At 27.8% G+C, this 204,778-nt stretch overlaps 39 protein-coding genes across 39 annotated transcripts in view, besides 6 other annotated features; 19 read left to right on the top strand and 20 right to left on the bottom strand.

Annotated features, from left to right (window-relative positions):
• Positions 1–232, top strand: part of MKS88_000996 (pelota-like protein) — a gene marked incomplete at both ends in the record, with an annotated part of 1,260 nt that extends 1,028 nt beyond the window's left edge. Inside the window, one exon of the mRNA XM_067219647.1 lies at positions 1–232. This exon is cut by the window's left edge and continues 1,028 nt beyond it. Within this exon, the coding sequence (XP_067075362.1) occupies positions 1–232 (232 nt within the window).
• Positions 233–1,850: 1,618 nt separating this feature from the next.
• On the top strand, positions 1,851–4,975 carry MKS88_000997 (rhoptry-associated leucine zipper-like protein 1; the record flags this gene model as incomplete). The annotated part of the gene is made up of 2 exons (XM_067219648.1): positions 1,851–1,942; positions 2,404–4,975. 2 exons carry the CDS (start codon positions 1,851–1,853, stop codon positions 4,973–4,975), a joined length of 2,664 nt encoding a protein of 887 aa, XP_067075363.1.
• Positions 4,976–6,292: 1,317 nt separating this feature from the next.
• MKS88_000998 (ubiquitin carboxyl-terminal hydrolase) lies at positions 6,293–7,993 on the bottom strand (the record flags this gene model as incomplete). The annotated part of the gene is made up of 1 exon (XM_067219650.1): positions 6,293–7,993. The coding sequence occupies one exon, from the start codon at positions 7,991–7,993 to the stop codon at positions 6,293–6,295; it is 1,701 nt and encodes a 566-aa protein (XP_067075364.1).
• Positions 7,994–8,256: 263 nt separating this feature from the next.
• On the bottom strand, positions 8,257–11,046 carry MKS88_000999 (ubiquitin carboxyl-terminal hydrolase; the record flags this gene model as incomplete). The annotated part of the gene is made up of 1 exon (XM_067219651.1): positions 8,257–11,046. One exon carries the CDS (start codon positions 11,044–11,046, stop codon positions 8,257–8,259), a length of 2,790 nt encoding a protein of 929 aa, XP_067075365.1.
• A 4,264-nt stretch (positions 11,047–15,310) lies between these two features.
• On the top strand, positions 15,311–17,505 carry MKS88_001000 (uncharacterized protein; the record flags this gene model as incomplete). Its single annotated transcript, XM_067219652.1, has 3 exons — positions 15,311–15,357; positions 16,198–16,244; positions 16,421–17,505. The coding sequence occupies 3 exons, from the start codon at positions 15,311–15,313 to the stop codon at positions 17,503–17,505; spliced, it is 1,179 nt and encodes a 392-aa protein (XP_067075366.1).
• A 1,102-nt stretch (positions 17,506–18,607) lies between these two features.
• On the bottom strand, positions 18,608–19,920 carry MKS88_001001 (pre-mRNA-splicing factor CWC15; the record flags this gene model as incomplete). The annotated part of the gene is made up of 2 exons (XM_067219653.1): positions 18,608–19,443; positions 19,866–19,920. 2 exons carry the CDS (start codon positions 19,918–19,920, stop codon positions 18,608–18,610), a joined length of 891 nt encoding a protein of 296 aa, XP_067075367.1.
• Positions 19,921–21,330: 1,410 nt separating this feature from the next.
• Positions 21,331–23,469, bottom strand: MKS88_001002 (U3 small nucleolar RNA-associated protein 7; the record flags this gene model as incomplete). Its single annotated transcript, XM_067219654.1, has 1 exon — positions 21,331–23,469. The coding sequence occupies one exon, from the start codon at positions 23,467–23,469 to the stop codon at positions 21,331–21,333; it is 2,139 nt and encodes a 712-aa protein (XP_067075368.1).
• A 3,943-nt stretch (positions 23,470–27,412) lies between these two features.
• On the top strand, positions 27,413–31,569 carry MKS88_001003 (uncharacterized protein; the record flags this gene model as incomplete). The annotated part of the gene is made up of 4 exons (XM_067219655.1): positions 27,413–29,315; positions 30,507–30,620; positions 30,985–31,190; positions 31,306–31,569. The coding sequence occupies 4 exons, from the start codon at positions 27,413–27,415 to the stop codon at positions 31,567–31,569; spliced, it is 2,487 nt and encodes an 828-aa protein (XP_067075369.1).
• Positions 31,570–31,621: 52 nt separating this feature from the next.
• On the bottom strand, positions 31,622–36,012 carry MKS88_001004 (tRNAHis guanylyltransferase; the record flags this gene model as incomplete). Its single annotated transcript, XM_067219656.1, has 10 exons — positions 31,622–31,708; positions 31,828–31,905; positions 32,239–32,356; positions 32,626–32,649; positions 32,813–32,993; positions 33,220–33,325; positions 33,625–33,677; positions 34,136–34,230; positions 34,833–34,865; positions 34,997–36,012. The coding sequence occupies 10 exons, from the start codon at positions 36,010–36,012 to the stop codon at positions 31,622–31,624; spliced, it is 1,791 nt and encodes a 596-aa protein (XP_067075370.1).
• A 1,526-nt stretch (positions 36,013–37,538) lies between these two features.
• On the bottom strand, positions 37,539–37,841 carry MKS88_001005 (uncharacterized protein; the record flags this gene model as incomplete). The annotated part of the gene is made up of 1 exon (XM_067219657.1): positions 37,539–37,841. The coding sequence occupies one exon, from the start codon at positions 37,839–37,841 to the stop codon at positions 37,539–37,541; it is 303 nt and encodes a 100-aa protein (XP_067075371.1).
• Positions 37,842–38,564: 723 nt separating this feature from the next.
• Positions 38,565–39,953, bottom strand: MKS88_001006 (protein CPH1; the record flags this gene model as incomplete). Its single annotated transcript, XM_067219658.1, has 1 exon — positions 38,565–39,953. The coding sequence occupies one exon, from the start codon at positions 39,951–39,953 to the stop codon at positions 38,565–38,567; it is 1,389 nt and encodes a 462-aa protein (XP_067075372.1).
• Positions 39,954–40,399: 446 nt separating this feature from the next.
• On the top strand, positions 40,400–43,248 carry MKS88_001007 (uncharacterized protein; the record flags this gene model as incomplete). Its single annotated transcript, XM_067219659.1, has 7 exons — positions 40,400–40,434; positions 40,586–40,624; positions 40,886–40,911; positions 41,389–41,670; positions 41,863–41,903; positions 42,383–42,426; positions 42,630–43,248. The coding sequence occupies 7 exons, from the start codon at positions 40,400–40,402 to the stop codon at positions 43,246–43,248; spliced, it is 1,086 nt and encodes a 361-aa protein (XP_067075373.1).
• Positions 43,249–44,095: 847 nt separating this feature from the next.
• Positions 44,096–45,823, bottom strand: MKS88_001008 (uncharacterized protein; the record flags this gene model as incomplete). The annotated part of the gene is made up of 3 exons (XM_067219661.1): positions 44,096–44,182; positions 44,832–44,974; positions 45,583–45,823. 3 exons carry the CDS (start codon positions 45,821–45,823, stop codon positions 44,096–44,098), a joined length of 471 nt encoding a protein of 156 aa, XP_067075374.1.
• A 609-nt stretch (positions 45,824–46,432) lies between these two features.
• MKS88_001009 (uncharacterized protein) lies at positions 46,433–49,170 on the top strand (the record flags this gene model as incomplete). Its single annotated transcript, XM_067219662.1, has 2 exons — positions 46,433–48,625; positions 48,862–49,170. 2 exons carry the CDS (start codon positions 46,433–46,435, stop codon positions 49,168–49,170), a joined length of 2,502 nt encoding a protein of 833 aa, XP_067075375.1.
• Positions 49,171–49,727: 557 nt separating this feature from the next.
• On the bottom strand, positions 49,728–55,364 carry MKS88_001010 (uncharacterized protein; the record flags this gene model as incomplete). The annotated part of the gene is made up of 1 exon (XM_067219663.1): positions 49,728–55,364. The coding sequence occupies one exon, from the start codon at positions 55,362–55,364 to the stop codon at positions 49,728–49,730; it is 5,637 nt and encodes a 1,878-aa protein (XP_067075376.1).
• A 2,740-nt stretch (positions 55,365–58,104) lies between these two features.
• MKS88_001011 (dynactin subunit 5) lies at positions 58,105–58,767 on the bottom strand (the record flags this gene model as incomplete). The annotated part of the gene is made up of 1 exon (XM_067219664.1): positions 58,105–58,767. The coding sequence occupies one exon, from the start codon at positions 58,765–58,767 to the stop codon at positions 58,105–58,107; it is 663 nt and encodes a 220-aa protein (XP_067075377.1).
• A 1,210-nt stretch (positions 58,768–59,977) lies between these two features.
• Positions 59,978–60,983, top strand: MKS88_001012 (proteasome assembly chaperone 4; the record flags this gene model as incomplete). Its single annotated transcript, XM_067219665.1, has 3 exons — positions 59,978–60,193; positions 60,558–60,630; positions 60,862–60,983. 3 exons carry the CDS (start codon positions 59,978–59,980, stop codon positions 60,981–60,983), a joined length of 411 nt encoding a protein of 136 aa, XP_067075378.1.
• A 1,210-nt stretch (positions 60,984–62,193) lies between these two features.
• On the top strand, positions 62,194–65,514 carry MKS88_001013 (metallo-hydrolase/oxidoreductase; the record flags this gene model as incomplete). Its single annotated transcript, XM_067219666.1, has 1 exon — positions 62,194–65,514. The coding sequence occupies one exon, from the start codon at positions 62,194–62,196 to the stop codon at positions 65,512–65,514; it is 3,321 nt and encodes a 1,106-aa protein (XP_067075379.1).
• An 822-nt stretch (positions 65,515–66,336) lies between these two features.
• On the top strand, positions 66,337–66,672 carry MKS88_001014 (uncharacterized protein; the record flags this gene model as incomplete). Its single annotated transcript, XM_067219667.1, has 1 exon — positions 66,337–66,672. One exon carries the CDS (start codon positions 66,337–66,339, stop codon positions 66,670–66,672), a length of 336 nt encoding a protein of 111 aa, XP_067075380.1.
• Positions 66,673–68,547: 1,875 nt separating this feature from the next.
• MKS88_001015 (uncharacterized protein) lies at positions 68,548–75,606 on the top strand (the record flags this gene model as incomplete). The annotated part of the gene is made up of 4 exons (XM_067219668.1): positions 68,548–74,595; positions 74,834–74,997; positions 75,204–75,274; positions 75,455–75,606. 4 exons carry the CDS (start codon positions 68,548–68,550, stop codon positions 75,604–75,606), a joined length of 6,435 nt encoding a protein of 2,144 aa, XP_067075381.1.
• Positions 75,607–76,425: 819 nt separating this feature from the next.
• Positions 76,426–81,589, bottom strand: MKS88_001016 (RNA-binding protein; the record flags this gene model as incomplete). Its single annotated transcript, XM_067219669.1, has 4 exons — positions 76,426–76,479; positions 76,667–76,800; positions 77,007–77,104; positions 77,283–81,589. The coding sequence occupies 4 exons, from the start codon at positions 81,587–81,589 to the stop codon at positions 76,426–76,428; spliced, it is 4,593 nt and encodes a 1,530-aa protein (XP_067075382.1).
• A 4,012-nt stretch (positions 81,590–85,601) lies between these two features.
• On the top strand, positions 85,602–91,508 carry MKS88_001017 (Rab GTPase activator and protein kinase; the record flags this gene model as incomplete). The annotated part of the gene is made up of 1 exon (XM_067219670.1): positions 85,602–91,508. One exon carries the CDS (start codon positions 85,602–85,604, stop codon positions 91,506–91,508), a length of 5,907 nt encoding a protein of 1,968 aa, XP_067075383.1.
• A 2,203-nt stretch (positions 91,509–93,711) lies between these two features.
• MKS88_001018 (uncharacterized protein) lies at positions 93,712–97,375 on the bottom strand (the record flags this gene model as incomplete). Its single annotated transcript, XM_067219672.1, has 4 exons — positions 93,712–95,042; positions 95,287–95,698; positions 95,751–96,961; positions 97,084–97,375. 4 exons carry the CDS (start codon positions 97,373–97,375, stop codon positions 93,712–93,714), a joined length of 3,246 nt encoding a protein of 1,081 aa, XP_067075384.1.
• A 3,730-nt stretch (positions 97,376–101,105) lies between these two features.
• Positions 101,106–102,323, bottom strand: MKS88_001019 (type 2A phosphatase-associated protein 42; the record flags this gene model as incomplete). Its single annotated transcript, XM_067219673.1, has 1 exon — positions 101,106–102,323. One exon carries the CDS (start codon positions 102,321–102,323, stop codon positions 101,106–101,108), a length of 1,218 nt encoding a protein of 405 aa, XP_067075385.1.
• Positions 102,324–102,516: 193 nt separating this feature from the next.
• On the bottom strand, positions 102,517–103,702 carry MKS88_001020 (uncharacterized protein; the record flags this gene model as incomplete). The annotated part of the gene is made up of 2 exons (XM_067219674.1): positions 102,517–102,919; positions 103,677–103,702. 2 exons carry the CDS (start codon positions 103,700–103,702, stop codon positions 102,517–102,519), a joined length of 429 nt encoding a protein of 142 aa, XP_067075386.1.
• Positions 103,703–104,439: 737 nt separating this feature from the next.
• MKS88_001021 (ubiquinone biosynthesis O-methyltransferase) lies at positions 104,440–106,022 on the top strand (the record flags this gene model as incomplete). The annotated part of the gene is made up of 2 exons (XM_067219675.1): positions 104,440–105,360; positions 105,810–106,022. The coding sequence occupies 2 exons, from the start codon at positions 104,440–104,442 to the stop codon at positions 106,020–106,022; spliced, it is 1,134 nt and encodes a 377-aa protein (XP_067075387.1).
• A 1,236-nt stretch (positions 106,023–107,258) lies between these two features.
• MKS88_001022 (mitochondrial import inner membrane translocase subunit TIM14) lies at positions 107,259–107,942 on the top strand (the record flags this gene model as incomplete). Its single annotated transcript, XM_067219676.1, has 2 exons — positions 107,259–107,550; positions 107,887–107,942. 2 exons carry the CDS (start codon positions 107,259–107,261, stop codon positions 107,940–107,942), a joined length of 348 nt encoding a protein of 115 aa, XP_067075388.1.
• Positions 107,943–108,909: 967 nt separating this feature from the next.
• On the top strand, positions 108,910–110,535 carry MKS88_001023 (uncharacterized protein; the record flags this gene model as incomplete). Its single annotated transcript, XM_067219677.1, has 4 exons — positions 108,910–109,253; positions 109,516–109,789; positions 110,056–110,295; positions 110,479–110,535. 4 exons carry the CDS (start codon positions 108,910–108,912, stop codon positions 110,533–110,535), a joined length of 915 nt encoding a protein of 304 aa, XP_067075389.1.
• A 458-nt stretch (positions 110,536–110,993) lies between these two features.
• On the bottom strand, positions 110,994–119,011 carry MKS88_001024 (uncharacterized protein; the record flags this gene model as incomplete). The annotated part of the gene is made up of 5 exons (XM_067219678.1): positions 110,994–111,068; positions 111,206–111,289; positions 111,487–111,578; positions 111,842–111,997; positions 112,384–119,011. 5 exons carry the CDS (start codon positions 119,009–119,011, stop codon positions 110,994–110,996), a joined length of 7,035 nt encoding a protein of 2,344 aa, XP_067075390.1.
• Positions 119,012–121,957: 2,946 nt separating this feature from the next.
• Positions 121,958–133,513, bottom strand: MKS88_001025 (bromodomain protein 6; the record flags this gene model as incomplete). Its single annotated transcript, XM_067219679.1, has 7 exons — positions 121,958–122,192; positions 122,416–122,526; positions 122,742–122,816; positions 122,961–124,316; positions 124,427–129,687; positions 129,990–132,328; positions 132,439–133,513. The coding sequence occupies 7 exons, from the start codon at positions 133,511–133,513 to the stop codon at positions 121,958–121,960; spliced, it is 10,452 nt and encodes a 3,483-aa protein (XP_067075391.1).
• Positions 133,514–134,849: 1,336 nt separating this feature from the next.
• On the bottom strand, positions 134,850–136,931 carry MKS88_001026 (kelch domain-containing protein; the record flags this gene model as incomplete). Its single annotated transcript, XM_067219680.1, has 4 exons — positions 134,850–134,877; positions 135,245–135,291; positions 135,538–135,701; positions 135,962–136,931. The coding sequence occupies 4 exons, from the start codon at positions 136,929–136,931 to the stop codon at positions 134,850–134,852; spliced, it is 1,209 nt and encodes a 402-aa protein (XP_067075392.1).
• A 2,927-nt stretch (positions 136,932–139,858) lies between these two features.
• MKS88_001027 (kinesin-20) lies at positions 139,859–147,412 on the top strand (the record flags this gene model as incomplete). The annotated part of the gene is made up of 1 exon (XM_067219681.1): positions 139,859–147,412. The coding sequence occupies one exon, from the start codon at positions 139,859–139,861 to the stop codon at positions 147,410–147,412; it is 7,554 nt and encodes a 2,517-aa protein (XP_067075393.1).
• A 1,766-nt stretch (positions 147,413–149,178) lies between these two features.
• On the bottom strand, positions 149,179–152,745 carry MKS88_001028 (exonuclease I; the record flags this gene model as incomplete). Its single annotated transcript, XM_067219683.1, has 1 exon — positions 149,179–152,745. One exon carries the CDS (start codon positions 152,743–152,745, stop codon positions 149,179–149,181), a length of 3,567 nt encoding a protein of 1,188 aa, XP_067075394.1.
• Positions 152,746–154,464: 1,719 nt separating this feature from the next.
• Positions 154,465–159,681, top strand: MKS88_001029 (uncharacterized protein; the record flags this gene model as incomplete). The annotated part of the gene is made up of 2 exons (XM_067219684.1): positions 154,465–158,772; positions 159,421–159,681. 2 exons carry the CDS (start codon positions 154,465–154,467, stop codon positions 159,679–159,681), a joined length of 4,569 nt encoding a protein of 1,522 aa, XP_067075395.1.
• Positions 159,682–160,435: 754 nt separating this feature from the next.
• Positions 160,436–161,681, top strand: MKS88_001030 (mago nashi protein-like protein; the record flags this gene model as incomplete). The annotated part of the gene is made up of 4 exons (XM_067219685.1): positions 160,436–160,470; positions 160,623–160,741; positions 160,947–161,224; positions 161,667–161,681. 4 exons carry the CDS (start codon positions 160,436–160,438, stop codon positions 161,679–161,681), a joined length of 447 nt encoding a protein of 148 aa, XP_067075396.1.
• Positions 161,682–162,341: 660 nt separating this feature from the next.
• On the bottom strand, positions 162,342–165,319 carry MKS88_001031 (uncharacterized protein; the record flags this gene model as incomplete). The annotated part of the gene is made up of 2 exons (XM_067219686.1): positions 162,342–164,667; positions 165,183–165,319. 2 exons carry the CDS (start codon positions 165,317–165,319, stop codon positions 162,342–162,344), a joined length of 2,463 nt encoding a protein of 820 aa, XP_067075397.1.
• Positions 165,320–170,357: 5,038 nt separating this feature from the next.
• On the top strand, positions 170,358–171,237 carry MKS88_001032 (uncharacterized protein; the record flags this gene model as incomplete). Its single annotated transcript, XM_067219687.1, has 4 exons — positions 170,358–170,417; positions 170,635–170,678; positions 170,888–170,920; positions 171,066–171,237. The coding sequence occupies 4 exons, from the start codon at positions 170,358–170,360 to the stop codon at positions 171,235–171,237; spliced, it is 309 nt and encodes a 102-aa protein (XP_067075398.1).
• An 11,727-nt stretch (positions 171,238–182,964) lies between these two features.
• Positions 182,965–182,988: a sequence feature (Protein overlapping with rRNA (MKS88_001033, KAI4840798.1) was converted to a misc_feature.).
• Positions 182,989–183,232: 244 nt separating this feature from the next.
• Positions 183,233–183,285: a sequence feature (Protein overlapping with rRNA (MKS88_001033, KAI4840798.1) was converted to a misc_feature.).
• A 101-nt stretch (positions 183,286–183,386) lies between these two features.
• Positions 183,387–183,467: a sequence feature (Protein overlapping with rRNA (MKS88_001033, KAI4840798.1) was converted to a misc_feature.).
• A 222-nt stretch (positions 183,468–183,689) lies between these two features.
• Positions 183,690–183,824: a sequence feature (Protein overlapping with rRNA (MKS88_001033, KAI4840798.1) was converted to a misc_feature.).
• A 191-nt stretch (positions 183,825–184,015) lies between these two features.
• Positions 184,016–184,086: a sequence feature (Protein overlapping with rRNA (MKS88_001033, KAI4840798.1) was converted to a misc_feature.).
• Positions 184,087–184,182: 96 nt separating this feature from the next.
• Positions 184,183–184,250: a sequence feature (Protein overlapping with rRNA (MKS88_001033, KAI4840798.1) was converted to a misc_feature.).
• Positions 184,251–189,709: 5,459 nt separating this feature from the next.
• Positions 189,710–190,138, bottom strand: MKS88_001034 (uncharacterized protein; the record flags this gene model as incomplete). Its single annotated transcript, XM_067219688.1, has 1 exon — positions 189,710–190,138. One exon carries the CDS (start codon positions 190,136–190,138, stop codon positions 189,710–189,712), a length of 429 nt encoding a protein of 142 aa, XP_067075399.1.
• A 10,266-nt stretch (positions 190,139–200,404) lies between these two features.
• Positions 200,405–201,246, top strand: MKS88_001035 (uncharacterized protein; the record flags this gene model as incomplete). The annotated part of the gene is made up of 2 exons (XM_067219689.1): positions 200,405–200,491; positions 200,620–201,246. 2 exons carry the CDS (start codon positions 200,405–200,407, stop codon positions 201,244–201,246), a joined length of 714 nt encoding a protein of 237 aa, XP_067075400.1.
• Positions 201,247–204,778: the final 3,532 nt, after the last annotated feature.

The following is a 204,778-nucleotide window of genomic DNA, read 5'->3' on the forward strand; positions in this document are numbered from 1 at the left end:
AAGTGTCTATATATTTTCTGATAATCATACATCAGGCGAACAGTTAAATGCCTTGTCAGGTATAGCAGCTATTTTGAAATTTCCCATTTTTTTTGAAAACAGTACGGAGCAACATGATAATAATAATAAACATGAGGGGGACGAATATGAGGACGAGCTAACTTTAGAGCAATGCCCGTGGGGGCATGTACAGAAGAGGGAGGATGCCCACACGTGCAATGATTTTATGTGATACAAAAAATGAACACGAGTGTGTGGGTGGGTGTGTGCGTGTGTGTTTACGTGTTTGTGTGTTACTTTGTTTTTTTTTTTTTTTTTGTGGGAGAAACGAATTACTTTTCCTTTTTTTTTAATACAAGGGGGGGAAGTCTACTGTACAGTTTGCTTCCATCCCATAAGGTAAATAAAAGCATTAATTTATGAATCCTACAACACGTCCTTTTTTTTACCTACAAAAAGCCGTTCTCCTGTACAAAAGGAGAACGTTTAATTATTGTGTGCATACAGGATTATTCAACATGGTACATACGAGTTTTTTTTCTTTTTTTTTTCTTCCATTCTGGTATATTAAACTGTTTTAAAGGAGCCCTCCATTGGTAAGCGCTTGATTTTGTTAAGTCATTTTTGCATCATACATTTATTTATTAATGTATTAATTTATTAGCCTATTAACTTATTAACTTATTAATTTATTAGCCTATTAACTTATTAACTTATTAACCTATTAACTTATTAACTTATTAATTTATTAACCTATTAACTTATTAACTTATTAACTTATTAATTTATTAATTTATTAATTTATTAATTTATTAACCTATTAACTTATTAACTTATTAATTTATTAGTTTATTAATTTATTAACCTATTAACATATTAACCTATTAACTTATTAACTTATTAACCTATTAACATATTAATTTATTTAATTATTTATTATTATTTTTTTTTTTTCGTTGAATAGTTAAAATTTTTTTTTTTGTAAAATTGTTTAGAGATATTACAGTTAAAAATTAGTACCAGAGGCTTTTTCTACCATGTCTTACTTTACTCCCCTACATAACATTAGTCTTCGTATATATCCTTTTAATTTTGTTACACAGCTTAACATTTGTTTAGCATTCTGTTGAGCAGGTAAGCTTCTGAGCTTTATCGTCCCTTAGCTGTATGTAATCATCTTTAGTTCTATTTTTTTCGTCATACTTCGTCTTGAGTTACACTTCTTTCTTCTTTCTTTTTTCTTTTTTCTATTTTTTTTCTATTTTTTTTTTTTTTTTTTTTTTTTTTTAGCACTACAACAAAAGAAGAATTAGACAGTTTGTCTGTTATATACATGAATGTGTGTACTGTTTAATTTCTGTGTTATTAATTGGCCTCTTTCATTTGGATAATTATTATTTATTTCATTCCCTTACGTCATGAGCGTTATATCGCCATGTTTGTCTTTTTTGTGTCTTCTTTTTAATTACTCTATTGGGAAAAATAACATATTTTCTTCAAGTTGATTTGAAGTTATTTGCGGTTCGAATTGATATGAATTGATATGAATTGATTTGAATTGATATGAATTGATATGAATTGATATGAATTGATATGAAGTTATCTGCGGTTCGAATTGATTTGAATTGATTTGAACTTTATATGAAGTTGCCTTCAATTTGACCTGAAGTATGTGTGCATTTCTGAACAGTGCATAAAAGTGCTTATTTTTACCTGAACAAAAAAAAAAAAAAAATAATAATAATAATAAAATAAAAAAATAAAAAATAGAAATTGCAACGTGTAACATAGCTATTTCGTTATTGCTTCAAATAAAAAAATAAACAGAACAGAACAGAATTGAACAAAACATGGGAGTAAAAGTTAGTGAAGTAAAACTTAGTGAAGTAAAACGTAGAGAAGTAAAACGTAGAGAAGTAAAACGAAATGGTTACTTAAATATGTATATATGTATATATATGTGTTTATTAGTGTATGGATATATATTTAAGTACGTATAAACGCTTATGTCTATACATGTAAGTATATATGTATACGTGTCTATTGTCCAAGTACTTTGAAAAATTTTCATTTCTCATATCCTAAATGAAAATTGCGGTTATTCTTCTTTTGCAAACCCCTTTCTCAGAAGCGCGATAAGAAAAAAAATATATATATATATATATATATATATTAGTCGCGTATATACGTATATATGTATGTATTTATATATGTACATGTGCGCATGTGTGTACTGGTTCGAGTAATCATTTTTGCACCCCGTATAAAAGTCTGTTCACCATTAAACGGTTTGCACCTTCAGTGGCGGTTTGTTCGTTAAACTTTTCTGTTACTGAATAAGATGAAAATCCTAGTATATTTAATTTACTTTCACGTGTTCATAAATACATATATTTTTCTTAGACCTTCTAAGGGCAAAAATATACCAAAAAAAAATAGCTTAAACGAAAAGAATGAAACACATGCTAAAGATGTGAGTGTGCTAAGTCAAGAAGAACTTCCTAAGGAGGAAGTAGCAAGCGATGCAAAAATGTACAAGTGCTTTATTACTACAAAAAATAATGGTAATAAAATGGAAACAGGGGAAGGCGGAAGTGAAGTTAAGGAAATAGTAACTGTGGAAGGGCTACAGCTACAAGCAGGGGAACTAGGAGGAGGAAAGAGGGGCAAGGAAACAGGTGCGCAAGTGGGTACTCAAGAAGGTTTGCAGGGAAGTGTGCATGGAGGGGCGCAAGGAATTAAGGGAGAAGCTATTCAAACAGGAACACAAGGAGCTGGGCAAGGAAGTAAGGGAGAAGCTATTCAAACAGGAACACAAGGAGCTGGGCAAGGAAGTAAGGGAGAAGCTATTCAAACAGGAATACAAGGAGCTGGGCAAGGAAGCAAGGTAGAACGTATGCAAAGAGGAATACAAGAAGCTGGGCAAGGAAGCAAGGTAGAACGTATGCAAAGAGGAATACAAGAAGCTGGGCAAGGAAGCAAGGTAGAACGTATGCAAAGAGGAATACAAGAAGCTGAACAAGGAAAAAAGGTAGAACGTATGCAAAGAGGAATACAAGAAGCTGGACAAGGAAAAAAGGGAGACAAGGAGGAAGACGCGCAAGAAGGTAATGAAGAAGATGCGCAAGGAAATGAGGAAGGAGTTGATGAGGTGGATGAAGGGGAAAATGAAGACGGTGGTGAGGGGATAGATGAAACATACGACGAACAGTTGGAGGCAGAGGAGGGGGATAGAGAAATTGCTGACAAGGAAGAGGCAGATATGGAAGCAGCTTATATAGAACAGCAGGAGTTGAACGAAATGAAAGAAGCGAAATCTAAGGTGGTGGACTCTGAAGATTTAAGTAACGACACAAACGGAAATGGTAGCAACGGGTATTCCACTAGCGTAGGAAGTAATGGTGAAAGTAGCAAAGAAAGTATCAACAGACGCAGTAACAGACAGAGAAAAAGACAAAGGAATAGAAGAAGAAATAGGAAAAGAAATAGGCGCAGAAATAGAAGCAATAGTAAACGTAATAACAATGCGTCATCCTATAAAATAAAAAAGAATATATTAGAGGGTAAAAAGAGTATCAATGGAACAAGTAATTTAAGAGATATTGAAAATCATAGGTATACAAATGTAGTAAACAATAAAAACGAGTACACTTCGATGGATAGTAACGAAGCAATATATGAAGAAAGAAAACAAAAAATTTTACTAATCCATTTGCTAAAAAATATAAAAGATCTCTTGTATAGACAAAAGAAAAATTTTAATAATTTCTTGTCATTCCTAAGTGAAAATTATGCAAGCTACGAAAAATTTAACTCCGTCAGAAAAAATGTTAATTTTATAAATAGTGGACGCTACAATAGCGGTGGTAGTTATAGTAGTGATAAGAGAAATGTGGGAAACACACAACAGGTAGGGGAAACAGGAGACGACTACCTGTCGGAATCCTTCCTCAGCTTGAGTGATAAGCAGTACACGAAAAAAAATGGTATGAGCAATGTGTCCATTAAAAATGTTGGTAATAAGTACAAGAATGAAAGTGAAACGTTAAAAAGTGAAATTTATGACTCGAGGGAGCTAGAGGAAGAGGAAAACGACCAAGTTGATGATAAAAAGGAAGACGATATACAAGACGACGAAAGTAATGATGATGTATATGATAAGAAAAAGGATCCCAAGAAATTTGGACAAATAAAAGAAATGCTTCAAAAAGTTTTAGAAATAAAAGATTTAACAGATAAGCAAAAGGAGTATTTAAAAGTAATTATAAAAGTATTAGAACTAGAAGATGATTTATTAAATAAGGAAAAATTACAATTAGAATTAGATAAAAATATCATCAACTTATTAATGGGTAAATCAAATGAGCTAAGAAATATTGCTGTGCAATTAAGTAAAGAAAAAGGGGAAAACGAAGGTTCACAACGAGTAGATTTAGCTCAGAATATTGTTTCTAATTTATTAAATTTTTCTGTTGAATTAAAGAATACAGGTAATATTGTTTATAATAATATGCAAGGACAAGGAGAAATGCTACAAAATGTGGAAAAAAATATACACAAAGCGGAGGAGCAGTTGAAAAATGTGCGCGTGCACACTGAATATAGGAATAGGGATACCCCGAAGGAAGACCCGAGTGATGACCATCCGAGCGATGATGATAATCCCAGTAATGACAACTCAAGTGATGACAATCCAAATGATAATAACACTGATGGAGCCAAGGCAATCATTGACAATAAAGACTTTATACAGTACTGTAATGAGAATGATGAAATTTGCAAAAAATCATACTCCCCTTTAAAAAATACAAAGGGGGGTCAGTACTACGGATCAACTACTTACACTGTTAACACGCCATATAATTATAAAAAATTTAAACTGAACGAATCAATGAAAAATCATTTTTTCAACATATTCGTTAAGGAATCAGCCATGTTAAAGAAATTGTACAAGTTGCTATATGAACTTTTTTAAGATGAAAGAGTGGTGGGGGGGGAGAGACAAAAAAAAAAAAAAAAAAAAAAAAATATATATATATATATATAATATATATATATATATATATATATGTATATACAAGCAGATAACAAATATGCAATAGGCGCATAATTATATACCCCTTCCCCCGCATATATAGTTATGTCTATATCATTTTATTATACTCAATTATATATCAAAGTAGGTAGATGGAATAACAAGGCGTATGCACACAGGAACATAATGATGATACCAAATGGGGTGAGCTGATAGGGAAGCATAATAAAACATATGAATGTGAAAAACTAAGATCCATTTTATTTAGCAAAAAATGAATGTAGGAAAAGGATGCGAGGAAATGGCAGCATCGTTCAGCCAACAAGCGTATATATGCATATACAACCATACACATATACGCACAAACGTGCATACAAAAGTACATTTAAAGATGTGTACATATATATGTTGTATATACACATTTGTATTTTTTTTTATCCCCTTTTGAAAAATATAGTGCGAAGAAGTGGATAACTAATATATGCACACACCAATTTATGCAAATCGTTTTTTCAAATGAACATTAGTATTTTTAAGATGTCCTTTGCACGTTTATTCCCATTGTGACGTTCCCTTCAAGTGTGCACATAAATACATAAAAATGTATACATACATATATATATATATAATATATATATATATATATATATACATGTACATGTACATGTGTATGTACATGTGTATGTACATGTGTATGCACATACGCAAAAATATAAATTTATATATGTACCCATGTTAACAATTTTGTGCCTAAGCATACACGCACACGCGTGTACATGTAAACATATTATGTATAACTCTCAACAATTTGCTCTTTATTTTACTGTTTTTATTTTACTCCTTTTGTGATATATATTACTCCTTCCAACCTTCTTATGCACTTTTATCTCTGCTTAATATGTTGGACTTATGTTTTAAGTTTTACTCTGCTTTATCAAGTTTCAATTAATCTTTGTTTTTTCTGTCATATTTTATTTAATTTTTGTCTTTTCTTCCATATTTTTACCTTTTCTTCTATATTTTTATTTTCTATTTTTTCTGCTTTGTTTTTATTTTCTTTGGTAAATTTTAAAAAAATCAAATAAAAGCACCTTGAACTATTTTTAAAAATATTTTACTTAAACAGCATCCGTATCGATAAGGGAAAAGGGAGGAAAGCAAACTAGTGCATACGCAAACATTCGTGCAATATGAAGTATATATCACCTTTACATCATTGCGACAAATGCTTTTTTCCACTTCGATTTTCTTCCCCTACTATAAGTCTTTCAACAAATTGTCCACTTGCGCCTGTAAGTTTGTTATAGTTTCGTCCAATCTTTTTATTTTCTTGGTATCATTGTCTTCTCCCTTGTTGTTTTCTTTGCCCTTTTGTTCTTTGCCCTTTCGTTCTTTTCTCCTTTGTCCTATGGTCCCTTCTGTTTTTCCCACCTGTTCTGTACTTCCCACTGCTTGACCCATTTGACACTTCATCTGAGTTATTATATTGCTGTTGAGATCCCGGAAGAATTTAATTTTTTCTTGTATTTGCATTTTTTCATTATTTTTAGCTTTTATAGACTTATCAATGGAACGAAGAAACGATTCCATTTCTTTATTTTGATTTTTAATTTCATTTATTTTGTCATTAACATTTTTTACTACTTTTTTCTTTTGTTCAAAATTATTTAGATATTTATATTGCAGCTCAATTAGCGCGTTATTATAAATATTTGACTCATATGATAACTGTGAGTAGAGAATGTATAAGAGCTCGTTTTTTAGACTATCACTTATGTATATATCATTTGCAAATATATCCACTATTTTATAATATATATGACTGTTATAGTCATACAATGTGTCTACAACGAAATCTATTGTTTCGTTGAATAATCCTTCGTTGGAATGTTGAACATTGTTTAGAACACCATTTTGAATACCGTTTATGTTCCTATGTAATTCATCGTTTATATAATGATCTGCATAGTAGTAGACGCTATTATTGTAATCGCTATGGTCTGAATTGAAGATATACCTTGCACCTTCTCTCTGTTCACTCTGTCTTTCTAATTTCTCTTCTATGAATGAATCTTGTATATAGCTCCATATTTTCTTTGTTTTCAAATTAATACAATAATGATGATTGTACTTGGCACTATGTATCTTAGCATGACTCTTTTGATATCTCCCGCATCCTATATTCGAACAAATCAAACATAACCATATATCGTCCGTGTTATTACAGTGCTTGCATTTTAACGTGGTCATTAGTTCGTTCACTTTTAATATTTTGCGTATTTTATTTTCCTTTTTTTTTGAGAGTCTTTTGTAGTGTGTTTGGTGAGAGGGGGTGCCAATCGGTGCGTCTATCGGATCTACTTTTTTCTGTTGTGCTTCTCTCTGATCCACTTCTCTCTGTTGTGCTTCTCTCGGATCTACTTTTCTCTGTTGTGCTTCTCTCGAATCTACTTCTCTCTGTTGTGCTTCTCTCGAATCTACTTTTCTCTGTTGTGCTTCTCTCGGATCTACTTCTCTCTGTTGTGCTTCTCTCGGATCTACTTTTTTCTGTTGTGCTTCTCTCTGATCCACTTCTCTCTGTTGTGCTTCTCTCGAATCTACTTTTCTCTGTTGTGCTTCTCTCTGATCCACTTCTCTCTGTTGTGCTTCTCTCGGATCTACTTCTCTCTGTTGTGCTTCTCTCGGATCTACTTTTTTATGTTGTGTTTCTTCCTGGGGAGGCTTCCCTTCGCCCCCTAGGCATGTTCGAAGCATTACGTTATTGTCGTTCTCACCACCGCCCAGATAAAGGTCCTTTGTCATTTCAGCCAAAGAGTAGCTACTAATCAGCCTCGAAACAATATCATAAAAAAAGATCATAGTACACACGTTGCATGACAGATTGATAAACTCATAATAGTTATCATTTCTTCTTTTAATATAGTTCCATTTTTTATTTCTTGTTAATATAAAATACATTTCATTATCTAGCCGTTCTATACATATTAGGCAGGTAGATATGCATACATTTGAATCTACAATAATGGTACTGAGGAAATTTTCATAATCGTTTATGTCGAAAAGATGTGTACTGGAAATGTCATTCAACGAATCTCTTTCATTCAATATGTTATTGTTTGTAAAACTTTTTTCCTTTTCACTTCCTCTTGCTATTTCACTTCCTCTTGCTATTTCACTTCCTCTTGCTATTTCACTTCCTCTTGCTATTTCACTTCCTCTTGCTATTTCTCTTCCTCCTTCTCCTTCTCTTCCTTCTTCTCCTTCTCTTCCTTCTTCTCCTTCTCTTCCTCCTTCTCCTTCTCTTCCTTCTTCTCCTTCTCTTCCTTCTTCTCCTTCTCTTCCTTCTTCTCCTTCTCTTCCTTCTTCTCCTTCTCTTCCTCCTTCTCCTTCTCTTCCTCCTTCTCCTTCTCTTCCTCCTTCTCCTTCTCTTCCTCCTTCTCCTTCTCTCTTTTTTTTTTTTTTTTTTTTTTTTTTTTCTTGGCTATACAAATTTCATCATTTTTTCTATCTACAAAAGTGCCATCAGTATGTGAATCGTGGGAATCTCTTCCCCTGATATCCTCTATTTTGTAGCTATAGCATTCCACATTTTCGTTCTTTTTGACATGACTATCCAGTATTGCATCTCCCCTATTTGGTTTATTATTCAGTTCGCCCCTCCTTCCACGACTTTCCTCGGGGTTTACCCTGCTGATTAGTTCGATGCTTACATCGGTACTTACATTTCTGCACACGTTCTGGTTTATGTTACCGCCGATCTCAGAGTAGTCCTCCTTTTTTACTGAAGCACCTAACGTACAAGTGTGTGTCTGTTCTTTCGTGGAGCAGTCAGTATTTATCTCCTTAGAATCATATGCATTCTGAACTATATAATATACGGAGTTAACAAATACGAAGTATATATACCAATTTTCAAAAATATGATAATTAAAATTAGATGTTTGCATTTTCTTCTTTTCCTTCATCCATAACTTTAAATTTTTACAATGAAAATTTTTATAAAACATATCTGCATATATCTGTGTTTTGAATATAATTAATACAGAGTAACATTCTATTATTTTTTTTTTTTTTAAATTTTTCATTACAATATTATACATCTTTTTGTACATGTGTATACGTTCTTCTATATTGTATGAAGACTTATCATTATATCCTTTTTTTCGCTGTTTTCCATTTCCATCTATCATATTAGAAGTGGTATATCTTAACAGAGCACTAGATTTTCCATTATTCGCTTCATTACGCCTTTTGAATGAGTATTTATTTCTTTCTGTTATGAAATTATTTGTAGTACATTCACTCAGGTCTGTGTGTAAGGAAGCGCTCGTTAAATAGTTAGACTCCCCATCATATAATCTATTAACTATACATTCTGATGGTACATAATCATCACAGCTGTTCATATAGAGACGGTTTGATAACTCCACTGAACACCTTCTCGCTGTACCATTTACCATTTTAGAGTAACTTTGCATTCCTTCCTGTGAGTTGGGGAATTCCTGTGAAGAACTGCCCCCTCGTCGTTCCTCATCTGTGCACCCCCCACTGCGATCATCACTACTACTACTGCTACTGCTACTACTACGGCTACTGCTACGGCTACTGTTACGGCTACTGCTACGGCTACTGCTACTACTACTGCTACTTCTACTACTGCTTCTGTTACTGATTCCGCTAAGACCACAGCTACCCCCACTACTGGAGAAACCCCTACGGAGGTGCTTTTCTCTTTTCTTATTAAAATTGTTTTGTCTACCTTTTTCTTCCCCTTCAAGGGGATATTTGTCGCTAGATGAGTTATTCAAGTTATATCTGTGCCCCATAAACTCATTCACATTATCGTAAAGATTATTATAACTAAAATTATTTTCATTCTTCGAATGATCTTCACGTTTATCTTCCGCTTCTTCTATATTTCTACTCACTCGCGGTCTAATTTTTGTTTCTGTTTTTTCCCGCTTATTTTTACCCTTTTCTTGATTATTTTTTATTTTCATTTTTTTTTCATTCTTCTGATCTTCCCCATTTATAAACTTTTCCTTACCCTTATCGATGAAACTACCGTAACTGCTATAACCACTGTGAACATAATTTAAAAAAGGAGGTACAACCATCCCCCCTTTTGAAAAGTGGCTTGTATCATCAAATGGTAAAAGTAAAACATTCTTTTTTAAAAAGGAAAATTTACTTTTTACATAAAAAATTTTTACTTGAACGATGAAATCGAAATAGTCATGTATAAGAGAAAAAAAATCATAAAAAGAAAAGTACATGGGTAAGGTTAGAAGAAATAACATGTGGGATCTATGTAGTGGTAAATTAATTTCAACAGGGGTATAATCATTAACTGGATCGCAGTTCCTCCATTGATCTTCTTTACTAACCCTTTTTTCTTTTTTCTCTTTTTTACGGCCATTGGAATTGCCGCCGCCGTTTATTCGTCCACCACCGCTACCACCACCGCTACCTCCACCGCTACCTCCACCGCTACCTCCACCGCTACCTCCACCGCTACCTCCGCCGTTTGCTCGACCATTGACATCATCGTTGCAATTTCCATTATTCTCTATATGACTACTTCCTATCATATTACCTGCCCCGTTTATATCGTCTAAGGATGGTTCTTCATCCTTTTCGATTAAGTATAAGTCCAGGTTACTAGCATTGTTTATGTACAATTGTAAGAAGTTCGAGGTATAATAGTGTATCTTTCTTCTACTTACATATAAATGGTACATCAATTCTATATTGTCTTTTTCCTTTGTTTTCTTGCTATCGACTTTTTCCTTTGTTTTCTTGTTATCAACTTTTTCCTTTGTTTTCTTGTTATCAACTTTTTCCTTAAATAACCAAGAGTCAATTTTATTATCATCATATTCTAAATTACTCTTATCAGTACACTGTTTTGAAAGTTTGATTCCATTGTGATCATATATATTTTCAAAATAGGTCAAAAACTGTTTAACGTTGCTGACGTTCTCTTCTGTGTATATGATTAAGTGAAACATGGTTCTTACCTACTGTTCATTGTAGCTGTTATCCGGTAGTGGTTATCTTATCTGGTAGCTGTTTAATGCTGGATGTGTTCGTATGGATGAACATATGTCTGGGGTTACACCACTTACCTGTGTATATGCGTGCAAAGAGCGGATCGGATTAAACCCCCAATGATGTCCACTTACTTGGGAAATTGAACCATTAGGATGTGTTTACCATTCACATATAGCCCTGTAGTGGTTTGCTCACTCAATTCTTCTAACTACTCGTATATACAAATAGGCATATTTACATATATATATATATATATATATATATTCATGAATATATCTATATTTATATTTTCGTTCTACCCTCCCCTTTATGCTCGTACATGTTTCTACATACCAAGCAAGGATATTTTTCAGCTTGGACTCATTTCTACGATTAAGTGTTTTGTACACGATTCGCGTCTTATATTTCAATTTAGCAAAACAAATGAAAAAAAGCAAAAAAAATAAAATATAACGATGTAAAAATTGATAAATTAAAAAAAAGTCCAAATAAAAAAAAAATTATAATAAAATAATGGAATAATAATAAAGCAATAAAACAATAATAATAAAATCATAACAGAATGATTAAATCATAACAGAATGATTAAATCATAACAGAATGGTTAAATCATAACAGAATAATAATAAAATCATAATAGAATAATAATAAAATCATAACAGAATAATAATAAAATCATAACAGAATGATTAAATCATAAAAGAATAATAATTAAATCATAACAGAACAATAAATAAATCATTACAGAATAATAATTAAATGAAAAATCGAATTATATGCACTGCTAAGCCATCCAGGTTGCTGCTTTCTGGATGAAATAGTCAGCTACAGAAAAGACGTAGATGAAGAAGGAAAACAATGAAAAAAAAAAAAAAAAAAAAGCCTCATTAATTGCTGGAAAACAAAAGCCGTAAATTCTTTTAATCGTAATTTTTAAAAGGGTATAACAGTTAAGTCCTTCTCATCTTTTTTTTTACCACCCCCTCCTTACCAACTTGAAAATAAAAAAAAAAATAAAAATGAAATAAAGTAAAATGAAAATAAAATAAATTTAAAATAAAGTAAAATAAAAATAAAATGAAAATAAAATAAATTTAAAATAAAGTAAAATAAAAATAAAATGAAAATAACATAAATGTAAAATAAAAATAAAATAAATGTAAAATAAAATAAACATCAAATAAAACAAAAATAAAATAAATATGAAGTAAAATAAAAACAATGCTAGGATCTTCTCAACGTGATGAAAACATCCTTGCTACTAGGAACTTCCTAAATAAAAAAAGAAAATTATTCGTCAAGAAGATGTGAAATGAATAGAAAGATGTGCAATGAAAAATCAATGCAAAAAAAGGAATAAGAAAAAAGAAAAAAGAAAAAACAATACTAAAAAAAATAGAAAAAAAAGGAAAAATGGAATCCCTTTCCGTTGATTTTTAAAACTTGCCCTTGACATTACACATATCTCATGCATACGGGTATGCATTTCGTGCATATATGTGATAATTATGTATGTATAGGTAATTATACATGTATGTATTCTATGTATGTATAGGTAATTATACATGTATGTGTTCTATGTATGTATAGGTAATTATACATGTATGTATTCTATGTATGTATACGTAATTATACATGTGTATATTCTATGTATGTATAGGTAATTATACATGTATGTATTCTATGTATGTATAGGTAATTATACATGTATGTATTCTATGTATGTATACGTAATTATACATGTGTATATTCTATGTATGTATACGTAATTATACAAATATATCTTCATTCTCTGGCTACTCCATGCGGGATACGGTTTGCCAGGGTACATATATAAATGCTCCAAGTTCCTTTTGTAATATTTTATTTTTCTTACAAGTAAACAAGCACACAGTATTTGCCCTTATGTTTCAAAAATTTTTTTTTTTTTTTTTTTTTTTTTTTTGCACGGAGCTATTATATAATCTAAGTTTTTTTATTAATTTTGTATATTTATTCTATCCCATTCATATTATCTTATTCTTATTCTTTTTTTAGTAAAATAAAGCAGATATACATTTTTTATTATTACGTTTATTTCCTCTTCTATTAGCACCGTTGTTCTTCTCGTACGACAAGGCAAAATGTGGGTGTATAAACTTTTCGCTTTACCCTCCTTGATATTATTTTTTAAATGACTCTAGTTTTATTTATTCTGCTAGTACGTTCACGTGTGCACATAAAATTATAACAGTTCTACGTCAGCGTTATATATCACTATCCTTTTTGACAAAACGGATGAGAAATAAGGAAAATAAAGACATAAAATAGAAAAGGTGAAATATGAATTGGCAGATTTTGTTCTTGCGCTATGCAAATGGTAGTACTTATAAACTCGATGTAAAAAGTATGAACAAGCAATATATTTTGCAGTGTCATTTAAGAAAATGGATATTTTTACTTTTATCTTTCTCATGATATATTCTCCGTTTTTGTTTTCCTTTCGTTCATAAAAGTGTATGTTTTAAAATAAAAAAATATGTGCGGACAAAAATGCGAAAATAAAAAATTGACCCATTTTCAATGCTCACCGTCGAACGTGTATTTCACGAAGTTTGTTTGTACATATAAATATACATATATGCGCGCGTACATGCGTATGTATAGATGCATGTATATATATATATACATATATTACTTACAGTGATACGGTAGCAGTATGGCGGCTAAGGGTGTATGCATATGCTTCGTGCTCCTTTTGTTGTTTATTTTTTGCCATTTTATTTTAACTCCCTCTGATGCCCTAACTTGGTATAGAGAGTACTTGGCAAAATGTTTACAGCCACAAATGACTAGGTTAATAATTTGATACACTTTAGGTCAGTTTTACCATAAGCTTTTGTATTACCAACCGTTCCAAAGGTCAATATATATATGGCATGCCATACTTCTAATCATGGTGAGTTCAGTTATCTTGAGCTGCAGTGTTTTATGTTATGCTGTGCTATGTTGTCCTATGCGATAGGATACTATACATACGCTATGCACACGCTATATCTGCACCATACTTTTCCTTGCGCACTTTTTTTTTTTTTTTTCTTTTTATCTACTCATGCCTGGATATTATCTCCCTAAATGTTGTTGTCTTTCGGGCCTGCTTTCAAAAATTGGAAGCTTATCCTCACATGTAAATGCACCGAGTAAACATATGTATGTATATGTGTTCATGGGGAATAGGGGAAAGGCTAAAACTATACACTGTTGGTAATTGACATTACGGAAGCAAACGATCCCTCACTACTACACTTTTACATTTTTTTTTTTTTTTTTGTTTTTTATATATGGTGTGAACTATTATATCCATATTCAAATTAGAAAAACCTTTCACGTGGCACAACAAAAGGTATTCTCATGTTCTTTCACTTTATATTTGATTTACAAAAAAAAATATTATTTAAACTTAGGTTACCCCTATATTATATGACAGAACAATATATGAGGAAGAAACTTTATGGAAAAAAAAAAAAAAATTTCCATTCTTAGGTACTTTTCTCTATTACTTTATATCTTCGTATTGTTTTTCTTTCCATTACCAGTATTAATTTTTTTTTTTTTTTTTTTTTTCAAAAAAAACGCATTTTTATTAAGGCCTATATACTCTGTATAAAGAATGTGGCACATACATATGTAAATAAAGTTGAAAAAAAGGAAAAGCCCATTTAGATAGAAAAAAAAATAAAATAAATTACAAAATAAAAAAATAAAAAATAAAACAGAAGAGTAGTAAAGAACGAAGAATGAGGAGTGAAAAATGAAGAAAAATTTCCTTAATTTTGATGTGCATATATAACATACATTTTATGATATCTATTTCTGGTTGAACTATCTTAAGCTTTAATTTGTTGAAGCCATTTTGTGGTACTTTTTGGTGTTATTTTTTTCCTCCGTAGAACATTTTAAAATTTATAATTAGCTTTCGTTTTAAATTGTCGACTGCTTCTCTTTTGACAAAGTCGTACATTAGAGACTGCTACTTATCGTGTTATACTACTACTCATTTGAAAGAGAAAAAAAAGAGAAAAAAAAGGGAAAAAATATATATAAGCATCCACAGATTGCACATTTTAAGAATAAACGGATATATTTCAAATTAGCAGTGAAGAACTGACTAGCTCCATAGTACTAGCTAACAATTGGAACATTTGATAGCCTTTAGCAAATTAGCATTTTTATTGATTACAAATGGCACCAAAGAAGAAGGAAGAGGAGCAAAAAATACTACTGGGCAGGTAACCCCACAAGGAGGGTGTCACGCTAGTATCCCCCAATTTATACATATTTTGACAAATACGCATATATATAAGTACGTATGTGCCTATGTGCGTATGTATATATGTATGTATGAACATATGTACGTATGTATATATGTATGTATGAACATATGTATATGTGTACGTATGCACGTATGTATATATGTATGTATGAACATATGTATATGTGTACGTATGCACGTATGTATATATGTATGTATGAACATATGTATATGTGTACGTATGCACGTATGTATATATGTATGTATGAACATATGTATATGTGTACGTATGCACGTATGTATATATGTATGTATGAACATATGTATATGTGTACGTATGCACGTATGTATATATGTATGTATGAACATATGTATATGTGTACGTATGTACGTATGTATATATGTATGTATGAACATATGTATATGTGTACGTATGCACGTATGTATATATGTATGTATGAACATATGTATATGTGTACGTATGCACGTATGTATATATGTATGTATGAACATATGTATATGTGTACGTATGCACGTATGTATATATGTATGTATGAACATATGTATATGTGTACGTATGCACGTATGTATATATGTATGTATGAACATATGTATATGTGTACGTATGCACGTATGTATATGTGTACGTATGCACGTATGTATATGTGTACGTATGCACGTATGTATATGTGTGCTTGTTTATTCTGCTATGTACGTATGTACCTGTTTATACTTATTCATATTTGTGCATGGGAGCTCCCCCCCAGCTCACACATGAACGTGTAACGAAAACGTTTTAATGTAATTCCGTCCTCAGACCCAAGAACACATTGAAGATGGGACTAGTTGGTTTACCCAATGTAGGTATGCGTGCTTGAGTATGAACATGAGTATGAACGTGAGTATGTGCATGGGTATGTACATACGTGAGTATACATTCGTGCAAATACATACATGCGTGTACGTACATATGTGCACGCACACATACATGTCTACTTCTCCGCGGCAATTGTCCCTGCTCTGTCCTTCCCCCTTTTAAGGCAAATCCACCACGTTCAATGTGCTGACAAAGTTGAATATCCCAGCAGAGAACTATCCTTTTTGTACGATAGATCCCCATGAAGCAAAGGTTACAGTGGAAGATGAAAGGTTCGACTGGTTAGTTAACCATTTTAAACCAAAGAGTTCAGTACATGCATACTTGTCCATATTTGATATAGCTGGATTAGTAAAGAATGCTCACTTAGGTGAAGGTCTAGGAAATAATTTTTTATCAAATATAGCTGCAGTTGATGGTATATATCATGTTGTTCGAGCATTTGAAAATGAAGATATAATACACACAGAAGGTAATATAAATCCTGTACGAGATTTAGATATTATCAATTCAGAGTTAATATATAAAGATATTAGTCATTGTGAAAAAAATTTAGAAGAAGTAAAAAAAGTGTTAAATAGAAATAAGAAAGATAAAGTAAAACAAACTGAACATGATGTTTTACAAGTAGTTTTAAATTTTTTAAAAGAACATAAATGGATAAAGGATGGTAATTGGAAAAGTTCGGAAATCGAAGTAATAAATGAATTTAATTTTTTAACAGCAAAACCTGTTGTTTATTTAGTGAATATGAGTGAAGTAGATTTCATAAGACAAAAAAATAAATACTTGGCTAAAATTTATAATTGGGTACAAGAAAAAAATAAAGGAACAATTATTCCATATTGTGCAGATTTTGAGCAAAAAATATTAAGTATGACTGAGCAAGAAAAATCTGAATATTTTAAGGCAAATAATATTAAACAAAGTATGCTAAATAAAATTATAAAAACAGGATATTATGAAATTAATTTAATTCATTTTTTTACATGTGGACAAGATGAGGTCAAGTGTTGGACCATTCGAAAAGGAGCAAAAGCTCCACAAGCAGCTGGAGTTATTCACACAGATTTTGAAAAAGGATTCATTTGTGCAGAAGTTTACAAATATACCGATTTGGTTGAATTTAAATCGGAAGGGGAAGTCAAAGCTAATGGGAAATATTTGCAAAAGGGAAAAGACTATGTTGTGGAGGATGGCGATATTGTGTTTTTCAAGTTTAACGTCTCGTCGTCAGGAAAAAAATAGACCTTCTTAAGTAGTCGAAGAGATGCTTAAGTTAGATGAAGAGATGCCCATATCTTTGCTTCCAGTGCTTGTCATGCATCGCTATTATATTATTATTTCATGCTTGTCGTACATCTCCATTATATTATTATTTCATGCTTGTCGTACATCTCCATTATGTTATTATTTCATGCTTGTCGTACATCTCCATTATATTATTATTTCATGCTTGTCGTACATCTCCATTATATTATTATTTCATGCTTGTCGTACATCTCCATTATATTATTATTTCATGCTTGTCGTACATCTCCATTATATTATTATTTCATGCTTGTCGTACATCTCCATTATATTATTATTTCATGCTTGTCGTACATCTCCATTATATTATTATTTCATGCTTGTCGTACATCTCCATTATATTATTAATTCGTGCTTGTGTGCATTGCCATTATATTATTAATTTGCGCTTGTGTGCATCTATTATATTATTAATTCGTGCTTGTGTGCATCGCCATTATATTATTAATTTGTGCTTGTGTGCATCGCTATTATATTATTAATTTGTGCTTGTGTGCATTGCTATTATATTATTAATTTTTTTTTTTTAATTCTGAACATGTTCATATTTTAATGGCGAAAAAACGCGAAAACAAATTTTTTTTTTGACCAGTTAGCGAAATTCGTAAATTTATCAAATATATCAGGGGGAAAAAAAAAGAATTGCATAAATGAAAAAAAATAAAACATGGCGAAAACAAAAAAAGTATAGCAAAAAAGAAACAAAACAAAGCAGCACAAATTGAAGGGGATATTATCCAAGAATTCGTCTAGTCAGCGGGGGATTATTACGTGCACGCAAGTACATACATACATATACATATATATTCATGTTCATTGGTTTGTGTGTGCAGATATATTATGTATGTACCTACCCATTCACTGCACGCTCCCAATGGTCATAAAAAAGCGCGAACCACACAGGAACAATACAAAATTTGCAATATGAAAGAACTAAAAGGCGAAAGATCACTTGAAATATCTTTTTTTCTTTTTTTTTTTCTTTTTCCTCTTACTCCCTCTACTCTCTTTCCATTTGCACATTGATAATATCACAACATCAATGAATATATTTAAATAAAAATTTTTTGTGAAAGGCTGTGCGAACAGTGTCATTGATGAAGGATACCTTCTTCTCTTTTTTTTCACACGTATTTCTAAATATAGCTTCATCAGTCCACTTTCTTTTTTTTTTATTTTTTTCGGATTCTTCATTTTCGCTACTGTCTTCTAAATTGATTAGTGGGTTGTTGGTAAGTATGTTGTTATTTTTGTTTTTCATCAGTTCTTGTTCCTCTTTTTCCTTTTTCAATTTTTCCATCTTTTCTCTTTTTAAAATTTCGAGCTCTCTCATAAGCTCCTTTTCTTCTTCGTCCTCTTCATCCGTTTCATCGTCTTCGTCGTCTTCTTCTTCTTCATTTGATTCGTAATCATTATCTGCGTATGCTTCATCGCTACTGCAATTGCCATTATTCGAGTTGTCGTTTGCTTTATCCGATGTGTTATCCTTCGCGTTATTATTATTTTTTTTCATATTCATACTTTCAGTTTTTCCCTTCATTCTTTCGTTCAATTTTTTCCTGATTTTGATTTTTTTCCTTTTCTGTGATATCCATTCCTCCTCAATTTCGTCATCTTCATCCTCAGGATACAGGTTAGTGTAATCATGGTTCGTTAGCTTCTTAATATTTTCAATTGCTCGTAGTTTGTCCTTGTTACTACTACTACTGTTGTTATTGTTTACTTTATTGCCGCTGTTTTCAAGTTGGATTAAATTGTTTTTAATTAGCTCTTTATCTTCTACATGGTCGCTTAAGTCTCTTGTCTTCATTTGCATATGACCGGGTAAATCCCTACTACAAACTTTTGCAGTTTGGCTAACTTTTCTATTGCCCCCTGAAATGGGAAGAAAATGGACCAAGTGAAAAAAAAGGAAAACATTAGAGACTCGAATGAACAGCCTGACTGTGTGCATGTAAAACATATGCATTAAAAATGACGCTTCGCGGAAAAATTAATATGGCGTGTTCATTCGCGCAAACAGTGAGATAATACACGTACGTGTATGTAAGTATATGTACGTATGTAAGTATAAGTACATATGTAAGTATATGTACGTATGTAAGTATATGTACGTATGTAAGTATAAGTACATATGTAAGTATAAGTACATATGTAAGTATAAGTACATATGTAAGTATATGTACGTATGTGGGCACATATAACTACAAAGGAACAACTCGCGAACTCAATTTATGTCTCTCTTTTAAGTGCATACTGTTTGATCACTCCTTCATTGCACTTTTGTTTTTGCTTACCCTGGTTTTCCCCCCCTATGGCATTATACCAAGTGGGCCTATGTGCTGTCGTCATTTTGTCCTCTAAATATATATATATATATATATACGTATGTACGTACGTATATAGGATTACATGTACCGACAATCTATTATCTTTGTGCTATAATCGTACCCTCTATTTTTTTATGCATAATATTTATAGATTCTTTTTAAAAAGAATTAAACTCATTTTTTCAATCCATGTATTTTACGAATTGGTACATTCATCAAACATGCCCATATAATATACTTATAACGTATATATAATATACAAATAATATTACATACATAATTACTTGTATAGTGGCAAGAGATGACCCTACAATTCAAATATACAAATAAACATAATTTTTACATCATGTTAACTGCGCTCTTTTATTTCATAGTGGAATTTATTATAAAATTATTATCGATATTTGACCTATACTGTACAACTGTTACTGTACCAAATCTACCGCTTATTGGTTCGCTCTGTTTAGCGGCACTATAACCCAGCTTCGTTTAGATTCCCTTTAATTTTTTTTTTTTTTCAAAATGCTGCATATAAAATTAGTATATGCAGGCGTTTTCTGAAATTTATCCTTTTAAAATAAAAAAATGACCACGTTAATAAATATATATGTACACAGATTTTATATTTTTATATGCATACATATGCATCATACATATGCACCACATATACAATATATATATATATATATATATATATATATATATACATACATATATACATACATACATAGTACATACCCATTTGTACAAATGTCAATACGTAAAACTTTTTGCTGAAAAAAAAAAAAAAATACATGCGCAATGACTAATGATGGATGGCCAAGGCCAACATTTTTCCGGGATTTAGTTATAACGTATACACAAACAGTATATTAATAATATATTAATAATATATTAATAAAATGGTAATACATTGTTAAATGAAAAACGATTGAGTAAATTTTATGAAAAATTATGCAGCATTAATTTGGTATATTTATTAAAAAGGGGAGAAAAAAAAAAAAAAAAAAAAAAAAAAAAATTCCATTTTGCAGTAATAGGTTAAACAAGAAAAGTTAATGCCTTTTATTATTTTTATTTTATTTAAAAAAAAAAAAAAAGAACTGAAACAAACATAAACTTAATTTTGCACATACGCATAAGTATGCATATTAAGTAGGTACACAAGTAGTATTTATAAATAATTAAATAAAAAATGTACACATACGTATGCATATATATATGGGAGTATTGGTCGTATGTATATTAATAACATGTAAACACATAAACACGTTTATACGTGTTGTGCCCCCACACCCCCCTTCAGGGTATCAGAGCATCGCGTTTCCAACCCCTAGGCTTTATTTATCTTGTTCTTTAAACTTTTTCTCAAATATTTCTGTACATCGGGTCCTAAGAGTGAGTTTTTTTTTCTCCCTCTCCCTCCAAATTTTTATCCTCTCCTTTTTTTCCTTCTTTTTTTTCTCTTCTTTTGCTTTTCTGCATCTGTTTGTCCATTCACTACTTTTCCTTTAGCAGCCTTCTTCCACAAACCCTTTTTTCCAAATGATGGGGCATTAGCTCCACAACTGCCGTTGATATCATCCGCATTATGATACCCCTCTGAAATGTAGTCTCTGTCGTCCGTCTTTATCTTTCCATAGCGCATTTTACCAGGAGTCTTCACTTTATTAGTAAGCCGTTGACTGATATATGTTTTATGTGCATTAGATCTGTCCGTGGGATAACTACTAGACCTGTCAGTGAGATGTCCATTAGGCCTATCATTCGTTTGATAACCCGGTTGAGTAGAGTTCTGGTGCACGTCTTGATACGGGTTTACCTTTCCTATTTCGTTACGCTTAAACTGGATGGTATCAGGTGATAACTTGTCCAGTAATAGTCTAACTTCATTCTCTCTTACCTGCTTCTTTGTTTCATATGGATTATTAACAAAAGTGTCTATATTTGCTAGTCCAGAACCAGGTACTAGAAATGATTTAACAGAATATTTGAGACCTGCACAACATATATCTTCAAATGGTTGAAAGGATATGGAATTAATTTTATCTCCATATGTATTATGTGTTAAGTAAACTTCCGGTTTTGTAAAAAGATTTTTATACGTTTTAAAATGACTGTTCATACAAAATGCAACAATCGATGTATCACTAATATCTATGTTATTAATAATATTATGTTCTCTATACGATTTGATATATTCTAATTTTCTCATATCCCATATTTTATATGTACAATCAATAGAAGCACTAATTAAATAATTATCACTTACAGCTATTGAAGATATAGGAGTATAATGACAATATATATCACATATACATTTGTCTACATTAGGTGACCATAAGGTAACATGCCCATTACTATGTCCTAAATAAATAATTGCATCATGTTTATTTTGTTTCATAATAGAACATGGACCCCTTTTCGTTTTTTTCCTTGTAATTATATTACCCATAGTTATATCTTGGTATACTAATTCTCCAAATTCTCCTACTGATGTTAATAAAAAATGGTATGGTAAGAATTCCATTTGGTATGTATATAATATGTCTTTTATACAATTTACTTCTAACCCTGTGTTATCATATATATACATATACTTTTTTTGACTAACAGCAAAAAGCTTATGATTATGTAATATAGTATTACATCTAACCGTTTCACATACCTCTAGTTCACATAATGTTTCTAAGTTTTGTGTATCTATTAATGTTATATGTCCTTTATCTCCTGTTGTTAATAAATATTTTCCATTTCTTGAATATGTACATGTATATGGTCCCATGTTCAAACTTAAGTCTATTACTTTTTTTTGTGTCCCTATATCTGCTCTATCGTAGATATACTTTTGGCTAATATGAATTTTCTTCTCCTCCTTGATTCCTTCTTCTCCCTCCTCAGTGCGCTTGTAGTACTCTCCACTATAGCAACTACGCTCATCACGCATGCTGAAGTGCATTTTATTCTGAACATGTGCAGGAAATTTCATAATGCGCACCTCCTTTTGACTAGTAGCATTCGTCTCGGGAATGTTTCCTACCCCTTTTTCGATTTTATTCAAATCTTCCATCACTATTCGTTTTATTTTATCCACCCCACTTTGTTTTATTTTATCCACCCCACTTTGTTTTATTTCATCCATCCCTTTTTTTGTTCTAATCTCCTTCCCCTTCTTCCCCTTCTTCCCTTTCAACACAGGATGAACCCCTTCAGTGTCATCCTTCTTCTGAACAAGATGCTTCTGCTTCACGTCAATGTATCCTTCATCAATTTTTCTGAATTTTTTATTTGCTAAAATTTTTTTAGTTGATAAAATAGCTAATTTAACATCTTTCTTCAATTTATTTTTTAATTTTTTATTTTTTATATTTTTTGTATTCGGAAGATCTTTGGGTAACTGTGTAGGGTCGACAACAGGAAGGTAATTTATTTTATTACCTCCATTTCTTTTTTTCTTTTTCTTAATTCTCTTTTTAATATTATATATGATTTTATTAACATTAACTACTGTTATCTTATTCTCTTTGATTTTTTCTGTGTTTACGTTGCTTTCAACGAATATATCTTCCATTTTGTTCCTCTGTTACTGATTTTTGTGATGTCCTTCCGGTATTTTATACACTTCTTTCTTCAAGTATTTTATTATATATACGTGCATATATTTACGCAATTGAGAAGCGACTGGCCCCGCTTCCTGCAGTTAAAAAGGCTTGACAACTTACCCCCCTTACCTTGCGCGTTTACCCGAATTATATAGCTCCTTTATTAAGTTAGTTCTCGCTTTCGTTCTTACTTTTTTTCGTTCTTACCTTTTTTCGTTCTTACTTTTTTTCGTTCTTACTTTTTTTCGTTCTTACTTTTTTTCGTTCTTACTTTTTTTCGTTCTTACTTTTTTTCGTTCTTACTTTTTTTCGTTCTTACTTTTTTTCGTTCTTACTTTTTTTCGTTCTTTTTTCTTTTTTTCTTTTTTCCTTTTTTCTTTTTTTCTATTTTTCTTTTTTTCTATTTTTCTTTTATTCCTTTTTTCGTTTTTTCGTTTTTTCCTTTTTTCTTTCTTTCTTGCTTTTTCTCCTTTTTTTTTTTTTCTTTTTGTTCATAAATTTATACAAAATCGCTTGTTACAAATTGTTGTTCTTCACTGCAAAATTGTGTTGACTACTTAAACATGGCATTGTTTGTTTTTTAAATATTGTAATGTTTAAGCAGTTTTTGAGGTAACGTTCATATGTACTTTTGTATGTAGTATGTACGTATATATGTAGTATGTACGTATACATGTAGTATGTACGTATACATGTAGTATGTACGTATACATGTAGTATGTAGGTAGTTTGGTAGGTACATGCATATACGTGCGTACGCATGTACATGTATTTTTAAGTATTATATGCCATTCCCCCTTCCGCTGGGAATACGTATATATTCTCATTTACGCTATATACCATTTTTTGGTAAATCAAAAAAAAGCATGCAAAAAAGAGAGAAAAATTGCCCAACTAATTTTATAGAAAAAAAAAAAAAAAAATTAATACTCCGAGTGCCCCAATGCAACATGAGCATTTGTTCAAATTGGTAACTCGCACATTGTGAGTGCATAGAAAGGCACAGTGTAATATTTAAGTACGTATACATGTTATATATAATATACATATAAATGTATATATGCATATATGCACATACGTAAATACGTTTATCGATCCATACATGCGCATATTACTTACCGTTTATATTATATATATGTATCTTGTTTTTTGATATTTTCTTTTTTTTTTCCCATATTTGCTATTTTTCGCATGAACAAGCAAGGAAAATTTAAAAAAAAAAAAAAAAAAAAAAAAGAAAGAAAGAAAGAAAGGAAGGAAGGAAAACTCTGAAATGAACGAATTGGAGGAAAATAAATGCCAAATAAATTCAAATTTTTTAAAGATACGAGTAAAAAAAATTGAAGCAAAGGAATGGCCAACCATAGTTAGCGTTTAAACGAAAGTTGAAGAGAAAAGATAAGGCATACTTATAAGGTAAAGGAAATCATTGAATTTTCTGAAAAGTGCAAACTATATCAAAATTGTGTTGAACGTACACGCACATGTATCCAGCGCTTGCTCCACAAGCTGTATAATAATTGAAAGCGTAAAACGGAAAGGGAAAAACTCAAAGTGGAAAAAGCGAAAAGTAGAAAACGTACTAACAAGGCAATTCGCTCAACACTGAAATTTACTTTACTGCAAAACTACAGCGTTCAGCCTGCGTATCAATGATATCCCTAAACAATTTCCATACTGTCATATATTGTTATCACGTCCCGATTATCGCATAACGAGAGAAATATTATATTATTTTATTTTTTTTTTGTTCTCCCCATTTTTAAGAAGTTTGAAAAATTAAAAAAAAAAAAGAAAAAAAAAAAGAAAATATGTCAAAAGCTGTGTATGCAAAGATTTGGATGAGCACGAGGAATTTTACCCTTCGAAGGAGATACGGATGGTTCAAAGTTTGGTAAGAAAAAAAGGGAACAAAAGAATGAGTATTGTCCAATAAATCCATGCCTTAGCGGCACGTGGTTCTGGCTTTGCTTGTATCGTACGCTCATATGCAAACGCGGACACGTGTACATACATATATATACGCATATATGAATATATGTATATATGTATATACATACTTATGCGCATGTGTATACCCATGTGTGTGCTTTTTTTGTATGCTCTCATCCGCAGCTCTCGCCTAAGCCCATGGTTGTACGTTTGGGGCTTTTATTGCGTCTCTTTGGTCTTTCCCGCATTCGACAACGAGTATAAAAAGCTTTTGACATTTGGCATATGGAAGGAAAATGATGTTGGATATAAGAAGTGTGCTCCCCCTCCTTATGAATAAAACAAACGAACAAAAGGATAAACAAAAAAAAAAAAAAAATAAAATAATAAAATGTATACTGTACGACTACAAGGAATAATTAAATAGTGAGGAAGTGAAGTAATGAGAGAGTGAAAAAATGCTAACGTGCTAATGTGCTAACGTGCTAACGTGCTAATGTACTGACGTGCTAATGTAATAACGTGATAATGTACTAACGTGCTAATGTACTAACGTGTTAACGTACCAACGTGTTAATGTACTAACGTGTTAATGTACTAACGTGTTAACGTACTAACGTGTTAATGTACTAACGTGCTAATGTACTAACGTGCTAATGTACTAACGTGTTAACGTACTAACGTGTTAATGTACTAACGTGTTAACGTACTAACGTGTTAACGTACTAACGTGTTAATGTACTAACGTGCGAGGGTACATTTATACCTTTTTTTCCTTTTTCTTGGGGGAAATTCCAGCTAATATTTTAACAACTCTAAGCATAGAGAACAAATTAGATTTGTTCACATCACACTGAGGGAGTAAACTTTTCGACAAAACATGCAATAACGCGTGTGCCATACATGCAGACATATCTAAATATGTATGTACGTATGCATTTACGCATACGTGTTAACAACCCACTTCTCAGTTCATTTTGCAGATCGTATACGTATTAAGCTGTTTTTCTGCTTGTATGTAAACAGTTATGTGTGTGTATATATGTATATGTACACTCAAATTTTTTCCCTTTTTTTTTTTTTTTTTTTTTTTTTGTAAACCTATAACTTGCCGTAAAAAGCCAAAAAAAGGAGTGCTTAACATGCTTATATTTTTTGTTAATTTTTTGTTAATTTTTTTTGCAATTTTTTTGGGTATTCCCGATAGAAAACGTCAAGAGACCCGTAAAAAGTAGTAACTTCGTTATTTGATACATAAACAACTTTGACGACTAAACTTTTTGCGAAGTGTTCAATGTGAAATGATATGTTATATGTGCTATTCGCTGCTTGCTATTCGATATTTACTACTTGCTATGTATGAGTCCCGTTCTATTCTCCAAGCAAATATTGCAATGCGGGAAAAAAAAAAAAAAGAAAAACAAACGTGGTACCTTAAAAGTAAACAGCAAAATGATTAGACAAATGAATATGCAAGCAGAAAAAAAGAAAACAACAACATAGAAATGAAACCTACACGTGGTATATGTAAACTCCTTTTTTTTCAAAAAATTTACAAAGTTGCACACACGCATAAGAATTGCTGTTCAGTAGTTTGGCTGCTTTTAAGAGATATATTCCTTGTGTCAGTACACACACTCACATACACACATATATGCATTAACGTACACCTACATATGTACACATATATATAAGCTTATTTTTGTATTGTATAAACTCCTTTTCATTTTTGTACGAATAGAATACAAAAGATACAAATAATCCTAAAGTGCGCGCACAAAAGAAAAAAAAAAAAAAAAAAAAAGAGGCAATCAATAAATAGCGAAAAGAAGAAGAAAAATAAAGAGAAGATATCAATAAAGTTAAGAAGATACTACTACAATATTGCAGTAGTATTACGACAGTATTGAAGTATAATAACAAAAAAAAAAAAAAAAAAAAAAAAAAAAAAAGCTGTAAAATCGCAGCGTCTTATACTAAATGAAGGGTATACATTCATATTGTTCTCTTTTGTGCTTTTCTTTTTTGTTCTTAACATATGGATCAAACTTAGGGACGACTCACGTTGCCCATGTTGCTATTACACGGATAAGAGATGAGGAGGGGAAAAATAAAAATGAAAAGGAAGAAATTACAAAAGGACAATATTCATATATAGAGGAAGGAACGAAGAGGGACGAACAAGTGGGACATAGTGCCAAGGAAACTGATAAACATAATGATGAACAGAGTGATGAACTAAGCGATGATAAGACGGATATTCAAAGAACCGAAAAAGAAAACGTGGACAGTAGTGAGCACAGCGGCGATGACGGGATGGATGAATATTTCAATGTCGACGTGGAGGAACTAAGTCTGTTTCCGGACCCGAACGAGTTGTACGACTTTTTAATGGAGGAGAAAAAGGAGGAAAATGGTAAAAGTAGTAGAAGTACAAGTACCGACAGTCGCGATAGCAGTGGTAATGGTAGTAGCAGCGGCAGTAGTAGAAGTTTACCGAGAAACAAAACGCTTGAAAACTTAAAGGGTGCTATAAAAAGTGGAAACCTGACGAGGGAGCATTTCCTGCAATTGTACAAGTCGGCGCTAAGCCATTTCGACGTAGATGGCTATACCTTTTTAATGCAAAAGATAATGCATAAGGAGTATAACGAAAGATTTGCTCAAAAAGTTAAGAGGTTGAATGAATCTAATCCTCATTGTGATAAGGTGGAAAAACATGATGAAAGGAAAGCAAAACAAAAAAGAAAAAGAAGAGAACCAAACGAAATGGGTGGAAATAATATAGATTACCCTGGAGGACCTGTGAGATCAACTTATGGAAATAATTTAAGCAAATGGATGAAAGATTCTTTAGAAAACATTGAAAGTCCTGAGTCTATAAAAGAACCAGGTTTAGCTAATATGTTAATACAAAGTTTGACTATGGTTAAGGGTCTTATTCAATCAGTAGCAAGCTCAGTTGTAGATATTGTACCTCCATTAATACCTCCACCTATATGGATAAATAGACCACTTCCATGTTTACCAATGGTAACAGGAAAAAATTGTTTAGGTTCTATACTATACCCAATAACAGCTGCAGAATTTGTTACAGCAGATATAACAGATAGTATTATGAATGGTGTTATATCAAGCTTTCCAGCAAAATATGCATCTAAAGTGGGTAAAACATCTGATACACTATACCGTATATGTGCTATGGCATATTTAGGTATGTACTGTGCATCTATATTTCCTATATGTTGGTTACCAGTAGGATTACGAGTTTCTGAGACTATGTCTCTTTGTTTCCCTCAATGTTTAGCTACTCTTATAGCATGTCCAGGATTCTGGATTGACGATATTGAAGGACCATGTAGTAATACATCTGTACCTCCATTTTGTTCTTTTTCAATTTTTGTTAATCAGAAAATTGTTCCTCCACAATTAACTTCTTATGATGATTCTCATAATTATCCTTCTACATGTCCATCCAAAGATGATGAATATGATATACCAGATGAGTTATATGAACATGAAAAGGAAACTAATGATATGTTCTTAAAAGAAAAAAAGGCCTATTCAAAATTATCCATATTACCTATCATATATCCAAACCTAGTCCCAAATTTGTATAACAACAAAACGAAGATACATGAAATGGAAACATGCAAATGCATGGACATAATTCATTTATGTAAGAAGCACTTTGCTATACCTGTTATAAGAAATGGCAATTCTGTTTTTAATTCCACACATGAGGAGCCTGTTAAATTGTCTTCTATGCAAAACAAGTGTTGCAAAAAATGCAAGCCCATTTGGAAAATTCTGTTTCCCACTGAGAAAAAAGTCGACTTAAGGGGCTCTCCTGTGTATCCTCGACGTGCCAAGTTACTATCCGGTATTGTGCAGCGCTGAGCGTGGGGGCGATCCCTTACACGCAGGATAGGCGTTCCTGATTTTGAAAATTTTGTGTTAATTTTGTGCTAACCTTTGCACTATCCTTTTTGACTTCTTTTTTCACTTCTTGGCATATTCTTTCATTTTTTTTTTTTTCATTTCGTCGACAAAATTTTCAAGCCCTTTGTTCATTTTTTCGCTGCTTTTTTGTTCATTTTTTCGCTACTTTTTTGTTCATTTTTTCGCTTCTTTTTTGTTGGACCTGTTTAAAATATTCTGTCGTTTCGCCTTAACAAGTCATAATTTTTAAAAAATGGAGCAAGCGAAAATGGAAAAATTGTAAATTAGGACAAAAAAAAAGGAAAATACAATATGCAATATGGAAAAATGAAAAATGCAGCATAGCAAAACGAAAAATAAAATATGGCAAAACGAAAAATGCAATATGAAAGAATGACAAAATTGCAAAGTTTTGCGTGCACGAAGAAGGGGCGTACTGCGCGTAAAAGGTGTTGTATTCCCCTTATTTCTGAAAAGAATTAGAAAAAAGACAAAAAAAAAAAAAAAAAAAAAAAAAAAAAAAAAAAAAAAAAAAAAAAAAAAAAAAAAAGCATTCATACATTGCATATATATGTATGTATGTATACTTATATGTATGTCACACTGACAAGGTTATTCTTTCAAATAAGAAATAGAAAAAGAAGTTTGGAAGAAAGAAGGGGAATAATTAAACCGATTTTTTCCTTTCACTTTGCAATATTGCGGCGTTGCAATTTGTTCTCTTTTTTTTTTTTTTTTTTTTTTCTTTTTTTTTTTTTTTTTTTTTTTATTTTTTTTTCTTTTTTCTACTCTTTATGCTACGCTCCCTCTTTTCTTTTTTTTTTTTTTTTGTTGGAAAGACAAATTAAAGATGGCGAAAATAAAAAATATGACTATGTTAATATACACAGTTATCACATACAAAAAAAAAAAAAAAAAAAAAAAAAAAAAAAAAAAAGAGACTTACCATGTTACATTGAGTGGAAAACAAAATTTTAAAACGAACAAGTAATTTAAATGAAAAGGGGAAAAAAAGCCAAGGGGACAGAATAGATGTTAAAAAAGATAATCTGTATTTCTATTATTTAAAATAAAAATATTGAATTTTCACTTGTAGCTCCAAGATAGCCTATTCTTTTTCCTGACCTATAAGGTGAGGGCTCTTGTTCATCTGAGCATAAAAAGGGGGAAAACGAAAAGGCGAGGGGGATGTTGTTACATTTCCGGAAAAGGGGCAGCATACGTTTAGAAGGGTGGAAGTGTGGAAGTGTGGAAGTGTGGAAGTGTGAAGTGTGGAAGTGTGAAGTGTGAAGTGTGAAGTGTGGAAGTGTGAAGTGTGGAAGTGTGAAGTGTGGAAGTGTGAAGTGTGGAAGTGTGAAGTGTGGAAGTGTGGAAGTGTGGAAGTGTGTGGAAGTGTGAAGTGTGGAAGTGTGGAAGTGTGAAGTGTGGAAGTGTGAAGTGTGGAAGTGTGGAAGTGTGGAAGTGTGGAAGTGTGGAAGTGTGGAAGTATGAAGTGTGAAGTGTGGAAGTATGTGCATATGAAAATATGTTTGTATATATGTACTTATGCATGCACGTATGTAGTTGCGTAAGAGGAGAGCTCCTCCTGTTTGTTGTTTCTCATATTATAGGAAAAGTAGTACAATTAAAGGAAACGGAGCATATCTTATTTCTGCATGTTGGGTTTATGTACAATGACTTTCTTCCACATTCTACAAGGGGCGTCAAGTGGGCCTTCAAAGAAAAAAAAAAAAAAAAAGACAATAATTATAGCTGTAGCTGTAGTGGTAGCGGCAGTATGCATAACAAGTGCATACAAAGCAGTTCCACTCGCGCGGTATTACGCTTGTGTGGTTATATAGTTATAACATTCAAATTTCCCGGATGAGGAATTGGGGTGGTCCTTATTCTACTTCCTTCGCAATCCTTTGGAACGCAGTTCATCTTTGCAGAAAGGGAAAAGAAAAGAAGAGAAAAATGAAAAAAATGAAATCAATGAAAAAAATGAAAACAATGAAAAAAATGAAGAAAATGAAAACAGTGAAAAAAATGAAGAAAATGAAAACAATGAAAAAAATGAAGAAAATGAAAACAGTGAAAAAAATGAAGAAAATGAAAACAATGAAAAAAATGAAGAAAATGAAAACAATGAAAAAGGTATACTTGTCATCGATGAGAGTACCACAGTTAAGTGGCGAGACAGGCGTTGGAAGTAGGAAGTAGAGAAATAACAAAAGGAGGCAAAAAAAAAAAAAAAAAAAAAAGTATTCATACCTCTAACTTGGACTCGTGCACGCGAATTAGCTTTCTGCTCGAGTTTGGAATAAAAATATTCTCCTTAGGACATAATGATTTCTTTAAAACAAAAAAATAAAAATTATGCCGAATAAAAATTGAACCGATAATTTTAGTATTTTCTTTTTTTTTTATATACATTACTATTCATGCTCATATTACGATTAGCATGTACGAACCTCCAACTGTGTAGCATAATTATTTTTATTTTTTTTCGGAATAATTGAATCTTCGCTTATGTTAGGAATCAAACAAGTCTGCAAAAATGGGGGAAAAAACAAAATAAAACAAAATAAAATAGGTGGTGTATGAATGTGTGTGTATGTGTGTGTGTATGTTTGTGTGTATGTGTGTGTGTATGTGTATGTGTGTGTGTATGTGTATGTGTACGTGTACGTGTATGTGTACGTGTGCACATACGCGTGTATATCCGTTTATAATACCCTTGGATATGGTAGCAAAGGTGTCTACTTGCACATTCGTAAACTTATTTCCTCATTTTTGTGTACTTTTTTGCGTATTTTTTGTGTATTTTTTGTGTATTTTTTGTATTTTTTTTTTTTTTTTCTTTCATTTGAATCTCTTCTTACCGATAAGTTGTCTACATGTCTATACATTTTTTTGGGTGGGGGCAGGGAATATCTCAAGACGTCCACGCCCCACTTACATGGATTTTTTTCTAAACTATAGCTGCTGATCTTTTTGGAGCTAATCGAGGGGGAAGGGTAAGAAGTGTCGATATGATAGGACATATAATAATGGGAAGGGGAGCAGTAAAACGTGGAGCAATCGGAAGAGTAGTAGCAAAACGTGGAGCAATCGGAAGAGTAGTGGCAAAACGTGGAGCAATCGGAAGAGTAGTAGCAAAACATGGAATAATCGGAAAAGTAACGGCACAATGGAGAAACGCTTTTAAAACATTCATAAAAAGTTTAGTCCTATAAATTTTCATATTTGTCTCTTCTTTCTTTGTAAACCTTTTTCTTTCGATTTTGTCATTGCTAAAAAGGGGGATAGAAAAAAAAGTAAAATGAAACTACTACACTTTAATATTAATGTTTTAACGAAAAGGAAATAATACGTTTTTTTCATTACGATTTATTTATTTATTTTTATTTTTATTTATTTATTTATTTTTTTTTTTTTGGCACGTCTTTATCTAACGTATCCTTGGAAAATATATAGAAACTTCTAACATCAGTGTTAATTCTCTTTCCGTGTTTTATGGTTGAAGTATTGGAAAGGTTATCATGAAATATTCCTTTTATTTCTAAGGAGGAAGATTTATCAAAAATTCGTTTTTTCATAATTCTATGAGAATTAGATTTTTTTTCCTCTCCCTTATCTGCAAATATTATTTGTGTAAGAAAAAAAAAAGAAAAAAAGAAGAAAAATGGCAAAGTTAATCTGCAAATTAGTATGTCGTGTGTATCAACATAACTGGGATCACGCGAATGAAATGGTAGGAAAAGGGAAAAAAAAAAAAAAAAAAAAAAAAAAAAAAAAAAAAAAAGGCAAGAAATGTTATAAACGTAAAAAATGCGTATTTCTCCATATGGTCATATGTTTACCACTCCATTCATTTTGAGTTCCGTCAAACACAGAGGTTTTATTTCTATGATTAATATTTCTTATGCAGCTTTTAAATTCTACTTCCCCTGTCTCCTCGAAATGTAACTTAAAATGGTAAATAATGAAATTGGTGAGAGTACGGGGGAGGGGGGGTGGTAAAATATGGTGAGGGAAAGAATATGATGGAAGGGGGTATACAGGGGAAGTGAGCAAGGGCGTGAAGAAGCAGATGAACAAAGGGATGGGCATAGAAGAGAACTATTTTAGTTTTCTTTTTTCTAAATTTTACTTTACAAAAGGTAGACTTATTCGAGTGTGTTGGCTTTCCGGCAGGTATACTAGACAAAAGAAAAAAGGTGGGTAATAGATAAGCCATATGCATTGATGGACAGTATGAGCATTACCTCCACCGCTTCTAATAATATTAATGTTGCAGTAGATATTACCACTTCTGTTACTACTAATAATAGTAATCATTGGTGTAATACGCAGGAATGTTGAGCCCATGTATACATACATATTCACATATGTCCACATGCATATGTCTATGCACACGTATTCTCACTGCAGACACTTTTACATGCAAATAAAATTACTCGTTCAACTTGTTTTCTAAAGGTTTTTGAAGGTGGCGGATACTTGAGTAATTCATTTTCGATGTATAAATATGAAATTTAAAATATAAAAAAAAAAAAAGCAAGCTGAAAAAAAGTTGATCGTTCAAAGAGAGAAAGATATTGCTTAGGGAAAACAAAAAAATAAGAAAAAAAAAAAAAAAAAAAAAAAATTAATTCAATATAGTTCAATTCAGTTCAATTCAGTTCAATTCAGTTCAATTCAGTTCAATTCAATTTAGTTCAATCCATTTCAGCTCATTCCAGCTCATTTCAGTTCAATCCAATTTATTTACAATACTTTTGGTTGCTCTTCCCATGTTGTTATTTCGCTTTACTCTTGTAAAGGTTATTCTTGTTACTATTCTTTTTTGAGACAAGTCATTCTTAATAAAACTAATTAAAATAAATATTTAAAAAAAAAAAAAAAAAAAAAAAGAACAACTATATGTATACGTGCAAGTATATATATAAGATGAAGAAGACGAAACGGAATAAGAATTCGTGCATTTGTATGCAAAGGTATCACGAGCATACAGTGTATTATCCTTTATTAGGGAATAAAAAAAAAAAAAAAAAAAAATATACGTGCATTTGCGCATGTATTTTCTTTTATTTCAAATATGTATGCACACATATATATATATATATATACGTATATATATATATGCACATTTCACTGCTTCCGTGGGGGAAAAAAAAAAAAAAATGTAGACTTGATAAGGGATAACCTTGCAGCAATTTTTGTTCTCTTAAAAAGCGAACAAGTAAACGAACAAATAAAGAAAGTTTACTTGGAAGGGATAAAAATTAAGCTGCTGAAATTTTGCACGTATATTTTCTCACAGCTTTGTTTAAGGTTTCTTATTTATTTAAAGATGGTAAGGAAATGCATTTTTAAAAATAATTTTTGCCATTATTATTCTGGTATACAGTTTTTTAAATTATTTTTCATTACGTAACATTAAGTGCTTGTGTGTTTTGCGTCTTTCGTATACTTCTCGTATTTTGTATATTTCCTTAATTTCCCACTAGAAAAAAAAAAAAAAAAAAAAAAGAAAAACCTTCTTTTTTTTTTCTTTTTTTTCCTTTTCTCTATTCCCTTTTCCCTTTATGCGACTACAACGCTGAGTAGTGTCTTTCTCCTTTTTCGAGTTATCACTTCCCTTCCACCTCCACCCCTCCTGTGGCCTTCTTTTTAAAAATAAAATCGTACTTTCCCCAAAATTTTTCGCTAACTAAATTTTCATGTGAAATGATAAACTTGTTTAAGGTGTTAATTTTTTGTTGTTCACTCGACGTTGCAATAGAAACCTCAGCATTGATAATATCATCATCCTTACTAATAGTACATAAATTATAATCATCGATTAGTTTTTCATGAGTATTTTTGTCCAATTTATTTTCATTAGTATTTTTAAGAGGATCTAAGTGAACAGTGGCATTACTAATAATGACTGAATTATGGTCATATATAGTGGTACTACAGCTACTAGTGGTACATTTCATATTTACTTTTTTTTTAAAATTTTTATTTCTAATTATTATTGTTCCTCTTCTAAATATATCTGGGATGTTGTTATAATTAATATGAAATTTTGAGAAGAGCAATTCGTTTTTATCCTTAGTTTGTGTTGTTAACAAAAATTTATATGCTTGTTCATGTGTGTAATTACTTTTTAATACTAAATTCCAAAAGCATTCATTATACTGTGTATTAATATGACAGTCTACTTGCCTCCATGAAAAATAATCCTTTATTTCCTTTTCAGATGGATATATAATTATTCTTGCATCAAAACATGGCGGATAAACTAATTCTTTGTTGAAAAAATAAATTTTCCATCTATACATAAAATAAGATGTAAAATAAGATACAACACTAGTTAATATTTTGTCATACCTTCTATTCCATAATTTCGCATTTTTTCTAAATAAAAAGCTAAACTCGTCGGAGTGCCCATAACACATATCTATTTCATCAAACTTTTTTATAACGCCAATTGCACATTCATTCATTAAATTAAGCCCTCGTATATCATTTGGCTTTTTATATTCATGTACTTTTATAAATTTTTTAAAATCACATCCATCTATTCTTATAATGAAGTAACAGTTGAGCATAATTTTTTTCTCTTCTTCGTATAATTTTACATAAGCAAATTTGCTGTTAGCCATGAGAATTTAGCGGCAAGTGGAGAGAGAAGAATAAGGGAAGCGACAAAATTATGCACAAACCAGGAACAATTTAGCTGCTCTTGTTTTGGTCATTTGCTCTGCTCATGTAGCTCTATGATTAAAATTGCCTTAAAATATGTTAGGACAAATACCAATACTAATAAGAAGGTTAATGTTATAAAACGACTCGACATATGACATACTACTGTACACTGCGCATAAGATCAGTGTGCATTTTTTTAGGGCTCAGTAGAATTCATTTAAAAAAAAAAATAAAAAAATAAAAAAATAAAAAAATAAAAATAAAAAATAATTTAATTATATAAAATTAAAAAAAATTAAAAAAGAAAATCACCCTTGCCACATGCACAATTCACTTTTTTTTTATGAACAGGCAAGAATTTTTTTTCATGTGATAGACCATATGGGGCGTGCTTCAAAACTGGAGGAAAATAATGTAGATCATTCGCTTTCTTTTCTGACAAGCTTATATGCGTATGTGCGTATATGTATTTTCGCGATAACCTGTACGAGTCAGGTGTTTTAAAAAATGTACACATCCAAAACTGGTAGAGTGTTGCGGGTATGTATTAACCTTTACATGTAGCATACAAATTAAAATTATTATTTTTTAATTGCATTTTAAAAAGTAAAAACCTTGTAGCCCCTAATATTTTTAATTATATATCTTTATATATGCAGTTGTAAGTATAAGAAGTACTGACGAACATTGAACTATGTAAGTTGGTAAACAAAACAAAATGGCACACGACCAACAACAAACAACGTATTTTCTATACTCTGAATTCCATGCGCAAAATATGCGTGAACAGTGGCAATATATCTGTTAAATGGGCTTAATATTTATATATATTTATTTATATATTTACATATTTATTATTTATCTGTTTATTTATTATTTATCTGTTTATTTATTTATTATTTATCTGTATATTTATCTATTATTTATCTGTATATTTATCTATTATTTATCTGTATATTTATTTATTATTTATCTGTATATTTATTTATTATTTATCTGTATATTTATTTATTATTTATCTGTATATTTATTTTTTAAAAGGGCAATGTAATGGCCAAATGTGCTCTTAAGCACGTAGGAGTAAGAAGAATTATAAATAAATAGCTAACAATATAAATCATTTTTATTTGTAGAAAAAAAGAAAAAATGACAAAGGAATCTCGGCAGATTTAGTTGTAGTTGAGAATAAAAAATATAAAAATAAAAAGAGTGAAAAAAAGTAAAGCAAAGTTGAACAAAGTAAAACAATGTAAAACAGAGTAAAACAAAGTAGAACAACAAAACAAAGTAGAACAACAAAACAAAGTAGAACAACAAAACAAAGTAGAACAACAAAACAAAGTAGAACAACAAAACAGAGTAAAACAAAGCAAAGTAAAACTAAATAAATCTAAGCTACATAAATTCAAACAAAACAGAGAATAGCGCAGAACAGCAATACGAAGAAACAATTTTAAGAAGGGGTGTACCCACAAAAAAGCTTTCAATAAAGAAAATTAAGACAGTGCATGATAACTAAAGCGAGCACATCCTTAAAAAAAAAATTCATATTTAAGCATATGATACAGCCTCCCTCCCCCAAGCATTTTTGTAAAAACTTATGAATATGTACATGCACATGTACTCCATTTTCTACTTCTACTCCATTTTCTACTTCTACTTCATTTTCTACTTCTACTTCATTTTCTACTTCTACTTCATTTTCTACTTCTACTTCTTTTTCCACTTCTACTTCTTTTTCTACTTCTACTTCATTTTCAACTTCTACTTCAACTTGAATCATCATGTGCTCTTATTTTTATATTTATGGGAGAAAACTGACAGATGGTGTGTTCATATGGTGTAGGATAAAAAATAGAAAAAGATAGATGAAAAGAAATAATTAATAGATATCACTCCTTTTACGTTTGAAATAAACTGCAATATATTTTTTATACATGTGTTTTTCTAATAATTATATGCAAAACATCAACATATATGTTGATGACTATCTTTGCATAGAGAATGTTATAAGTACACAATTGTTCAGAATTTTCAGCTTGAGGAATTAAGTATGTAAAGAAGTCCTTATCGTATTCCATTCATTGTGATACTTCGAAAGAGTTTTAAAAGGGATTATTCTATCCCTTGAAATATTTTCTCAATGATATTTCCCTTCCTTATAAGGTGCATTTTACTGTACATTTTGGTTACTCCATTCTACTGGCAAAAGTGTAGTGGCTTGAATATAATGATATTGTGTAATAATAAATCATTTTTTTCGTCAAAATATATTATGCTAAATTGAATAACTTTTCGAGTTGTAATGAGGGGAAAGAATGAGTAGAGATAGGTTTACTCTGTGCATTATATAATGTGCATAATGCGCATATACGCATATACGCATACTTCGAAAAGGTATATAAAACTTATCGATCATATAGTTAACGTTTTAAAAGCTATGTTACCATGCTGCTAACAGGTGAGAAGCCCCTTTTTTGTTTTATTTGAACATTATGCCATTATGCCGCTATGCCGCTATGCTGCTTAACCCACTTGAGGAAGAGACCAGCAGATGCCCAGTCAACCCCTCCTTTGTAAACTGCATAAGTGTGTGCTTTATTGCCGATTCCAAGGCGTTACAATTGGGTGCGTCTAGGATCTCTTTATATTTACTGAACATTTTAGAAGTAGATCTGCATTTATTTTTTCTTTTTTCTAAGTGGTCATTATCCTTCTTTGTTTTTTTTTCATTTGTACACAAAACTTCTTCAAGCTTGTCTAAAAATAATTTGTTCAATCTGGCATAAAGTAAGGGTTTATAATAAGAGGATAATTTATGTTTTTGAGATGACATAGACTCTATTAATTTATCCCAATGGAATATATCAACTTGTTGAAATAGATTATTTTTATTAATTATAACATTAAATAAATATTCATTATCTAGGGTAAAAGACATATGTAGTAAATATTGAGATATCACAGAATTCTGTTTAAATACTTTTTGACCAAATATATGAACTAAATTAGAAAAATAAAATAAAGATTTTCCAATAAATTTAATTATTTCATTGCCTATTAAATTATTTGAAAGTATTTTACTAACTAATTTTCTGGAATTTGCGGGGTTTTTTAAATCCCACTTTTTTACCTGACCATAGTCAGAATAAAAAATTTTAAAAAGAGTATGAATAGTTATATTGTACAAATAGGGAAAAGATAATTTCGAAATTTCATCTTTAATAACATCTTCAGAATATTTTTTTAATGAAACATTTGTACTGATCATTTTTATAAAAAATAATAGAGCCCTCATATTTCGTAATTCTTCATTTAATTGTGCTTGCACATTTTTGGACATTGGCATTATGAATGCTTTTTCGAGAAGAAATAATGAGTTCTTTTTTTCGTAATTACTGCCATGTTTGATTAACAGAGGTACATATTTTATTTTTCTTTGTAGAAGAAGCAATGATGGGGAATCCTTAGCATATATAAGATCTTTTATACCTTGTTGCTTATTTACTTTTGTACACTCTTTTAATATAGGTTCATACGGATAGAATCTGCATTTGTCATCGTACTTTACTGTGTCTCTAGTGTTGTAAGGAAAATTTTTTTTTTTTTTTTTTTCTTCATTTTTTTTTTCTATGTTATCGTCTATATATAAATAATCTGTAATGAGAGAAGTAAAAATAGACTCATGGAATTTTTTCATAAATAATACTATAGCCATATCTAGAGCTGTCCTATTACATTTATCCCTTACAAAGGCGGAAGAGCCTTTTCTCACTTCAGCTAAGGCTGTTACTACATCTTTTCTTTTCAAATAATAATGAATAGAATGATTCCTTCTGTAAATCTTTTCTAATTTGAACAGTTTACTGTTAAATGATGCATTATTTGACGGCACCATTTCGCCTTCCTCTTTCTCCCGATGAATTGGCTGAATTTGATGAAGAGTTTATTTCCCGTGTAATCATGCACATGTATATGTGTTTGCGACTATATAGGTATTTTTTTTTAACGTTCAGAAAAAATTAACAAATTGGATAAAGGAGAACAAATGAGGTACACAATTAAAGGTAAAGATATGTGATACAAATTCTTTTTTTAAAATAGAAAAAAAAAAAAAAAAAAAAAATTCAAGTTAAAAAAAGTATTTATATATTGATATGCAAAAGTGTAAACTGCTTTCAATTTTTGTAAATATATGTACATATTTCTTTAAAAGACACTTCACAAAAAAAAAAAAAAAAAAATTAAGGTGACAAGATGAAGTGAGATGAAACTAGTTAATGTGTAGTAACAGATTCCTTTCTTTCCTTTCTGTAATTATGACAGTGTTAATATTTTCGCGAAATGATCCTTTATCATCAACTGTTACAAAAGTGGAAGTAATTTTTTTTTTTTTTTTTTTTAACTAAATTCGTTCATTATTTCCCCATATTTTGACAAGGAAAAGTGGGAAAAAAAAAAAAAAAATTGAAAAAATAAAGAAATTTGGATAGTGGACATACTTTTACCTCCTACCTCTTTTATTTATAGTATCAAAAGAATTGAAGTTTTATGGTTCTCAAAAAAAGGGTAAGATGTGTGTGTATTTTCCCTTTTCGGGGGGTACTAACATGTAGGAGTAACGGTGTAGATACACCTTAATGCTGTCTGTGTGTTGCATGCGCTATGTATGCGTTATGTATGCGTTATGTATGCGTTATGTACGCATTATGTATGCATTATGTATGCATTATGTATGCATTATGTATGCATTTTGTATATTTTCTGTATCCTTTTTGTATGTTTTTTGTCTTTTTTTTTTTTTTTTTTTTTTTGCCTTTTCACCATTAGCACTCATTTGCACATCGAGCAAGAAGGTAGTCCCTCATTCCATATGCACTTGTTCAGGTTATGAAAAAAAAAAAAGAAAAAGAAAAAGAAATATCGGTAGTAGAATAAACATTAGGGCTTAAGCCTCTCCAAACCACAGAAAAGAATTATGCTGTTATTGATTATGTCTCTAATTGATAATCTTCACATAGGATTACGATAAATAAATTTTTTTTTTTTTTTATAAACTGTGAATAATATGTATAAAGTGTATCCGTTAAATGTATAAGCTTTTATAACACAAAGTTCTTATGACTACTATGTGCCCTTGTAGAATTGATATTTTGTTTGTTCGACAGTAGTTTTTTTCACTTATTTTATTTTATTCTATTCTATTTCATTTTATTTTTATTTTTATTTTATTTTTTTTTTTCCATACATTGCAACTTGTATGAACTAGTAAAAAATGATACGAAAAATTCGAACCATTTTTTTTTTCTTTTTTTTTGCAAACATAAAATTAGCAAAATTTGAAAAATCCCTATTTAATTACTTAAGTGAAATATCTTTTTCTGAATCGTTTGAAAACTTGTTTGAGAAATGTCTTCAAATACCAAATACACTTTGCTTAGGGGGCACTACAACAGTTATAAGTCCTCCTAGTGTTCATAAGGGACTGATAGCCCACTGGACTTTTGACGATGTGTATGCACTTGACTCTAGCTCAAACAACAATCATATGCACAAACTTATAAGACCTGCTCCCAGCTTCAATGGTCGCGGTCATAGCGGGGCCTTTATAGGAGGTATCCACCAGTGTGCACTCTGAAAAGGGGAAGTATGCTGCCTACGTGTGCCCATGCGAAAAGGCGAATATACGAACATATGTACATAAGAACATATGTACATACGAACATATTTCTACGCCTGTACCTTTATAGACATATCTATATGAATATTCTTCTTCGTCACACCCTTTTGCTTATTTTCCTTTGTAGATATGGCGGGATTTGTCCCTGCTGGTGATGCACTAAAAACGGTTCAGTTCACCATGTGTGTTTAACGCAGAGCAGCGCATGCATAAACTTACATGCACACATATACACAAACACATAAATAGATAAATAGATAAATAGATAGATAAATAGATAGATAAATAAATAAATAGATAAATAGATAAATAGATAAATAGATAGATAAATAAATGTACATATATGTATATACATTTATATTTATATATGTATGTGTATTTTTACATGAGTAAAAATACTCAAAGTTGCTTTTTTTCTTTTTTTTTTGCCTGAACAGTGCATAATTTTTGCACTATCCTTTTTGCGTACTTTTTAATGGGAAAATATGCAAAAAGTTACATTTCAACATAATCATTTTTTTGTTATCGGTTTTGATAAACAGCTATTTTACCTGACACGTATATTTTTACAAACATGTAGAATGAAATATTTTCCTCGTTTTTCACTTTTTTTTTTTTTTTTTTTTTCTCATGTTAAAAAAATGTAGAGTATTCTGGATATACCTGCTGGAAAGGTCAACAAATTACTTTCGTAACGTAATTTCACAAATGTAATGATAAGAAAATATTTCGTTTCAATTTGCATGTGTCTCTGTGTATGCTTGTCAGCATATGGGTAGGATATGTGCGTTTCAGGGTATACATATACATATGTTTATGTACACACATATATGTTTGTGCGTGTGTGCAAACATTATAATGAGCTTTTTTTTTTTTTGTCTCTCTAACTGGCAGAGATAAGGGGGAGGAAAAAATCGCAGTCCTACTGCACCCCCACATTACTAAACTATCAGTACGAGTAACAGGCGAAAACAATTCGAACGAAGGACTATCATCTATGGGATATATCCCTCTAAGAAGGTGGACAAATATTGCTATAAGATTAAACGAAGAGGAAATAGAAATATATATTAATGGCGTATATGATAATTCTGTTTATTTAAAAAATAGAGTTACTGAAAAAGGAGGAGATATAAATATAGGTAAGAATAAGAATTATTCAAGTTTTAATGGTTATTTAGATGAAATATATTTTTATAATAGAAGTCTGCACAAATCAGAAATCAAATCATTTTCTATACCTAGTATAACAGGTATATATGACACAGATTTTGTGTATGTAGGTAATTATAGTTGTAATTATATGACAGCTAAAAGTAAGGATCTATGTAAAGAAAATTATAAATTATGTACTTTATTTGATTTATATAATGGTGCTATTCATTATGCTAGAGTTAATGGAATTTTAACAGAAACAGCCAACTTGTGGACATCCGACGATACAGAAAACTCGTTTGAAAAAGAAGAGAAACGAATTGCTCTCTGTTGTAAAATATATGATTATGCTGATTAGACAAAGCACAAGATAAAGGTGAGAGGAGGGGGAGGGGGAAATGAAGAGAAGGAGAACATGCCATGTTATCATGTGTTATGAAGGAATTAATTGAGGAGTTTAAAACGTTATAAGGATATGATATATATATATATATATATATATATATATATATGAAAGAAGCCAAACAAGAGGAAGGAGCAAAAGGTGGAGAACAATAAAAGATACACCTTCAACCAAGCAGCAATTTTGATGATGAGAAAAAGGTTTTCATTACTACATCTTCGGTTAGCGTATTTCTAATGGATTCTTATAAGTTCAAGGCTTAAGTCCATACAATATCCACATATGCATGTACACTTACAGATGCGCATCATACACTGCACAAATGCTTATGCACCTCTATTCATTTCATCGAAAGCCCTTTTTTTCCAGCACACCCGTTACGTGGAAGTTGTTCCTAATTTTTCGCATTTTTGGTTGTGTTCTTTCGCGTTCATAATTTTTCGAAACTTTTCCCAATTTTACATAATTTCTCGCAATTTTGAGCAATTGTTTTTTCTCCCTTATGAAAGGGATATTGTTTCGTATCGAAGGAACACATTCTGTTTGAACTTATTTGAAGCACGATATAAATAGTGCTGTTTTAAGGAAAATAAAAAAATAAATAAGAAATAGCGAAAAGAATTTTTTCAACTTTAAATTTTTTAAAAGTGTCAATATTTATACTTTCAACAGCATAAAAATGCATCATTTAAAATGGTATTGCATTTAGGTATGTATGCACATACTTATGAGTACCAGATAGTATATCTTCTTTTATAAATTAAAGAGTAGGTTCCTGCTTTACAGGCCCCCATAGAGTAGTTTATAATTCGTTCTGAGTTGTATTTAAAGACAGGAAAGAAAAGACCCCCTTCGCTCTTGTCGCACTTTTTGCTGTTTTTACAGCGGCCTGCAAGTCGTGTTAAATTTGTTTTAATATTACATATTCAGATTTTATTCAATATAATTTAGTGCGACATAATTTTGTGCGACATAATTTTGTGCGATATAATTTTGTTCGATATAACTTTGTTCTATATAATTTTGTTCGATATAATTTTGTTCGATATAATTTTGTTCGATATAATTTTGTTCGATATAGTTTTGTTCGATATAACTTTGTTCGATATAATTTTGTTCGATATAATTTTATTGAATATAATTTTATTCATTTCATTTCAATTTAATTCAATTCAGTTCAATTTAATTCAATTTAATTCAATTCAGTACAATTCAATTCAGTTCAATTCAATTCAATTCAATTCAATTTATTTTTTTATTTTTATTTTTATTTTTTTTCCGTGGTACAACAGATAAGAATATTTCTCAACGTACTGTGAGTTGCCTTCCTCCTGTTCTGTTGGCCCTTATATTGCTACCTTTATAATAACGAGTATTTAAGAATAGGAAAGTACAAGCATAACATGTAGTTACATACGTATGCATATGTCTATATGCTTGTATCTTTATATGTGTATGTGAAGGATGTGTGCATGTATAATTTTGTGTACATGTTACAATAAGAGAAAATGTTATAAGGCAGAGTTTTGCCATGTTACGCCTGTGTATACATTTTCGTTTTCGTTTTCGTTTTCGTTTTCATTTTTATTTTCATTTTTATTTTCATTTTCGTTTTCGTTTTCATTTTTATTTTCATTTTCGTTTTCATTTTCGTTTTCGTTTTCATTTTCGTTTTCATTTTCTTATTACACACCATTCATTTGTTATATATGAAGCATGCACATAATATAACACAATTTCAACATCGTAATTTGAAAGGAAAATTTTAATTCTTGTTTCTCTTGTTTTGCTGAAATGATTGAGTCATGGAAAGACAAGCGAATGGTAAAGGAACATGTGTTATTTAAGCCTTTTTTTTTTATTTTATTTTATTTTATTTTTCTTTTTTTATTTTATTTATTTTTCTTTTTTTATTTTTCTTTTTTTATTTTTCCCTCTTTCTCATTTACTCATTTTTTGTTTATATCTTTTTATTTTATTTTTTTTTTTCCCACCTTTTTAAACAATGTACATTCAGTTTTACGCTTAAGCATTTTTTATCCCATATGTTACATGAAAAAAGTTTAATCATTTTTTAAATGTTTCTCTGGTTACACGTGTCTTCATATGGTAAATTTTCATGCGTCCATTTTGTCAAAATTTTCAGTATATTTTTTTTGTGCAGCTTAAATAAAACAAAATAAAAAGAAGAAAAAAAGAAAAAAGGAACATTATTTTTAATGATCCCTACGGTACACCATAATTAAAAAACGACACTGAGTCATGTGATTACTTTTTTTTTAAGTTAACTTCTGAGCTTTTTCGACAGACATATAAACAAACGAGCAAACAGATAAAGAAGAGTTAAAAAAAGTTTATTCTTTTGTCCATTCATTTGTCCATTCATTTGTCCATTCTTTTGTCCATTCATTTGTCCATTCTTTTGTCCATTCATTTGTCCATTCTTTTGTCCATTCATTTGTCCATTCTTTTGTCCATTCATTTGTCCATTCTTTTGTCCATTCATTTGTCCATTCTTTTGTCCATTCATTTGTCCATTCATTTATCCATTCTTTTATCAATTTGCTTCTTTATTGGGTTTTTTTATTTATTTTTTTTTTTCCCCATAACTATCAGTACCTCGATACGTGCTGTTTTCCATTTTATCCCCTTATATGTATACTCTGTGTGTACATTTTTTTTTTTTTGTTTTGGTGAAGTCAACAACATTTAATTAGTAACAGTCTGAGAAGATTTTGTTTTTGTTCTTATTTTTGTTCTAATTTTTGTTCTTATTTTTTTATTATTTTTGATCTTACTTTTTTATTATTTTTGTTCTTACTTTTGTTATTTCTGTTTTAATCTGTTTTGCATTAACGCGTACATGTAGGTACACGTGTGCACAAAAGAGTGTGTAACAGTTATAGGCCCCCCCCCTGCTAACAAATTAAAACAATCGAAATTGTTGATCAGTATATACAATCTAAATAGTTTATTATATTAATAAAACAGTACTGACGAGAACACGTGATTTTTGACTTTCTAACACTTAAGTAGAGTGTGTAATAGAATAATTAATATTTTGAAAAGGCGAACGACTACGTAGTGAGGTCTACCTTAGCACACAAGTATAATAAGTGTGACCTAGCATTTAAAAGTAATGAGTGAAAAAAGAATCATGAAGGAGGATATTAATATGGATAATAATAAGGGTAATAATAAGGATATTAATATGGATAATAATAAGGGTAATAATAAGGATATTAATATGGATAATAATAAGGGTAATAATAAGGATATTAATATGGATAATAATAAGGGTAATAATGAGGATATTAATATGGATAATAATAAGGGTAATAATAAGGATAATAATGAGGATAATAACAAGGATAATAATGAGGATAATAATGAGGATAATAACAAGGATAATAATGAGGATAATAATGAGGATAATAACAAGGATAATAATGAGGATAATAATGAGGATAATAACAAGGATAATAATGAGGATAATAATGAGGAGTTCATTAACTCAGAGGACATAATAAGAGAAGGGACGTTTTCACATAATAAGAATGAAAATCAGAGAGGAATAGAGAAAATGGTTTCAATGGATTCACTTGAAAATATTTCTCCATCCAAGCATCAAAATAATAATCAAGACAACAACTCTAAAATGTTGGAAGAAATGGCAGGTGGTTCTACTACGCTATATAGCGATGTAACTATAGGACCAACTCAACGTGAAATAACAGATGGAAATAATTTGCTTTTAAAAAGTAATGGCTTAAAAAGTGGTATGTCTAAAATAGATATGTCAGGTGTATATGGGTCCACACAATCAAAAGCAGTAGCAAACGTAGCAGCAAACGTAGCAGATGAAGCAGTAGCAAACGTAGCAGATGAAGCAACCCCCCTAGGTGATAACGCATCACTTGAAGAAAACACAGAACATGTAACAGTCGATCGGAGCAAAAGTGGTTACACTTACGAACATCCCAGTGGAAAAAGCGCTTTGAAGAAGAATTCCTATTTAAGCATGGAGGAAAAAGTAGAAGAAATCATATGCAATGATAAGAAAAAAATAAAGACGTCATATGAGGAAAGGAAACAGGAGGGGGAAGCACACAAAACGGATGGCGTAGATGATGACAAAGTGAAGGATGACAAAGTGAAGGATGACAGAGTGAAGGATGAAAGAGTGAAGGATGAAAGAGTACAGGGAAAAGGCAGTTCGGACATAAATTGCACCAACAACGAATATAATGAAAAAAGGGTAAAGAGCAGTTTAAGTAGTAGTGAAGACGTACAAGAAGGAGATGGTGATAGTGCTCCTCCTTTAAATAAATTTAATTCTACTTCTACTGAGATGCCATCCAATAATGAACTGCTAGGTAGAACATATTCGAATAAGAATATAAAATTTTTTCAAAAAGAAGAAAAAATAGATAATTGTGTTGATGAGATAAACTATAGGACAAGTAAAAGCAAAGCACATGACCAAGGCAAGGAAAAAAGGGATATGAATAATAATAGGATATATAAAACTCCACAAAAAATAAAAAATATAGATGAATTCTTAACGGAAAAAAGAAGTAATCAAGGAGTAACTGTCTTTGTAGGGGAAAAAATACAAAAGGTTAAAGCTGATTTTAAATATGGTGAAGATGTACCTGTTAAAACTCATAGTCGAACAATATATGAATCACAGTATAGTGAGGAATATAGGTACCATGAATTACATGGTGAAAGAATCATTGAAAAGAAGAATGAGAAAACTGTTTTTATAGCACAAAGATGTGAAAGAAGTAATGCAGATGCACGTGCGGGGGAAGCGCTAATTAAAAAGAAACCAGAAAAAATTGTTTTCGAAGCACAAAGATGTGAAAGAAGTAATGCAGATGCAAGAGCAGGGGAAGAACTAGTTAAGAAAATTCCAGAAAAAAGCATTTTCGAAGCACAAAGATGTGAAAGAAGTAATGCAGATGCACGAGCGGGGGAAGCAATAGTTAAGAAAACTCCAGAAAAAGCCGTTTTCGAAGCACAAAGATGTGAAAGAAGTAATGCAGATGCAAGAGCAGGGGAAGAATTAGTTAAGAAAATTCCAGAAAAAAGCATTTTCGAAGCACAAAGGTGTGAAAGAAGTAATGCAGATGCACGGGCTGGAGAAAACATAAAGGAAAAAGGTAATGGCATGTATGTATTCGAATCGCAAGGTAGTATTAGCAGTACTGCTGATGTAAGATCATGTGAAAAATTAGAAGAAAAAAACAATGAAAAGGTAATATATGAAGCCCAAAAATGTAAAGAAAGTATTGCAGATTTTAGATCTTCAGATAAGATAAAAGAAGTCATGAAAAGAAACTTGTCCGATGAGTGTCACACCATCTAGGAGTGAGAAAGACTCCTTGTGAGTACTCGCGGAATGATTCTTCTCTATTATTTCTTGTTACTATTTTTTTACGATTGTTTTTTTTTTTTTGGTTCGTTTTTTTTTAATTGTCGATTTTTTTTTTTTTTTTTTTTTTTTTATTATTAATGCAATTTTTAAACTCGGTCTGTTCTAATTTAAAATGTACGGTATAGCGAACAAACGAGAAAATTTTGAATTTATGCTTTTATAATAATGACAATAGTGATAGTGCTAGTAGTAGCAGCAGTAGTAGCAGCAGTAGTAGTAGCAGTAGCAGTAGCAGTAGCAGCAGCAGTAGCAGTAGCAGTAGCAGTAGCAGCAGCAGTAGTAGCAGCAGTAGCAGTAGTAGCAGCAGTAGCAGTAGTAGCAGCAGTAGCAGCAGTAGCAGTAGTAGCAGCAGTAGCAGCAGTAGCAGTAGTAGCAGCAGTAGCAGCAGTAGTAGTAATGGTAATACTACGAATTGTGATAACTCCAACTGTTAAAATAATAGGAATAATAAAATGTTATTACCAAAAAAAGGATGAGGGCACGGGTTGACGAAACGGGGGGACGACAAAAAAAAAAAAAATAAAAAATGCGAAATGGTACCGACAAATAGTAAAGAAATTCGGTTTATACTTTTATTAAGGATGAAGCGCATATACGTTTGGCGGCTTTTACATACACATACATAAACATATATATAATTTTTTTTTTTATCCTTGTGGTGGGGCATACACGGGAATGCACTTTAAATGTCAGTGTTTATAATTACGTGTTTCACGTTTATAGTTTTACTTTTTAAAATGGAAGCATGAAACGGAAGATACAATTGCACTTATTTTTTTGAAAAAAAAAAAAAAAAAAAAAGAAGGTGCCCTTAGAAAAACTGAAAGAGATAAACAAGGATACCATTCTTCTATTTGTATCTCAAATAAAAAACGAAATATATGCATCTTATATTATACTTGGGCATATAGTACCTACCCCCTTGGAGCAACAGTCGTGTAACTGTTGTCAAATTAGAAAGACTCATTTCTCTTTATGCTTAATAGTGTGTTTACATGGTTTCTTCTGATATGATGGTGTACTCATTTAAAAAAAACAAATTAGATGAAGAGATGTGCATAAAATCATTTAGCAAGTGTTTATTCATAAGGTTCTCTTTTGTGCTACTAGAATATTTCTGTAATAGTATGTCGAGCAAATAACGTTTGTAGCAGAAATTAGGTTTGTCTAAACTTAAATTTACATCTGAATTGAGTTTAAAACATAAATCATTTAGTTCTTTTAAATATTCTTCATTCGTTTGGAGGACTTCTTTTTCATCTTGTTCCTTTTTTGGAAGTTCATCCGATGTGCCGTTATATGTGCTATCGGGTAAGAAGCTGAATACCCTATTATCCAATGTATCATCACCATTCCCTTGTTCTTCCTCTCCTTTTTTCTCTTCCTTTTTACTAAACATTGTTAACAAGGAGAAGGGTCTTTTCAAATTAGACTTAACAATATTTAGAAAGTGATTATTCGTTCCTTGGTCATTTTGGATAGAGTCTTCCTCATTTGTATTCTTATTCTTTTGGTCCACAGTTCCATCGTTAGCTGAAACTAACTTTTCATATTTGTTTTCTTCATTTTTGTTGTTATCATTTACATAAGTAAATAAGTTTTCATTCAAATCCAAAAAATCGTTCATCCAATTTCTACGGATGTCATTACTTTTGGTTTTTCCAAAATTTCGTAAAAAATTGGAGTCAATTTTTGTATTCTTCATATACCTTTTTTTTTGTTTTTCTTTCTGCATTTTTCTATTCGTTGATGTGATTAGATACTTCAAGTTGTTCAAAAAATTCTGCTCAGAGTTATCATCATCAGGGGTACTACTCTTCACTGTCTGATAGTAGTTATCCTTCGCAATGATGCTCCACCTATCCATAGAAGTGTAATCAATGGGAGTACTGACACCTATGGAAACATCTGAACCAGTGGTATCATCCCTCATTTGACTTGCACTTTGCATCTCTAACATCTTATAGGTGATTAATTCCTTAAACATAAATTTCTCTTTTTCGTCAAAATGCAAATTTGAAAAGAAGTCCTCTTCATGCATATACTCACCAGTTGTTCCTCTAAACTGTACATGTGCATGTAAGAAATTGTCATCCTTATTATCTACAGATAATGGTATTTCCTTATTGCGGGATATGGCCAATGAAGGGTTATTTCTATTACTACTGCTACTAATACTGCTGCTACTACTGCTGCTACTATTGCTGCTACTACTGCTGCTACTACTGCTACTACTACTGCTACTACTACTACTACTGTTACTACCACCTAGGACTACATGGGGTGCTTTTCTCCAACTGGACATTAATGGTATTAAGTGAAAAGCGTCTGATAAAATGTCTGTCTGGTTGACAAGCTGTTGTTCAAGCCACTCATGTAACTTCTCTTCTTTCGTTAATTCTTTTTTATTTCTTATATTTTTATATTCACTGCCACCAGAAATAGTGGTATGCAAAATATTTTCGTTCACATGAGAGACAGTGCCATCATTATGATCATCATCATCGTCATGATTATCACCAGTATTACCCTCATCCTCATCATTCTTTTCGTTGTCTTTTTCCTTTTCCATATTTTTTTCTTGATTATTACTCATTGCACTAGGGGTTTCTACAGAATTACTTGCACTGAACCTACTTCTCATTATGTATTCATTTTTTAATTCCATTGTATGTTCAGACATATGAATTGCCTTCAAATGTTCATTATGATTACTACTCAAATTGTTATTCGGGTATGCATTTGCATTAATCTCTTCATAGTTCATCATCATCATATGTTCACTCGACTCGTTATAATTTGACGCCTTAAAAGTTGCAGGCATGTTCATATTTGATCCAACATGACCCACAACTCCAACTGTTCCTACTGTTCCACCCATTAAGAACGCATTACTACTCGCATTCTTCGAAAGGATAACACTATTTTGTAGCTTCGACATAGAAGCCATCATATTTTTACTATTGAATGCTGAAATACCGTTCGTATCATTCATTACATTGTTATGAGTCATTACTACACTGCTTATAGGTGGATAATGGTTTTGGGTGGGTCTACTACTCTCATCATAGCAATCGTTCATCATGTTGAAATTGTCCATATGTTCATTATTACTCATCGTGTACATCTTATTACCTAACACGTTTGGAGGAATGTTCTTGTTACTATTATTACTATTATTATTAAGTGGATGATGTAAGCTCATCATACTACTCTCCTCGTTGAAATCAACTACAGCATCTTCTATTATATTCGTCACTATGTTATTTCTCATCTGACTAGAGTTTTTTGCTAAATTAATTTTCCTATTATTGTGCATAGGCATATTAGGAGAAAGAGGTATATTATTTGCATTTAGGGATATATAATTGGGGTTACTTGACATTTTTTCGGCAAATTTCATATTGCTAATCTTTTGATTATTGTTCATAATGTTACTGGCGCTCATAATATTATTACCGTTCATAATATTGTTACTACTGTTGGTACTACTCACCATACTGTTAAAGGGGGGGGCAAGGGCATTCCTATTCATTAAACTGTTGTTGCTATATCTTGGTATATTCGGGGGGGCAGAGGAATTATTATTATTACTATTATTATTACTATTATTACTATTATTATTATTATTATTATTATTATTATTATTATTATTATTACTATTATTATTATTATTATTACTATTATTATTATTATTATTACTATTATTATTATTATTACTATTATTATTATTATTATTATCACTAAACATCGAATTAGGAGATGTCATCATTTTATTTTTTTTATTATCTATATCTGGAGGTGGGGGGATAATGTTAACCATATTTTTGTTTGGTATATTTGGTAAAGTATTTTCTAAATTTTTCTCTTTCGTGTCCACATCGCAAATTAACGTGTTCATGTTGTTCAGCCCTTTCATTTGTCTATTTTGCATGGGGTCAACCTGGTTAAAGTGGTTCATCATGCTCGGATTGTTAATCATATTCGGGTTGTTCATCATGCTCGGATTGTTAATCATATTCGGATTGTTAATCATATTCGGATTGTTAATCATATTCGGGTTGTTAATCATATTCGGGTTGTTAATCATATTCGGATTGTTAATCATATTCGGATTGTTAATCATATTCGGATTGTTAATCATATTCGGATTGTTAATCATATTCGGATTGTTAATCATATTCGGATTGTTAATCATATTCGGGTTGTTCATACCACCTACACTGCTCATGTTGTTCATTTTCATCTGATTGTCGTTCGGAAGAAGGACCAGAGCCTTCCTATTACCTGGTGGTGGTATGTTCATATTGTTGTTGTAAAATCTATTATCACTGTATGGAGGTGGTGGAATAGCAAAGCTTGAGTGATCTGCAATACCATTTGATTGCATAATTTTTTTTTTATTAGAATTGAAAATTTCCCTTGGGTCTTCATGCACAATAGAAATATTGTTATTACTACTACTCATTATAAAACCATTTTTTATGGTACCACCATTCACTGAGTTGGACGGGTTATTACTATTACCAATGTGGGTACTACTGTAATTACTATGACTATTAATACCCAATGAATTCGTTTGATTTTCGTTAAACACATTATTACTTCTATTATAAGATACATCATTGTTATTACTGCAAGCACTGTACGACATGTTGTTGGAATTTTTTATAATATTGCTTTTAAATGTTGAGGTAGTTAAGTTGTTATTGTAACTAATTAAGTTCATCGAACTGTTCGTTGATAACCCCATAGGATTGGACAAATTCGTGTTTATAAAATTTTTCATAGATTGAGACACCATCATATTATTATGGTTATCTTCCGTTTGGATCGCACCATTATTACTATTATTGATATTATTACTATTATTGATATTATTACTATTATTGATATTATTACTATTATTGATATTATTATTATTATTATTACTATTATTGCTATTATTGCTATTATTATAATTATAATTATAATTATTATTGTTATTATTACTATTATTATTACTATTATAATTGTAATTGTTATTGTTATTACTATTATTATTATTAATATTAATGTTGTTACTGTTAGTACCGATATGAATACTGTTACTATCTATGTTTTCATAGTCATCATTTGCCAGTGCATTCAATGCTTTGTTATTTGTAAACATGTTGTTTGAACCTCTATTCTTCATATTTTTCATTTTGTAATCTCTAAATTTTTTATTTTTTTTATTTCCCATCTTTTGCTCCTCCTCATAATAATAAAAACCACTAGAATTGTAGTTTTTTATGTCATTGTAATTTGCACTTACATTTGCATTTATATTTGCATTTGCATTTATATTTGCATTTGCATCTGCATTTACATCTGCATTTACATCTGCATTTACATTTGCATTATACCAAACACTGTTTTGATTAAACATGACTGGATAATCATTTACTCCCCTTTCTTCATATTCATGCTTATTTTTCATATCTGTACTACTACGATTTCTTCTCTTTATACTAGTATCATCCATATTATATGCCACGCGCTTGGACTTATCATTGTTTGTATTACTCTCATCCTTATCATACCTGCCTAAATGATGCGGATGATTAAGACGATCATAATTATAATCATGATCATAATTAAGATGATTATGATGATGGTGCATCATGTTGTTTGCAAATTTCTGGTCTATCTTTTTTTTGCTGTTACGATAGTTACCATAAAACATTTCATTGCTAACACTTCTACTCCTGTATTCACTCCTTCCTGTCTTGTTAATACTATTATTCCGTTTAGAATAATTATCATCCGGACTTACGGATGCATAATTATTTTGATCATTATACCTAACCATGCGTTTACTATTAACAGAAATATTTCTATTTCTACTCGCATTTTTACTCGCATTTTTACTCGCATTTTTACTCGCATTTTTACTCGCATTTTTACTCGCATTTTTACTCGCATTTTTACTCGCATTCCTGCTCACGTTTCTGCTCACGTTTCTGCTCATGTTTTTACTCATATTTGTGCTCATGATTTTACTCATGTTTCTGTTTACATGCCTACGAGTAGATGACTCTCTGTCATACTCACTCCTCTCGTAAGGGTATGCACAGTCCTCATCCTTCCTATCATTGTTTATTTTCCCCTTTCTTTTTTCATCGTATTTTTTATGAGCATCTTTCCATTCATTGCTTTTTTTTCTACTGTCTTTTTTGTGGTCATACCTTGCATCGTCATGCTTCCACTCGCTTTGCTTCCTTTCAGGATGCCTTATATCTTCGTACCTTTTATCCTCCTTTTTCGCTCTTTTACGCCTTTCTTCTTCTTCTTCTTCTTCTTCGAATTTCTTTTGTTCATACTTTTTCTCTTCATACTTCTTTTTATCATGATGTTTTTTACTGTCATATTTGTTAACACTTTTTTTTTTTTCCTCTTCATGTTTTTTATAATGTTTCTTCTCTTCCTCCTTCTTCCTGTTACTAGAGTAATCTACATGTTTGTCATCCCCTTTTCGTTTATCATCATATTTTTTGTGTTCATCTTTTTTTCTTTCCTTGGACACTAGATCATTTTTTTTTTTCCCATCATATCTTTCATTATCTTCATATTTATTACTACTACTGTAGTAGTTTTTCCTTTTCATTTCAACTCGTACGTGTGTTCTTGGTAAAATATGAGTTTCGTCCAACACTTAGGATCATACGCGATGAGTAGTAGCAAGTACGCAATTAATACAAATATGTACGTAGCTTGTGGTAGTAGTACGTATTATGTAGTTAGTACCAATGGGTATCTACTTAGTAGGAGTAGGTACATAATTAGCAGTAATACACAAGTACAGTAAATACAAATATTTTGCTCACCTACAATTAGCTATACGTTTAAACCGGCGATGTAAAATTTCACCGCTTAAGCAAAAAACATACTCTTCATTTAATTTCAAAAAAAAATAAATAAATAAAATAAATAAGTAAAATAAATAAATAAAATATATATATAAAATATATAAATAAATAAAATAAATAAAATAAAAAATAAATAAATAAAACAAGATAAAATTGATAAAATAGATAAAATAAAAAAAAATTGCTTAACCCAACATTTTCAACTCCAAATGATCGTGAGAAAGCGATTTGAGCGTTCTGGAGGGCGTAGGAAAAAAGTTAATTGTAAAATGGTAAAATTGTAAAATGGTAAAATTGCAAAATGGTAAAAAAAAAGTCAATATAAAGGTCATTGGGTAGTAAAAGACTCTAGAACTTATAAATACATAACAATAAACAATATTTAAATTAGCTTCAAAAAAAAAAAAAAAAAAAATTGTACATAGGCGAATATATACATATTATTATATATGTAACATATTACGTACGTCCATATGAATATCAGCAAAGATAATTAAAACGTTCGAAATGCAATAAAATAAATAAATAAATATACATATATATAACTATGCTTATTTATGAATATTATGCTAATATATAACTATACTGATTTGCAAATATATGTTTATAATATGTATACGGTTAAACAAAAGGAATGTTAAGATGCTAAAAAAAAAATTGAAAAGGCGAAAAAGAAAAAATAAAGCAAAATAATTCAAAATAATGTAAAATAAAACAAACCAAAACGAAGAAAAAGTAAAAAAAAAAAAAGCAAAATAAAACAAAATAAAGCAAAATAAAGCAAAATAAAGCAAAATAAAACAAAATAAAGCAAAAGTAAAAATTTTTCTCAGTCCCTGCTACGCTGTTAATTTATTACAATTTTTTTAAAGCAAAATTAAGTATATATAAAAAAAAGAAAAATATTTATTTTTACATAAAATATGTAATTATTATGTACGTATGAAAATTACATAAATAAAAACCTAACAATTGTTTATGAACAAAAATATATATAAATATAGAGAACAAAAAAGATGTTATTGCAGTAAGGTGACTAAGAATATGAGGTCATGCAAGTTCATGGCGGTAAAGAATTAATGGGGGGCCCTCATGCTATTCAGCAGTTTGTATATATGTATGTATATATATATGTTTATCCCCTTTTCTTTTGCTCCTTTTTAATTTTAAAAAACAAATTTTTTGCGGAAACGAGGGAATATCTCAATATGCAGGGGCATAAAGGTACAATGCTTCATTATTTCCTTGCAAATAATATAGGAAAGGAATATAAAATAAAAAAAAATTGGATAATAGTTATGAGAACGGATTGTAGAATTTGTAGCATGAACCTAATTGTAGCATTAACTTTTTTAAATAGTTTTTTTGTATTCGTTTCATAAAAAGAAAGAACAGGTAAACTTCTTGCCCATTTGTAAGAAGAAAGTACCTTTTGCAGAACAAAAACATTAAAGCAAAATAAGGAGAAAGAACGGTACGAACGGGTGTATGTACGTGTACACGCATGTAAATATATTTAGACAGCTTAACTTCAAACAAGCTGTAGTTATGAACATGCAATAGTTTACCACCATATTACAGTTACATAAAAACGGACAGCAATTTTTACATAATTTTAATGTGTATCTTATTTGAAGAGGATATTCATTTAAATGTCCGCGTAAGTTTTGGGAACCCCCAAGAATAAGGACATGCTCATGTGTTCATTTGTTCATTTGTTCATTTGTTTGCTTGTTCGTATATTCACATGCCCCTCCATTTATTTCACTTAATCTTTATCTTTTTTTGCCGCGAAATATCCCTTTTGAGTTTTACCTCATAACGAAATGGAAGAAAAAAAAAAAAAAAAAAAAAATTGTAACCAAAATGAACATATAGAACATATGTTAGAATTCGCAAAAATTAGCATTATTAGTTGCTCTACCACAAATCATATATATATATATATATATATATATATATCAAATAATGAAAAAGCTATAATATTTTACACGTAGAAATATATGGGCCGTGTGTTAAGTAGATTATTTTTACATTACAAAAAATGCACCGTTCTCAATGGAAAAAGTGGTTAACTGCAAATGTGCTCATAAACACGCTTGCATATGCATATACATGTACACATATGCATATACATGTACACATATGCATATATACATACACACATACATACATATACATACACACATACATACATATACATACACACATACATACATATACATACACACATACATACATATATACATACATATACACATACATATATATACACATACATATATATACACATACATATATATACACATATACACATATACACATACATATATATACACATAGATACACATGTATGTGGGCTAATTTTTAAGGAAGAGGAAGTGTCGAAAAAAATAAAAGCGAAGTGATGCAAGATGATGCAGAATTGTAATAAATTACTCGAAGTGCCGCTAACTGCGGTCCATAGTATACACACTCCTAAATTTCCGGCGTAAAATTTTTATAGTGCATATAAGGAATGTCCTTTAAAAACATTTCTGCCGATTCTGGCAATAATTTTACAAATTTTGCTGGACACCCTGCATATTTAGAAAAAGGTGCAATATTCGTATCATTCGGAATAAACGTATTATCTTTAATAATTACGTTGTCTTTTATTACAACTCGTTCACCAATGACACAATTGTTTCCTATGATAACATTATTACCTATAAGAGCTGCTTTAACTATACAATCATTTCCAATATAAACATAATTACCAATACTTACAGGTACATATAAACTTTTATTTAATTTGTTTTCCTCATTTGGGTTATTTCTATCAGTATTAATGTGCGCGGTGTTATTTAGACTTTCTTTATTACTTATGAAGCAAGGACAAATGAGCGTTTTTCTTCCAATGATAACGTATTTTCCAAAATATAAACTGCTCAAATCTCCTCTTAATATAGCTTTATTTTTTATAATAGATTTACCTAGCATGTGTATATTTTTCATTCCGCATAAAGTGGAGTCTTTGCACACCTTATTTCCTGATGCTGTTAATATGTAATCCGAACGACTGAATTGTTCACATTTCTGAAATGTAGCTGTGTTGTAAGACTCTACATAACTATCACTGATTAAGTTTGTCAAGTCCATTTTGTCTTTTTTACAGATAACAAGAATGGTACTTTTATAGAAGAAAATTATGAACGGCAAGAAAAAAAAAAAAAAAAAAAAAATGTACATATGTATATACATATATATACATAAATGGCTAGTTACACACGCATAAAAAAAAAAAAGAGATATGAAAAATTCGCCATCTGGAGCGTTAATTGTGTGTGGATGTTTTTGCATCCCTAAGGGCAAAGGAAAATTACGCTTTCGCTTAAATTAAACATGCCGCAAAATTTGTAGGGTATTTTCCGCTTTATTTTCTGTGTAGTAAGCACATATATATATATATATATGTGTGCGTGTGACTACGTGTGGTTATATGCATTTTTATACTCCGTCCTGTTATGAACTAAAAAAGGACTTTTGCAAAGTGAAGTATCGGTCTTTATTCATAAATAAGCCAAGAAGTGCATACAATGTGAATGATCTTTTTTCATTATTTTGCTTTATTTTGTTTTATTTTGCCATATTTTGCATTATTCTGCTTTATTTTATTTCATTTCATTTTGCTATATATGGGGAAGGAGCTTAAGATTGTATCACTTTTACTGCTATATTTTTTTTTTTTTTTTTTTTTTTTTTTTTTTTTTTTTTTTTTTTTTTTTTTTTTTTTTTTTTTGCACTTGATGTTTTTCACAATTTTGTGGGTGCATTTGCACGATATTGTAACATTCTAAATAAGAAATGCGTTTGTGCAAATGACAAAATATTACGTTGACAAAAATATAATAGTAGTTGACTTTACTAAACGACAAATTGGATGAAGGTAAAGAGAATCCTAATTCTTTTGTACAAACAAGGTTATGATAAAAAAACTATTCATATATATATTCATAATTTTGTTCATGTTCGCTCTTTTATCCTGTGCTTTTATATTTTTAACAGGATATATAAAACAAAAATACATACGTATGTACGTACTACATACGTACATGCATACATACATACTTTGCAGTAGAGCGAAATAGCGAAATAGCGAAAGTACGAAAAACACTTAAAAACAAGATAAAAATAAAATAAAATTAAATTAACAAGAAATAAAAAGAGGAATAATTTTCGATTATACAGTAATTCGGCCTTCTGCTCAATGTCATGAAAATATGGTAAAAGGGATTATCCAGAGGGCTAATACTAATTATAAAGGTAATTACATTTTTTTGAAAATATTAAAAGAATTAATTATATAAAGATGAATAATAATGAATGCTGTCAAGCTTTAGAAGAAACAAGCGCAAGCATAACTCTTCCGAAGGAAAACAACTACAAAGGAAACAATATAGAAGGGGTCCATAGATATCATAAAATTTATATGAGTTATTTGCATTTATACTTTTGCGTTATCGATTTTACCGAAACGATTTTTATTTCTGTAAATGATGAGAATAATGAATTGACAGATTTACAGGTATCCTACCCAGTAAAATATGTAAGATGAAAAAGGAGCAGAAAAAACAAAAAAAAAAAAAAAAAATTCCATCGCATATTTATATATATGTATGTGTACTGGTGACTGATATAGAAAAATGGCAGAAATAAAAGGCATTAAAAAAAAAAGAAAAAAAAAAAGGATAATATTAATAATAACAGTAGTAATAGTAATAATAGTAGTAAAAAGACTTATAAGGGTAAATGCCTGATATGTAGAGAAGAAACAGCTGCTTTCTGTGGTCAGTTTACTCCTCTTTTACACTATCCAGAATAACACATTTTATGCAAATAAGAATCTCATAAATTTCTCTTTTTTTTTTTTTTTTCCTTCATTTTTTTAGGAGGACGCTGACAATACTATTTGCCTGGTGGGGGTACCCCATTCGTACGGAAACGATATAGCTCGGTTGTTAGGTTAAGCGAATATCCTCAAATGGTTGCATGAATACGTGTGCACGAATATAACATATATATGTGATGAGCAACGTCAGTAGAGGTTGTGTTCGAATTGATGGAACAACACATATATATATATATATATATGAACACCCGCAAATGCGCATGTAAAAATGTATAAGAAAAAGGAAACATTATGCGAGCTTAAACAAACATGTATATGTGGGTATTGTGCTCATTTTATTTCAGGAATAAAATTCAAGATTCCCTTTTATGTGAGTGTCAATGTGGATGAAAGTGATGAGAACCTAACAAATTTTATTTTTTCAAGTTGCTTAGAAATATTGAAACCTTTACTTAAAAATAGATGATGAGAATGTTAAAAGAGGAGGGTACCAAGGAGTGTCTCTTGGTTTCAGTCATTCGATCTATTATTTAATTACTATTTTTTTTTTTTTTTTTTTTTTTTTTTTTTTTTGATGAGTAGAGGTGCCGCCCCTCTCTATTGGAAGTACCTTTTGGGTCTACATGGATGAAAATGAGATATATATGTATACATATGTGTATATGGTGGTCACTGTACACATAATACATATTAATATGTTGCTTTTCTATTGCGCTTTATTTAATCTTACGTTACATGGGATTTATATTTTATAATTTTTAATTAATAAGTATTTGCACAGATTTTTTTTTTTTTAAGCACCACTTCGTGCTTTAATATCTTTTTTCATTTTGTACTTACAAGAAACATGTAAACATCAATAATATGCAACTACGAATTTCTTTAAAAACCCTTTTTTGCGCTAACATTGTAGAGGCCGAGCTGCTGTTCCGTAGTGGGTATAAATGTACATCCGCGCAGCATCGGCCTTTAAAAGGTTTCACTACTAAAGATTTAAAAAAAAATAAAATAAAATACGAATATATATTTATATATGCATATGTACATACATGTACATGTACATGTACATGCATACATACATAAGTACATACATAAGTACATACATATATATATATGTATCAAGTTCGCACAAGATAAAGCGCAGTGTGTTTTTAAAGCTCGCATATTTTAAAAAACGAAAATATTGAATATATTGAAATTGTTGAAAAAAGCGAAAGAAGCATGAAAAACGAAACGTTGGTATTTTATAAATGTACGACATGAAAAGGGGATATAGGTATGAAATGATCGGAAGAATTGCAAAAAAGTAGAAATTTTCTCATCTCTTTTATTTTTATTTTTTTTTTTTATTTATAAATATGAAAGAGAAAGATGCGAATTAGTTAGAAAAAAAAGGAATGTATCACCGCTATAAAACTAAGATGTAGAATAGCATAAGTAGATGTTAAGCGCTAGTAAAAATGATGATATACATACAAATATATAGGTACGTACATACAAATATATAAGTATGTACATACAAATATATAGGTAAATACATACAAATATATAGGTAAATACATACAAATATATAGGTAAATACATACAAATATATAGGTACATACATACACATATGTAGATATACTTACACGTATGTATAAAAATGCTGCTTAGTAACAACGAAAGGAGATGCAAATATGTTATATCTTTTTTCATATTACTATTTTGTTATTTTGTCGCTTTTTAATATTTCACTGATACATAGCTTAGTATATAAGAGAACACCTTGTTATTATCTAACAAGTAACGATAATAGCTCTTTATTATATTACATATTAAATAGGAAAAGAAAAAATAAATTAAGTCGACAGAGTAAAAAGTCGACAACATTATTTATACAGAAAAAGAGGGAAAAAGATAATTTAAAACATAAACGAGGAAGCAGTCATGGAGATGCATCAACCGGAGTAGAGGAACTGGCGGAAGTGGGAGAACGGACTGAAGTGGGCTACCTAGCCGACATAGATGATAAGAAAAAGATAGTAAACAAAATAAAGAGAGGAGTAGATAGACTACTGTTTGTAAACAGAAGCTTATTTGATATATATGATGAAGAAGGGATAAATTTAGCGGGATACGATACATGGTCCTCTGGAAAGAGGATGATGAAAAGGAAAAGGAGAAGGAAAAAGAAAAGGGAGGAAAAGGCGCAAAGGGTGCTCAATAAGCAAAATGAAACTGACGGAATTGGCGGAATTGGTGGAACCGATAAAATTGACGAAAATGGCGATAATGGCGATAATGGCGAAAATGGCGAAAATGACGAGGCTGACGAGACTGACGAGACTGACGAGACTGATGAATGCCCAGAGGTGATTAACAAATTAATTGGGAAGAAAAATTTTGAGTTATGTGAAGATAATTTCAAGTTATACGATGAACTAATAACCAGTATCACTTGTAATAATGCAATTAGTTTGAATAGAAGCCATTTAAAGATTGATTGGTTTGACAATATGTTTTATAACTATATACATATGCTTTTGTTGAATGAGGAAGAAGTGGGGGGAGGGGGTGAATCCATGAAGAAAGAGGAAACTGAGGAGTTGCCAGATCAAACTGGTAGTAACTTGATAGGTAAAAAGGAGGGGGATGACAGGAATGAGGACGGAGGGGAATACCACAATTACGATAACGATCATTACAACTATGGCTATGATTACAGGAACTATTGCAACCACTATACCAGCCACGTTAAAAGCAGTAGAACACCTAGCGGAAATGAAGTACATGGTTTAAGTAAAAACACCGCGATTACGTTTAACCGGTCCGAAAAAGAGGAGCCTCCCCCTAAGGCTCTAAATGAAGCGGAATATAACTACAAAAATGTAAATTATGATAAGAAAAACATGAATGAAATTAAGAAGTTTGGTAAAGAGAGAAAAAAAAATGCAATAAATAATATAGTGAAAAAATTAATTTTAATGAAAGAGGTACTCACATATTTAAGTAATAAATATAAAATCGACATCAAAAATATTTATATTGAACCAAATACATGTGATATAAAAGTTAAAAGAAATAGTTTTAAAGATAATGAAGAAAAAAAAAGTGATTGGAAGTTAATATTTTTAGGTACTGGTTCAATGTATCCTTCAACTAGTCGAGGTACATCATCATTTATTTTTCAAACTACAAAAAAAGAATTTAATGAAGCATATTTATTCGATTGTGGTGAGAATACCTTTATATCTTTGCAGAGGGCAAATATAAAAGTTAATAAAATTAGAAATATATTTATTACCCATTTGCATGGGGATCATTGCCTTGGGTTAATATCTGTGTTAACCATGCTTAGGAATTCAAACAGCATAAATATATATGGCCCAGAGGGGATATACCGATTTTTGAAGAACAACCTTAACAGTACCTACTCGAAGAGGATAGCACGCTTTGTTGTCCATGAGTTGAAGCTGGGAAATGTTGGCAGTGTTGGCAATGTTGGAGGTGTTGGCAATGTTGGAGGTGTTGGCAGTGTTGGCAATGTTGGCAGTGTTGGCAATGTTGGCAGTGTTGGCAATGTTGGAGGTGTTGGCAATACTAGCGTCGTTAGCAGTGTTAGTAATGTTGGTAATTATGGAGGTCGTAGCAGTACCGGAATTCGAAATCCAAATGGTTGTGGCTTGTTTCCAAAAAACAGAAGTGATCTAGTGCATATTTACAAAAATGAGGAAAACGTGTACAGCATATTGAAGAATGACTTCTTACAAATAGAGGGAGTACCAATTAAGCACACGGTTCCGACCATTGGGTACATAATAAAAGAGCTACGTGCAAACAATAAGTTGAATTCGGTGTATATTAATGAGCTTATTAAAAAGAATTACGAGGAATTAAAGCAGTGGAAAAATTTAGATTATATACCTTATAAAATATATGAAAATATGATAAAAAAAATGAATGCAAAGGATATACTTATATTCCCAGATAAAACAAAGTTAACTTTTGATAATGCATACACAGAAGTACATAAGGAAAGAAAAATAGTAGTGTGTCAAGATACTTATGATGCATCTAATTTAGAAAAATTTGCCAAAGATGCAGATGTTCTTATTCATGAATCTACCAATAGTTTGGTTGACTTAACCGATAACATTTTAATATCGGACGGTTTTCATGATAAGAATTTTAAAGCGCAAGTTGACGAATCGTTAAGCGGCGAATCGTCACTTGAGGTGGAGAAAGCGGAGGAGAAGAAATCCCCTCAAAAAATATTAAATTCGACTTGTTCTTTAGATGTAACAGAGTCGTTGTTAGAACATCTAAACGAAATCTCGTCTGAGGATAAGAACAGAGGGCACCTTGCTTCGAATTGTACCGATGCAGAAGGAAAGAGAGCTGCACGATTTATGGAGAAGGGGAAAGTACATGATTCTAATTTGGCTACACCAACTGCCGCTTCTTCCATGTATGTTTCCATTACAGAGAATGTGCTTAAACACGGCTGTGATAAAAAATTAAAAGAAAAAAAAATTTTGCTAAAAAGTAAAAAACTAAATAATGATGACTTGGTAAGGTACTATAACAAGGTCATTGCAGAAAGGGGGCATTCCACTGCAAATATGGCTGGAAATTTTGCTAAAAAAATTAACGCAAGTAAATTAATATTAACACACTTTTCTCAACGATACATAGGAGATAACAAGTTAAAAAATATAATCATTATGAAGAAAATTGAATCGGAGGCGTTGGATTCATTTCTGGACAATCCCTCAAAGGAAGAACACGCGCATATAGAGCTGGACAAGAGAGCATTTGTAAATGAAGAAGGAGCAGAAGCAAAACAAATGGAGCAAAATGCAACAGATGAACATGGTTTTCATGAACGAACAAGGCAAGGATGGGATAATGTATCTGTTAATAATAGTAGTAATAGCGCAGATAAGCTCAGTGGTAAAAAAGTTGTTGCTGCATATGACGGTCTAATTGTATATGTACCTCCACAAAGGAGGGGGTAAACCATTTGAAGGAGCCACTACATATATATATATTTATGTTTATGTATGTGTATGTATGTATGTGTGTGTATGTATGTGTATGTATGTATGTATGTGTATGTATGTGTATGTATGTGTATGTATGTGTATGTATGTGTATGTATGTGTGTGTATGTATGTATGTGTATGTATGTATGTGTATGTATGTATGTGTATGTATGTATGTGTATGTATGTGTATGTATGTATGTGTATGTATGTGTATGTATGTATGTGTATGTATGTGTGTGTGTAATTTTTCGAAATGGCGAGCATTAGACTATGTGCATATGGCTATATATCGTTAGTGGACGTGAAGTCAAGGATGTTTCCTTATCTCTTTTTTTTTACATATGTATATACATGCTTATTTAATTATATTTTGCTTGAATGTGTAATGTAAACATTTGTGTAGTTACAAAAGGGTGAGTGGGTACTGGTCTCGCCAGCTTACCCTTTCCATTTTGGTAATTTTGTTTTGCCATATCGTACATATTTTGTTTTACATGAATTAAGTATTTTCACAAAATTAATTATATTTTATTTAAACTTATCATATTTTATATATTGTGTTCTATTTTATTTGTTTTGTTCTATTATATTTGTTTTGTTCTATTTTATTTGTTTTGTTCTATTTTATTTGTTTCGTTCTATTTCATTCATTCCTTTTTTTTTTTTTTTTCATCGTTGCTTGCGGGAATAGACGCATAAATAATGTCGTATATTCGTGAACATATGACCCCTTTTTCCATGTTTGTATTATTCGGTTTTACTAATTTCTTTTTATTTCACATGAAGTTACCTTATGTTCATCTGTTATTATGTCGACTTGTTAATTTTTCCAAATCATTCTTTATTTCATTTTATTTTTTTTTTTACGTTTGGACAAAAAAAAAAAAAAAATAATAAAAATAATAATGCTAATTATAATTATAATTATAATAATGCTAATAATAAAAATAATAATAATAGTAATAGTAATAATAATAATAGTAATAATAATAATAATAAAAATAATAATAATAAAAATAATAATAAAAATAATAATAATAAAAATAATAATAAAAATAATAGTAATAATAATTTTTATGTATACACGTACCTGCGTAATTCATGTCAGTCCATAAAAAACCCCTTTTAATTGTAATTAAATAATTTTTTTTTTTTTTTTTTTTTTTTTTATTAATCTAATTTCATTTATTTTCCACAATTTTTTTTGTTTTAGCTTGTGTGCCTTTAGCCATTCTTTTGTTTATCAATTTTTTTTTTATTATTCTATTTTGCTAATTTATTTTGCCGCGTTATTATATATTATGCTGCTTCACTATTTTTTTTTTTTTTTTTGGTAAATATTCTGAATAATAGAAAAGATAAGTTTAAAAAAATTTATTATGTATTTCCGTACTCTGATAAGTTAAATATACTCAGGTTAAGTTCACTCCTTTACTCCTTCCTTCATTTCTTTTCTTTTATGGGGTAGGTGGGGGAAATATGCTGGTAAAAAAACATACGTGCATTTTAGTAGATCAACAGAAAAGAAAAAAATAAAAAAAATATGCAAACAAATTACGAAAAAAAAAATATATGCAAAATTGCAAATATTTGATGTCTGCTTAAAGACAAAAAATATATGCGCAAGTGTTTGAAGCGTGAAAATATAAAATACAAAATTGCGAAAATAGGAAAATACGCAAATATGCGAAAATATTATCGTAAGGCAGATTCCTTTCGTTATATATATATATATGTATATATATATATATATATATATAATTGTACATACGTGCACATTACTAGGGAAGATAAAGAAATCGCTGTGTGTCATTGACTTAAATACAAACACTTATTTTTTGAAGAAGCTTTTCGCATTCCTTTTTTTTTTTTTTTTTTTTTTTTATGTTGAATGTTGGAAAGTCGTCAGAAAGGTATTTGTGCAGTTCACACTGTAAATTTGCAAAATTGAGTGCAGACAAAAAAAAAATTAAAAAAAAAAAAAAAGAAAGAAATACGTACATTAATACGTACGTACGTAATTTGTTCATTTATGTATTATTTATTTGTTCATTTATGTATTATTTATTTGTTCATTTATGTATTATTTATTTATTCATTTTTTTATTCATTTTTTTATTCATTCATTTATTCATTCATTTATTCATTCATTTATTCATTTATTTATTCATTTATTTATTCATTTATTTATTCATTTATTTATTCACCTGTTTGTTCATCTATTTGCTTACTTTTTGCCGATTTATCCGTTCATTTTTCGCGTTGTTCATTAAGAACAAAAGAACGCAAATGATACAAGGAAAATTTGTTTAAAATAATTTGTATACACTTAGTGTTAGTCTTTTATTTGTCAGTTGCACAAAAGTACGTACATACGTACGTAGCAAAATGCACACATAGGTATGTACAGTACATAGGTCGTTACCAACACATATATGTACGCTGCTATTCATTTTGGATTTTCAAGCAAAAAAGACGCTCATCATATGAGATACAGTAATCTCCTCAATACAATGAACATAATTTTTATATATGAATAAAAACATGCTTATTCTATTTAAGCAAGTGAAGCATATTTCTTTTTTTTCTTTTTTTTCTTTTTTTCTTTTTCTGTTTAGGCGAATATTTCGTCCGATTTATATACGTGAACGAAATTTTATGCACACACACGATAAGTACATACGTGCGTGTTGTACCTACGAACGAACATGTATTTGTGCATGTAGAATGCACATGTACACAAGTTTGTATGCGTTAAGTAAGCGCATAACAAGTTGTTAGAGAAAAGAGAGACTGGCGAGCGAATAAGTTCGATGTCAAAATTTGAAAGAGTGAAAAGTAAAATCGCTTCATCATATATAAATAATAAAAAAGGTAAAGAAGAAGTAAAGAGGACGTAAAGAGGAAGTAAAGAGGAAGTAAAGAGGAAGTAAAGAGGAGGTAAAGAAAAAAAATAAAAATAAAATTGGCCCTTTGGTCATACTCACGTTTTACTACAGTGAAAATGAGTAGAGAATCGTCCAATGCAGAATCGAATAGAGAAGCAACTAGTAGAGCTTCTAAGTACGGGCGAATTTCATTCTCCCCCTTAAGGAAGGACGATGAGTATTCTGACATAAATGAAGAGTTTGATAACGATGAGTTAGAAGAAGTAGAAAAGAAATTGGCAAGTTTTAACGATATAGAAATGTTAAAAGAAATGTCAAGTGAAGATTTTAAAAATATTATAAATGATGATGAATATTATAAAAAGTTAATGAATGAAGGGGAAGGTATTTCTCCCATCGTGAATGACAAAAAAGAAAGATTTTCAATATACTCAAAAGCTAGTTTTCAAAATAAAGAATTTTCTTCAAGGGATAATGACATACCACTAGAGGGGGTAGGTAGCACGGGTGAGATCGGGAAGGAAGAAAAGATTGGGAAGACAGACGAGTTAGATGAAATGGATGAGAAAATGAAAATAAAAAGATATAGCAATAGAGAAGGAAATAGAGAAGGAAATAGAGAAGGAAATAAAGAAGGAAATGGAGAAGGAAATGGAGAAGGAAATGGAGAAGGAAATAGAGGAGGAAAACGGGACAGTACTCTGGATAACAAACTAGGTGATAAACATGATAGCGTATTGTCTATTCGCAACTCAAGAAACTCTTCCATTTTTAATCTAAGCGTTACGGATGATAACATGAAGCGATCTTCTCTTAATTATGATTATACCTCCAATGGAAAGCTTGTTACATCTTTGTCAAAAACAGATGAAGCGTATGACAGCGATTTAATAACTCCTTCGCCTTCCAAGGGGAAAGGTGGAATAGATGAAGACTATCAAATAAATGCTATATTAGACAGTCCAAATGAATATGCTAAAAATGAAAGAAGAAGAAGGAGGAGAAGATCGGTCGATACCCTCGATGAGGAGTTAGACGACTTAAGGAAAAGGTATATCCTAAGTGAAGGGAATGATGAACAGCATGATGAGGAGCATAAAGAGGTGCATAATGAGGAGCATGGTAAGGTGAATGACGAGGTGTACGGTAAGACGAATGACGAGGTGTACGGTAAGACGAATGACGAGGCGAACGACGAGGAGTATGACTACTACATGGGGGAATACGCGAGTGATTCGGAGTTTCTACGATTGTCGTCTTTAGAAAAAAAAATGAACATAGAGATGAACTACGGAAATGATGATTCGTTGAACAAGAGCAGGTTATCGAATGGTAGTTTTTCCTTATGGGAGAATAAAATAAATTCAACAAGGAAGATTAAAATAAATTATGAGACACCTAAAAAGGGTATATTGAAACAAAGTAATTCTTTATCCCCTATTAAAGAGATGAATGAAAATATAAGTGCAAGGAAAAAATCAGTTCAATTTTCTCATCGATCTATAGCAGTTTTTGATGAAAAAGAAAAAATTTCCCCATTAAGATTAACACATTTTACTAGAATTTCCAGCGATTCTAACAACTCAGGATCTAAAAGGAAAAGTGCATCTAATGCTTCTATTCTTAGTAAAGAAAATGAACCGAACATCTATGATAGTTTTATGAACATTGTAGAAAAATCTCCCATTGACAAACTTTTGTATAAAGATGATATGCTGATAAGTAGCAAGAATAGGAAGAGTGTTGTTAGTCTATACAATGAAACCAATAATCCTATTAGAAGGACTTCTATAGAATCGGTACGATTCAGAACAAAAACGTCGGTTGATCATATTGAATCTGCTCGTCTCTCACCAATTAAGGACAAGTTAAATGACGATAAATTTACCATAAACGTAAATTTAAATAATGAAGAAATTTTTGATAAATTGTTAATTAGTTCAGATGTAGACAAAGACAGAGATGATGATTTTATAAAAATAAATTCACATGTTGATAATGCACAAGTTGATGAATCTAATAAACTGACCAGTTCTTATCCTCCGAATGGTGGTCAACTAACCAATGATGCGATCGATTGGAGTTTGAAAAATGTAGAGGGGATTGGAAGCACAAACGTTGCAAGCTATGAAGGGGAAGTAAGTGCACACATGAATAATGCAAATCCATCGTTACTGTATACAAACGATGAACAGGAAGAAGATGAGGAAAAAACGAAGCAAGCAGATAACATGGATGTCTTTTTTGAATGCAATGATACTACATCCTTAAGAAGGAATAAACAGTCGTCTAGTGTGCGTAATGATGAATCCGCTAATCGGGAATTTAGAGAAAGCACTCGAAATATGGATGAACAGGAAGATAATCAGGCTAGTTTAGCGGGTTTGAGTGAAGGAAAGCAGGTAGGGGTAGACGAGAAGTTTAACAAAAATGTAGATGATCCTAATTACGGTTTATTAACACCCCACTTGAGTAAAGCAAAAGGGAGAGACAGCATTCCAAATAATAGAAAATCTCTTTCGAGAAAGGCATTATTAAGGACGAATGAAGGGGAGCAGAAGAAAGGAAGAAACGCCGAATGGATAGATACCACAGCAATAAAGGATCAAAATAAAAACAAAGCAAATAGAACAACTGTTAACATTGTGGGTAGTACTAACAATGAAAAAAATAAATCCGAATTAAACAAAGAGGATATGAAAAGTATAGTGACAAACAGAAGAGCAAGTTACAGTATCAACATTAGAAACAATGCACTACATGATTTTAGAAATAACATAAATTCGGATGAAAGGAAAAAATTAAATTATGAGAGATCTTTAAAGGAAAAGAAACAAAGTAGTTTCAGAAATAGACAAAGTATGCAAGCATCTTTTAAGTTATTAGATAGACATTCTTTATTTAAAGGGAAAAAGAATGAATTGAATAATTATTGCATTTTAAAAGAAAAACATATGGAGAATGATCAGACAAGCAATGAGAAGGTAACACCATCAGGAGTTGACATCCTTCACTCGGATGAAGAGGAGGAGAACGAACAACTAGGAAAAAATCATAATGATATAATTAATGACAAGGAGGAAGAGACAGATATGAAATTTACAGAAGGAGATGAAGAGGGCATGATTAGAAAAGCGGAAGTTTATAATAGACCGAATGACCATTATACAGGGGAAAGAGAAGAAGAGGGCGAAAAAAGGTACACACAGAAGGGTGTTTACGAGGATGATGGAGATTACGAACGTGGGGAGAATTGCGAACATTGGGAAAATTATGAACAGCAAGGTAATTATTTAGCGCAGTGCGCATATTTTGAAAACAGAAAAACGTGCATTAGTGAGAAGGAGAATTACGAAAACTTTAATGAAAACGTCGATGAGTTTTGTGATAAGGTGAATGCAATTCCAAATGAAGAAAATTATGATTCATATTTATACGATAAGATAAATTACACCGAATATGCATTTAATGAAGATGGGGTAAATAGACAACAAAATCAGAAGAACGTTGGAGATAGGAACGAATATTATGAGAGAAGCGGGTACTTGCGTGAAGGGAATGAACATATCAATTTGTACGACGAGGCTACAAGTAATGTCAATATCAATGTAGGGGATGTCCATGAGGGAAATGTGAATGGAAAAAATGTAATTTATCAACAGTATGGGTATTACGAAAAGGAAGAAGAGGTGGGACAGGATTCGTATGAACATGAGCAAGGGAAGGAAATAAAAAATAAAAGTGAGGAAGGAAGTGAAGAAAAGGAGGAGAAAGGAGCGGAGGATAGAGTGGCAGAGGGAGAAATGGAAGAAGACCAAGTGGAAGAAGGTGGAAGAGTTCACAATGAAGATGCCATTTGCGAGGATGTAAATAAAGAAAATAAAGGTATAGTAAAAGAAGTGAGTGGGATAAAGAGAGAAGAAAAGATAAAGTTGAGACAAAAGTTTAACGAAAATTTGATAAAGAAACAAGAAACGATTAAAGAGATAACGTTAAATATTATAAGAAGATGCCGAATATACTCACTGAAACAAGTAAACATTGAAAAGAAGAGTATGAATAATTTAATAAAATTATATGAAAACATTCGTAATATGATATTTAGGTTTATAAATAAAATTAATAATTTAAATAATGTGAGTGTAAAGCTAGATGATGCTATAATAAAGCATGAGATAACACAATTAAATTATAGTAAAACAAAAAAAGCTATTGAAACTTTGAAAAAGTATAATTCAAAATTAGAAAATAAAATTAATGATAAGAACATATTATTAGAAAAACAAAATAATGTGTTACTAGAAAAGGAGAAGAAGATTGAATCCTTGACAGCAGAATTGAATAAATTAAAAAATATATATGATAAAGGGTCTACAAGAAAGCAAGAAATACATCTAATAAAAGTATATAAAGACAAAATTGAAGAGCTAAAAAAAGTAGAGATGATTAAAGGTTTTCTTATTAGAAATTTTAATAAATATGGCATAAATTTTGAGTTGTTAAATTTTAATTATTACAATTTTTCGACTTTATATGATTACAAAAATGTTGATACTATTTTTTCCAGAGAGGTCAAAATTTCGGATATGAAACACTCTAATGGAGGAGCGGAAAACTGTTTCCGTGCTGTTCATCCATCCATTGCTGTTACCGCAGCTCCTGCTGTTGAAAATAATGCGTTCAATGGGATTCATGATTGTGTTGAAGGAAATGGCATCATTAAAGGTAGTTGCGCCAAGTTGAACGTGCAACATGGTCAAGGATTTTTCAATGGCAAGGATGATGGGCATAAGGACAGCTATGGAAATGGTAAAAACAATAGTAACAATAATAGCCATATAAACAACATCAATAAGAACAACGAAAGTAGCAGCAATAATAACAAGGACAACAACAGCAACAGTAATGGCAAGGATAAGCATTATGGAAGCAATGACTTTTGCTATAAGGGGAAAGGTGATACGAAGGATCAGTTGGGGTTCTTCGAGAAAGGATTGAACGTATGTGATATAAATGAACTGTATGAAAAGGAATACAAGCTTAAAATTCTTCACAAGAAGACGAAAAGAAATACTTTCTTTAAAAGTCAAATGCATGAAGAAGATTTGAATTGTGCATGGCCATACAACATAACAGTAGATATAATATTTTCTAATGTATATAAACCTAAACATGATTTTGAAAATTTCAATGTATCATCTCCAGTGAAAATAAAGAATATGAAACATTTAATAGCAAATAAAATGCATTTACTAAATGATATGAATGATAATAAGAAATATTTAAACTTGTTTAGACCATATAAAATTTTAATAGACTCTTTTAAAAACTTCAAGGATATAAGTATCACGACTTATTACAAGTATATTAATAATGAAAATATGTACTACCATATATGGAATAAAAATTATGATAAAGACAAATATATCATTGAGGTGAATAACGTTCATTTTAACAATAATGATAATTATAATAGCAACGAGAACAATAACTGTAACAATAATAGTATTAATAATAATTATTATTATTATCAGAAGAATAAAAAAAGAAGAGTGGTCAGTTTGCTAGTTAAAAATATTGAAAATCATTCATATTATTGTAATGACAGCGATTTTGGAACCGAGTGGAAACTTCAACTTGAAATTGTCAAGTACAAACTGGTGGAACTAATAAACAAGAAGCTGCAGAAGTACACGAGTAAAGATGGCAAAAACGTGAGCACCAACATGAATAATAACATGAATAATAACAACAACAACAATAATAATAATAATAATAATAATAATAATATTAATAATAATAATAATAATATTAATAATAATAATAATAATATTAATAATAATAATATTAATAATAATGATAATAATAATAATAATGATAATGATAATAATAATATGAACAATGCTAACGGTGTAGGCACAGCTAAACCGAACAAAGAAGCTCTGAAATACCTTGTTGAGGAGATTGAGTATTCTTTCTTTATCCTTAATCATATTATGCATCAATACAAGCAGTTGCTAAAATGTTTTATGTATCTATCCAACACCTACTTCGACTACTACCAAAACGTCCTTATCTTTAAGACGATTATCTTGTCCAATCAGATGAGCAATCATTCCCTGTGGCTCTACCTATACGTACAACCTTGGGCCGCATTGCGGACCGTCACTCCTTTATATTGGCACCTTACTGTTTATTTGTATCATGTGTTATGTTATGTGTTATGCCATTTGTTAATCCATGTGTTAATCCATGTGTTATGCCATTTGTTAATCCATGTGTTATGTTATGTGTTATGCCATTTGTTAATGCATGTGTTAATCCATGTGTTATGCCATTTGTTAAGCCATGTTTTGCTTTATTTTATTATTATTTTTTTTTTCTGCCACCCCCTGGCAACAGATAAACCTGGAGGAATGCTTCACATTCGCATCACTACTCCACGGAATAGTAGATATCAAGATAGAGAGTGTAGATGAAGAAGACAAGTACAACGAGGACTGTAAAGTGATAAATAACAATATCATGAAGAAGCTACAACAGTGTATTTTTACGCTGAAATCAAAGTATGTATAACATGTGCGAGTGAGGATTCAAGACGTGTGGATCCTCGAAAGATATAACGTTTAGCGTTATGCTGTATATGTTGGCATGGTCCACACATGCATATATATTGGGTGTGTACGTGCGTATATATATTGTATATATTTACTTGCGTGCTTGTGTATTAATTTTTTATATATTTTTTTCATTTTTTTTTTTATTTTTTAAGACCCCTGAGCATCATGGAAAGGATCAGCTCGTACAACATAGTCGATATAATCTACGCTGTCATCATGAATGGTAAGTAGAGGGATATATACGTATGAAATTGTGTGAATGGAATTTTTTTTTTTTTTTCCGCATTTACATATTTGACTCCTTTGCATGTTTGTACGTATTCACACGCACGAAAATATAAGTCCTTTTTTTTTTTTTTTTTTTTTTTTTCTCGTTCCTTCTTCCTCTCCCCCTCTTTTGTAGAGAATTACAATTTCCATAGTTACCATAACAGTATGGACGAAAACTTGAAAAATCTGGTATCATGTGAGCATTTCATAAATGAGGTAATAGATAAGAAAATCATTGTTCCCATAGAAATAAAAAACAACATAAATAAATATGGGGATGACTAGTTGAAAAAGTCCGTTCTTTATTCATGAGATTATACGAATATGTATGTATGTATGTATGTATGTATGTATGTATGTATGTATGTATGTATGTATGTATGTATGTATGTATGTATGTATGTATGTATGTATGTATGTATGTATGTATGTATGTATGTATGTATGGATGTATGTATGTATGTATGTATGGATGTATGTATGTATGTATGTGTATGTATGTATGTATGTATGTATGTATGTATGTATGTATGTATGTATGTATGTGTAATGTATGTATATATATGTATGTATGTATATATATATATATATATATATATATATATATATATATATATATAAATGTGTGTGTAGGTGTACTTACACGGACATATGCAAATACATTTTTACTTCGTACCTTTGTTTATGCTATTTTACATACCACTTTTTTTAACGTTTCTCAACTCCATGGCACGTTAGCAATTTTTACGTCCATAATATGTGTATGGTATGTATATGTATATGCATAAACGCAATGCACGTTTATACACATGCGTAAGGATTTTCCATTTTTTCTCGCATTGTGTTCAATATATTTTAATTTTTAAAAATGAAAGTAAAACAAACGTCGTTTTAGTTGTTATTTTTTAAAAGCTATAAAAAGAAATATGCGCACACTATTTTATTTTATTTTTACCTTTTTTTTTTTTTTTTTCCTTTTTTTAAATTACATTAACAATTTACATCAAAAACAAAAATGTTATCAAAAGGTTAAGTTAAAAAAAAAGAAAAAAAACAAACAAATAACACATATATATGAGATAATAAAAAAGCGGAAAAAATGTCTTACGATTTTTTCGTTTCAAGAACAAAGGCATACATGTAATCCGTGTTTTCGATCTGCCACATGGTGGGAAGAAAAAAAAAAAAAAAATGAATAAGTATACAGTGTACATGTGCATATAAACATAAGCAAAATGAACATAATAAATGGATAGCATAACTTTCACGCGGATGCACACATAAAACGGGCATCCATTTTTCCATATTTCTTTCTTTTCTGTTCGTTTTTGTTCTTTTTTGCTACCTCTAAATCTTTTAAGTAGTCCTCCTTAATAGGCACAATGAAGGTGGTGTAGTCCTTGTCAATAATTACGGGTATATTCTTCTTCTTGCTAAAATGGTCGCATATATGAAAAAATTTCTTCTTCTGGCTGGGAGCTGGAAAAAAAAAAAAGAAAAAAATTAAAGCAGACCTAACGAATTGCGTGCATTATGCATGAACATATGGAGCTTAATAGACACAGTGAACGTGTTTAACGCATTAAGTAGGATGCAGTCACTGCACAGTAATAAGCGATGGTCTACAAAAGAACGATGGGGCAATCAGCATGCTGCTCGTAAAAACAATTAAAAAAATAAATTACTTGGCCCCAATTGCCAGATGGAGTAGTCGGTGCAGGTACTCTTGATTTGCTTTAAATTTTTTATATCACTTTTGGTTTCAACATTTAACTTCGGGTATCTAACAAGTGGAGGTAAAAGATAAGTGAATGGATAGACGAATAGACGAATGAACAGAAATGGAACAGAGCTAACACAAGACACTGCGCAAATAATAAACGTGTGCATAGTTTTTCTTGCACATAAATAAGATATTAATTAGCAAAGTAAACATGTAAAAAAAAAAAAAAAAGGATTACATTTTGAGTTCCCTATTTCCTTCATAAAATTTTGCACTGAAGTTACACTTGTATTTCTGGTTCACGTAAAATGCGATTGTCATTTCGTTCTTTCCCTTTTCGATGTTAGAACCATCTGAGTTATGTGCATCGTCATCCTTTTGCAAACCATTTTGACTGCCATTATGATCAGCATTTGAGCCGCTGTTGATATTTACCCCCTCATTGGTGTTCCCACCATTAAACCAATTCGAACTTTCTTCCTTTTCGAGGCCTTCTTCATTGTTTTCTTTCCTGAAGGAATATACTGCTCCCCCTGCTCTACTTGTGTTTCTTTTGCTTCTCCTTTTTTTACGACTTCTTTCATTTGTATTATCTGTATCATGTCCTTTTCGCTTTGATGACTTTCTACTATCCTTTTTATCATAAGGAGTATGACTACTACTATATCTATCTTTTTTCTTATCCTTTTCCGAATTATATCTATTTGTGTAAGTCGTACTTTTCCTCCTAATGTGGTGCTTGTCCATAAGTGCACTGCTTGAATGATGTTTATTAATTTTTTTGTTCGAGTTGTACTCTTCAACATTATTAAGTCTATAATTTTTTTTTCTACTATTTTTTTTTAATAATAGCATAACTTTAGAATCAATAAATCCTGTGTTTCTTTTATTAAATTGATTTTCTAATATTTGTTGTATCTTATTATTATTATCGTAAGATAATGAGTCCATTAATTTTTTTCGAGTAAAGCTTACTTTTCTTTTACCCTCCCACTCACCTAATGTTGAAAAGTCAATATTAAGTAATGTATTGTTCGATAGCTGAATACCATACATATGATTCCTTGCCTTTATTGCATCATTCACATTTTTGTATTCCAAAAATAAACAATTCTTGTCAGCTACAAACTTCACGTTCATTATTTCACCAAAATGCATGAACATACTTTTTAAAATATTTGCTGTATTGAAAAAATAATTTTTTAAAATATTACCTACCCATAAACAGTTGTTCGGTTTGTTGGGGGCTGAGAAATTCACTTTAAAATTTTTTTCTTCCAGTGCCTTTTTTGCCTCAACGCAGTTTTTTATTGTCCTGAAGGTCAAGTGGGCACACAGCCTTTTGTGCGTGCTGAGGGGGTTCTCACCTTGAACTGTGTTCGTTTTTTCCTTGCCTTCTTTCTTCACTTCTTCTATGACCTCTTCCTTTATTTCTGCCTCCACTTTTTCTATGACTTCTTCCTTTACTGCTTCCTCCACTTCTTCAATATCTTCTTCCTTGATTGCTTCCTCCACTTCTTCTATATCTTCTTCCTTGATTGCTGCTTCCACTTCTTCTATGCCTTCTGTCTTTATTGCTGCCTCCACTTCTTCTGTATCTTCTTCCTTGATTGCTGCTTTCACTTCTTCTATGCCTTCTGTCTTTATTGCTGCCTCCACTTCTTCTGTATCTTCTTCCTTGATTGCTGCTTTCACTTCTTCTATGCCTTCTTCCTTTACTGCTTCCTCCACCTCCACATTACCTTTACCCCTTTTCTTTCTCTGTCTCTGGTTACCTTTTCGTATTACCCTTTTTTTCACATTTTTAGCAGAATTCTCCTTTTCATCCTCTGCAACTTGTACTTCCTTTGAGACAATTTCCTCCTTTTTTTCTTCGTCAACATTTTCATTTGTCTCCTTCACTTCGTCCACTGTATTGTCTTTATGATCTTCTTTACATTTGTCATTTGCAACATTAGCGTTGGTAATAACATCAACATTAGAATTGGCAGTAATGCCAACGGGATCGCCAGAATTAGCATCATCACCTACATCCTCGTTAATATTCGCGTGTACCGCCGTGTGCATGATCGCATCATTAACCCTATCCAAAGACTCCCCCTGCTGCTGCTCCTTCTGAAAATCATCTCCATAAAAAAATTTGTGCTCCTCTACCTCTGCAAGAGTAAACATAGTAACCTCAAGACAAAAGGAAAAATTTTTTTCATTTGAAAAGAGACCATTAACATATTCTTTTATCTTATTTTCATCGTTTAAATCTTGTGGCATATTTGTTATAATAAGGTATCTATTATAAATTTTATAATGACTATAAGTATTAATAAAAAAGAGATGATTTTCTTCAACAGAAGCATTCGTTTCCCAGTTTAAAACGCTATTTTCTTTTCTACTTAACCACGTAGGGTTATCACACATAATATTCTCTTTTAATATATTAAATGGATTTTCTTCATTAAAAGAGGGGAAAGATCTATTGTCTTTATTGATATGATTACTACTTTCTTTATGTTGATATAGACTTACCATCATGTGGTGCTTAGTACTTTTCTCTTTCGTATTTTTCACAGGACCATCCTCAACCATGTGACTATCATTTGCAGTTTGCTTAGGATGAGCAATGTAATATTTGTTATTATAAAGAGAAAAATTATTATAATTCAAGTTTGTATCTCTTTTTCGTGGGCTTAAAAGCGGGGGGGGCATCGTCATCATCATCATCCTGTTTTTTCCCCTTATAGTTTTATTATGTGTTGTACTGTTCTCCATGTTTGTATTATTATTTCTAAGATGCGGAGGCGGCGGAATGCTTCGTTGGTACTGACCTTTATTATCATATGAAATTGGTTTCGTGTTCGTATATGAAGTAAAATTTGTATTAACATTTATTCCTTCGAAAGTATTTCCTTTATTTGATACAAGATTTTTAGAAAAATTATCAGACATATTATTATTTCTTTTACTTGATAACACTCCGACTTCTGAAGATTTAGATATAAACCTTTCACGATTCGTTGTAAGGGTATTATTATATGGAGTAAAGGAGTCTGCCTTATTCTTTCCTGTTTTTTCAGTTAACAAATTGTACGGGTTGGTAATCGGGGGTGGGGGCGGAGGATGGTAACCATAGTTGACTGTGCTAAATTTCTGCTTTTCCACGTTTGCCCCCTTATTATTACCATCTCCACTAATACTATTACTATTACTGTCATTACTATTATTATTATTATTATTAATATTATTATTAATATTATTATTATTGTTATTGATATTACTGTTACTGCTGCTATTGTTGTTGTTGTTACTGCTGCTATTGTTGTTACAACTGCTGCTAATTTCCTTATTGTTGTTGCTTGGGAGAACACTTCGTACCCTCCTCTCCCCCTGTTTTAGTACCACCTCTGGTGATGACGCATACTCATTTAGAGCATTTGCATGAAAGGTGGGGGGGGAAGAAAAAAAATTATTACCAATATGCATGTTTCCTTTAGTATGATTTTTGTATAAAGGTGCATGACTGCTACTATTTGGGGGGGGAAAGAACTGGGGGGCGTTCATATAATACTTCCTGTTCTTAAATAGTTTTACATGATTCTTTTGATACCCAATATTATTGCTACCACTATTGACCATATTGCTGCCGCTATTAACATTATTTGTGTTACTGTTGATGTTACTGCTGTTGTAACGGAACTGGTCGTAATAGTAGGGTGAACGCTCGCTGTTGTTCTTATAAGTTTCACTCTTTATTCTACTGTAATTGTAGTGATACGCCTCATGCTCTGCTCCTACATCTTCTGTTGCTTCCCCTACACCTTGAACATCTGCCTTATCGTTCTCTTCTTTGTACACTCCGTAAGTCACTTGTATCCTTCTATTCTTAATTTTCAAATTGTCCAGATACTGTTTTGCCTTTTTTGCACTATTCAATGAAAAAAATATAACATGAACACATTCATTGTCGTCCACGTTAATGCTTTTTACTTTTCCGAAAACATTTAGGAGCATATCTAACTTTTCATTTGACATTTCTGCGTAGAAATTTAGTAAAACAACTTCCTTAGAATGGTCATTATTTTCCTGAACACGTTCATAAGGAATTTCATCTTCAACCACTTCTCCTTCCTCTTCGTCTGAAGACAGGTTGTTCAGTATATCCTCTATTTTTTCATTAATTTCGTGTTCATTTAGAGATGAATCGTACATAGCAGAGCTGTTACCATCGCTATCAATGCAGTTCTGATGTGCCTCTTCCCTTCCCTCGGACCGTTCTACCTCTGTCACTTCTTCATCGATATTTGCTTCCCCTTCCTCTTTACCTTTTCTTTTTTTTTCTTTTTTTTTCTGTACCGCTAAGACCTCAAACGTAGCTCCTTCCACATTTAACACTTCTACCCCCTGTTCTACCCCCTGTTCGTTGGCCTCTCGTTGCTGTTGTTGCTGCTGTTCCTCCTCTTCCTCATAGTCGCATACAGCCTCCTCGTTACTATTGGCTTCCTCCGTATACTCATTCTTTTCCTTTTTCGAGTTCGATTTCTTAAACCACATTTTTATGATAACTGTATGTGTGCAAAAATTTAAATCAGTTACATTTAGAATAGCACTACTCAGGTGATATGTTTAACAGGATGGTGTTTCCAAAATATTTGATCTTTGATTTTCGAATTCTTTACATCTACATGCGTCTATATGTTGGTATGTGCTTTTATCAGTAGGTACCTGTATATATAATTATGTATACGCCTTGGAAGAGTAAACAAGCCTTACCCTATGATGTTCACTTATCTTATTGGGTTTTACCTTATCTTATTTGGTCCTGCCTTGGCTTATTTTACTACTACCTAACTATATGTTAGTACTACCTTACTGTATGTTAGTACTACCTTACTGTATGTTAGTACTACCTTACTGTATGTTAGTACTACCTAACTTTATTTTACTCTATTTTGTTTTACTTTCTTTAATTTTATTTTTTATGTAAATATATGCAAGGAATGACATATATGAGATAAACACAAGGAAAGCAATCTACCTTTTCCACATGTTCGTATCTTGCTTACAGAAAATTTATTTTTCTTAATTACTAATTCAAAACTCGAAAGACTTTATTCTGTGTTCTGACCTATAAAATAAACAAAAGATGCAAACCCCCTTTTTCATTTTTCTTCTGTACATTTCGGATTTTATCCTAAAACGGGAAAGTGGTAACGCAGAGAAGCAGAAAAGAAGTGAAGGCGTGAGGCAGTGAAATAGCCAAGCGATTGCGCAGGAGCACATATACGTACATATATATATAAACATATACGTACACAAATATATAAACATATACGTACACATATATATAAACATATACGTACACATATATATAAACATATAAGTAAACAAATATATGCATATATTTATATATATATATATATACACGTATGCTTATGTATGTTCATAATATTATATACCTGTAAGATGAACAAAAATTTAAAGCATCCACTTTTTAAACGATATAATTATATAGGTACACAAAACAGTTTATCTAAAATTTTTTTTTTTTTTTTCTTGTTTTAATTAGTTCGTTCTTATTATGGATTAAAATAAAATTTTCGATAGCTTTTTCAAAAAGGCCATTGTACTATCGCAGTATTTAATACTAACCTCTTTTTATTTTGTTTATTTTGCTAATTCTGTTTATTTCGTTTATCTTGTTTATTTTGTTAATTCTGTTTATTTTGTTTATTTTGTTAATTTTGTTAATTTTGTTAATTTTGTATATTTTGTTTATTTTGTTTATTTTGTTTATTTTGTTCATTTTGTTCATTTTGTTTATTTTGTTCATTTTGTTTATTTTGTTCATTTTGTTTATTTTGATTATTTCTTATTTTTTTTTTTTTTTTTTTTTTTTTTATTTTTATCCTATTTTATCGTTTAAAATATATCCTAATTTATTACTCAAAAGAAAACAATGATTTTTGAAAAATGGAAAAAAAAAAAATAAAATAATAAAATAAAATAGTAAAATAATAAAATGGTAAAATAATAAAATAATACAATAAAATAATACAATAAAATAATACAATAAAATAATACAATAAAATAATACAATAAAATAATACAATAAAATAATACAATAAAATAATAAAATAAAATAATAAAATAATACAATAAAATAATACAATAAAATAATAAAATAATACAATAAAATAATAAAACAAAGTATAATAAAATAAAACAAAGTATAATAAAATAAAATAACAACGTAATACAATGATGATAACATTACATAATCGCATATATATCAGCTTAAAGCGTGAGACGAATAAATGTATTGCCTCCTTAGGTTGAGCTTATGATTATGATTATATACATTCACATACGTTGCTGCAGGTGGGCGGCTTATACATATTACTTGTATATATTCTTTGCAACTACGTATGTATAGATATATATGTATATGTTTATGTATGTATATGTATGTGTATATATGTATGTATATGTATGTGTATATATGTATGTATATGTATGTGTATATATGTATGTATATGTATGTGTATATATGTATGTATATGTATGTGTATATATGTATGTATGCGTTTATATGTATGTATATGTTTATGTATTTATATGTATGTGTATATATGTATGTTCAAACATACACGCATACCGGTAAACGATATGCTCAAACGTTTTCGTGAAGAATGTATAATATTATGAAAGAAAAAAGCACAAGGACTTATTTAATTCTATAAAATATGTACATTATTATATCTTCCTTTAAATATGATGATACCAATACGCTCTTTTATTTTTCGTATTAAAAAAATAAAAAAACAGAGGTATATATTTGCCATATGTATGTTCATACATGTTTGTAACTATAATTATATGTAATGTAAGGTTATGTACTTATAAATATACACATGTACGTATATGTTTGTGTGTATGTTCATATATGCATATATAAAACAATAAGCGTGTATATTAGGCGCATATAAGTATATGTATGCATACGTGTAATAAAACAAAATGGTAATAAATTGTTGATAGCTATAATCATACATATGAATACATTTACAAATATGCAATTTATTTCTTCCCCATTTTAGTAAAATGAGAAAGAAATATAAGTAAAAAGGAATTGATTGTTTTGTTCATAAAGTTTAGGAAAAGGAACAAAAAGATAAGAGAAAAAAAAGAAAAAAAAATTACAATATAATTCACTATAATATACGATTATAATAAATATAAGTTACCCCCTCATGTTTGATATACGTCCAGAATATAACGTTTTTTCTTTTTTTTTTTTTTTTTTTTTTTTTTTTCATCTTTATATATATCTCATCAGTGTGTTTTAACTGCTTACTAAAAAGAATGACTAAATTTTATTTTATGATAAAAAAGAGGCACATAACATGTAAAAATGTGATGTGATATGAAAAAGTGGGTGGGAAAAAACAGAACATGCTTCATATTATATATGCATTTACGATACGTGCTAATAATTTTTAGAAGAAAAATATATTTCATTTTACAAAAAAAGAAAATACTCTATCGTAAGTAGAAAGACTATATTATTTCAAAATTTCATGAACTTTTTTCGTTTTCTTTTTATTTTTGTGTATACGGAAAAAGAGAAAAATGTACTGTAGAACAGTATTTGTATTATATTGTAGTGATATCGTGCGTGCTTTTTAGAAAGAAAAAAAAAAAAAAAAAATTGATATATATATATATACTGATAGGTAGATTGATAAATCGACAGATAAGTAGATTGATAGGTCGACTGATATATAGACTGATTGGTACATTGACTAATAGACTAAATGATTAATAAATTGCGCTGAGGGTGTGTTCAATCCTGATTCGTATTAATAAGGTGCCCCTTGTGCTATACTAGCACATACAAAGTTAGTGATAAAAATGATATAAAAATGATAAGACAGTATGATCTTGTTTTCATGATTAATGCTTTAAGAGTAACGAGCAGGGTAGCTTTAACTCGTTAAGGAAGCTGTCAAATAATATTTGCACGTATATCTGCATATGTATATATTTATATATATGTATAATACGTACGCATTAATGTAGATATTTGTGTATGTATATATGTATGAGTATAGTATGCAACCAGGTAAATCAGCCAAGCGGTAATTTTCCCATTTGCAATAAACACAACTCAATTTAGCAAAGGGGGAAAAAAAAAAAAAAAAAGAGTAGTAATATTAAAGTAAGAGTACACTCCAGGGACATTCGGGCCTTTGAAGAAATAATTTTTAAGTGAGGAAAATTGTCGTTTTTTCAGAATTATAAACATACATGTACATATGAACTTATTTTATTTTTTTTTTTTTTTTTCCCTGTTGTGAAAAAATAACATGTACTGTTCAGAAATATCGATGCCAATGGCAATGTCAGTATCAATGATAAAAATAAAAAAAAAAAAAAAAAATTAATATAAGCTGAAAGTTGTATCGAACAAAATATTAAAGAGTAGACCGAAGAGTGTCGAAAAAATATACGACATTACAGAGGTACCATTTTATACACACCCATGAAAATATAACATATTCCGATGTTTTTCAAGTTATGCCAATCGTCTGAGTATCTGCTTGGAATTCAGTGCTACTCCTTAAGCGAGAAGAAAAGTAAAGGTAAAAAACAAATTAAAAAAAAAAATAAAAAGCAATATAAAAAGCAAAAAACAGAGATAAAAGCGGAATGCAAAGCTAAAAGTAGAGAAGAAATAAAAACAGAGCCCTTTCAAAGAGAAAATGTCCATAGAGAAAATTGCAGTGGTGATAACACTTGTAATTACATTGAAAATAAGTTTAGTTCAATAGCTAGGAAGTTCGAAAAGGTTAAGGAACTAGATCACCCCAATATATGTAAGTATATAAATTTAAATAGGGTAAAGAACGATTATTTTATATTTTCTGAGTATTATTCTTTGTCTTTACACGACATACTGAGTGATGAACAGGTAAATTATGTGTGCTTTAACTATTTAAAGAAGTTAGCAAGTAAAAAAAAAGGTCAGGTGGATATCAATCGTTACTATAATAGTAGCTATGGTAATTGGACTAGCACGAGAAGAGTTATCAATTTTCCTATTTTAAATAAAATTGTTTATGAAATACTTAGTGCTGTTGAATATTTACATTCAAGAAATATAAATTTTTTAAATATAACACCTAGAAACATTTTAGTTACTTCAAAAGGGAAAATAAAAGTTCACAATTACTGCATGTCGTATTTATTTAATGACCATTCATGTGAATGGAAAAATAAAAATAAATTTTTTAAAAATAAATTTGCGCTGCAAAGTTTTTCTTCCAAAAAGTATGTTGAGAATGTACTGGTGGCTTACGGCTTGAAAAATGGCCCAATAGGGCACGATGATGAGAAAATGCCTAACCAGGGCAAGGAAAAAAAGGAAATAAAAAAAAATGATAGCAATGAGGGTGATAAAAATGGCAACAATAATGAGGGAGGAAAAAAGAGCTTCTTTCTCCATGTTGACGACTATTTTAAGTATTACAGTTGTATTAACGACCTTTTGTACTTCCCTCCGTGGTTCATATTTTTAAATTTGCTAAATAATCAAAAAGTTCGTTTAGAGTACAATATATATGAACACATGGACATCTTTAGCGTCGGTATGGTCATGGTACAGATGATGAACGGCTTGTTAGATTTACCTTTTATGATAAAAAATTTTTCATATTTTTTCGTCTCAAATGAAATTAACAATCAGATTGATTGTAGAAGGAGCAAGGTGAACACAGAAGACAGAAAACAAATTGGGAAAAGAAGAATCACAAATAGAATTTCTCTATCTGATTCTTTATTGTTAAGCGAAGAAAGAGGAAGAAGTTCATGTTCAAATTACATGAACAAGGTCAGAAAAAAACATTGTAATAAAGCTCAAATGGAGAAGAATAAGGCCCATTTAAGGGAAAAAAAAAAAATAGGTAAACAGAACGAAGAAAAAAAGACTTATCCATGTGACCAGGAAACGCATCGTAAGTTCCAGATGCATGATTGTAAGTTAAAGAAGATTTATCATGTAGTTCAAGTTTTTAAAAGAATAATGGAAGATAGGAATAAAAACAAAAAAAAGGAGAAAAAGGAATCAAATTGCACCACAAATGTGTACACTGTTCATCTTTGTAAGGAGAAGCAAAATGATGAAAGCATGACTAGACAGAAATTTTACTTAAATAGTTCTTTTGAAGAAAACAACGTTATTAGCAAAATTGAAAAACTCATTGTGCTTCTGCTATACATTAAAGTTTATTACATTTATATTTTCCTGTGTCGAGGGGGTGATAATAAAAGGAAAAGTGGAGAAGCAGCAACAAGAGAAGCAACGGATGGAGCTGAGAGAGCAGTTGCAGAAGTAGAGGCAGGCGTAGAGCTAGGCGTAGGCGTTGGAGTGAATAAAAGGAAAGAGATAAGTCTTATAAATGTAAATATATGTAAAATTTTTCAAAAAATTTTCCAGGAAAATAAGAACCACAGGAGGAAGCGTTATAAGCTCATAAAGATGACGTATAATATAATGAAAAATATAATCTCTAATTTAACAAACTGCAAAATAAGTACTTGTTTCATTAAAGCAGTTGAGAACATGTACTCCGAATTTTATAGTGTGAATATATTAAAACAAAACATGAGGAATGTTTTTTCCTTCGATCAGATAAACCAGAAGACTTTTTTTCTAAACTTTGTTCATACATGTTTATCATTAAATTATGTTAGAGGTAGTGCCAGTTCATTGTTATCGCATCCTTTTTTTTATTACAACAAATATGCTTCTCCCTATGGTGATAATTTACTGAGTTGTAGTATAAGAGATAATTTCGTTGAAAGGGAAGAAGTTGTTACATGTAGAGACCGTACCATATCCACTGCAGTAAACGAAGTAAACACATCTAGTACTTATTTAATAAAAAAAAATTGTAAGGAAAGAGAAACTATTAATGGTAAACATGTTTATGATAAAGTGAAAAACACAGAGATAATGATAATAGATGAGAAACCCCTTCAACAGTATTACTGCAACCCGTTCATGACAGATTATATTGTAAATAGTAAAGATAAAAACGAATTAAGAGGAAAATATTTTATAACTGAAAGGAATATATATTACTGGTTCAACTTACTATATAAGAGTAACTACGTTAAAGAATTAATGAATATAAATTTTTTTCATAAACCTTGCAATATATTAAAAATACCATATTTTATTTATAGAAAAAAGAAAAAATATAATCATTTTTTTTTCTTCTCCTTTTTTAAATTGAACCTTTTAAATAAATACAACAGAATATTTAATGTATATCGTAATTTAGCTATAGACAAATGGAGGGTGAAAATAAGGAAGTATGAAAAGGGGAATTTTACTACATGCAAAAATCAAATAAAAGGTTATGCAAGTGCATATGGAAAAGGAATACTGATAAACACTTATGAATTAATGAAGAAGACCCGCCTTGCCATGGAGGGATATACATATCAATTTGTTCCACATCCGAGAGGTAAACGAAATATATGGCATACTACCCCACAAAATAGGGGTAAGGTCGAACGAGAAGGAGATAGAACAAAAAAAGGGGCAAGTGGTGGGGAGGAATATAACCAAAGGAGTGGTAACAATGATGATGACTACGATTACAATTACAATTACGATAATAATTACAATTACGATTACAATTACGATTATAATTACAATTACGATTACAATTACGATTATGACTCTTATTACGATTATAAGGATGATTATTATGGTGTGGATGGAATAAAGCACAGGGTGGATGATACCTCACATGGAAGTAACGAACTATCAGTATATAATGAGGACAACACTAATAACACTTTATCAACAAGTTCTAACTTTTTTTATTTATCATTCATTGTTAATAATTCTCATAAGACATTCAAAGATTATAATTTGAATACTGTCGGAGTTTACCTTACCGAGTTTTATTATGTTATAAAAGATGCATATTTATTTATATCAAATAATAAAAATATATCGCATGAGGAGGGTGAAGAGGAGGATGACTGGATTTATAAAAAAGATTTTTTTTTCATTTATCAGTATAGTCTATATATAAAATTTCAAGCAATATTAACCTATGATGGTCTAAATAAAATAAAATTGATTAAAGAAATAAAGCAAGGTTTTCCTTGTTATTTAAGAGGCGTTGTCTATTTGACTCTCCTCAATTATTGTTATCATTCGTTAGTGAAAAAGGCTATAGAAAAAAATGAGGAGATGAAAATGTTGATCTGGGCAATTTCTCAAGGAGTAAAAGTGGTGGGAGGGGGTTCCTACCCTCATAGGGGAGAGCCCCATTTAAGCGGTGATAATGTAATGAGTGATAAGATAAGGAGTGATAAGGAAATGAGTGATAAGATAAGGAGTGATAAGGTAATGAATGATAAGATAAGCGGTGATAAGATAAGGAGTGATAAGGTAACGAGTGATATGTTAACAGATGACGTTTCGACAGAGGACAGTTTTGATGAAAACGTTGTTAGGCAGGCGGAATGCCTACGGAAAAATATTTCACTAATGGACAAGGAAAGATCTTGTATGGATAAATTTTTAAAAAACAAATGTAAAGGTACGAACGACTTAGTTGGAAGCAAAACATTTGGGAAGAGGATGTACACGTTATTATTATTGTTAAATGTAAAATTAGGAGTAAAAAATAAAAAAAAAAAATATTTGAAATATTTATTATTACCGATAACTCTACTTTATTATGATAATTTATATTTAAGTTACAAATGTATCAAAAAAATTGTGCAAAATTATTTGTTAAATCTGTACAAAAATAATCATTTTTTTGATGAATTTTTTTATATTTTTAATAGCCTTTTAAATTACTATATTCCAGATCTTTCAATTTTCTTTTTTAAAAATAATATAAATATAATTATTATGATAAAAAGTTGGGTATGTTCGTTATTTTCCAATTTCTTCGATTTACATAACATGTATTTGTTACTGGATAAAATTCTCATTCAACCACCATCTTACTTATTTTTTGTATGTTTGTCCATTCTGATGAATCTCAAAAAATATATTATTATGAACACGTGTAGAGATAACTTTTACAAACAAATAATCTCCTTATCAAGTTTAGTTAACATGAACTTTATTTTAAAGAATTCCTCAAGTCTTTTTAACAACTGCCCCGTGATGTTCACCACGTTTCCTGGTATTAATGAATGCAAAGAGCGAACCACGGACATAGTAGAAGATAACAGAAAATACAGTCATATTAACTATTTAATCTATTTAATCAGGAACGAAGAATGGACCGAATATTACGTGCATAAGGATACGTTTAAGGTGTATAAAAAGAAAAAGGGGGGGAAAAGAAAACAAAAAAAAAAAAAAAATTGCTCACATATATGCTTCGAAAAAGAGGTCACATCAGCGAACAAAGAAGACCAAAAGGATAAAAAGGAGCAAAATGGTTTAAATAAACAAAAGGGTCGTTTGTTTCCAAGTAACACACAGCTATGTAATGAAAATAGTAAGGCAGTGGCGGGAAATTATGACTTTGCAGGGGTAGAAGATCACTTTACCAGTAATAACGCAGCATATGCCGCAAATGGTGCAGATTTAGTTCGAGCAAATTTTACTACAAAAGTAGCACATGTTAATTTTAAAAAAATAGTTGACAATACTCGCAAAATTGACAGATCTGCCAAAATTGACAAAGTTAAAAAATTAAAAATTTTAAAACAAAAACAAGATCATAGACATACAGAGAATAAAGAATGTTTTAAAAATGAGAATTCATCTCTGATATGCAATGAAAATGGAGTAAAAACAAAACATACCAAGAATGATAAAACAAAACCAATAAAATTAAAGCATTATTATTATTATGAATACTTTTTACACTTTTACAATATAAACAAAAAAAAAAGAAACGTATATGAATTTATTTCGCATGAAAATAAGAATTTTCAAAATTGCAAACTAATAAGGAACACGAAAAAGCAAAAAAATAATAGCACAAGTAATAATAATGTGTACTATAAGATAACAAATAATAAAAAAAAAAAATTTAAAAATATTGAAGTTACTAAATTAAATAGTTTTCCTATGTTTCCATTCTTTTATACAACAAATTTGTCAAATGAATTTGCCCTTGATCAGTTTATAATTGTTGATATGCGTTCTCCTCAAAATTTTAAAAAGAAGCGATTGAAATATTCTGTACACGTTAATACTTTTTTGATTAACGTGAAAAAGGGAATTTACAGTAATTACATGGATGAAAAATTTGAAATGAATTTTAATTTAAAGACAATAATTCTCATATTTAACAACTCGATTTTTGATTTTGACTCCATCTATAATTTTTTTAATTTAAAAATTAAACGTATAACTATTTTATGGGGTGGTTTTCAATATGCGTTGAGCAAACTGCCATCAAATTATTTCGAATAAGAAATTAAAAAATATAAATATCATTCGGGGTGGGCCAGGGGGGATTTAACGAGTAAGGGTAGATTTTGCCCCGCACGCGGAAGAATAGTTGTACAAAATATAAAAAAGTAAAACAATAAAATAAAATAATAACAAAATAATAATTATAAAATAATTACAAAATAGTAACAAAATAATAATAACAAAACAATGACAATAATAAAATTAAAATAATACGATTACCAAAATTGATTTAAATTCATTACTCTCTTCACTTTTCCCATCTTATATCCATCCCCTCAAGGGGATTTCTACCGGCTTCTTGTTGTTTTTTTTTTTTTTTTTATTTTTACTTTGTATTTTTACGTCGCATTTTTATTTCAGACTTTTCATGTCTCATTCTCATTTTTGATTTTCCCAATTTGCTATTATTATTCCATACGTACACCAAAGTACGCATAATTTTTAGTACAACAGCCTTTGCAAAATTGTTTGAGATTTTTATATAATTCAGTTGTTTATTTTCTTAGACTTGTAAAAACCGGAAACACCAGGCGTTATTAAAAAAAAAAAAATAAAAAAGTATGTGTATCATATTAAAATTTTCTTGCGTAGTCATAATTTTATTCCTGTTCAGGCAATTTTCTCTAACTTTTTGTTATCTTATAAAACTTTTGAAGGCGCCATCGTACATACGTATATATAAATATATATACATATATACATACATATATACATATATACATACATATGTACATATATACATACATATGTACATATATACATACATATGTACATATATACATACATATGTACATATATACATATGTTGTATGTCCGTTCATGTACAAAAGTACACATTTTTGCCTTTAAAACTGGAGCGGCCTATTGTGCATATAACATAAGTGGGGTCTCTCTGCATGTGCTTTTCTTGGTCTTCACAAAATAGGAGAAAAAAAAAAAATACATGCATACAGGTGAGCGGTATGAGATCAAGAATTCGTTAGCTGCGTGTAACACGTACTTATATACATATATATATGTACTTACGCATATAAGTGCTTACGCATATGCATTCGTTTTCCGCCTGGTAATTGCTATTTATTTTCTTAAAAAAAATATATTTCAATACGGAAAGAGTCAACATGGGAAAAACGGGTATATTCAATATAGCATAAAAAAAGTTCAAACTTAAATTGAAGAAATAAATGTGGTCTGCTCACAATATACTGATGCATAACCAAATATACCAAACATAATTTTCTATATAATAATCTCTTTATCTGCTTTTTGTTTGAATCTTGTGCAGTAATATGTTACGTATCACTTATTTTTATTCTTTCCTTTTAAATTATTTTGCACTTAAAATTTTGAAGAATCGCTTTTCCTTTGCCTTACCATTCTGATTTCATACTTCGTACACCTTGTACATATGCATATAAAAAAATATATGAAAATAAATACGCCTATATAAAACAATGCACTCGTTATATTCTTTTAAACACTCTGTAATTATATTTCTCTTTTTTTTCTTTTTTTTTTTCCAATTTTTATTTTTAAATTGGCACAAAATTAGGGGGGGGGTAAATGGAAAATTATGAATTGTTTATTTTTTTAACAAATTTTGTTTAACAGCTTTGAGAAGATTAACAAAAACTTCAGCTTTATCCTTTAACGCATATATAATTCTGCTAATGGTATTATTATTATTATTAAACTTTATAAAAATGAAGTATAATAAGATAATATATATACATACAAAAGGAACAAATGAGAAAAAAAAGAAACATATTCCGCACAGATACGTAAAGATACAACTAATGATACTCATAATGATACAAAATTTTTAATAATTGCTCTTGATCAAGACAAATTTGTACAAATTCATCGCACATATTACCAGTGAACTCCCTTTCAACCAAAAATTATTCTTGTTACACAATGGGTTAATTAAAGCATACGAGGGTACACATACACTGGACCATGAATATATTAATATGTACATACATATATACATATACACATATGTACATATATATAACTTTTTAAAAGCTGTACTTTTTTCTCTTTTTTTTTTTTTTTTTTTTAAATTTCAATTTCAATTTATGGCTTAATAAACTGGTAACTGAAGTTTATACTTGCCCTTTTTAACAACATCATTTTTACTTTTCTCTCCTTTGTGTTTATTTTTTCCACGTTCTTAATGCGCATATTCCAAAAATAATTACTTGTTCATGTTTTTTTTAATTAATTTTTCCTTCAATTTGGACATTTTCTTTTCCCAGTTATCACTATCATTTGTTTTATTTTTGTTGGAATAATATTTTCTTGAATGCATATCACTAGAGTTGTAAACATATCTATCCTTATCTCCAAGCTCATAATGTGCATCTTCATCATTTATTATAATTTTCTTTGCTGCATGATTACTACTATTATTACTATCGTTTTCATTTATATGTAACCTCTTCCTATTTATATTTGATTCAATTCCATTATACTTTTTTTTTAAATTCTCATGACCTAAATTGTTGTTTTTAGAATTTTTTTTTTCTGTATTTTTAGAAATATTCTTATCACTTTCAATCTGCCTTTCTCTCTCTCTTTCTCTATTTCTATCCCTTTCTGTTTCTCTATTTCTATCCCTTCCTGTCTCTCTATTTCTATCCCTTTCGGTCTCTCTATTTCTATCTCTTTCTGTCTCTCTATTTCTATCCCTTTCTACCTCTCTATTTCTGTCCCTCTCCATTTCTCTATCCTTTTGAATCATTCTATCTCGTTCTCTCTCCCGTTCTTTCTCCCTTTCTCGAACCCATTCTCTTTCCTTGTCTCTTTCTCTGTCTCTATCTCTGTCCCTTTCTCTGTCTCTGTCTCTCTCCCTTTCCCGTTCTCTCTCTTTAACCCTTTCTATTTCTTTCTCCCTTTCTTTATTTCTATCTCTTTCTTTCTCCCTCTCTTTAACCCTCTCTCTGTCCTTCTCCTTTTCCCTTTCCTTATCTCTTACTCTGTTTCTCCGTTTGTTCTTCTCATTTTCATTTTCTCTTTCCATTTCACTTGGTTTATTTCTCCTTTCATGTTTTTCTACTTCACCTTTTTCCTTTTCTTTCTCTCTAGTCTTATCCCTTTCTTTATCAATATGAACAGAGTCATTATTCTGTGTATTCTTTCGTACACTATTATGCGAATTATCTCTTTTTTTTTTTTCATTCAAATTTTGTGCCAGCCGAGACTTACTGTTATTGTTTAAGTTAACAGCTATACAATTAGACTCATCTTTATCTACAGAAATTTTTTTATCCTTTTCTTTTATACCTTCTTCTTTGTTATAACTATTTGAATACTTTTTCCTACTTGATCCTTCGTCTTTTACATTTTTACTATCTATATTTTCCACATGTTTTTTATTATGACTATTTTTTTTTGCACTTTCCTTTGAGGTAGAATGGCAATTTTTATCTCTATCATTCCTTCCATGTGAATTCTCATTATGATGTCTATGCTCTTCTGCATACTTCTTTACTGGATGCGCATCTTTTTTAATATCACCATCGGTACCTAGGAAGAAAAAATTAGTGTATTTCGCTATGTCCAATACAAGCTAAAGGTCACTTTCGTTTACACACAAGTGAACATGTACACCACTTTACGAACACGTATAAACACTACACAGAACTGAGGATAACGTAAAAGATTTCTGGTATATAAATAATTTTATGGTGTATTTTGATGTATTTGCTTCTGTTTCCTTTTCACAGATTTTTTTTTTTTTTTTAACGCATTTCATTTTTTGTTCTATTACCTTTTTCACAATCTAACTTTATTTCATTATTCGACAATTTTGCATTTACAGAATTACTGCGAGGATTTGAATTATTTTTTTGTTTTTCCCCTTCTCCTTCCTTTTCTGCCTTTTCCTGTACTCCTTTCTCTACTTCTTCCTGTACTCTTTTCTGTATTACTTCCTGTACTCCTTTCTCTACTCCTTTCTCTACTCCTTTCTCTACGCCTTTCCCTGCGCCTTTCTCTACGCCTTTCTCTGCGCCTTTCTCTGCGCCTTTCTCTACGCCTTTCTCTACGCCTTTCTCTACGCCTTTCTCTACGCCTTTCTCTACGCCTTTCTCTACGCCTTTCTCTACGCCTTTCTCTACGCCTTTCTCTACGCCTTTCTCTACGCCTTTCTCTACGCCTTTCTCTACCCTTTCTCTATTTCTCTACGCCTTTCTCTACGCCTTTCTCTACGCCTTTCTCTACGCCTTTCTCTACGCCTTTCTCTACGCCTTTCTCTACGCCTTTCTCTACTCCTTTCTCTACTCCTTTCTCTACTCCTTTCTCTACGCCTTTCTCTACGCCTTTCTCTACTCCTTTCTCTACTCCTTTCTCTACGCCTTTCTCTACGCCTTTCTCTACGCCTTTCTCTACGCCTTTCTCTACGCCTTTCTCTACGCCTTTCTCTACGCCTTTCTCTACGCCTTTCTCTACGCCTTTCTCTACGCCTTTCTCTACGCCTTTCTCTTCTTTTTCCACTTTCCCTTTCTCATAAGCGATATTATATAAACCACTTGTGGTATCATTTCGAACGTTAGGTGCATTATTTTTCTTTAGTTTGCAATCCGTGTTGTTATTTTCCTTTACGACCTTTTCGGCTTTACCACTTTTATTATCATTTGCATGCGCACCATCATCGTGTGTGCTCCACTTTTTCATATCCTCATTATTATTTTTATTAATATTTTTACACATGGTTTGATTATTACCTTTATCTAAATTATCCTTGCTATTATTTGGGTAATTTCTTTTAAGCTGTTGATTTTTATCTTTGATATTTTCCTGATCTGTACAATCCTTAATCATTTTATTTGAACTACAAGCATTTAATTTCGTGTCATTTTTTCCATCATTTTTTATCAAATTGTTTATGTCTCCCTGCTGTTTTGTTGTAACGTTTTTTGGTTTTTCCTCCTTCACATCTACATTCTCATTACTGATAGTTACTACCCCTTCGGCAGTTTCAAATTTTTCTTTATCTTTACTGCTATCTTTTTCGTTCTTATTGTTATTCACTACTATGTTTTGACCCTCCTCAGTTTCATTCTGTTTATCCAGACCTGTGACGCTTTCCACAATATGGCTAGCTTCACAACATTCACTATTAGCATTTTTATCATTTTGATCACTTTGAACATTTTTATCATTTTTATCATTTTTATCATTTTTATCACTTTGAACATTTTTATCGTTTTTATCGTTTTTATCGTTCTCATCGTTTTTACTGTTTTTATCGTTTTTATCGTTCTCATCGTTTTTACTGTTTTCATCGTTTATATTGTTTTTACCGTTTATATTGTTTTTACCGTTTATATTGTTTTTATCGTTTTCATCCTTCTCATCCTTTTTGCCACTCTCACCGTTCCCATCCTTTTTACCGCTCTCATCGTTCTCGCCGTTTTGAATATCTTCTTTTTCTTTTTCTTTTTCTTTCTTTTTTTTTTTTTATAATTATCATTATAATCTAATTTTAAATATTTCCTTATTCTTAGCTCCATATCTGAGTCGAAATTTGACTCGTCCGAAGAATAATTAATTTTTTTTCCTAGACTAGATCGCGATTTGAAGGAAGAAGAGCATGATGACTGATAGTTATTCTGATCAACTTGAACACTACTTTCATTATTTTCTGCAGATTTTTCTTGTTCACATTTTTTTAATTTCTTTGCATATCTTTTTTGAACTTTAATTGTCCATTCTCGTAAATTTACAAAACAATTATTGTCTTTCTTCTTTTTTCTTTTCTTTTTATTCTTATCAACTTTTTCATCGTATAATAAAATATTTTCATTGTTTATAAAATCTTTTTTCATAATATCGCCTTTTAACTCACCTAGACCCATCGTTGCGCTGCAGCTGTTCGTCATTTAGTTAGGCCACTAGCAAAGCAGAGCTTAAATAAGGCAAATAGGTGGACATGAAGCTGGTATACATATATACATATATATATATATGATCTAAACACACGCACGTATGTATGTATGTATGTATGTATGTATATATGTATGTATGTATGTATGTATGTATATATATATATACATACACGTATACGCTTCCTAATATGTGTCTATTCGCATCAATGCCTACGTAAAAGAGCATAACATTTACATATGTATACGTACATATATGTATACGTATATATATGTATACGTATATATATGTGTACGTATATATATGTGTACGTATATATATGTGTATGTATATATATGTGTACGTATATATATGTGTATGTATATGTATGTATGTACATATATGTGTGTGTATATATGCATGTGCGTGCCCATACATGAGAATAACGCTAACACGTTTGCACCTCTGTTTAGGTGCAAAAAAGGGACATCACAAATACATATAAAAATTAGTTATAAAATTAACAAGAAGATAAATAATTATATTGTTATAATATGTCTACAGCAACTAGTGTAAAAGTCTTTTGTTTTTAAATAAAATCGCCGAAGTTATCTTTAAAACAAATTATATATTTAATGTAAGTATATGATACATGTACCGAATGTACATATATATATATATATATATATATATATATACATCTCAATGTCACCTAAGTAGTTGCAAAATGAACTGTTCAAAAATTGAATTATAATAAAGGACAATTTATAAGGGTTTACTAGGCATAGAGCAAATAGGCAGCGTGTATTCCTGAAACTTTTTAATATGACATGTTCATAATATATCATTAACAATATCCTTTCTTTATTTTTCATCTATTAAGGAATATATATAATGAATACGAAACTGTCTAATATACACAAAGTATTATTAACATGGAAAAAAATAAAATAAAATTTTCTTCTAAAACTATATACATATACGTATGCACATATATACATATGTATATATATGTACATATATATACTCATTTGTTCCCTTCTTACATGTTATTTATTTTTCTATAACTCCATTACGTTGTCCTTTACGCTTTTCTTTTTAATGAAAATTAATATTTTAAGAGAACGAACAAATATGGAAAAAAAAAAAAAAAAAAAAAAAATTAAATATTACATATTAAACGTTATACAGCTGTTCTATTTTCCTACTTATTTTATGCATCTTATTTTCTTTAGTTCATCCTTCATATATATCTATAATTAAAACGTTTTATACTAATACATCTTTATTATAATTCTAGCTATAGAGGCGTAAAGTTTAATGTATTATTATAGAAATATTATGTTTCCTTCCGCAAAAAGTTTTTCATTTAACATGGACATGAATGCATAAATGCGTTAAGGAAGGAATGAACGAAAGGACGAAAGAAAAGAAAAGGAAAAAAGAAGGTAAAAAAAAAAAAAAAAAGAAGAACAAAAAGAACAAATGGAGCAAAAAGATCGAACTACATGATTATTTATATACACAAATATATAAATAATTTAATAATACAATCAAAATATACGTAATAACAATAATAAATAAGATATATTAAAAAAGGGTAAAACACATAGTAACTGTATATAATTGTATTAACATAACGTTTCTATCCTTATTAATACGGCACAAATTTTATGTGTTCTCACATTTGAACTATTTCTCTAAAACATTAAAAAGAACAAAAAGAGGCTTTGAGCAAATATGTATGTATACGTTTTGGTGTTAACGCGTGTAAACATATACGCCTTATACATACATACGTATACATATATATATATATATATACATGCGTACATATCTGTATTATGTACTTATGTATATGTGTGCTGTTGGATGAATATGCTCACTTTAAAGGGTTGTTATTATATATACATATATATATACGCTTATACATATGAATATATTAAAAAATTAGGGGATATAATGTTAAAGATTGCATTTTTAATTCTTAAGTAAAGAATAAAAGAATATTCATTGACAATAAACAATAGCAGAAAAACATAAAAAAAAAAAAAAAAAAAAAAAAAGGGGGGTGAAAAATTATGTTTTGTATTATGTACGTTTTTTTTATTTCTTATAATATTTAACTTCTTACATGATTGTTAATATATAAAAAAAAATAAGCACAAATATCTCCAAACATAATAAACATGGAAATATGTTAAAGTATTTGAATTATATTAAAACATTCTGGTTAGAAAACTATTTCGATATAATGCTATACTTAAAAGTAAAACGTGTACAAAAGTGAAGCACGCTGATTAAGTTAATGCGTAATGAGATATACAATACAAACATACGTATGTATGTATGTATGTATGCATGTATGTATGTATGTATGTATGTATGTATGTATGTATATATATATATATATATATGAATGTACTTATACATACGTAAATGCTCGAATATTAGCATAAAATACACTAATATTTTCTTTCCTTTGTTACTTTATTTCTTTATAATTTAAGCGATCAAAGCAAGCTGTTTCTGATTTTTCTTTTAATTTGTTTATGCTGATGCTATATGTAATATATATGTGCTCTCTTCTTCCCATAACATTTCTCAATACGTAGAATGTAATTTTTTAATTTTTATTTCATTTTTTATTTATATTTTTGCATTTGCTATTTTACAATCTTTTTTCGCTGGAAAAATGACTAAACGGAAAACTTAAAAAAATTGTAATAAAATTTTAAATTCATTAAAAAATAATAATTTTTAAAAATACAAAATTGCAACTGAAGTTTTACATTCGCATATATATATTATATATATATATAAACACAAAAATATTTATACATATACATTTGATGGATATGTAAAATAAGAGTATGCATGAAATTAACAAAAAAAAAAAAAAAAAAAAAAAAAAAAAAAAAAAAAAAAAAAAAAAAAAAAAAAAAAAAAACATAATTTATGAACATGTAAGAAAATAAAAGTGGAAAAAATGAATTGTCATAAATTATTTTAATGTAAATTATGCATATATGTACAAATGGCACAATATTATTAAATTAATTAAATATGTACATGCACATAAATAATTAAGCAAATGAGCATGGTATATGAAAAAATATACGCAAGTGTACGTTATATGTGAGACTGTGCATACGTATACATAAATATATATGAATACATAAATATACACATATACATATATCATGTATATTCCAAAAGTGTGCTATAAATGTACGTTTTGTTTATGCTTTTCCAAAGAGCTCAAATTATTTTCCATGTAAGTTCATATTTTCCTATGCACTTGCTTACAATATCTCCTTTTGCGATTTTTCCTATTTTTGTATTTTCACATGTCATTGCAGTTGAGAATTTTGTTTTAACCCTTCCATTTGTTGTAATTCCGCTTATACTTTTTTAAATATGTGGAAAGAGGAAGATATGGAAATATATACGTCCTTATATTTATATACGTCCTTATATTTATATACGTCCTTATATTTATATACGTCCTTATTTTTATATACGTCCTTATTTTTATATACGTCCTTATATTTATATACGTCCTTATATTTATATACGTCCTTATATTTATATAAACCCATTCACTTTTTTTAACACATATCTACATGCACACATACATTTCTATAATTAATTTTCCATCCGGCATCCCTTTATTCGCTTAACCCACCGCGATCAGCCAAGAAAACTTCTTATATTTTAAGCTTATGCAATATTTCTGTTTTTATTTCCTATTCCTTTTTGGTGTAAGTCTTTCCAGTCGTCCCATTCCTTATCGAAAATTTCTTTTTCTCTTTCCTTTTTTGAGCATTTTTTATAATAATCCTCATCATTGACGTCATTTTTAACACCATCTTCATCATCTTCACTATAAACTTGGTTGTATTTACTACCATTTATTTTGCTCTCTTTGATCTTACTATTAGTATTACCATTGGCGCTGTTACTCCCTTTTAAGGCATACTCCATTTCAATTTTCGCACATTCTTCTAAAGATATTGTCGGTAAGTTGTGAGATGGTTTGAAGACGAGGTCTTTGTAATAGTTTCGAATTTGAGTAATGTCCGATATTTGCATATTTTTTTTAATGGTAAAAAGCCATGGTTTTTTTATGGAGTCGTTTTTATTAGTAGTATGAATAATGTTATCATCATTACTACAATTTTTTAATTCTTCTTTTTTCTTTTGTTCCCTATCTCGCATTTCCAAAATCTGCAGTTCTATATCTATTAAATCTATCATGTTCAACGTTTGTATACATTTGTATTTGATTAAAGACAAATACAATTCTCTATAATCCTCATCTGTTGTACAATCATCTTCGTTATAATTTTGATTAGTATTTTTCTTTAAATTTGTTCTAACTATTTCATGATATATTTCTTGGTATTTTTTTTCATCTTTTGCTCTCCTAATTTTTATGTTCCTTCTATTTATTGCATTATCGTTATTTTCCTCCTCATCTAATAAGTAATCATCCATTAGAATTATTTTATAAATGTTTATAATACTAATATATTCATTAAAATACAATTTAGAATCTTTTAGTCGATCATAACGTATGTTCATATTTATAGTTTCATAAGTTAATACTCCTAGTATGTGTGGAATTAATAATAATTTTAAATACTTCGTGTTAATATCATCTACTTCTTCATTTTTGGAAAACATATCACAACCACTTACATATTTCCCCAACAGTTTGAATGCATATATCAATTCGTCTATTATTTCATCCTTATTGCTTATTACTTGAAAGGATGGTATTTTTCTTATATCAGAATAATTTTTTACAAACTCCGTAAATTCTTTCTTACGAAAAATTGATTTATAAGTTTTAAAATCCTTATTACTTTTCACAATATAGTCATCAAACAATATATACAAGTAATCGTATAATGACATCACAACGTTTGTTTCCATGCTGTTTTTACTTTAGCTTTTATATTACCTGCCGTATTATCACGTGGATCTTTATGTATATATGTATATATTGATATATATATTTTTAAACTATTATATGTATATGCGAATGTATAATTTTATACGCTTAAATGGAAATATGTATAGAATGAAACACGATTCTTTTTAATCTTTTTATATATATATAGTATGGTTACAAAATAGGCGTTCGTGTAACGCTATCATATTTTAGTATCACTTTAACGTATATGAATACTGTAACTCTTTTAAGGACTTCTTCTTCTTCTACTTCTTCAACTTCAACTTTTACTTCAACTTTTACTTCAACTTTTACTTCAACTTTTACTTCAACTTTTACTTCAACTTTTACTTCAACTTTTACTTCAACTTTTACTTCAACTTTTACTTCAACTTCTACTTCAACTTCTACTTCAACTTCTACTTCTACTTCTACTTCAACTTCTACTTCAACTTCAACTTCTACTTCTACTTCTACTTCTACTTCAACTTCTACTTCAACTTCTACTTCAACTTCTACTTCTTTATTTTTTTTGCTCGTGAGGATTAAATTATATTTAGCTCTTTTTCCTTTTTCCCTTTTTTCTTTTTTTTACGTAAAAATATAAGAATTAGCTAAGTTGCCGTAAGGTTTTTGCATAAAGTTAGCTGATGTTATAATTTTTTTTTTTTATTTGATTTTTTTTTTTTTTTTTTTACCTTCTCGCCTTAATCTTCTTTTTAAGCAAACATAATTTCACTAATAATTTTGTTTATTTTTTAAAAAAATAAATGAAAAGAACATTGCTCTACAGAAATTATCACGCCAGTTTTTGCTCTGAAACTATGGGTATATGTAAATGCTTTTAAGTACTTGATGTATATATTTGCTCACATAACTATAAAATTTTGAGTATTTTTGGAAAAAATTTGCACATTGAAGAGAAGATAAGGAAAAAGAAAAAAAAAAAAATAATAAATAATAAAAAATAAAATAAGGAAAAAAACTTAATTCAATTGGGAAAAATGGAACGAAAAAATTGGAGCTATAAAATTTAAAATCATATTCCCTCGGAGGATATTCGTAATACTTGAATATTTGTACATGTATTACGTAAATATATGTGTTTATGCATGTGTGTATGTAAAAGCATAGTTGTACGTATGAATGTAAGTGATATGTAACAAATATTTATTCTTCCCTATGTATAATTCGTAAAAAAAAAAAAAAAAAGCAAAAGGGAGAACAGTGTACTGTAATAATGCAACGCGCATTTTAAAAGGGAAATAAAAATTTAAAGTTTAAGGATCTGATTTCTTCGTTCCTTAGATATATATATATATATTAAAACTTACCAAGTTTTCGAATAAAAGTAGGACATATAAAAACAGTTTATAGTAAAAAAAATAGCAAAAAATTATAAGAAAATTAGCACAAAATTAGCACAAAATTATCACAAAATTTGCACAAAATTAGCACAAAATTAGCCAAAATACAGTAACTATTTATCAAATATTTAGTAATTAGTAGCAGTAGAAATTAATAGAACTGGTCCTACCCCCCTAAAAAAGAAAAAAAAAAAAACTCTTGTCTTGTACATTTTAGAAGCACACATAGCTGCATGTGAGATATAAATGAATGGTTATTCCGTTCTACTAGTTACAAAATTTACTTGTAGTTATTTCTTTATCTACAGTTCTACCATTCTGTTTAATTTGTTTGACATCAATTTAATTAAGAAAAAAGTGTGGAGAACCAAAGGAAGGACGCACTAATTTTACGTTATTTTACATTTCAACAATGGATATTTAATCATATGCATATTGTTGTATATTTATGAACATGTCATAAAATAACGATTGTAATAACAATTTGGCTAGTTAAAAAAAAACAAAGACAAAAACAAAAACAACAGACTGTCCCATTTGCACACATAAAAGTAGGGGCATATTACTGCACACTTTTAATTTTTTTTGAAATCCTAATATTACGGTTATACATTCTAAATGAGACAGATTTTTATATTTGTTGCATAGTTTTATATTTTTCATTATAACATATACTTTTTACCTATGAAAAATTTTTGGCCTTTTACAATTTTGCAAAGAACGTAAAATTATGAATAATTTACCAACGAAGTTTAAAAGTAAAGTAATAAGAAAATTTGCTGAAGTATATAAAAAGTTTTACTCTGATAAGACTTTTGATGAAAAGGAAAAAGTATTTTTCAACAATTTAGAGAATGAATGGTGGAAGGAAAAAATAAGTGGAAATGGAAAATGTTGTGATATTTTAGACAAAATAATAGGAAAGAATATGTACAGTTTACATGATTATAATAAGCAAAGGTTTGATTTTATTTTTAAGAATTATGAATTTATTTTTTTTGAAAATTTAAAAAAGGAGAAGCGAAATGGAAAATTTAAAATAAATATTTTAGATGTTGGATGTGGGGGAGGAATACTTTGTGAATACATGAAAAATAATATTTTTTATTTTTTAATTAAAAACGATTTAATATCATTAAAAAGTGAAAAGAATAATGAGGAACCAGGAAATATTGAGATAAACATAGATGGCATAGATGTGTCTGATAAGTTGATAGAAGTAGCTAGAAAAAGGCAGAAAAAAAGCGAAAAGGTAACTGATGTGCATGATTATTATAATAGTAGTAAAGCTGTTATCAAAGAATATTTCAAAGGTGATAGAAAAAATGGTACATTACAAGATAATAGAATAACGGATGATACAAAAAGAAGAAAAAAAAACTGTAACGTAACTGTTAATTTAAATTATATAAATTGTGATATTGCTGACCTAGCAAATTCACGTCAAATAGAAAAGAAAAATTATGATATAATAATTTCTTCAGAAGTTATTGAACACGTTCCTAATGATAAGAAAGCAAATTTTGTAAAATATATAAGTCACTTATGTAATCCTATGGCATTAGTTATATTTACGACAATTAATAAAAATATCCTGTCGTATCTTTATGCAATCTTGTTGGCTGAGTACATATCTGGAATTATAAGAAGGGTACCTCTCTGCATTTGAAATATGGGGCACGTACTTTCAATTGTTTCGTACGCAGCAGCGTGTATTACCACGGCATTCCATGCAACTTTGTTTAACATATGCACATTATTACTTACATTCGTTCATTCGTTCATTTGTTCGTTTGTTCGTTTGTGCGTTTGTTCGTTTGTTCGTTTGTTCGTTTGTTCGTTTGTTCGATTGTTCGTTTGTTCAATTGTTCGTTTGTTCGATTGTTCGTTTGTTCGTTTGTTCGTTTGTGCGTTTGTGCGTTTGTTCGTTTGTGCGTTTGTTTTTTTGTTCGTTTGTTCTTTTGTTCTTTTGTGCTTTTGTTTTTTTGTTATTTTGTTTTTTTGTTATTTTGTTTTTTTGTTATTTTGTTCGTTTGTTCATTCGTTCTTTTATTTGTTCATTCTTTCACCCTTTTTGTTCTTTTTTTTTTTTTTTTTTAGGGAACGCACGACTACGACAAGTTTATAGGCACCAACGAGCTGAACAGCATTTGTGAACTTTATGATTTAAAAAACTTAACTACCGAATATGTTATGTACCTTCCCATTATAAGAAATTATTGCACAACTCAAAAGTTGAAGCTCTTATATTTATCCTCCTTTGTTTACAAAAATGGAGCAAAAAAAAGAAGTAGCTCATACGTAGGTTATTGAACAAGAGGGCGGACAAGGGAAAAAAAAATAAATAATAATAAAAATATATATAAAATTAAAAATAAAAAAAGGCATTGTTGCATAGTTGTTGTGGATGTAGTACTGCTCCGCTGTTTATATGCCTCCATCTTTAAATCTTTTTACATATTTTTGTAAATAAAGAACATATAACATTTACAATTTTAAATTTTGTTTTTGTACTTGCCTTTTTTTATATGTATTTTTATATATAAGTACTCTAAAAAGTATGAATGCAAAAAAAAAATTTAATAATGTGACGAATTTTTTCATGTATCTTAACTGTTAAATATGTATATATATATATACGTATATATTTATATATATATTTATATATATATATATATATATATCTTTACGTTATCTTTATTTTTTACATGTATAAAGCGGTAAAAATTTTGAAGGAGATCTTTTATTATTTATTTTCACTCTATATAATTTTACTTTTAACATTTATTTTGAATTCACAATAAAGCTGAGTGTCTTTGAAATGGAATAGGAATGTGTAGTTCGCTTAATTTGTTAAAAAAAAATTTTTTTTTTTTATAACTTTTGTAAATAAATATAACAGAAAAGAGCCAGAAAAAAATAAAAAAATAAAATAAATATATATATATATATATATATATATATTTATATGTTATATAAAAATAAGCTCTTTTGTATATAAAAAAAAAAAAAATTTCCGCATGTAATAATGGCAGTTTCAAATACATTTTTAAGAAAACAAGTGAAATACGCGCAGTAAAAAATATAAAAAACGCTTACGCACAATGTATGTATATGCACAATACATATGTTATGCATATATATATATGTAGATACAATAACTTTTTAAAGCTTTTTATTTATTTTTTGATAGTTATACTTTTTTTTTTACGTACTATTTTTGTTTCGTTTGAATTGTTATATTTAAATTCTTCTCAACTTGCATTATGCCGATGTGGGATATCGCCGATTATATGCATACGGAATGAAAAAAAATGAGAACAAAAAAATAGTTACATATAGGAATAAATACATAGGTAAATAAATACTTATATGAGTACATACATATATATATATATATATATATATATATATATATATATATATATATATATAATATATATTAAGCAGGAATATATAAATAATGACGCAACAGGAGAACAGAGCACGTAAGCAGGATGTACCCAATTCCCTATGATTTAAATATTTAAAAAAAAAAAAAAAAAAAAAATGTGGCCTGTTGTTATTTTGCTCTTTGGAGGGGGTATTTTATTTGCAAAAAGGGGAATGAATTATATGAAAAATCAGAAGCTAAATTTGAACAATAAAAACTTTTTTTTCCCATCTGGTTTTAGCAAAAATTTTAATAATCTTTTTTTAAAGAATGATATGAAAGGATTTGAAAGAAATATGTCCAAGTCAGAAGCATACAAAATATTAAATATAAACCCAACATCAAATAAAGACAGAATTAGGGAGGTTCATAAGCAGCTTATGTTAAAAAATCATCCGGATAATGGAGGTATAGAAAAATAAAATGATAACAATAAAAAAAAAAAAATATATATATATATATATCAGTAAGTCTCATGGCCGCTAAAAAAGCTCCTCTTATGACCATTTGTGTGCGTTTTGACCTTCCATTCGTGCATGCGTATATTTGCACGCATGTGTTGTATACATATATATATATATATGTATGCGCGTATGTCAACACACAAACCACTTTTGCGTGAACTCGAAGTGCAGTGTATTATCCCATTGCTTATGCCATATTACATGTTTTTTTCATGTTCTTTTATTATTTTATCTTAATTTATTTTAATATTTTTTTTTTTTTTTTTTTTTTTTTATTTAGGCTCTACATATATAGCAGCGAAAGTTAATGAAGCTAAAGATGTTTTGCTAAAATAGGGAAAGGTATACATTCTTTCGTTTTCCTAAACGTCTAATTTTACGCTTTATGGAAAAGAAAAAAAAAAAAAAAAAGTTATCCATGTTTACGCAATATGTTTATTACATCCTTTTACTATTTTTTTATTTGCTTTTAAATAGAGTTTCGCATCTTTTATTATTTTAAAAACATTTCCTTAAATTATTAAAATGATTTTATGTTGGTAAAAGACAGAATGTTCAAATAGAAAGGGTAAAAAAAAAAAAAAATAAAAATAATAGCATGAGGAAGGGAAGAGAACGAGGAAAAGGAAGGGAAAAAAAAGATGTTTTTCTTCCCATTTATTATATATAGAAAAACATGAGCTCAATTTTTGCGAGCGTTAAAATGAAATAAATTAGGAATATATCAGCAGTAACGTAGAAGCAAAACAGGGAGCTAATATATGACACATGTTTTGCACGAGAAAATAAAAGCGAAAAAAAAAAATATGCACAATGAATTTTAAATATAGAGTCTTTTTATCTATTTTTTAGTTTTTTAATTCGAATTTATTCGTATTTTCTTTCGTTTCGCGCTCCTCGCTTAGATACGTTTCGTTTCATTTGTTTTTTCTTTCCTTTTGATTTTTTCTTCTTATGTACGTTTAAATGTTTGAAATTTATATAAAATTTCCCGTTCAAAATTCGCAATTTTTTCTTTTACTTTACTCTTTCCATTTCACTATTTTTACACCTTTTTGTGCTCCTCACATTTTTGCTTTATATGTGAAGAGGCTAAACAGATATACAATAGGAACACACATATATATGTATATATAATATATATATATACATATATATGTGTGTGTGTATGCACATATGTATATATGTATGGGTATATATATGTATGCATATATATATATATATGCACATACGTAATTTGTATGAATATGAAAAGATTAATAATTAATAAAAAAAAAAAGAAAAAAAAAAAGACTATTTTACAATGCAAAAATTTCCTTCGAAAAAATTAAATGATGAAAACATAGACTCGATTATAAAGAACGAAAAAACAATAAACGAAAATTTGACAAAGGAAAATGAAAAAATTAAAGAAAAAAATATAAAAATACAACAACAATTATTAAGCTATATTGAAGATAATAATTTTATTTACGAAAGTGGTTCATCTGAAGATATACAGAAATACAAACAAGTTTTGAATTGTGTTATCGAATATATGAATAAATTAAAAATAGTTGATGGTCATATGAAAAAAGAAATATTTAATTTACTTGAGGAATTTTTTCAGTGCATTAAAGAGGCTATAATAAAACAAAATGATTTATGGTACGTATAATTTTTTTTTTTCTTCCGTATGTTGCATTGAAACTTTTAATAAAAAGATATGTCAATACGTGTGCACAAGGGGAAAAAGAAACGAGCGAAAGAATGAATGGACGTACGGCTGTGTGTATTGTTTACACGTTTTCGCATGTTCTCCCTCCTTTTGTTCCATGTAAACCTTCGTTTAACATAGACTTTTCTTTTTCTTTATCTTTTGCTTCTTTTTTTTTTTTTATTTTTTTTTTTTCACCTCATTTTTTTCCAGTTTTTTGATAAATGAAGATATGAACTATTTCAAAATATCAGGCAAAGAAGAGATGTATAAAAAAAACCTATTAACGCTAAGAAAAATTTATGAACATAACAGCATACTAAGGGCACAGATTTGCTTATTTAATAAATTTAAGCTAAAAAATGAAAATTTAATTCATGCAGATTTTGAGCAGTTAGAGCTCAAGTATAAAAATTTAAAAAGTAAAGAGAGTATTTTAGAAAAGAAAATTGAGAACCTAAATAATAAAATAAGGAAATCAACGGAAGTAATTGCTTGAAAAAATTTGAAACGTGAGACAGTCTTGGAGCGTTTAGGCGGTCCGAGGTTATTTAGTTGACCCGTATAATTAGAAGTAGCTCTAGTAGTAGTAGTGCTATTAGTAGTAGTGCTTTGTAGTCTTATTACTCCTATAAGTATCTCCAGCGTTTACTAGTTCTTATTAGTCCTCTTCATGCTGATAAGATATATTGTACATCTCAACCTGTTTAAACTCCTTATTCCCCCCTTTTATTACGTTTGGCTTTTTTCAAGAAAAAACTGCACTATGATGAGAAGAACTTGTACTTAGAAAAAGTATTAGATGATAAGACAACATCACTGGAAGAGTCTTACAACTCGATAAGAAACAAAAAAAATATGATGAAAGAATTAAAAAAGAAAAAAGATGAGTCTATTAAAAAATATAACGAAGCCGAAATATGTGTTATAACGAAAAATGTATACGAAGAATTTCAGGCAAAGAAACAGCATCTCGGAAAGTTAAAGGCCATGGTAAAGCGAACAGGCGTTTTGCTAAAGACCTTCTTACTTACCCGTTCGTTTGTTCATCCATTTGATTATTCCTCTGCCTAATCATTTTGCTTTCTTTTTTTTTCATACCGCAAAAAGGAGCACTTGCAAGCCGCACATACCCACACTCCTCATATTCGTTTACCTTTTTGCTTCAATTTTTAGCTCGAAAAATTGAAGAAAGAGTACGAAAGCTTAAACAAAATGGACGTCGAAGAATAAATAACAGGAAAAAAGTAGATTTACAAAAGCTGTTAGAATTCTTCAAAATTATTTTAGTTGATACGTTGTTGAAATGGAGTTTTATTTCTTTTATGTATATATATATATATATATATATTCTCCGTTTATGATATAATGTTAAATAAAATGATGCATTAAAACAAATAAGTATAACGAAAAAAAAAAAAAAAAAAAAAAGGGGTTACAAATGCTGCGCTTAAATAGGTATATGAACATATATATACATACATACATATACATATACATACATATACATACATACATATACATATACATATACATACATATACATACATACATATACATACATACATATACATACATACATATACATACGTATACAGGCATGTATATACACACATATATATACGTGTGTACATATGTGCATACTCCATGCGCACAATACAGCGTAAACATATGAATGTAATTCTTTAATTTTAAAAATTAAAATTTTTCTGGAACCATGCATGATTTTTAAGATCATTAAAACAGTGTCTTCTTTTGGAGCACAACTGAAAAGAGGAAAAACCATTTAGGGGATTAGGGGCATTCCTTGTTCCCATGCATATATACATATACGGATGTGTATACGTATTTATGTATACATTTATGTATATATGCACATATATTGTGTGGGACTTTTTATTACTTCATAACAAAAGTTCTTCAATTCAAAGGAAACAAAATGGGGGAAAAAAAAATTGGTGTTGTGTATACGTTCAACAATATCTTCCTGGAATGATAGTAGTGGTCGGAAGGGAAAGAAAAAGAAAAGGGGGCAATTAAAACAAATGAAAAATGATTTTTTTTTTTTTTTCTTTTTTTTTTTTTTGTTTTTAATTGATATATGTATGTATTAACACTTGCATGTACGAAGCAAGATATAAGTTTCCATGTGACGTATGTCTTTGTATTTTTATGTTTCCTTACAAATTTGTTAGAATAGTAAGTATTATATGTGGTGCACATTTCGTATATTAGAACCGCTAAACAAAAGAAGTCGAACTCGTAATCCTTTTCGTCTACAAAAGTAAAATAAGTGAATATAAAAAAAAAAATAAAACAAAAAATAAAATCAAAAAGTGAAATAAAAAAATATCAAAAATCAAAAATTAAAAAAATCAAAAATTAAAAAAATCAAAAATAAAATAATAAAATAAAGTAATAAAATAGCATAAAAAGTGGCGAAAAAAGGAGCAAAAAATGTGGAAAACAAAACACGTTAAACGAAAAAGAAAAGGATTGCCCCATCTATGGTGAACACTTAAATAGAAAATGTTCTTACTTGCGTCTATGTTAGCAAAATCGAAGTTAAAAACTTTAATAATCCCGTGCTTGTATATGTCGAAATATTTGTTTACACTTTTATTTTTTTCATTTAAGATCTGCACTAATTCTTTTCTCGTGTTCTTTTGTAAAATAATTATGTTTGAGAGTAGTCCTTTGAGGGGAAGGGAAAAAAAAAAAAATAATAATAAAATAATAAAATAATAAAATAATAAAAATTAAAATTAAAACATAAATTCATATACAAGGAGATATAAAAATGCAAATATAAAATGGTAACTCCAACATAGAACGCGCATAATGAAACGGACTTCACTGCGTGTCTATCGTCGTTGTTCCTATGAATCTGCCACCTGGACATCCGCCCACACTCGCACAAACGGGCGATACTATGCAGTGAAACCAGCACAGTTATGTGTTACCATGTATGAACATGCACAAATACGTACGCATATGCACACACACACAAACACACACACGTATGAACGTATGAACGTATGAACGTATGAACGTGCCAACTACCCCTCCTTTTCCTATTACCGTGAAATATTATAAAATTAGTGTGCATGTACTCAAGTAGATCTATTATTTGGTAAGCATAGGAAGCAATAATGTTTTCCTCAAAAGGTGTGGTGTGAGACTTCAAAACATTTCCATGTATATTCTCGAATAACAAATATAACTTGGTTTTATCAGCAGTCTTTCCCTTATATGATAAGATGTTTATATGTCTTAATCTTTTATGAAAAAGTATATTATTCGCTACAGTATCATTACCATTTGCACTATTTAAATAAAAGGAATCCACAATACTAATCAGAAAAGAATAATTTTCATGTTTTAACTTACATTTATATAAAGTAGACAAACCAAAATGACACAAATAATTATCTGATATAACAAAACTGTTAGTGTCTACATTTAAATTGTCGTTATAGTTCTCTGTATTGATACCTAAAGTAACGTTTTCATTGTTCCCCTTATTACTGTGGTCATAGTAGTTTATGGTCATACAATCACTATTTTTTTTTTTATCTGAATTATTACTTATTTTTTCGAGCAGCATAGAGATGTTGTTACTAAGGGATATGCCCTTGTCACGATCGTAACTACAGTTAGCGTTCCTATCGTAAATGTGTTCATGTTTATCATAGTTTGTGCCATTGTTGGTGTAAGTACCTCCATAGTTTTCGTAACCCCGTGCACAATTGGCGTATTTATAATTGTCAGTGCTTGCTCCCTTTCGCTGAAAATTTGGGTTTAATATTCCCCCGTTTGTGTTCATTATATAACCATCCTCCTTTTGCAGAGGTCCGTTATTATTGAAGCGGTTTGTTGCACTTAATTTGATATTACCATCTAAATTGTTGTCCGTATATTTATTTTTTATGTTATTATATACGGATTTGATCATTTGGTTACCTTCGTTTAAAAAATATGACTGTTCAGGATAATTTTTTAGTGAATGAACTCTTTTGGAATTCCACTCATTTGGGTCACTTTTTAGTCCATTTATTGGGCCATTTATTAAGCCATTTATTGGGCCATTTGTTAAGCCACTTATTGGGCCATTTATTGGGCCATTTATTGGGCAATTTTTTTGGTCATTTTTTTGGTCATTTTGTTGGTCATTTTGTTGGTCATATTTATTAGTAAATAAGTTATGTCTGGGTAATAACTCGCTATTAGTATTATTTTGAAAAGAGGAGAGTTCGTTTAAGGTACCATTTTGCATATTTTTTTCTCTTAAAGTAGTTAAATTGTTTTTGAACAAATTATATTTTGTACTTTTGTTTCTAAAAATGTCAAGGTTGTTATAACTGGGTAGAGCACTGTTGACGTCAGGGGTGTGCACGTTGGTAATACCATCAGTGCGTATTTTATAAGCGGCCCCGTTACAGCTGTAGTTACTGCTAGAGTTATTATTGTTGTTAGAGCTAGAATTATTGGTGTTCCTACCATTTCGGTTAAAAATGATTAGATCATTTGGATTATTAATTCCGCCATGATTCGTGTCTAAATTTCTCTGAGTATTATTTTCTCTAGCATTGCTACAATTTTCAAAAAATTTCAGTTTTGTCTGATTTGTTATTTCCTGATTATTTTGTTTCACTGGATTTTTAAAAGGCAATGGAGGAAGCTGTTTATTAAGTGGTTGTTTATTCACATTAAAACTATGATTGTAGTTATGGTTGTAGCTGTAGCTGGAGTTGTTACTGTTTTGACTGCACAATTTTTTGTTAAAGGAACTAGAATTATTATTATTTTCTTTAATGCTAGGTTTGTTAAAACTACTTAGCAAGGTAGAACATTTGGTTTGTTCATCAATAGTCTTTCCAAAATGGGCTTTAGCACTACTGATACCAGGGAAATGGTTGACATCGTTGTAGTTCCCGTCGTAGTAGTTGCCATCGTAGTAGTTGCCATCGTTGTAGTTCCCATTGTTGTAGTTCCCATTGTTGTAGTTCCCATCGTTGTAGTTGCAGTCATTTTTATCTTTGTTGTTATAGCGGTTGTTGTCGATGTTTCTGTTTTGTTTATCGCTGCTCTTGGTGAATATATTTTTTTCCTCCATTTTGTTTTCCCTCATATATTCATTATAGAATTTGTTCAAATTGCTTGAAAGTGCATCCTCCTCATTTTCTGTCTTATGAATATTGTTAAATATGTTCAAATTATTTGCACAGATATTTGTGTTTTTCTTTTCAAATAGGTTACATTTGTTAGTTTCATACATCCACAATGGGCTGCTTTTCTTTTTCATTCCTTGTTCGTATTTACTGTCGTTACTATGGTCGCTTGTGATAATATTATAATCATCAACTTCTCCTTCCAAACCTTTCGTTGTTGCTCTGTTCATGTTATTCATTTTTGAAAAAAGTACATTATCTTCTTTATACAAAAGCATGTCTTCATTTTTCCTGTTTTCCACTAAATAATGACTGTCCCAGTGGTAGTTCCCACTGTGAAGAGTATTACCATTCATATTAAGTTTGACATTGCTACCTATGTTACTACTGTAGTTACTATTTACACCACATGCTGCACTACTCAGTTTGCTTTCTCTAAGAGGAATATTATACATCATACTTGTTATTTCGCTTTCCTTCTGTTCACTGTTAACTTTTATGTTGTTAAATAAACTATCCGTATGGTTGGCCATCCAGTTATTTTTCGTTTTTCCTGTTGCACTATTCCCTCCAAAGTTGATAGTCTTGTCATTTGTAATATTAATATTCTGTTTTAGTTTAAAAAAGTCATTATCTTTTTTGCTGATAATTTTATCTTTATCAAAATTAACATTCGGTGTTAGGTTAAAAATATTGTTGTCTTTTTTTTTAAGATAAAATGATTCTAATTTATCGTCGTTTCGGTTCAAGTGGTAATGATTCCTCCAATTTGATTCATCCGCATAGTTACAATTGTTCATATTATTATCAATGTTCCTATTATATCCGTTTAGTTTTTCACTCATTAACATTTTATTTGAAATATTATTTGTTCCTATGCCATTCATATTAGAGTCTTTTTCCTTTATACTTGTGAGATCATATGGGTGGCATAGTGCTCTACTACTACGATCAAACTTGTGCCTATCTAATCTATCTTTTTCTAAGAATGTACATATTTTATTATTATTATAAATACTATTTTCATAATTCGGATTGTTCATGTGATCATAATTATTTACTTTGCTTATACTAAACAGTTCTGTTTTGTCATTTGCGTCATTGTATATTCCTTTGTTCTTGATATGAAGGTTTTCATTGTTAGTAATGAAATTATTATTAACATTTCTGTTGAATATATTTTCATACAGGTTTAAGTTTTTTGTCTTAGAGTCATCGTAATTGTGTTTGTTGAGAGGTATATACTTCGTTTCGTTGAAGGCGTTATTGTCATTGTTATGGCGGTCATTGAGAATGCTATTATTGCGAACGCTACTATTATGAACGCTATTATTATGAACGCTATAATAATAATTATTATTATTATTGTTATTATTATTATTATTGTTATTATTATTATTGTTGTTATTATTATTATTATTATTATTATTATTATTATTATTATTATTATTATTATTATTATTATTATTACTCGCATTAGCATTTTTATTCTTTGTCAAATGGTTCATATCTGAGTAATTTTCTTCATTCTTTACATTGTTAATGAAAATATTTAAGTCATTATTATGCTCGGAAGCGTTTTCATATTTCTTGTCATGTGACAGGTTTAAATAATCATTCATTTTATTAGCATTGAGTGCTAAGTTGTGTTCATGTATATTTTTTAAGTTACTCCTATGTGCATTGTACAAGTTTCTATCGTTACTTAGTCTATTCCTTATTTCGCCCTTTGGCATAGCGAACGGCTGAATAGGGATAATATTTTCCTTGAACGAGGTGATATGCCCATCAATCCTGTCGCTACACTTTTCGTTCGTTTGGTAACCTGAATAATTGTAAGTTTTATCTTCAAACATGTTTGTGTATGGATTCAAGGGTTCATTTTTTCTAGGTACCATTAGGACATTGTTTGGATGGATGTCGCGATGTGTATCTGGGTAAATATGTCGGTGCATATCACGCTGCGTATCGAGATGTATATCGAGATGAATATCTCGCTGTCCTTCATATCCCTTATCATTGGCATGATATTTGTTGAATGGGCTAAACGTTCTATCTTTAGAATGATCGTAGATGTTATTGTAATTGTCCTCTCCGTTCTTTCCAGTGTCATTTGTGTTGTTGTCTTTCGTCATTCTTTGGTACATGTTATGGTCGAGGTGGAAATTATCGGCATTTCTCTGCTCGTTATTGTATCTACCATTGTGATTGTTACTGCTTCTGTCGTTATTATTATTATTATTATTATTACTATTACTATTATTTTTATTATTATTATTACTATTAATATTATTTTTATTATTATTATTACTATTACTATTATTTTTATTATTACTATTAGTATTATTATTATTATTATTATTATTATTATTATTATTATTACTATTACTATTATTTTTATTATTATTATTGTTGCTGCTGTTGTTGTGAGTCCCCCCCTCACCGAATTTGTGCTTGTTCAAATTTCCTGGTGTCTCAGTGAGATTATCCGAGATGTTCAAATCGTCGTACAAGTTATTATATGCACTTTTATTATTTTTATAATTCTTATTAAACAAGTCATTATTTACATTTCCAATATTATAATCAGCAACAGAACTGGTGTTGAAATTAAAATTATCATTTGGCATACTATCATAAAAATCATCATTATTAAAACTGAAATTACATTTTTTACTTGCGTTTGTTACTATTATATTTTTTAATAAATTTATTTTTGTCTCTCTCTTTTTTTCTTCGTCCTCCTTTTCTCTGTTTCGGAAGTTTGATATGTTGGGGTATAGCAGCGGGTTCTTGTGCATATCACGATGGAACATGTTGTAATCGTACGCGTTTCGATCGTCGTTTGTGTTTCGGCTGTTAGCGCTTCCACCATTAGGTTTGTTATCGCTGCTAGGGAAGTAGTTGTTATTGTTGTTACTATTGGTGCAGTTATTGTTATTGTTATTGTTACTGTTATTGTTTTGATTGTGCTTGTGGTTGTAATTGCTTTTTAACAATTTTCCAAAAATTTCCCCATTTGTACACTCGTAGTTGTCCTTGGTCACTTTCACTTGATTCTCTTTCGCCCCGTACTTTTTCATGATATCCTCTATGTCGGGATAATTGTACTTGTTCGCAAAGTCGTTATAAGTGTTGTAGTTACTATTACGATTATAGTTACTACCGTGGTTGTAGTTACCATTGTAGTTACTGTTGTAGTTACTACCGTGGTTGTAGTTACTGTTGTAGTTACTGTTGTAGTTACTGTTGTAGTTACTGTTGTAGTTACTGTTGTTGTTATTATAGTCGCAGTGGTTACTACTGTAGGTATTATTACTGTTAACATTTCCAATGGCATTCACACCTGCATTACTGTTGTCGTTACTCACGAAGTGACGTTTACTCAAGTCATGCAGCTTGCTAGTATTATGTTGAATATTATCATATAGCTTATTTATGTTAAAACTGTTACTAGTCGGATAGAGGTTTACCTTATTTGCATTGCTGTTCATGTCAAAGTTGTTTTTATTACTAATGGTATTGATTGGTGCATTACCATGGATATAATTCATTTTATCAAATTTTTTCTCATCCAAGTCGTGGTACCCCTCAAAATGGTTGTTATTACTATTACTGTTATGCTTGTTATTACTATTACTGTTATACTTGTTATTACTATTACTGTTATCCTTGTTATTACTATTACTGTTATCCTTGTTATTACTATTACTGTTATCCTTGTTATTACTATTACTGTTATCCTTATTGTAATTGTTACTATTATCCTTATTGTAATTGTTACTGTTAATGCTATTTTTATTGTTAATGATGTAGTTTTCTGCACCAACTCCTGCACCGACGGCGTTTTCCCTGTTGAACCCCGCATAGTCGTAATTTACGTTGTCATATTTGGAACTTTGGTAATTTCGAAAGTCGAGCATGTGATTGCGCTGGTGGCTGATAAGCCGCGCATTGTTGTAGTTACTGTTATGGTTACTGTTGTGGTTATCATTGTTGTAGTTAATATTATAGTTATTATTGTAGTTATTATTGTAGTTATTGTTGTAGTGTCCATTGTAGTTCTCATTGTTGCTGTTTAAGCCATTTGCGTAGTTAAGATTACTCATTGTGGGTTTCCCATGGCTGGTGGTACTGTTATAATTCTCTTCCTCATCCAAAATTTTTATATTGTTTAAATTGTAGTTTGTCTCTTTCATATCATTTGCATTATTATAGCTTATATTTTTATATCTGTTGTCATATAGCTCATTATTTAAGTCATACATACTGTTTTTCTGTATTTTTGCATTTTTTTGACCCATCTTTGATAAAATACTTGCTTTGCTATTTATATCCACATATGATTTATGATCATACAAAATTTTCCTTTTATTATTATACCTATATAGACTCTCAATTTCGCTATTGTCAAATATGCTGTTGTTGCTGTTACTGCGGTTACTATTGATGTTGAAATATTTGTTATATGTATTATCTAATATATTCATATAGTTGTTCAAATGTAGATTCATATTTTCTTTCTTATGAAAATACATCTTTGTTTAGCGTTATTTTGCTATACTCTGCCTTATTTGCATTATTTTGCATATTTTGTGTATTTTGCATATTTTGTGTATTTTGCATATTTTGTGTATTTTGCATATTTTGGGTATTTTGCATATTTTGGGTATTTTGCATATTTTGGGTATTTTGCATATTTTTGAGTTATTTTTTCCACACTACCTCATTATTTTAAAAAAAAACTAATACAAATGAGCTTGTGATGTCAAATGTATGAACATGTACATATATATATGTATATATATCTATTGCTAATAGATGGGAGAACATAAAAATATTTAATTAAATTTAAAAGAAAACGTTGAAAAGGGGTATAAAAAGGGGCAAAAATGGGAAAGAAAAGAAGAGTAAAAGAGAAAAGGACACAAAGGAGATATGGAAGCAAGAGATAAGGAAGCAAAAGAGATAAGGAAGCAAAAGACAAATTTACATTCAACATTTTATTTTAATCGTCATATGCATATGAATATTTTTGTATGCATTACGTCTAAGCATATTTCTATGCACATATTTGTATGTGCATATTTACATACGGACATCTGCATATGAATATCTACGTACACATATTCGTATGAGTGTGAGTGTAAATATATATGTGTATGCGTATTTGTAGGTGCATGTACACGTACATGTGTTGCGTGAAGCCAAATTCTTACTCATTTTAATAATAAATTAAAAAAACATTAAAAATATAATAATTAATGAGGTGATATAAAATGCGCCTTGCGTCCTTCTGTTCTGTATCTCTCATGTTTGTTTGTTATTCTTTGTTTAATAACACATGATGATACATATATGAAAGCGTTTGTATATACTTATATAAACATGTACACGTACATAATTTTATGCATACGTGTAAACGCTGAAAAAAAATTTAGGACAAACTCAAACAGTATCATAAAACAATGCATCAAAAGCAAGTTCGCGCATGTGTAGAAACCTGTATATATAAGAATACGTTTGTGTATGCATGTGTGTACATGTATACGCATATTTTCATGTATGTAAGTTGTATATATATATGTATGTAATATGTATGTATGTTTATATATATGCTTATACACGTGCATATGCGAATTTATGATAAAAAAAAAAAAAAAAAAAATACAAATTAATTACGAATTACTGCAAATTACGAATATAAAAACATTTCAAACGAAACAGCGAACGGGAATAATTTTTAGCACAATATAAATAACATTAAAAGGGAATACATATAGATAAGAATTTTGTGAATGTACATTATTACAGTGCGCGTGAAAAGGGTACTATATGTACATATTTATGTACACATATATGTACATATATATATATATATATATGTACATGTATATGCATATGTGAATGTGAATGTGCATGTATACATATTAAATACATGCGTACGTGTACTTTTGTATGCGTAGGTAGATGAAAAATATTATACTTTTTAAAAATCTCCAAAAAAAATAGGAAATGTTAAACAAATACTGACTTTTAATTTTATATATGCGAAGTGGGCATAACGAAAGACTGATTCATTAATATAAAACACCTCGTCTTCAAATAAAAACAAATAATAAATAAAAATTTCAATGTATTATTTCTCCATATATATTAAAAAAAAATAATAATTCAGTTCAAATATACCTCAACCTATTTTCCGCTACCATAAAACGTGCACTTTTAAGGAGACCTTTTTGTGTGCAATTTGCAAATATTTACAGAAGAAAAAAAAAAAAAAAAAAAAAAAAAAAAAAAAAAAAAAAAAACGAAACATAAAAAATGCAAAAAATGAAAAATAGAGTAAATAAAAATTAAAATTTAAATTACTTTTTAAGTTAACATTAAGTTAAAGTCAAAAAAAATAAATAACAGGATGAACAAAAAATGTATAGTAGGCTGAGTAAATGAGTGGGAATATTAAGGGCATGGGCTTGGCTACAATTATAAGAATATAAACTTAGCCCTATAGAGAATAATGGTGTGTAAAAGAAAAAAAAGTTAAGGGGAAAAATAACATCTTGTAATAATTAACATCCTGATTATTAGTGATAATGATACGCACAAGGAATTAATAAATGAAATGATATAATGTTCATACTGGTGAGATATACATACAAATACATATATATATATATATATATATATATATATGTAAATAACAATAACGTTATAAATGGGGTCATATTCCATGGTTCAAAGATAGTGAATTCGGTTGTTTCTTTATTTCAGCTCTTTATTTTAAAATATTTTTAAGCCATATTTTCTTTTTTTTTTTTTTTTTTTGTATCATCTTATACGTAAGTAGTAGCTGCTAATGTGTTATTTATCTTTACCAGGCACTATATTTGTTTTATTCGTAGGTTATCGAAAATTTTACCCTAATGCTATCATATATATATATATATATATATATATATATATATATAATACGTAAGTACGTACGTATATATACGTACGCACAATCCTCCTGCTTAATCTGTTTGCAATACAGTATATTCACCAGTCAGGAAAAAATATATATACTTCCTCGTTACCAGAAGCATGGGCACCCTCTAACAGCATGTTCATTATTTGTATTTCTAAGCTCTTAATGGAAAGATAAAATAAATTAATTTAACTCTTTAAAATTTAGTATAACTTATCTGAGTTTTAAAATGTTAATTTTCCTTTATAAAATATAAAAGACATACCACATGAAAAATGTGAAATGTGAAAATGCATTTCGTTCTTCATTTAAAAAATGAGTTATCATAAGCATACACATAAAAAAAAAAAAAAAGACAGACATACAACGTAATAAAAAAACAAAAAACAAAAAAAAAAAAGAAATATACATATATGTATATATAAACATGTACCAAAATATGATTATATGTATGTATATTTACACGTGTAAGACATTGTGACAAAATAGGGGGAAATGGAAAAGGGAAAATAAATCAAGTATTTCTCTTGCTTTTTTCATAATTTTGAAATATTTTTACAATTATAAACCAACAAACCGTAAAAATATTATTAATATATTCATAATGATTAGTACCTAGGTACATATCCACTAAGCGAATATTTTTTAATAAAAGGATTATATCTCTTTTCAAGTCCATTGGTAATTTATAAATGTTGTTTCTTAACTTGGCGCTGATCAACGCTAACCATGTGTTTTCTTTGGCGCAGCTATTGAGGAGAAATGAAGGGAGGAACGGGGATAATGCATTATAGCGTATACAAAGAAGCGTACGTATGTATGTGTGTAAGTATACATATCCATATATATTATATAAAAGTACGCATGCATACATCATCACAATTCATATATATTAAAACAGCGCAATTAACACATCTCAGGAGGGTGCAGAACTTTTCCCATTATATGATAAGCATATTTCAAATGTCTTACTTGAAATTACGTAGTGATGTGTTTGGGTTGTCTACAAACAGTTCAAGCTCCTTCATATTTTTCAAAATATTAACGAATTCCGAGGCAACTATTTTCCACTCCAGTAATTTACTAAAAAGGGGAAAAAAAAGTGAGAAGAAGAAATATAACGTGAGGGGAAAAAAAAAAAAAAAAAAAAGAAGACAATTCAGGATATAAGCATAAAGGGGGGGAAATGCCATACATGGTTGACAAAAAAGTAACGAATGGAAGTAACATCTGTACAATTTGGATGAATCTTCTTTATAAATAATTATTCAATACGATATGGAACTTGTTAAACTTACTCGTTGTCGTAATATGTTCGCAAGAATTTTATTAGGTCGTTTATTTGGACGCCTTTGCTTGAGATACTGCTCAGCCTAAAAAAAAGGGTGGGTACCAGTAAATGTGAGTAATTATATGTCTAAGCAGGTAGGCAAGGAGTTACGTAAGCAGATAAACAAAGTGCTACAAACGCTGTAGCATAAACTCTTTTAACGCTGGAAAATGAGAGAAAAAATTACTGCGAGTAGTGCGGCTTGTAGATCCGGGGCCACTCCTTGGAATAACAGGGAGGGATACCGTACCCATATAAAAATATGAGTATATTTTTCAAGTCATATATAATAGAATTTTTAAAATAGTTTACATTTACATTTGATGCATTAACAATTAGTGTTCTCAAAAAATGATTGATATATTTAACCATACGTTTTATATAAGTTATTTGAATAAAATGTTTTCTTAATTTATTTGCATTTTTTACTATCTTCAGAATATGTAATAATTTTATGTAACCAACAATAGTATATTTATAAATTACTATAGATCTGTTTTTTAAAGAAGAAAGTAAGTGAGTATAACTTTTTCTATTAAAAATATTCTGTAAATTGTAATTATGCACATATTCATTAGTGTCTATTTTGTTATATCTGTTATTCTCTTGTGTTATGTTTATTTTGTCTTGACTTAAATTTTGTTTTTCAAATTCGTTTACTTCACTTAAACCATATAGAAAATAATAAAATTCAAAAACAGTATAATTTCTTTTCTGATATATTTTAAAATATTTATCAAAATTTCTTGAAAAGGGTAAAAATAAAAAAGGGTATTTCTGTTGAAATATTAGAAGGATTTGATAAAAATTATTCCATATTAACATTTCTAATTCACAGTCACTATATTTTCGTATAATTATATAACAAAATTGAAGAGCGGTATGTATGTTTAACAGATGGCTACATATAACCTTCCTCTCTATATAATTTGTATATGTAGAGGCAAAAAAGAAATTTTCCTCATGTTGACAGTCTCTTGAAAATGTTCTCTTTGTTCCGTTATTTGAAAACTGAAAAATATTCCCCTTCTTGATACCATTATTTTCGCTTTTCTTGTCAGTAGGATTGTTACTACTTGGGAAGTTATCGAATAATCTCTTCTGAGAAATTTTTTTCTGGTCCTGCTCAAGATATGTTTTTAGACCTCCATGCATTATGGAGAAGCTATCATTTTGCTCATATGCCTCTTCTGTGGATTTGTAAAAAATTTGAAATATACGAATATTCCCCTCTAGTATCAAATGTACAAGTGCTCGCAAAATTTCCATCAAAAAAAATGATGCATTTTTTGGATATATATAACTACTTATTTTTGAGTGAATGATACTATTCGGTAGGTACTCACAAAAATCAAAATGTTCTTTATTTTCTAAATACATTTTTTCCTTAAATCTGTCGAGTAAATTCTTGTTTCGACTAATTGATCTAAATAGGAGCATGACAATATAATCAGATATGGGCAAATATGGGGATAACTTTTTTAACTGATAAATTAGATATATCAAATTTATCAACTCTTCCACATATTCTTTCTTCGTTTTTCTTAATTTTAAAAAATGATTTTGTAATTTTTTATCATCATATATGTTAATATCGAAGAAGTCATACGCATGATAATTTTTTTTTTTTTTTTCCTCTTTTTTTTAACGCACTGGTACGGATGATTCCACACGTTATTAGAAGTGTTAGCAGAAGCACTATTGGTAGCATCAATTCCAGTGTTATTATTACCAGCGATGTTACCTCTTCTACTTCTTGTTACGCTTGAAAGATATTCACAAAACAAATGCTCCTTGCTGCACCATTTATGATCTTTTGCTGATGAAAACATACTGTTCACCCTGCACGAGGTGTATTCCTTCTTAAACTTAATGTTACCTAGGCATTCCAACACCATCTTTATATCCTCCTCTTCCTCTTTTTGAATAATTAAGTCTTTGTCGTAAATAATTTTTCTCTGCTTGAAGGCTACTTTTTTTGGTGTCATATTTTCTGAACAGTTCAGACACTTTTTGTTATAAGTAATGCATGTACAATGGTTGTACTTATCGCTTGTGTAACAGTTCGTTAGCTTTGCAATTTTATCTATCAAGTTGTTACTATGGATGGGGTTGCCACAGCCGTTTCCACTGCCTGATTTCTTGTTTTGTTCGGTAGTTTTCCTGTTGGGTAATTCGTTCGCATGCTCGTGAGGAGGGGTATATACATGCCCACTTGTTTTCCCCTTCTCATTATTCTCTGTGTGGGTATCTTCACATATATCTACATGTGCATCTACACGGACATTTGCACTCCCGTCCGTATGTTTATATTCTGTTTTACCTAATATGCTATCATAACTTTTGCCAATATTGTTTAGGGAAAGCAAAGGCCTAAGGGGTAACAAAGTTTCGTAGGGCTGTCCTGATAACTGCACTGCGTCTGAATGGACAACCGTTTGTTTAACCGACTGTCCGTCCGAATAGTTATCCTCTTGCTTAACCATCCGTTTAACCGAGTGGTCGTCTGAACTACCTACATTTTTGTAAGAGCAAAGGTGGATGCATTTCATTCTTGTGTCTTGCTCTGTTTTTTGTAAATCCCTTTTTATATTATACTTATCATTCAGATTTAGAGAATACACAAAGTTTGCACATCTTTGAATAAGTAAGAAAAGAATAATTTTTGGCGTCCTATTATTTTTATTTCTTAAAAGTGATAAAGTGATATAAAATGCATGCATAAATTTTTTCTGATTTAAATTATTTTCATGAAAATAACTTAAATACTCACAAAATAAATTCTGTACAATTTTCTGTGTACAAATATATTTATTATGAATAAAACATAGAGAATATATACATCTAATTTTTACTAAATAATGTAGGTAATCTGAAATGATAGATTTATATAAACATTTAATGACTTCTACATTTATTGGTATATTAGAAACTGATATATTACTTGTCCATCTCTTTTTATAAACTTTTTTTTTTTTGTAGCTAGTAGAGGAGTAATTCTTATCGGAATTGTTTCCTTGTTCATTGAAATCATCGATGGTAGAAGTAGTGAAATTACAATCTAAGTAATCGGAACCACTTCCTGAACTGCTACTCTGAGTAGTATAATTATATATCTTAAGTAAGTCACTCTGTGCATCATTTTGAAACTGGTTAGCTAGTTTTCCTTTATTATTGTTTACACCATCGTTCATGTTATTATTTCTAATTTGGTTATACGTAGTATTTTCATTTTCATTATTATCTATTTCATTATTATTTTCTATATCAAAGTTTGTCACTTGGTTATAATTAACATGGAGAATGTTATTTAATGCATTCTTCTTTTTTCTGTGTACACTTACAATTTTGTCGTTAATTAAAGTAGTTGATACAACACCATTATTTAGCAGATTCCTTTTGTTTTCGTTGTTTTCCTTTTCTAAGTTAAATGGAGCATTATTCATAATATCGTTATTCATCCCACTATTTAAAGATACATCGGTAACAATATTGCCAAAATGAAAGCTACTCTTTTTATGTTTATTTTGTGTATTATATAAGACAGAATTTATAAATTGCATAGACGCTGCTCCTGCATCCTCCTCGTTGTTATCAATACCCTGGTTCATACTTCTATGATTGTTATTCCCTTCTTCGTTGTAGTTGGCACCACTGTGGTTATTCATATTGCTATTTGAGTTAATAGTATTGTTATTAATAATACTGTTGATATTATCATGATGCAAAGAATAATTATTTTTGTACTCACCAAAATGGGTAGTTACATTTTTGTTCAGGTAAAAAAAGGGAATAAAGGCTAAGGCAAAAGAAGATTCTAATTGTGAAAAAATATTATTGTCATTAAATAGTTGCTGTACCCACATACTAACACTCTGAGTTCTTCTAATTCTTCCTAAAATAAAAAAATCATTATCTACCCTAATCCATAAGAGAGGAATTTTATTTTTACTACAAATTCGAGCAACTAGTTTTCTGTTATCTAAACATAACAAGGATTTATCTTTTTTTAAAATTTTCTGTTTACAATATTCAATCATGTATTTGTCACTATCATTAGTAACTCCTATAAATTTTACAGTTCTGTTCACATAATTTTCTATTCCTTTATCAACAGAATTTATAATAGATGTGTATTCTTCATTTTTGTTTGCAAATAATGATTCATGTTTAAAAGCTACCTTTTTCCTTCCCTTTTCTGGTCTAGCATTAACACTAAACCTAGTTGGTGTTATATTATTAACTAAATTTTTTTTAACTACTCTTATTCCATCATCTTCTATTATTTCTATCTTTAAATAACAAAAGAAAAACTTATTCTCATCAACAGATAATGGTATATTATTGGACACGTACGTGTTGAGGTAATTACCAACGTATTTTTTATTATTCATCAACATGTCTTTTATCCTTTCTTTCATCCGTTCCTTCAACTTTTCTTTTTTCCTTTTTTTATCCTTCTTTTTATCCTTCTTTTTTTCCATCTTTTTTTCCATCCTTTTTTCCATCCTTTTTTCCATCCTTTTTTCCATCCTTTTTTCCATCTTTTTTTCCATCTTTTTTTCCATCCTTTTTTCCATCTTTTTTTCCATCTTTTTTTCCATCTTGTGTTTTATGTATTCTTTGTCCAGTCTGTGTTGTTTGTCCTTTTCGTACCTCTTGTCCCTTTTGTGTTTCTTGTCCTTTTTTCTTTTCTTCTGTATTTTTTCCCCCCTTTTCAATCTTTTCTTCGTTTCATTCTTCTCTGATTCGTCCTGTTCATTCCTTTCGTACTCCTCTTCTTTCTTCACTTTCAACCGAAGAGTGTTATTCTTTTCCTCATCCTTTTCATTCTCCCTGATAACGATGCTAAAATTGTTTCGTTGTTCCTTCTTTAACTTGTTCTCAACAATGTTTGAATTTTCACAAGTACGTGAATTATACGTATCATCATAATCATACATGCAGCTTGTATTGTCGCGCTCACAGGAAGAAACAGGCTGTTCGTTAGTTTCCCCTATTATATCAACTTTATCCACTTCATCCTTTATTCTCATTTGTTCCCCTCTTTTTTTATCTTCTTCATTTTGCTCCTCACTTTGATGCTCATTTTGTCGCTCTCTTTTCCTCTTCTTTTTCTTTTGCTTTTTTTTCTTTTTTTTTTTTTTTTTCAAATCACACACTCGTTCCTCGTCCTTGGTATGGTCATAGTCAAAAATATTTATCTCTTTATCTTTCATTGTGGATAAGTTGGAATCGCTCAATAATTTCTTCTTTTTATGAATTTTGTTCAGCAGCAATAAGTAATAGTACAGACGAAACACCGTTTTCCACTGAGGGTATATACAGTTTGTGTAAAATGGAGAAGTGTTGTATTCATATATATTAGGTTTGTCTATACAAATTTCACTCAATTTCTGTAAATTACAATTTTTAAATTTTTGAAAAGCAATTATATTATTGTACAGATTACCTTTTCCAGTGCTTAGTATTAGATCTTCTGAACCGGCATATCCAAAACCAAGATAAAAATTTCCATCTCTTCCTATAAGATCTAAGCTGTCAAAATTTGCATACGGTAAATTAATTAATTCTTTTTTTTTCCTCAGAACATAATTTCTATTTATTTTCATGTACTTAGTTAATCTTTCTGTCCTTGACTCCTTTCTGCATGTTATACGTTTAATTTTTTTTATTCTTTTTTTGAGTATCTTTTTGAGTATTTTTTTTTTTTGTTTTTTCCGCTCTCTTTTTTTTACTGTTGATATGTACTGCTCCGCCTTGTATACATCCAATTTTGCTGTTTTTCCTTTTTGCTTTCTTTTCCTTTTTTCTCTTTTCATTTTTCTCTTTTCTTTCTTTGTCTTTTTTTCATTTTTATAAATTAATTTCCTTTTAATTTTGTTGTCTTCCTTATCTTCGTTGTTATTGATATCCACTTCGATTAAGAAATTCCTTTCGAAGGGGTTCTTAATGTCTTTTTTATCGTTTTTTTCGTCTTTATCAGTTTTTTCATTATTTTCACTTTTTTCAATTTTTATCCTATTCAAAATATCGGGCTCTACTCCCTTCGCAGGGGCTACTATCAAATTGGAATTCTTTACGGAGTATGCCTTAACACGTAACGTCCCTATCTCTTTAGAAACGTCTTCTTCCCCTGTGTAACAACTGATCTTTTCTTTTTTTTTGAAAAGAGCACCTTTGTTAACATTTGTTTTATGCATGAGTTGGTTGAGATCATTGAGAGTCTTGACTAGGTTACTACCTAGCTGAAAAAAATTTTTGCTTTTTTTTTTTATGATATATTTCTTTAGAAGTTTTTGACTTTTTTTACTAAATTCTTCTTCTGGATATTCATAAAAATGATCTATTTGATGATTTTTTTTTTTTAAAAATGTTAAAAATTTTCTTTCTATGTTATTATAAAATTCGTTTAAGCATGCCTTTTCAACAAATTTTTCAAAATATATTTTGTCAAGATACGTTTGCATTACCATTTTTTTATTCTTATTGGTATAATATGTAGAAAACTCATTTATATTATTTTTTAAGTCTACATATTTATTTAATTCTAGTAAATTATAAATAATCATAGCTGATATATCTGCAAGAAAATAGCTAGATTGATATTTTTCATCAACAAAACTAAATGGATTAATTGAATTTTGACTTACCAAAAAATTAAAATTATCCATTGATGTTCCTTTTCTTTGTAAGTGTACATTGAATGCTAGTATATACTGACCTACCCCATACCCTTTAATGTATGTTTTAAAAAAATAGGAAAAGTATTTTTCAAATAGTTGGAACTGTTCATGTTCGTCACTTTTTAATTCGTTTGGACTTATAATCAGGTCTACTTTCTTCATTTTAAATTTATTCTTTGGCAATTGCTTGTAGCTTTCAATGTATCGTCTCGTGCACTCGTTGAAGACCTAACAAGGGTAAGTCCAGCAGAGCGGGAAAAAAGAAGTATATGAAGCGGGGATAAGATTACCACAAAAAAAAGCGGTGTAACACAACACGGCACAGTATATAATGGCGGAAGATCTAGCAACATAACACTTAGGAGCACAACAATAAGCAGCGAAACACATAAAAGCGAAACACATAAAAGCGAAACACATAAAAGCAAAACACATAACACTGTACAACACGATGAAATAGCATAGACGGGCTGAGGAAACCGCCCAGCTGCCGAGCCAAGCCCGTACGCTTGGCCCGCTCTCATTATTACCTTTTTCCAAAACTTGGATGCATTGATAACTTTCTTCTTACTCTTAAAGTACGAAAAAAAGAGCGAAAAACAGTACTGATATATGGAGCTACAAAAGGGGAAGCTTTTCAGAATGTTAAAGAATATCCTGACACATAAGAAGCATTTGAGAAAATATAGGTTATTAAACATATAATGCATAATAAATTTATGAGCATCGGCTACTTCATCTGTTAATACAGTTTCTAATGGAAATGAGGAACCACTTTTTGCCATATCATAATAGTGAAATAAATTTACATCACCAAAAAGTTCAACCATGGAACAGTACCTCTCGCGTAATTCATAAAAAATGACATTCATTTCTACTGTACCAAGAATATTTTCAATAAACTTTTGCAAAATAAAGCATTTGAGCATGTATATAAAATAAATGTTTTCTTTTTTTACTAAATATACATAATAATCAAAACATAGGGATAATATACCTTCTGCTAGTATAATTTTATAGCTATATATATTTATGTTATATAAAATATCATATATATTATGTAAAATGTAAGTAGAAAATACAATTACATTGCCAAATATAAAATATTTATTATTCTTTAGGTAAATATATGGCTCAGCGATTTTACTATTTAATATATTACTGTTAGCAAATATACTATACCCATTTTTCATATCATCATATGTATGTGAATTAATAGAACATTCAATATTTTCTGAATTATAGCAATTTTCAAAATTCGCAAAATTTAAAGGAATAAATAATATTATTAAATTATCATATGGAAAACATTCTTTGCTTATATCTATGAAGCATTTTAGGATATACCCTATGTGAATATTAGAATATACCAACTCGTTTTCATAATCCTTTGTTGAAAAGGCATAAATATTTGGAACAATTTGATTGTTTACTTTTTCATAATAACAATTATATTCTTCCTTCGATTTGTTTCTTAATGCACGCTCATATCTCGTGTGGACTTTTTGTGCGAAGCTTTCCTTTGACGTGTGATGGTTAGTTAACAGGTCTGCTGATTTTTCTCTGCAGCTGTTCACATCCTTGTCTATACCTCCCCTGTCATCTTCTTTCTTCGTCTCTCCGGCAGACAGAAGATGCGGGTTTTCTTTCACCCCCTTTTCTTCTTTCACCTCCTTTGCTTCTTTCACCTCCTTTGCTTCTTTCATCTCCTTTGCTTCTTTCATCTCCTTTGCTTCTTTCACCTCCTTTGCTTCTTTCACCTCTTTTGCTTCTTTCACCTCTTTTGCTTCTTTCACCTCCTTTGCTTCTTTCATCTCCTTTGCTTCTTTCACCTCCTTTGCTTCTTTCACCTCTTTTGCTTCTTTCACCTCCTTTGCTTCTTTCACATCCTTTGCTTCTTTCATCTCCTTTGCTTCTTTCACCTCTTTTGCTTCTTTCACCTCCTTTGCTTCTTTCATTCTTTTGTTTTTATTTTCACTTTCGCGATTGGCTCCATAATCGTCATAATGCGCACATGTTCCTGGCCTGCCGCAGATATCGTCCTTCCCTTCGCTAGTCCCATCGGAATCTTCATAATATTTTTTACACAACTGATTGTACGTACGTTTCATACAACTTGTAGAACTACGCTGCTTCTGTGAAAAACCATTATTACTCTCCCCTCCTGTTTTCGTAATATCGTAGTTGCTTTTGCTAAAGCCACCCCTATTCGATATGTCCTTATTTTTCATCTTGCCATAGTGTTCTAAGGAATATATTTTGTTACTTCTCAAAAAATATTCGCTTCTATATAAAAAATCATAATTAATTTTTTGAAAATCCTTAAAATTTAAATCATTTAAATGAATAAAGTTAAAATCTCCAGCGAACAAAGCCACTTGATCAGGGAATAGTTTCCCCTGTTTATTAGTAGTTTTATAAACAAAACAATTTTTTCCAAATTCTTCATAAATGTCTATTAAGCTGTTTGACGATATAACAAAATAAGGATTTTGAGTTTTAAATAGTATATCCCAATAACATTTTGAATAAACACTATCAATTTTGGATAAAGTAGGAAACCAAGTATTTGGTTTCGAATAATTCTGCACCGTTATAAGTGTATTTTCATTTTTTTTAAAATATATTTTATTATTATATGAACTCAAATTAAAAAATTGAAAACTCAAACTTATATTTATATCAATCTTTATATTATATTCTTCTCTTTTTTCTATTATAACAATATCGTTGTTATTACAAAAGTTTTCTAAATTAGCATAATTTTTTTCTTTTTCCTTGTTGAATATTTCTTCATCCATTCCTATGAACATGTAATTGTTTTCTTTTAAATAATTATCACCAATGTATTTATTTAAGGAAATAAAATCTATGATATCACCCTGGGATATGTTTTCCTTCCCCTTTTTTTTTTTTTTTTTTTTTTTCTTTTTTTTTTTTTAGATTTATGATTAAAGGAAAACGAAGGATATTTTTTACCCTCACTGGGATTATACTGAGTTATTCCCTTATCTGAGTAGTTCTCCTGCTCACGTTTTTGGTATGTATAGCCATAACCACTAGGGGGATCTTGTAGCCTGTTATCCTGTTCACCTTGTTCGCCTTCACATCGTTCTCTCTGACCACTTTCTTCCTCACTGCATTCCTCTTCACGGCTTTCATCTTCTGTTTCACTATGCGTATTAACTCTGGAGTACTCCCCTTCTGTTAGTTCTTCCTTCCTAAGTCCTTGGTAACTCTGGTAATCATTCAAGAACCCATTTTGTTGTGTAAGTGCCATCCCATTGAACACACAGTTGTCATCCTTAAAAGGTGAGCCTTTTCTTTTTCCTTTTTTTTTCTCTTTTTTATATTTTGCCCTTCTCGCCGCTCTCGCCGCTGTTTCTTCACCATTGGTTATATTCCATTCTGACCAATGGGGGTTATCTCTTATTCCATTTTGAAAAATGTTGTAGTTGTAATTATGGCCTTTATTCTTTTCAGAGAAGGGTATTACTGCATTTTTATCTTCAAAATGTATATTATTATTAGATGAACTGTTATATATTATGTAATATCTTTTTTCCTCCTTTCCATTTATCTTTATATCTTGATAAGAACTGGAATGAATATTATGCGGAATTTGAAGAATAACGAAGAGCTTTTTTTCTTTTTTTCTGCGTCTAAATTTTATGTACGATTCGTCCTCTTCTAAAGGTACTTCCTTGAAGTCTTTTTCGAATGAGTTGTCTTTTTTGTTTTGTATATTAGCTATATTTGGTATATTTGTTATGTTAGCCATATTTGCTTTATTTTCTTTACTTTCTTTATCCTCTGAACTTGTATCATCCCTTGCACACACATCCCCCTCTACATGGACTTCCTTGTTAACAGGACTTCGAATTCTTATGTTTTTTAGGTCGAAATTATTCTTATTAAAATCTTCTTCATCATACAAATAATATATAGGCATATAGAGGGATATGTTCATATTGGTACCTCCTTCAATTCTTTCATTGTTCATGTCTATGTCGACGAACAATTCCTGCTTTTTCAGCGAAAAATGGTAATTCATTTTTTTTTTTTTTTTTTTATTTTCCTTTTTACTCTTTGATATTTTGTTATTCCAAGCAAAATTACTTACCTTCAAACTATAAACCACCTCCACATAGGCTATATAATCTACGTATGTGTATGTGGAGGTTGTTTTAACTTATATGTTCTTTTGTAAAGCGAAAAGAAAAATGCGTAAAGTTCGAAGCACAATAGCCTCTTCATTGATTAAAGCTTAATAAGCATCTTCCTTTTGATTACTTTTTGCATATCTATTTTTGCTTTAATATATAATATACTAATTATTCTATTTGTCCCAAGTCATACTTCATGTATTTGTTCCAACAAAAAAACATTAATCTTTAAAAAAATATATATATATGAAACTCAAACTTTCTTGTTAATATTTTGGCGGAATATTAACTTGACATTTTCCTCTTTAATGTAAAGTAAAACGAAAAAGTCAAAATTTAAAAATAAAAAAAACAAAAAAAAAAGTAGCTATATATATATATATATATATGTATACATATGTATACATATGTACATTACGAATTACCAATTTTATGTTTTAAAATTACAAAAATTATAATAAAGATTAGCAGAATAATAAGAGGAAAATTCGGTTAATTAAAATGGAAAAAACAGCAAATTGTAATACCGCAAAATATTGTGAAGTCGCATTAAAAAAAGGAAAAAAAAAAAAAAAAAAAAAAGGAAATAGAATAAATGGAAATAGAATAAATGGAAATAGAATAAATGGAAATAGAATAAATGGAAATAAAATAAATGGAAATAAAATAAAAGGAAATAAAAAGATATTATAAAAGCATTATAGGATATAATTTATTTTTTCTTTATTTCAAAAATTCCACATTTTTGGAAGTAAATGCATGTATATACGTTGTGGAGCCGCCTATTAGTGAGGGTACGAACAAAACTACATACAAAATATGCACATATATAGATATTTACTCATACATATATATGTATATATATGTATGTATATATATGTATGTATATATAATGTATTTTACATATTGGAATAAGTTCCTATAAATAATACATTTGTTATCTGTAAACTATAGAACGGTGTGTTAAAACGCATGCTGGAATACTGAATGAGTTTATAATAAGAGCGAAAGTAACATTATATTTTTGAAATGAGCTGAATAAAAGAAAAAAGAAAAAAATTATTATTTTATTATCTTTTTTTTAGCCTGAAAAGAATTGTGAGATATAAACATTTACGATATAAAATAAAATAATAATTTAAATTAAGTAAAAACGTTATATACAATGAAGTTATATCAAAGAAGGGACTAAAATAAAATACACAAAGATAGAAAAATTAAAAGTTAAGCTATTTTTTCGCTATTCTTCAACCTGAAAAAAAAAAAAAAAAAAGGAAAAAGAGGATAAACGAGTATATATCTCTGCTTATAACAACACCCATGTATGTTTCTTTGTGTATATATAACACAAGGATGAAGTTCTAAGATAAAAGGTAAATTATAAGCTCACAGAAAATACATGAAATGATATGACATAAACATAGTGGAACTGTGGTGTAAACACGTATGAAATAAAATGGGCTGAAATAGAAATTGAAATTTTGGAGCTTTAAAGTTTTGAAGCTTACATATATATACTCAACTTTTTCTTCAGATCAACATCCACTATATTTTGCTTTTCTGTTTTTTAAATAATAAAAAGAGTCTTCTATTTTTCGACACTTTCATGTATTAATAACCAAGAAGTAGTTTTTTCATCTAATATTTCGGCGTTCTTTACAAAATCCTACGGAAGGTAAGATGAATATATTTGACGACAAGCTAACTCCAATTTTTCTAATTTTTTGAGGTAATTTCTCAAATCATGTTTCGCGAGTGGTGGAAAATGGGTGGAACACACGTGTGCACATGAATATTTAAAAGTGTATATACAAATAATAATATATATATATATATATATATATATATATATTTATATATGTAAATGTATATAATACATGCTTATGCTTGTGCGTACAAATTTAAAAGTTACCCCGTTGTACTTATTTATGCCTCCATACGCTACCAGTTGGTTTTTCCAAATAAAGAGAACGAAATTAGAACGAGCGAAATTTAAGTTTGGTCCCTCCGTCCATTCTTCAGTTTTGGAATCGTAAATTTCAACTGAACTTAAATCCTTTACACCGGTAGATCCCCCTTAAAACGAAAAAATGAAAAATGCAGAAATTTCAAGCTTCAAATTGAGAACTCAAAGTTGCAACTGCTAAGAAACTACCACAAATGAGAGAACTGCAAACGAATAAATTAACAAAGAGAAAGATAAATACCCAGCGAAATATACAACAAGGAAAAAATGAAGCAATCTTTTTTTAGACAGTTTTAAAATTGAGAATACTACACAAAAAAATTTTCCAAATAAAATAATATTTCTTTTTATAAAATTTTTTCATATATACCAATAGCATATATCTTGTCCTTAAAAACGATTGTAGCCAACTCTAGGCGCGCCTGTTTTAAAGGCTTGCACAAATTCCATTTCATATTTTGTTCATTTAAATTTAACATTTCTACACTTTTGTGAACTCTGCCATAATTCCCTATTCCATCTTTTCCCCCGATAATAAAAATCGTATGCTTAAAAATAATTGCACTTGCTGAATGTCTTACACAGTTAAGAGGTGGCAAAGATATCCATGCATTAATTTTATTATCATAGTATTCAACACTTTTTAAAATATGTTGATTTCCTTCTCCACCTAAAATAAATAAATTATTATCTTCTGTACATATACCGCAAAAATTTGACCTGGAAAAATGCATTAGATTTATTTGTTTCCATTTTTTTTCTTCGGCACAGTATTTTTCAACTAACGCATATTTTACTTTTCCGTCAGTTCCACCTATGGCTAATATACATCCATTTTTGGTTAAACACAAAAAATGACCGTATCTCAGAAAGGGCAATTTTTTTATTTTCTTTTGTAAAATGTAATTCTTATCTTCGTCTACTGATATATTTAAACTTATTAACTCATTATTTGAGTTAATTGTTTTTTTTGAATCATTGACTGTGTAGGAGTATACTATGTTTATTTCATCATTAATTTCTTTATTTATTATTTTCGCGTCTTCTTTGTTTATATAACACTTGTTTATTTCTTCATAACAAATTTGACGAGGAACGTTTTTCATACTTTTTGTGTCTATTAACATGTTATCCTTATTTGTTGTATTAATGCTATTTATATCTCGAAAGGTATTATTGTCTCCAGTTGTACCATTAGTGGTCGAATTTGTAGTACTAAAAATATTATCCCTATTTAACATTTCATCCTTATTATTTACTCTAATTATATTTGTGCCATCATTCAAATAATTTTCTCTGTGTATACCATCATCTGGGAAGTCCTTACTCAAAACACTCATTTCCTTAATTTTAAGAAAAAAGAAAAATAGATCGAAAAAATTACTGGAGAAGGGCACTTGCAGATGATGGATACGAGTATACACATATAAATGTATGTACATACATATATATATTTATATATGTTAGGTAAAACAAAATGCCACAAAAAAGCAAACATATATAAAAAGGGAAAGGATTAATAGAGTGATGTTCTATTTAAAAAGGAAAAAAAGCAAATATGAAAAAAAAAAAAAATGCTCTAAAAGGGTATATGAACAAGGACTATTTAGTTACAATAAAATAACAAGTATAATGGACAAAAACAATGCATACTAAAGCTCAAAAAAAAAAAAAAAAAAAAAAAAAAAAAGTAAAAAATAATTAAAAATATATAAAAAATAAATAGAATAAATAACAAAGGAACATGTCGTAAATGTTTTAAAATAAAAGACAATTCACCTTTTGACGTTGAAATTAAATGTGTACAATAGCTTATTTTATTTTTTTTACAAAAATAGTGAAAAATGTGTTATCGTGCCGTTTTAGTTGTAGGTACTACGCATAATCGCGTATATAAAATGTAAAAATTTTGTTTGTACGAGTAGGAATTTAATTCATAGAAATATGAATTGAGATGTAAGTTTATCAAAAAAAAAAAAAAAAAACTAAGAAAAGAAACGAAAAGAAGAGAAAAGAAAAAAAATGTCGTGCATTTAATTTTCAATGATGTAGTTTTTTTAGTTTTCGAATTTCAGAATATAGAATAAAGGAAAAGTTTTTTTTTTCCTCCCTCAGACATACATTTTTGGTAGTTCATAAGTGTAAAATAATTTCAAATCCAAGTACATAATTAAAATATGCTAACGTGAATAAACTACAATATGATCTATGTACGCCTACATGGGAATACAAATAAATGAATATGCATATAGAACTAAGAGGCGACTTTTGTACATCTTTTATTCTTTATGCAAAGTTCATAAATTAAAATTTTAGGAAATTATTTCCATATAAACGTAGATTTTTATGGGAAACTGTTCTAAAAAAATATCTTTATTTTAACTTTTTAACGCAATGAAGAAAAATTTAACAAATTAAAATATCCTGGAACCCTATACTTATTGTAGAATGTACCCTTTTTTATTTTATTTTATTTTTCATTGTATAGTAAAAAATGGAAATTCTCTTTATTCTTCATTATGTCAATAAAACTATGGGATATTTTGAAATGGAGCACAACACTCTATGTATGAATTCACTTTTTATGTTTGTAATATATAGTTCAACTGTAATCCTTCCTTTACTTTATTAATGGTACAACAACGAGGAAGTCTTATATAAAAAATGAAAATAAAATCATTGATTAAAAAGAAAAAAAAAATTTTTTTAAAATAGAATAAAAATAAAATAAAATAAAAATAAAATAAAAATAAAATAAAAATAAAATAAAATAAAAATAAAAACAAAACAAAACAAAACAAAAGGTGAACCTAGTAAATAATGGCAAAAATTGCCTTGTTATATCTTTCTTTTACCAAAAATTTCCAGTTAAAATGGAAATTTCAGGACATATACATACTTTTATATGAAATAAAGTTAAAATTAAAAGAATAAATGTAGATTAATTTTTTACTTGTTATGGTTAATAGTGTTTTATTTTATTATTTTTTTTTTTTATGAACAAAATATTTTGGACATGTCTGGGTAAGGTAAATTTCTCTGCTGTTCTTAAGGAGTTCTACATATAGGATTAATATAAGTAAAAAAAAAAAAAAAAAAAAAAAGATAGCTATAACAGGAACAAAAGAGTACATAAAGTTTTTAAATAAGGGCTTGTATGTATATAGCTGTAGAAAAAAAATAGCAACTTATGGCAAATTCTTAACCCATAAAAGATTTATTTAGAATAAATAGAACAGAATATAACGCCATTTCCTTATTTGTTTTATGATTTGCACATATATTTTTATTTTTTTCATGTTTTATTTTATATTTTTTTTTTTTTTTGTCTTTTTTTTTTTTCCTGAACAAGGAATAATTTTCCCAAAATAATTCTAAATTTAAAAAAAAAAAAAAACCGTGTGTGTAAATAGGATAACTTATTTATGTCCTCAAATAACAATTTTTAAAAAATTATTAACCTGACAGAGTTCTACAAATTTTTTTTTTAAAAAAAAAAAAAAGAAAAATGGAATTTTAATATTGTAGAGAATTTTCTATTTATGCTATAAGTAATTGTAGCAGCTTACATATTTTTAGCAAGAATTATGCTTTAGGACAATAAATATGATAACATAACAAATAATTAAACCAAAAAAAAAAAAAAAAGAAGCAAAAAATACTTAAATAAGCATTTTACATATTCTCATTTACTTTTACTGGGGGGGTAAAGTCTTTTTACAATTTGTTTCCTTTTTTTTGGACATCTGTCTGTTAAACTATTTTTCATTCATAAATAACTGTCACTTATATATATATATATATATATATATGTATATTTTTTAATAAAGATAAGTTAACTTTTATTTACCATACTATATTACATTACATTGTACTTTGTTTTTCTCTTCTTTTCTATTCTTTTCTCTTCCTTTCCTTTCTTTTCTTTTCTTTCCTTTTTTTTTTTTTCTATCATCTTTTGAACATACTAATGAAGTCATGAGCATATTTAAAATTGAAGATGTTGATGTATCATCGCCATTTTCAAATTAATTATGTGTTGCAGAAATAAATACTATGGACGATTATTTCTAAATCACTTAATGCTTTAGAATTGTTTACGTGTATGCATATGAATATAGGTATATGCATATGTATGTGCATAAAAAGGCAATAGCATACAACTGTTTCCCTTGCTACGCAGCAAATATAAGCACACACAATATATAGACAGAAGAGAACTGGCTTGTTTCCTGCTTATTTTATTGAAATGAAAGAAATAATTATAATGGATGAAGCAGGTAAATCGCAAAAATGTGAAAACCTATGCTCATCAGACATTCTTTCGAATATTTTGATAAATAAAAAAGACGAAAGCTTTAATAGTAATTATGACAATTTCAATAATACTTATAGCGATGGAGAATGTAGTAAAACATTTGTCAAAAGTGTAACTTTGGCAATAGAAAGTGATAATGATTCTTCTTATAAGAAAGATAAATATAAGGAATACTCAAAGCAGAGCACACTAAACATTGATAATAACGATATAGAAAACGGAGAAGAAAATGAAACAAAAAGTGGAGCAGAATATAAAGCACAATGTGGTGCAAAAAATGAAGATACCAATGCTTTTGAAGCTAATAATTTTTGTATTAAAAACGATAAAAAATTTTACAATGGTCTTTACGGAAAAACATATAACGAATTAGAAGAAAACATTCATGAGAAGGAACTGAGTATAGATTATGTCACTATTAAATCGGATATAAGAACTGAGAACAAAGTAAATACATATCAAATGAATGAAAATGGAATTGGTAGTATAGCTGGAAAAAATGAAAACGAAATAACTACGTACAGAATAAGTGAAAGCGATTTAAATATAATAGATTTAGATGGAAGTCTCACAAAGATCATAGATGTAAATGAAAGTAAAGTAACTGAAAATGAAAATACAAAATTTGACGAGAAGGATGAAAATACTTTATCATATGAAGGAAAGGATTCGATTTCAAGTGAAGAGAATGGAAAAACTTCTTATAATATATCTGAAATGTATGAAGATTGTTCTGGGAACAATTTAGATATTAATTGGAATAAATCACAAATAAAAACATGCATTAGGATAAAACCAACAGAATTAGTGGAAAACAATTTGGAAAATGTAATAACACAAAGAGGAACAAGCAAAATGTTAATTAATTACGGAATGAAAGGTGAAAACAAAACATGCGAGTTTTTTGTTGATAGGGTTTTTAATGAAAGCAGTACGCAATCAGATGTTTGGAAGAGTATTTGTTTCTGTATAGATTCTATTTTTTATTTTAAAAATGCTACCGTATTTGCTCACGGACATACAGGCACTGGAAAAACGTACACTATGATAGGTCCTGATATTATGGAATTAATTAAAAGGAAAAAAAAGAAAACTAAAAATTCTGCAAGGAAATTTCACCCGAATGAATTATTAATTAACACGAATAGTTTAAAACTTTTAAATAACAACAGTAATAATATTTTATGTGATAGAAATAGATCTTGTTCTCAACCAATATTCAACTTACCACCAAGAGTAATTCCGTTAGCAAATGCAAATTATAGTCATTACAAAAAAACATGTGATGTAACCTACAATGCAATAAATTCGAGATATTATCACAAGTCTAATGTAGAGGGTATTAATGAAAATAATTTCACAAAATATGAAAATTATAAAACATTTTCTGAATATCAAAAAGAGTATAAATCTAATACAAAAAATTTTAAAGATGATATTCGGTTAGTTTTAAATTCAGAAAAAAAGGGCATAATACCTAGAGCATGTGAAGAAATAATGAATAAGTTGTCCTTATTAAAGGTGATAACTAGTAGCACAGAAGAATACTGCAAACAAAATGATGATTATAAGATTGAAGAAAAAACGAAAAAAGGAAGATATGAAGATAATAATTCGTATGAAAATGATAAAAAAATGAAAGACATATTTAAAAATGTCAAAGTGTATGCTTCTTACATGCAATTGTATAACGATAGAATATTTGATTTATTGAATCCTTATACAGAATCACAGCCATACTTAAGTACACTTAAATCAAAATATTCGAATAATAGTACATTTGTTTCTGGTTTAATGACTGTAGAAGTAAGCAACTCTGACGAATTGATAGAAATATTGATAGATGGTACTAGTAATAGAGCTTGTAGGATTACGAAAACGAATGAGATGTCCACAAGATCACATTCCATATTTAAAATTGAATTAAAGTATGTGAATAATTCTAAACCAGAATGTTCAAAATCTGGTATTTTATTATTGATTGACCTAGCAGGTAACGAAAAATATGCAGCGTCTAGTGAGAAATTATATACAACAGAAGTATGTTCTATAAATAGAAGTTTATCAGCTTTATCTTTATGTATAAATGAATTATCGAAAGGAAATAAAAATATTAGCTATCGAAATTCTATTTTAACAAGATTACTTCAAGATTCTCTAGGAGGATCTAGTAAAACTATTTTTATTTGCACTATATCATCATGTATAAAAAATGTACGTGATACTTTATCTTCTTTGAAGTTAGTGTCGAAGGCAAAAAAAATACAGTTCGAAAATAAGAATACCAGTTCTTATGCATTCGAAGAAGACATAAAAAAATTAAAAAAGGAATTATATTTTTTGAAAAAATTTGTTTTTTTTCAATATATTACGAATAAATGTGAAAGTAAGAAACGGTTAAAGAAAATAAAAGAGTTTTATTTTAGTAACTTGCCTTCTGAGAAAGACAATTCTGCTTCTACGAGATCTAGCGAGGATACAGATAGGTGTCTTAACAAGGATAATGTTAGTGGTAGGAACAGTAGGAACAGTAGGAACGGGAATATGGGTGAAAATGGGGAGAGAGGCAATACCAACGGTGCAAGTGAAAGTAACACCAATAGCAGCATTGGAAGCAGTAGAAGCAGTGATTACCTCGAAAATGACGAAAAATTCTACGGTAAGAAAGCAGGAACAGAGGACAAGAAAAAAGTGGGAAATAAATACGCAAATAATAATAAAGAAGAAATTATTAGTGAATATGAGTTAAATCACAGCGCCAATATATATAAAGGAATAGAAAAAATTTACAATGATTATGAACTTTCCTCATTTAATTCATTGCTATATCAATGGAATTTGAATAAATCAAGCATTAAAAAGGTAAAGGATAAATTATTAAAGAATCTAAATAATAAAAAGCATTTATGGTTTCATAATAATGGAAATATAAATAAAAAAAGTATTATGAACTTCATCGAAACGCACACCATAGAATATGAAATAGAAACTGATGAAGAAATTAATGAAGGGAGTAGTGAATGTCGGAAGCTTGTAGCTTACGAGGACGTTGTAGAAGAGGAGGAAGACACCTACGAGGGTGATGATGATGATGGTGATGCCGATGATAATGATGATAACGATGATATTGATGATAACGATAATAATGATGATAACGATAATAATGATGATAACGATAATAATGATGATAACGATAATAATGATGATAACGATAATAATGATGATAACGATAATAATGATGATGAATATGATAACGCTTGTTCAGGAGAAGTTAGCAGTATGAGCTATTATGATGAAGAATTCATAAATGAAGAAATTGAAAAGGATGATATAGTCGCAGAAGAAGTAGAAGAAAAAGGAGACGAAGGCAGTATAGAGGGGGAAAATGAAAGAACAAAAATATGTAATCTGAACGACTGTGGTAATAAATGTGCAAGTTTGAGTGAAAAGTCTGCAACAATGGTGAGAGTAAATAGTGTAAGCCAAAATGAAACTGATGAGGAACTAGATGAACACAAACAAAACAGGGACGTTTCAGGAAAAGGGGAAGAAATTAAGTTTGCGCGTAAAATTACAAAAGATGCCTATATTGGGAAAAAACGTAGCACAAATGTACATGTGAGAAATAAAAAAGAGGATGAAATTTTAAAAAAGGGAAAAAATTATATTTATGTGAAAGATACCATTTACTTCAACGGAAAGAAAAACTGTAGTGATAAAGATATGCATTCCGAAAAGGCAAAGGGGAATCCTACTAGTTTATTAAATGAAAATTGGGAATATAGAGAAGAAAATTTAGAAAATTGTGGGGATAATTTAGGATATTACAGAGATAATTTAGAATATTTAGGGGATAAATTAAGAAATATAGTAAATACGGTAAGTAGTAAAAAAAATTGCACTTTCTCAACAGAAGTGAGGATTTCCATAGACAATAAACACGGCAATGTAATTAAAGATAATAAAAAAGATATAATGGAAAAGAATAAAGAAAGCAAACTAGAGGGAGGAGATAAAAACGAAGAAACAAGTGAGTTTTTTCATAATTTTAAAATGAATATTAATAAGAAGAAAGATTTTAAGGATGTTTTTAAGAATAGACAAGATGAGCATAATGTGAGACATGTAATAGAGAAAAAAAGAAAAAAAGATAATTTCATAAAAATGAAAAAAAGAGTAAGTAGTCGTTATAATTCGAAGAATGATAGTTATGAGGATAGTATGCAAGCATATAATTCTCAACCGAAAGGAAAAGATATATATACAAAACTAGAAGAATACCGTGAATTGAGAAAAATTCGTGGGTCATCAAGTTTGTTAGAGGGGAATCTTAGGAATAACTCTATATCATCATCGGATAAAATCGCAGTTTCAAGTTCTATAAAAAGTGGAAGGCACAGAGGAAGAGAAAAAAAAGGAAAAATAGTAAATATAGGAAGTACAGGAAATACAGGAAGTGTAAGAAATATAGGAAAGTTAGAAAAAATAGGAAAATTAGAAAAAATAGGAAAAAACTCCTCAACAATTGGCAGTAACAGTAGAAAGTCATTCTCTGCAAGTTCGACTAAAGATACAAAGGAAAATAGTAGTGGTAAAGAAAGCGGCACCAACTCTACTGACCTAAATTATCTACCTGAGTTAGAGAATTCGAATAAAAAAAATAATTTTGTTAATAATGTAGCTATAAATAATATGGTTATAAATAAAGTGAGCATTTTTCATAATTTGACAGAAACTAGTGATTATAATTCAAAAATATATGAAGGAAAAAGTAGCGATACCACGTGTTTACATGATGAAGCGAACAAATGTGAGGCATTGAAAAAAGGAAAACTTGATTATGAACATAAAAAGGTAAAGTGTAACAGCTTCTATTACAACATAAATGATGAAAGAGGTAGATCTATTAGTGAAAATGGCTGTTTCAGTAGTTTAAAAAATAAAACTGTTATAGGGAAAAATATAGGAGGAAAATTCACTTATTATATTGAATTTGACAAGACTAACAATGTAAAAGAAAATATGATAAATAAAACCATGGAAAAAGGTTCAAATAAAAATATTGGTGAAGAGATAGTAAATAATGAAAAATTCAAGGCAGTCAAAAGTTGTAGGAACAACAAAAATGACAATGAAAACTTCTACAAGAAAGACAAAATAAAACATCATCTGATAGCAGAAATTGAGGAGAGTTGGTTGAGTTTCGAGAAAAAATTGGAAAAAAAGTTAAAGCAGAAAAAAGCAGCTCAGGAAAAAGTAGATGAGGACAAAGAATTGCAGAACACATTGAGGAAGGATGTGCATGCAAGAGAAAGAGGAAAAATGGGAGTCAGCCTTAACAAAATTAGTGCACTGGAGGAAAATAAGAAAAAATTAGAAGCATTAAAAAATCGCTATGAGAAGATATTGACAGAATCGCAAAAAAAAGAGGGGAAGAAGGTTTTATGTGATGATTACATAACAGGTGATATCATAAAGCATTGTAGTAGCAGCATGAGTAATTGTGATAGAAGAGATAAAGACAATGGAAGAATTAGTAATAATTATAATGGAAATTGTCAAGATGCGGGATATACTAGCACTAGCTATGATTCTTCTATGAAGAATTCTGGGAATTTTATAAATATGGATAAGTTTAAAAATAGAGAGAAAGATATGCATGATGAGCATGAGAAAGGGTACCACTATGATTCTAATATCACTATTCATTTTAATAGAAGTCAGAATAGTTCAAATAAAAAAATGATAATAGATGATGATAAGGAAAGTAAAGAAGAGAAACATATATTATTAAGCAGTAACATAATTAATGAAAAACGGTTGAGGAAGTTAACTGATCAATTAGGTATTAAAAAAAATGAGAATCTCCTGTTTTATAATAATTTGAGGAGCTCCAAATCTGACATCCGTAATTGTACTAAGAAGAATGGAAGTAACTATCATATATACGAACAGGATAATTGTAGTTTAGTGAAGGATAAAAATTTAGAAGGGACGTATCGTAAGAGGTTATATAACACCGACACCATTGCACAGTCATATATACTCAATAGCATAATAAAAAAAGACCAAGTGGAAAGTAATAGCCCAATAAAAGGAGATAATCCAAGTTTGACTTCTCTAGGAAAGTTTGATGTTAAATATTTTTGGGAATTTAGTAATGGTCGTGATGATAAGAATGGGAATAGCTGTAACAATGATACTTACAAAAGTAAAGTAGATAAATGTACTAATGGGTTTAATGTACAAATAGAAAGATGCGTAAAAGGAAGAGGAGTACATGATTGTGCTTTATTAATGAAGGACAAGAGGGTAAATCCCAAGGATGGCGAAACTTATAGCGGTAGCACTTTTTTTTTTCAAGGGGAGAAAGAAAATCACTCTGGTATTCCCCTTCGTAAAGAAAAAGAGAAAGGTGGTGCAGAGCGAGGAGAGGATATGGTAATGAGGAATAAAAATGCAGGAGGGAATGGAAAAGGGGAATTCATGAAAATAAGTTCCAGAAATGGTACAAGAAAAAGTACTAGAAGAGGAACTAGATGTGGTACCAGAAGTGGAACTAGATGTGGAACCAGAAGTAGAACTAGATGTGGAACCAGAAGTGGTAGTACTAATGGTATTAGTAGTGGCAATCATATTAGTCGTAGAGGTAGTAAGCCGGAGAACGAGAAAAGTGATGTACATACGCACATAGATAACTATTACACAAATGGTTCTTTTAAGGGAGAAGATACGCATTTAAAGATGGATTATTCGGCTGATAATACCAATTATAAAAGTAGAAAAATGCATAAGATAAACTTTTTTTATTTGAATCATGGTAATAATAACAATGGTGTATCGATAACAGAAAATATGAAAATAAAGAATTGTAATTACATGAATACGAATAGTATGAGTCATCATAATAATAAAATTAGTCATATGAACAATATGATACCTTATAATAATAATAATAATAATAATAATAATAATAATAATAATAATGATGAAGTTAGAGTAAATGGTAGAACAAAAAATATACACTACTGTAGAAATGATATGAACTATGGCAATAGTTACATGACAAGAAATAGCATCATTTCGAATAATGCAGAAAATAAGATGTTGATTAATACATCTGAGTATGCTAGCGATAAGAAGACCAACGCTGAAACATGTTCTCATAATTTTAATAGATACAATAACAGAAAGTTCAAATTAACACTTAAAAATTTCAAAGAATATGAAGCGAAAATGAAGAGTCGAATATACTCAAACGAAATAAAAAAAGGAAACACTACTCTTTTTGATTCGTATTTTTTTGATAAGAATAAAAACAGGGGAAGAGTTTGCAACTCGTACAGTGGTCACAGTGCTTACAATGCATACATGAACAGTGATGGTTACAATAATAATGATAGTTACAATAACTACGATAAAATTAATTATCTGAATGATAGAAGCAAAACTAACGAATGTTCCAAAAATTGGGGCTATCAAATTACAGAAATTAAGTATTAAAGCAAAATACTAAAGGAGGGAAGTAATGAGAAAAAATGGAGTTTGATGCAGTTGTACCTTCGAAAGATTCATAGATATATGAGTGTGCTCTATGCTTACGTATAATATGCCCACATAGGAGAGATGGAAGAAGAAAAAAAAAAAAAAGCATAATAAATTGTTATTCATAGCTTTTTTTTTTTTTTTTTTTTTTTTTTGTAGCGTTCGTTATTACATTATATCACATAAGTTATCTTTATAAAAATTTTATAAAAAATAGATAGTTTAACGGACTATTTTAGAGATAACAATTTACCCCCAGTACCATAAATTTATGAGGGTATGTTCATCGGATAAGATTTCATCATGTTATGGAAAAAAATAGTGCGAGTTTGAAGTATTAACATGGTATGTGAGACTGTGAAGGAACTTATTAATCCATGTATTTAAATTTCTTTTTATTTGTGTGGTGATATTCTATTTGTTTCTCATTACTTCGTTTGTTTTGTCTTACTATTTGTTTTGTCTTACTATTTATTTTGTCTTACCGTTTGTTTTGTCTTACTATTTGTTTTGTCTTACTATTTGTTTTGTCTTACCGTTTGTTTTGTCTTACTATTTGTTTTGTCTTACTATTTGGTTTGTCTTACTATTTGTTTTGTCTTACCGTTTGTTTTGTCTTACACCTTTTGTTTTGTCTTACCGTTTGTTTTGTCCTGCTTTTTGATTTTTCTCTTCGTCAGTTCTTGTGCCCCAATTTGGCACCTCCCAATTCTTTCCATTTCGTATGTGTTATACAACTACTGTGTTAAGGTCGAATACAGTGAAAACAAACATACATGTATATGCAAGGAATTTGTGCATTAGGACATGTATTATGGAGGAGAGGGGTAAAATGATGCAGCCTCTTTATTCTATGAATTGGACATTCACTTGTAATAATAATTATTATTATTACTATTATATTACTATTCCTAATACTATTACTATTTTTTTTTTTTTTTTTTTTTTCCCGTTTCGTTACATTATTTTGGTCACTGCTATATTTTAATTTTCTTCTTTAATTTTCTCTTTTCCATTTTTTTTTTTTTTTTTTTTTTTTTGACTATAAATTTGAATTGTTTACCTAGTTTTGTTAATGATGCTAATTTGTTAATTTTGCTAATTTGTTAATTTTGCTAATTTGTTAATTATGCTAATTTGTTAATTATAATAATTAGTTAATTTTGCTAATTTGTTAATTATGCTAATTTGTTAATTATGCTAATTTGTTAATTATACTAATTTGTTAATTTTGCTAATTTTTTTTTTTTTTAATATATTTTATTTGGCGAAAATTATTTCAATATTTTTGTAGACTATTTATTACTGTAAAAAAATATTTTAAAAAAGGCTTCTTTTTAATGTATATTTTTATTTGAAAAAGGATGCAGTAAAAACGAGGTATGCACATCATATACCTATACTGTGTGTATGTACATATGTTTATATAAATTAGGATCACATCCTAAATACCACTAAAAGGGTAAATTTTAAAAGAATATAAAAGAATAGTGATATTGTTCTTCTGTATACATAGGTAAGACAGAATGGAAGGAGTGCAAAAAATGGAATATAAGTAGAAATGAAACAGAAAAAAATTGGAAAAAAAAAAAGGAAAATGATGTAAAAAAGGGGTATGTCGTGATAAAAAAAAAAGGTTTAATGGACAAAAACTATATGAGTTGAGGCTTAACAAACAGCAGTATAATGGTGGAAGGCGTGAGTTTCCCTTGAGGGTGTTCTATTCATAAACTATTGTCGATGTATGGGTTCGGTTGGGGTACATTTTCTTTCTCTTTAAAGTAGTCAAAAGTGTTAATCTTATGACTTTTATGTTGATAGTCGTTATTTAGATTCTGCAGTATATAATCAATATTAATTTCTTTAATATTTTCCTTGTTTTCTTTGTTTTCCTTATCTTCCTTGTTTTCATTTTTTTTATTCATTATATATTTTTTAACGGTAAATGCATTAGCATCCTTTGGGGCTGCTTTCGAAGAATATGCATTCTGTAGAGAATCGAACAAAGATACTTCATGTGAGTCCCCTTTTTCGAATGAAATGCTCTTGAAGTCCTTTATTTTTTCATTTGTTGATGAACTATTTTGTAAGTTACAATTTTGTAGAAAAGTAAGGTCATCATGGTTGTGTTGATTTTGCACTGGATTTGTATGATGTTCTTTTAAGTTGCTTAGTTTAAATGTATTTGTTCGTTGTTCTATTTTAATATTTTTTCCTTCTTGAACGGTATTTATCTCTTTTTCAGGAAAAAAATTAATTAAAGAATTTATCGTATTATATTTTTCTTCACTTGATGCTCTGGACTTGTTTGATGAAGGAGAGTATTTTAAGATACAATTCGAATTTTCATTTGTTATCTTTTTTGCTAATATATTAGTATTAGTTATTTTACTTGCTTTTTTAAAAAAACTTGTAATCCGTAATTGATTTTTAGTAGTTTCTATTTTAGCAATGGATTTACTACTTTTGTGTGGTGTTGAAAAGGATGAGAAGTTATTACTTCTCGCTATTGAAGAAATTTCATTTTTTTCATTTTTCTTTTTTATTACATTATTATCTACACTACTTATATCATTGGTTACTTCCATCCCATTTGTACTATTTGTTTCTTGTTCTGTTTTCATATATTTTTCCTCTTTTATTTGATGCTTATTTTCTGAATTAGTATGGTGAAATTCACTTTGAAATTGAACACTAGCGTGTTCATTAGTTCGGATGATGGTGGACTTTTCATTAGTTACATTTTTGTGTGTGTATCCCTCCTCCTTTGCATTCAAGTCGCACGTAGAATAATCTCGTTGATGTGAAAATTTCAGTGGGATGCTTGTTTGCTCTTTCAAAGTTTTATAAAGGAAGAAGTTCTTTCTCATATTTTCGTACATATCTTTTGCGCTCTTCATTCTATCACTGTTATTATTATTCGTATTATTATTATTATTATTATTAGTAGTAGTAGTAGTAGTAGTAGTAGTAGTAGTAGTAGTAGTATTGGTATTATTATTATTAGTATTATTATTAGTATTATTATTATTATTAGTATTATTATTATTATTAGTATTATTATTATTATTATTATTATTAGTATCGTTCGTATGTACTGCATTATCATCGTTACTGATCACGTCGTTTGTACATGTGCCGCCTATATAAAAGTTAGAAGCACCTTCGCAATTGTAATTTTTTAAACAACAATTTATTTTTTCCTTTTCATTGGTATTCATTTGATTATCAATGATAAATTTCTCTTGATGGTTTGTTTTTCCTTCTTTTGTAACACCTGAGTAAGCTTCGCTATTTGCATATTGTGGACAAGAAGTAACTATTTTCGCTCTTTTAGAATTTTTCAAATTGTCACTATTTACATTTTTCATTCTCCTCTTACTATCATTTGGTATTGTATTTTGTCGGTGTCCATTACCACCAAGGGTTTGGATACTTCCTTCATGATCATTGTTGTGCGAGTTATGATAGTGCATATAAGTACTATTTAAATGAGTGTTATTTTGAAGAAAATGAATATGTGTATTTTCGAAAAAGGAATGTAAATTAGGTACATCGATATTATTTATTTTGTCAAAGGGTTTATAAGGGATTGTTTCTTTTGCTTGTTGTTGTTTAGAGCATCCATCTTGGTGATAGTTGGATTTTCCTTTTTCCTTTTTGTTTTTATCCATCGGTACTCCAGCTGCTACTTCATCTGCCACTTCGGCTGCTTTGCTTTGTTCACAATCCCTTAAAATATTAGGTGATATTTCTAAGTATTCAAAACACTCTGATGTAAAATTCTTAAAAATATTTTTAAAATTGTTTGAACTGAGTATTTCCCCTTGTCCACTTTGTTCTTTTCCATTCTCTCTGCCCTGCTCGTTCTGTGAGCTTTCTTCTTTTGACACTATCAACAGTGTGTCCTTTTTGAAATTTTGAGAAATGCTTTTTTGGGAGACGAAATTATCATTATTAATTATGCTTCTGTTTAGAGTGTCCTCCAGGTAGCTATTCAAGCAGTTGTTTTTTTTCCCGGAATGGTTATACCTTAAGGAGTATTCTCTAATTTTGTTAATAATTAATTTGCTATCTTTTTTATTTTTAAAGGCACTATTAAAAGATTGGTTGATGGGTATATTTTTACATAAAACAAAATCGTATACTTGATGTTGTAAAAAAGCATTTTTTATTTCTTTATACTTGTTCATTAATTTTTCCATAGTATTTAAGTTTGATGGTATTTTATGTTTCCATTTTTCATGGGATATTAAAAATGTAAATATATTCTCAATACTTTTATATTGATATATTAAATTAAAAGCAGTTTTTATTCCCATTCCTGTTATATGAAAATCGTTTGTATAGTCACAACCACTTAATATACACATAGCTAGAAACATGTCAATGGTAAAATATTTTAAATTCTGTAATTCTTCAGGCCAATAAAAATTATCTATATAATTCTTCATTATTTGTTCGTATTTTTTTTTATTCACTCCATTTTTTTTATGTCTGTATATAGCTGCGCGGGGATCATTTTGTTGGTCTGGAATGGCATCATCCGACTCCTTTAGTCCTAGGTTATCGAACTCGTCATTCTTAAGCTCCTTCATTGGCGTAATGTAAAATTCGTTAAAAGAATCAGATAAAGGATTCTTAATTTCACTGATGATATTTATATCGATAAGATCATTAATTGGGAGTAAACTTATTTCATTACATTCTCCATTGTTTTTGAATTTATATAAGACACGCGGACAACCATATACTAGCAAATCACTATCTTCACTTATAACACAGGAGATGAATCCCATACGACAAAGGTAAGATAACTGAGCATCAGCTTCATAAGGAGAAATGATATAGTCAATATTTCTTTTTTGACAAAACTGAATAACCGAGTCAATAATTTCTTTTGATACACTTAATGCTTGTATGCATTTTTTCAAAACCATTTCATTTGTTCTTGGATTTTTTACCTTTTTAATAATTTCTTGTACTTCTTTTTTAGCCTTTTCTCTTCTATTTTTCCTAACCATATTTTCATTTTTCTTCTCTGGTAACTCTTCTCCATCAAAAACGAATAAAATTTTTATATTATAATGATTTATAACCTCTAACATTTTATCAATGAAATTTAAATAGCTATCATTGAAATTGTCAGTAGCTATATCATATGCACAGCTGATTAGTCCTCTATGGATCCAACACATAACATCAACACCGATCACTTCATTTTTGTATTTGCTTATATGCGAGTTTTTAACTATCGGTTTAAGGAACTGCAACAGGTTAGATATTCCCATTTATCCAGAGGAAAAAAGAGGTGTGCGTCTTGAATGAATTTATGGGGATCACTCGGGGGCGAATATACAGTCGTCCAGCCAAAACGGGGGAATGCCCAGAGCGAGCAAAACGTGCAGTTTGAGCAAGATTTAAAAGGAGTAATAAAATAGGCCCCCCAGTTGGGAAGAAACGAAATAATTAATGGGCATTAGGGAAATTATAAACATTAAAAAAGAAAAATAAAAAAAAAAAAAAAAGGAAAAGAAGATAAGAGAATGGGAAGGAGAGAACTGGAAAAAGCCCGAGAAAGTTACTGCCAATGTGAACATGCGCAAGAAGCGATAATTTACAAAATAAGAAATAAAATCCTTTTGCAGTAGAACAAAAACAACAATCTCTTTGCCATAAATTTTGTGAGTAGGGTGTTATAATAAAAACCTTCCTTATATATGGATATGTATATATATATGTATATATGTGTACATTAGTACATATGTACATGTATGTTCGTATGTGTAAACATGCATACGTGTATATAAGTACATATATGTTGTTATCTTGATTTATTTATTATATTTTTCTTTTTTCTTTTTTTTTTTAAGTTATAGCAAACCTTATTATTTTTCGAGAGGAATTGATATGCGTATTTTTTTCGAGTTTCATGTTTACTTCGTTTTGATTCCCAAGTTTCCGATTTACATATTTGTACATACAAGGTATAAAAAATGAGAAAAAAAAAAAAGAAAAGTACATTCGTAAAATTATATGTAAAGTGCAAAAATGCATTTATAAATAATACATATATAACGTATACAAAAATGCTTAGGAGTCTCACTGTTCGGCGTGTTACGTTTCTTCATTTTGTTTTATATTATTTAATTTGATTTTGCTTTAACTATTATTTTTTTTTTTTTAAATGTGTTACCCGATTAGGAAAAAAATTATTGCATGTACATGTAAGTGCTAAATTTTTTTTTTTTTTTTTTTTTTTTTTTTGATCTTCATTTTTACAACGTTATCGTTGAAACAGTAAGTACAAACGCATGTTCGATTGAATAATTTGTTTTATGTTCATTTGTTTTTTTTCCCTTTTACCATTTTTTCCTTTTTTTACCTTTTTGTTTTTTTATAAATATTTCTATATATTTTTAGGAGAGCAAATTAAAATAAGTATTTTGAATTTTTGAATTTTTTTTTCTGCAAAATAGCCAAGCGCGATATACATTGAATATATTATGTATATATATACATATATATTTATATTTTAATGTAAAACTTGAATACGGCTGTTTTTCGCAGTTAGCTACCACAATTATATGAAAATATTATATATCTGTGAGAGGATACCTATCCATATCTGTATATTTATGAACATAAAAAGAGAGTACACTATTCAAAGGGGTAACTCTAATTAAATGTATTTTTAATTGAGAAAAGCCTCTATTTTCATTTTCATTTTTAACCATATCTCTATCGCTCGAGGAGCTTATGCTTCGATTAAACGCATAATAGCAGGATAAAAAGTGTGGAACTCGTGGTAATATATCTGTCAGCACATACGTAAATATGTACATAAATACATACGTAAACGCCCACATAAATACATACGTATATACATATATAAATAGATACATAAACACACAGATACATATTTATGTATGTACGGTTCCAGAGGCTCGTACGATAACAGATTACATTTACACTTAAGGGAAGAAAATTAAAAATAATGAAATGGCAAAATGGGGGTGCTGAAACTGAAAAGTGAAAAGAAGAAGAAAGAAAAATTAAAGGAAACTAAGATAGATTACAAAAAGTGTATTAAAAGAACCAAAATTAAGGATAGGCCAGGTAAAAAAGATAAAGAAAATGAATTTGACATTTCTATATTTATGAAAACAGATCATGCTTCAAATAAAATACGACGAATAAATTATGGGAAATTAGTTAAAGGAATTAAAAAGAATAAAAATATAATAGCTAATCATATTGAAAAAATTTTAGAAATATATGGTATGGGTATTACGGGTGAAGATGAAAATATAAGAAATTATTCATCGAAAATATTTTATTATTTAATAAATAGTAGTATTGATTATGATATTTTTTTTAGTAAAATTAAAACTTGTTTATTTCATTCATTGAAAATAGATAAAGTTTCTCTTAAAGTTTTAAATCTTGAGTTATGTTATAAGTTCTTTTTTACAAAAATTGATTATTGTCAAAATTTTTTTTACGAATTTTTAAATAACATTTTGGACTGTTTTATTTCGCTTCCTATCGAGCATCAAGTAAAAAATGTAAAATATATTTTTTTGCTATTTAAATATGAGGCTAAATATAAGAGAGCTCATAATAGTGGTATAAAGAAAAATGAAAACAAGAGAAATGCATTTATTAAGGCTATTAATAACAAGTACGTAAATAAAAATGTAGATACGAAGAGGAAAAATTTTGTCCACAGTGACCAAGTGGACAAAGAACGTGTGAACTGTCTAAAAATGAAACATCATCATGACGAGCAGATAGAGAAGGAGGGAGATGAGAAGCAAAATGATTATCGTGAGAACAATTATAATGAGGACTTAGAAGATGATTATGAGAAAATTATTCGAAGAAACATGCTGAACAACAGTAATGACCATTTTTTAATAAAGAAAGACATACGAGTTAACATAGCTGAGGACACAAAAGCGGATATATACACTAAATTGTTTAAATGCTTGTACAATTTCATGGACGAAGTAACTTATAACTCTGTAAATGTAGATTTAGTACATTTATATACGAAAATATTGAAGACAATAATTTTTGTGTTAAAAAAAAAAAATATCAGTATTAAAATGGAAATGATTATATTCATTAATAAATTTATAAAAAGGGCAATCGAAGTGATTAATGATAATATACTCAATTTAACTAATTGGAAAGTGCTAAATATAATTTACTATTTCATCCTTTTGGTTATTACGTTATGTTTAAAAGAAGTGAAGTATATTGAACTTGTAAAGAAAAAGGTATACACGGATTACAAATCTTTGATTCACTATTGTTTCTGCGTGTACTTCTACATTTTCACGAGCTATGACTTTTTTAAAATTGTAATTGAGGAGCAGCAAATGAAGCAGAACAGAGGGGAACAGATACAGCAGCGGCAAAATGGCAAAAGTGGAAATGTGCGTAATGAAGGTATAGCAAAAACTGACATGATCAAACATATTGAAAGTTTTGCATGCAATAAAGTAGTTAGGTCTAATGATAGGGATGATTTTAAGCGCACTACTGATTATAATGAGAACAAGAAAAAGGGTAAAAATAGTTTAAATAAGAATTACGCAAAATACTCAAGGAAATACTTCAACTTATTGACATATTTTTACGGAATATATATGAAAACAAAAAGTAAAAATAATTTTCTTCATTTTAGTGTACATGTTGAACATAAATTTTCGAAAAATTTTGAAAATAAAGAAAAATTTATGTATACACAAAAGATTATTCATTTAATTGAGAAAAAGATTAAGAAGTTCTCTTATAAAGATGAAGTGAACACTTATTGCAGGTTTGTTTTAAGTTATTTGAAAAATTTTTCCGAAAAGAGTATATTTGAAATGGATTATTTATGTTATTATATTATTATACTTGCACAAAAGATAAATGCCCAGAGCAGTGCATCAGTAGGATATTTCAGAGAAGAAACAACATATTTGAATGAAAAGACAACTGCATCTAAAGAAAATGCAAAGATCTGTATGAGAGGGGCGTACATTCGTACGAATGTATTATCATCCTTTTCGTTTTTGACCATGCCTTTTATGTTTTTGTTTCTCGTAGACTGTAGCATTTTCATAAATAATAATTTTTTCGAAATGTTTTACAAGCCCCTGAGGGGGGAAGAATTAAAAGGAGAAAAGGATGGAAAGGAAAAAAAGGAAAAGGAGAAAGTAGAGGAGGAGGACAAAAAGAAGGACGAGGTGGAGCATAACGAAGATGAGGAAGAAAAAAAAAAAATGACAGACATAATCGCCTTTTTGCAAAATGGCGAATGTGTTAATATAATTACAAAAAAGACGTTTGACGATTTTATTAATAATTTAATTTTTTTTTTGTATTGCAATTATGATAATGAATTTTTTAAGAATAACATTTTATTTTTTTTTTGCCTTTTAAAGATGGAAAAGCATAAAATAAAAAAAGTGAGCACATGTTTTGGGAATTGCGATAATTATAACAACGGACTAGACAAATTGTTAGAGTTAGACATTAGAAATGAGATGAACGAAAGTATATATAATAAAAAAGAACTACTAATTGATCATTTTTTAAGTAAAAATAATACCAATATGCTATCCTTTGAAATAATTAAAAATTTGTATTTTTTATTCGAGAATACTAGTCAGAAATTTTTGTTTTTTATTTATTTTTTAATTATAAAATATACTGATATTAGATCGAACTATTATTATTTAGAAAAAAAGGAGGCCATAGTTTTACTTTACAGAATATTTCGTCAAAAAATAGTTCAAGCCCCTTTTGGAAAAGTAGAGGGCTACACAAGTGAAACACTAGACAGTGATTATACTTTTGATGTGTTTCATAAAAAATGTAGATTTATTATAAATAATGAATATTTATATAGGGAAGATTTTTTAATTTTTTTCCTAAAGTTAAATTTATGCCAAACATATTTGATTTTCCGAAGGGATGTTTATTCGCTAGTTGAACTGAGGCCATTAAATGACGATAGTAGTGATACTGGCACAATACTAAGTTCGAATGAAGTGAAATATTCTAATATTATTTTAATTTTAAAGAAGATAGCATACATTATTTCTAATATGAACGCATTCGTGTTGGAAAATACAACAAAAGTGAATAATGCACGTGTTGTCATTAATTATTTATTGTCCATGATAAAGGAGATAGAAATAAATGAAGTCGCTCTACCTTATAGCACACACCCTTGTGATATTTTGTTTATAACAATTAAAATCGTTTTTCTATTTTATTTCACATCTTTCTATTTGTTACCCTCCTTATATATAAGAGGGCAGGATGAATCTTTGAAAAGGGGAGCTCTGGACATGCGGCGAAAAATTAAGGAGAGAAAAAAAATTAAGAAGAGAAAAGTGGTTCATCGGGGGGAACGAACAAAACTAGATTCCCAAATGAGAGAAGTGAACGAATTAAGCGAGGTAGATGCAGAGATAAGCGAAGAAGATGTAGAGGTAAGCGAAGAAGATGTAGAGGTAAGCGAAGAAGATGTAGAGGTAAGCGAAGAAGATGTAGAGGTAAGCGAAGAAGATGTAGAGGTAAGCGAAGAAGATGTAGAGGTAAGCGAAGAAGATGTAGAGGTAAGCGAAGAAGATGTAGAGGTAAGCGAAGAAGATGTAGAGGTAAGCGAAGAAGATGTTGAGGTAATCGGAGAAGATGCACAGGTAAGAGAGGAAGATACAAAAATGACCCAAATAATTGAGCAAAGGGTAAACGTTTTTTATAGCACAAGTATGGACATAAAAGTTGATGTTTCCATTTATTCTCAATTTTTAAAAGAATTCTTAAGTAAATCTTACAGAAAAAGCACTGCCCCCAAAGCAAGCAACTTAGAAGGTATACTTCCGTACCTTTCAGAGCCCATAAGATTTTTTAATTTCCTATTTGATAAAGAAATTTTTTATACATCCATTATTAATGAGAAATTTGAAAATTATAAATGCACATATTGTAGTTACAATTTGAATACTCATAAATACGTCCAAGAGTTATTAAACAAATTTGAGTGTGATATGAAGCTTGTTAGTTTTAAAAAATTATTAGACTTACCAACGAGAATAATAATAAAATTGATGAATATTTCCATTTTTAAAATGTCATATAACAGAAATATATTATACGTAAAGTTTACAAATAATATGAAAAATCTACCAAATGAATACTTTTATAAATTAAATTTTTTTTTATTTTTCCACCATTTTATATATTTACTAATTGAAAAAATTCGGCATTTTTCCGAGAGTACCTTTTCGTTACGAAGCTATTATTCCATTTCAGTAAGAAAAAAAAAAAAAAAAAAAAAATAGATAACCAAGGAGTATTGTGTATTACACACATATATTTACTTCATTGTTGTTGTGGTGTACATTGGCGCACTGTATGAAGTGGGCATACTACAGTGCATGAACATTTTTCACAACTTACATGCATGTATATAATGATGTTTGCATATATTTTAATATGTTTATATATGCTCCTTGGAAAAATTTGTTCATTTGTCCATATTGAATTTTTAACGCCATTTTGTAGAATGTGATGAGGCTTACGTTTATTCTGCATACATTTTTGTTCTTTGCATTTCTCTTAATTTCACGAGGGGGTGCGCAAAATATCGTTTTTATACCAATTTAAACGTGCAAAGCTGATCCACCCCATCCCCATTTTGTGTGACATTTTGCGTTACTATATTATTATTATTATTACTTTTATTATATATTTGTTTTGTATATTGTTTCATTTATTTATTTATTTATTTATTTATTTTTTATTTTAATATTTATATTTTGATGCAAATGAATCATGCGGTTGGAATGTATCTATTCCTTTTTCGTTCAATTTATTCATCATTATTATTATTAGTGTATTCTCATTATTACTTTTACTTTTGTTATTCTTTTTTTGTTTTTTTTTTTTTCGTTCGACAGTTTTTATTTGATGTTATTCTGTGTTCGTACTGCATTAAGGAAGAAGTTATGAAGGACATGGGGTTATCATATTTACTTAGGGAGGGTGTACAAAAAAAGGGCGTGGAGGAAGGACAAACTGAAGAAGAAATGGACTTGGTAGTAAAAATGGGCTTAAAAAGATTAAATGAACTTTTAAGATGTACAGTTGATGATATTTCAAAAAAGGAAAATAAATATTTTTTCCCCAATACAAAATATCTTATAAAATATTACCTTTAAAAAAAAAATGAAAAAAAAGATAATTCTCTATATATTTTTCAACACTTAATTTTACCTACAAAAAGTAACATAAAATACTACGGAACTTATGTTGAAGTATTTTGTGTTCATTTTTTTACCATTTTGTAACTATTTTAATTTTAATTTTAATTTTAACGTTAATTCAACTTCAACTTTATTTTTATACATACGTTTATATTTAATTTTATATTTACCTTTATATATAATTTTATATTTACCTTTATATATAATTTTATATTTACCTTTATATATAATTTTATATTTACCTTTATATTTAATTTTATATTTACCTTTATATTTAATTTTATATTTACCTTTATATTTAATTTTATATTTACCTTTATATTTAATTTTATATTTACCTTTATATTTAATTTTATATTTAATTTTATATTTAACTTTATATTTAACTTCATATTTAATTTTATATTCAATTTCAATTTTAGTTTTAATTTTTTTTTTTTATTATTTTAAGGAATCCCATTATTTTTTACAGCAACATTTTTGTAGTATACATGTACATTTTGCTTTTTTCTTTTTTTAAAATTTAGCTTTATATAATATATTAACAAAATATTAAATAGAAATATATGAACTATAAAAAAAGTAAAATTTGAAACAATATTGAAAATAATATATTATAAAGAAGTTATAAAATCTGGATGTAGAATTTTATATTCATGATACATGTTTAGTGTAGCTGTATTTGTGTGAATACTGTGTTATTAAGGAAATGTCTAAAAAGAATAAATTTTCGTTTAGATATTAGTAAAAAAAAAAAAAAAAGAAAAACAGTATAACACATTTCTGAGTATTAAACCCATAATATTTTTCTTTTCTTTTTTTTTTTTTTTGCCCTTCATCATATCGTTATTTATTGTGAACCTTACCTGATCTCTTTTTGTATAACTATTTTTCAGTGTTGGACATGAAGGAAAGTTTGGGCATGAGTTTCTTGAGTTTGAATTTAATTCCAAGGGAAGACTAAGATATGCGAATAACTCAAATTACAAGAATGATAAAATTATCAGAAAAGAAGGTTAGCCCCGATATATATGTAGATGTGTATGGCAGGTTGAGCACGCGCCCCCATGTGCTTATTATATAAACATACATAAATACAGAAATGCTTAAATAAATGAGTACCCAAATGCATAAATACGTAAATACCCGTGAACTTAAGTGTGAGTGCCCCTACAAATGATATGCATTCATCCCAGTTATTATTACTTTCAATTTTTTAGCTTATGTAAGCAAGTCAGTATTAAACGAATTGAAGCGTATAATTGAAGAATCAGAAATATGTAAAGAAAGTGATAAATTATGGCCTGTACCAGATAAAATTGGAAAACAAGAACTAGAAATATATTTAGATGGAAATGAGTATTATTTTACAACGTCAAAAATTGGTTCACTGTCAGACGTAAAACAATGCAGTGACCCAGAGGGATTAAGAGTCTTTTACTATCTAGTGCAAGATCTAAAATGCTTTTTGTTTTCCCTCATATGTTTACATTTTAGGGTAATTCGTTTATTCGATGAACTGGGTTTTTCGCGCTATCTGTCTGTACGTACATGTGAATATATTTCTACATACATACATACATACATACATACATACATACATACATACATACATACATACATACATACATACATACATACATACATACATACATACATACATACATACATACATACATACATACATACATACATACATACATACATACATACATACATACATACATACATACATACATACATACATACATACATACATACATACATACATACATACATACATACATACATACATACATACATACATACATACATACATACTTGTATAATTATATATGTTAGTACACGACATACTAGTATTTTCACTTACACACTTTTTAATACAGTAAAACTCGCGTAAGTACATGTAAGCGTTCGGGTTTTTTTTTTTTTTTTTTCAGATAAAACCTGTGTAATAATGTTCAAGTTTCGGGTGTCAATAAAAATATAGAATTGTGCAATTGTAGAAATTTTTTTTCATTTTTTCTTTTAAAAAAAATATCACATAACAAAAATTAAAAACAAGCAAATTTCAAAGCAAAATGATAAAAAAAAAAAAAAATTATGGAACATAGCAAAAGACTAAAAATTGAAAATTTTAATCAAAAGGAATACTGCTCAGTATTAAGTAAAAGGGGCATTGCTATACGTATAGAACAAACAAAATGTCTATAAATGTACAGTATATGTTAATATAAATATAATTTAAAAAAAAATTTTACTTTGCGCATATTGAACGATTTTACTGATATAAAAAAAAAAAAATCAAAAAATGAAAAAATTAATATATTAATCTTTTTCGATATATAACTTATATGGAAATTATTTTTTGTAATATTATACAAAATTGGAACTTGTGGGTTGTATCCGTAATTTTGACAATTACGGTTTGCGCATTTGTTGTATAATACAATCTTTTGTTCTTTCCCTTCCACATCTTTTTCATCCTCGTTGTCGTCTTCATCTTCAATTTCGTCTTCCTCTTCCTGAGCTTCTTCATCCGAATCTTCATCTTTCTTAATTTCTTTATCCGCTTCATTCTCATCCTATTCTTCATCATCCTCTTCATTCTCATCCTATTCTTCCTCATCCTCTTCTTCCTCATCCTCTTCTTCCTCATACTCTTCTTCCTCATCCTCTTCTTCCTCATCCTCTTCTTCCTCATCCTCTTCTTCCTCATCCTCTTCTTCTTCATTTTCATTTTTCTCATCCTCTTCTTCTTCATCCTCATCGTCATATGCCGCATATTCTTCCTCGTCCTCCTCATTAGACGACTGGCTACCAACAGATGTGTCCATTTTGGAATTTCCATTGTTCACCCTTCTGTATTCACCTAAATAATCGCACGTCTCGATGGAGGAATCGGTTAAATATAACGAAGGAGCAGCTTCTGTATGCTGTTCTTGCTCCATTTGATGTTCATTTTCAAGAATAAATTTCGAATGCAACAAACAGCTAGTTAGTACATGCCCAACATGTACCCGTTTAATAATTTCTCCTTTTTCTATATTTAATATGCTTATAAATCTGTCGTAACTTGCTGAGCAAAGTAAGTTTTTTCCCTTATGTAAACTTAAAGACGATATGGCTCCATTATGAATTTTAAATTTTTTAATAAATGTAATTAAAAATTGATCGAAATTATCTTTAGCCCACATAACAGGTAAATCATTTCTCATGTGAGTTTTATTATTTTTTTGATATTCTTTGTAAAATTTGTATAATTGTTCTTTATTTTTTATTAAATAATCATCCTTTTTTTTTTCCCAGTCCCCCTCTTTTTCATACGCAACGTTTTCATGTGAGCACTTTTTCATATAAATATAATTTAATAATTTATCTCCAGTTAAAATTTCAAATTTGTATACATTGCCATAATTATCTGAAACAAACATATTCTGACTGTCTCTATAAGCAAATTTTTTTATTAGATAATTTTTACAGTTCTCTTCTTTTTTAATATGAAGGGGAGTAAGAAGTCGATTTGGAAGGTTTTCCTTGGGGTCAATGTTTAAAAGTGTTGTGTCCGTTTTTCTTCTTTTTGCATTTCGTAAGGTTGTATCTACCTGTGCGTTCACCTCTGCTTCTGCTGTTACTGTTCCTACTGCTGGTTCTTCTTTTGGTAGTGGTTCTTTCCCTTTTCGAATGTTGTCAAAAATTTTCATGTTCCTTGACTGTAACTCCTGTATGTTAAATTTAGCGAATATCTGTCCTTCCGCAGAACTGGGGAAATGCTCTACGTTATGTACTTCATTTATTATTGAAGAGTTTTTCGTTTCTTCTTGTATGAGATTTGTAGTTTGTCCGTTTGCTACTATTGTGTTATCATCTTGATTTTTTTTGTTAACATTAGTAGTAACGTGTACACCCATGGTACTGTTATACTGTTCTTCTGTATATATATGAGGGTTATTACATATGGATGTGAAAACAAGATCACTCTCCGAATAATTATGATCAAAATAGTTGAATTTACTTTTGCTAACATTTTTAGTCTTATAATGATCATAAATATAAACAGGTTTATTTTGGCATCTCATATCATAAAGTATAATTTTTTGATCATATGTTGCAGCTGCTAATACATTAACATTTATATCATTGAGAAAATTTATAGATTTTATAAGTGTTTCACAATTTATATTTAATAAACTTATTCCTAAATTTCTAGATTTCCATAAATAAGTACCAGAAAATAAATCAAATACCTTTAAGCAATTTTTATAACCACCGATAGCTAGTCGATTTGTTAATAATTCATTAACACAAGATGCATCAACTGGATTACTTAAAATATAAGATTGTATTATGTTTTCTTTTGATATCATATTATTATAATGATATTCTTTACATATATCTTCAATGTTAATATTTGCATACTCATTTTTTCTAATAATTATATTTGTACTATCCTTTTCGTCAATTTGTTTAAATTGAATATTGTCCAGTATATCATTCTTATAATTTTTCAAGTAAACTTGAATTCTTTTGTCCTTATCATTTTGGTATTTTATTTCGTCTTTATTATTTAAAAGATATTTAAACTTATCGCCATTTCCCCATTTCAACACATTTACATGTCCGCTATTACTTACTGTAACTAAAAGTCTATCATTTAATAGATAGTCTTTATATATACCATTTTTTATTATTTTGGCACACGTATATAAAGGCATAATATTTGAGTAATTTTTGTACTTTTCTTTGTCTTTATTAAATAAATCATCATATATTATACTATGATGATGGTTCAGCATCCTTGTATAAATACAGTTATTACAGCTTAAAAATGATAAGGAGCACGTATCACTAATATAGGGACTTTCTTCTTTCTCATAAAATTCAAAGCTTTCAACTAGTCCATTCGTTCTACATAGAGTTATTTCTGATTCTTCATATCCTCTGTTGAAAAAAAAAAACAAAATGTAGGGATAATGGAAAAAGAGCATAAAAATTGGTTTGCATTTTCGTTCTATGCTTTGTTTTAAGAGAGTAAAATGCGTACAAAAATACATAAATATGTGTGTGGATACATATATAAGTAGTAGATCCATGCATAAGTAGTGGATCCATGCATAAGTAGTGGATCCATGCGTAAGTAGTAGGTACATGTATAAGTTATACATACAAACATAAGTTGTACATACAAACATAAGTTGTACATTCAGACATAAGTTGTACATACAAACATAAGTTGTACATACAAACATAAGTTGTACATACAAACATCCGTTGTAGATACATGCATAAGTAGTAGGTATAAGCATAAGTTGTAGATACAAAAATAAATTATAGATACATGCATAAGTGGTAGATACATGCATAAGTGGTAGATACATGCATAAGTGGTAGATACATGCATAAGTGGTAGATACATACATTTATATTTACATATTTATATAATATACTTTCATTACCCATATCCTCCAGACCACGTCATGTTGTTAACTGTTCTACTCAAATGAGGGTGGAGTTCCTGTTGAATAACAGAACTCTTTGTCCTGCATTGTATATATTTTAATAAGCCTATTTTATCAGCTGTTATTACTTGCATCATTTCTTATTAATTGTATAATTTAGGTTTTTATTTTTTTGTCGTTTTTTTGTTATATTTGCTTTTAACTATAAAATTATACTTTAAAACTTAATCATTTTTATAATGAACTTTTTATATTTATAAAGAAAGAAGGGAAATGAAAAAATATATTTATTCCTAAAAAAAATTTTTCAACTTGTATTTTTTTAAACATTTTATTATTACATATTTAGCACTCAAAATAATAGTTTGTGAAAGTTTAAAATAAATGTGATGGGTAAAATGAAAATACGTTGCTCCTTTTTTTTTGCTTCTTTTTATGCTCCTTTTTATGGTACTTTTTTTGTATCTTTTTTTATGTTTCTTCATAAATGTTTATTTTGTTTTTTTTTGTAAATTACTTTAACATTTTCAAAAAAAAAAGAGAAAAAAATGATCTTTAAACAACAATCAAATGAGCAGACGAACAAGAACGCAGTAGAAAAAAAAAAAAAAAATATATATATATTATAATAATGTATAATGGAATGACAAAATAAACAAATTATAAAAAAATTGCAATTAAAAGGTTACACAAGAATTTTAAGAATGTACATGTATAGAAATCATGAGAAAAATTGGAAAAAGTTTTTTCTGCTACCATCTACATTACTGCTTCTGCTTAGTAACTAAACTTTAGCGATTAACAATTTAAACGATTCCTTTTTTTTTTTTTTTTTTTTATGGCATCCAAACGTATATATATGAGTATATATATATTTGGTGGGTGTAAAAATAACAGTTGTACGAAAAAACAACCATGAAGAACTGTTGCACATGTATGAAGATACTTTATCTGGAATGTTTAATTTTTAAATATTCCCTCCTTTTTGTTTTGTTTTGTTATGTTTTGTGTTGTTTTTTTGTTGTTTTTGCAAAGAATCCTATTTACATATAGTACTAAAATATGAATTAAAATGTGTTCATTTTTGTTTTGAAGGATTTCTTTTTTATTTTTGGAAAAACTTTTGCTCAAATAATGGGTATAAATACATTCCCATATAATATTTGGTAGAATTATTGACTTTGTTTACTATTTTATAATATTTTAAATGATGTAAAAGGCGTTGTTTGGTAAACTGTTTTTTTAAATATTTGGGCGTTTTTTCTTTTTTTTTTTTTGTGATTCAAAATATTCTTTTATTAATATATTGAGCATCCAAAAAGGACTGAGATGCTCGAAGGTATTATTTTGTGTTATTATATAGAGATGTAAAAATTTTACGCTTTGATAAGTTCATAAATATTTAGTATTATTCGTTATAATAGCTATTTTTTTCCGCTTTTTTTTTTTTTTTTTTTTTTTTTTTAGAACTTAAAAGACCCATGTATAAAAAGAAAAAAAAAATTAATATATAAGCGTTAATTACAACAATTTTTTAATGTAAATGTTTGATATCTATATGAATGTATGAATATACATATATTTACATTTCTTCTTTAAAAAAATAAAATAAAAACTTAAATGTAGTTTATCTTAAATTGCTATAAAATAAAATTGGTTCTTCATGTTATTATGACTTTATGTTAATAAATATTGTTTATACAGTAATTTTACAGTTAAGGTATTTAAGATAAAATTTTTTTTTATTTTATAAAATAAGAAAAGTTTTATTTTATTGTATTATTTTATACTTTATTATATTTCATCATAATATATTTTATTATATTATACTTAATTTTTAATAAATAATATATTTAGTGTTTTAAAAATATGAGGAATCCAATTGTTGGGTGTTTGAATACTTTGTCCAATTTTATATCGGACATTTGTAGCGCCATAGTAAGTTGCGTGGATGGTTCCTTCAGAGCTTTAACATGTTAGTAATAGAAAAAAAAATGTGTAACAAATGGGAAGAAAGCTTTTTTTTTTTTTTTTTTCTTTATGTTAAATACAATTAATTAATGAATAAGATGATGATAATGTGAAGAAACAGAAGAATTCCTAATATATGTAACAGTACAAGGATCATACATCATATATTTTAGAAGAGTCTTTTTTATTTTAATTGAGTTTTTTTCTTTTACTGTACTTTTTTTCATAGTGTGTTCACTATTTTACTTTATTACTATATTTTAATATATAGAATTTTTCATTTATTTCGTTACGTAGATAAGAATTATTGTTGTTATTGTTATTTTTTTTCTTTCTGCTTATGTTATTCGAACTTTTTTTTTTTCCCCCTTTGAGTTAAATATTCGTAAACATATATAAAATACTACAACAAAAGTAACTATAGGACTGTTAACATTTTAATATTTTTATTGAAGAATTTTTTTTCTTCTTTTTAAAAAAAAGTAACATATAGAAATAATGGAAAAATATTTTTTCACTCTTCAACATATAACAGTAACATAGGAATTTTAATAGATTTTTATTTTTTTGGAGCACTTCAGTTATTTGAGCATACGAACGTTATATCTTTAGTAACCCCTTTTTCTGTCTACCTTCCATGCAACCTTTATAAAATTAAAACATAAAATGAATTAAAAAAAAAAAAAAGAAATAAGACAAACAAATGAAATATAAGCACGTGTACTTTTTTTTATAAACATATAAAAGAATGTATATATTTTATAAAAAAAAAAAATTTTCTCAAAAAGAAATGTAATAAAATATTTTGTAATATTATGAGGTTTTAGAAAATGAGGAAAAAGAAAAAAAATAAATAAAACAAAAAAAGTAGTTAATGACGCAATTTTTCCGACAAAAAGGGAATAAATAAAAACATATTTATTTGATAATTGTACAGAATATTAATGAACATAAAAAATGTATAAATAAATTAAAATACGTGTACATGTTTGTGTGCAGATACACATTTTTTGGTGTTGAAAAGGATGTATCATGCGTATTTGTGGAAAATGTAAACTTTTATTTTTATTCTATATAAAAGAAATAAATTCTTCGTATGGGAAGAATAAAGGTAAGAAAAAGGTGAATTTGTTTGAGTATTTACACTTGTGTATTTGTACATATATATGTGCGTACTTGTATGTATATATATGTGTACTAGTATGTATATATGTACATATGAATCATAGCGCCCTGTTTACGCCGTGGTTTAAAACTTCAATTCGTATGTGTAGATATATAGAGACCTTTCCTTACATCCATGTATCACAGTATAAAATATTTATTTCTTTTGAAAAAACTTCTTTTTCCATGGAAAATTGTGTTTACATTTGTATGTATACTGCATACATAGGAGTTATAATATAAATTTTTAATTTTTTATAATTTAGGTGTAAAAGGAAAGAACTATTTTTCATCAACTAAATATTATGTTGGTATATGTATATTTATATATTTACATTTGAATGCTTGATTTTTTAGTTAATTTGTTCAACATTGTGTGTATTAACAGTAGTGTTGTTTTGTTGCTGAGATTATTTATTTTTACGCATGTACCAAGAGATATCGCTTTTGCTTTTTTTTTCATAAAAAATATGTAAATTATTTGTAGGACATTTACTAACTTTGCAAATTTTAGCATATTTTGTTTACATGTTATTGTAGTTATTTAATATGTGTAATAGCATCATGGGAAATTGCGATAAAAGATTTAATACTATAGTTCTGTTAAAAATTTTCGCTCCCTAAGTACTTTAGCTATAGGAGGGTAAAATATAAAATGAATTATTTTTGCGTATTTATTTTTTGACAAATTTTTTATTAATTAAAAAATGTTGTTTATAAGTGTAAAATATAGTATATATCTTCTTGAAGAATTCAGTATGTGTGTTACAAAATGTGGAGTGGTAATTTTTCGTTGATCATAGAAGTAAGAAGCAAAAGAAACAACATGAAAAAAAAAAAAGGAAAATTTATAAATAAAATGAACTGTCATTAAATGAACATTAACGAAAATTCGCAAGTCAAAATAATTATCTAATGGTAGTTTTTAAAAAGAAAAAAATAGGTTTAATTCATTCTTTTTAATTTTTTCTTTCGTTGTGGGTGAAAATTATATTAAAAAAAAAAAAAAAAATTGGACAAAGTGGATCGTAAGAAATAGGTAATCATTGCGTAATTTATATTAATAATAGTGTTGTTAAAAAACATTTTAGATATAGGCTAATTTTTTTTTTTTTTTAAAAGTGCATTATAATTTTTTTTTTTTTTTTTTACAAAGAATAAGAATGTATACTTTTCTAATATTTTGGTATATAATATGTTTTAATTTTGCACAAATGTGTAATTTACATAGTATTTATTTTTGGTTAAATAACATATAATTGCTTTAATTAGTAAGGACAATAAGAGCTTTTCTGATGATTTTTATGAATTATAATAATATAATTGTACTATTCAAGGAAATAGGTGGGAGAGGGAAAAGAAAAAAAATGGAAAATTTGGAAAAAATGTATTAAGAGAAAATAATAACTTGAGAAAGCATTTAGAAAGAGCGTTTTTCTTTATCGAGTTTCGAACAAAATATTTTAGTGTTCGCTTTTTTAGTACAAAGATTATTTTTATGTATATCGAAAAAAATGTGTGTATCATTTACACATATTTACAACTTTTGCACTTGCATAGATATAAATTAGTGTGTGTGAATTTAGGAGCTCTTGATTTCAGAAATAAACATTTAAATATAATAAATAAATTTGCGCATTTAATTTTTTATTTATTTTCCCCATTTTATAAATGTTGTACATTTGCAACAATTTGGTGCCAAAAAATGAGAAATAGATTAATAAAAAAAAAAAAAAAAAAAAAAAAAAACTAAATACATTTACTTATAAATTTATATTTGGGATAAATTAATTCTATGAATATTTTTTGGAAATTATAAGAGAAAAATTATTTTTAGAGCATTCATTTTTTATAAATATAAAATTATATATTGGTGTATGTACGAAAAGTCATATGTAAGTGAAAAATCAATTGAGGTATTTTAATTAAATGAACAAGTAAAAAAAAAAAATTGATTTTATCTCATAATTTTAGAAATTGAATTTTATATCATTTTTTGATATCCATTTAACAAGTGTTGGACACACTGTCCAAGTAATGTTATCTAGAAGAATGAGTTCAATGAAATATTTTATTTTTTCTTTAATATGGGTAGTGGTATACGTAAGTATGAACGGGAGGACAGATTTTTTCATTTTATTAATTTCATATGTTTATATGTACATATATATGTGATTGTGTATTCATATGTATATTTGTATGTGAGCATGTGGTTAGTGCTAATTTATTTATAGTAGTGTGCTGTGCTAAGAAGCGTGTGTTATTCGTGTAGTTTAGTAAAACAACATTATATGTTTGTGTTTTACATTTATAGAATGAAAGGGCAAAGGACAATTCTTTTCCATTAAATCAAAATAAGTATAAGAATGAAAGCATATTATTTTTATGAAAACGATACAATGAATACGAATATATATGTTTTCAGCTTATGTCTTAATGAAGTTTTAATGATATGTTCATAAAGGAAAAAAAAAAAAAAAAAATTTGCATCTTCATATTAAATATGTGAAAGATCGTATGTTCATCTTTTTATGAATAATTTTTTTTTTTTTTTTTTTTTTATATAGAAGTTCCAGTGAATTAAACGGACGTATCTTAAGGTAAAAAATGAGCTAAGGCAAGTTTTTTTTTTTTTCTTGCTAATATAAAGATTGAGGAAGGCCAGTGAATAATAGTTAACATGTATATGTTGAATATTTGTTGTGTTAGGCTACAAAATTATTTTTCATATGTTTCTTTTTACAGACTAGACACACCAGAACCATGGGGAGATTCTGAAACATACGAAATAAGGACAAGGGATAGGTCAGGTAATTTGATTACTACAGTGTTTAATAGATACGGAGAAGCATTATATTATTATACAGATAAAAAGGAGCGAAGAAAGAAAAAATCGAGTAAAGGAATAAATTCATAATTAAGAAGGAAAACAAAGGAAAGGAAATATTAACTATTTTTGCGAAGAATGATTATTTTGTAGATCCATTACTTTAGAGTCATTTAATTATATGTTTTTGAAAGATTTTATTGTTTTTGTTCATTTTTCTTTATTGCCAAATGAACATACCCCTTCGATGAGGGTCCTTAATTATGTATGATATATGTGTATATATAAGCGTGTAAATTAAAGATGGAATAGCGTATGAATGCATAAATGGAATGGCGTATGAATACATGACTGGAATGGCGTATGAATACATGACTGGAATGGCGTATGAATACATGACTGGAATAGCGTATGAATACATGACTGGAATAGCGTATGTATACATGAATCTAATGGCGTATGAATATATTGATGAAATTTCGTATGAATAAGTATGTGTACATTAATAAGAATATATTTTTCGAGTGATACCCCTGAAGAGCAATTATTAAGATGCTCATAATATGATGTACGTGGGAAAAAATTTTGACAATTTTTTTTTTTTTTTTAAATACTGAAAAATGTTAATAATAATATAAGAACAGTACAAATATAAATTATTTTTAATAAAAGAGCTATGATAAAATTATTGTAAGCGTTATTTATTTTTCTGCAACAATAAAAATAACAGTATTATACGTATCTGAAATATGTCTTGATGAACTTTCTTTTATTTAATTTTAAAGGATTTGATATATTTGTTACATATTTAAGTGCATATATATTTGTATATTTATACATATATGTGAATGTATTTTTGTATGTACTACATACAAATGTGTTTTAAAGAAAAATGGCTAATTTTGATATACTATATTATAATATATAATATAATTTAATATAATCACGGCGTCGAGGTGTACATAATAAAATAGAAGCATTTAAAACGCAATAACCAATGTATGAAATAAAGGTATGTACAATGATAATTTTTGTCTTTAATGCAAGTAAAACAAATTATGCACTAATATTATTTAGGAGATGTGATGGTTAAAGATTTGAGTTTATACGATAACATTTTTTCTATTAAAGAATAGCATAAAAGTACAATATTTATGAAAAGTATATAATTTTATTAGTGAATTTATGTATTATTTGCGCTATGGAATTTGTAAATGTATGTATATACAGATATATATGTATGCACTGCCTCCAAATCATGCATATAGCACTTTCAGCAGGAGCTAAAAAAAATGGTACATTTCAAAATAAAAAATTTCTACATGTTATATAATTGTTTATTTTTGTTTTTTTATTAAAATATAGCATCCATATCATATATGTATAAATTATAAATAGCGTATATTTGTCCTGGAAGTTACGCTAGAAAAAAAAAAAAAAAGTTTAGTAATATAACAAAATTACAGATAATTTAAATAAATAGTTATCAAGCAACATAAATGTATATATTAATATATATAAAAATAAAAAAAAAATGTATAAATATATAGGTTATTAAAAAAAAAAAATTAGCTAATATTTATAGTTAGTAATAAAAAAAAAATTTTTATCTTAAATATTTTTATATAATACAGTTGATACACTTCAATCGTATTATATACAGCAGTAAACATTATTATATATATATACGTAATATATATGTGCACCTAATTCGGAAGTGCTCAATATGAAATATATTTCTATTATGCATGCGAATAGCTATTTTTAAATATATTAATTGGTTTTTAACTATTAATGATTATATGCATACTACATAAAGCACATCCATAAATGTTCGCGTAGTATGTATATAGTGAACAAACTTTTGACAGTATTTTTAGCAATACAAAAATTTTTATTGATTTACATAAATAGGCATAAAAAAAAACATAATAGAAATAAACATATAACGTTGGGGATTTTTGATCCCGCAGGTAATCTGGGCGTAACTAGTTTATTTTTTTTTCTCAAAATTAAAATTTTAAAAATAAATTTTCAAAAATTTTTTAAAAAATTTTTTGAGCATATTTTTTTTATATAATTTTGAGAATACTTTATATATTAATAAATGTTAAATTAAGAATAATAAAATAATTGGATTAATAATTAAATATCTCAAAAAAAGTATTTTAAAAAAACAATTTTTTAATCATTATTTAATTTTAAGAAAATTTACTCATTTTTATTCGTAATTTATAAAGTTTTAAAAAGGAACTTGAATGTGTGATTTTCAAATAAAATTTTAAACACATTTTAAATTTTGCAATTAAATTTCTTATAAATGTTAAGTTATTTTTTTGATTATAATTTTAAAAAATATTTTAAGTATTTTATTAATAATTTATGAATGTTATAATTGCAAAAGGTAATTTATAATTATTAACAACAAAAAAAACAATATTATTTTATTTATATATTTTATATATCAGTAAAAATCACTTTTTAACATAGTTAATTTTAATTTTAAAAAGAAATTATAAATAGCAAAATAATTTTGCATTTTAAAATTTTACAAGTAAACATTATTTATAAATAATACGATAATTTTATGAAATAGTTTTACTATATATTATATTATAATAAATGAATGAACTTATCAATTTTATTATAAAATATCATTTAAAAATAATATATAATTTGTCATATATGTTATTATTGTATATCCAATTTTGCGTTATATATTATGTATAGAGGTATCTTTATATTTTTAATTCATTAAATTTATAAAAACATTCAAAAATTATATATAAATGATTTATAAATTAATTTTTTAAATGTATTATTTTTATCGTTACAAATATTAAATTTTATAAAGTTATATATTATTTCTGTTTTGTGCTTTACATTACATATATACAAATTATTCCATTATATATATTTATACATATATTTTTTTTACTATTCATAAAAAATAGTTATTATATATTCTATAATATTGTTGTACATTATTTATTATAATAGTTTTCAAAGCTTTTATAATGTTTTACAAGATTATTATAAAACAAATATAAAATAATTACATTAGCACAATATCCTTTTGTTTAATTACGTATAATTTCATATTTATGTAATGAATAAATAATGCTGCTTAAAAAACAGTTTATTCTACTATATTTATAATTTTAATAGTTTTACTTTTATAATTTTTAAATGTTTTCATATTTTTGTATATTTTTATATTTGCTTATCTTTATAGTAATAAAACAAAATATTACATTATAATGCCATAATTGAAAAAAAATTAATTATTCTTTATGTTAATTAAATACCATTAATACAATTGCACAAATATAATAATTACATAATATAAAATTACATAACTTTTTATTTATTTATGTATGTTTCTTCATATTTGCTTTATTTTATACACCTGTTTTTTCACATATGCATCATGTATAATATTTTTTCATTTTTTTTATGTACTTTTTTTTTTTATAATTATGCAAAATAAAGTAAAATAGAAAGTCTTAATAATTATATAATAATATATCCATGACAAATAATTAAATGGTAACATATATATAAAGAATGTATATTTAGTATTTTTTAATCATTACATTTCTATGTCAGTAATTTAATAAAAGAAATTTCAAAGTAAGACAATTAAAAATATTAAATTTATTTTTTTCGAAGTGCAGGAGTGTATATTCATTAAAATAAAAATATATAACTAGTAAAATAAGTATACAGCACGACATACATCATTATATTTGTATTATAATTATTTCATGTATAATTTTTATATATTTAATTATCTTTGTTGCTATATAAAAATAATAAAAATAAAATAATTATTTCATTCTTGCTATCGAACTTTTCATATTATTTAACTGTTGTTAAATAAAATTCATAGTTATCTCATTTCTATTTACTAATTTTTAAGACAAAAGAAATTTTAAATATAAATTTCTCTTTATTGATTTGTAAAGAAAAAAGTATATATAATCTAATTTAGAAATTGAATGAATGTAATGTAAATATGATTATATAGACCATGCTATTGAGAAATTTTCTTCATAAAGATGAAAAATTTCAATGCATCAAAATTAATGTCAAAATAATATAATAAAAATAACAGAAAATTTATTGTATTAAGTAAAATTGATAATCTGCTAATATTGTATTCTATAAGAATAATTAATTATATATCATCCTTAATGTATCATATAAATGCAATATAAAATGTGTAAGTTATAAAAAGTATAGCTATATTATATATATGTTATATTTATTTGTTTTATAATACATAAAATAGAATTTAAAATTCATAATTAAGATCTAATAGTGAAATTATTTATTAATTTTCTTTATTTATAATTTTACTATTACAGTTAATTACGATTTTATACAATTCTATCATGTCTTATAGAACTCACAATAATAGTATTTACATATATACATATACTACTACTCATATTTTTACATTTTTTTTAATTGCAAAACTTATAGATACGAATCGTATACAAATAACAGAATTATAATAAATAAGTCATAATTCTGTAATATATAAAAATACAGTAACATATTATTATATATAAAACATCAATAATATATAGACATTCTTGTTTATAAATTATATCTATTTATTTTATAGATATATTATAAACAATATATATATTCAATAAAAAAATAAATCAATTAAATATAATTATTATAAAAAAAGCATAAATTCATAAATAAAAAAAAATAATATGCATCATATTGTTAAATATTAAAATTTCGGTTATAGCAATAAATATTATTGCACATTAAAAAAATTGTTTATTATATATATATATACTGTTTGTGTTTAATTGTAGTAGAAATACTACGATTATTTTGCAATATGTGCGTTATATATTTATTGTATTTAAGCCATTTTTTATAACATTTAAGTTATGATATTATTATTGATTTTAGTGAATTTATGTTTTGTTTTTATAATATTATTATATAAGTAACCTGGTTGATCTTGCCAGTAGTCATATGCTTGTCTCAAAGATTAAGCCATGCAAGTGAAAGTATATGCATATTTTATATGTAGAAACTGCGAACGGCTCATTAAAACAGTTATAGTCTACTTGACATTTTTTTTATAAGGATAACTACGGAAAAGCTGTAGCTAATACTTGCTTTAATACTCTTAATTCTTTATGTTTTTTGAGTATGTATTTGTTAAGCCTTATAAGAGAAAAGTTTATTAACTTAAGGAATTATAACAAAGAAGTAACACATAATAAATTTCGATTTATTTAGTGTGTATCAATCGAGTTTCTGACCTATCAGCTTTTGATGTTAGGGTATTGGCCTAACATGGCTATGACGGGTAACGGGGAATTAGAGTTCGATTCCGGAGAGGGAGCCTGAGAAATAGCTACCACATCTAAGGAAGGCAGCAGGCGCGTAAATTACCCAATTCTAAAGAAGAGAGGTAGTGACAAGAAATAACAATGCAAGGCCAAATTTTGGTTTTGCAATTGGAATGATGGGAATTTAAAACCTTCCCAGAAGGCAATTGGAGGGCAAGTCTGGTGCCAGCAGCCGCGGTAATTCCAGCTCCAATAGCGTATATTAAAATTGTTGCAGTTAAAACGCTCGTAGTTGAATTTCAAGGAATCAATATTTTAAGTAATGCTTTGTATATTTATAACAAAGTTGTACGTTAAGAATAAACGCCAAGCGTTATATTTTTTCTGTTACATTTTGTTTTATTAATATATATATGCGTTCTTATTATAAAAATGATTCTTTTTAAAATTCTTTTGTATAATTTTTTATGCATGGGAATTTTGTTACTTTGAGTAAATTAGAGTGTTCAAAGCAAACAGTTAAAACAGTTTCTGTGTTTGAATACTACAGCATGGAATAACAAAATTGAACAAGTCAGAATTTTGTTCTTTTTTCTTATTTTGGCTTAGTTACGATTAATAGGAGTAGCTTGGGGGCATTTGTATTCAGATGTCAGAGGTGAAATTCTTAGATTTTCTGGAGACAAGCAACTGCGAAAGCATTTGCCTAAAATACTTCCATTAATCAAGAACGAAAGTTAAGGGAGTGAAGACGATCAGATACCGTCGTAATCTTAACCATAAACTATGCCGACTAGGTGTTGGATGATAGAGTAAAAAATAAAAGAGACATTCATATATATGAGTGTTTCTTTTAGATAGCTTCCTTCAGTACCTTATGAGAAATCAAAGTCTTTGGGTTCTGGGGCGAGTATTCGCGCAAGCGAGAAAGTTAAAAGAATTGACGGAAGGGCACCACCAGGCGTGGAGCTTGCGGCTTAATTTGACTCAACACGGGGAAACTCACTAGTTTAAGACAAGAGTAGGATTGACAGATTAATAGCTCTTTCTTGATTTCTTGGATGGTGATGCATGGCCGTTTTTAGTTCGTGAATATGATTTGTCTGGTTAATTCCGATAACGAACGAGATCTTAACCTGCTAATTAGCGGTAAATACACTATATTCTTAAGTGAAATTAGAATATAGATAAATTGTGCTAATTTTGATTAAAATATTAGAATGTTTTTTTTAATAAAAACGTTCTTTTCCCTTTTTTTCTTAATTATGCATATTTATTCTTTTTCTTTTTTCGCATAAGAATGTATTTGCTTAATTGTAAAGCTTCTTAGAGGAACGATGTGTGTCTAACACAAGGAAGTTTAAGGCAACAACAGGTCTGTGATGTCCTTAGATGAACTAGGCTGCACGCGTGCTACACTGATATGTATAACGAGTATTTAAAAATATATATCTTGTTATGTTATATGTATTTCTATATGTATGCATGCAAAGAATATATAGTTTTCCTCCACTGAAAAGTGTAGGTAATCTTTTTCAATACATATCGTGATGGGGATAGATTATTGCAATTATTAATCTTGAACGAGGAATGCCTAGTAAGCATGATTCATCAGATTGTGCTGACTACGTCCCTGCCCTTTGTACACACCGCCCGTCGCTCCTACCGATTGAAAGATATGATGAATTGTTTGGACAAGGAAAAAGGGTTTTTATTCTTTTTTCTGGAAAAATTGTAAATCCTATCTTTTAAAGGAAGGAGAAGTCGTAACAAGGTTTCCGTAGGTGAACCTGCGGAAGGATCATAATATTTTTAAAATAATAGAAAAAATAAATTTTTAATAAAAATAATTTTGTTCTCATCTCACAAAAAATACAATAAATAATTTAAATTCATTTGTAAAACATTAAATGTAATTAGAAAATTTAAAATTCTTCTCGTTTTTATATTTTTCAATTGAGTTTAATTATTTATTATTTTTTTGAAAATAAAATTATTTTGAATAGTTTTAATAAATCAATTTTTATAATATTAATTTATAAAATTTTTACATTATACAAAATAAAGTTAGTTATATATTAATTATATGTTAAATATATAATTTTATATATATATAATATATCTATATAATATTGTATATTGTTATATTATATAAATTTTGAAAAGCAATATTTTTAGAATTCATATATAAGAATTTAACTAATAATTAGTTTCTTCTAGTATTATATAAAATAATAAAATAATATAATATTAATTTATATATTATTTAATTTAATATAAAATGTAGAATTTTTGATATATTTTTAATGTGTGTAATTGGTTACAAAAATATGTATTAAATTTTTTATAATTATTTAAAATCTTTTTATAAATGTTATTTTTGTTTATGACGTTATTATAAAAAAGATAAAAATATTTTAATAAAAATTATATATATATTATTTATTATTATATAATTATTTATTAAATAAAATAGATAATGCTTAGTAATGTAAATATAAATTTAAATTTTTAATATATTTTTATAATACTTTTTTTAAAGGGGGTTATTATTTAAATATAAAGCAATATTTTTTTTATCTAAATTTATTAATTTTTAAAATATTAAATTTAAGTAATTTCAATAAAGAAATAACTTAAATTTTTTTTGCACAGTCTTAACGATGGATGTCTTGGTTCCTACAGCGATGAAGGCCGCAGCAAAATGCGATATGCAATGAAAATTGCAGTGACTGTGAATCATCAGAATGCTGAATGTAAGCTACACCAATTTCTTAATGAAATAATGGTACTCCTTCATAATATTTTTTATTATTTTCGGATATTCGGACTTTTTGCATTCAAAACTTATTTTGTTTTAGCATTGTTTAATTAATATATGCTAATACAGAAATAGAAAAAAGATATAAGAAAATATGATAGGTAATTAGAATATTATTATTGTGTTGTGTTTGGTTAAACTTATTTTTGAAACCTTTTATTTTATCAGACCACAATTTTATTAATTTTTTCTATTTTTAAGTTCCCTTTTTAAATATATAAAAAGGTTGTAGCTTTATAAGAAGTAGAAATTATTAATAAGATATTTCCCTAATATATTTTTACTTTTTAGTAAATAATATATATTTAACGAGTCTAACGATAAGATAACATTTTTGAAATTAATTTTTAAAATTGTAAAAGAAGGAATCAAAAAGTAAAATTGAATGAAGATAATAAAATATTATAGGAATATTTTTAGTATTATAGCTATATAGTAATTAGTACAGAAAGTTTTAACTATAATATTTTAACTTTTCTTTAAATATAAATTTTATAGGCTGTATTTTTAGTTGTATTCTTTTTATATTTGGTTTATATAAAAATTCATGGAAATTATTTTGCATTAGTTCTAATTATATATATATATATATATTTATATACGTTTTTTAAATATATATAATGTTATATAATATATTTTATTATATAATAAATTATATATATATAATTTCGGTAATTTTTTTTCAAATTTATATTATATTCTATTTTTGCGGTTATTTTATATTTATATATATATAATTTTTTATTGATGCGTTTGGGTGTATTTTTGAGGTTTTAGTGAAAAGTAAAAAAATTAAATAATTTTGTAATTGAAGAAATAAGAAGAGAGAAGACAAGAAAGAATACATATAAAAAATACGCTCATTAAAAAATTTATTTCAGAAGAAAAGGAGCACAATTTAATAATATTTTAAAATCTATTATAAATAAAGTTTATATATGCAGATTTATAAAATGGGTATATTTTTTGAATAGTCAGTATTATATATATATTATTAAATATATATATATAGAAGAAAAATATATTATAATTTTATAATATTATGTATGTATAAAGTTTAAGTTTTGAATATTAAAAAAGGAATAATTATTATAAAAATTTGTTTTTGCTTTTTAAGCAATATATACAGCTTATTTATTCCCTTGGAAATCTTAATACAACATTGTGGCATTTCACAGTATATAAAGAATTATATATGAGATGCTTCATGCTCTCTCATATCAAGGGACAATGTGTAAGTTTTATAAATAATTTTTAAAGAATATCAAAAGAAAATTAGATTTATGTTAGGAGGGCAAATCCGCTGAATTTAAGCATATAATTAAGCGGAAGAAAAGAAAATAACAATGATTCCTTTAGTAACGGCGAGTGAATAAGGATAAGCTCAAATAGGAAAATCCCTTATAAAGGTTATAAGCCTTTTATGGGAATTGTCATGTTTTTGAAGTAATTCTATTGTTATTTTTAATAAATATAAGCGAAGTGAGCAGGAATGCTCCTCCAAAGAGGGTGAAAGGCCCATAGTTTATATTTATTATTTTTTCAATAGATTATTTCATGTAGAGTCGTGTTCTTTGAGATTGGAGCACAAATGTGTGTGATACATTTCACATAAAGCTAAATATGTGTAGGAGACCGATAGCAAACAAGTACCGTGAGGGAAAGATGAAATAGTACTCAGGAATGAGCAATTAAATAGTACCTGAAATCGTTAAGATGGAACGGATTAAAAAAGGAAAAAATTAAGGAGGAAAAATAGTTCTTTTTTGGGTTATTTTTCTTCTTTATTAAAAGAAGCATCAGTGATATTGGATAATTAAGATAAAACTATTTGATGAAAAATGAATATAAATTTATTTTTTATCTGTCTTTTTTTTCCACTAATGGTTAAAAAATATGGTTTTATAAATATTTTTTAATATTAATAATTATTTATATTGCTGAGGAAATTAAATATTGTAAGAATTTTTATTCTTATTTTTTAAGTTGTTTCTAAACAGTACTTTTTTAACCCACTCGTCTTGAAACACGGACCAAGGAGTCTAGCAAATGTGCGAGTATAAGTGATAAAGATATATTAATCAAAAAATATGTTATTTTTATAATATATAATTTTATGCGAAATTAATGTAATATTACTATTTTATTGTAGAATTGAATGAAAAGTAATTTTCATTGAATGCATACAATACCGGTAAGCAATTAAGCTTTATTGAGTAAGAGCATATTTGGTAGGACCCGAGAGGCTTTGAACTAAGCGTGGTGAGATTGAAGTCAGACGAAAGTCTGATGGAGGATCGAATTGATACTGACGTGCAAATCGTTCATTTCAATCACGTTTAGGGGCGAAAGACTAATCGAAAAGCCTATTAGCTGGTTATTTTCGAAATATCTCTCAGGATCGCTGGAGTTGACTAATATAATTTTACCAGGTAGAGATAATGATTAGAGGAATCAGGGAAATCGTTTTCCTTGACCTATTCTCAAACTCCCAATAGGTAAAAAGGATAAAATAACTTTTTTGTATTTTGTTCACTTATATTTTTATTTTAAATAAAATAACTCCAAGTGGGCCATTTTTGGTAAGCAGAACTGGCGATGAGGGATGCTCCTAACGCTTGGATAAGGTGCCTAAATATTCGCTCATGAGATCCCATAAAAGGTGTTGGTTCATAATGACAGTAGGACGGTGGTCATGGAAGTAGAAATCCGCTAAGGAGTGTGTAACAACTCACCTACCGAATGAACTAGCCCTGAAAATGGATGGCGCTAAAGCGGATTACCGATACCAGGCCATAAAAGGAAGTTTTTTTAAAGTAAAAGGGAAATAAAGTTTTCTTTATTTTTTTTTTTTTTAGAATCCTTTTATGAGTAGAAAATCGTGGGGTTTTGTATAGAAGTGAAATACGTGAGTTTTCATGGAACATATCCCTAGTGCAGATCTTGGTGGAAGTAGCAACTATTCAAATGAGAACTTTGAAGACTGAAGTGGAGAAGGGTTTCTTGTCAACTGTGATTGTACAAGAGTTAGCCGCTCCTAAGGGATAGCTGAAAAGTGTTTATATGGGGAGTGTATTTTGTAAGAAATATACAAGACATCTCCGTCTCAAAAGGGAAACAGGTTGATATTCCTGTGCCGATAATATTTTGAGTGTAATAAAGATGGTAACATATATATAAATGAACTCCTTTACATAGGTCTTACGCTCGGGGTGCGTTTTCTTTGCACTTTACCTTTATAGTAAACCTTGGAATCAATTTACTTGGAGAAGAGGTTCGCTGAAGCAATTCAAGAGAGGTAGTTAGGAAATAGTATGTTATATTCTATGAATATATATATTATTTTGTTTCTATTTTACTTGTTTTGTAGTAATAGTAATTCGTTTTTATGAATTATCCGAAGTTGGTAAGAACTATCCATGAAAAAAGGAGGGAACAGCAAATAAAGGGGGAAAATTAGAATGTACTTTCGTGGTATGTTTTAGTTTTCATATCTTTTTTTGTATACTCAAAGTATTTGTATGAGCGTACCAACAACCGCATCAGGTCTCTAAGGTTAACAGCCTCTGGTTAAGTAGAAAAAAGTAGGTAAGGGAAGTCGGCAAAATAGATCCGTAACTTCGGAAAAAGGATTGGCTCTGAGGACATTAGAATAGAGAAGAACGCAGGATGGTTGAAAATAAAGACGTACAAGTATCTTTTTTTTTATTGTTTATGCAATAACAAAATTAGGTATTTGTTTGTTTTGTTTTTCTTCTATTTTGTTTTCTCACCCTCTATTCGCCGCTATATTTTATTGTTATTTCGGTAATAGTAGGTATGGCATTTAAAATGTTAACTCAGAACTGAAACGGACAAGGGGAATCTAACTGTTTAATTAAAACATAGCATTGTGAAAAGCCACAACTGGTATTAACACAATGTGATTTCTGCCCAGTGCTTTGAATGTCAACTTGATGAAATTCAATCAAGCGCAGGTAAACGGCGGGAGTAACTATGACTCTCTTAAGGTAGCCAAATGCCTCGTCATCTAATTAGTGACGCGCATGAATGGATTAATGAGATTCCCACTGTCCCTACTTGCTATCTAGCGAAACCACAGCCAAGGGAACGGGCTTGGCAAAATCAGCGGGGAAAGAAGACCCTGTTGAGCTTTACTCTAGTCTGGCTTTGTGAAACGACTTAAGAGGTGTAGCATAAGTGGGAGTAGAGACTGAAATATGTTTTTACGACAGTGAAATACCACTACTTTTAAAGTTGTTTTACTTATCTATTGATAGGGAAATATATTACATTTTTTTTATAAAAAAATGTATTGATATTATTTGAATTAATAAGTATATGCTTTTTTTTTAAAGTATCGTACTTTTCTCCCAATGTTTATGGAGACATAGCCAGGTGGGGAGTTTGACTGGGGCGGTACATCTGTTAAACTTTAACGCAGATGTCCAAAGACAAGCTCAAAGAGAACAGAAATCTCTTGTAGACCAAAAGGGGAAAAGCTTGTTTGATTTCTATTTTCAGAAAAAGTAGAAAACGTGAAAGCGTGGCCTATCGATCCTTTATATTTGCAAAATGACAGAATTTCATATTTCTTACTGTGCATATAGAGGTGTCTGAAAAGTTACCACAGGGATAACTGGCTTGTGGCTGCCAAGCGCTCCTAGCGACGTAGCTTTTTGATCCTTCGATGTCGGCTCTTCCTATCATTGGGACGCAGAAGTCTCAAAGTGTCGGATTGTTCACCCGCTAATAGGGAACGTGAGCTGGGTTTAGACCGTCGTGAGACAGGTTAGTTTTACCCTACTGATGAATATTATAATTTTTATATATTTTTAAATATATATCGTATTGTGACAGTAATCCAACTTGGTACGAGAGGATTAGTTGGTTCAGACAATTGGTACAGCAATTGGTTGACAAACCAGTGTTGCGAAGCTAAGTCTGTTGGATAATGGCTGAACGCCTCTTAAGCCAGAAACCATGCTGATTAAACAATACTATTACGTTCTTTTTTGTTATAATTTTTACTGCTAATGTAAAAGAGATGTTATATGTGTATCTTCTTTTGGATACATAAATAATCCTATTTTCTTATTTTCATTCTATTTGAGTTTCGATTCAAATGGTTTGAAATAAAGTATATATTAATTTAACAACAAAAAAGAGATGCACAAATTGTAGACGACTTTTTTGCCTCTGGGTGTTGTAAACATGAAAGTAAACTTTGTTTTACGATCTGTTGAGGCTTATCCCATGTGGTAAAGTGCTTAATTATAAAAAAAATTTTTAAAGGTGTTAATAAAACTTTTTATAAATAATAGTATTTTTATTATAATATATGTAAAAATAAATATTTTATATATTATAAAATCAAAATAATAAAAATTACTATAATAACAAATATTAATAATCAAATTTTTTCTATTTTTGCATTATGTATTATTGTGTGCTTTTTTATATTAGTGGGCAATATATTTTACTGTTACTGCATTAAAAAATAATCATATGTTATATATATTTATACTAAAAACATTGTTTTAGGATTTTTATTTGTAATGTTGTTAATTATTTATTTGTATAAATTATATATAAATATATGTGTAAGTTCGTTATATTTGTGTGTGCTTGTATGATTTTTTATTTATGTTGTGAAATATTTTGTAGTGTTTTCATTTTTTATATTAAAAAATTATAAGTTTAGTTTTTGTTATATTGAAATTTTAATTTTATAATTTTTTTTGTTATGTATAATAATGTATAATTAATAGAAACTTTATACTATAAAAATTAGTAAATATAATAAATAATGATTTAAAAGGAAAATCAAGGTTTGTTTATTATTATTATGTTTATATAAAGATTTTAATTATTAATAATAATAAAATAGAATAATGTAATAATCATTTAATATTTATTTTTATAACGTTGATACAACTGTAATATTATAAAATATTATATTACCCAAAGGTGTTTGTTCTTTTGTAATGTATAAAATTTCATTATTTTTGATAATATATTGATATCAATTATATTATGTTCTTTAATATATTTATAAAGTTAAATTTGAAAGAGTGTGTATAATAAATTAATATATAATAAATTAAGATAAATTAAATTTATTTGATGATTTGATATATAAATGTGTAAATTTGATATATAAATGTGTAAATATTTTTTTTATATTTTTTTATATATTATTTATTAAAACTTTTTATAAATTTTTTTTTGTTGTATATTAATAATTTTATTATAAATAAAAATATAATATTAAATTTATTTTTAAAACTATTTGTTAGTGTTATAAATAAAAATGTTGTGTTGTTTTTTTAATATTTTTTATATATTAGAATAATTGTAAAAGTTTTGTGATGAATTTTTTTGTTGTGTGAGTATAATATATAAAAATATATATGTTATTTAATAATAAAGACAAATAAAAATATATATATAAAAATTATAAAATTTATTTTGTTAAAATATTTTTATGTATATTAAATAAAGAGGAATAATTAATTGATTTATTTGTAAAAGTTGAAAATAATTGTTTAATTAGAATGAAAGTTAATAATATGAACAATAATATATATATATAGAAGTTTAATAGAAGAAAATCTGTTTTTGTTTTACAAGTATTATTATAATAGTAAAAATTAATTTATAAATCTATGTTTATTATGTATTTATTTAAAATCAAAAAAAATATTTAATGTGAGAGTTTAATTAAAAGTATTTTTATCGTTTTTGTGTTATATCTAAAATATTTAAGTAATACATTTTTGATTACCGAAAAAATTAAAATATATATTATCATAAAAAATAATGTACTTAACAAATTTTATTATTGGAACACCATACATTTATTTTTATTAAGTTTTATGATTATTTTTCAGAATATATGAAAAAATTCTAAAAACGAAAGGATAAAAAAGGAAATTTACTGATTTATAATTATATTATTTGTAGTTATAAAATAAGGAAACGGTGGAAAAAATGTGCAATATAGTTTTTGTTAATTTTTAAGTTCATGTTAATTTTTTGTTTTATATAATTTGAAAAGTAATTGAAAATAGCGTTTTAACATAATTACAAAAATATATATTTAAAAATGAACTTTTTAATTGTAATATAATTAATTACATATTATATATATAATTATATTATATATATATGAAAATACGTAAACATAATTGAAATAATTTAAAATTAAAATAATAAATAGTGTGGTGTTTTTATTTATTTATTTGTCCTTTAGTGTAGCAAGAATATATTTTATAAAAAAATCAAGAAAAACTGTATAAACAAAATTGCTTACTGAACTATATAAAAATAAATATTTTATAGTCAATAAAAATCACACTTGATCAAACTTAATAAAATAATATGGTTTTATTACTCCCAAGTTCTATTAGATTTAATAATATAATATATTATATTATATTATATTATATATTTACACATGTTTTCATGGTGTATTATTATATATAATAAAAATAATAGTTACATTTTTAATACAAATAAGAATACTTAAAAATTAAATTTTTTTGTTGTAAAAATAAATAAACATATATAACTGTTTTAATGTTTATTTTTATTTTTAAAGTAACTTACAGAATAAAAAAATAAAAATAATTTTTAATATAATATATTTCTATTATTTTGTACTAGATATAATATACACTTGTACTTTTTAAATAATTTCTAATATAATATGATATATGAGGTGTTGTTTTTTTAAAGTTTTTCTTTATTAAAATGTTATTTTATTTATGCTACATTATATATGATAAGTAAGTATATAATAAGCTGCTTAATATAATAAATATATATAATTATATATTAAATATTGTTTTGTATATTTTATGTAAATTTAATTTTTATAATTTTTTTGTTTTGTACTGTTAATTAATTATTTCATATATTAGATTTATAATACATTTTAATTTATTTATCAGTTATATTATGATAATATTCACAAATGATGAATGGACGTTTATTATAATATATTATGAATTTCAGTTGAATTCGAAGTTAATTTTTAGTGAAATTATGGAGAAAACTGAATAAAAAAATATATAAATTTATTCAAAAATAAAAATATTAAAACATAAAAAGTTTTAAAATATATCTATCAATTATTCTAAAATGAGGTTTTTATTATGATCCTTATAAATTTATTGACAAATGAATTTCTTTGTTTCGTATATTTATAAAATTATATTATTTTTAAGAATCTTAAAAACGGATAATAATGCTATTTTCAAAGGTTTAAAAAATTAATGTCTAAAATCTTTATAAAATTTTTACGTTTTTACAATTATGAAGTAATTTTATTGTATAGTTATAATAATATATTAATGCAAGTAAAAATGTAACTTCAATAAATTAAGGGGTCTAAAGTTTTTTATTTTTCCATAAATTAACAAATTTTGTACGTTATAAAATTGCAAATATTGAATATACAAAAAAGTATTCCAATAAAAAAATATTTTATTATTAAATAAAAACATTGAATAAATTTTATATCAAAATAGAAGTGTGATATCTTTTTCTTTGTAATACAAGTGAATATTGAATCTATATAATAATAATAAATAATATTACAATCCTTTTTACAAACGAAGTTTAATATATAATATATATAAACGAATAAAATAATTTTAGAAACTTATTTATTTTTATATTTAATTGAAAGTTAGAAATTTATCTACTCGTTCATTTATTTTAAAAATATTATAAATAAAAAAAAGAAATATAATATATAATAAAACGGATTTTCATAAGATGGATGGTCGGTCGGTTTATAAATGGGTGTAAAATGTTTTCCATCTTACAGAATAATTCACCAAACAGTTTGATAAGGTTTAAATATTGATTTTTTTACTATGAATTAAATTATTTTAAAAATGATATACAAATTATAATAAATTATAAAACATAACACTTAATTTTATATTATTAAACAACAAATGATGATTCTTATTTTAATGAAATATAAATATTTGATAGCTATTACGTACTTCAGAATGAGAGATATACATTTATTATTTTACACAATAATCAACAATAGCGTTCGTTCATATTTTTTCATATTTTTAATTATACTCAAAAAGAAGAAACTAATATTTAAAGCATATTAATATTATTTAATTTAAAAATTAATATACTTAAATTTTAATGTTAGATTATCTTTTATAAAAAAAAAAAAATACTTCATTATTTTATTTTTTTTTGTATAATTTATTTCAAAATATACAAAAAAAAATTGAAAATTAGCTTTTTATGAATAAATTAAATAAAATTTATATATACGTAATAATGTATTATATATATATTTATTTTTAAAGAAAAAGAACTATGTAATTTTTGTTATTGAAGTTATTCACATTGTTTGCAATGGATGTTTAATATTTCTCGTTTTTTCAAAGGAATTTCAAAAGAATAATTTTAAAAATTTCAAATATTCCCTTAACTTAAACATAAAATTTTATAATTCTTAAAATATTAAATTTCTTCAAAAAAGAATATTATAATATAATCCCTTCACCTTTTTCTGTTTTTATAATTCAAAAATATACGAAATGCAAAAAAGTTCATAAAACATATACATATATAAATAAATTGATTTTTGATCATTCATTCGCTATGAAAATTTTTTATTATATTAATATTTTGGGACTTCTTACATTTTTAAAAAACATATCAGGGTACATAATTTTTTTTCGTTGATAAAATATACCCTTTATCTTAAAAGAAGTGAAGTAATATATATGTAGTAATTTAAGAATAAATTAGGAAAAAAATTAATTTTTCATTTCTCACAGCATAAAATAATCTTTAATACCTCACTTTTATAACGTATAAAAAAAATTCTATTAATTACCTTAAGCAAAATATTTTTAACATTAATGAAATAAACATACATATAAAATTAATTAAAACATACTTAAAAACATGTTATTATGAATAATACGGTAAAAACTATGTATAAATTAAACACAAATGAAAAAAAAAAAATTGTACATAAAGAAAAATAAATATACGTAAATAAAATAACAGCAACATGAAGAAACAAACACATTTTTATCAAAATATTCTTTTATATGTATAAAAAAATTTTATTCATAATATAAACCAATAAAATTATAAAAAAAGTTCAAATTTTTGTATGTTTTTTAAGTACAATTTCTTTATAACAATTTTTCAACTTTTTGTAGTAATAATATTTTCGCAATTCCTTTATTTTATAAGTGTTCAATAAATATTTCATTATCGTATCATATTTTTAAAAATATACTGATGAAAATATTCTAAATCATCCGATTTCTTATTATATATGTTTTATGTAATTAATGAAGCACTTTCTTGTATTTTCTACCACTTTCATAGAATTTAATAATCGTGTATTACTCTCTTACTTTCCCAAAATAAAAAAAAGAAAAGATAATACTGTTTTAATGGATTCTATTTCTTTTTTCTTTCCCGAGTACTCTTTAGTTGTCACATTTTTCTTCGCATATACAACTTGATCTTTACAATTTCTGTTCTGTTGTGCTATGTTTTTATTATGTTCAACTTTTGAAGACAAATTTTCTATGGCATTTTCTTTTCTTTTCTGCATATAGATTCTCAAAACTAATGCAGAAGCTGCAAGGAATGTTAATCCTAATGCTAATGAACCATGCATAATTTTATTATTTCTATTCTTTTTCCTAATGCTTTCCTCAATTTTTTGTAATTCATTTTTAATATAAACAGAAGATATGTTTATACATGTATATGGTTCTAATGAACTGATGGCTAAAATAATCAATAAAACGACAAATAAATTTATGACTTTCATGTTTTTTATAAATATAACGAGTACAAAATTCCTTTTATATTTTTTATTACTTTATGTAAGTATAATTATATAAAGAATTATATATATATTTGATTTATTACAATAATTTAACAAAATTTTCAAACATTTAGAATGTGTAAAAATATTGAGCAATTTTTCATTTTACACTGTCAAAAATATAAAAAATATTTGATTATTTTTTGAATTGTTTTTTTATTATATTCTCCTATTTAATATATAATAAGTGAATAATATATATGTAAATGAAAATTATTATTCACTCATATTAATAAAAACAAAGTTTATTAAAAAGGATACAATGAAAAGAAAACATAACATATTTGCATTTGATTCCATTAAAAAATATTTTTTTTTTAAAAAAACAAAAAGGAAAAAAAAGTTATGTTTATATTAAATATATAAAAATTTCGAATATAATTTAAAATATTGCGAAATAAATTTAAGCTCATATTATATAAGAAAAATATAACAAAAACTTTTTACAAAATTCTAAAAGAATTAAGAGGGAGAGAGAGTGCTTTAAATTTAACTTTTTAAAATACGACAATTTTTTATTAAAAGTGTGTTCCTAATAAAGTATAATATTCTTTTTATTGTTTTATGCTATTTTTATAATACACCAATTAAGGTCAAACATTAATATTTCTTATATACTATACATAACCTTATTGTGTATTAATTTATTATTAACATAAAAAATAATTTGGAAAAAAATATTTTCTTAAGAGATGTTTTTTTAAAAAAAAGTTAAAATAAGGAAAGGAAGCAACAAAAATTATAAATTAAACAGTAAATTCATACCTATTTTTGTTTTTTCATATTTATAAATTTTTGATTATGTAATCTTGTACAGTGCTCTATTTTTTTGAATATAACACATATATAAGGTGGTAAACTCTTTTTTTTTCTTATAGTAATGAATTATATGAAGATATTTTTGATATGATGTAAAAATAAAATAAAGGCAATTTTTTGTCGCATGTATAATGTTTTTTAAATTTAAACTATGAATAATTCATTTAATTTATTGATAATATATATATGTATTTATATAATTTTTTCATTTGTATTTTACACTTTTTTTTTTTTTATTAGAATATTCATTTAATTAAAAATCTGTATGATTAAAGCTATATTTTATTTATTTTTTCAACTTGAGATTATTTTGAATATGCCGTTGTAACTTGTTTCCTATTTTCGCATATTCAATTCAATGTTTAAAATTTATGAAGAGGAATTTAAATAAAAAAAATCATATAATTTTAAAAATAATTTATGAAGCATTAATCTCTAGTGTAATAAACATATAAAATGAGAAATGTATCATAACAAATAATAAAACTAGTTATTGCATTTGTCATTTTGATGATTTTTTGTTATATCGTAAATGAACGTGGATTCATAAAGAAGCATTTAAAGATTGATGAACAAGTTTTTTTTTAAAGGATAAATATTAATTATTACGGTTCATTTATTTCTTTTTTGAAATAAGTTAGAATATTTCGAATATATATTTGTCAAACAAAAAAAACAAATCAAAAAAATGCTTTTTTTTTTTTATCCAAACATAACAAAAACATAACAATATTATTTAATGGTTCTTTTGTTTAAAGGGGCAAAACAAATGTCTATTTTACTCCTTGAATATATGAACTTCTTCCTCCTCTTGCATTGTAAACCAATATATATATATATATATGTTTTCTATTATGTACGGAGGGGATTATATTTATCCTTTTCATATTCGTTATATATATGTTGTATGTTTGTTTTAAATACATACTTCTTCAATATTACAATTGTATTTTGCATGTGTACATAACTACACCTTTTTCATCTTTTATGAAATAACTACTTTTTATTATAATGTTTTTTTTCTGAAGAATATTATACATTTTAAATAATTTACCAGCTTTGAATAACTACGGAACTTTAAAAATTTAAATAACGCTATTAACTATTTTATAATGTTTTTACTCCAATATATTTCTAATGATTTTTAGTAAAATTTCTAAAAAATTTCACTTATTTAAAATAATTCATTTTTACACTTCGATACATTTATATTGGAGTTCTCTTCTGATTGATTAAATTATGTTAATATAAATAACATTTTACGAATCTTATTTTATCATTTCATTTCCTGTTTTTTTTTCATTAAGCAAAGAGTGCATGAAAAAGTGAACAGTAATAATTATAAATTAATACATAAGTTACAAACTAATAAGTTATAAAATTGTTATAAAGACAATTTTATATATAAGATGATGTAATTTGATTGATAGAAGAATTTCACTTAAAAATGATTTTTCTCATTTTGCTTTTTTATTAAGTATTCATTGTACTTTTTCAATTATTTAGAGAAAAGTATAATTCAACTTTTATTTATATTTCAGTATTGATTTTTTGGTAGGTCAAATGATATAATATATTACCGGAACATGATTGCATATTTATAAAAAATTCGATTAACTTAATATTAATAACAGGTAAAATATCTGCTAAATACATAAATATTTTTTCAAATTTATATTATTCTAGGATAAAATTTATTTATTCCTTTTGTATAAATGTGAATGGTTCATATATATTTGTTTATTACATTGAATAAATAATTTACCATTACAATTTATAAAGACTTTCTATACCGTTCTTATTAATAAAAAAAATTATCATGTTACGGGAAAAAAATAAATTTAGTTATATAATTTGTTATTTCTTTTAAATATATAATATCATTAAATTCAGTTTTTCATTAATTCATGCATAAAAATCATTCGTCATTAAAAGTAATTCGTTAGTTCCCTAAATATAAAAAAAAACATTCTACCAACTGCTATATATAGTCAATTAGTTTTTCCTGTTTTAAACTTACAATATTTTTACGTATATAATAGTATATTTGTATTTTATAACATTCCAGTAGTTAATTCATTCCTCATTATATGTAATGAATTATATACTTAAATGAAAATTTTTAATAATTAATATGAAAAATCGATAGAATAAAATTAAAAGTATTTATTTATTTTTGCCATAGCTAGTAAGATTATCACAAGAATACTTAAGTATTAATGGACTGTTCTTATTACTTTTTAAGCGTTATACTTTATTTTAATAAAAAAATATAATCAGTAGTAAAAATGTAAAGATTAAAATTAAATATATTAAGATGATACAAAGAATATATTATTTCGTGCACGAAATATACTTCGTTTTAATAAATGGGTTATATATTGCAGTAGAAAACGCTAGTGATCCATAACGGCACAATTTAATATATGATGGATATGTAGTTAAAATGCAAAAATATATTTGTATTTAAATATAATATAATCTTAAATTTGTGAATGAAAAATAAAGACTTTAAAAAATAATTATTTTTTACTATTTAATGAATTTCATATAAATTACATAAATGTATATATATATTTTATTATCTGCTTAGTTATAAATTTTTAAAATTAATTTTGTATTATAAATATATAGATATTATACTATTTTAATAACAGTCTATTGAATATTTTCTACATATATTCGTAAATATATATTAGTTAAACGAAGTATGTGATTAATAGAAACAAGATTAAATCTAAACTACGAATTAGTTACATATATGTAATCTTATAACTGTATATTCTTATAGAGAGATATATTCCTATGCTAAAAAAAAAAAAATATATAATTTTTCATAAAATTTTAAGTAACCATTAACAAAATTTTGTACGTTAGATCGAAATATGAAAATACATATATACTGTGAACTAGTTTATTTTTTTCATAAGAATTTCCAAAAAAATTGTAAGTGCATGTTTATCGTAGATATTTTTTTTGTTTCTTTTAATAATATATGTATCATTATTAAATTAATAATCTTAAAAAAGCTAGTGCTCTGTATATAAACAGCTCAAAATAACAAAAAAAAAGAAAAAGGAAATATAGTTTCATAAAATGGTTAATAAGAATCAGTAATATTTGGTATGTTAAGATGAAATATCAAAGTATATATTTTATACTTGTATGGTTAATTCATAAAAGTTTCGAAAAAAGTATATAGGTGCAAGTATGTACTTTATGTTTTTTTATTTCTTTTAATAATGTTTGTACCATTATTGAATTATTATTCAAGTATTCTTATATATATATGTTTTAATCATTCTATGGGTTTTATTATTGTACAGTGTTTAACACGTATATATATATATATATATATCAATTTTTTATATGGCAAGATCTCATGTAAAACAATGTTACTATGAATTTTTTATGATAAAGTGTTTATTAATTAAATATACTTATTAAATATTCTATTTTGGAAAATTATTAACATATATTTTAAAAAGAGGACTTATATCAGAGCTTACATATTTATCAACATCTTTGTTTGTTATCATCTGTAAAATGTATGATAATAATACTGTGCATTACTATGTAAGGAGCTACTGCCACTTTCAATAGTTTTCGTTTAGTATTCGTTGAATATCTGTATCATAAATTGAAAGTAATATGAGTCCTTTTTTTTTACTTCCATTGGTTATTTAAGAAGAACGCTAAAAATTTGAAGTAGTTAGTATATATAATGTACTGTTTATATAATATTAAGACGCTTATTTTACTGGCATATGGAAAACACAAAGCAATAAAATAGTTACGTATAAAAGTATATAAAAATTATTATCCTAAGATTAATGAAAATTTATAATATACGAATGAACAAGTAAGAAAGATAAATATGAACATAAAATATGGAATATTGATATACGGTTAAATTTTTGTTGAATACTTACTTTGTAATACTTGTATTTTTAGCTTTTAAATCCTTTATTTATGTGAAAACCTATTTATTGTTTCATGACTTATTTCGTGTAATGTAAAAAATTTTATGCATAAAAATATGGTGTTCAAAAATGTATATATTTATGTACTATATTTAAAACATACGTTAAATTTAAACATGTCTTCAAGTGTTAGTTTACTTATTAGTGAAAAAATGAAGAGAAATTAATAGGAGAATTAAGTGAACAGAAAATTTTCTGTTAGTTTAAAGAGAGAACATGTTGATGCTCATTTGTGGATGAATATACATGATATATTTTACAATGCAATGCACTATAATTTTTTTTAATAACTTTACAAGTCAAAAGAGAAAAAAGATAAAATTTAAAGTATATATATCCTTTTAATGAAGGATCACAATATGAAAATTTATGATGTGCCATAATATTATAATGTTAATTATTATGAAATTTTGGTACCTCATATTTAATATTATGCCATGATATTTTAAAAATTATAACGACACTAACAGTTCAAATATATATATATATATATAGAAGTACTCATTTAATTATATATACTATAATTGTAGTGCATAATTAGTTTTATTAACAACGTAATTACATTTACATATTTTTAAACCATATATGACACTGAATGAAAAAGTTTAATTTAAGATATACATATTTAAAAAAAAAAATTTCTAGTTTTTATGTGGACGCGGAGTTATTGTGTTACATGAGGTAAATAAGGTATAGAAGGTAAATGAAATAAAAATTGTTTAAGTATGATTCCTTTTTTTTTTTCTTTTACCTTACATGAATTTTTAATTTCTACCCATCATTTTTAAATAATTAGTTGGAGAATATGAAAATCTTTAGGTACATATATTTTATTTATAATATAAAGTAAAATATATTCATTTTACTATTATGTATTATGAACCCTTAATTAAAATGAATATAATTCAATAATTGACTTATGTAATTAAATAATAAATATCTGTTATAAACATTTTATTAATTGAAAGTTAACTTTTTAAAAATCTAATATTATTATTATTGGTGTAATATGAAATATGTAAAAGTTTTATTAGATTTGGAAAAATTATATAATGTGCAGTAATACAAATTTTCATACTAACTAAAAGATATATGTATTTTTATAAAATGTATGAAATACTTAAGTATGATTTCGTTTTTATTTAATATATTATAAACAAATTAACTTTTAATGATGTTTTCATGTTGTACATAAACATTTAAGATTTCGTATTTACATAAAACTATAGTGATTTTAGGCTTCTGCTCTATTTGGTTACATATTTAGTATTTCTGTAAATACATTCTTCAGTGTGAATACTTATAAAATAATATAGTGAAATCATTATAATCTGTTTAATGAGTATAATTAAATAAATAAAAAATATTTAGTTAACTTATTAAACTGGTTTATAGAATTTTAAGGTAGTATAAAGCTGCTAAGTATGGAAATATATTTTTAAAATTATGTGCGAAACATATAATATTGCTTTGTTTCAAAAGAACAATTTCTAAAAATAAATAAACATAGATGTATTTTTTTTTAATTTTGTATTTTTTTTTCAAAAAGAACATAATATAGCTATTTATTGTTTTTACTTAACAATAATAGAAGCATAAATAAAATAAGGGAAAATGAAATTTAATTGTAATATATGACTGTATAAATTTTTTATGATTATAATAGAATATATAAAGGAGAAAATATTTTGCTTAAAAATATTTTGGCAATTTAGTACATATGTTAATTAGATACGTGTTAAGTTAATGTATTTTTAATATTGCTTGGAACTATGTTGTAATTATTATACGAAAGAACTAACAATACATTAAGCTTTTTCTATTTTTTGTGTATAATAAAAATAAAATAGGATGTTCAATGTTATGCGTTACAAATATAATTGTGTATAAGTAAATTAAAATTTTAAAAAATAATTTGGGAATATATTTTTATGTATTACACGATATATTATTCCCCTACCTTTTACATTTTTCTTTTGATAATTTAAAATATTTATTTTGTATGATATTAATACTACTATTATAGATTAATATAAAAATAAATTGTAGATATTCTTTAGTAATAATTATTTTTAAAATTAATATAAACACATAATCTATAAACTATTTGTTGTTATATTGTTTATTTAGACATATATAAAGTAGGGTAGTATGCTATATCAATTAATTTTTATATTTTAAATTACAGTGGACTGGTAAAGTCGAATGAATTGACATGTATTCAATATTTCAATTAAATGTCCTTTTAAGAAAATGTTTTATGGATGTTAAATCTTTTTTATTCAAACGAAATCAAGAAAAGCATTATTAATATATTTATTTTTTTGAAATGATTATTTAAGAATATTCATAATTGCTTTTTTATTTTTGAGCATTTTTTAGAAAAATATTTTAGGAGAGCCAAATTTTTACGAAATATATAAATAATTCGATGTATCCAATTCAAATGTTCATAATAGTAGTCATATTGTGCCATTTTAAATCCATTAGAATATCCTTATCGAAAGGGTAGCAAAGAAAAATGTAACAGAATGAGAAGAAATTAAATCCTAATATATGAAATAAACAATATAATAAATCGTAAGAGCTGCTTACATTTTAAGTAGTGGATATATAAAAAAATATTGAAAATATTTATTAATAATTCAGATTATAATTATTTTGAAACAGTTATATAAAATTTCGTTATTTTATCATTTTGTATTAGTAAAAAGTTCAATATATATCAATGTTTCTATTATTTTCGTGGACGGATTTTCTATGAATTACATGAAGTGAGAGATGTAAATGTATTGTTTAACTATTTTAGAAATTTTCATTTTATATAACGTAAAATTGAATTAAAAAACAATAATGAAATGTTTTTGCAGGAATATTACACATATTTATAAATTGTATATGGAATTAATGTAAATATTACATAATGATAGTCATTATGCAGATGATTAAAAGGATTTTTTAAAATATAATAAAATATATAAGCTATGTAAAATATATTCACAATCACAATGTTATATTATATTAACGATATAGTGAAATAATTTATAGGGATAATAAAACTTAAATTCATTGATTATTAGGTTAAATATAGTTGAGGAAAAACAAGGAAAAATGCTAAAATATCATATAGGGGAAATATTCATTATCCATTTGCTTCATAAATATGTAATAAATTAACATAAGTTAATGTTTTTCAGTATTGACTATTGTATTGCTCAATGGTATTCTTTCTTATGTTTTTCCTTTCTTATAGTTATAAATAAATGGTACCTTAAATATTAGTATAATGATTAACTATATAAAAATTTGTTTCTCTAAAAGAATATAATTAGTTATTAAGTATTTTATATATGTATTTTATTATTCATTTATATATTAGATTCACTTCATGTTTTTAATCATAGTTTTACATGAAAATACAAAATAAAAAAATATAAGTTGTATTATTAAAGAATATATGAAGAATTTAATGCCCCATGATTTAGAATCTGCCAGTATAATTTCATGAAAGAGAAGGTTATATGTTGATTATCAACCAATATGATACTTATTTTATATATGTATAACATGGAATATGATCTAACTAGTGGCGTAATACTGAAAGTATATAAAACTGATTTTATATAAACATTTAATCAATAGAAAAAAACAGTTAAGAAAAATTGAATATTTCTAAATTTTTTTATGGTAAAGATCATATACTTATTATGGAAATTTTTATTATATAGAAAATGCTTAAGTGTACAATATGTATCATTCTGTAATTTTATAGTCTTTTTTCTATTAGTTATTAAAATTGGTAAAGTATTGTTTTGTTAAAAATGCACTTAATGGATACAAATAGTAGATAATCATATAATGAAATGTGAACTGTGTACTAAATAAATATTTTTTCATATAATATAATAAATAAATAAATAAATATATATATAAATAAATAAATATATATATATATATATACATAGTGATACAGTAATAATAGCATTTTGTTAATATTTGTGCTATATTTTATGTTATTCAGTTATTGTATCACAAATGCAATAATTATATTTCTGTTTTTTAGTTTATTATTTTTTTTGTAGTAAATTTTATGAACATTTTTTTTATATGATTACGAAAGAATTTTGTTCGTATAATAATAAGTTTTTAATAGTCCATTTAACACTGATGTAATACAAAAAGAAAAGTATTATTAGAATATAAAATATTAATTTTAAATAGTATAATTTTTTTATATATTTATTAATTTACCCTAATTTCTAATTTTTTTTTTTTTTAAATATGTTATTTATAGTATGTTTTTATTAAAAAAGAAATTAATTATGAGTATGTTCTGATATTTTTATTACATAAAATAATGTATAAATATTTTTGGCGAAGCTTGACATATTATTCTAATATATTTATTAGAGAAAATATTCTTTACATAATTTTTATCTGTAAATGTATTTCCATCCAAATATTCTTGAAATTATTTTTGTTTCATGAGCTGGGTATTAAACAATTTTTATTTTAATTTTTCTTTTTTTTTTATGTTCATACATATAAATAATAATTTATTTATATGAATAAAATAGGAGAAAATATGAATGTAAAAATTCTTAAATATATTATTTATCAATACAAAAATGTATTCTAAAATATAAAAAATTTACGATACTATAAAATTATGATATAGGAATAAAGCATTACAATTTATCAGACTTTTTAATATATATTTATTTTAATAAATTATGTATTAAGTTAAAAATCCCATTTACAGTTATATATTATATTTTATTCTCGAATTCATGTTTATATAATAATTAAAAAATGTATTATAATTTATATAGTGTAATTATTCTTTTTTTAAATATTAATTTTATCATTTATTTTTGTAATTAATAATATTTAATTATAAGAGAAAACATTAATAAAATAAGATTTTGAATAAATTTTATCTAATAATAAGAAAAATTAATTTGAATTTATAATTACAGTAGTATTTTATAGTAGTATATATTATCTAGATTTTATCTTTTTTATGTTTTATATAAGAAATTACAATAGTTAGAAATACTACAAAATAGTTTTTTTCAAAACAGTTAATGGTAATATTGTTATTTAATTTGCAAAATTATTAAGTAATTAATTCATATATTTTGGATATTTATAAATGAGCTTAAATTACCATAATTAAAGTTAGTTTTTTTATAAGAAATACTACGTAAATATTTTAAATTGCATTTTTTAATTTGTATTATTTATACTATGTCACAGGATTCATTATGCTTACCTTTTAGTGAGTATTTAGGAAAAGATAAAAAAAATAAAATATTAAAAATTGAATCCTTGCTCATTGAAAGTTTATAACATTATTATTTATTTTTTTCTTAATGAATATATTATAATATTAAAGATATATATAATGAAACAAAAAATTAAGTCACTCTTATTTTTTAAAATATCTACTTTTATCCTTTTGACTTGTATATGCCATTTTATCAATGATGCGGTATTATAATGTCATTTTAGAATATTTGTATTATTTGTATTCTCAATATTTTATTTTCACTTATATTGTTTTTTAACCATGAAATTTATTATTATTTTAAATAGTGAATATTCTCTTTGTTTATTTAGTGTATATTTAATAAGTTTTTGGATCAAAAGCATGATGCTGATAGAAAATCAGTTACAAGAACTTGTCGGTTACTAGCAAGACATAAAAAGGAAAAGGATTCACAATTTGCATGCTTAAATGAAGGGATACCAAATAATAGGGTATACAGTGAAAAAAGGGAAACAGAAAAAATGAAACAATATAATGAAAGTTCATTATGTAATGCAAGAGGCAATGCGCAATTTAGGAAAACCAGATCTTCTGTACAGAGAGCACGTTGTTCAAGTTTTGAAAAAAGGCTAATGGACAAAATATATTATAAAAATAAGGTTAGGAATACTAGGAATCTCGACATTAAAAATTTAAAAGAGATGGTACGTAATAATTATTTTTTATTTTTTGCTTTTTTTACTGTGCTTGCAGGAGTTGCATTAATAGTAAGTTATTTCACACGAGATTTAGGTTTTGTGATGAATGTGGGAATAAAAAATTTTTTCATAAGGATATCGGAAGTAGGAGTTTTATCAACATTCACTTTTATAGTTTTATTAGCATTTATTTATATGTTCCGTAAAGTTGTAAAAAATTATGGCATATTAAAATTTAAAAATAAATTGTATAATACTAGATTTCCATCTTTTAATTAAAGATACTTTTAAAAACAATTAACGTCGGTAATATCCTTATTGATATATATACATGTATAGCATAGCTATAACAGATTAGAATTAATAATTCCATCTTGTACTGAAAATTTCTGATATACAACAGTAATAATATGTGTTTTATTTTTTCATATGAATTCGAATACTTTAGTGTTTTTCAAATTGTATTTGAAAATATTGTTTCAGTTTTATAGAACATTATGTTTGCATATGTATATTTATGTATTTAAGTATATTCTTATGAAACATATATATACATGAGTTAAAATTAATATGAAAAAGTGAAATTCAAATAATTTTATTGAAACATTGTGTTAACTAATATTTTTAACTGTAATAATATAGTCTTTATTATTATGTTATTGTACCTTAGTTGATTATTTGTTGATGTAATTAAAGAATTATATTATTTTTTTTAAATTAAAGATAAATGTGTCCTATTTTTCACATAAAAAATCAAAGAAATGATTGTAGTTACAATGTTAATTTCTATTTCATTTTATTTTTTGTTTAAAAATAGGTAAAAAATGAATTATAGATTGTATAAGTTTTGTCATCATACATTTAATTTTATTTAAAATATAAGTCCATATTATAAAGGCTAAGTGTAATATTGAAAAAAGTAAATTAATAGAACCTAGTGAATTAGATTATATGAGGAATATTAGATGATATATATAATAATTACTTTTCATTTATTTTTCTTTATTGTTTTTTTATTATTATGAAACAATTGTTTTATTAATAATTAAAATTATATATAACTCACAAAGATGTATACAATAATTCTTACAATGAAAATAGCAGTAGATAAAAGAAATTCATGTATAATATTTATTTTTATTGTACATTTTCACTAATCGAGTTATTTATACAATTACATTTTACGTATTATTATACTCTACTATTTCTCGTTTAAGTTACTTTAAATTATGCCATGCATCATGGAATGTAATTTTTTAATTATTATTTAATGTATTCCATTATTAAAATTTGTATTTATCAAGAGGAATATATATATTTAGAGATTAAGATTGGTTATTTTATTTATTTTGTTTCTATATTTTGTTCTGAATTATTTTTTATTTATAAGTTTTATAATAGGTGTAATATCTTTTATTTTAATTTATTTTATTTTTTTATAAATACTATATTATATAAATGTATGTGAACTTATATTTCCTATGAATGAATTAAATACATTTTGAACATAATATATTAATTAGAAAAAGTAAATATCTATAATGTGCTCGAGTTAAATGAAAATGATGTCATTTTGGTAAAATATTTAAGTAAAACTAGAAATATAGAAATATTGCACATATTTGGAATTACGTAATGTTTATGAGTTTGTAATGGCATATTACTGTATACATATTAAAGGTAATAGTATCTTAGAAAAGATATTGTAGATTTATAGTAACATGTATTCAAGAAGTTCTACTTAATGTAATAACAGGTAAATAAAATTTCAAAGAAGAAATATATATTGCGTTTTCATTTATTTTTGAAAAAAATATTGAAATAATGAATGTTATATGCACAATTATTATTAGAGCGTTATATTTTTTAATTATAGAGAAACATATATTATTATTATAAAATGAATATTCAGATAATGACAGTATTCCATGTGGTATTATTTGTATATGCAGTCAAATAAAACATTATGTGAATAATAATAGTATTCATTTAATATGTATAGTTTGTTCAGGAGCAAGTTAAATACTTCACAAAAAAATTAAAATAACTTATAGTTGATTGATTTTGCTATATATGCATGATTACTTAATTTTAATTTACATGTATATTTTTAATAAATCTAAAATTCAAAAAATATTTTAGGAAAATATAAATTCTCCTAAATATTATTAAATAAATAGGTTACACGAGAATTTAGAAAATATTTATTAAAAAGAGATTATTCATTTATGTAATCTATATCATAATATATTTTTCTTAAGATACGGCATTAATTATGAACGTTAGATTATACTTATTTTTATATAAATATAACTTTATAAAATTTGGAAAAGAGATATTAAAATAATAGTAACAGCTTATGTTTATTAAAAGCGCATGTTTGCAAATGTTTTCATAACTATAAATATACATACTTTGTGCGTATGTTAATATGAAATAAATTTTCTTTTCTTAATTTTGTAAAAAGTTATAGGGCAATATCATTTAAAAAAAATATAAAAAAATGTAAATATATTTTAATTTTATTTTGTATGATTAATTATTCTTTATAAAAGCAATTTTTTCGCACATAATAATATCATTTTATTATTACATGATAAAAATAATATATTTAATATAAAATATTAATATAATTAACTGGACACTAATTGTGACAAATAGAAAAGTATAGAAATATTGGAATATAAATATTTCTATTATTAAAAGTTTTATTTCATGAAATATCTAAATTATTTCACTCTCATTATTAACATGAAGTTGTAGTTTAGGATATGATTTGGGTATCATTTATTCACAAATGAATAAAAGTAAATATTCTATTCTCTCCTTTGTAGAATTTTCAAGAAAAAAAATAATGCATCAAATATTTTTCTAAATTTTACTACATAGTATTTTGTATGTTTTACTTTCACATTTCTTAAGGATATTATTTTATGGTGTAAGATATTTCATTTAAAATTATTGTAATTACTAAAAATGATTTTTTACCATATTTTACAATTTTTTTATTATTATTCGTATCCATCTTACACATAGATATTTTCTTTATTAAAAAAAAAATAATCAAGCATATATATATATATATATATAAGTGAATTTTTAAATTTAATACAGATATATTTATCAGAGATAAATAGAATATATTTTTTTGAATTATATTAGTTAAAATGTTCTATTTATATTAATTTTATATAAAATTACGAAACGGTGCATTTGAATTTAGCATTTTATAATATAAAAATTTTTTAAGTAAATTTTTATCTAGGTGCAACTTCTCAAAAACTGTTTCATAATTGTTCCTTATATCCTAGGTATACTTTTCGTGGTGCCTCATAATTTGTAAAATAAAAGAAAAATTTATCCTTTTTCTTTTCCCATTCTATTAATGCTGTTAAATTATATATAATAGTTTATGTTTTTTAATTATAAAATAATGTTTAATATGTATAATAAAAACGCAAAACTACATTTATATATTGTAAACATAACAAGAAAAGTTTATACCTATATTCCTAATATATGATAATGTTACTATTCATTCCATATAAATACTTATATATATATATTTTACATATAAATTGTAAACATTCAACATAAAAGAACTTTTATGTTATTTTTTTTCCGAAAAGGAATAATAAGGTTTAGGGTGTCATCAGGTTTTAGGTTTAGGGTTTAGGGTTTAGGGTTTAGGGTTCAGGGTTCAGGGTTCAGGGTTTAGGGTTTAGGGTTCAGGGTTTCAGGGTATTAGGTTTTAGGGTTTAGGGTTCAGGGTTTCAGGGTTCAGGGTTCAGGTTAGGGTTCAGGGTTCAGG

This window comes from Plasmodium brasilianum, chromosome 3 (genome assembly GCF_023973825.1).
Source record: "Plasmodium brasilianum strain Bolivian I chromosome 3, whole genome shotgun sequence".
Taxonomy (NCBI): domain Eukaryota; phylum Apicomplexa; class Aconoidasida; order Haemosporida; family Plasmodiidae; genus Plasmodium; species Plasmodium brasilianum.